This window comes from Myxocyprinus asiaticus, chromosome 7 (genome assembly GCF_019703515.2).
Source record: "Myxocyprinus asiaticus isolate MX2 ecotype Aquarium Trade chromosome 7, UBuf_Myxa_2, whole genome shotgun sequence".
Classification (NCBI taxonomy): domain Eukaryota; kingdom Metazoa; phylum Chordata; class Actinopteri; order Cypriniformes; family Catostomidae; genus Myxocyprinus; species Myxocyprinus asiaticus.
Window position 1 is genome coordinate 36605013 of NC_059350.1, and position 207807 is coordinate 36812819.

A 207807-nucleotide genomic window follows, 5' to 3' on the forward strand; every position below is an offset into this window, starting at 1 on the left:
CTACAGTAGCACTGGGAACTGAAAACTTGCTTATGCGTGATGTTGCATCCACGGTGCGAGATGTCAGTATAAAGGGGCCATCACACTTCACCCAGCACTCCATTCACTCCCATTCAAAAGCATCCGAAGGCTGGAGACCTGAAACGCAACCTCATGCGAAGAAATGTCATACTACGCTGTGTATCAAAAGTCCAAATTTGGTAAACTCTGACCTGCGAATTTGTATGTCGAAAGGACGCTTGACCAAAATAAGAGAAAATTCACATGCTGACTTCTTGGCTCAATTGAAATGTGGGGAAACATAGAGTATATTGACAGATTAATTTAATTTTGTATAAAAAGCTAGAACTCCCCCCCCCCCCCCCAAACATTTATTTTTCTGTCATTTCTGTTTGATTATTAATAATTGTTGTTTAATTATTCAGCGTATGCATGTATATTGAAGTACACTTACAGCTATGCAATGGGTATCCAGTAGGTGGCAGTAGCCAGGAAGAGAATCCCAGAGTAGACCTAGAAAAAGAAAAGAGAGAAGAAAAAAAGGGTTAGCAGTCGTTCACATTACGTTTAGCGTGACTGACAGTATTGTACTGAGCTCTAGCTGTGACCGGGTCTGTGAATGATCGTGCAAATGATGCTGGCTGAATAAAGAACCCAAAACTAATCATACACTTGTTGACCCCTTCCTTCAAGTGTGTTACAGAAAGAATACATATTTCAAAGTTGTGTGTTTTATTGTTGAAGGAAAGTGAGATAATATATTTTAACACTTTATTATATTATATTATATTATATTTTTGTTATTTGTGATGTATTATTTGCATATATCAGAAGCCTTCCCACGTGACATCATATTCTGGTCCACTGTGTTGTATGAAATATATGCACGCTCAAAGAATTGGCTAGGTCCACATTCTTTTGGATAAATTTAAAAACTTTGTTTTCATTTTTTAAATGCTCTACGTCCACAATGCCATTTTCAAATGCTTTCCAAAAGTTGCTCTTCCACATGGAAATGTACAAAAACTTAAATTATCTTACTGCGCATGCGTAAAAAAAAAAAAAACATAAGAAGTGTGGCCCTGTGTCATTTCCATGTACAGTCTGAAAAGCAATTGTCCTCATGTTCCACCGCCAGACAGCAATTCCGAGAAAACTTCCTGTCGCCTTTGAAGGAATGCAGTGTGAAGGTTGTACAAAGTAACACTTATCTTTAACAACACTATCAAATTAGATAGCAGGAACAACAACACCACTTAAGCATGGGCCACCATCTTGATTGTTTTGGGTTGAATGGATCACATGATAATAAATATGTCATCGTTATTGTACAAAAGGCCAAACTTTATGCATCAAGCGCCACCTGCTGGACATTTCTGTTAGTGGACTGTTAGGTAACATGTCATATGCACACATCACCTGATAAGCAGTTCAGAGCTCCTCATTGGGTGAGGTTAACAGTCCAACCAATCAGAGACTGTTCACACCCTAGAATGTTTTAGAACGCTATAGTTTTACTGCAGATATTAGTTTGTTGCTGATCTGGTCATACTGATACAAATTCCTGAATTGTGTTTGATACTGTGTGCGTACATTTAAAAGTAAGTGATCTAAACTCTTGTTCATACATCTAAAGCCTGTCTTTAATCATTATTTAAGTTTAATTGCTTTGTTAAAAGTTAATTTATCCAATTTTAAGTGTCATTCAAAGGTTAACTTAATAAAATCTGCATTTTGCTAATTTATTATAGATTGAAGACTTTTATATATCAATTGATCGAATAACTCAGGAAATATGTTGAAATACCGAAGTTTTGGAGTCGCGTGGCACTATGCGAGGTTCGGACGTGTGAACGGCGAGCTCTGCGCACTTTGCTAGTTTGAATCCTTTTGTGTCATAAACCAGTGAGATTCGATACACCCGGATTCTTAACTGTTCTAGGAAGACAATATGCCAAAGAATTCAAAAACCTCGGACTCTGGAGATATTAAAAGACACTTACGTGTATGGTATATTTTCATTTAATCATTCAGTTAGTCCATTTTGATCATTGAATTAACATGTATGCAATATGCAATAATGTGTAATCAATGTACTACGAATAACTGCATTATGAATGTTATTCAATATGTTTGATATTTAATCATTCATTTATTGATTGAATTATAATTTACTCAGTTTAATAATCAAGGTGCAAATCAATGGAAAAATGCAGCTTGGCTTCTCTAGGGAGAATTACAGCCTTTTTTGTTAAACTTTGTATGACTCTAAAGGTGAAGTGTGTGGGGATACTAAAAGGATAATTTAATGTTTTAATAAGAGCAGAGCTGGTGTCCGAAAAAGGCAGATGATATATGTGCATTAATTAGTGCTAGAAATGACATGAAACACATGTATGTGGGCAGCCTCTTTTTGTTTAACTCTATATGACTCTAAAGGAGATGTGTGTGTGTGGATATTAAAAGGATGACTTAATGTCAGAGACAGGAACTGCATGGTGTCCAAAAAAGGCAGATGATATTTGCGCGTTAACAGGGTTGGGGAGTAATGGAATACATGTAACGGGATTATGTATTTAAAATAAAAAATATAAGTAACTGTATTGCACTACAGTTACAATTTAAATCATTGGTAATTAGAAAACAGTTACATTCAAAAAGTATTTTGATTACTGAGATTACTTTGCATTTTATTGTCATTTGTTTCATTTAATATTTAGTCCTTTCAGATGGAAAAAATTTATACGTATAAATGATGCGATCCAAAGTGCATTTGAACAGCAGTGAAACACTTTCTTATGATGTGTTACATTCATACGAGCAGACAGAGAAGTAAGTTTGAAGTAAGTTTGGAGCAGAAGAAATAGAAATAAACCTTGTGTAAATTGTCAGTTTTACGCTAAGCTAAAATGCTATTTCTAGCCACCTGCACATTACCAGGCATGATCATATTTTTTTATCAAGAAAATTCGCGTTGGATCATAATAATTTTTTTTCTAGTAAGACCTTTGATATTAGGGCAAAAATCTTATTCTTGATCATAATTTTTGTATTGTTTTCCTGTAAAAATATCTAAAAATCCTTAAAACAAGATCAATTAGATTTATCTTGTTTTAGAAACAACACTGCATAAGATATTTAGGTTTTTCAGAGAATGTATTTCTAACATGTGTATTTTGTCTTACTGTACTGGCAGAGTTTTTATAGTCAAAACAAGTGAAAAAATCTACCAGTGCTGAAGAAGTAATCCAAAGTATTTAGTATACATTACTGACCTTGAGTAATCTAACGGAATACGTTACAAATGACATTTTACAGCATGTATTCTGTAATCTGAAGTGGAATACATTTCAAAAGTAACCCTCCCAACCCTGCATGTTAATTAGTGCTAGAAATGAGATGAAACATGTATGTGAGTGGACATACAACTCTCCATTTTTCGGAATGTGTGTAACCAGTGACTGTAATAAGGGAAATCAATCTATTAAATTTAGAGGATCCCAGAGATAGATTAATTGCAGAAAATCCCGGTTGTGCAGTAGTTTATATAAATTTTCATCAGGGCTATCCTGATCTTGGCCTCGCATGGTTAACTGTAAGACAGTTAGTACGGATAGAAAAATGAATAGTATCGGTAACCCGAACACATTAGTATTCCCTGAATTGAGAAGTAAATATCACCAATCTGTCAGGTTATTGATTAAAATTTAGCTCTGGACTGTTCTTTTCATGCTATGAAGGAACCGTGAAATAAGATTAACTAAACTGACAAAGAGCAGCTGTTGTGATTGTTGGATGTGTGCCAGATCTTCTAGAACTAGACTGTTGCATAGAAATTTATTTGACCTCTTACAGAGAATTTATACATTCAAGTTGTATAACTGTGCTTAGAGTTAAAGTTCGTATCACAGTGACAAGTAAGAAAATTGAAATTATAAAGAACTTTAAAGTGATTCAGTTCCATTTGGAAATCACATTATCTGGACAAACAATAAAGCTTTGAGTCCAGTGTATTACTTTAAACTAAAGTCAACTAAATAATTGGATTTTAAACAAAGGTTGTATTGAAGATAAGTGTTGTTATATTACGATAAGGTATAATCATGGCAAACACTCCAGTGGAAATACTAAAATCTAGAAATCCACTGTGTAAAGAATTGATTGATAAAATCTCAAAGAAATGGGAAAAAAGAACTAAAAATTTGAATATGAAATGGCCAAAAGAGGGAACATTTGTTATGATAGTTTGAGGAGATGGAAACATTGATAAAGAACTATAAAGTGAACAATGAGAGTAAAAAGAGAATTATTAAAAGGGAAAGAGAAAAGAAAGTGTTGACAATGTTTAAAAAAGGAGAAAACTTTTTGAGAAATATATAACAGGCAAGAAAAATGCTGAAAGATGAAGACAAAAAGACAGATGAAAAACTAGCAGAAGTGTTTGCTAGCCTCCTCCTCCTTATGTGCCCTCAGGTGATCAGTTCTCAATGATGAGAGGAACAATGGAAGTGATTGGAGAGGTCGATGTAAAAGGGGAAGTAGAGATAGATGGAGGTAGAATAAGCACAGAAAGAACTTCAGAAAGGGAACGAGCTGAAGGAAGACAGAGGGAGTTAGATTTGGATTGTTATAAGCAAGTGAAGGAGGCATTGAGGAAGTCAAAAGAACAGTACAAAGAAGTCTCAGGATGGGAGGTATTGGATGAAGAAGGAAGGGAAGATAGTGAAGGAGAAATGAGAGAGATAAGGTCAGAAAGCTTTTCAGAAGCTTTAACAAAGCAGATGATACAAGCATGGTCAGACATAGTAACAGATTAAGAAAAAAGAACGAGAGAGAGCAGGCAGAAAGACTCTGAAAAAAATTAGGGGCTAGACCTAAACAATGTTCCATTCTAGTTAAAGGTACACAGGCACAGTATGTGCCATGGGCCACACAAGACCTGGAGGGGCTGGTTTCTCGTCTGCCTGACATCCATGAGGATGCAGGGAAATGGGTTAGGGCATTTGAGGAAGAGACAATGGTTAAGCTCTTGGCAGTAGGAGACATCAAGGCATTCCTAGCAAAGATACTGGGCGGAGCAAAGATGGAAGAGATCCTCTTTGAATCCAACCTGGGAAAAGTTGTGGGCACAATCACCCTGGATGGCATAGCTTTCGATCCGACTCGACCAGACATGTGGAGGGCACTAAGAGCTGAACACCCATACAGAATCGATCCAAGAGTACTGAACAGCTGGGGGAAGCAGAAAACCCAACAACCTATATCCAGAGACAACTCAAAAGATGGAAACAAGAAACAGAAGGGGATCCATAAAGAGACCCTTTGATGACCACACTCTTCAGAAATGCAGTGGTTGATACCATGCCACAAGCAGTCAAGAACAAGCTGGAAGATGTGGTAGGTCTGAACTCTAAGACACACAAAGAGTTCTGTGACCATGTGTCCCATGCAGTAGATCAGTACAGAAAGAATTAACAGAAACTCATGAATCAAGAAAGAGAGCTGCAAGGATAACTGACACAGCTGCAACTCGAAGAACTGACAAGCAAGAATAAAAAGAAGATACTTCCTATAAAGAAAGAAGAGGCAGAGCAGACAGCAGTGATAGCTCCAATGAACATCCCTCCTTCTCAGATGAACACTCCAAATCCACCAATTGTCCAACCCACTCAAGCTGTACTGGTCCCTACAACTGTGAAACTTATTAGCCAATTGTCAATGTCTACACTCAGCAGCCAGGACAAGTGGGATGGAAAAGAAAGCTGCCACAAGGGGGACAGAGAGGAAAAGGCAGACCAAATTTTGGTCCACCTGGAGTGTGCTGGGGATGTGGTCAAGCTGGACACTACAGATGCAACTGCCCAACCAATCCATGGCAACAGTCTCCTTATGGTGAAGGGGGGATGAGTTGGCAGCAGCCCAGTCAGGTCCAACAACAAGGCCCAGCAAATTGGCAACAGCCAAATAAAACCCTACCTCAAAGTCCAGTAGATTCGTGGGGGTCTGAATTTAGGATACTGGGGTGCCCAGAGAATCCTACAAGGGAGAGTCAGCTTCCAATTTTGACAACAGAAGCTGATCAAGAACCTATGCTGCAGGTTAAAATAGAGGGTAAAGTCACACTCATGTTGATAGACACTAGAGCAACTTACACTTGTGTCAGTTCAAATTACGCCTCTCATCTCCCCATGTCTGGAAAATTTGCAAAGACAATAGGTTTCTCTGACAAAATGCAGCTAATTCCTATGACAGCTCCAGTCAATCTACAAACTGAAAATAAAACTGTATCTCCACCAATTCTTGTGTCAGATCAAACTCCTGCCAATTTGTTAGGAAGAGATGCATTATGTAAATTGGGACTGCAAATTTGGTGTACTCCAGAGGGAGTCTATATTGATACAAAAGGAATAGGGACACAAATGATGGTATGTGAGCCAGGTGTAAATGTGTATGTGGCAGCGGGAGCATGGTCAAGCATCTCTCCGGAGAGAGAAAGTGGTAAGGGCGCTTACACCTGAGCTAAATTATGTCTAACACCTGTCTCTAATTTCAGTGAGCACGGGGAGAGCGGCATAAATAGAGCGACACAACACTCAGTCGAGAGAGAGACTGGATATGACAGAGCCAAGCCAGAGCAAGGATTTTTCTAGTAGTGAAAGTTTATTTATGAAAGCTGTGTGTGTTAGTGTCAGTTTAGTGTGTGAAGGTAAACTGTAAAGTAGTGTCACCAAGAGGGGAAAATAAAGCCTCACCTGAAGAAGGAAAACTGCTCCTCGCCTCATCTTTTACAGTGTATTGGTTAGGTCAGATAGAAGATGAGGTAAGAACGACAATCAGTAAGTGGGGAAAGTTTATCAGGGCTCAGATCCTTGAGGCTCATTCACCAAAATCAGAATTTAATTGTACAATGGTGTATGATCCAACAAGAGATTTTGAGAAAGAAAAGGAATGGCAGGAAGGAACTATAGGGCAAAAAATCCAGTTGACCTCACAATACATCATAATAGGTAAACAGGGAGCGGCTATGAAGATAGATGAGTGTGAATTTGTGACAGAATGGTTCAATGTGCCAAACTCAGTTCCGCATATTTCATTGTATGCAGGAAAAGACTGGGAATCAAAATATTTGGGACAGATGATGAAAAAAGCTAAACAGTGTGTATGGGAATCAACTATTAACCCATTGATTTTTCATTCAGCTGACAAAGCGTACATTAAAATTGTGTGGAGCGGTAATGACAGATATTCCACAGGAAGTAGTCATAAATCAAAAAACTGAAAAACAAATGTCGACAGTACCAGACTCAGCAGAAAATGTAAACAATGAACTGTTAGATGAAATGGAACATCAGGTGCCAGCCGAATTATGGCCAAAATATGATACAAATGTAGGGCTGCTAAAATCAGCTAGTCCAATAAGAATTAAAACAAAGCCAGGTGTTTGTTTGCCAAGAAAATCACAATATCCACTGCGACCAGAGGCCAAACAAGGCATTAAAAACACCACTGAGGGATTGGTTGAGGCAGGAGTATTAGTAGAGACAGAAAGCTACTGTAATACTCCAAATTTACCTATTACAAAAACTGACAAATCTAAATGGCGTCTTGTACATGATTTGAGAGCTGTTAATGACATAGTAGAAGATTGGCCAGCTGATGTTCCCAATCCTCACACACTGCTATCGATTGTTGCTACTGATGCTAAATATTTTACTGTAATCGATCTTTGTTCTGCATTTTTCAGTGTTGCACTGGCCGAGGAGAGCAGACATCTGTTTGTATTTACATATGGTAACAAACAGTACACTTATACCAGAATGCCACAGGGTTTCAAACATTTGCCACATGTGTACTTAAGGCTGATTTGGAAGATCTTGTGATAGGAATTATGTTACTGCAATATGTGGATGATCTGATGATTTGTTCCACTTCATTGGAGCAGTGTCACAGAGATTCCATCACAGTGCTCAGAAAATTGGCTCAAGGAGGCCACAAGGCTTCAAAAACTACGTTGCAGTACTGTCAACCACAAGTTGAATACTTAGAATGACTGGTAGCCTATGGAACAAAAGCCATAGCTCCAGCCCAATTGGAAGGCATAAGCAAACAGTAGGTCAAATGATGACCTTTTTGGGAATGACTGGTTTTAGTGCAGACTGGATAGAGGAGTATGCAGTAAAAACTGCACCATTGCGTGAAATAATGAAACAAGCAGGGTTAAAGAATTTGAATATGCCATTAACATGGAGTAATGATACATTGCTAGTATTTTAGTCAATAAAGAAAGAACTCCAAAAAGCACCTACCTTAGCTACGCCAGACTACGCTAAACCATTTCATTTGTATGTTGCTAATAGGGTCGATGGATATGCATCGGCAATGTTGATGCAGTGGAAGGAAAAAACAGCCCATAGCTTATTATAGCACCAAATTGGATAGTGTAGCTCAGGGCTACCTGCCATGTTTCGAACAGGGTCCTGCAGCTGTATGTTATACATATGAGACAGCTTCAACAATAACTATGGGATATCCAGTGATTATAGATACACATCACAAAACTGTGGAACTAATTAAACAGGGCAAATTTGTTTTGACTCAAGCTCGCTTGACATACGCATCACTCCTTACATACCCAGATGTCACCCTCAAGCGATGTAATACAGTTAACCCATCTGAACTGATTCCTTTAGCCCATGAAGGAGCACCACGTGATTGCGTGGCTAATTCATTAGCATTCACTAGATTGAGGCCAGATCTTGAGTCTATACCAATCTCTGAAGCAGATGGCACTTTTTTGTAGATGGTTCTTGTTTCAGGGATCATTTGGGAAATCATGCAGGATATGCAGTTGTGAAACAAGATGGAGACTACTTTATATCGGTAATATCACAACATTGTGCGCAACCTTGTTCTGCTCAGCTAGCAGAATTGAAAGCTCTTACTGCTGCGTGTCAGTTAGGTAAAGGACAAACAGTTAACATTTTCACTGATTCAGCTGATGATCATGGTGTTTGTCACCTGTTTGTAGCAGTATAGAAACAAAGAGGTTTCAGAAAAAGTGATGGAACCCCAATTCATTATGCAGAACAGATTGAACAGTTGATTTCTGCAATGATGTTACCTAAAAGATTGGCAAGATTGGCAGATCATTAAATGTCAAGCCCACAAAAAGGACAACGACTTTGTCATCAAGGGAAATAATGCAGCAGATTTAGAAGCCAAAAAGGCTTCTGGCTGTCAAGGAGCAGTATTAGCACCAGTGGTTCTTATTGAACCACAACCACAGTTGGATGATATAATTCGAATTCAACAGGAAGCAGGCCCATACGTATACACTACGTGGGAACATAGGGGTGCGAAAAAAGATTTGCAAGGGATATGGCTTTCACATGAAGGACAGATTGTTGCATCAACTTTGCTTCTCAATTTTCTGATTTCAGATGGATATGGTTTTGACCATTGCACAAGGGGGTAAGTGATAAGGAAAATTAAACAACAGGGATATTGGTCTCCATTTTTGCAAGCGAAGGTTGATGAGTTTCTGTCCACATGTGAAGTCTGTGCTCAAAACAATGTCAGAAAAGCAATAATAAAACCCATAGGTCACATACCACTACCAGAAGGACCATTCAAACATTCGGTTATTGATTATGTGGACATGATAAAGAAAGAGCAAGGAAAGCGCTATATGCTTGTGGTAATATGCAGATTTAGCAGATGGCTGGAAGCAGTACCATCAGCAGATCAGGGATCAGGAACAGTAATCAAATTTCTAACAAGAGAGGTACCTAGATTCAGAATACTGTCAGAAATTAGTTCAGACAATGGATCGGCGTTTATACAACAAACTGTATAGAAGGTATTGCAACAACTAAGAATAAAACAGAGACTAGGATGTGTTTATCATTCACAATCACAGGGAATGGTAGAAAGGGTAAATGGGACCCTCAAGGCCAAACTTAACAAAATATGTGCAAGCACTAAGCTCAGTTGGACTGATGCTTTGCCTCTTGCTTTAATGAGCTATCATATGCAAACTAACAGAAATACACATCTAACCCCGCATTAAATGCTTTCAGGTCGACCCATGCCTGTGCCAAACTGGAGAGGTCCTTATAAATGACCCTCGCTTAAGCAATTGCAAATGGAACTGAAAGCGTATATGCAACAACTAACTGCAATACACAAAGCTATGTATTTGCAGGAAAAAAGGAAAGAGTCCAGTGAAGCAGAAGTACCCTGTTCAATTGTTCCAGGTGATCAGGTGTATCTAAGAGTATTCAGGAGAAAGTGGAATGATCCCAGGAGAGAGGGACCCTGAAAAGTGGTAAGAGCAACACCAACAGCAGTCCAAGTGGAAGGCAGCACCACATGGTACCATCTGAATCATTGCACCAGGGTACCCAGAGTGAGAGAGAGGCCTGAAGAGGAATCTGAAGGAAGCGATACTGTCTAGCTTATTTAGGCAGTCAGATTTACAATAGTCACTTTTATAGACCAATTTGGGGAGACTGGTGTAGAAATTGGGACATGGCTAAACACATTAAAGTAGCAGAAAAAGAGGTGAAAATCCCAGAATGGTACAAGATAGAATATAGGCAAGAATATGAATGCTATAAAAAGAATTAAGGAAAGTATAATTTGGGAAAATTCAAAGGAAGGTGTGCTACTGTTTGGTACCTAGTTAAAGATACTCCGTGGGATTCAGGTGTACCACTCAGAGCTCCAGTTAAGCTAGCTCCAGGAGTAAGCAAAGGAATGGAAATAACCCCAGAACAGTGTGAATATCAAACTATAGCGTTACCTTCATTGGTGTTGTATATAGATCAGACAGTAGTATTAGCAGATTTATTTTGGGTCTGTGGATAAAAGAAACGTATGGCCTTTTTAATGCAAGAATGGAAAGGAATATGTGCTAGAGTACAGATTGTTCAGGAGGTCAATATAGTGGAATGGGAACCAGGATTGCCTATTAAGGGAAATGAGAAGAAATATAGAGCTAAAAGATCTTATAAACCAGACCCTAGAGTATATTTAGACTCCATAGGTCAGCCTAGAGGTATACCTAATGAATATAAGGTTAGAGATTAAATAAAGGCAGTATTTGAGTCAATATTTATTTGGATAACACCAAATAAGAATACAGAATGGATCAATTATATTTACTACAATCAGCAGAGGTTTATCAATTATACTGATGCTGCTTTATCCACATTGGGAGAACAGGTAAATGCAACAAGTAGAATGACAATGCAGAATCGACAAGGATTAAATTGGATGTTAGCAGATAAGGGCGGTGTATGTGTTCTGTTTGGAGACCAATGTTGTACTTTTATCAGAATCAGAATCAGAATCAGAATGAGCTTTATTGCCAAGTATGCTTACACATACAAGGAATTTGTCTTGGTGACAGGAGCTTCCAGTATACAACAATACAAAAACAATACAAAAACAGCAGCAAGACATAGATAATAATAAAAAAATAAAAAATAACAAAAAACGAATTATACACATACATACAGACACACACATACATACATACACACGTACACATGGGTAGTGCAAATCTAATACAATCTGTTATGTACAGTGTAAATACAAATCTGTAATGTACAGTGCAAATGTTTTTTTTTTCAGAGGTATGAAATGGCAGAAGAGGTTGGATGTGTTGGATAAATATAAGAAAGACTAAACTGTGTATTGCACATAGTTATTGCTCAATGGGGCAATTAACTGTTCATGAGATGGATAGCCTGAGGGAAAAAACTGTTCCTGTGACTGACGGTTCTGGTGCTCAGAGCTCTGAAGCGTTGGCCAGAAGGCAACAGTTCAAAAAGGTAGTGGGCAGGGTGAGTGGGGTCCAGAGTGATTTTTCCAGCCTTTTTCCTCACTCTGGAAGTGTATAGTTCTTGAAGGGTGGGCAGGGGGCAACCAATAATCCTCTCAACAGACCGAACTGTCCTTTGTAGTCTTCTGATATCTGATTTCTTAGCTGAACCAAACCAGACAGTTATTGAAGTGAAGAGGACAGACTCAGTGACTGCTGAGTAGAACTGTATCAGCAGCGCCTGTGGCAGATTGAATTTCCTCAGCTGGCGAAGGAAGTACAACCTCTGCTGGGCCTTTTTCACAATGGAGTCAATGTGGGTCTCCCACTTCAGGTCCTGTGAGATGGTAGTGCCCAGGAACCTGAATGACTCCACTGCTGCCACAGTGCTGTTTAGAATGGTGAGTGGAGTCAATGTTGGGGTGTTACTCCTAAAGTACACAATCATCTCCACTGTTTTGAGTGTGTTGAGCTCCAGGATGTTATGACTGCACCAGTGAGCCAGCCATTCAACCTCCCTTCTATATGCAGACTCATCATCATCTTGGATGAGGCTGATGACAGTAGTGTCATCTGCAAACTTCAAGAGCTTGACAGAGGGGTCCTTGGCAGTGCAGTCCTTTGTATACAGGGAGAAGAGTAGTGGGGAGAGCACATATCCCTGGGGGGCTCCAGTGCTGATTGTACATGTGCTGGAAGTGAATTTCCCCAGTCTCACTAGCTGCTGCCTATCCGTCAGAAAGCTGGTGATCCACTGACAGATAGACATTGGAACAGAGAGCTGGGTTAATTTATTCCATAGGAGAGCTGGGAAGATGGTGTTGAAAGCCGAACTGAAGTCCACAAAATGTCCCTGGTCTGTCCAGATGTTGCAGGATATGATGCAATCCCATGTTGACTGCATCATCCACAGACCTGTTTGCTCAATAAGTAAATAGAAGGGGATCTAGAAAGGGTCCAGTGATGTCCTTCAGGTGGGCCAACACCAGTCTCTCAAATGACATTAAGTCCTTTGATCTTGGGTTTCTTTGGGACAGGGATGATAGTGGAGCGTTTGTAGCAGCAGGGAACTTCACACTGCTCCAGTGATCTGTTACAGATCTGTGAGAATATGGGGGCCAACTGGTCAGGACAGGATTTTAGACAAGTTGGTGAAACTCCATCTGGGCCCTGTGCTTTCCTTGTCTTTTGTTTCCGGAAGACCCAGCACACATCTTCTTCACAGATCTTAAGTGAAGGTTAGAGCGGGTGTGAAGTGTGAGACTGGGCTTTTCAAGTCTACAGTAAAACACATTCAGGTCGTCAGCCATCTGTTGATTCCCTACAGTGTTGGGGGATGGTGTCTTGAAGTTAGTAATGTCTTTCAGGCCTCTCCACACTGATGCAGGGTCGTTAGCTTAAAACTTGTTTTTCAGCTTCTCAGAGTAGCTTTTTTAGCCACTTTAATTTCCTTAGTCAGTGTGTTTTTGGCCTGATTATACATGATACTATCCCCACTTCTGTAAGCATCCTCTTTGGTATGATGAAGCTGTCTGAGTTTTGCTGTAAACCATGGTTTGTCGTTGTTGAATGTTAAATAAGTCCTAGTAGGAATGCACATATCCTCACAGAAACTGATATATGATGTTACAGTATCTGTGAGCTCATCCAGATTGGTGTCTGCAGCTTCAAAAACACTCCAATCAGTGCAGTCAAAGCAGGCTTGTAGTTCCAGCTCTGTTTCACTGGTCCATCTTTTTGTCTTTACTACAGGTTTATCTGATTTTAGTTTCTGCCTGTAGGTTGGAAGAAGATGACAGTGATCAGAGACTCCCAAAGCTGCTCTAGGGACAGAGCGATATGCATCCTTTAATGTTGTGTATATTTCTGTCTCTGGTGGGGCATGTAATGTGCTGTCTGTATTTTGGCAGTTCACGGGTGAGGTTGGCTTTGTTAAAATCACAGAGAATAATAATAAGTGAGTCCGGGTATTGTTGTCTGTGATCTGATCAGCCAGCTGTTGTAGTGCTGCGTTCACGCACACTTGTGGCGGGATGTACACACTCACCAGAATAAATGAGGAAAACTTCCACGGCGAGTAGAATGGCTTACAGTTGATAAATAGCGCTTACAATTAGAACAGCACATCTTCTTTAACATTGTTACATCTGTACACCAACTTTCATTGTAACTTTCATTTCATTTCGATGAAAAGCATGCTCCACCGCTTCTCGTTTTCCCTGTTAACTCCGCAATGTGATCCGCTCTGTACAGCTGGAAGTCCCGCATATGTAATGCACTTTCCGGAATGGCTTCACTCAGCTAGGTTTCTGTGAAGAACAAGGCAGTAGAGTTTGAAAAGTCCTTGTTTGTATGGGTGAGGAGATGTTGTTTGTCTGTTTTATTAGGGAGAGAGCGGAGATTCGCTAGATGAATACTCAGCAGCGCTGTTCAAAAGCCGCGCTGTTGGAGCTTGACCAGCGCATTGGCTCGTTTCCCTTAATTGCGTCTCATAGCACGCTTTAACAACACAGCTGTGCCTCCAACTAAAATGTCCAGCAAAACGTCAGAATAGTCCAAAACCAGGAAAAGATTGTCTAGTATGTGCTGATGAATATTCAGCAGTTTGTCCCTGGTAAAACTGATTGTAAAAAAAATTACTAAACACAGGACAAACAAACAAAAATATCAACTAAACACAGGACAAACAAACAAAAACAACAAAAGAATTGGAGAGCTCCACACCGATGCGGCTGTCTGCGGCACCATCTTGAGCATCAAATATCATATAATGAATCATGTAATGAACGTGACTCTTCATTTACGTCTGTATTACTTTATGACTGTTTTTACCTTTTCAAAGTTCTGATAGATCAGGAGTATCTATGGCTTCCATAAAAGTATAAGGCAAAATACTGGACCAAACAAAGTGCTTAAATGAAAAAAAGAAACACGACAACATTTAAACCCTTTTTAATTCTGAGCACATTAAAGTAATACATTCCAAACATATGTCAAACTTTCTAATTCTTTAAAAACTTTAATGAATTTGGATATATGTTTACAAGTAAATGGCCATGAGATTTAGTTTCATTCATTAAAGTTATGTGAATTGCAATTGTAGTTTGGCTTTATAAAGTTGCAATATGATTTGAGGACAAACATGGAGAGATCTGGACAATACATATTTATACAGTTCCTGCTGCTTCCTTTTCTTTCTTGTGTAGTGTATATGAAATGTACTGTATTTTTTCCAAAATAATGAGCCATTCATCTGTATGGTAAATAACACAGGAGTGACACTGGTGTCAAGATTAACCAAACCACTCAATACATACACTCAATCATTTACACACACACCCACACACACATACACATATTCATGCACATGTAGAATCCTACTCTTAAGGTAGGCAGTGCTAAACAACTGAGGTTCTGAGGTCATGGGACAAGTTTGTTTCTGAGTCCAGTGGGATGGTTGTCATAGCAACGTCCTCTTGCTGCACCTGTGAGTACTCTGGAAGGTCATCTACAGCATTTCTGTAAACACAAACATATATAATTGTGCTTATTGTTCTTTATAAATATGGGGAGTTTGTGGTCGTATACTCACTGTACATCAATTAGAATAGTGGTATCTGTGTTGGATATGTCATGTTCTATAGTTCCATTTCCACTTTCAAGCTCTTTGATTGGAGCAACGCTACTGCTAACATACATGCATGTTAAGTCAGATGTCAATGAAGAAATGTCAAATGAGGTTTAGTATGAGTCAGTCTAAATGTCTCTTAAGTTTGTAGATCTTTCAGGATAATTGGTATACATGTTTTTGTGTGGTTTTTGGAGAGAGAGAGAGAGAGAGAGAGAGAGAGAGTGTGGTTAAAAGTAATATAGCTGAAATGACTGAAATCGCTCAGTTGCCACCCGTCCAGGATTTTCCAGGATATTCCTGGTTCCCTATCTGTCACTCACTCGATGTTGTGTCCATGTGGTGACACTAGGGATCACTCTTGGGAGCCCCGAACACCTCTGATCTTTGAGAAAAGGCCAATGGGAATTGGCAAGTGGAATTTGCATGCCACTCCCCCGGACATACGGGTATAAAAGGAGCTGGCCTGCAACCACTCATTCAGATATTTTCTTCGGAGCCGAGCGGTTCTATTCATTGAGCTGAATTCTTCCGCCGAGTTCATTCACCTCATCTGCTGGATTTAGAGCGCATTTCAGCAGCTTCTCCCCCTCTGCACCGGTGCAGTGCAGAGAATGCCCCTGGGCACTTTGGCAGACTGAAAGAGTATATTCTTCCTGTTGAAAGAGTATATTTTCTCCTTCTAAAAGAGTGCCACTTACGGGAGCGTCTTTTTAAAGATGTCTTTCCATTTGTATATAATTCCTGGTTGCGGTCGTTACCTCTCCGCTTCTGACAGCCACGATCGTTGTCTTACGTGTCTGGGCGCTGCCCACGCGGAGACATCGTTCGTGGATGGGTCATGTCCTCATTGCGAGAACATGACTATGGCAACGTTGCGGTCGTGGCTTTCTTTCGTAAGAAGGGAAGCTACTCCAGCGGCTCCCCGCCTCGGTCCTTCTACCTACGGGTATGAGGCCGCGTTGGTTAGCACTGGGGGCGATTTGGGGACTTCAATGGGACTACCTCTGCTGGGAAACACCCCACGGACCTCCCATTCCCCAGCACGCTCGTCTGACCCGGTCGGGTTCTGGGATGAGACTGCCGGCTCATCTCAGGGTGAGTTCGCACTCTCATTCGGAGCTCGCGAAGAGGATGAGTTGTCAATCACAGCATCGGAGAGCGGGCTCGTCCAGTCTGATGCTGAGGCCTCGGCTGGGCTCCCACCTTCGGGTGCGGTCGCCCAGTCGCAGGCTGATGCCAAGCTGACGGCCATGCTTGCCCGGGCGGCCATGAGTGTTGGGCTAGAGTGGAATTCTCCACACTCCCCTGAACCCTCGTGGCTCGATGATTGGTTCCTGGGCCCAGAGCGCTGCTCACGGCCACACCCCGCCCCGGTCCCTTTCTTCCTGGAGGTGCATGAAGAGCTGTCGAGGTCATGGAGGGCACCTTTTACTGTCCGATCCTGGTCTTTCAGCTCCCCCGCTCTCACTACCCTTGATGGTGAGGCTGCCAGGGGGTATTCGGCAATTCCCCAGGTGGATAAAGCAGATGCGGAGCATCAAGATTGGTTCGTGGGGGTAGACCTGAAGGATGCGTACATTCACATCTCGGTTTTGCCTCGACACAGACCCTTCCTGCGGTTTGCCTTCGAGGGCCGGGCATACCAGTACAAAGTCCTCCCCTTCGGCCTGTCCTTGTCACCTCGCGTCTTTACGAAAGTCGCAGAGGCAGCCCTTGCCCCGCTAAGCAACTCAACTATCTCGATGACTGGCTAATCCTAGCTCACTCTCGGGATTTGTTATGTGCGCACAGGGATCTGGTGCTCAGGCACCTCAGCCGGCTGGGGCTTTGGGTCAACTGGGAAAACTTTGAGCAAGCTCTCCCCGGTTCAGAGCACCTCTTTTCTTGGTTTGGAGTTGGACTCAGTCTCGATGATGGCGTGCCTCACAAGCGAACATGCACAGTTGGTGCTGAACTGTCTGAAAGTGTTCAGATGGAAAACCGCAGTCCCACTGAAACTTTTTCAGAGGCTCTTGGGGCATATGGCATCCTCAGCGGTGGCTACACCGCTCGGGTTGATGCATATGAGACCGCTTCAGACTCAAGTCCCGAGATGGGCATGGCACCATGGGACACATCACATGGTCGTCACAACGATCTGTCACCGCCTCTTCAATCCTTGGTTGGACCTGGCATTTCTACGGGCTAGAGTTCCCCTAGAGCAGGTCTCCAGGCATATCGTCGTCACGACGGATGCCTCCAAGACAGGTTGGGGCACCGTATGCAATGGGAATGCAGTCGACTGGCCCACAACTGTGTTGGCACATCAACTGCCTCGAGTTGCTGGCAGTGCTGCTCACCCTGCGGAGGCTCAGGCCGTTGATTCAGGGAAAGCATGTGTTGGTCCGGATGGACAACACGGCGACGGTAGCGTACATCAACCGCCAAGGTGGCCTACACTCCCGTTGCATGTCGCAACTTGCCCGCCGTCTTCTCCTCTGGACTCAGCAGTGCCTCAAGTCGTTGTGAGCCACTCATATCCCGGGCGACCTCAACACCACGGCGGACGCGCTGTCATGATGGATTATGCTCAGAGGAGAGTGGAGACTCCACCCCCAGGTGGTCCAGCTGATTTGGAGTCGATTCAGTCAAGCGCAGGTAGACCTGTTCGCTTCCCGGGAATCCTCCCAATGCCCGCTTTGGTATGCCCTGACTGAGTTCCCCCTCAGTGAATTCCCCTGAGGAAGGATCTTCTTTCTCAGGGACGGGGCACCATCTGGCACCTGTGACCAGACCTCTGGAACCTTGGATGGGATGCGGAAGACCTAAGTGGCCTACCACCTGCAGTGGAAGACACGATCACTCAGGCTAGGGCCTCCTCTACGAGGTATGCCTTGAAGTGGCATCTGTTTGCTAAGTGGTGTTCTTCCTGGTGCAAAGACCCCCAGAGATGCGCAGTCGGATCGGTGCTTTCCTTCCTGCAGGAGAGGCTGGAGGGGCGGCTGTCCCCCTCCACCATGAAGGTGTATGTTGCCACTATATTGGCACATCACGATGCAGTAGATGGTAAGTATTTAGGGAAGCACGACTTGATCATCAGTTTCCTGAGAGGCGCTAGGAGGTTAAATCCCCCCAGACCGTGCCTCATTCCCTCATGGGACCTCTCTGTGGTCCTACGGGGAGCTCCATTCGAGCCCTTTGAGTCAGCTGAGCTAAAGGCACTCTCTTTGAAGACTGCCCTCCTGACGGTGCTCACCTCCATAAAGAGGGTAGGGGACCTGCAGGCATTCTCTGTCAGCTAAATGTGCCTGGAGTTTGGTCCAGGCTACACTCACGTGATCCTGAGACCCTGACCGGGCTATGTGCCCAAGGTTCCCATGACCCCGTTTAGGGATCTGGTGGTGAACCTGCAAGCGCTGCCCCAGGAGGAGGCAGACCCAGCCTTGGCATTGCTGTGTCTGGTGCTTTGCACATCTATTTATATTGCACGCAGAGCTTTAGATGCTCTGAACAGCTCTTTGTCTGCTTTGGCGGTCAGCAGAAAGGGAGCACTGTCTCCAAACAGAGGATCACCCACTGGGTCATTGATGCCGTCATGATAGCATATCATGCTCTACTAGGAGTGTGGCGGCCTCCTGGGCCCTGACCAGTGGTGCCTCTTTATCAGACATCTGCAGAGCAGTGGGCTGGGCAACACCCAACACCTTTGCGAGGTTTTACAATCTCCGGGTTGAGCCGGTCTCATCCCATGTGTTGTCAGGTACGAGCAGATAAGTTCCGGGACAGGTGTACCGCTTGCGTATAGCGCCTTTCCCCTCCCTGAGGTGAAGACGTGCGCTTTGACTCCCAGTCGTGTTCACAAAGTTGTGGACCCTGGATGACTAAGCCCTGTACTGGGAGAGGTGCTCCACGTGCGCTGGTTCACCATAGGTAACCCCGTGTGATGGATCTTCCGCAAAATTGTTTCCCTCTTGGTAAACTGCATCTTCTTTGGGCATAGGCCTTTGCCCCTGGTCACCGTGTCTGTAGAGCTCCTCCCCCCTCAGGTAGGACCTACCATGGGACTTTTCCACATGACATACTTCCGACAAAACCCCGGGCCGGGTGTGGTCTCCGCAGTGTCTTCCCCTTGGGAGTGACACCCCCCCCCCCCCCCCCGACTTGGACACTTATGGCCCCCAGTCGGTTAACGATTTCCACTCTTTTTGGGGAGAAAAAAGAGGAGAAGAGTCCACGGCTTTTTTTGGGGCAGTCGACTTATCCCCAGGTACGGGGGAACCATTCGACGCTCGTAGGAGCGTTGGGGAAGATTACGTGATGGCCTGGTGCGCTGGCTACAAGGCACACAGCGGTCTGCCCGTCTCGCTCTGCCAGTCCACATAACACAGTAGTCGTTGTGGTGTTTTGTATAGGGACCCCTAGTGTCACTACATCGACACAACGTCGAGTGAGTGACAGATAGGGAACATCCTGGTTACTTTCGTAACCTCCGTTCCCTGATGGAGGGAATGAGACGTTGTGTCCCTCTTGCCACAACACTTAACTACCCGCTGAAATGGCCAAGACCTTGTTTCAGCTCCTCAGCACAAAACCTGAATGAGTGGTTGCAGGCCAGCTCCTTTTATACCCGTATGTCCGGGGGAATGGCATGCAAATTCCACTCGCCAATTCCCATTGGCCTTTTCTCAAAGATCAGAGGTGTTCGGGGCTCCCAAGAGTGACCCCTAGTGTCACTACATCGACACAACGTCTCGTTCCCTCCATCAGGGAACGGAGGTTATGAAAGTAACCAGGACGTTTTTGGCCATCTATCCTGGAAAAATTAAATTCCATTTGTGCCAGAATTTCAATATTTTCCTGATGCATTCACACATATGAACCCTTTTTTATAAGCACACTATGCAAGGAGAAGAATCAAACGCATTCTTATATACTGTCAGTCAGAAAATCAGATTACATTTTAGTGAACTGGTTTGTTCAGATGATTGAGCTTTTTCACTTTTGTTTGAACAATTCCTTAAACTATAGTCTACTTACTATAATGCTTAAATGTTCTGGAAAACGTCCTTCCTTTTACTCTAAGATCTCTTAAGTTCATAATACCAAACACTCCTAAAAAAAAAAGAGCCTATTTTTAAGATTTATGTATTTCAATTTAATAGCAAATTTCCATCAAAATGAATTTTGTGATCTTTAACAAAATGTAATTTGTAAAACTTAAAATATCTAAGATTTTTACTTAATTTTGTTAAAGGTAACTCAATTCAGTTTGATGGCAATTTGTTATGAAATTGAAACGCATAAATCTTGAAATCCGTTCTGTAAATCTTTTCTTTTTTTTTTTTTTTTTTGTAACTGTTTATATACATTTATTTGATTTCCTTTGGTTTAAATTATGAATGTCTTTTAAACTTTATACATACGTATTTATACATTTTAAAACATTTAAAAGTTTAGTGTGAACCATAAACTCAAGAAAACTGCTTAGGGTTAAATAATATGTTAATATGTTTAAATCTGCACACACACACACACACACACACAGACACACACACACACAAAATACACTAATTTGTTTTTACACATTTCAATTTCATAACAAACTTCCATCAAATTGAACTGAGTAATCTTTAACAAAATACAATTTAAAAAAGTTATATTTTAAGTTTTATTTAATTTGGTTAAAAATTACACAATTAATTTTTATGGAATTATGTTATGAAATGATTGAATTATATGCTGTTGTATATATACGGTAATTTCTATATCAAACAAGGAGTAGCCTATACAATCATATATAACATTCTTTATTTCTTGTATAATGGCCACCAATACGTTTTTCAGTCATTGATCAGGTGTCCTGGAATGTTACAGGGCCAAGCTGGCAACCCTAGTCCAATTCCCAGGGAACATACAAACTGATCAAATGTATACATCAATTCTCTGTATGTTGCTTTAAGTAAAAGCATCTACCCATTTTTATTTGAGCAAACTACATATTTACCTCCTAATTATTCCAGCACAAACCTGTTCGTCTTTCTCCTACACTTTAGGATGTAGACAATAGTGATGGCAGTTTGCAGAATAAGAAAGAAAGCTGCTGCTATGGCTCCTATTTTCCATGCTTCCTGCCCCAGGAATTTGGACTCTGAAGAGTGAAAGAGAAAGCACTGTCAATAGTTAAAAGTTCAATAAAACAAAAAAGAGAAATGAGCAGGTGTGCTTCTCTATAGAAACTACCACCTATTTAAAATGATGCCATGCTGCAAATCACTCCCTGTGCTAACTTCATTCCTTTTATCACTATTAATGTCTTTCTTTCATCCAAGTAATGGGTTTTCTTTGGTTTCTGGAACAATGTAGCTGGTTTGTTTCTGGTCCAAGGTGGTCTACCAACCCTAACCAGCATAATCAAGATGGTCTATGAGGTAAATGTCACCCCCCAGCTCCTTGGCCCAGCCAGAGACTATGTAAAACCAGCTACTAGAATCTGGTTTTGGAGACATTTTCAAGCATACCACAAGATTCCACACAATAGCTTACTGTTGTTAAAGCTTAAACACATACAGTAAACATCTTTGGTGTGTGTGAATTCTGTTTGTCACATTGTTGTCATACGTGTGGAGTCATCATGTGTCTCCACTGGTTCCTTAGTGTCTCCAAGACCCAGGCCAAGAATGGGTGTTGGGGGGAGCTCCTCAACAGTGTTCCTCATCGCTGGTTCACCCTGATCATTCTGGTCCCTGGAGGCAATAATTTCATTCACGTCATTGGCCTCATGTGTTCTACCTAAATAGAAGAATGAAGAAGTTTCAACATTCATTGTGTGCTGTACATAGACATCAGGTGTCTTTAGAGATATTTTGTATCATTAACAGCCTCACTACTCGTTGCTTTGGACTTTGTAATGACAGGCTCCTGCAACTTAACTGGTCCATTAGTGTCCACGTTGACCTCTGTTGTGAAATGGGGGAGACATTTAACAGACTGGTGAAAATTACAGTGGAACGGTGCGACGAGATCTGGAGGATACCTATGGAATTTTAAATGATGCTCTCACAGTATATACTCATGTGTGTGTGACACATTTAGTAAAAGAGTTCAGTATATAAAGGGCTAAGCCCAAGAAAAGTGAAAAAATATGTTTGTGTCTGTAGACAAACTTACCAATTTATAATTTACTACACTGAAAAAAGTGATAACCTGCAATTGTCACCTCAAGGATCTACAGTATTTCTACTTGATCTAACATATAAAAATTACTTTCATTGGTGTACCTTAATTTGTCAGGTTGATTTAGTAATATTAAATGACATATTTGTCAGTGTACACTGCAAAAAATGTGCGTCATGTGGTAAAATCTATATTAACTTAGTATTTTTGACTTGAATAAAACATTTTACATTGCTAAATCAACCTGAATAAATTAGGTTGCACCAACAAAACTAATTTTAAGCATTATATCAGGAAGAAATAGCTCCTTAAGTTAAAGACTGCAGGTTAACACGTTTTACAGTGTATATCAGTGGGAGGGAAATGTGCATTTTATACAATGTAGGAGATTTTCCTCCAGACCTTAGATTTAAATGGCCAAAGAAACTGGTAAACAACTAATTATTGTTTTTATGGAGGACTAGACTGAGAATCTTACTCAAAAATCTGAAAAGCTTGTACCTTTATTTGAGTTTACCAAGCTCCTTTATGATATAATCTCTGAAATAAAAGCAGTGGTAGATCCTTGTGTCCCACGTAATGAAGCAAACCACATTACTTTTGTACACTCTAATACAATAGTACACGCATAAAATATCCTCAAATAATTAAAGGGATTGTTCACCCAAAAAAAGAAAATTCTCTTATCATTTACACCCACATGCCATCCCAGATGTGTATGACTTCCTTTCTTCTTTGTAACACAACTGAAGATTTTTTGAAGAATATATAAGCTCTGTAGGTCCACACAATGCAAGTGAATGGTGACCAAAACTTTGAAGCTTCAAAAAGGAAGTAAAGGCAGCATAAAAGTAATCAAACTCCAGTGGTTTAATCTATGTCGTTTTAAACTATCTAATAAATTTTGGGTGAGAACAGACCAAAATGTAACCCCTTTTTCATTATAAATCTTGACATCAGCAGTCTCCTTGCCGATCATGATTACAAGCTCAATTCCTAGCGTCATCTAGTGCTCTGCGCATACGTTAAGCACTAGGAAGTGTAATCGAGCTTGAACTCATGATCGTGCCTAGAGACTGCAATGGCAAGATGTACAGTTAAAAGGAGTTTCATTTTGGTCTGTTCTCACCCAAAATTTATTAGATCGCTTAAGAAGGCATGGATTAAATCACTGAAGTCTTCTGGATTACCTTTATGCTGCCTTTATGTGATTTTTGGAGCTACAATTTTTTGTCACCATTCACTTGCACTGTATGGACCTACAGAGCTAAGATATTCTTATAAAAATCTTTGTGTTCTGCAGGAGAAAGAAAGTCATACACATCTGGGATAGCATGAGGGTTGAGTAAATGATGAGAGAATTTTCATTTTTGGGTGAACTATTCCTTTAAATCGGTCAAAAGACACTTTTTAAGCATTTAGCTTTTTACTCTGCTTTATCTGAACAGAACATACAGTGACAGAGGCTATTTGACTCAGGTTTTTGAAGTTCAAGCTGTATGGTAGTAAGGTTTGGGGGTGTCTAATTCTTAGTAGAATGAGTGTGTTTCTGTATGTAGGGCATAGGAGTAGCAGAAGCAGAAACATATAGGACAATGGTTCATCAGAAATTAAGCTCCAACTGGGTTAGTGTGAGTTTTGGACACACAACAGAACTGACCTTTCTCTCACTGGTTGCTATGAGGTCTCCATAGATGTTAAAATAACACTAATGGAGATTGTGTTTCTTTTAGAGCCTCTTTTCAGTCAATGGTCCTTATTCATGAAACACTAGCAAAACAAATTTGTGTGTAAAACGTAAATGAATCCATTCTTACATGAATTGTTCCATTGAATTCAATTGGTCAGTTTATGTAAGAATTTGGTTTACTAACAATATACACACAAATTTGTTCTGCTTGTTTTTCATGGATAAGGTCCAGTGTGTTTTTTTAGGCATCTTTTACTCATGTAGTGTGCAATCCTGTAGTGCTTTCTGGTGTTTAGGTGGGATTTATTATACTCTTTTCTCCCAAATATACTGCAACAACATTCTTTACCTTTGGTAAGAACAGTTATTATGGCACAATGTGTTGTCATTCTATTCTATTGTATTCTATTGTATCCTATTGTATTCTGTTCTATTCTATTCTATATATTTGGTGCTTTATGTGTACATTATGTATATGAGTATATTTTTTACATTGTGTAAAATGTGTTTACAGCACATGTTGTACGTTGCGCACTGTGTACATTGTGCTCTAAAATCTGTTACACCACTGCAATGTTTTTGGAGCATTCATTCAAAACTTTCACCAACATATTACAGTAGTGTATATAGTGATGTGACAAAGTGATTTGTTATTCTATTCTATTCTATTCTATTCTGTTGGCACTGTCACTTTGATCTCACTTGTAAAATACCTGTACAGCTGTACTTTGTGCTTTATGTGTATATTATGTATTCAAGAAAATTGTGTACATTGTGTAAAATGTGTGTACTGTACATGATGTACATTGCACACTGTGTACATTGTGCTCTAAGATCTGTTACACCACTGCATTGTTTTTGGAGGATGTATACAACACTTTCACCAACCATTGCAGTAGTGTATATATTGATGTGACAAAGTGATTTGTTATTCTATTCTATTCTATTCTCTTCCTGTGGTTCGATAACATTCTGCTCTACTTTTTCAATTCAAAATCGAAATAATGAGATACCATCTAAATCCCCATTGTGCACAGCTTGGCTGTGGCAGTATATTGCAGAGCAGTGTGATTGTGTAATTGATTGTGTATAGAGGACTCAGAGTGCACCCAGGGACCAGACTTCAGACAGCCATCTCCAGAGAAGCATGTTACGGGTCTTTATGCTGTTATAAACTGAAGGGATGCCCTCCATTTCCTTTGCTGTATATTGTAAGCATAAAAAGCAGAAAGCGAAAGCCTACTTGCACTAGGACTAGGGAGAAAAACTCATGGAAATCAGCATGTTGCTTCAGAATATTCACGTACCCTGAAATGAATTCCATTCATCCAAATTATTGACAAGCTCCATCTCACATCAGACATTTTTGCATCAATTTAAGAATGAACACACTTTCCTCTACCTTCCTTGATAGCACATTGCGTGAGCAACCTCCTATACGCAGGCTCTGGTCCCGTGGGAATCAGGAACTAACCACGTACACATTTACAATGATAAGCGCGATTCAGAGGTTGTATTTGCGCTCTAAAAATAAAACAATTTACTCCACTGGTGGTTAGGTTTAGGGTTGGGGTTTGGGTTAGAGTTAATAAAATATGTGTGACGAGTAGGAGGGCATGGCCGGGCCGAGAGGATGCAAGCCCGGCGCTGAGTTGCCCAATCAGTGGGAGCCGGATCCACATACAGCAAGACTTTAATTAACACAAACGCTGAACTGAAAGCATAATATCACAACATAAACACACACGAACACTGCTGCGTGTCTCTCTCTCTCTCTCTCTGGAATCCCCGGCTCCTCCTTTATCTCTCCCCCACTGATTGGGCAACTCATTGCCGGGCATACATCCTCTCAGGTTTTTTGCGCCACTCTGCGGTCATTTCACCGTGAAACCGGAGCTGCATTCTTTTCGTCTAAGGTTGACTTTAGTAGTTGCACATTAATTAGAAGTTCAATTACCTGGTTTCTTTTGCGTTTCCACCGGTTCTGTATTGTTGGTTGGGGGGATCTCCACCTTTCTGAAAACCTTCTGAAGCTGTGCCTCTGTTCCAGCCTCTACCTTCTCTCTCCCTGCCTCAATTTCAATTACACCTCCTCCAAAATCTGCTGCTCCCTGTTCCTGCTCTTCCCATTCCACTTCCTCTTTCTCAACCACAACACCACCATCAGTACCCTCCTCTGCTGCTACAGCTGGCCTTTCCTCTGGACTAGGCTCTGATTCTGCAGGTTCTTCTACTTGGGACCCTTTAAGTTCTTCACCATCTATTATCCCCTCTACTTCCTCTATTTTTCCTTCTGCAGTCTTCTCCTCCACCTCAGATAACTGAGGCTTCTGCACCTGGGCCTCCTCCTCAACAAATTCATCCCCTGGTTCTCCTGCACCTCTTTTATCCTCCTTGCCCTCTCCATTTATTTCAACAGCTTCCCTTTGAGCTTCATTTTCCTTTTGTGTGGCAGGAGTAAATTCCTGGACAGATAATTCTTCTGAATTTGTACCCTCCGCAGGTTGTATATCACCCACTTCAACAATCTCAGGGCCTTGCAAAGCTGACTCCATGACTGATTCTGCTTGTTCCTGAACAGCCTCTGCTGCCTCAAGGACTGACTCCACTGGTTCTATAACTAATACCTCTGAAACTAGTGGCTTCTGAAATGGTTCCTGAGCTGTCAGTCCTTGAATCAACCCTATAGGTTCCTCAACTGTATCTTGAGTAAGTCCTGCTTCTTGAGCCTGTTCCTGAACTGATTCCTCATCTGTTTGTTCAGTCGATTCTGACACATCAACTTCTGGTTCTCCAGCATTGATCACTGCTGACACCTCTTCACTAGCTTGCACCACAGCTGCTTCTTCTGTTGTATGATCTGCCACATTCTCTGCAGCTGGTGACTGCTCTGCTGGAGTCTTCAGTGGCATGAGTTCCTCTACAACCTGCTCGAAGGCCTCGCTTATGGAGCCGTCTGTTGAGATCTGTACTGCCTGCTCAAAGGCTGCCTTCACAGCATCAATCACATCACCCAGGCTCGGTGGGGCTGGTTCAGGGTCAGGAGAAGGGAGGGCAATATCTGTGCAAAGCAGCAAAGAGAACTCAAGACTTTAGAACAGAATTGACTGGGTTCAGAACACCAGACCAGTGTTTATTAGACATTGCTGATTTGAGCAGGTTCAAGCTCTTTCTGTGGAGTCTGAATGGAATCTGAATGTACACTATGAATGCCAATGCATTAGATACAAAATATTAAACCAAGTGGCATCTGCAAACAAATGATGTTAGATCTTTTCTCAGAACTAACTTCACTTTTTTTAGCCAATTTTGGCTTGTCTATTACTTTTAACCAACTTGTTTCATGGTAGTTTTATGTAGATGCATGAATTCAATTTCCCTCATTTCACACAAGTGTCTTAGCAGAGTAACCAACAGGTGTAGTTCATCACATTATGGACTTTCCACAAAACTGGAGTATCCAAATACATTTTGTCTTCATTCTCAACACTGTATCTGCAGATACAAAAGTTAAACCATAATAAACTTGGTTTAATATTTTGTTATATAATCAAAAGATATTTATACTTTTAATTCAAAAGCTAAGAGCCTACAATTAATTTGCGTACGTTGGAAACTAAAATGCTAGCCTTTCATTAATGAAATCAGAAAATTGGTTGGATAAAGAAATTTAAATAACTACTAAACTGTACATTTGCTCTCATATAACTTAACTTTGTACAAGACATCTACATTTCAGGCACTGGTTTTCACAGCAATTTTCAAAGCAAGTGAAATGGATTTGTGGGAGTTCCTGTGGAATGTGAGAACTCATATGATATGCATGAAGGTGTAGCAGTGTTGGGAAATTGAGATTCAGTCACTTCTGTAGGCCTGAAATGAAGCTATGGGACCTGAGTCTAGAGTCTACAGAGACATTGGTTTGTTTGTACCACTGCCAATTTTAGCTGAGGCTGCCAGTGCTGTGGTTACCAGTCAGCCTTGGCAAACTGATTTGAAGTTGTTAATGGTTTCAGACCTGATTGACATGTTTAAAACTGGGATTTCAGCCAATCATCAGCAAAACTTGCCTTTGGAATGACCAGACAAATTGATTATGTAGATAGCATTTCAGAAATTGATCTCAACCTTAGACACAGTCAATTAATCAGTGAAACCTATTAACCTCTAATGCTAACTCAACATGGATCAGGATATTTTGTCCGGAGGGGAGTTCCCCTTGAACAGTGGTTCCCAACCCTGTTCCTGGAGGCCCCCCAACACTACACATTTTGGATATCTCCTTAATCAAACACACTTGATTCAACTCATTAGCTTGTTAGTAGAGACTCTAGTTTATGACCTGAACTGGATGTGTCAGATTAGGGAAATATACAAAATGTGCAGTGTTGGGGGGCTTCCAGGAACAGGGTTGAGAACCACTGCCCTAGAATATAGAATCCTTTTCCAGTATTTAGACTATACAGCAGAAATACATCAGATATTCACGTCATTCAAGGAAAAGTTATTGTACCTTGTGCATGGCAAAGATGAAACAGCAACATCACTAACAATCCATAATGAGAATACAGTCCCATGGTGGAATACCACAGATGTCCAAAGTTCTCTTCTTTTTGTAGAGTGTGTTTCTGTGTGTTTGAGATGGATGATAGAAGAAAATCTGTAAACTGGCTTCAGCTGAACACTTAAATGGATATCTGTAGTTGTGGCTGGAGATAAGAGTGGGATCCTCATTCATTGCCCATCAGATGGCGTTTGGAACAAGAATGATTTGCCCTCATATGGAAAAGTCGCATGGCTCTGCGGAATGCTGTATGGAATCCTCAGAGTGGCCACACCAGACTGCGATGGCATGTCTCACTTATATAGTAATTAAGGCACATCTGTGAGTTTGTCAAGGCAATACGTAAGGGCACTACATCAGGGCAATAGGTCAAAACATTCAGGAGTGAGAGAACATCATCATGCAGATTACTTGAATCTGACATTAATGTGTTTATGTGAAACATTGTGACATTCAAACACCTCTGATCAAGTGAGATTAACAATTGATGGTAAATATTGACATACATGTAAATTATAAATTGGTCATGACATTTAATGGTGGTGGTTTGCCCAAAGGCCAATATTTACGGCAGTTTTTTATTTTTTATTTTTTTTTTTGCAAAAAATATGTTTTGGAGCTGAAATTATTATAAAATATTTATTTATTTATTGGTAAATTATCCACATTAATTATCCACAGTTTTTCTGACCAACCACTGGGGGCCACCATGATGATTCTGATTGCTGCTGTATGGTTTTCTGGTTCCAGTCTCCATAAGAAGCAATGAAAAACCTACTGAAACGAGCGATCCATTTTAACCCTTTTATTTGTTAGTAGGAGTAAAAATGAGTTCAGGCTTAACTTGTGCAGTTGTTGGCTGTCATAACAACTTGAAGTAGTCAATGATATCAACGTAATTAACTTCGGGTCATAGCTTCATGTAATTTATTCACTCCTTAAACTTTGACCAATGAGGCACTGTCAAAAGATGGTCATTGCAATTCTGTAAAGTATTGGCAGAATGGAGCCACATGCTTTTTATTTATTTTTTTACAAATTTCATAACATCACACTAGCCACTAAGAACATACACCGATGCGAATAAAAACACTGGAGCAGGGCTGTTTCTAACTATAAACGGCCACTTAGGGACCCTGCAAAGCAAGGTCGTTTTTTTTGTATTTAGTTATTTATTGTTAATTTGCATAGTAATTTGTTGGTAATATATTGTTAATTCTTTGTTCATTTGTTTTTAATTTTTTTGCGTTTTGTGTAATTAATATTTTTTTTACATTTTAAGTTAATATATTCAAATTTGCTGAAGACTATATTGTGGTGTCATTCTTGGGCTGGGAATTTGCTTAGTAGAAATTTGCCAAGTAGGAATTCGCTTAGGGCCCCGATATGCTCAGAAATGGCCCTGCACTGGAGACTGGAAAATGAAAACAGGCTTCTGGTATTAAATTGGGAGACACTTCCACATTCAATAAAAAAGTGAATAGCAAGCCTACTGTTGATCTTTCACTGCAAAGAAAGTTACAATCAGTTATAAAAAGAGACCAACACACATAGTATCAATACAGATCACCCAACAGCCCTATTCCAGTTACTGTTTCTTTCACATATTGGAAAAAAGGTCCTATCACATGTAAAAAAAATTCCTGTTAAATTTACGGTAAAAAACAAAACGTAAAAAATAAGGTAACCACGCTTCAGGCTTCATGGTATGTAAATTTGATGCCTGAATATTTTACGGTGCATCACTGTTTATATTATTAAATTATATAAACTTACTACTTTAACCTTCTGAAACTGTAAACTGTAAACATAATATATTATTATTCACCATAATAATTACAGAAATCCACATGATGACATGAAGTTTAACAGTAGTGGTCTTTCCAAGTGAATGATCAATAAACATGTAGAGACAGTGCTCAGTGTCACTCACACAAACAATAAACACCATCAGGGTAACACATGTGAAATCATTTTTTTTTTTTTTTTAAATAAACATTAATTAAACTACATCAGATATAACACAGAACACCCCAGTTTAGACAAGTGATATTACAAATAAGAAGAAACATAAGTATTCCCATAAAATATAATGAAATGTAATGGGACACGCAGTGAATTCTGGGAACACCTGATTATTGTTGTTTTTTTACCGTTATTTTAACAATAATTTACAGTAAAAAGTACATGTACTCTCTTGTTAATCATAATATACATTTTTTTCCCATTAATTATACAGTAAAATCATACTTTTTACATCTAAAAAGGTAATTTTTCACATTTTACCTTAAAATGATATGTATTGTCATTTTTTACTGTATAATTTAAGGTAACTACCCATTAACCAATTAACGATTTTTTTAACTGTAGCATTTTTATAGTCTTTTACCATTAACATTACTGACATTTCTTGCAGTGTATGTTTTATAGAACTGTAACTATTTGTAATTCTAAAATAATTGCAATGTTTCCAAGCGCATGAGTTCCAGTGTGACTGGGAATAACAAAATTTTTAGCAGCTGAACCTTAGGAGAAATAAAAGTATGATTTGCAAGAATCCATATAATATAGGCCATTGGGTTAATATTCATGGACATTCCAAATATTTTATAAATTTCTCTTATGACATCAGACACTCAAAAACCCAATGAAAATATACCATCTTCAATTTTTCATTTGCCACAAGTCTTATACAACTTAATACTGGATTTCAGTTGCCTTGTTGGTAAGCAAATACCCAGACATCCCTGACCACAAGATTTTTTTTTTAACTTTGAGGTTGAGAGAAGTGGGCAATGCCTTCACAAAGTCCCTTTGAAACTGTAGGTGAAGCATTTAGTGACTATTGTAATTTTAAATGATTAAATGTATGGTTCATTTTTTAACAGTTGTTTATCCACTCCAGCTTTTAAGTAAAGATTCTACTGATGTTTATCGTTTGACTCCATAATGTTACTATGCTGACAGATCAATGAAAGTAGTCTATCATTTTCAAATAATTTGTTTTTGTTGTTGAGGTGAAGGCAGCAGCACCTGAAATGTCAGTTCATTATGTTTTGAACAGCTTGAAACCCTCATGTGTTCAGACTACTGGGCTTTACTGCTTCAATTCGAAGCATAACTGGAATGCTCTTGCCCTCGTTTCACTGTTCAGAATGGGACCCAAAAGGCATGATTTCAGTCATTCCATTTAAGTCTGTTTGTAATTCACATCATAACTTGTTCACATGACCAACAGCCCCAGCACTCAAAACCTCAACTGTGAGAGGGTTTGTTCCTGCACTTTTTTATATGTAGTATTTCACATAAATGTTGTTTTGTGTTCAATAGCGCTCGTTCATTCATATGACAAAATGACAAACTCGTATAACAAAACCACTCTCATAAGACAACGTGTTCTTCAATGTATTGCTGAAAGGAAACAGAATAAGGTGAGAGATGGCACAACTCAATCAATGGCTTTGGGTGAGACTGACAATGTAGACGGCCCAATGAAATTTTAAATGGTAGTTAAAAAAGAATGTTTTGTTGAAACTGAAATTTTGAAAACTGTTTAAATCCCACTACTGCGGATTGCTACTTCTAAGAATTTCCTCCTGCTTTATTATTCTCTGTGGCTTTGTTGGTGCTGTGGTTCGTGACTGTACGGAGATTAGATCAGTCTAGTCTGACAGTGAGCTATGCTAATGCAGTCACATGCCGCTCACTTTGTGTGCGCTGAGTCCCGGTAGGACAGAGGCACTGTTAGCTTATGACTGCACTGAGATTTCTGAGCCATGCAATGCAAGACCCAAACACACTCGTGCACAGCAGGAAGGAGTTCAGTTTACACACACACACACACAACCTAAGGCCCCAAAATTTAGATGGATAAACAATAACGACTTAATTTAAGTTTCAAAGGGAATATAATTTTGATGCCGATTAATTTTTTAAGATATTTATTTCATTTTGAATAGTTCCCTTCTGAAAACAAAAAAAAAAAAAAACAAAACTGTTTTGCTAGTCAGTTGGCTTGTTTTAGAGGAGTTTTGGGCACTAAACTAGCTGAACACCAGCCTTGCCATGCTGGGAGACCAGCTTAAATCAGCTAAGACCAGCTTAATTAAGGCAAGACCTGTCAAGCAGCTGGGCTGGTTTTGGCACTTTTTTCAGCAGGGTTGTCATTAGCATAGACAGTGTGATTTGAGACAATAGATCACCCGAAAATGAAAATTTTCTCATCATTTACTCACCCTTGTGCCATCCCAGATGTGTATGACTTTCTTTCTTCTGCTGAAGAAGAATATCTCAGCACTGTAGGTCCATACAATGAAAGTAAATGGTGGCCAAATCTTTGAAGGTCCAAAAAGCATATAAAGGCAGCATAAAAGCAATCCATATGACTTCAGTAGTTAAATCCATATATTTAGAAGTGATTTGATAAGTGTGGGTGAGAAACAGATCAATATTTAAGTCTTACTATCAATCCCCACTTTCACATTCACTTTTACATTTGTTTTGGGCATTTCTCATTATTTGTGCATATGGGCTGGGAGAAGAATTTATAGTAAAAAAGGACCCAAATATTGATCTGTTTCTCACCCACACCTATCATATCGCTTCTGTATATATGGATTTCACCACTGGAGTCTTATGGGTTACTTTTAAGCTGCCTTTGTATGTTTTTGGAGCTTAACATTTTTTGGTACAGTACCCATTCACTTGCATTGTGAGGACCTACAGAGCTGAGATATTCTTCTAAAAATCTTCATTTGTATTCAGCAGAAGAAAGAAAGTCATACACATTTGGGATGGCATGAGAGTGAGTAAATGATGAGAGAATTTTCATTTTTGGGTGAACTATCCCTTTAAAAAGCAATATAGGGAATGCTTTTATGCAAACCCTTAATAATGCTACTAAACTTTTGAAAGACAACACAAGGGATTTTTGAGCACAGCTGTTGTTTCTAACTTTTGTTTTTCCCTCTGGATCTGATAGCAGGCCCTCCTGCAGTTTACAGCTCACTGTAATGTCAGTATGTAAGACCCTCTGTGCACAGAAGAGAGAGTTACAGGGTGAGTGAGCTTGCATACATTCCTTATATCATCAGTGCAGACAGGGAGCAAAATAGTATTTCTTCTTACACTAGAATCCCATTGCAAGTTTGCATTTGCTCTAGTTGCTAGGAAATTTCAAAAAGACCAGTGAAAATGGTATCAAAAGTAGACCATTAAAGATATCACGACTGATATAAACAGTTACCCCAATCGTTAGTGAGCACTGGGTGCGATCAAAGTGTCTTGTTTGTATCATAACGACAGCTTCAGCTAAAAAAAGATTTACTATAGCGTATGCCAGCCATGAAAAAAGAAATTAATTATTTTTGAAAATCTGACAGTGATGATGTCATCGTACCTAAAAATGGTGGCTTTGCTTATGTCCCTGTGTGTGAGTGTGTACGTGTGGAAGAGAGCGAAAGAAAAAGAAGAGGGAGAGAGCATGTTTGATGTGGATTCTGAGGTATCTAGGACATCTTTTTAGGTCAAAAACTTCAGAAATGCTGTTTTCAGAAAGCTTCCATTTTTCATATGTAAATCAGCTCCATGGAAGCAACAGAAACAACAGCACCAATGATATATTCGTTATTAATATTCAGAGAGAAAGTTCTAATTTATGCAGCCTTCGTTAGGAAACTTATCAAAGGAGAGCGCCAGTAACAGTAGTGTTACTAGTCAACAAACACCCTGATATTGTGGTATGGTTATGAGCATGTTTGTGTATGTCAAAGAAAGGAATTGTTGTATCCACCTTATTCCTGGGGGTCTTACTTGGAAATGGATATGGGATGAACTTCCGCCGGAAGTTGTTCTGTTGCATTCGCTAATGTAGGCAGCGGTCATTTAGACCCCATTTTCAGCTGGTCTTAGGATGTGATTCGGATGATCCAATGACAAGTGATCAGCACTATATACAGGTGTAAATGGGGTGCAAACCTTTTGAGATCAAATTTTTGACAGCCGAACACATGCTAGGCTAATGGGAGCATTGCAGTTTTGTTTGCTTATATGTCATTTTCCAAGCACCAGGCAATGATATGGCTTTATTGTTGAAAATCGGAGATATCAAGTCGTAATTCCGACTTTTAATGGAACACAGCATGAGCCTTGGGGTTCGCCTACAAACTGATGTAAGGGCTGAACAGCTCTATTCCAAACGTAATAATGTTCCTCAGATACAGTGTAGCAGAGACTATTTCGCCAAAGACGAAGTACTGATATCAAAATTAATTTTAAAAAGTGGAGGTCCTAATATGGCGGATATAGAAAAGGAAGTCCTGCCTTACAGGTAAAAGAGTCAGTAACCTTTTAGATACAGACATCCCCTGTCAGTCAACTCGAGAACGAGCACATTGGCTGGACCAGCCTGAAAAATAGCATTTTTTAGTGAGATCTGAGCTAAAGAAGAACAATTAATGATACCAGTGTTGTCAGATTTTACTGTTGATTTGAAATATGTTCTTTGATTATAATCTTGACCAACCATTTTGGAGATTTCGGTATTTCCCCATCCAAGTAGATAGAAGCTGTATTTAATGACTCATGTATCTTTAGAAAATAGCTGCCTGGAAGTAACATCTGTGTTTGATGCTACTCCTGCGTTTACTATGTCCTATGAACATTTCCGGTGGTCCACGAGCCAATTGAGCGTGTACATGCATGCATATGAGTTCTAACGCATGGGAGGGTGTCGGTGTATTTGCAAATAGTATTTAATACAGACAATATGCAGATACAGACATACTGAGTCATCGAGGTAGATATCGCTCATCATTTCTACATACCCTATGAAATCAAAATGATATGTCAGTCAAAGGGAGCACGATCCAGGGTTGTTGTAGAGTCGTTCCAAACAGAATTTCCAATAATAATCGCTTAAAAATTTGAGTTCTGCCTGAGCGTTATCACCTTTCAGCCGTCTGAAACTCTCACAGTGGAAGGTAATTATCTTTGAAGGGAATAGGGCATAGTGATGATCACTTCTGAATGGGACTTTAGAGTTTATTTATATTTGTTGTGCACCTGGAGGTTTCTTGGGATGTAGAGCTTGAGTGAGTGTTCTTTATTCTTTATGCTTAGTGTATTGTGATTCAAAACATGGATAGATTATCTTTTACTCGCTTTACTCTTATTCATCTGCATTGGACTTGCACAACGGCTCCAGCCTCTTCGTAAACAAAGACCGCGATGTGCTATGTGCGTTTGTAGGCTGGTTATGGATTAATGTTGTCAGTTTGATCATTGTTCGGTTCTCAAGTCTTTGGAAAAGCTGGCCGGTATTGAGACTGCTTCTCAAGTTTCCCCGGGTAACGCCTCTGACATGAGCACCATGGTGGAAAGGGGTATGTATGTTTGTGGCTAACTGGCAATAAACTAAAGCCTACTGGCTATTTTTTTTTTTTAATGGGACGAGTCGTTTGACATGTCCAGCTCCCACTTCCTATTTCAGTAAGAAATACATCAAAACACCAAATCGAACTGCGCTCGTCAAGGCACTCTTGGGAACTTTAAACATAGAAAGACTGAGGGGATTAAAACACAAACGGTGGGAAAAAAATGAATGGGTGCTAAATAGAGGGAGCAATACCTGTGCCTTGTCAGCAGAGGGCGCATGTGGCTTGATAAAATACCTCATAATATAGATGTGAAACCTTAAACCTTACATCAGCATGTCCCCTCTCACAACTCCCACTTCTCTCTCCATATCACACACTTTCTCTCACAAACACCTCTGATTCTTTTTCTGTAATATTATTGTTTTAAGCTGTCACTATGACATGCATTATTTGCAAAGAGAGAAACAGAAGGAGAGAGAAAGAGAAAGAAATAGAGGGGAAAACATTGCTTACAGCATCTTTCCTAAGGCAGAACTGGGTCAGGCTGCCTCCAGAGAGTAAGAGCATCTACCTACCAGTCAAAAAACCTGTGTGTGTGTGTGTGTGTGTGTGTGTGTGCGTGTGCGCGCACGCTATGTTTATACTACATTGTGGGGACCAAATGCCCACACAAGGAAGTAAAACCTGAGATCACCTACCTTGTTGGGCCCAGCCAGCAGTCCCCACAAGGGAAATGGCTTATTAAATATACTAAACAATGTTTTTTTTTTGGAAATGTAAAAATGCAAAAAGTTTTCTGTGAGAGTTAGGTTTAGGGGTAGGGGATAGAAATTATTGTTAGATCTGTATAAAATCCATAAAATACATGGAAGTCTATGGAGAGTCCCCACAATTATATAAAAACAAGTTTGTGTGTGTGTGTGTGTGTGTGTGTGTGTGTGTGTGTGTGTGTCAACACCAGGGATGCACTTGAGTGCATACCAGTATTATATTTTCCATTGATGTCTTAAGGTCTAATGTGTCTCGGATTTACTTTAATGAATCATAATTTAAACGTCATCGATACCTTCCAGAGTCTTAATGGATTTGAATGTAAGTGTGCATGTGTCTGTGATGGATGAATGTTACTGTAAATGACTGACTGAAGGTTATAGTGTTAGAAAGAATGATAGTTCTGAATATGAGAGCAGGTTCTCAGCACTTTGTGTGTGTGTGTGTGTGTGTGTGTGTGTGTGTGTGTGTGTGTGTGTGTGTGCAGAGGTGTAAAAATAATATCAGTGTACTGTATGCAGTGCGTACCGGTGCCACATCCTGCATATGGGCACCATACAAAGGGGGGACTCCAACAGATGAATTGTAATATAAAAGATTACATGACCGATTACAATTTTAGTTGTGTAATTTGGAATCAGTACCCGATTACATTTCAGAAGTAATTTACCCAACACTAAATATATAAATAATGTTTTTTGTTTGCTTTTTTTATTGTAAACATGCTTAAAGTTTTCTTTTAGGGTTAGGGTTAGTCTATAGTAAGTATAATTAGCTTTTTATAAAAACAATAGAAGTATTTGTTATGTCCTAGATTGCTGAGTAAATGTGAGTAAAGGTGTGTGAATGTGTGCGTGTTGTTGCTACTGACTAGAACAACTTCATTGAGTGAATATAGACACTATCAGTGGCAGAGTGGCCATTGGGAGAACCGGGACTTTTCCCTGTGGGCCGGCCACGAAATGGGGGTTGTTATGCAGAATGCGCCACAAAACGGCACCGTGATATGCGGAAGGGGGCAGCAACCACCCCCCCCCCCCCATGTAAAATCCCGGGCCGAATTTTCTTCCCAGTCCGCCCCTGGACCCTATGTTGCAAAAGATGTAACGGGAATACGTATTTAAAATACAAGATATAAGTAACTGTATTCCACTACAGTTACAATTTATATCATTGGTATTTAGAATACAATTACATTCAAAAAGTATTTTGATTACTGAAGAGATTACTTTGCATGTTGTCATTTGTTTCATTTAATATTTAGTACTTTCGGATGGAAAACATTTATGCATATAAATGATGCGATCCAAAGTGCATTATGATATGATGTGTTACATTCATATGAGCAGACAGAGAAGTTAGTTTGAAGTAAGTTTGGAGCAGAAAAAATAGAAATAAACCTTGTGTAATTTGTCAGCTTTACGCTAAGCTAAAATGCTATTTCTAGCCATTTTACATGCACGTTATCAGGCACGATCATATTTTTTAATAAAGAAAATTCATGTTGGATCATAATTTCTTTTTTCTAGTAAGACCTTTGATATTAGGGCAAAAATCTTATTCTTGATAATAATTTTTGTATTGTTTTCTGTAAAAATGTCTAAAAATCCTTAAAACAAGATCAATTAGATTTATCTTGTTTTAGAAACAACACTGCATAAGATATTTAGGTTTCTCAGAGAATGTATTTTTAACGTGTATTTTGTCTTACTGTACTGGCAGAGTTTTTATAGTCAAAACAAGTGAAAAAATCTACCAGTGCTGAAGAAGTAATCCAAAGTATTTAGAATACGTTACTGACCTTGAGTAATCTAACGGAATACGTTACAAATGACCTTTTAAAGCATGTATTCTGTAATCTGTAGTGGAATACATTTCAAAAGTAACCCTCCCAACCCTGCTTATTCTTTTACATTTTGAAAGAAAAAGTTGTAATGCCCATTAGCAAATGCACAAAATACAATAGCATTACTTATGATTTTATATTGTACAATATCAAAGTTGTGTCTGTTTAAAATACTGTGCCATTGTCAATTACCTGGTCATGCTGTAGACTGTACACACAAGAACAGGTGTTACAGTATTCTGCCATCTGGATGTGACCACATAATGTTTCATCTACATGGCAGCAGATACTGGTTTCTTGGTCAAACAGCAGGGGAAGCAGTGCCTAGAATGAGAATCCTCTGTGTGATGTCATTACAGTCTGTGTGGATTACCTCATTAAGAGTAAATTGTTCATATGGGTTTCAATCATATATTTTACATTCCCAGGTAAAAACATAAAAAATACTCAGCTGGATTAAAGGGATATTTCACCCCCAAAAAATCATTTACTCACCCTCATGCCACATGTCCATGAACACAAATGAAGATTTTTAGAAGAATATCTCAGCTCTGTTGGTCCATACAATGCAAGTGAATGGTGGCCAGAACTTTGAAGGTCTAAAAAGCACATAAAGGCAGCATATAATAGGTGTGGGTGAGAAACAGATCTATATTTAAATCCTTTTTACTATAAATCTCCACTTTCACTTTTACATTCTTCTTCTTTTGTTTTTGTTTATTAAGTTTCTTCGTGCATATCACCACCTACTGAGCAGGGAAGACAATTTATAGTAAAAAAGGAATTAAATATAGATCTGCTTCTCACCCACACCTATTATATGCTGCCTTTATATGCTTTTTAGACCTTTAAAGTTTTGGCCACCATTCACTTGAATTGTATGGACCAACAGAGCTGAGATATTCTTCTAAATATCTTTGTCTGTGTTTAGCAGAAGAAAGAAAGTCATATACATCTGGGATGGCATGAGGGTGTGTAATTGATGAGATAATATTCATTTTTGGGTGAAATATCCCTTTAAGAAAAGGGGTATATGGTGGGAGCAATGTCATCTAATAGGTTAGCTGAACCATTCTTGTACTGTATGTACACCACTCTAAATGGCAGAAGATGACATTGTCCCATATAACACCACAGGTCATGTGATCAGGGCTCTGGTGCTGTTCTCTGGGGTGGGAATAGATGCTTGTACAATGCACTGAGGAATTTCAAAAGCAATGCTTTATTGTATGGTCCAATTGTGACATAGTGATGAATGACCTCTTGTAGACCAAGGGCAAGCCACATATGGTATTTTTTCAATTGAATACACACATTTTGTAGAATCATACTGTATTGGGTACAATCGGGCTAATGGCCCCCTATAAGGAAAATATAATCTGGTCCCAAAGTATATGGTGATTTAAAATATATTCGTATTGCTTTTTATTGAATATTGATTCAGATAACACAATGATAGAAGTTTGTTTCGATTAAAAATCATCTAAGGCTACAAAAGGAGCCTTTTACCCCAAGTGTGGGGAAAACAGATTCTTTTTTAGGGGGGAAACAGTTTGACACCAAAAATTGGTGTATCCAGTTGAAAAATGATACACCCAAGCCTGTCTCAGTCTGCCTCTGTCTGATCTAATGACAAACAGATGATTAAAGCTGTTTCTAGGGTTCTGCTTTACATTTAATGGTCCCTCTACTGTTTTAGCCTTTGAAGGAGGAGAATTTGAGGCAAAGAAGATGGAAAAGCATGAAACTGAGACTGTGTGAGAGAAAGACGTGATGTGCTAGTGCTAACTGTGATGTGTGAGTATAAAACAGGAACAAATATATTTTTAAGGTATCCAGTGTATTGAGCTGTGTGTGTGTGTGTGTGTGTGTGTGTGTGTGTGTGTGTTCTGATCATAATTAATCTCTGCACTGCCTTTCTGGGTGAGAGGGCAAAGATATTAAACACACAAGATGGGTTTAATTTTTAAATTATCAATATTGCATCTTATTCATACAGTATATCTCATTATTTTTAATCACTTATTTATGTAACAGAGGCTGCAATGTCAGGTCTATGTTTATTTACATAGCACATTTAAAAACAACAGCAGTTGAGCCAAAGATATTTACCATTCAGAAAGCAAAAAGGAAACAACAAAAGAGATAAAATTGAAGATTAAAATAATAATAATAATAATAATAATAAATAAGTAAATATTTAGAAATGGAAAAACCATGACTTTGAAACTCAAACTAAAGGATAAAAATTAGCCGTTAGGATGGATATTAATTGTGGTGACTTTATTTTATTATTATAGTGTTAATTGATGCATACTTTTATTTTATTTGGAGAATTTATAAGCAGTACTATTTTTTTATACATTTGATGACATCTGTTAATAAGATCTATGTTGTAATCCTGTTTAATGTGTCCAACATGTTCTATAATCAGCCTTGATTATTTCTTCATTTGCAGTGTGTGTGTGTGTGTGTGTGTGTGTGTGTGTGTGTGTGTGTGTGTGTATGTGTGTGTGTGTGTGATAAACAGTGGCTTCTGTGTGTGTTATCTGGCAGTGATTCTTATGAGAAGTGAGAGAGTCTTTCACTGAAATATCCTCCACCTGCAGTCTCAGCTGTATGGTGATGAGACACACACAAGCACATACACACACATACTCATACTCACTCTCTCACACACAAACGCACACATCAGCTGTCTCTCTCTCTCTCTCTCTCTCTCTCTCTCTCTCTACACACACACACACACACACACACACACTCAAACATGCACCCTCTTTCTCACACACATTGTCTCTTTATCACATACTCGAAGAAGATGTGAGAAGAAAAGTGTTTCTTCTTATTAAGAGTCACACGCATGATCTTAAAATATTTGGTCTACCTTGACAAACTGCTCTTTATTGTGTGTTCAACACTCACACACACACACACACACACACACACAAATAAACACACTCCCATGGGACTGTTCAAAGAGAGTTATGGCTGTGCATCTTTGACCTCTCTCACTTAGAGCAAGGTGCTGAGTTGCAAGTGTGTGTGTTTTCCGACCTTAATAAATCTGTACACTCGACCACAAGGTGAGAGGGCAAAAGAGTTAAACGCACAAATTACGTTATAGCAATAAATATTTTTAGTCATGATTTTACCATCTTCGTTTCCTGTTCCTTCATTTAATCCATTCTGTTTTCTCATTTAATCACAGCAGACAGAATGTGAGAGCAAGAAATGAAAAGATGATGAAGACTGGGATGAGGTCATTATTTAGTGCAGTTTGCATGTTGTGTAATTGAGTGTTTGATGTTTTTGTGTGTGTTTCTATTACACAGCCCCCATAAGCACAGGAAGCTCTGGGTGGGCTATACGACCTAGTTTCACACACACACACACACACACACACACACACACACACACACACACACACACACACACACACACACACACACACACACACACACACACAATGATGCAAATACATGGACACAATGATACCCATGCCAAATCTGCTCCTTGAATATGTCTACATGAATATGCATGCTGTTAAAGCATTGTGTTTTGTTGTTAATGAGATCACACTCTTCACATCTAATGAAGCCATGGGATGTCCTGGAATGGATGCTTTGTGTGTGTCTCTGTGTGTGTGTATATATGTGTGTGTGTGTTGTCTTTTGATGAGTTAATGAATGATGATGAGCCATTGCTCTGGGCTGAGCACCCCCTTGGGCTTTTATTATCATAAAGTTGTTTAAAATCTGTCCTCTTTGTTACATCTCACACTAACACAAGTGGATCCCCTGCCAGAAACGTGGTTTAAATGCCAGTGAAATATTCACTGCAAAAATTTCGTTACTATCCAAAAGAATCTAGCATTAATCGCCCCCTCCGCGAGCTTGTTTAGTGTGTGTGCGCGCGTGTGTACGGGCTGCATCCTGCATATCGTCGCTCGCATCTTCATCAGATAGGCTGTGTGATGTGGATCAACTTGAACTCCGGCTCTTCTTTTGTCTTCGCGCGACCCCGAGGACCACCTGCGTCTGGAGAGTATTTTTAAAGCACGTGAGAACACATAATTGCTCGCGCGAAGCGCATCACCTCAAAAGCATCTAAAGATTTTCACTTGTATTGGGTTGTAAGCGTGGTCTCGTCGGGTTTTTAAAAAAACGGTACAGAGTGCACTCGCCTTTTTTTTCGGAGTTAACCGATCTTGGACTCTCGCTCGGGTGGATAGAGAGACGGGTCTCCGCCGGGATCTCCTCGCACCACGACTACACTGGAGAAACCGGTAAGAGGTTACAGATTCAGTCTGCCCGAGAAACGAGGTTGCCCAGTTCTTTGGACAAGAGTATTTTTTTGTGTTATTTGTGAGTTATATTTAGTTAAAGAGGAACTATCGACTGGCGTCTGTTCCCTTAATGTCCAATATTTTATAGTGCCTTTGCAGAAGGCGTAGTTATTCAGCCGTAATGTGCAGACTGCTCTTAAATTGAATTATTTATTAGATTTGTAAGCACTGTCGAACATTTTAGGACACGGGGGAGTCATTAAAATGAAAAGTCTGGAAGTTTTGTTGGCTTTCTAACAAACCTGAAATAACTCACTGTAAAAATTAAAAGAGTTTCGAGGCACCATTTGGGGTTCATCAGACGGCACACAGGCGGAACCCTCTGAAGATCCTCCAGACAATCTTTAAATGAGTCTCATATATCATATTTATGTACTTAATGAACTTAAAATTATATTTCAAGATCCTCGAAGCCTTTACCTTCTGATGAGGTTTTTCAAGGAACTATCGACAGTCCTAATTGTCTGCCGCTGTGGCAGTTGAGGAACCCCAAATGGTGCCTTCTTGAATATCTTAAAAAAAAAAAAAAAAAAAAAAAAATATATATATATATATATATATATATATATATATATATATATATATATATATATATATATATATGGCATATATATGGCATAATGTTGATTACCACAAAAAAAAAAAATAATAATAATAATTTAGACTCATCCCTCCTTTTTTTTTCTTAAAAAAGTTTAGGGTTTGTTAACATTACATCGTCATGGCAGCAAAGTTGTAAAATTGGCTATAACTTTACACAGAAAAGGTTGGTAAGCGATTTTATCACACTAAAATCATGTTAAACGCATATTGTTAATGTCTTGTGGCTGTAACTTTTAACATTTACAGATAGGCCCCATTCACTTCCATTGTAAGTGCCTCACTGTAACAAAGATTTGTGCTTTTTTTTAAAGAAAATGAGGGACAAGTTAAAATAATTTTTTTGTGGTAATCAATATTATGCCACAAATGCTGTCGATTGAGCTTAAATTGTATTGAACCCGGAATATTCCTTTAACACATGCATCAGACTTTATGTTGTTTGGGAATCCTGTGAATGTATATGAATGCTCTTGAAAGTCAGAGGTCATTTTACTCCAGTGATTCTTTGATAGACAAGAGGCTTGCATAAGCATTTTTTATTTTTTTTTTCTGTACAGTCCTGTCATATTTGGACATTTTCTCATAAGATTAGTATAAAGTGCTGACTTCTTCCTGCTAGTCTAATGAATGCTGAAAAGACACTCTGGTTTGAATACACATGTTCTCTTTCCCATAACACAGGCACAAATGGTCACAATTATTAAAAGGAAGAATAAAATGAGACGGAAACCATCAACATTGCATTTAAATAGAAGCTCTATGGACACTTTTTCTCCTATTTTAGCGCCTGTAGATTTAGGCGAGGTGAAAATGAGAGCGAGAGAAATAGGGATGAGCTGTTTCTCCCTCGTGCTGTGAGGATGACTTAGTGTCTCTCACCTTCATCCTGACACATCATCTATTATCATTAGGCACACAGTCAAACAACTCTCTCAAGATGTGGGTGTGAAAGTGTGTGTACGAATGTGAAAGAGAAGATGAGTGTGAAAAGAAGTATCTAATGGAGAGAAACAGTAGGAGAACTCTTAAAATCCACAAATCCTCGATTGACAGGCCTGACCTGCTCTACTTTCACTCAAACATACACACGCAGCTCGTTCACAACATTTGGTGCTTAGTGCATTGACTTGACATGACCCCTTGAACTGTCAGGCAGTTGGTCTGATCAGAACCTGCTGAATAACCCTGAATGATTTTATATACCTACAGCAGTTTATACAGTGCAAGCCATTAGACCATCGATGTATAACAGACCAACTGATGTCATTGTGTACTGTATAAAGGCTGCAGATCTTTCGTCTGGAAATTAATTGCATGTTAATGAAGTGCTGATGTAATGCTGTCATTTTGGATGACTGTATTCATCCTTCTCTCTCTCTCTTTGTCTCTCTCTCTCTTTCTCCAGATTGACTCGAGTAGAAACAGAGGTAAGTGAGATATTTATACTGCTATTTTTACAGCTTGGAAAAGCTAACAAGGCAGGTGAAAGAGTGAGAATGAAAGGTGATAACTAAAATTTTGCACATACCAAAGATCAATCTTTATGTTTGTTTGAACCAGAAACCCCTTTAATCATGAGTCATATGTCTGTTTTTTGGATTAAACAACGAACCAAACAAAAACACTAAAATCAGATCTGAAAACACCTAATATGAAGAAAACACTCCCAACATCCCTTGCAACTGTGAGCACACCAAAATCTACCGTAATGTTAAACAATAGAAAGCTGTACACCGATGAGCCAAAACATGAAGCGAATAACGTTGATCATCTCCTAACAGGCCACATATCAAGGTCTGGGTAGATTAGATGGCAAGCGAACAATCAGTTCTCGTAGTCAACGTGTTGAATGCAGAAGAAATGGGCAGGAGTAAAGACCTGAGTGACTTTGACAAGGGCCAAATTGTTATGGCCAGATGACCGGGTCAGAGCATCTCTGAAATGGCAAGGCTTGTGGGGTGCTTCCGGTCAGCAGTACCTACTGACAGTGGTTTGAGGAGGGACAAACCACAAACCGGTTCAGCTAAAGGCTGAAATCCGTGTCTATATGGAGACCAACTGGTCCTCAGGATCCTTTGTGTGTGTGGCTTGGGAGGCACTTAAGGTGGTTCTTAGGGGTCGGATCATAAGTATGCCTCATTCACCAAAAAATCCAAAGCACAAGAACTCGTGGAATTGGAAGGGAATATTAAAAGTGCCGAGGCAGGGGGCCTGGGTAGCTCAGCAAGTAAAGACACTGACTACCACCCCTGGAGTCGCAAGTTCGAAACCAGGGCGTGCTGAGTGACTCCAGCCAGGTCTCCTAAGCAACGAAATTGGCCCAGTTGCTAATGAGGGTAGAGTCACATGGGGTAACCTCCTCATGGTCGCTATAATGTGGTTCGCTTCCGGTAGGGCACGTGGTGAGTTGTGCATGGATGCTGCAGAGAATAGCGTGAAGCCTCCACACACGCTATGTCTCCGCGGTAACGTGCTCTACAAGCCACATGATAAGATGGCGGCAACTGAGATTCATCCTCTGCCACTGACTCCACTTTTGCTAGAAGTTTATATGGAATCATTAAAGAATGGAAAGCTTTCACCAACCATGACGAAAGCCCAGACCAGTCTGATTCTTAAAAAGGACAAAGATCCAAACAAGTGCAAGATTTACCGTCCAGTTTCCCTGATCCAGCTAGACGTTAAAATATTGTCGAAAATTTTGGCTGACCGATTAAGTAAAGTTATGACATCTCTTATACATATAGATCAGGTGGGGTTTATTCGGGGCAGTAACTCTTCTGATAACATTAGGCGTTTCATTAATGCCATGTGGGCAGTGGCGAACTATCAGACTCTGATCGCTGCCATCTCACTTGATGCCGAAAAGTCGTTTGATATGGTAGAATGGGATAATCTTTTTAAGATTTTGGAAATGTACGGGTTCAGGAATACTTTTATTGGGTGGATTAAGTAAATTTATAGATAGCGGCGGTTCAAACGAATTGATTAATTTCAGATTATTTTACTCTAGATAAAGGCACCCAGCAGGGTAGCCCTCTTTCCCCCTTATTGTTCTGTCTTGCCCTGGAACTATTAGCAGCTGCTATAAGAAAGGAAGCTGATTTTCCAGGGGTGGTGGCAGGAGGTGTGGCGCATAAGCTTTTGCTTTACGCAGATGATATTTTATTATTTGTCTCCAACCCTACTAGATCTATGCCTTGCCTCCACAGAATTATTAATTCCTTTTCTAAGTTCTCAGAATACAGAGTGAATTGGTCTAAATCTGAAGCCCGGTAACAGCTTTTCAGCTGGGCGCCTTCCAGTGGCCCAAACAGGGCATTAAGTATTTGGGTATTTTATTCCCAGCAAATTTGTGTAATTTAGTTAGAGTTAATTTTGACCCTTTAATAAAAAGGTTTTCGACCAATGTGGATAGATGGGCTTCATTACATTTATCTATGACTGGGAAGGTTAATGTTATTAAAATTAATTGTATTCCAAAATTCAAATAACTGCTACAATCTCTCCCTATAGATTTCCCCCTCTCTTATTTCAAGCAATTTGATAGCATAGTGAAGTCCTTCATTTGGAATGGTAAATGTCCCAGATTACATTTCAGAAAGTTACATAGGCCGATTAACAAAGGTGGGCTAGGCCTACCCAAGATTTGTTTTATTATTATGCATTCGGTCTCAGACATTTGGCTCATTGGTCACTTCCACCTGAGAGAGCCCCTCCCTGGTTTTATATTGCACTAGAAGTTCTTGCCCCTATTTCGCCATTGCAAAGCCTTTCTATCAAACTAACCGGAGAAGTTAAGTTACACCCCGTTATCTCACATTTGCACTCGGTATGGACAAAAGTGTCCAGAGGGTTTAATTCAGACATTTATTTAAATGTTGCCTTGAGCATATGGCTGAACCCAAAATGATGTATTAATAAGTCCCCTTTCTGCTGGACAGAGTGGATTGTGAGGTAGGTTAATACGCTCGGTGACCTATATGAGAGTGGAGTATTGAGATCCTTTGAAAATATGGTTCAACATTTTGGGATTCCCAGGTCTCAATTCTTTAGGTATTTTCAGCTGCGCCACCTGCTCTGTACTATTTTTGGGAGTAGCATACACCCCCCTAAAGCAGCAAATACTCTGGGAGTGGTGATTACTGCTTTTGGAAAAGGTCATTAGGCATCAGTGTATTACTCCCTGCTAATTCAGAGTCTGGGGGATGGAGCTTCAACTTCTCTCAAGAGCAGTGGCGGATTTAGGCATGTTGCCCAGGGCGGCATCTTGCAGGGGGGTGGCACGAGGCACCCACACAGACCCCCCCCCCCCCCCCCAACAACTTTGGGGCAGTGTTGAAGCGGGTTTCGCATAAGGGGCCATACAAGCTAGAACCGTATTGAGCACTCAAATTTCATTTTGCCCCAGACTCTGTATTTTAGGCAATGGGGGTGGTTATTAATATAGGGGATAAATACATAAAGAATTGGGACCTGGCCAGTGTTATGATCGGCAGGCAGGGTTGGGAGGGTTACTTTTGAAATGTATTCCATTACAGATTACAGAATACATGCTGTAAAATGTTATTTGTAACGTATTCCGTTAGATACTCAAGGTCAGTAACTTATTCTAAATACTTTGTATTACTTCTTCAGCACTGGTAGATTTTTTCGCTTGTTTTGACATAAAAACTCTGCCAGTACAGTAAGACAAAACACACGTGTTAAAAATACATTCTCTAAAAAACCTAAATATCTTACGCAGTGTTATTTCTAAAATGTTCAGGGGAAAGTGTTTAATTTGATTCTGCATTTTCTGTTATGTTTATTTAATTTGTAGAATGGAATCAATCAAAATTGTTAATAATAAAAATAAAAATAATTATGGTTACGGGAGGAATGAGTCACAACAGAGTGAATCGCACCCTGCTGTGTATAGGGCTGCATAGCCGCAGACTGGTCAGATTGCCCATGATGTCCCCTGTCCACCGCCAAAAGCGCCTACAATGGACAGGCGAGTGTTAGAACTGGACCTTGGAGCAGTGGAAGAAGGTCGCCTGGTCCGATGAAAACAGTTTTCTTTTACATCACGTGGACGGCTGTATATGTGTGCGCCGTTTACCTGGGGAAGTGATGGCACAAGGATGCACTGTGGGAAGACTATGAGCTGGTGGAGGGAGTCTGATGCTCTGGGCAATGTTCTGCTGGGAATTCCTTGGTCCGGCCATTCATATGAACGTCAATTTGACACATGCCACCTACCTAAACATCGTTGCAGATCAGGTACACCCTTAATGGCAATGGTATTCCCTGATGGCAGTGGCCTCTTTCAGCAGGATAATGTCCCCTGCCACACTGCACACATTGTTTGGGAATGGTTTGAGGAACATGATGAAGAGTTCAAGGTATTGCCCTGGCCTCCAAATTCCCCAGATCTTAATCCGATTAAGCATCTGTGGGATGTGCTGGACCAACAAGTCCAATCCACGGCAGCTCCACCTCGCAACTTACAGGACTTGAAGAATCTGCTGCTAATGCCTTGGTGCCAGATACCACAGGACACCTTCATGGGTCTTGTAGAGTCCATGCCTCAGCGGGTCGGCGCTGTTTTGGCGGCATGCAGAGTAACAACAACATATTAGGCAGGTGGTCATTATGTTGTGGCTCATCAGTGTATAATCAAAATAGGGACTGGCCAATTATTTCAAATTTATTGTGTTATGATGTCTTGAACATTGTTTACAGCTGCTTTTATCGTTGATGTCGATTAATATGGTTAAAAACTATATGCCCGTATAAATGTACACTGGTAAACTACAGGGATACAATTTTATGTTTGTTTGAACCAGAAACCCTTTTAATCATGAGCTATGAGTTTGGCATGAAAACGTTGGTATTCAGTTGTAGTGGTCGACAGATATGGGTCACTTTTTTAATGGCTGATGCCAATATCGATATTCAAAGACTATGGTGACCAATGGCCGATATAAATCTGATAACACAATTTAAAAGTGATGTGTGTAATTTTTAGATATTAAAACCTTTTCTCATATCCCAGCTTAATATGCAGAGCCAGCAATAAGTAAGTCATTTGTAGGCTGATTTCACCTAAAGTGTAACACTGGCTCTGTGGTGCTATGTCAAAACATTCCTCTGTTTGTTTGAGTGACCTGTCCAGCCTGTCTCAGCAACAATGACTCAAACAATATTAAGAGTTTTGGGTTGGGCTATCTATTTGAACGACCAGTGGAAGACAAGGGAAGTTTTCTGGAATCTTTTTTGAAAACAGTGATTATTTTTGCTATTCCGTTTGGTGACTTTAGTGGTGCAGAAATTACACAAATGAAATGAACACTTATTTTATACTTTACAGTGTTTACTAAAAATTCACTAGACATTTGAAAATGTAATATGAGCACTGTCCATTCACAAGGCTGTCGGTAGATTTTGGAACTGACAATTAGTAGAATGACTACTACTAATGGGTCATTAGTAAGGATTAATTGAGGACAGTTATCGCTAAAGCCAATAATTAAAAAAATATTAAATACTGGCTGATTAAAAGGCCTGAATGATATATCAGTCTGTTACTATTCAGTTATTTCAACTACATGGTCCATGAATAGGGATGGGAATCAAAAGATATTTAATGGTTCCGGGTCCGATTCCTCTTAACGATTCCGGTTGCGATTTAGATTCCAATTTGTCTTAACGATTCTTTCAGTACTTTTGAGAAAGAGTTTATTTGGAAATAAATAACTCTTTTTTTATTTACTGCCCTCAGCAGCCTGTTGCCAAATGATGAGAATATTTCAGATTTTTACAGAGTAGATATAACAAATCAGAAATACATTTAATACATTTTTTATAAATGACATGTTTGCATACTTTTTAGTGGAATTAATGCAATCCAGTAACTGATCCTTATATGTAAAATAAACAAACAAGAAATGTGACAACATTTATTATATTATATTATATTATATTATAATTATATCCACTGATTACAAAAAAAACTGGTCTGAAGTATAACATTAAAGGAATATTCCGGGTCCGATACAAGTTAAGCTCAATCGACAGCATTTTTGGCATAATGTTGATTACTTGTCCCTCCTTTTCTTAAATAAAAAAAAAAGCACAAACCTGGGTTTCAGTGAGGCACTACAGTGAAAGTGAATGTGGCCAATTTTTGGAAGGTTTAAAGGCAGAAATGTGAAGCTTATCATTCTATAAAAGCACTGGCTGTAATTCCTCTGTTAAAACTTGTGTATTATTTGAGCTGTAAAGTTGGTTAAATAGTCTTTTTTTTTTTTTTTAAAGTCGTTAAGGGTTTAAGGGTTTGTTGACATTACATCATCATGGTAACGACGTTGTAAAATTGGCTATAACTTTACACAGAAAAGGTTAGTAAGTGATTTAATCACACTAAAATAAAAAAAGAAAAATCACATTTTTACACACATATCCTTTATGTCTTGTGGCTATACTTTTGAAACAGTATTTTAATAAATTTAAAGTATTTTAAAAAAATTGTCCCGCATTCACTTCCATTATAAGTGCCTCACTGGAACCCAGATTTTTGCTTTTTTTAAAGAAAAGGAGGGATAAGTTAAAATATATTTTTGTGGTAATCAATAATATGCCACAAATGCTGTCGACTGAGCTAAACTTGTATTGAACCTGGAACATTCCTTTAAATAAACACAGTAACAGTTCCAAAAACAGTTGTGTTACTTAGCCTAATGTTGCACTTCCTGCTTGTGAGACTTCAAAAGTTCTTACTTAATTTTGAGTTGGACATTTATAACTTGTGCAACAATATAATATTAATTCAGTGACTAATGTATAAAGGCCTTTGCACACCAAATGTGAATTTCTGCTGCAATTTCTTGCTGCGATTAACATTTTGAATAGAAACAATGGATTCCTATGGAGCTATTCACACATGGAGCGAACATTCTCGCACCGACAAAGCAAGTTTTTTTTTTACGGTGTGCCGATTTTATTTCTTTGACCGACGCTGAAATGCCCTGACCAATAAAATATGTGCTTTGGATCATGTGTCAGGAGCCGCTGCAGTTACCAAAACCAGTGCAACTGGTGGCTCTACAGCACAGAGAGCTGTTTTGACCACTGACATCAAACGCTGAAGGAACTCGATGAAGAAATCTTGAACCAGCAGTGACCCTGTCCCAAATGGCACCCTCCACCCTTGCGGTCTTCCTCTGAGTGCAGACTTTGGTGACGTAAGCGAGTGCAGACCAATGAGGTGGCATGGGTGGAGAAGTGTGCATTTGGGACAGACTTCAAGACTTCAGTCAGATTACACTTTTATATATATATATATATATATATATATATATATATATATATATATATATATATATATATACACATGCAGTTTTACAAATTATTATTTGAAAAAGTCATGGCATTGATTGATAGGGTAAAGGAACACACTTTAAACTCAATATTGAATTTTTTTTTAACTAAATAATTTCAAGTAACACACTGACAATAAAGCATTAGATAATTTAATCAAGAGCCTCTAAAAAACAAAGTGCACATATAACCACAGTAACAAATCCTTGTAATTTTAAATTTTAAAGAACAAATAAACATGATTCAGACACATGGATGGTTACAAGCAGGTGCTATAGAAAGAGCATACCACCATAAATTCGCAAAATAGTTATAAATACACACAGCCACACTTCTGCAAGTATAAACATCACTGTTAGCCCGAATGTTGCTATATCAATGAATATAATGAATCTTACAAGCTACAGCCATGTACTTTAAATTATTCTCTCCTGTATTGATATTTTAAAGACAAACAATAATTCTGAAATCCTCTTTGAAACAACAATAGCAAAGGTTTAATGTTATGTTACTTACTTTTATGAACGTAAAACTTCCTCAAGAAAAACTATTCAGAAACTGAATAGGAGTTATTCTATATCTCTAGACATTTAAATAAAACAAAGTTTTAAACCAATTCTACACATCAGACTTAAAAGTGATACTATATACACATGATAAGCAAGTGATCCGCCATTGACAATCAGTAAAAAATGATTATTAAAATCTATTTTTAATCCTTGATCGTTATCATCTTGTCCGCCATGTTTTTTTCCTCCAGCTCGGATACTTCAGTCCGCCTTGATTGGTCGAGAGGATCAATAGCGGTGACTGTTGGTTAATAGCATACCTGCCAACACTCCCGATTTTACCAGGTTTCTCCCGTTTTTTCAACCCTCTCCTGCTTGTAATGTTTAATGTGTGTGTTCATGTTCAAGAAATACCTGACATACAATGAACCCAGCAATCCAGCTCCTCCGCCTACGTCAGGGGAATCATCCCCTGGAGGACTATGTGGAGGACTTCTGCACTCTGGCCTGCCGGGTGGACTTCAATGAGGTCGCCCTCAAAGACTGTTTCCGATTTGGTCTGAATGAGCCCATCTCCTCTTTGATACCTGGCGGTCACAGTTCCCTCAGCCTGGCTCAGTTTATCGACCTCGCTCTGCAGATTATTGGTTCCATGTTCACTGTGGAGGAGGCGGATGCTGAGTCAGAGTTCCACGTCATGGCCTCCGAGCCAGAGTTCCACGTCATGACCACCAAGCCAAAGTTCCACGTCATGGCCGCCGAGCCAGAGTTCCACGTCATGGCCGCCGAGCCAGAGTTCCACGTCATGGCCGCCGAGCCAGAGTTCTACGTCATGGCCGCCGAGCCAGAGTTCCTCGTTATGGTCACTGAGCTAGCGCCATCTTTTGCTCCGGATCCTGAGTCTGCTCCATGCCATGTCACAGCAATGCCTCAGCATGCTCCATGCCATGTCACATACATGCCTGAGCCTGCTCCATGCCACATCACAGCCACGCCTGAGCCTGCTCCATGCCACGTCACAGCCACGCCTGAGCCTGCTCCATGCCACGTCACAGCCACACCTGCAATGGTTCCTGCCCTTGTACCCACCCTTAGTTCTCCTGAGCAGGCAAGGGGAACTTTCAACCCTCTGACCCTGCTTGGACCCTCCGAGCCCTGGACTCCGCCTTGGCCTATCAGTCCCTCGACATCGCCTCGGCTCTGCGTTCCCTCAGCTCCACTGCGGTCCTTCAGCCTGTCGGCTTTGCCAGGGTCCCTCGTCCCTCCGGCTCCTCCTTGGTCTGTCGGTCACCTGGCTCCGCCTTGGCTCTCCAATCCTCTGGCTGCACCTCATCCCTCTGATCCGTCAGCTTCACCAGGGTCCTCATTCCCTACGGCTCCGCCTTGGTCCTCAGTCCCACCGGCTCAGTCTCAGTCTTCCGATCCCCCAGCTCTGCCTTGCTCCTCCGAGCCTCATGCGCTGCCTTGGTCCTCCCTGCCATCAGCTCCACCCTGACCCTTCGAGTCTTCGGCTACTCTCTGGGTACCAAGTTCCATGGTGTCACCCTTCAAGTTTCTCACGGCTTTGCTTTCCATGGCTCCACCCCTCAAGTCTCTCACAGCCCCACCTTCCACGGCTCTGCCCCTCGAGCCTCTCAGGGCCCCACCTACTCTGCCCTGGTCCCATGCCCCACGCCCTGTCTCGCCAGGCCACGCCCCACGCCCTGTCTCGCCAGGCCACGCCCCATGCCTCAAGGCCCCCCCCCCCAGCTCCCTACAGAACTTTGGATCTATGTCATGTTTAATGTGTGTGTTCATGTTTTGGGGCTTCAGGAGCCGCCCCTAACGGGGGGATATGTAATGTTTAATGTGTGTGTTCATGTATTTCATGTCTTTTATTTTGAAAAGTTTAGTTCCTGTTCCCTTGTCATGAGATTTCATGTTTTCCCTCCATGTTCATGGGTCTTGTTTTCATTGGTTTATTGTCTCATTATCTTGTTTAGAGTTCTCAGTGTTTATTGGTTATTTTTGTCATGTGTTCTCCCATGTTCATGTATTTAAGCCTCATGATTTACTTTGTCCATTTTCAGGTATTGTTGATGTAGGTTAGGTCGTAGTCTAGTCATGCCATGCAAAAGTCAATTTCATGATTTGTTTTATGTCATGTTAGTGTTTATTGGATTTCACGTTTATTAATAAATTGCACTTGGGTTCTTATCATCATCATCATCGTCTTCGTCATTGCCGGCAGCGCATCGTTACACTGCTGTACTCCGGATTTAAAATTTCTCCCGATAAACTCACGATTTTCCGTATCCACACTTTGCTCATGAGAATGTATTAGACCTGTAGGTAGGGTTGCCACCCTTCCCGTAAAATTTGGGATCATCCCATATTTAAATATGAAATAATGCATCCCGTATCGAATCAATAGACCTTTTTACACTCCAGGTTTTGGAACGCGGAAGTAAACGATTTCAGGGTAAACTTTGACAGCAGTGAATGGGAGATCATAACAAATATTATTGTCACCTACCCATTTGCCCCAAGAGCAAAAGAAAAATCCACTATTACATTTGAATGACTTTCCAGAAGAGGAAAAAAATAGAGAGCAGTGGATTGACATTCAGATGGGAGAAGATGCCAAATTTACTGTCACTCTCTCAGCAGCTGTAATAGAAACCCCCTCGCAGCTGTGGTAATTCATTTTTTTTAAACTAATTCCAGGGTAATATAACACAAATCATAATGTTATAAATTTACACTCAATATTAAAAATGTATCATATAAAAAAGTTTGCAAGATTTAAGCTGCTAAATAAGGCGGAAACGCATCATCACAGTCTGTGAAAAAGGTCTACACAGGACCTATCACTGAGTCATAAAGACAAAAAGAACAGGTGAAAGAAAAAAATTATTAAAATAAAGTAAATTAAAAAATATATATATATAAAATACATATAAACCAACACAGATGTATACATAAAATAAATAATAAAAATAAAATAAAAATAGTCATGGTTCAAGAACGTTCTCAGCATATAGAAAAGGATATACACTTTTTATTATTAATAAATCAAAAAGCATGTATTGCTAAAACTGAGAAGGATGTGGTAAGGGACCATCTGAATACATTTCTTGGTATTATTCATCTTCAGTGTAGTATTATTGACCGGTACTGCTGCTCCCTATATGCATATTACGCAGACTGCGTAGTGCACCTACTCCCTACGGGGGCACCATCTTACCCTATGGGGGCACCAGAAACTCCACCGGCTGCCGTTCCTCACTATATATATATTCCTATTATATAGACTCCTGGAGCATTTAAGTGTTGTCACGTTTAACTTGTAACATGCAGGGTTTTGAGCAAATGTATAATACAAGTAGATGTAAATGGTAATAAGATACAATCAGTATTGTTCCAACTGATATCATGTTTTAACCATTAATATTATTTTTTACACTCAAATTCTTTCTAATCACCCTCAGACTGTGTATACACGATAATACTGTCAGTCAACTTGCCCAGCAGGTGAATTGTGATAGTTTGTAAAAGCGTCTTGAATGTTTTCTTCCCTTTTATACAAATCAGCAATACACTCGTCCTCGCTGCTGCTTGTAAAGAGATGTGTTTTATTTATTTTTTCATTGGCACATTAGAGAACTCGCTTGCTTGTCTTTTGTATTGTGACTCCATGGTTGTTTACTATTGAACTTGTCAAGTAGTTCTTCTCAACTCTAATGACCGAAAGGCAGACCAACTGAAAGGTGCTTTGCACCACCTGCCATCGTGGGGTAAATTTGCTTGATTAACAAGGTGTGAATGTGCTAATGGCGATAATTTGGCTAGCTTTTATACTGTCTTCACATGCTATCGGAATTATTGCAAATATGTGATTTCCACTCGGAAGTTGAACGACCCCTCAAGTGGTAATTACGACTGGGAAACTCACAGATAATTTTGATACCCAAGTTTTTGAGTTGGGGGGAGATGTGAACTTTCAATATGACAGAGGAGAGTACGGTTTCTGTAGTGAATGACAGGTTTAGCCCCTGAAACATGAAAGGGCCCTTTTGCATATTTCTCTCTCTCTTTCATAGCCAGTAGTTAAATGCTTGTCTTATCTCATATTAAGTGCTCTAACACTATTTAGATGTTTTAATGGGCCTTTCTGTCTGAGGCCATGCTGGAAGGCGCTGATGTCTCTCTCTCTCTCTCTCTGTCTCTCTCTCTCTCTCTCTCTCTCTCACACACACACACACACACACACACACACACACACACACACAAAGGGGTGCCTGTTTTTACGCTCTTTAGTATATATTCAGTCTTACACAGGAACACATTTGAACACTCTAGCTTTGCATATTAGAATTTTGATTAAATAGGCAATGCTGACTGAATGTTATAAACACATTTCTCAGTTACTGTCACGTTTAAAGCCAGTCAGTGATCAATACTTTGGTTGATGTATGAAAGTTAATAGCACAACCTAGTGGCCATATGTCCTTACTTCACTCACATCAGGGTCAGAAATTAACCACAGTTTAGACGCAAAAATGCACCAGATGATTAAAATGTGCATAGAATTCCTCAGTTTTTTTCATGTTATCTAACATTTGATTTATTTCATTCTATTTTATTCTATTCTATGCCTATCTAGATATGGGTTTAGTGCCTCTCCAGACACAGTAGTCACCAATACTGACCTTACCTACAAAGCATAGATGCAGAAACTATGCAGACACAGAGACTTAGAAAAATGGCTTAAATTTTTTTTTATTGTCCAGCCAAATGTGGATTATAAAATAACCTCACTCTGTTTTCTCCGAATCTGAACATAGGTCTCTGACATCTCTATCTTAGAGCCCCGATTGCGGTCATAGCGGTCATATTATTGCAAAAAATGTTGTTACTGCGTTTTGCCTTTTCAGGGCTGAATAGCTCTCAGAAAGCTGTATTCACTGTCTCAGAGGCAAGTGTTGTTGAATGTGTAGCAGCTATGAAGTGTTTTGGATCGAACAAAATAAGCTCTGAAATCACAGAACAGGAAGAAAGCATTCCAAACTATTTTTGAAACCTCAATCATACCAAAATTTACTGTGACGGAAGACAGTAGAGAGCTGTATAACACGGGGGCTGGCAAATCATTTTGTTTATTGTGTAATGATATTTTGCACATTATTTAAAGCTACTTTTGTCAGGTTGATTTATATGGTTAGAAACAATATGCCATATAGTTAAAAAATGTCCCTGAAAATCAGTTCTAGAATAAAAATGTTAAAACATCACTGACTCACACCATTCTGCTCTCAAACACGGAATACACACCATCTGCCACAGTAATCTCACACATGAACACGATCTCGCATACAGTATCTATGTTCCTCATATATAGCTTCCATGCAAGCATTGCATATATTATACCAGGCACACACACATAATATTATCAGATACACAGACACACACTAAAAATGCTCATACAGTGGTGTCCAGTCTGAGACCACTAATGAAATTGCTTTTTGGTATTTAATAATTTTTATCTCTTTACAAATGATATTATGAAATTATAATTTCAGTAAAACAAAATATATTTAAATATTAAACTTTTTCAGAACAATTTCAGATTTTCGTTTAGTATTTGGTATATCTCTTTTGCTTTAATGACAACATGCACTGAAGCTGGCATCGAATCCACAAATTTGTTCAAAACTAATGATCCATAGAGCATTTTGAGGCAAGGAAATCTGACCTTTTGTACAAGGTCAACACAGTCATTGTCACAAATTTGCTCAGATTTGATTAGTGACCTAGAGATCGTGCAAAATAAATATGAATAAGAAATAAAGCATATATTAGACATTTCAAACTCACTTTATGTCATAACATTTCTTTGTTTTTCATTTCTCAAAATCCTGTAATTTCTTGTCTATTTCCAGGTCTGATATTTTTATATCTTACTGTATAAACACGGGAGAATATAACACAGACATCCAGAGTATATATTCCGACATACTAAAAGTCTAATAATATGCATACAATTAATAAAATCTTGCCAAAGTGACATGCTAACAGTAGTGTTTGAATACCTGAGTCAGCTGTTTCTAAACAAGACTGAAACTATCATTAAAGAGATAAACCCAGATGGATGCTTTGAGTGAGTGTGCGGATGTTTGAGAGAGAAGGATTAAAAGTGTGTGTGTGTGTGTGTGTGTGTGTGTGTATGTGTGTGTGTGTATGTGTGTGTGTTTAATGAGTTTTTCATTTTTCAGGAGAGTCCTGTGGAGTCTGTCCTTCATTCACCCAGCGAGAGACAACTGAGTTTAGACCCGGATAAACTCATTTTAACACATGTAAGTTGTTTGCACACATACACACACATGTATTTTTCTATCATGGTGCAGACTTTCCATGGACTTCCTGTTGTTTTTATACTGAGCTAATTATTATTATTTTTCCTGTAAACCTAACCCTACCCCTACACCTAATCCTCACACAAACCTTTTGAAATGTAGATTTCATATTACATTATGCTATATGTTTAACATTTTTAACAACTGAAAAGGGGAGGATTCAGAGTGAAATAATCTCAGACAGTTTACTGCAGCTGCTGTTTTTAGTAAACATAAAGAGTTATCACATAATCACAGATTTTTAAAGGCACAGTTCATCCAAAATGAAAAAATATGTCCATGCCTAATATTTTCTTTCTTTTTTTTTAATGGAAGATCATTTTTCAGTGATCTAACCCTTTAACCTCTTCAACTCTGGAGCATTTTTGGGGTCCTGCCTGCAATATTTCACACTCAAATTTAAAAGCTCACCATTTACACATACAATGGATTAATTGCCAAAAATTGGTCTAATTTTTTCAGAACCCCCCCTTGTCCTAACTTTGTAAGCATGTAATTCTGGTTCTGTTCACTCCATCTCCCTCCAAAAAGTCTTATCATATTTAAGACTTGATGGCAGCAAGTACTAGAAAAAATACTTTTTCCTCTATCACCTTCCGTCACAAAATGGCGATCTGAAATGTAAGTAATGCTCTAACAGATTTTAGTTCTCACAGATGTGCTCGTCTATAGACATTCAGTCTAATTTTCTGTTCATGCACCACCCCCATTGTTTCATCGAATATCTCGGCCTCTGAGTGGACTAGAAGCCCAATATAGGTGTCATTAGAAAGCAGCAATAATCAGCGCATAAAAGAGATGTTTGAATTTAATGACTTACAAATATCATATTTCACTTTGTGATCCTTTTTTTAAAATCTTTGAAACTGTGGTACTAGGGCAACAAAATAAACTGTACAGTTGATACATATATATGAGAATGAGAGCTTTCATTTGATATATGAATAGTTTAATATTAATATTATTATTAATAATATATTAATATTTCTACCACATGACCTCTAGGTGACGCTGATATGCGACACCAGTGTTTTCAGGCCTTGTTTTGTTATTTTATGTAGCATTAATGTAGAAATGTTGGTTATCTGTGAAATGTTCAGATTCTAAGCTTTCAAATGATATGACTTATTTATTCGAAGACTTGAACATTTTAAGCGTAAATTTTTTTTCGTGTCATAAAGCCCCCTTTTGGACCCACCGGCGGGTCCGCACAGAGTTGAATAGGTTTTTAGGGGTGCTGACTGTGAGTTTATCGTAGGTTGCTGGCTGAAGCGCCCCTAAATAGGGTCTTGCAGCACGTATGGCTAGTTCCCACAATGTGTGTGATTTCAGGTTTTACTGTGCTTTTGGGGACATTTGGTCCCCAAAATACAGGCAAAACCTGACCCACATAATCACTTTTAGACTGTTCTCCATTAAATGTGCAAGTACAAATACTTTGCTGTATTCCCAAAACCCCTGTTTCCCAGCTCTCTTGAGTTCTCACACAGTTGTTGTTGAAGTAAGAAGTTTCTTTCTGACCAGCTGCTGTCAGCCTTGCAGCAAATAAAGCGCACATGAATGATCATATATGACCATAAAACCTCAGTGGATTTAGTGGGTTTGAGTGCGGGTCTGTTTTATAGTGCATACAGTGCTGCATTATTGAGAAGTACTCACAGATGCATTCAGCTCTTTCTGACACTGAAGATGTAATTTACTAAAAATAAATACTTACCTCATCTCTTTCTCTCTCTCCCTCTTCCTCTCTTTTGGTTTTCTCTCTTTCTGTCTCTCTCTCTCTCTTCCTCTGTGTTGGTTTCTTTCTGTCTCTCTCTCCATCTGTCTGTCCATCTCTTCCTCTCACTCCCTCCCTTAGTCTTGCTGCCTGTATTGTGTGTGTGCATCTGTGTTTGTCTGTGTCTGTATGTTTTAATGTGCTAAACTGGAGCTGCATTAGATTGTTTTCCCCTCTCCTCTCTCTCACTCAATAACTATCCCTTTCTAACTCTGATTCACTCTCCTTTTTCTCTCTCTCTTTAACTCTCCATCTCTTTATTAGAGGTGGTACTTACGAATCTGGTAGTGCATTAAAGTGATAGATGAAGATAGTATATTCCACATTGCTCATCTAAAAATAGGTGCAAATAAACCAGAAACCAGAGACACAGCAGGGGCTATCCTTCTCTGTTTGGCACAAGTTTTGCTGTTGAGTTTAAAGAGATAGTTATGAATTTTCTCTCTCTCGTATCATTCTAAACCCCTTGACTTTTTCCCCCATAAAGCATAAAAGGTGATTTTTTTAAGAATATCCAGACCATCTTAAAAGTTGTCCATATGTTTCATGTGCTATATTCCAAGTCTTCTGAAGTCGTAGAATAGTGATTATTTGAGGAAGAGACCAAATTTAAGTCGTTATTCACCCAGTACATTTACAGTTATAATCGAGCTACAACAGGTTTTTGCGTAGTCAAGCTATAATCTTTATGTATTTATGGAGTATACATCATGTCCTACTTTAGGTTTACATCATGTATCATAATATATTCAAATCAAATATTTGAAGGAAGGATGTCAGCTGTGGAAGTGTTAAAAACACGCCACGTGACACTTCTTTTGAGACAGCTTATTTTTAATTGCATTTTTTGCATAGAAATACATTTTTGCTTACAACGCTAAATTTAAATTTTAAAACTTAAATAGGTGCCATTGCAGATTGATGACTTAATTTTGTTTTAAAACAATTACTTGTGTAGCCTTACATATTTAAGAAACAGCTACATGCATTAGGGGCTGAATGACATGGCTGTATTTTAAAAAAAATCCTGCTATTTAGAAATATTAGGTTATATATTCACACTATGACTTCGAATGTGTCACTCAGCTGATATAGATGTAAAGTTTAAAAATTCTGGGTCATCAGAAAAGCTTACCTTTGTAAATCCTTACTGTCTTGGTGGGGTTGAATAATTTTGATTGCAACTGTATATATATATACATACATACAGTTGTGCTCAAAAGTTTGCATACCCTGGCAGAAATTGTGAAATTTTGGCATTGATTTTGAAAATATGCCTGATCGTGCAAAAAAAATCTTTTATTTCAGGATAGTGATCATATTAAGCCATTTATTATCACATAGTTGTTTGGCTCCTTTTCAAATCATAATGATAACAGAAATCACCCAAATGGCCCTGATCAAAAGTTTACACACCCTTGAATGTTTGGCCTTGTTACAAACACACAAGGTGACACACACAGGTTTAAATGGCAATTAAAGGTTAATTTCCCACACCTGTGGCTTTTAAAATTGCAATTAGTGTCTGTGTATAAATAGTCAATGAGTTTGTTAGCTCTCACGTGGATGCACTGAGCAAGCTAGATACTGAGCCATGGGGAGCAGAAAAGAATTGTCAAAAGACCTGCGTAACAAGGTAATGGAACTTTATAAAGATGGAAAAGGATATAAAAAGATATCCAAAGCCTTGAAAATGCCAGTCAGTACTGTTCAATCACTATTAAGAAGTGGAAAATTCTGGGATCTCTTGATACCAAGACAAGGTCAGGTAGACCAAGAAAGATTTCAGCCACAACTGCCAGAAGAATTGTTCGGGATACAAAGAAAAACACACAGGTAACCTTAGGAGAAATATAGGCTGCTCTGGAAAAATACGGTGTGGTTGTTTCAAGGAGCACAACTGTATATATATATACACACACTACCGTTCAAAAGTTTGGGGTCACTTGCCTGAAATGTTTCTCATGATCTTAAAAACCTTTTGATCTGAAGGCATATGCCTAAATGTTTGAAATTAGTTTTGTAGACAAAAATATAATTGTGCCAACATATTAATTTATTTCATTATAAAACTAAAATGTAATTTAAAAAAAAGTTTTTGAAATGGATGACTTGGACCAAATAATTAAAAAAAGCAGCCACTAAGTGCCCAACATAGATGGGAACTTCTTCAATACTGTTTAAAAAGCATCCCAGGGTGATACCTCAAGAAGTGGGTTGAGAAAATGCCAAGAGTACATCTCTGCAAAATCAAGGCAAAGTGTGGCCACTTTGAAGATGCTAAAATACAACATAGTTTTGATTTATTTTGGATTTTTTTAGTCACAACATAATTCCTATATTTCCATTTCTATTATTATTATTTCTATTATAAGAATGAGTAAGTGACCCTAAACTTTTGAACTGTAGTGTATATACACTGTATATCAATATTCAATAAAAAAGAATATATATATATATATATATATATATATAGATTGAGCAACATAATTTGTGTGAAAATAATAATTAAAAAAAAGGTTGTTTTGATTAAAATTCAGGTTTTATAAAAGGTGAAAAGGGGGCCTTTTACCCCACACTAAAAGACCCCCTAGGGGTTTATTGTGATATCGTGTAGAGATGGGGCAATAGTCATAGTGCAAAATTTGTCAACTAATGCAAATAATTTTAACATAGCAAGATGCTTTTTTTAAGTAAAAAATTAAGACAATGCCTTTCAAAATAACCCCTTCAGAAAAGGGTTAAACATCTCCTGTTAATTTCACATTAGGCATTTCATAACATCTCAAGTATTCTATAAACAAATGACTTGGAATATAGTGCAAAAGTCATAAATGGACCATTTTAATGATACTTTTATGGTACTTTTTGACATTTTGGAGCTTCATTTACTTTCATTTTATTAAAACACACAGCCAGGATAGTCTTTCACAAAATTTCACCTTTTGTCCTCTATGTAAGAAAGAAAGTCATAGGAGTTTGGAACCACATGAATGTAAGTAAATAATGACAGAATTTGTTAATAAACATGCTGTCGGACTACTGCTGCCCTCCTCTGGTTGTTAATATTTTAACACAAATCAAAAATATCTGAAAATACTAAATGTTTTTCTTTTTGTCTCATATCAGCCTCGGTAACTCTGACCGGCAGCATGTGCCACATTAAAAGGTAAGACAACACCTTGGGGCTATGTATTTTTTTATAAATGTATATATAATTATCCAACCATGTGTCCTTCAGCCAATTTAGTGCTTGATTTTATGTTAGGAAGTTACAAAACTTTCCTGCCATGTTAGGTCTCATGTAAAGAGGAACTATGAACTAGAACATACTTTTTTATTTATTTACATCTTTGTCTTTGCATCAGTTTATACTCCAGAGTCAGACTGGAGAAATTCTAGAACTCACACAGAGTAAATGCTGATGAAGTGGATAAATAAGTCACATCTCTTACCCATAAAAACCTGAGACACACAGTAACCTCCCACCCTGCACAGTTTGTGCATACACCGTATATTGTCTGTTGTCTACTGTATATTGTGTTTTGTCTGTAGTAAACTGCATATTGAGTATATTGTCTACCATGTATAATGTATACCTTCTATTGCCATTTACCTATCTGCTCTCTGCACTACTCTAATTTTGCATTACCCCTTCCCCAAGACATTCCTACCACATTCTGTAAGAGAGAAATAACAATAAACCTACTCTGATTTGGCTTACACTGACTTTTGTGCCCAGACTTGCTTCACAAAGTTGTACCTCGCTGTGTACAAACAGTCAGTGGATGATAAGAGTGAGAGGGAGAGAGCATGTGGCTTTTAAATGTGCAATAGTGTGGATGTAAATCTGATTATGATCACAGTTAAAAATGAGAATAGACTAGGGTCACACATAGATTAACTGTGACTAACAGTCCTATGTGTACATGTTTCTGCGTCTTTATTTGCAAGTCTGTTAAAGAAACAGTTTACCCCCCCAAAACATTTATTTTTCTTAATTTACCCTTATGTTTTTTTTCGAAACCGTATGATTTTTTTTTACTTATGCAAAACACGAAAGGTATTAATACATATTGCGGAACATCCTTTTATTATACAATGGCAGTGGATAGTGCTCACTTTAAAGGGATAGTTTACCAAAAATGAACATTATCTCATCATTTACTCACCCACATGCCATCCCAGATGTGTATAATGAAAGCGAGGCTGTGAGTGGTAGACTAACCATCTCTTTAATGCCACACATGGTGTAAAGCTGTAAAAAGCTCCTAGATCACATAAAAACAGATTAATATTTAAGTCCTTTTTTTTCGGGGGGGGGGATTTTTCCCCTTTTTCTCCCAATTTGGAATGCCCAATTCCCAATGCGCTGTAAGTCCTTGTGGTTGCATGGTGATTCGCCTCAGTCCGGGTGGCGGAGGACGAATCCCAGTTGCCTCCGCGTCTGAGACAGTCAACCCGCACATCTTATCACGTGGCTTGTTGAGCGTGTTGCCACGGAGACATAGCGCGTGTGGAGGCTTCATGCCATCCACCGCGGCAACCACGCTCAATTCACCATGCGCCCCACCGAGAACAAACCACATTATAGCGACCACGAGGAGGTTACCCCATGTGACTCTACCCTCCCTAGCAACCGGGCCAATTCGGTTGCTTAGGAGACCTGGCTGGAGTCACTCAGCACGCCCTGGGATTCGAACTAGCAAACTAGCGAACTCCAGGGGTGGTAGCCAGCGTATTTTACCACTGAGCTACCCAGGCCCCCTTAAGTCCTTTTTTACTATAAATCTCCACTTTCACTTTAAGATGTGAATGTGAAACTAAACGGGTGCCACATGTGATTTTAAAATGTGAAAGTGAAGTGGAGATTTATAGTAAACTTAAATATTGATCTGTTTCTCACCCACACTTATCATATTGCTTTTGAAGAGCATAAAAGGTCTGGTCAGTGGTCACCATTCACTTGCATTGTGAGTTCCAACAGAGCTGAGATATTCTTCTAAAAATCTTTGTTAGAGTTCTGCAGAAGAAAGAATGTCATACACATCTGGGATGGCATGTTAATAATGAAATAATTTTCATTTTTGGGTGAACTAACCATTTAAAGCTTAAAAAGGACCTGTGCAATAAGTTCTGGTGTGACAACCTGTAATTTGAGTTATTTCTCATATAAAATTTTGGCATCCTTTGCAAATTCATTAGCGCTATATGAGAGAAGCTAGTTCACAGTGGCACACGTGTTGACGCGAGAACTTGCGTTGTTTTAGTGCTAACGTGAAATGGAAGATGTTCACTGAAACATTACTTCAGTTTTGGGTTGTTTCTCACTAAAGCCTATGGTATGGCTTTAGATGACGTGGAATATGACACGGAATATGAGTTGCATGGGGTACTTTTATTATTTTTTGGGACCTTATTTAAAGTTTAAAAAGAGGCACGATCCACTGCAAGTGTATAGAAAAGACGGCCTGTGATACAGTATTCATTGAAACATCTCCTTTTGTGTTTCGCATAAGAAAGAAAATCATATGGGTTTGAAACGACATGAAGGTTAATTTTGTCATTTGAGAGTTAATTGTGACGTTTTTTTTTTTTTTTTCATTTTTGGGTGAACTATTCCTTTAAATTCATATCATTTTTTTTTTTAATAAGATAGCAGGCTCATATACTTTATGAAGTCAGCTGGAGTTGATCAGTATATGAGGCTGTCTCTTGCACTTAATTCTGCTCAGAAAAACAGTGGACACTGGCCATGAGATCACAACGGTCTTTGTGTGTATGAATGCACGTTGAGTTTGTGTGTGTGTGTGTGTGTGTGTGTGTGTGAGTGAGAGTGTGTGTGTGTGTGTATGTGTGTGTGTGAGAGAGAGAGAGAGATAGGAAGGATGAATATCTGGGGGATGGGTTGGATTTTCTCTCTTTCTTTTTCATGTGCTCACACAAGATATCAGATTAGAGTGAGGATTACAGAGCACCAACCATTTGAGAGAAAAAAAGCATGCAGAGCAAGAGAGAGCGAGAGAGAGCGAGAGAGAGCGAGAGAGAGAGAGAGAGAGAGAGAATTGGATGAGCATCTGAAACAAAATCAGTGACGGAGAACATTGAATAATCTGTAATCAACAGTTCACTGGGGGATACACAGCACAGATTAAATAAATTCTGTTTCTCTGTCTATCTTGTTCTTTCTCAAAAAAAGATCAAGATAGATTAATTAAATGGCAACACTCTGATGTGGTATATGTGTGAGTGGATGTGTTTGGTGTCTTGCTGTGTGTTAATTTGGTGTGAAATGTCAAGTGTCTCCTGCTCTTACACTGACATTCTGTTTAAGAGCTTCTAACACCTCCATCTCGCCATCAACATACGGAGAACATTTGTTTGTGTTTATGGTGCATTATACTTGAACTGTGCAATCTTATATTCTCATGGCCGATTAACAGCACTTCCTGAAATAACTCTCCTTTGTGCGTGTGTGTGTGTTTGTATGCGTGCTGCCGGCTCTGTGGTTACCTTAGTATTTTCTGCAACTAAAGCAAATTAATGCCCTCATTTACATAGCGCTGTGGGAACTGGGCTACTGATGATGCATTCATCTTTGAGCCTGGGAGTATGTTTGTGTGTGAAAGAGAAAGAGACAGTAAGCATGGGAGAGAGACAAATTTCATTCTGCATTTTGTATTTTGTTCAGATTCAGGCCACTAGAATAATGTTGACTCAGTTTGCATATACTTTAATTTAGCTGCAGTAACCAGTTCACTGAAACAGTTCATCACATGTCCCCATATTTCTAGCCTCATGAGACCCAGAAAAAAATAAGTTTTGGGATGGATATTTTTTTATACTGTGTGGTATATAAGAGACATAACAAAGAATTTCTAACTATATTTAATTAATAATTTACCATTATATAATAATGTCCTAATATAATAATTATATTATAATATAATTATTTTTGTGTTATTTATTTTAAAACTATTATAAAATAATAGAATTACAGTGATATATTATAATTATATGATGATTTAACATTATTATATCAAATATTAACTGTGTCTGCTAAATGAATAAATGTAAATGTCCTCTTCAAAGGTGATGTGTGTAATTTTTCTGATGTTAATACTAGTGCTGTCAGCCGATTCCAATTTTTAATCATGATTAATCGCATAATTTTTCATAGTTAATTACTCTATATATTCTTATTTTCCTGTGAAAATGCACTTATTTCCTTCTTAGGAAAGAAAACAAAACAATATGTAACAATAATGTTTTATTAACATTTTCGAAACAAATATAATATAAAGTATAAAGATGAAATTGCACTAAAATAGCACCAATTCAAGTAACATTAATAGTTTCAAAAAGTCTAATTGGGAGGCTGACTAATTGAAAGAACATAGGTTGAGTATTTATTGCAATACCTTATTCATGGTAGCGCCATCTTTGATTTTTAATGGGAATGACAATGAGGCTATGAAGGATAGACTTCAATCTCTTCAATGGCACGAACAGTATAAAGCTGGAAAAAGCTCCTAGATAACATCTGATTTTCCACAACTTATGTTGTATGGAGTTTTTGGTCTACTGAATGTTCTTGAAAAGATGTTCTTTTCAATGTTTTGTCTGCGGAACGATCCAAAAACACTTTAAACTGCAGTACAACCCATTGAAGAGGCAAGTATATCGGTCCCTAACTCGTTGTTATTCCCATCAAAAATCAAAGATGGCACTGCTGTGAATAAGGCATTAAATCTCATAAACTCTCATCCTCCACAAACTGTGGCTATCTGTTTTGCTACAGCAGTCATGCTGCCGCATTCACGATTCAAGTCAGGGCGTCAATGCCAGCCTCAAGCACCGCTTTCAACTCCACAAGAAACGTGTTTGCAACCAACATCTCGTTCTGCATTTTCATGATAGTTGCAAAGTACTTGATTTCTATAGGTCCCATTTGGGCTTGTTTTGTACAACAAATAGCATTAAGAAGACCTTTCCCCATCGGCTGCTGTGTGTATGTTTGTGGTGTGTGCATCAGTGTAATGACTCCAGGCGGACATATTGCAGAGGATCTGCCCTTTTCCGACCAGTGTATATACTGGTTTATGCTTTATTAATGGCAAATGCGATCAAGAAAAATTAACGTGTTAAACTTTTTTAATTAATCAGATGCATTAACGTGTTAACTTTGACAGCTCTAGTTAAAACGTTTTCTCCTATCCCACCTTGATAAATGGAGCTAGCCCTATAACTATAAGTAAGCCATTCATAGGCTGATGTCCTATAAATTAAAGTGTTAATACTGTGGTGCTATCAACACATTGCTTTGTTTGTTTGGGTATCCCAATCAGCCTTATTCAGAGCAGTATCACCTTAAATTTGTGACGGGAATGAAAACGAGGCTGTGAGGGATAAAAGTACAGTCTCATCAATTAGTTTTACTGTTGTTTAAAGTGGTTTGGATCGTTCCACTGACAAAACGTTGAAAAAGCATCTTTCCAAAACATTTCAGTAGACAAACTCAATAGATGTGATCTATGAGCTTTTTACATTGCATGCCGTTATAGATACTGGAAGTCTATCCCTCACAGCCTATTTTTCATGGTCGTGTCTAGAAGGAACCTTAACTATGGTGTCATTTTTATATCACCAGAACTTGAATTTGAAAAAGACTCAGAATTCATGATCTTGAAAAAAGACTGGGTGTAATTAGATGTTATCGAAACTTTTTGCTGTTAATTTAAAATTTACCTAAAACAAATTCAGATTGTGAAATTCAAGTTTTTATTATTCAAGTGGTGGATTTCAGGTCATGAAATTCAGATCTCAATATTCAGGTTGTTGAATAAAGATTGAAAAATTCAGGTGGCAAAATTCGAGGATGGCATCCGGGAATGCAAGAAAGAGCAAACGAACGTCGATGTAATCCATCTCTCTCTTGGACAATCGCAAAGTGATGGAAACAGCTCAAAAAAGAAATTTTAAATGAATTAATGAATATATACAGTATATTATACATATATAGCAGTAAATATATATAGCCTACATTTTTAATAATGTGCAAAATGTCTTTTCTTTGCTCCTTTGCAGTTTACATTGAACGAATCTGCTGAAAAGGACATTAAAATTATTCACGTATATAACTGTAAATATACTGTAAATTGGCATTATAATGCTTTTTATTATTATTATTATAATGTGTTACAGTCATGACATACCATAGTCTGGGTGTTATGAACTTATATACATGAATGAACATATGAACATACTGTATTTGATACGTGCACAGATAACTGAAATGTCTAAATAAAGTAGAAACAGTGTTATATCTCTGTTATCCCCCTTCATCGCTGCTTGACTTGGGTAAGATAAAACTTGAATGTAAGAAAAATAAAATGTTGGCTCTGGTAAGTAAACAGCAGTATCACTTTTTCAAGATTTATAAATTGAATAAATTTTTTCGCATCCCACAGCGCAGCACACTGTCTGAAAGTAAATGGAAATTTGGTCACAAAGGCAGCATGATCATACAGTGATATCACATGTAACAGGTCAATATGCTCAAGCATTACCGTGAATTATTATTTTTTTGGTATATGCACGAATTGTGTGTGTGTGTGTGTGTGTGTGTGTGTGTGTGTTAATAGTTAAAAGAAAATGTGAGGAAGAAAAAGACTGACATTTAAGATTAAATGACTCGTGTAATGATCACTTTTGATCTTTCACGCATGCGTTATGTGCAAAAAAAAAAAGAAAAGAAACTATACCGGAATACTGCTGTCTAATTTTAGTAAGGGGTACAATGCAAATGCGCATATTACAGAACACATCTCTAAAGTATATAGACGGAGCCCAGATTTGTATTATCATGAAGGAAACGTAGTCTGCCTGAAAATAGACACTGACAAATCATCAGTAGTCTACATATGTAATACATATGAGATTAGACTATCCAGCATTTTGATAAAAATATTAAAAAGCAAGATGGCATGCTAACTCAAGCAATCCAGACATCAATACAGGTAATTAAACAATTAAGAACAGAATGTGTGTTGTGCATTCAAAGTTCACTATAATTTAATTCAGCACTAGTACGAATGTGCAAGAGAATTATATTATTATAATTATAATAAATATTATCAAACAGCCAAGACATGCAACACACACTTACAAAATGGGTAAAGGCGGCTGTTGTTTCAGTCAGCCATAGGTCTGTATTATTTCACTTATTTACAGTAACAACAAGAGGTAGCTATATACCCGATTCATATTACCTTAGATGTAATGATTAAACACTCTGTTGTTCTCTTAAGGCAGAGAAATAAATTTATTTTATATATATTTATATATATATATATTTACACTGGTGGCCAAAAGTTTGGAATAATGTACAGATTTAGCTGTTTTGGAAGGAAATTGGTAATTTAATTCACCAAAGTGGCATTTAACTGATCACAAAGTAGTCAGGACATTACTGGTGTAAAAAACAGCACCATCACTATTTGAAAAAAGTCATTTTTGATCAAATCTAGACAGGCCCCATTTCCAGCAGCCATCACTCCAACACCTTATCCTTGAGTAATCATGCTAAATTGCTAATTTGGTACTAGAAAATCACTTGCCATTATATCAAACATGGTTGAAAGCTATTTGGTTCATTAAATGAAGCTTAACATTGTCTGTGTGTTTGTTTTTGAGTTGCCACAGTATGCAATAGACTGGCATGTCTTAAGGTCAATATTAGGTCAAAAATGGCAAAAAAGAAACTCATCAGTCAATCATTGTTTTGAGGAATGAAGGCTATACAATGCTTGAAATTGCCAAAAAAAGTGAAGAGTTCACACAAAGGTGTACACTACAGTCTTCAAAGACAAAGGACAACTGGCTCTAACAAGGACAGAAAGAGATGTGGAAGGCCAGATGTACAACTAAACAAGAGGATAAGTACATCAGAGTCTCTAGTTTGAGAAATAGATGCTTCACAGGTCATCAGCTGACAGCTTCACTGAATTCTACCCGCTCAACACCAGTTTCTTGAACAACAGTAAAGATAAGACTCAGGGGTGCAGGCCTTATGGTCAAGGTCAAGGTCAAATGTATTTATAAAGCACATTTAAAATCAACAAGAGTTGAACCAAAGTGCTGTACAATTAGAAAAGCAATGCCATAGAACTCAATAAACATGATAAATAAATAAAAGAAAACAATAAAATTATGACAGGGCTATAGAGTTACAACACACAGAGTAAGAAGTCAGGGTGTCAAGCTCTACTCGAGTTGAATGCCAGTGCGAAGAGGTGGGTCTTCAGCAGCAACTTAAAAATGTCTATAGTCCTTATATGGAAAGATAAGCTGTTCCATAGATTAGGAGCAGCCACCACAAAGGCTCGAGGATTATGGGAAGAATTGCAAAGAAAAAGCCACTTTTGATACAGAAAAACAAAAAGAAATGTTTAGAGTGGGCAAAGAAACACAGACATTGGACAACAGATAATTGGAAAAGAGTGTTATGGATCTTAACCCCATTGAGATTTTGTGGGATCAGCTAGACTGTAAGGTGTGTGAGAAGACCCGACAAGATAGCCACATCTATGGCAAGTGCTACAGGAAGCGTGGGGTGAAATGTCACCTGAGTATCTGAACGGACTGACAGTTAGAATGCCAAGGATCTGCAAAGCTGTCATTGCTGCATGTGGATGATTTTTTGATGAGACTTTGAAGTAGTTTAAGAAGTTCTGAATTTTTTTTCTGAAATTGTAATAGCAATTTTTCACGTTATCCTGACTATACATTGTGATCAGTTGAATGCTTTGGTGAATAAAAGTACAAATTTCTTTCCATAAGAGCAAAATCTGTACATTATTCCAAACTTTTGGCTGCCAGTGTATATAACTATATATAACTATATATATATATATATATATATATATATATATATATATATATATATATATATATAGTTATATATAGTTATATATAGTTATATAAATGTTCAACCAATTTTGAACTCACAACCATTTAACAAATGTATAAAAATATATCTTTTTATATTTAGATTTATTATTTAACACTTTTCAACTACAAATTTTTATTTATTTATTTATTTGCAGGCTTGCAGTTAAAATGACTAGTCTGAATAGTCTGACTATTTGTCTGGTAAATGTCCTTTGCCCATATGATTATGAAATTAGGTTCTTGCTGAAACTTGCTGTTAGGTGAAGGATCCAATTTACTGATTAATTAGCTTTTTTCCTGAAAGCTATAATGAAACATTATAATAAGTATCCCTAAAGTATACCTTTTTGTGTTTTCACAGTGTTGTTCTCACAGTTGTTTAAAATTACTTTTGAGCTGTTTCCATCGCTTTGCGATTGTCCAAGAGAGAGATGGATTAAATCGACATTTGTTTGCTCTTCCTTGCATTCCCGGATGCCATCCTCGAATTTTGCCACCTGAATTTCTCAACCCATATTCAACAGCCTGAATATTGAGACCTGAATTTCACGACCTGAAATCCACCACTTGAATAATAAAAACTTGAATTTCACAAACTGAATTTTTTTTAGGTGAATTCACACAAAATATTTTCAAATATTTAAAATGAACAGCAAATATTTTCGATACCAACAAATTACACCCAGTCTTTTTTCAAGATTATGAATTCGGATATAAAAATGATGGTATACTTTACCCTACCACTAAATCTAAACCTAACCTTAGTAACAATGAATGAGACTCTCACGAGACTTTGGTTTCCGGAGGATAACCTTGGACACAGCCCCTTTTTATTCCTGTCAAAAATCAAACCTGCCACTACTGTGAATAAGGTCTATTGGTTCCAACAAATGGCATAAGTTTGGGACAAGACTACCTGTTTTTTGACTGGTAGAGATGAGGGGAGTGTTCGGGAAAATCCCATTCATTTTTTCTATAGACGAATTGATTTTCAACGATAACTTATAAACCCTTTAAGACAGACCTACCTTCAGCTCTGAGGTTGTTCATCGATGGTATATGCTTCCGTTGAAGCCATTAGTCTGCGTTATTTCAACTTCATTGTTTAAAAATCATGTTTGATAGCGGAAATTATGGTAAACAACTACATTACCCATGGTCCAGCACAAAAAGCTTCACCAGTCAGAGAACCACGACCAACCAATCCTTGGAGTGACTGCCCACTCCCATGACACACTGTGAATGTCGTAATCGAGACTGTGTCTCTTCACCCTTAAACTAGTTATCTATTTGTACATATCGGAATATTTTGCAATAAACGTAAAACATATTGTTTCTATTCTTATAATCAACAACCTAAAATCAATAGTTTTATATATTTCTTTTTTTATTCAATGGCATCATTCGCAGTGGTTCATGATGGGATTGTAGTTTGTGCCCTCATGAAAAACGGTAAGTACACAGCCTTGTACCTTTCCCTTTTTGTCTGATTTTTCAAATACTTTTTTGGCTCAAAACAAAGTTTGTAATGTTGTGTTTTACCTCTGAGCTGGTTGGTTTGGGTCATAGCTTACAACTCTTTTATAAAGGATTTTATGAAAAATCCATGGGATATATATATATATATTTTTTTTTTTTTTTTTGTTTTTTGTTTTTTTTTTGCTATATACTTATGTTATTTGTTTAGAAATAATTGCTATTATTAAAGTAATATTATAATGACTGCATTTTAACATTATTATAGGCTACTGTATATATTATATTAATATCGTCATATAAACTTTTGGTATCACAGTAAAGCCGAGTTTGTTCTCTTTAAGGTACACTAAGACTTAAAACAGTGGCACATATGGTCTCAGAAATATGAATGAATATTATATGAATTGCAGGCTCTCCATACAGAGAATATGATAGTCCACTGACAGCTGCTAGAAGCTGTCAAATTTGACTGGCCTCGTTTCGGAACGTTGCCTTAAGTCACTCCGATGTGCAAATGCAGTTCTTCCAAATTATTAATTTTTCCTGAACTGGAGATTCATTCCGGGGCACTTGACGTCACCCGCCGCCGTCGCCGTTCTGTCCTGCCTAGTCTCGAGCCCGTCCCCTCATATGCCACTGTGTGCGCGCGAGCGAACGCCCCTGTTTCCTCTCGCGCTCGGATGCACACACAGCATCAGCATCACCAGAGCATCCCTTTGCAACGGGGGAAAAGAGAGAGACCTGCGAGCTCTTTACGAGCGCTGGAAACGCGCAGTGCTTCTGCTGCTGTTTCTGTGCTTTTTATAGTTCAGCCCAGCGCCGTTGAACATCAGAGGTAGAGAGGACGGGCTTCTGGATTATATCTGTGATGCATGAATTCGCAGACGGTATCGCACCGACGAGACCCGAATGAAAGCCTGAACGCGACCGCGATGTTGATCAGGTAGGCGAAGAGTAACATCCCATTACAATCCATTATTTTGCAATGGAAAAAAGGAAAAGGTAATTTTATCAGTATTTTCTGTTGTTTTTGGGTCTCGTGCACATCGAGCCGCAAATGCACGAGAATCGATGTGCAAGCTTTGTTTTTGTTTTTTGTTGTTTTTTTAAACATAGGTGTGCAGAAGACAGTGGAGTGTATTGCATGCACATTACCACTTTCTGTGGTGCTTTTTTTGCTAGAATATCAAAATAATGCCGATGTCTACTGCTTACTCTGTGCGTTTTCTGAGCTCTACTGCTTATTCTCTTAGAAATATTGCGTTTATTGACTTTCTATTATTGATATTTTCATGTTCATTCATATTCATTTCTAAAAATATAGCCTATAAAGGTAAAATGTGCTGTTTGGTGTTATTAAGCCATTTGCATTGGCATGATTGCCAGATTTAGTCCACATTTTAGTCATGGTTTCCCCACTCCTCTTTTGCCTTTTAGATCATTCAGTGATGTTTGGGGAACCCAGTGTCCGGGGCATTATGCTGAGCTTAAAGTGTTATGACGGAATGTTCTCCATGGATCATTAAAAGCATATTCTTAATGGACCAATAAACTGAATGACTCTACATTTGAACAAAGTTCACATGGAAGAGGATTATGTGTGATGACTTTTGCTATAACTCCTAATGCTCTTAGTGTGTGAGAGACTGAAGGGGGTTGAAGAGAGATAGAGAGAGGGATATTATTATGTTAGGGTATTAAGGTTTGCATATGTTAGAGAACAACTTTAGAGGAAAGGGGGAGAGAGGAAGTTTGGCTGTTGGTGTGAGGTGTAAATTACCTATTTGACCTATTTTGGAGAAAATTACAGATGGACACAGAGAGAATTTTGAAGTTTTAAAAAAAAAAAAAAATCATTTATTTCCATACCTGCAGACTAAATGTGGTTTGCAGCAGCTTGCATATAAACATATGGTTTATATTAATAATGTAGACATCACAGAGGCACAATCCCTGTGCTAATTTCACAGATGCGCGTCTCTGATACCATTTAAAGGTGTGGGTCCTAAGTGCTAATGCGAGTAAAAGCTGTGCTTATGACAGAGCTGAAAGCTAGCAGTAAAATCTTTTCCTGAAACTGGAGAAGAGTTTAATTGCACTGATGTGCTCAGTGCTTAAGGCTTGATCTGTTCAAGTGTTCTGTGCAGTACCGTCAGAACTTCAAAGCTTCTTTTTGGAATATGTCTTCTAACCTTCTTGAGAACAACTTTTACTCTATCACTGTTACATACTATCAATATGCTATTGTTGGATTTGTGTAATGTGTATAGGCTACTTAGTGCAGGGAATGTTTTTTGTGGTCAGATATTCACATAATGACTGCTGAATTGTATAATTGTCCATTGTTCTACTTCCAGGCAACCAATTTCCTAAATATCTGTGTGCGTTTTATAACTCTCATATTACTCTGCGTTCTCTTTCTTCTCACATCCTAAAATAATTTCAACTCAAATCAATATTTTATTGTCCATTCATTTATTTATTTGGTAAGCAGGATAATGGATGGTCGTTATCGCAAAATACTGTAAACCCTAACAGTGTGTCATCCAGAAGTGGTTTATTACTGTACATTATCCCTTACTTAAGCTATACTTTTTGAGTATTAGCATATTTCCACATCAATCTGGGAGTCTAGTTTCACAGATGTTTTCATTTTTTGCCCATACAAAAGGTAAGGACAAGTGAAGGACAAGATGAATATGAGAACTTAATGCTCAAAACTAAACTAAGATAATTAACTAAGAGAATAAGATAATGTAGACTTAATGTAGAGCATACTTACCACCCAATATAAAACAACAAAATGTTGTTGCCAATTTTATGACAGCATGATATCTGCCTTTCCTGTGTTGTATTTAAAAAAGTGGATTTTTCCATACAAATTTGGATATGCATATATCTATCTTTCTTAGGATTTTGCGTAAAATAAAATAAGTTATGATATGTATGGCTGCCACAATAACGTGATTCTCTCTAAATGCGCATGGAACAGTGGGATGCGGGAGCACAACTGATGGCACTGGCAAGACAGACAGTCCGACTAAGCTGATCGACCAATCAGAATGTTCAATTTAGACACGACTGGATATTTGCTAACCAATGATATTTTCCGTTTCAGTAAGCCGTTTCATTTCCAGCATCTAATACTGATGCACAACCATCTCTGGAGAAACCTTCATAAAGTCACAGTATGCCCACCTCTTCAGACACTACTACACCACTTGTTTAAACAGATTATGTATTAAAGCTAGAGCTGTCAGAATTAATGCGTTAATGCATGCGATTAATAAAAAAATGTATACGCATTAATTTTTCTTAATCGCGATTAATGTATTTACTGTTAATACGTAAAAACCAGCATAAACACTGGTTGGAAGGGTGGAACCTTTGTAATGTGTCTGCACGGAGTTATTACACTAATGTGTCTGCACGGAGTCATTACACTAATGCACACACAACAGCACTTCCATGTCAGTGATCAAATGATGGGGAAAGGACATCTTAACGCTATGATGTACAAAACAAGCCCAGATGGGACTTGTGATAGAAATCAAGTATTTTTCAGCCTAAGTTAGGAGCATTTTAATTACCACAGGAGCATGTCAAGTCTTAACTATCACCTGAATGCAGAATGAGATGTTTTTGTCTGGAAGCACTTTTCATGTGGAGTTCAAAATGGCACTTAACACTGATGCCCTGATGTGAATCATGAATGCGGCTTCACGATTGCTTCAGCAAAGCGGATAGACACAGTCTGTGGAGGATGAGCATTTAAAAGAGATTTAATGTGCATTGCAATGAAAATGCATACTATGGGGAGACTAGTTCTTTCAATTACTCTTTCAAACTCCCAGTTAGACTTTGGGAAAAGTTTAAGGTTAATTGAATTGGTGCTGTTTTAGTGCATTTTTGTCTTTATACTGTGGAAGGCTTTGTTTGGAAAATGTTAATAAAGCATTATTGTTATATATATATATTTTTTTTTTTTTTTCCTAAGATGGAAATAAATGCATTTTGACAGGAAAAGAAGTGTGTGTGTGTGTGTGTGTATATATATATATATATATATATATATATATATATATATATATATACAGTTGCAATTGAAATTATTCAACCCCCCCCCGCCAAGACAGTAAGGATTTACAGAAGTAAGCTTTTCTGATGACCCAGAATTTTTAAACTTTACATCTATATCAGTTGAGTGACACATTCAAAATCATAGTGTGAATACATAACCTAATATTTCTAAATAGCAGGATTTTTTTTAAATACAGCCATGACATAATTATTCAACCCCTATTGCATGTAGCTGTTTCTTAAATATGTAAGGCTACACAAGTAATTGTTTTAAAACAAAATTAAGTCATCAATCTGCAATGGCACTTATTTAAGTTTTAAAATTTAAGTTTAGCATTGTAAGCAAAAATGTATTTTTTATGCAAAAAATTCAATTAAAAATAAGCTTCCTCAAAAGCTAATAGAGGAGATTATTTCATTACACAAGAAAGGTCATGGCTAAAAGTACATTTCCAAGGCACTTCAATTTCCAATAGACAAAGTTGGCACCACCATTCATAATTTTTTTAAATATGGTACAACAGCAACCTTCTTGGGGTGTTGAAGAAAGCAAAACTTCACCAAGGGAAATGTTGACTCCAGCTGACTGAATATTCAAGAAGTAATTAGGAAAGATCTGTGGAGTCGTGAAAGAAGGTTTTTTAGATGTATGACACTAAACTGAAAATGAGTTTTAGACCCATGGGTCAGCAGTACGTCTGGAGTAAGATGACAAGGTGATGACAAGAACAACACCATCCCCAGAGTCAAGCATGGAGGTGGGTCAGTCCTGTTATGGGGGTGTTTTGTGGCTGCAGGAAACAGCTATCCTGACTATGTGACTGACACCATGGATTCTTTCAGGTATCTGGCCATTTTGACATGAAAAATGTGATGCCTTCAGTGTGTAAATTGAAGCTCGGTGATCACTGGACTTTCCAGCAAGACAATAAAACCAAGGATACATCCAAGTTGTCCAAAATCTGGTTCAGGGATAGGTAGTGGAATGTCCTTAAATGGCCCTTTCAGTCCATCATTAAAACCCCATTGCAAACCTTTGTTGGGATTTCAAGGAAGCAGTGGCAGCACAGAAACCGATGAATGTCAATGAGCTGGAAGCTTTTGCTCATGAGAAGTGTGTAAAAATTCTAATAGAGAGGTGTCTGAAGCCTGAGAACACTTACCTGAAACATTTATTTGCTGTTATTAAGGATAAAGGATGCTCCACAAACGATTGACTTTGGGGGTTGAGTATTTTTGACATGACATCTGTGGAGAAATTTTTTTATTTAAAAATTTGGGTAAATTGAACTCTTTGTTCTCAAAATCACTCAAATGTGTATTAAAAACATACTTTGACTGTTTACTGAGGTTTTAGTTGATGTGTTTTAATTCACACCACCAGAATGTATTGCTGGTCAGCAGGGTTGAATAATTTATAATTTTGCAACTGTATATATATATATATATATATATATAGTGTCAAATTTCAGCACTTTCACAATCTGTGATTAATTGTGATTAACTACATACAATTATGACTGACAGCTCTAATTAAAGCACATAACTTTGATCACTTAAATGTGTCTGCCTTACAAGAGAAGAGTGTTTGTTTAAAGTTGTATGGTGGGGGTTATTTGCAAGTTTGTGCTTGAGCTTTAGAATCAATATTACTTGGCCTGATTTTGAATAATCCTGTGAAAGTACCTGGCAGTAGTGTAGTCTAGTCTACTATAAGGAAGCCAGAGTCAAGTTCAAGTGCAAGTCAAGTCCTATAAGGCCCTGTATCAAAAGGAGCGCTTGAAATGGACTTGTGGCCTGGTGTGTTTGCATGCATCTGTGAAGTCCAAGAAACTATATGTATTGAATTTATCATTTTAGATTTCAGAAGGGTGCTCACGAATGCTTCCTGAATGTGCTTTTTTCCAACTGTCCATGTGGCAAAGTGTAGACTCACAGGAGGACTGAGAGGGCTGATGGTGCCATTTAGGACCACAGTTGAGAAATGTGATTCATTTCTGTGAATCAGTTCTTTCAAAGTGGTTGTTTCAATGAATCAGTTTGAAAAAACAAAACAAAAAAAACAGTCCCTGTGTGGCATTTTCACATTGTAGTTAAAAATACTGTATAGTCACATCAGTGAGGATATTTATTGTAATAAATGTAATTTCATGTGTTCCTGTTTAGTCTGTTGCTCCCACCCTAATTGTAATTGTCTTTGTGTCACATCCTGTAGAGTTGTGAAGTCCGACTCAAGGCTGGTCCTCTTTCAGTCATTCTTGTTTGGATCTTATGTGCTTGAATGAGTGAATAACTACACCCACAAGCTATTACTCTCTGCTGCTCAAACGTATTTTTATTTTTATTGGCTTCACATCAGTGTACAATTCATAAGTGCTTTACAAGTCGTTTTACGATATACTGCATTTTACGAAAACTCTTGAAAGACAAGTGCACACTGAGAAAAATTGCTTGTAAAAGTTACAGATGCGGATGCACCCTCTACTTCGCATTGATCTGCGCCTAGGTAAGGATACGTCCATTTAATTTTTGCTGGGAGGGGGCTGTCCTGTTTTCCACAAGCAGGAATCTGGTCACCCTGTTTAGCAAGATTTTCAGTACTAAAACATGGTTATCCTTCATTCCAAGAAGCATTAGTGGCAAAGTGATCTGTAAAGCCCAGTCTCTGAGGCCCTGAATGTAGTGGAACTGATTGTTTTTGTGAAGTACAGAAAAGCATCAAGTAATTCCCACTTGATAGAGGAGCTATTATCAGTGTGGCATGAATAAATTATGTGGTTGCAATTTTTTTACTTTTTTCTGGTCTATTTTGCTGTAGTTTGATGTTTTGTCGTGTAGCCACAATTATGTAAAATAATTTGTTGTATGTCACCATTGTTGTGTTTTATATGCTGAGTGTTGAGATCTGTGCATGCCTGGTTGACAACTCACAATAGAAAGAGACAACAATCATTCTCACCATAATAGTATTACACTCAAAAATATAGCTCTTGGATTGACTTGATTCAATCATGGACAGTGGTTCCATGTGTTTGAAAAGAGTTTTCTTAACTTAAAATTACTATGTGATATCAACACAAGGACTTTGTGTAGAAAGAACGTAGATGAATTGGGTAAACCCAACAAAATTAGACGTCTCTATGTTACTCAACTCCAGCTCCACTTTTAACTATAACGACAACACCCCAAAACTCCAACAAAACAGAAACTCTTTTATATCTCAACATAAAAAACATTAAACACTAACAAGTATCCCCATTTATATTCATCATGCACAAAAACACATAAAAAACACTTAATTTTAACATTTACTCTTCCTATTCGAGTCCCATGCAAAGCATGCTGATTTTATCAAAACAAACATATTTAAAAATATATATTTTTGTTATATGATGGCTTATGATCCAGACTTTCAATATTAAACTATAAAAGTCCATTATAAAAATAGAAATTATTACATGTTTAAAACTATGATAACTATGATAAACAAATGGTAAAATAAACACAATCCATTTCAATAATTATTTTGTAAAAATGATTTCAATCAATGTTTCAAAAATCATGACTGTCCCACAGTTGTGGTGTCATTCCCACCACACCAAACAATTTTGCCCCTAACAAAGGTTTTTCAAACGTTAGTGTACTTGCAGTGTTGCAGTGTAATCTGATAACAAAGTAATTAGTTACTGTAATCTGATTACTTTTGTAGTCAAAAAGGTAGTCTAACACATAACATTTTAAATGATTTGTTATCAGATTACACTTACTGACTTAAAATTAAGTTAATTATTTTTAAGTATTTGGGTTTCATAACTTTCTAAAATAATATTATTTTTGTAAAAACCATTTAAAACAGGAATTATGTTCATTTGTACATCTGTTTATGTTACTGTGACAGCTGAAGGGACAACGACAATGAACAAGGATGAAATTGTTAAGCAGAAAAACAAACACTATTCTGAGGAAACTATTTTGGAATGTAGCTGAAAAGTCATTTGTAATGTTATTACTTTCCCATGAAGTACACAGTAAAGTAATCTGATTACAATATTAGAAAAGTAATTAGTAATTTGTAGTGGATTACTCTTTTTGAGTAATATACCCAACCCTGTGTACTTGTTAACCAAGTTGACAAAAGTGCCAGTGAAGTGCAGGCTTGTGATGAAATACGAGACTATGATATTTAAAGGAAACAAAGAAAATTCAAGGTAAATATCACTTGAGAGCAGAATATTTTTAATAGGCCGTAATTTCCAATCAAGCTGTAATTTTGGAAAATTATGCAAAAAGTTTTAAAATATTTTTTAATTGTATGTAGGATGCATAAAATGTTAGCTATGAAATTAGCCTTATCGAGACAAAATGAGTTGGCCATTTTATTTAAAAATGTCATTTCCACCACGGAATTCTATTAAACACAACGCAGAAATGTGGTAGAAATGACACTGTGGTGGAAATTTTTTCACGACTTTCAAAAAAAAGGACAAAAAAGACATAAATGTCCTGTGATGCATGTACTGTTAGTAGAAAAATGTAAAAGTGAGATTGAGACTTTCTAGAAGTCCACCGTGCTAAAAGTGCCTGAAGTTGAAGAAAAACACCCAGTTATTTTTGTACAATAATTTGTTGTTTTGCCAAAAAGAATGACCTTGTCTAAAATGATATTACAGAAAAAATCACAATAAAGTATGTTATTGTAAGAAATTGCTAGTAAAAATCCTGGTATTTTTTGAATGTATATATATATTTGGGACAATTTTAAGTTGTACATGGTAAGTTGCTTAAAAAGTCCAGAAGATTGTCTGTACATGCACGTGCTTTATTCCTCTCCCCGTCTCCTCCCCGAAATAACCATATATACAAACAATGCCTGTTTTTACTGTGCATATATCTACATATAATTTCCATATGCATATTCGCATCTAGAGATGTGACACTAATGTGTTTAATGGTATTAGAAACCAGGAAATATATAATACAAGATAATACAGTCTGAAGGCCTGTTGCATGTGAATAGACGCTGCTGCTAAAATTAATTTTTTAATCTTTGTTTTGTTTTAGTATAAAAATATCTAAACATCCTTTAAAAAGAACAATTAACCTGAGAAACTTTCTTGTATATTAAGACTTGTTAACAGAGAAAATATCTTATTATATCTAGAATATATCTTATTATTATATTATTGAAGTGTCTCAGTGTATTAAGTGTAAACCTAAACTAACACATAAGCCAGTCATCATCATGGGCCAAAAAAATCTGTGTGGTCCCGAAACACGTGCTCCCTCCTGATTCGTACTTGTGCTTAGTCTTCTAGATGCACAGTGGCAGCCATTGTCATTCAGAGCTGCATTCATCCTCATTCATTTATATCAACTCATTTAATTGCATACAGGTTGATTTCACGGACATAAGTATAAGGAATGTATCAATTATTCATGTTCAGTGTAACTAATAAAGTGCACACAGTTGGCAAGTGATAATTCATCTTCATTAGGTTTCCACCATTCATCTGTAGACAGAGGATGGCACATCTGCTACAATGACAGACGTGGAAGATCACTTGTTCTTAGTTGCACTTTTTTGCCAGTGGCATCGCTAATTGATCAAACACAGCAAAACAGTACGCAAAGGGTAGAGCTTGCTTTGGCAGTGCACACATTTTCATGTCAAGTTTACTTTTTATAAATCCCAACATGAGCGATTTTTGTGCGTATGCATTACTTTTACATCTAGACAGTCTAATCTTGTTGCATAGAAACACTTAAAGTCATCTTTTCACTTGAGGTGCATTGAAGACTGCAATCAAGATCATCAACAGGTTGTTCCAAATGCAGAAGCTACGGGTCAGTTTCGGCCATGGTGTGACAGATGTGTACCTGCTAACTGTCACAGATGCTCCATGTCAAAGTAGCTCTAATTGGAGTTCTGCGTTGTCAAGGCAATGAGTGCCTGCCAGCTAGACTGTGCCACATCTACATGTCATTTTGTCCTCGTCGTTCTCTCGACCTGACAGCAGCATCTGTTGTACAGAGATCTAATGAGGGGTTTTGTGGAGTTTGTGTTTATTACACAATAACATGTTCTTGTGTTTAGTTGCAGCCATATGGCCAAAAATAGGTTTTCCATGCCATTGTGTGTCTGAATGCTCATGGGATGGGATGCATATTCGTAGAAATAAGAAAATGAGAAAGCTAGCATGTTTTGTTCCTTTTTCTCAACCTTTTTTTTTTTTTTTACCTGGGCCTTGGTCTTGACTCAGTACCTAGCGCAAAGTTGCGGTCTGTTAGTGATTATAGTCAGTTTACTTGTGTTTTTGTGTGTTAGCGACAAGCCAATAAACCCCTCATGTTGTTCCAAACCCATATGACTTTCTTCTGTGGAACTGAAAAGGAGATTTTTGGCAGAAATTCAGCCTTAGTCACCATTGACTTTCGTTGCCCCTTTTTTCATACAATGAAAGTGAATGGTGACTGAAGCTAACATTCTGCCTAAGGTTGCCTTTGTGTTCCACTGAAGGAAGAAAATCATGTGAGTTTGCAACATGAGGGTGAGTAAAGCATTTTTCCTCTCAATACTGAAAATCATCTTATATAACCACTGTAATTACAATGTTCTATACTGAAGCACAGAAACACATACAAATGCAGACACTACACTAATGCACAAACAAATCACAACTTTACCATCCGCATGAATAAATGGATTTTGCTCAGTAATGGAGAGAATTCCTGTGAGATTAGTACTGTACAGCATTAATAGTACAGCTGTAGTATTTATTGCATTGAAGATCCATCTATTGTTAATAAGATCCATTATAAACTGCTGCTCACTGACTCTTAGAGCACAGATTGTTTTAATGGTTAAAAATGACACCATTCAGCAAAATAAGAGCATGTGGTGATTGGTGAACTCAGTCAAGGTTTGAGAGGAACTTTCTTCATTATCGTCAGTACAGTATATTCTGATCGCGAGAGATGCTTTAATTGTAGTCATTACAAATCCTGCATCATTCTGGACCCATTTTTAACCTGTAGTACAGGGGACGTGGTTTAAAATAAACAAATTAGTTTCCCAATTTAACCCAAAAATGAAAATTCTGTCATAATTTATTTACTCACCCTCATGTTGTTCAAAACCTGATGGACTTTCTTTATTCTGTGAAACAATAATGAAGAGTTATTTTACAGGATGTTCACACATGTTTTTATACAACAAAAGTGAATTGGGATGATTTATTGTCATACAATTTGTCATATTTCTTAAGGTAAGTTATTTATTCATATTTAACTTGAAATCATATAATAAATGGGGATGTATTATTCCCTCTTAGGCTTTAAAAACTTGTGAATGACATGAAAAATTATTGAAATTTTAAACATCAATAATTATTAAATATATCCAAATAGTTCAAATATGTCTCTCTTTTTGGTCAACATTAGTCTTGGTCCATTTTACATTTACACTGTTGTTTTTCGAACCCACCCAACCTGAATAATTAATATTATATTATATTATATTATATTATATTATATTATATTATATTATATTATATTATATTATATTATATTATATTATAGAGGAAGCGGGCGTCTCCTTCTCTGTGTCATTAACACTGCGTGTATAAACCTGCAACAACCAAGAACATTTGCCATTACTCAATTGTTGAATTAAAGTGCAACTGGAGCTTTTTGCATTCACTATCAAAATCCTTTTTTATATTTTCGCAGGAGTTTGGCACGAACCTTCGCAGATGGTGCATGGATCAGAGCGCATTAAAAGCACAATGAAACACACAAATGCACTGCTCATGGCATTTATATTTGCTCAAAATTCCCTTATTTGCACAATTAAAAATGATAGAAATTTGAAGTTCGCAATAATTGTGGTTATCTCAAATCAAGGGCGTAGGTCTGCTTTGAAAGTTGGTAGGGACATATTGGACAGAGGCAGGAGACAACCCTAGGATTATCATTTAAAAAATGGAAATGGTACGTGGAAGTAAGTCTGGTAATATCAAAATATTAATAATAAAATAAACATTATTCCCTCATAGTGATGGGATGGGACTAAAACCCATAGTCCCATGATGGATGGGCCCTACTCATCACAACCCACCACACATAATCCCTCTAATCACAAACATAATAATACAAGTTTAAATCTCTTACGATTTGCATCAGTTTTGTCCAATATGTTGTCAGATAGTTTCATTTGCCCCTTGACATAACTCAACTTACCAGGACCACTTTTAATCATACTTATTTTTAACATATAGGTCATATTTCTATGAAGTGAATATCTTCCGATACCGATCGGTAGCCAATCGATCAGAGCATACCTAATATTACTTTAGCCTCTGCCTCATTTCCCCTTGCCTAGAGAGCAACTTTTGTGGAAACTGGCTCATCTTACCCAACTCTCCCCTACTTGAAATTGTCTTGAAATTAGACTTCACTGTTGACATGCTGTTAGCCCCTAAGGCAAGTCAGTCCAGTCTTTGGCCATCTTTGGAATGCTCCCGGGCAGCTAATTTCTATGTATACAAGTGGCATAAAAGTACAGCTCCTATCTAATTGAATGGGGAAAGACCGGTGAAAAATGTGGGAAAAAATCTCCAAAACAGTTGGTCAAGATTGCGATCCAAGAACATATTAAAAATCAGCAGTTTAATGTGACAACAAGGGTGTCATAAATTGTGCCTCTTTAGTTTAGATCACACTAAATAATGCAAATTTTCAGGCTGGACCAGTTAATGTGCATTCGCGTTCTCGAGTTGACTGACAAGGCAATTTCTGTATCTAAATGGTTATTGGCTCTTTTACCTGTAAGGCGGGACTTCCTTTTCTACATCCGCCATAGTGGGCATTCCAAATTCTCCCATTCATTTTAAAACAAGTGGTCCGTCTCGGGCTAAACAGTCTTTGCTAATTATAACCTTACTGCAGGCTAATTGTGTCAGTGCACATTAACATGAATGTTGACTTTGTAATAAATATAAATGATTTGACTCATTGCATTTTTTAATTAGTAATTAAGATGCAGATTTGTTTAGTCAGCAGCTGCTTCTCTCTCTCCCTCTCTCACTCTCTCTCTCTCTCTCTCTCTCTCTCTCTCCCAAATACACACTTTACACATACTTAACTTGCTGTCTGCTTTCTTTCATAGTGTCTGTAATGTTTTCTCTCTCTCTTTGTCTCTCTCAAATGCAGTCAGACATAGCCACAAAGCTTAGCTATCGACTTTTGGCACAAATGGAGCTGAGGCAGGAAATATCAAGTTATCATAATGATCTCTGTTCTTTCTAGATTAGGCAGGGTAGCATATGGCTCTAACACAGGGTAGAGGAAAATAATACACACACACACACACACACACACACATTTATCTAAATGAGGGGATTACTGTAGACTATAGACTTATATTGTGTGGTGGTGGCATAGTGGGCTAAAGCACATAACTGGTAATCAGAAGGTTGCTGGTTCAATCCCCTCAGCCACCACCATTGTGTCTTTGAGCAAGGCACTTAACTCCAGGTTGCTCCAGGGGGATTGTCCCTGTAATAATTATACTGTAATTTGCTTTGGATAAAAGCGTCTGATAAATGTAAATATTGTTTTTATGTAAAGCTAATTATAATTACTAGGCTAACCCTAACCCTAACTTTTGTCTTCCGGTTTATTCCATTTTTTTTTTTTTTTTTTTTAAATGCAAGAATGGCCCTGCAATGGGGGATTTTGTCAGATTTAACAAATTTCATCCCTGCACTAAAGCTACAGTCACACACACACACACACACACACACACACACACACACACTTGTGGAGTGTTTTTCAAATGAGGCAGATGGTGTGTGTGTGTGTGTGTGTGTGTGTGTGTGTGTGTGTGTGTGTGTGTGTGTGTGTGTGTGTGTGTGTCTAGTGATTCGAAGGGTTTCAGTTTTACATGAGTCAGAGATCAGATTGACCTATTTCCTCCACAGTAGGCTCCTGACTCGGGGAAACACACACACACACATTTGGGGTTTGTATGTGCCACTATTGCCCTCCTCAGTTCTGCGTTCCCTTCATCATCATGAATCCCTACAGGAAGTGACATGTGTGGTCTTTTCTCTCTCTGCAAGGTAAAAGCGAAGGAAGCCTGTGGAGGAATTAAATATGGATAGGAGACAGGGGAGGCAGCACGCATGAGGGGGTCTGCAACCACTCTCTCTCTCTCCTAATGATGTGATGCTATGTGACAAGAACGGTGCTCATGGGGGCAGAGTTACCATAGCAATTCCCAACCACCCCCCCAACCATTCCCCCCTCTGTGGCAATCTCCCATGCACAGCATCCATATTTAATGCAACTTTTACTTAGTGCAGTTCTACTGCCCACCCAACCCAACTTTCTGTTTCTCGTTCTCTTTCTTATACTTTCAAAAGTATGATTAAACATTTATGGGCCGGATGTTGTAATTATTGTGTTGATGGTAAAGTTTTATGCCACCTAGAGAGAGAGAGAGGCCTTGCACAGCTGTCATGTTTTATCATATATATATATATATATATATATATATATATATATATATATATATATATATATATATATATATATATATATATTCCATGCTGTTTTTCATGCTTTTGCTTGTAACCTGAATTCTGTATAACTTCTTTCCTGAAACCAGGACAGATTTTATTATTTTAACTATTTTTTATTCTTCCAACTATTAGCATTTTTTTATTTGGGTTTTTTTTTTTTTTTACCTCCCAAAAACTTTTCCATCTAACTCATAACTTTGCTAAAAAAGTGTGTGCTGATTATTTTAAAGACATGCCTTAAAATGCATGGCTTTATTGCTTAGAAGTATGTTATAGTACTAATGTTAATGACCATTACTGGTGGTATTCACTAATGTTAATTAAAGGAATAGTACACTCAAAAATTGTAATTCTGTCATCATTTACTCACTCATATGTCATTCCAAACATGCATGGTTTTATTTTCCTATTTGAACACAAAAGGGGATGTCCACAAATGTCTGTGGAATGAAAGTGAATGAGGACAGAAACTGTGATGTTCCAGAAATGAATGAATGTTTAAATAATAATAATAAAATGTCCATGCAATTTGCACTATATTCCAACATCCAGAAACCATATTATAGCTTTGTGTGTGCAGAACAGTTTGAAATTAAAAATTGTATTTGCTAAAAATCTTCCCCTCTGCTGTAGCTCTCAGATCTCATTTGTATACTGTAAAAAGTGGTAAACTACAATTGTTTCCTTAAGAAGATATTTCTATAATATATAAATATATTTCTAACCCTAAAAAAATAATTTTTGGTGTAATCTAATGTATTCAGGTTGATTCAGTGATGTTAAATTATATTTTTGACTTGAATAAAACCAGTTAATTTAGATGCTACACATGTGGTAACATAAATTAACTGGTTTGATTCAGTTCAAAGATGTTATTTAATTTGACTGAATTTGCCAGAAAAATAAGTTATACAAATAACCTAAGTAATTCTTAAAGGTTAGATCGAGTAGAAATAGATCCTTGAGATAACAATTGCAGGTTATTACTTTTTCAATGTACATGTTATTACTTCACAATGTCACAAGACATACGAAAACCAGTGACGTTGGATGTCAAAGATGTCAAACCTGGCGCAACTTATCTGAATGTGCCATATCTGAATATACCTGAATGTGAATTAGATTTGAGAGCCACGGCAAAAGGGAAGATTCACAAATCTTGGAATATAGCACAAAAGTCGTATGGACTACTTTTATGGTGCCCGTTCACTTTCGTTGACAAAACTTTCGTGAACTTTCTGCAAAAGAACTTATTTTGGGCTCCACAGAATAAAGAAACTATCCCTTTAAGGCAAGCAAGACTACTCTTTGCATCTGTGCCTTTAAATTTCAGGAACAGTAAAGGCCATATGTTAAATGATATGTTTAAGAATTGATTGACCACTCAGTAATTTGTTATCTGATCCTCAGAGAGAGCCTTACACAGAGAGCACTAATTGATTATGTGATCGACTGAGTAGCTGCACATGTCTTGTGCTGCTGTCCCTACACATGTGACTGACAGATATGGTTGCTTGTTCACTTGTGTATTTTAGGTTATGAGTGCACTAACAGCTTGGTGATCCACAGACAAGCCAATGAGAGAATGGCCAGAGGTCACATGATCTACAGAAGCACCTATCAGCCGGTAATACTGATTTTACTGGGCATACTCCAGCTGGCGCATACACAAAGTAAGTAACATACAGACATCAAACACATCTGTGAAAACACATTCTAATTTTAATGCATCAAATTACTGCATTGCTGTTACAATTAGCCTATAGAAGCAAATTGGTATTGGTAATAATTCAGTGTTACTTGTGGTTTGTATGCATTTTTTGGGTAACACTTTACAATAAGGTTCCATTAGTTAACATTAGTTAACAACATTAGTTAACATGAACTAACAATGAACAATACTTTTACTGCATTTATTAATCTTAGTTCATGTTAATTTCAACATATTCTGGTAAATTTTTACATCAAAATTTGTGTTTGTTAACATTAGTTAATGCAGTATGAACTAACATGAACTAACAATGAACAGTTGTATTTTTATTAACTAACATTAACAAAGATGAATAAATGCTGTAAAAAAATATAAATATTGTTAATTATTTGTTCATGATACCTTATGCATTAACTAATGTTAACATGACATTTTAAATGTAGCCCATATCTGATACTGGTCTGAACAGCCAACATTCTTAAACTGACTCGCATGCGTATAACACTCCCTGAGCATGCCTATATGAACCCCGGCATGTTCATCATTATAATATGAATAATGAATTAAGTTGCAATTCAAACTGTAATTACCTGTTTTAAATTGGATTGGATGCTTAATACCTATACTGTATATCTAATAATATGTCAGCAAGTGATGGAGAAAGACCGTCTTAATGGATAAATGGATAAATTTGCCTTCGTATGGTGAAATTTTATTATCATTGAAGCTCAAGAGTGTAATATGATTTATGAACAAAACTTTAATGTATGAATTACTTTCAAGTACATTATAGGGTTATGCTTATTTCTAATATATCATTTATGTTGAATACATTAATTATGACTCTGGAGCGAGTCATTGTGAAGGAGAAATGTGGAATTATTTTAAATTTGTTGAGCAGAAAAGTGCTTTAGAAAGTAACTTAAAAGTAAAGTAATGGGTATTGTGATTAATTTTTCAATTAAGTAATTAGTAAAGTAATCTGATTACAATGTTAGAGAAATAACTAGTAATTTGTAGTGGATTACTATTTTAAAGTAATTTACCCAACTCTGCTTGTCACTTTGTTGCATCATGCCTGTTTATGGCACAGTATTATGAACTATATTACTTGGCAGTAGAATTGTTTATTTTGATTATTAATATTAATAAATCTAGATATTTATCATACATTCATTTCTATGATTTTACCACAGCCTCTTGTGGCTTATTGCTTTAATACATAGTAGTAAGTATGTAAATAAAAAATAAGGTTTCTGAACATGCTAAGTAATTTCATACTGCTAAAGCGGTTTGATGGATTAAGTACTATCCTCCATTTGTGTCTTTGCACGAAATGTTCAGATCAGCTTTTAAAAGACAGCTGTGGCCTTCACTAAATACGTAAAGAAATGACGTCAACATTTAATACATGGATTTTTATCTTTTCATTTGACGACCATGATATAATGGTAAAGAAGACAATCAGGCCAGCATTCTCTTGCTCTCTACTAGTAAAGACTAAAGAGACCATTGTTTTTTTAGGTGTCAAGAGCATAAATGCAGATCAAATCATTCATGGTCCTGGGATGATGTTTATTGTTCTTTCTGTGCTCTTATCAGAACGCTTGTAATTGTATTTTATAGTAACAGTAGAGAGGGCTTGCTTTTGTGTAAACGTCATCTGTGCCTATATGTGAACATTCGGATTAAAGCGTTTTGAATTAAAGCATGTAAAATGAAGATGAAGAGATTTCATTGCACATCATCTGAGGTGATAACCCGAACATATATTCACCCACACACACATCTTGTGCTGGCTTAACCTGAGCTAACTTTTGGTTGGTTAAACATGCCATTATTTCAGAGCTGTTTGTCAGTGGGTTATAGGGAAGATTAATATACAGGAGAGTGACATCATCCACAGATCCTGTGGATTAGACAGAGTAAATGAGGCAACCGCTGCATACTGCGTCATTTACACTGATTATCTGCACTTATCCTTATCTACTGTACAAGGGTCAATTTACTCCATCTTTTGTATTAACTCCAAAGCACTTTTAATGCAACATACACAACCTGGTTTCAAATGGGTCTTATGCTTTATTTTTAAGTCAAAGTCAGGTCATATTGTCATTCTCCACATTGCCGAACAATTGAACAAAACAAAATATAGTAATTATTAGGGCTGTCGATTTAACAAGTTAATTCAATGTGATTAATTATCTAAAAAATAATGCGTTAAAAAAATGTACGCAATTAATCATGTCCCTGTACCGTAAAAAGGGATATTCCTTAAATCTGAGCAGTTTAAGCTTGTAGTACCACCTGTTTTGGTGGTACATTGACGTGTCCTTAAACATAATTTATAATTATATTTATTTATCACACATTATACATTTGCACATATACAGTGAAATTCTTTTTTTTCACATATCCCAGCTAAGCTGGGGTCAGAGTGCAGGTTCAGCCATGATGCGGCACCCCTGGAGCAGATAGGGTCAAGGGCCTTGCTCAAGGGCCCAACAGTGGCATCTTGGAAGTGCTGGGGCTTGAACCCCCAAACTCCAGAGCCTTAACCACTGAGCCACCACAGCCCCCTGGCCAACAAGCCCTTATAATAGATCTCGGACTGATTGACAAATTCAGTTGCAAAATGGATTGCTATGAACTGTAGGCCAATGATTGGCTTATGTTCAATAATATGTAAATAAACAATATATTGGATTCTAAAGCCACTTTTTGTATTGTCTTCTTCACTTGTGTGCCAAAATAATGTAATGCATTTTAATTATCTGTATTATTGTTTTTATAATATATATTTTAGTTATAATTTAAATAGAACTATAATTATTTAATCATTATATATGGAATTATTATTATTTGAGGGGTTTTCTCAGCAAATATTTATGTATTAATTGCAATTAATTCAATTAATTAATCAGCATAATTAATTCTATTAAAAATTGTAATCAATTGACAGCCCTAGTAATTATTTATAGTGTGCCTATACTTTAAAGAGGCGTTCACTCAGGACTCATTATTGTGTTGTAAAAAAATAAATATATATATATTGTTTGAAATTAATGTACATTTTACAGTGTCTTAAAGGGCATTACTTGCATGGCACTGAAAAAAAACAGCCTGATGCATGTGTACATAGACCAACAGTTTTAAAAGAAATTACACAGACAAAACACAAGAACGCATTCTGTTCTTCGAAAATCGAACTTGCACATTCAAGTCTGCTTTCCTATTAGAACAGAATAGAATATAACAGAATAGAATTGAATACACATGCCCTAGGTCTCTGCGGTCAGGGTTGGGGAGTAACGAGTAACGGGAATACATATTTAAAATACAAAATATAAGTAACTGTATTCCACTACAGTTACAATTTAAATCATTGGTATTTAGAATACAGTTACATTCAAAAAGTATTTTGATTACTGAAGAGATTACTTTGCATTTTATTGTCATTTGTTTCATTTAATATTTAGTCCTTTCAGATGTTTTTACATATAAATGATGTGATCCAAAGTCAAATTTGAACAGCAGTGAAACAGTTTCTTATGAAATGTTACATTCGATCATATTTTTTATCAAGAAAATTCCTGTTGGATCATAATTTCTTTTTTCTAGTAAGTCCTTTGATATTAGGGCAAAAATCGTATTCTTGATAATAATTTTTGTATTGTTTTCTGTAAAAATATCTAAAAATCCTTAAAACATGATCAATTAGATTTATCTTGTTTTAGAAACAACACTGCATAAGATATTTAGGTTTTTCAGAGAATGTATTTTTAACATGTGTATTTTGTCTTACTGTACTGGCAGAGTTTTTATAGTCAAAACAAGTGAAAAAAATCTACCAGTGCTGAAGAAGTAATCCAAAGTATTTAGAATACGTTACTGACCTTGAGTAATCTAATGAAATACGTTACAAATGACCTTTTAAAGCATGTATTCTGTAATCTGTAGTGGAATACATTTCAAAAGTAACCCTCCCAACCCTGTCTGCGGTAACGCGCTCAACAAGCCACGTGATAAGATGCGTGGATTGACGGTCTCAGATGCAGAGGCAACTGAGATTCGTACTCCACTACCCGGATTGAGGCAAGTCACTACACCACCACAAGGACTTAGAGTGCATTGGGAATTGGACATTCCAAATTGGGGAGAAAAAAAAAAAAAATGAATACACTGTAGAAATTGTGTTGTTAAGTAACCTCAAAATACGCTTTTTGTGGTAAAATCTAAATTAACTAGTTTAATTTGGTTTAACTGGTTTAACTTGACAAAAGTAAAAAGTAATTTTTATAGATTAGATTAAGTAGAAATACATCCTTGAGGGTACCTGTGGCAGGGCAGAGGGCAGGGCCGGGTCGTGATTCCGCACACCCGGCCCCTAATAAGGCTGATTAAGCCCGAAAGGGATAAGGCCGACCGGAGACGGCAGTGTGTCAGAGAGAGAGTTATGGACAGCTGTCTGACACCTGTGTGTGTTTGTGTCTTTTGGTTTAAGTTCATTATTAAAATATTATTTATATTGTTTAGCCGGTTCTCGCCTCCTCCTTTCCATTGATGTGTTACACTGGTGCCGAAATCCGGGAAGGAGGAGGGATGCGCCGTAGTAAAGTCCTCGCCACTACCATCCACCCCAATGGAGCAGCCGCGGCCATCCGCCAGGGGACGGAGGAGCCCGGCCGCCTGAGAGCGGAGGAACGGCTGCCGACCGCGAGAGGGTGGAGGAGTGGCCAAGGACCAAGCTATGGCGTATCAGAGAACCGGTGAGTAAAATTTTTTTACATTTTTTTTCTCGTCTTACTCTCTCTCCTCTGTCACTCCCACTGCCGCTCCGCATTGGCCTTTCCCTCTCTTTTTAAATATTATTTATATTACCTTAAGTTGGTACCGGCACCGTTACGGTGTGTATGTACCATGTTTTTCTGTTATTATTTCCCTCCACTTGTCCCCTCCCTCATCCAGGTAGGCGGGGATGACCTGCCGGCAGACGGGTCATCCTCAGCCTTATTAGTACGGTGAGCGCCACCCCCCCCCCCCCCCCCCAGGGAAAGGCCTGTACGGCCTGAGAGAACGAGGGAGGAATGTGGCAGGGCGGAGGGTGGGGCCGGGTGTGCGGAATCACTCACCGTACTAATAAGGCTGATTAAGCCCGAGAGGGATAAGGCCGACCGGAGACGGCAGTGTGTTCATTATTAAAATATTATTTATATTGTTAAGCCGGTTCTCGCCTCCTCCTTTCCACTGATGTGTTACAGCACCAAATGCATGTTACCACTGTTTTCGGTGCAGAGTAGAATAGAATAGAATAGAATAGAATAGAATAGAATAGAATAGAATATTTATTGCCATATGGCCTGGACCAGCGTTATTTTTTCTGCAACTTGTTTTACAAAAATGGTATCACTTTTGTGCTAGCTTAAAGCTCACATTTTGTGAAGTTCAAAGCTGTAACCTTTCAGTTCCCCATCCTCAAGTCACGTTGCCCCTAAAGGTGAAAAAGTTAAATAATTCTTGTGTTTCTCCCAGTCAAGAGTTAATTAGACTAACCATCAATCTCTTATCCTAACCATTAATCTCTCTCTCTCTTTTTCTTTTCAGCTCCTCCTCGGTTCACACGGACACCCACTGATCAAACAGGAGTGCAGGGGGGTGTGGCCTCCTTTGTATGCCAGGCCACAGGAGATCCACAACCCAAAATCACATGGAGTAGAAAAGGCAAAAAAGTCATCAACCAGAGATTTGAGGTATACACACGCCACACACTGAGCACAAACTGTACAGACAGCTAACTAACACATTCACTGCAAGGTTGTAACACTACTAAAGTGAGATTCTCAAAATACACTCCCTGAAACACTCACACAGTTGTCACCGCTAAATAGATTCCATACATACAGTAAACACACACAAGCTTTTCATAGACTCACTGACACATTTCTCTCTCTCTACATCTGTAGGTAATAGAGTTTGAGGATGGCTCAGGGTCTGTATTGCGGGTGCAGCCACTGCGGACCCCCCGAGATGAGGCAATGTATGAATGTGTGGCATCTAATGAAGCAGGAGAGATCAGTGCATCCACGCGCCTCACTGTTCTCCGTGGTGGGTACAGGTCCAGCTGAGAGCTTCTCCAAAACTTTACTTGAGCCGTGCTACATTTCTCTAATTCATTCAATTTTGATACACAATTCCAAAGCAGAGTTATTGGCATTAGTGGAAATCATTTTTAGGGATGTATCAATATAGAAAATCAGGCTGATTCCAGACAGATTCCACAAAGACTATTCTAAAATAGGCCTCCAATATTGACTAATGCCAATGATTTTGAAAAAAATCACTAATACTGGCTGATACCAATATGGTCACTGATAAATTGTGAATCCCTAGTTATTTTGTAGTTTATGGTCTCTATTACTAGTATAAAATATCTATAGACATTGGCACTAAAATGAAGTAAAGTGGCGAAGTGTTTTATGCGGTGGGGTGGGATACAGTATGCATAAATTAGAGGATGCTTGTTTGTATTTGTGTATTTCAGAGGACCAGCTCCCCGCTGGTTTCCCGTCTATAGATATGGGTCCTCAGCTGAAGGTTGTGGAGCGTTCTCTCACTGCCACCATGCTGTGTGCAGCCAGCGGAACACCTGACCCAGAGATCACCTGGTTTAAAGATTTCCTCCCCATAGATACACACACTCACGGACGGATCAAACAGTTACGCTCAGGTGTGTGTGCGCACTGAGACATTCACACAATCTCAGTGCTCTTATTTTTGTAATTCATGTAAAGATATCTTGTAATATCCTCACACACACACACAGGTTTACTTCGCTGTTTAATGGGAACATACCATCTTTTGTTTTATATGAAACGAATGGTCCAGGTTCAATACAAGTTAAGCTCAATCAACAGCATTTGTGGCATAATGTTGATTACCACAAGAAACAATTTAGACTCCTCCCTCATTTATATATAAAAATAAAAAAGAGCAAAAATTGTAGTTACAGCAAAGCACTTTCAATGGAAGTGAATGGAGCCAGTGCATAAACATTAACATTAGGGCTGGGTATTGATACAGTTGTCCCAATTCGATTACATTTTGGTCACATCTTAGCTTTTAAAAACGAACAAATCCATGTACAGTATTCAATCAATAAATATGTTTATTGTTCAATAACATAATTTGTACTATTTACATTGATTTGTTGGACACGTGTTAAAAAGCGGTACTGTCTCTTTAAGAAAGACGGCATTTCTGTAACCAGCATCTGTAAATGAGCGCATGTTAACGAGAGAGATTTGAACGGCTTTATCTGTCTTACACGCGATTTGAATTTAATGTTTTTTTTTTGTTTGTTTTTTTTTTTTTTATCAACAACTGACTGTATAGAATAGAAAGGGTATTAATAGAGACATTATTCAATGACAAATTGTTCTCGTGGATTTCGTCTTTGGACACATACACGGAACAACTTTTACTTTCAAGATGCACTGAAGGAGTCTCACTGTTGAGTCCTCCACTACTATACTAAACAATCACTGGTACGTGAAATCTAAACATTTGCCAGCCAGTTGCCAATGTACATTTTAGTCGTATAGTGCGAAATTTAGTTGCTAATGCAAGCGATTCCCTCTCATTGTAGTGGAGGGATGCTCATAGAGTAAAAGATCAATCTTGGGATTTAAGTATCGACATCGAGATTGTTCAAACAAAGATGGCTATGTATGGAAAATCAATATTTTTACCCACCTCAAATTAAACATTTAATGTTTCAAAAGTATAGCCACAAGATGTAAATATTACACATGTTAACATGATTTTAGTGTGATAAAATCTCTTACTAACCTTATTTGAGTAAATATATATGCAATATTACAACTGTGTTGTAACACTTTAATGGTTATAACTTTACACAGATATGGTTAGTAAGCGATTTCATCACACTAAAGTCATGTTAACGTATAATGTTTATGTCTTGTGGCTTTACATTTGAAACTGTGTTCTAGACTTTATAGACTGGCCCCATTCATGTCCATTGTATCCACAATTTATCCTTTTTTCAGAATAAAGGAGGGGTTAGTCTAAAATATTTTTGTGGAAATCAACTGATGATTGAGCTTAACTTTTATTAATCCCGGAACATTCCTTTAAGTTAATTATAATTATTATAATTTAAACCTAACGCTTAACCTAAAAGAATATCTTTTGCATTTTAACAATTTAAAAAACTGTTTTTGCTTTATTTATTAATACATTTTTCAGTTGAGGATATCATCAAATGTGTCAAAGGGAGGTTTTGTCAGATTTTGCACACTTCTGGGGACAATTCTATCCCCAAACTACAGCTTAGTACACGCACGCAGGTGCGCACACACACACACACACTGTTTTCTGTGTGAGAATCTTAAGTGATAAATGTGCTGTTTCTCTTTCTGTGTTTGAATCTACAGAGTCCTTTGGTAAGTGTGTTATTCTAAGGCACAACACACACACACACTAAAGCACCAAACACACAAAAATATCATTATTATAGGTAAAGAGCATGATACATACTGTATATATTGTATTTCCCCAAATAATATAATCACCTACTCTCACACATACAGAATAGATTGTGTTAACACACAGAAGTCACGTAGATCCTCCTTTACCTGAGCGCTGCCCCTCTAACGTGTGGTACTGAGCCTCTCGCTTCCACTCTCACTTACGTTTTTTGGCTCCCTCCTTCTCTGGCTCACTCTTTCACTTGTCCAAATGCTCACTGCCCTCGGCATTGGATTTCCTGCATCACTACCCCCTCCTTACTCTTTCAAATCTCTCTCTCTCTCTCTTTATTACTCACTCTTTCTCTCTCTTTGTTGCCTAGATAGGTTTGAATGTCCTAATGCTGAATGTTTCAATGGCTTTTCACCCAAATCCGTGGCCTCTTTGGCTTTCCTCTCTCTCTGGGCATGAGTCTGCTTGTTTTAAGTCTCCGTGTCTTGTTCGATGCTAAACTGGATTCAATTTTGCAAGGATTTAGTTTTAACTGGAAATGAGTTCTGTAAAGGACTCTTTTTATGATCAGACAGATGATCGACTTTCTTAGAAAACAGAGTTTTCATCTCTTATTAACCTAACTTACACTTTGCACTTAAGACATGGAGAGTCTCCCTCCTCCCTTCTTTCTCTATCTTGCTGTTTCTTTTTTTCTAATCTCAATTTTTCTCCCTCTATATCTCTGGCTACGTTCACACAGTAGCAGAATACAGTTGTTAGACCTGTTTTAGAGCGCTAAATACGGTTACTTTCTAACACAGTTTGCTTATGAACCAGAGTGACAACCACATAATTAAACCAACTGCCTGACATTTTTCAGGACTCACGTGCGAATTTTGAGTGTGAGAGTTCAGTTTGCATGTGCTGTGTGAACGGAACCGCAGTGGACAACTAGTTGTCTGTCATGTCATACAATGTGATATCCACTCTCTTCTGCACACACACTGCTTGTCTCATGTGTATATTGCGTTTTTTCATGTGGGCTTCTGATAACTCAGAGAGCTGTATTTCATCCAAAAATGTTCTAATTAAGTCATTGCCTTTCCACCAAAGCTGCTCTTCCAAGGTTTGTTGTTAGGGTGTAAAAAAAAAAAAAAAAAAACATTTATAAAGCATTCGAAGCCGCTGTCATTTAATTAAGATTTAACAGATGAACTCACGCCTCGTTTGGATTTTCAATTATGAAAAGACTTTCTAGTGTTATTATGGATTATTACTATCTTTGATATTTACTTCAGTCACTGTTACTATGGTTACAGCCGTTATTCACGGCTATCGTGAAAACTGAAAAGGGGATTGGTTACTCATTCATAAAGACAGTATTCAAGTTGCTCCTGTAAGTTGTTGTGTGAATGACAAATGGAGAGTCACACCTGTTAGTAAATGCGGTTTTTAGTCCCAAACACTGACTGTGTGAACGTAGCCTCTGTTTATTTTCTCTATTTCTGAATCTCTCTTTCTGTCACTTTGTCTTTTTCTCATTCTCCCTCGCTGCACTAACTCGTCTTTTCTTTAATCTCCCATCTGCTTTCATTCTCACACATCCAGGGGGTACGCCTATCCGAGGTAAGAGACTAAAGCTACCCAACGCATCTATCCTCACCTTATAACTCTCTCTTTCTCTCCTCTCTTTTCTTCTCTCTTTCCATCTCTCTCTCTCCATCATTGTTTTGACTAACCATGTCATTTTCAGAGAAAATTTGTTTATCATGCTTGATGTTTGTTTCTATCGTCATGATAAAACCACCTCCCTTTTACACAGATCTTATCTGAATGTATTTTCATGGTAAATTAAAATCAAAAAGACATTAATTTTTGTGATTTGATAAAAATCATTGGTGATCTCTACTTTTGGAACTAAAGGGAAAGAGGATTTACTCATGAAACCAGGGCTGTTACCACCATAGATATTGAGGGGGTCAGATTAATATTCAGATTAGTTGCAGTATTTTGATGACAGATTTGTAAAGACCCAAATGAAATCGTCGGATGGCACAGTTTTTTTCCTCTGTTAACATGTTTCTATTGAAACAAGAAATTAGGGCGGGACATATTGAAGGATTCATTCCTTTGTTTTTAAATAGCCAATGAGTGCAACAGTGCCCGCCCACTTTTTCAGCCGTTTTGGTTCCGGTAGTAATTTTCCAATTTATTTTTTCCATAGGGATTTCATAAAATCTTTCATAAAAGAGTTCTAAGTCATGAACCAAATCAACTAGCTCCGAATTAAATCATAATGTTACAAACTTTGATTTACAGCAAAAAAGAAAGTATTTGAAAATTAGAGAAAAGGATAAGTGCTCAATAATTAACATTTTTAATGAGGAAATGAGCTACAATTCCATTAAGCATTGCAAAAGATCGAATTAAAAACAATAGAAAAATTGTTAAACCTATTAATTTAAAGTTGTCGATTACAATTGTATAAATAATATATTTTAAAGAGCACCTATTATGGTTTGAGTCTGAGTTATTGACTCCCAAAAGAAAGAACCGATGCTGAACACCTGAAACGAGTCGTTAGTAATTCCAGACTTACTTCCTGTACTAACCTACATAATTTGGTAACAAAAAACCCGCCTCTGGTCTTCATTGGCTGCTCACGAACAGCTTTGACCTGCCCTCAAACACTACACTAAGCGGTAGACCAATCACAACAGACTTGGACATCTGACCAATCAGAGCAGAGTAGGCTCTCTGAAAGGAGGAGTTTAGAATGAATCCTTTAGAACGGATCATTGATCGAGTCGTTTTTGACACTGGGAAAAAAGGTAATGCTGCAATTTAAATTCTGAGCAAATTAAAGTGTTTTTTGACCTTGGATGCATGTAAATCTATTGTATGAGACCTTTAAAACAAAATTAGGCACGTTTAAAAACCATAATAGTTGCTCTTTAATTTTATTGCTAAATATTCAGATATATACAAATATAAAAGTAGTTTTAGAGTGTAAGGAGACTGACTCGATTGCGTAATTTACTCAAAAAATAGCTCTTTGCCTGAACTTGATTTAATCGTGGACAGTGGTTCAACGTGTTTAAAATTAGTTTTTTTTAACCTACAAATACTATGTAATCTCAACACAAACACTTTATGTAGAAAGGACCAAGTTGAATTGGGTAAACCCAACAAAATTAGACATCTTTTATTTCTTTATGTACTGACTAATAAAAGTGAATGTTAGCATGCTAAATACATGCTGGTTGGAAGCACTACAGAATGTATTTTAGTTACCATGGTTAGCACAACATTTGTTAAATGAATCAATTTCATGTGCAACGGTCCTTATCGTTAGCTCAAGCTCCACTCTTCACCATTACGGTAACCGCCAATACTCCAACATAACAGAAACTCTTCTACATCTCAACATAACAAAACATTAAACACTAACTAATATCCCCCTTTATATTCATCTTGCACAAAAACAAATAAAATAACACTTAATTTGAACATTTACTCTTATAGAGACACAAGCAGAGCGTGCTGGGAAATGGAAATCCCCTGCCCAGTTTTATCATTGCTACATTGCTACACCACAAAAAGTATTCATGTAGTCCCAACTCAAATGGATTAAGTAAACTTCCATTTTACACATTTAAATGGATAGAACACAGCAAAATCAAGTTGTGCAAAATGTTCTAGAATTGTGTTGCTTTAGTTCATTTTAATTAAGTAAAATGAACAAGCAGCAAAAATCCTCTTTTTTTATTTTAGTTTTCACAGCGTATAATGGGGGTGGGTGTTCGCTGCATGGCCTGTTTGGAACGCTTTGTGTGCCTCGATTCTCTGATTGGTGGATTGTTTCCCTCCAGGATAATGGGTAGTGTAGTTCTTTTCCGGAAATTCCCCTATTAAATACGATTATTTTTTTTAATTACTTTGAAGTAATTCAGACTGATGGCTTCAACTGAAGCATATACCAACGATTAACAACCTCGGAGATCATGGTAGGTCTGTCTTTAAAGGCTTTTAAGTTATCTTTAAAATATATTCACCTATGGAGAAAATGTATAGGATTTTTACTTTTAGAACCAGACTGTTGCGCTCTATAACCCTTGGTTTACATCACAGCTATTAATCATGGTTTGCTACTTGATATTGCAACTAAACAATACACTGCCACCAACGCAATCTCTCCATTTTAGGAGTTGGTAAACTTCAATTTCCTGAGGTCTTTACACTTTTATATTTAGTCACAGTTGCGTGAAACTGATTTAGGTAAAGGAAAAATAGCATAAATATCATTCCTTTAGTAGTAGTGGAGCAGATACGGTATCAGAGATGACTGATTTTTATTCAGCTAAATGATGAAGGTAAGAGATCAAATCAATGATTTTCAGAGCAATGTAGACAAATTCTGACTTTTCTTTTTTTAGTCTGTTATTTCAGTGACACTTTTTTCAAACTACTGCTGTCTTTTGTTGTTTTTCCAATGTTTTTTTTTTTTTTTTTATCCCTCTGTGGATCTTTTCACCTCTTTGTCCCTGTAATGAATAATTATAAAATTCTTCAGCATGAAATTCCTTACTGGATGTTAAAATTGGCTATATTTTTTATTTTGATGCCATTTTAATAATGAACTATATTTTTATATCTGATCTACAGGCAGTGTGGCATTTTAACTTTAGCTCTTTTTGGAGACATTTCTGTCTGTTTGTGTCTACACTCTTCAAATTTACACATTTCAATTTCATAACAAAATTCCATCAAATTGAATTGATACATTTTTTAATAATAAAATAATATTTTAAGTTTTATTAATTTAGTTAAACTAAACAATTAAATTAGCTACATTTTGTTATGAAATTGAAATGCTTAAATCCTAAAAATAGGCTAATTTTTTTTTTGTTTTTTTTGTTTTTTTTGAGTGATTTTCTGAATAATTAATGTTGGAATCACATTGTAGGAAGAGGCTGACTGTGCTTCTTTTTTCTCTTTGGCAAGGACAATTGCTTCAATTGTTTGCTTGTTTTGTTTTCTGACATTAAGGCAAGACTGTTTATTCTGTTTTTCTGTCTGGTAAATGATCCTCTCAGAAATGTTTCTCGACTCATCAGTTTTATTTTTATTACTCAGATTATTGATATGCTGTTTAACTCTCTTCAGTATAATTCTGTATTGATATTTAAATGCAAGCCAGTTTTTGTATAGGCATAGTTAAAAGGAATTATTTAGGTTCAATACAAGTTAAGCTGTAAATTTCCACATTCAGTTTGTAAAAGTAAACAAAAATCCTGCTAATGCACTTACTCAATAGTCTATGGGGCAAGGCAAGCTCCAGGGTAAAGTTAAAATACAGACTTAAACATGATATGTGTTAGCATGACACTATTGTGATGGAATTGCTTACTAACCTTGTCCTTCTAAAATAAAAAATCTTTCAACTTTATGGCTTGTAATGACCATTTAATGGTCCATGACCACGGTCGCACAATATGCACAAGGATACCAGAAATAGACACAACATACAGCTATCCAAAAAGTACTGTTTTCAAAGAGCAAACTCCAACCATTTACATCAGAATTTCAGAAACATAATTTAGTTTGCACTGCATAAATAGATGGAAGGACAATTTAGACCATTTTAAAGCTCAAATTACTCAAATGTTAGTATGGAGGAATTAATATATGACATTTTCTTAAATGAAAAAAGTTTCTGCTTTTAAATCAGAATGCCTTGCCCCACAGATTTCCATTGTAAATGCATACATACAGTTTTGTTTGTTTTTACAAAATTAGGGATGAAACCATTTCCCAGAACCCATATCCCAGAACATTCCTTTAACACAACTGAAAAGACAGATGAAACACTGTTGACAAAGCCTTTGAGTACTATGTGTGCCTTTGTTGTTTGTAAATGACCTGTATATGTGCGTGTGTATCCAGGTGCGCTTCAGATTGATCAGAGTAAAGAAACTGATCAGGGTAAATACGAGTGTGTCGCGACCAACAGTGAAGGAACGCGCTACTCAACACCAGCTAACCTTTACGTCAGAGGTACAGCTTTGAGCATCTCTCACTGATTTGGGTGCTGTACAATTAGAAATTAAGAGCTGGTAGAAGTTTACTAACCCATTCTTATGAATAGATACATTTCAAAGTCAATAGGTCTCATTCACAAATATTTACATACAAGTATGGGTGAAGAAAAATTTTCAACATTTAAATACGTACATAAATTTGTTCTTTCTTTGATCTAATGTTGATTATTTCAGATTATTCTAAATGAGGGAGTGTGTGTCCGCAGTTAGTAATTATGCACAACCTAGTTCATATTGAGAAGTTTTACATATTATTTTTGTTACTCAGAAATAAGTAAGACTCATTGCAGTATTACTAATGATAATACTGTATATACCGGTATAAAAAAATGGGCTTAAAGGGGTCATGAAGTGCTTTTTTTAAATAATTGTATATCTTCCCTGAGGTCCAATGATAATGTCATAAAAGTTTTTTTGCACCAAAACAGTCACAATTTAGTAATATATGATCGTTTCCACTCTCTTTTGGCCCTCTGTCTGCCTCCTTAAAACTTTAACATAAACGCCCACTGTTATGATTGGCTTACATCATGCAGCCCCTCAAATTCAGCAAACTCAATCGGAAGAGAATGAACCTCAACATTATAAAACAAAATCGCAGGGTTTACACATAACACACATTGGATCTGAATGTATTAAACTTTTCATCTCAAGCACATCTGTTAACACTCAGCACCATAAACTATCAAACAGTTATGGCACTTGAAATATTCATGAATGAATAGGTTTACCTACGTTTTTGAAGTGTTTTTAACTGCCCCATCCTTCAATAACAGTTCCTTTGCAGAGCTTGAATCATATTTTGACTATTCACAAGCAATCCATGCTGACATGAGCCGGAAAAAACTAACACATCATAGTCCAAAGAACGCTGAAATTATGCACAAACATACTGAAGGCACTGAGGTGCACATCGCCGGAAACACACCAAAACAGTTAAAGATGTCCATTGTCAACGATGTCCATTGTCAAAGACGCCCTATGTTTACATACACAAACAATTAAAAATAGCACAGATGTGCGTAAGAACGCGCCCATGATGCATTTGTGCTCAAAACATCAAGAGGCAGCAGCTGAATGACAGAGAATTGTTTCTCCCTTTCAGAGTTGTAACTTGACACCGCATCTTTTAAAAGCAGCGAGATACATGGCAGCAGTCAAAGAGTCTGTGTAGTTCATGATTATATACAAAATAATTTAAAATAGTCTAGATGGGTCCCCTTTGGTGTTATGTTAGGAATAGTTAGCCACACAAGGCCTCCCATCTTGACTTCAACTGCGCCAGTGGGCAGGGCCAGGAATGTGATGACGCATGTTGTGGGACTTATAAATACAAATGAGCAATGTTTTGTGACGTCACGAACAGACAGATTTCAAAACGAGAGGTTTCAGCAGGGTGGCAACTATAAATGCTTTTTTAGACTGGGGAGGAAGTTTTGAGTTCTGAAATGTACAGTTTTTAGACCTATATGTCTAAATATCAAAGAAAATTTGATTCTCCATTTCATGACCCCTTTAAATGTCATGCTTCTAAGGAAACTATGAGTTTGTGATTTTTGTATAGGAGTTGGTTCTAAATTTTATCCTTAATGTAAAAAAAAAAAAAAGCCCAAGTGAGAACTCCCGCATAAAAAATTTTCGCAAAGATTTTACGCACATTTGTGAATGAGACAAATGTGAAATAATGAATGAGACCCAATCTCTGTAATCTCTTCTGTCTGATCCGTCTGATTCTTTTAAGATGTTTCCCCGCTTAGATCATCTCCCTCTTAGTTTTTGTCATTGTTTGTTTATTTCTCCCCATTGGCTCATTTTTCACTGCCGGACTCATCTGTAGAGCTGAGAGATGGTAAGTGCTCTTCCTCAAAATATAAAATGCTCTGTGTTTCTTACTCTAATTTAAATCTTAGACCCTCACATCCACATAATCCTTCCCCTCCACCAGGATTGCCTCCCTCAGACAGTCTAACTCACTCTCCAGATCCTAATACTGCATATGTCATCTGACACTAATCCTCCATATTTCACCTGATCCTACTTAACTGCATTCCATAGCATCATGCTAATAGCTGGTTATACCATAGCAGTGATATGTACTCATTTGAACTGTGTGCTCATTTAAATAGTTAATGGCCCAAATTTATTCAAACATTCTTCATACTGGGATACTTGCTGTTACTGCAAAGTTACACTTACAAATGGTATATATTGTGCAACATTAGAAATGTGTCAATATTCAGTATATCTGCAGCACAATTTAAAAAATCTGACATCAAGCAGAAATTATAGCCTACTCTGATTTAGTTTTGGTGTAGATATGTTTATTTTTATTTCACAAGTTTTTGCACATAGTTTTTCTAAATACATTTTAATGGTATAAAATTAAGTAAAATCTGCTTAACTTTAAGACATAATATTGATTAAATTGAGTAAATTTAACTTAAAATTTTCAGTTTATACAGTAACTTTTACTTACAAATCTGATGTATATGGTACTTAAATAAACTTAGTCAAATGTAAATACAAAAATGTATGAACATTTCACATTTCACAATCATGTACTTTAGCACATGACATTAGGAAGCCTTCCACATGTAATCTATTAGACAACATCACCTTGCATTACTGGCAATAGAAACATGATACAGAGCTGCGCTCGCAGACCTCAACACTTGGTGCACAAAACAAGATGACGTAACATCAACAGATAATTTTTGTGATTATGAACTGTTTATTTTGAGTAGAAAATTTACTTCAGACTTCACAAAACAAGAAGTTACAAACTTAAAAATAAAAATGGTGTAAATAAACTTGCAAACAGTGAAACCATGCAAGTTTATTAATTATTCAGCTGGGAACACTAGCTTTGAAAAGTTAAGTAAAGTTTACTTATTTTATTTACCAGTGAAATTTACTCAAATTAGCTAATAAATATGACAAGGTTTTCTACTTTATTGATACATGATGGATTGATACATGACACACTGAAACAATCATAAATAAAATTAACTTTTAAGCTAGAGCATTCATTTTTACATGCGTGAATTGAGTACAAATGTAGAACTTGCTTAATATTTTCAAGTTCACACCTAAACTAACTTATTCCATGTAGAAAGTACTTAATCTTTTCTGCTATATTTACTTCACAACAAAATATTTTTTTCAGTGGTCTGATTTGTATCTATTAAGCAAAAAAAGAAAGAAATCAACTTAGATGAATCCTTTCATTTTTAAAGTATTTAAGCCACTAATATACTGTAATCAAAAATAGAGATTACTACAGGGTTATCTTATATATAGAACATTTTGGGGTTGAATTTCCAGCCTTTTTCAGCTATATTGTGATAAGTTACTTACAATTATCTTGTCATGTAGCATTTTGGTCATACCTCTCAGCCCTAATTTTCACTATTTGTTAATACAAGCAGGGGCCGGATTCACGAAACGTTCTTTAGAAGAACATTTTGTATTCCCAAATAAACCCTTAAGAAAGTTCTTATCTTTTTCTTAAGATTGTTCTTAAGAAAAATCGTAAGCATTCAAAGTCTCGAAAAAATTTGTTCTTAAATATCGTCGTAAATAACATCTTAAAGTTAGGATAACCTCACAATTGTCTTAAATTCTAAAAGGTAAGATGTTTAATGAATTAACTGAAGTTTTCATGTTGATTTATTTTGACCGAAAAATGTTTTTGACTGTTTTGTGTTTAATTATATTTTTATTTTCAGCTTGTAATCCATGTAAATGTTTTCACCAAATTCAAACAATAAATGTTGTTTTGAAGCTTCTTAGTGTGGTGACCAATCATGCATATTCAAACGGATGTGCTGCATATAGTTCTCTCTCTCTTTAGAGTTCATAGAAACACAATAATTATAACATTAGAAAGCTGAGACTTTCATTTTCACCCCCCATTCACATCCCTATCGGAGTTGGGCACAGCAGAGCCTCCGCCACCTTTTCCCATTTACCCGCCTCGTATTTTCCGACGTGATATTATTATCAAGCTTCCCAAGGAGAACTTTTTCCTTGCAGTAATTTCCTCAGCTCTCGTCTACTGAAGTTTTTGCTTCTTTTCTTTTACTCCATGTCAAATTAAAAGTTATCAAATGGTTAGCAGCAAGTAAATTCACCTTTGATGGTTAATGTCATTAAACTAACACATCTCACGCACTTTACATTAAAAAAAATTAGCGCGAGGTGCTTGCTACTTTAAAAAAACAAAAAGGTTAATAGATACATTTATCATCCTGTGTTGAAGTATTGAATTTTCTGTAGGCTATAAGACAAGGCAACTCCATGAGCACGCTGATCAGACAATGTCAAAGTCTGTCTTTTTATTCTTAAGAAAAAAATTATGATGTTTTTAAGAAAATATTTGAGAACTTCTTAAGAATTTTTCAAGAATTGCACTTAGGAATGTTCCTACGAACTTCTTATAATTTATCCTAAGAACTTTTTAAAAAAATGTCTTAAGAACATTTTCGTGAATCCGGCCCCAGATTCTTAATCTGCTGCCTACAGTATTTTGAGGAGCACCTTTACAAGGTACAGTGCTCTCTGTAGCATTAATAATGTATTTAGCATGAATTAATAAATGGCTCACTCTCTTTCACACCCTCAGTGCGTCGCATCCCTCCTCGCTTCTCAGTGCCACCGATGGATTATGAGATCATGCCAGGAGGCAGTGTGAATATCTCCTGTCAGGCTGTGGGCGTTCCCATGCCATATGTCAAATGGATGTTGGGAGCCGAGGATTTGACACCAGAAGATGACATGCCTATTGGGAGAAATGTTCTGGAACTCACAGATGTACGCCAGTCTGCCAACTATACCTGTGTGGCCATGTCTACGCTGGGAGTTATAGAAACTGTTGCACAGATAACAGTTAAAGGTACACTGAAGTAACCATATCAGACACTTTGAAGAGGAATGTCTTAACACCTAAAGATAGTTAAGAAAAAAAATACTATTGGTGAGTGTAATAATCATCCAGCTGGCATAGCAGTTATTACCTACTGTCTAATGATGTATGTTAGCTCATTATTAATGGTTGGCCAACATTAGTTTTTCAATGGGAGATGCCACCATCTAGAAAACAGGGTGGGTGATGGCTGATGTAGGCTTTGTTCCAAAGGCTTTGTGTAACAGATGTAGTCTGCGTTGTGTGCTAGATGGATTAAATAGACTCTAGACATCTCTGAACGCATCTCGAGTCCAGCGTTTTGTATATCCATGGCTTCGAATATGGCTAAAATGAGGTTTCTTTGAAGGCAGCATAGTCATGATGCCTTAAAATGCTGCCTGCATAAGCAGATCACTAGGTTTTTGAATAAAACCAAATTGCAATATATTGTATATATGGTATCATGTGATTTAATGATTGCTTATGAGATGAACACAAAATTGCTGAAATCAAATGAATTTTTTTTTTTACATAATTCTATTCAAAATTCACTTAACAAATTTAGGAACTGACCCGAGAGGGAGGTAGCACTTCTGTTAATTAGCAAGCAGCCACTATTATCGTCTGATGCTGATAATCTAATAAGCTGAAAAACCCTAATAAGTTGACTCTACACATTTGATTGAGTAAATGCGCTTCCTCAATTGAATTGAGTAATGGCTTCTTCAAAACGTATGTAATTAAGTTCAGTAATCTTGGTGTTCATGTAGAATAAACCTAAGTATTTAGGTTAAGTTAACTAGACTTAACTCAGATTTGCTATTTAAATATTGTTGTTTCTATTTAATATAATTTATTACATTTAGATCAAACAATAGCACAGCTCAAATAAATATCATAACTGATTCTTGGTCAGTTATTTAATAAACTTAATTCTCCAAAGAAATGCATATATACCTGGACTTTAAATGCACATGCACAAAAGAGAATTAGAGTCAACAGGGTTCAACTTGACCAAATGGGACACTCATCACACGAAACAACTATTTGCAACAAAACAACATTAAAAATACTACAAAAGAGCAAAAACCTCTATTAAGTCTTAATGACAACTATTTAAATGCCCCCATAACTTCCCATTGACCAAGGAAACAAAATTAATAATTCATAATGTGCAAAGCATTATGGGTTTTCCCCATAGCCTCAATTTGGTACTCAAAAGTTTGAGTTATTAACACTTAAAATCTGAAGTCTATGGATTTTTAAGATAAATCAGTTCAATGAACTTAAATATTTGAGTTATGAGTCCAAAACCTGACATTTCAAGTAATACATAATTCAGACAACTTGATATTTCCAGTAATGATAACTTTAGGGTTTACAGTGTAGAAAAGTCCTAATATCGGCTGATTAATTGATCATGGCGATATGTCAATATACTGAATCACCACACATCATTCTCTTATATACTGTAATTTTCTGTCCTTTGTTCATTTTCCTTCTATCTGTGTATCTCCTCCTTTGGCCCCACAGCCCTTCCCAATCCTCCAGGAACACCAGTTGTAATGGAGCGATCTGCCACCAGTATTACTCTCATGTGGGACAGTGGGAATCCCCTTCCTGTTTCCTATTACATCATTCAGTATAGTCCCACCTCTTCTAGTGACATCTTTAAAGAAATTGATGCCATAGCAACAACTCGATATAGTGTGGGTGGACTCAGCCCCTACTCGCACTACCATTTCCGGGTCGTGGCGGTGAATTCAATAGGCCGTGGTCCACCAAGTCAGACGGTGGAAACCCGCACAGCCGAACAGGCACCTAGTTCCCCTCCTCGCCGTGTCAGAGGTCGCATGCTGAGTGGTTCCACAGCAATGGTGCAGTGGGAGGAGCCAGAGGAAGCCAATGGGCAGGTGGTTGGTTATAGGGTGTATTACACGTCGGATCCATCACTTCCTGTGAGCCAATGGGAGAAGGAAATGGTTCGCGGGGTTAATTTTTTGAACATACGGGACCTGACACCCAACAAAACCTATTATATTAGAGTGCTCGCCTTCACTGCTGTGGGAGATGGACCTCTCTCCAGCGACCTACACATCATCGCGAAGACAGGAGGTGTGCAGAATGTGATGTTTGGATTATTTTATAGATTTTAAAGGTGCACTGAGTTGCTGTCATCTTGGGCTATGGTTACCAATAACATTGTAGAAATGTGCTATTTGCAGTCAGACCTGATTAATTTGTTTCCATGAGTGAATGTGTCTGATAATAGGTCTACCTATTTGGTATTTGGATGGTAATGTGATCTCAACATGAAAGCCCACATGAGGCAGCTCAACTCCGTGTAGAATAAAAAAATGCTTTTATTAGACAACTCTGCCCTGCAGAGGCAAAATGCAGTTACTACACACTTTGTCAAAATTGAGATATGACCGAAATGGTGTCTCTTAGACTATGATGTGTCTTGTAACAGCTAATTGAACTCCAGATCCAGAGAAAACAAAATGGGACTATTTAATAATCTACAGGATAAAACAAATTTGAAGCCATTTATCTCAGTTTTAGTTTTGGTGTTTTGGCTTTGTAGGGCAGTACTGATGTGACAGGATTCTTCATCTAATGTAAATTTACACGGTTAAGCATTTTTTGAATAGTACTACAGTATATATTGCTTAATGTGTAATTTTTTTTTCTTAATGAGTGCTGCCATATTGCAGCTGGTTTGTTTCTGTTGCATCATTATATAAGCATCATCTTTCTGCCTCCACTCCCTTCTAGTTCCATCCCAGCCCACTGAACTGAAGGCAGAGGTGAAATCAGAGACAAGTATTCTTCTGTCGTGGATCCCTCCAGCTCACAGTGGCACAGATGCCATCACTGGCTATGAGCTCATATACAGGCTTGGAGATCAGCCAGAGCAGGTACACACAGACACACACAGACACACGTTTACATTTTGTAATGTGTTGCTAAGTGATAATTAGTCTAAACGTCTCTGTGTCTCTCCTCCAGAAATTAACATTTGATCCAAGCTCCAGTTATCTGTTGAAGAATCTGAAGCCATTTTCCACCTACATATTCCAGCTAGCAGCACGTAGTAAACATGGCCTGGGGGCATTCACCAGTGAAATCACAGTTCAGACTCCACAAACTCGTATGTACTGTTTGAACTTTCATATAAAGCAGACACAAAAAGTCTTCTTGTTGCTGAAAAGACCAGGGGTGCGTTTGCCAAAAGCATCGTTGGCCAACTATGGTCATAAGCTCCATCATTACCACCATAGTTCACCAATTTGGTGATTCCCGAAACCGTAGTTCCAATGAACAACTGTAAACAGCATCGTAAAATTGTGTGGATTGAGCTACAGCTCTCCACCTATGGTTGGAAGCATAGTTTCTTGTTAGTTTGTTGTTTGGACATCATTTGACTTCGCTGAGGTTTCTATATATTTTATTCCATATATATCTTTCATTCTGTCAAGACTTTGACCACGTTTACATGCATTTAAGAAAATGATTTATTCCGAGGTAAACGCGAGTACAGATGTTTAAGGGATTAAAGGCGAAAACGCTTTATCACACAAGGTTTCTATCAGAGAACACAGCTTTTATGTGTTTATGTTAACACAGAAGTGCCATTAATATGTTTTTGGAGAGTGCGCATGTGCATATGCGCAAGTGCGTCAGGGGAACACCAGAGTCTAATATAGAGGGAAATCCCTCTATTGCAGCGCAACGCATCTGTCTCATTACAATGTGCACGCAGCTTTCGTGTCTTCAGCAGCTTTCTCGCATTAAATGGCTGTCTGGTGTACGTGTAAATGAGCTTATTATAATTTAATATTTGCAGAAGTTATTACTCCACCTCCTGAGTAACGTCATTAATGACAGCTCAACCAATGTGGTTCGAATGATGTGCAACATAGTTACTGTGGTTTTGGGAAACAGTCGTGACTAGCTAGTTAATTTCTCCAACGATGCATCATACTATGGTGGTTACACAGTGAGTTACGTCTTTGTATGGGAAACGCACCCCAGTATGGCTGATCACCAGCATGTGTTGTGTTTTGGGTGCTGGTGTCCACAACAGAGGCCTCTACCATGAAGCTAGTTTTACAAACTCAGGGTTACAGGATTGGTTTCGAGTTGACAAAACCACACCAATCCATTCAGGCTTAATTTGTACCATGATGCTGCTCATCAACTTTCTCTGTCAACTCAGGCTTTGATCTTGAGATTAAGATTAGTTCACACGCGCATGCACATGAATGAGCAACGTTTGCAACGAACAGCATATCGTGTGAAACATGGAGAGACAGAGATTTACCTCTCTGCTGAAGGCCGATAATTATGAAAATATGAAGAATTTTAATATATTTAAACAGCACAACAAGAGATTGTTATAAAAATGTGAAAAATGTAAATGCATTTACACTGCACAAGGATCACTGTACAATTATGAAGAAATTAAAGACATTTACACAGTAAGAAGAAACACCGTGGCTGATGCGAGAGCTCAAGAGGACTGCTGGAAACAAATTCTGAATATAATAAAAATATCAAACAGCTGATATATCAATGCGTAAGTAAATTTATATAGGTCCACAACAACAACAACACAGGCTTATTAATTTTAAAAGCTTAAAAACTTTATATATAAAAAAAAAGCTTTTGTATTCATTTAAATTGAAAGCTTAATATAATTTAATACTATTACAAATTCATATAGGCTGCTACTGAATAATTATAAAGTGAGCACTCGGAATAATGTATGCAATAATCGGTATGCAATTATAAGATGTATTTGTTCTTTTTTTAAGACGTATTTTGTGTACCACTTACAGTTGTGCTCAAAAGTTTGCATACCCTTGGAGAATTTGTAATATATGTACCATTTTTAAAGAAAACATGAGTGAGCAGGCACAACACATTTCTTTTATTTCTTATGGGATTCATATTCAACTATAGGTTATAACAGAATGGCACAATCATAAAACAAATCATGGCAACAAAGAAAAAAATGAAATGACCCCTGTTCAAAAGTCTGCATACCCTTAGTTCTTAATACTGTGTATTGCCCCCTTTAGCATCAATGACAGTGTGCAGTCTTTTGTATTAGTTGTCTATGAGGCCTCAAATTCTTGCAGGTGGTATAGCTGCCCATTCGTCATGCAAAGTCTTTGGTCGTCTTGCATGAACCACACGTTTGAGATCTCCCCAGAGTGGCTCGATGATATTAAGGTCAAGAGACTGTGATGGCCACTCTAGAACCTTCACCTTTTTCTGCTGTAACCACTGGAGGGTCAACTTGGCCTTGTACTTAGGGTCATTGTCGTGCTGGAAAGTCCCAGAGAGTCCCATGCGCAGCTTTCGTGCAGAAGAATGCAAATTGTCTGCCAGTATTTTCTGATAATATGCTGCATTCATCTTGCCATCAATTTTCACAAGATTCCCCGTGCCTTTAGAGCTCACACACCCCCAAAACATCAGTGAGCCACCACCATGCTTCACAGTGGGGATGGTATTCTTTTAGGCCTTGTTGACCCCTCTCCAAATGTAGTGCTTATGGTTGTGACCATAAAGCTCTATCTTGGTCTCGTCACTCCAAATTACAGTGTGCCAGAAGCTGTGAGGCGTGTCAAGGTGTTGTCGGGCATATTGTAACTGGGCTTTTTTGTGGCATTGGTACAGTAAAGGCTTCTTTCTGAAAACTCGACCATGCAGCTCATTTTTGTTCAAGTATAGTCGTATTGTGCTCCTTGAAACAACCACACCGTCTTTTTCCAGAGCAGCCTGTATTTCTCCTGAGGTTACCTGTGGTTTTTCTTTGTATCCCGAACAATTCTTGTGGCAGTTGTGGCTGAAATCTTTCTTGGTCTTCCTGACCTTGGCTTGATATCAAGAGATCCCAGAATTTTCCACTTCTTAATAAGTGATTGAACTGGCATTTTCAAGGCTTTGGATATCTTTTTATGTCCTTTATAAAGTTCCATTACCTTGTTACCCAGGTCTTTTGACAGTTCTTTTCTGCTCCCCATGGCTCAGTATCTAGCCTGCTCAGTGCATCCATGTGAGAGCTAACAAACTCATTGACTATTTATACACAGACACTAATTGCAATTTAAAAAGCCACAGGTGTGGGAAATTAACCTTTAATTGCCAATTAAACCCGTATGTGTCACCTTGTGCGTCTGTAACAAGGCCAAACATTCAAGGGTATGTAAACTTTTGATCAGGGCCATTTGGGTGATTTCTGTTATCATTATGATTTAAAAAGGAGCCAAACAACTATGTGATGATGAATAGCTTCATATGATCACTATTCTTAAATAAAAGACAGTTTTTTTGCATGATCAGGCATATTTTCAAAATCAATGCCAAAATTTCACAATTTATGCCAGGGTATGCAAACTTTTGAGCACAACTGTATATTGAACTTCAAGTGAAATACCGTATGATCATCTCCAGTCCATGAATGTAGCGGCTTGTATGGCATTTTTCCCTTTCTACAGCCATCTTGTGGAGTGATTAAGCTTTTAATATTTTGGAATCAATCATTATTGTCAGGTATTATATCATCTTACCATCTTACTAGCTGTTTTATAAATAATAAATATAATATTATATTATCTTTATATTTTCATATATATATTATATTTTATGGCTAGAGTAGGTAAATGAAAAACAATTATAGTGTATTTAAATATGTTACAAGACTCCATCTGCCGAAAATCTATATTTAGACTCTCAAATAAATCTTTTATCATGAAGAGTCGATTTTGTGGATTTCTAAGATTCTTTCTGTAAAGTGTGCTTTAAGAGACACTGGGAAGTGACTTCATTGCGTCGCAGATGTTACTTTACTCACAGCTGATTGGTTCAGTATCTGTTAGTGATCTGTTTCCCAGAACAAAACCTACTACTGAGCAGGTTAGTCATGGTGTATAAATTACTATGGCAATGTAAAGGCTGACCTGCTTTTATGGTATCTAAATCCCAAGGCTGACGCAAGCTAAACTAAAAGTTAACTGGCTTGCCACCTAAACTGCCTTCATGGTACAGCCCCCAGGCTTCTTTACTAACTTCACCAGAAAGCCCATATTGGCCACATTAAAGGTGCTGTAAGTGATTTTTTTTTTCTGAGTGTCTTTGGAGTGCGGGGTTTTGGAAAGAGGGGGCATGGCTAAATCAACGGCTAGTCTGTTGGAAGTTCCAGAATTGCTAAAATCACTTACAGCACCTTTAACTTCAAAAGCAAAGTTTTGTATCTTAAACCAGCCTGAACCAGCTAGGAAATTCTTGCAGCCCCTAGCTGGTATTTTCCACATGGTCAACGCTAGTGTTGGGGAATATACATTGAAACTGTTGCTTAACTTCCCAAGCTGCAAGCTACTCTTGATTTAAAGACGTTAACCTACAGACAAGCTATCCTTTTAAAATGTAATTAGTTACGAACAAGTTACTAAGAAAAAAGTAACTACATTGAAGCTATTTGAGGGCAATATCTGGGACTCAAAATAATTGGTGAATCAAATTAAATTAATTAAAATGTGCTGTCCAAATTAACTGCTCCGCTAAAATGAATCAGGGAGTGGAAGATTTTAGAAGAGTGCATTTGTATACTCCCCAACACTGGTCCACAATTACAACACACAGTGGTTTGCTTTTGGTGATGTCATATTTCCTATCTATCACTGAAAGTCATAGATGTAGATTTGTTGGATGGATTAAGAGTAAATAGCAGGTGAGAGCATTAGACACTCAATAAAAGCACCTTGAAAGAGTCAAACAGGTATGTTTAATGTTGAATATACTGTATGTTTGTTTGTTTCAGTTCAGTTCAAACACATCTGATTTCTGTGTAAAATGTCTTTATTTTTATTTTATCTGTCTGTGACAACATCATTTTATGACAGCAGTATTTTACGTGTGGTCTGTTTTCATTTTATGTCTTTTTGTCTTTCTCTGATTTCCTTTCCGCACATTATCTACGCTAACACTAAAACTAATCACTGATGCCTTAACACACACAATTAAACTGTCCCACTTCTCAAACCACCCAATCAGAGTCCATACCCCTCCCCCAGAAGGTCACATGCATAAGCCCCTCCTCCACAAGTCTGTTGGTCAACTGGGCTCCACCCCTCACGGCTGACAATGGAATCATAACCGGATACTCCATCCGCTATGTGGCCGTGGAATGGGAAAAAGACCCCGTACAAAGGATCACAGACATCCCATCCAACTGTTTTCGGTACCGGATAGAGGGACTGAAGAAAGGGACCTTGTACTCTGTTACTGTCGCTACCCACACAGATGCCGGTCAAGGGCCAGAGAGCCTGCCGGTATTGGTCCTCACTGAGGAAGACGGTATGTTTCTATGGCCGTGCCTTTATCTGGCCCTTGACCAAGTTGAACATCTTCTTCCTTAACCTACCAAAGACACATTTGTCCTCCCGACCCTTTTCGCCTAAGTGGTTGCAATGTTCCTGACTTTACCCAAGTTCCTCTTTGGATTGCCTTTGTTCTTTATAGATTTTTATTGTTCACCATGGTTATCACATGGACAGGTCTCTTTCCATAACATTTATTTATAAAAAGGGTTTACCGAACCATTTATCAAGATAAATGAACCATACCCCGACACCATACCTCTTTTCCTCTCCTTTTCTTACCATCTCCTGTGAGCTGGAACGAATGTTCAGCTGTGATTACATGTCCTTTATACTAAAATGCCCCTTCAGTGCCCAGCACACCTCCGCGGGGCGTGGATGTGGTGGTCTTAAACGCCACCTCTGCCAGAGTGTCATGGAGACCTCCAGTTGCTGAGCGACAGCATGGAAAGATCCGTGGTTACCAGGTGACATATGTCAGACGCACAGCAGCTGAGAGAACAGGCCCTCCCAGAATCAAGGAACTCCTACTAAGAGACTCACAGGTAGGAGACAACATCCACTGACACTGATCCACATACTTCTCAAGTCATTTTGTCTTTATAGCCTTATTTGGATATTTGGCATTTATCTTTGTCTAGTTGTTCCCAATTTAAAGATAAATGCCCTAAATTCATATCCGCAAAAATTCAAGGACTTTTTCCTTTGCAACAACAGCATATTGTATTCATACTCAAGAAATACAGTGCAGATCCCAACTATCTCTTGATCTGGATGAGTTGTTTGTTTGGCTGTGATTAGAGTTCTTAGCTTGTCTAATGCTATTTAAATGGACTTTAATTTCTCTTTAATCGCCATACAACATCGTTGTCTGGTAATTAACCGCCTGCTAAGACAGAAGCTCTGATAACCATCTCAGAGACTAAAAGCCTGTATACCCCCATGTAATCGTTCCAGTAAAACTTTCACACTAATTATTCTCAGTTGAACATTATTGTTTTGTTGTAAGTAATCAAATTTAGTCTCAGCATTTACATTACATAGCATAAGGAATCACATTTTGCTTAATCTTTTGAGATAAAAGAGTTCATTGTACAATGAAAATGTACCATAACTTCTAGAAATAAAAACATCCCCCACAGTAAATAAAGACCATCTTCTTTATATAAAGACTTCTAAGGGTTAGAGAGGGTGAAAAAATGGTCATAATAACTAAATAATGTTATGTATAACTATAAGTGGACATAAGAAAATAAAATTTATATTATAAAAATATAAAATTGCTTTTATATATAATTAATTGCAATCATTTTGTAAAAATGTATGGCATCACCCCCTTAAATTTTACTTTATGTTTTTTCTTAAATGTCGCAGCCACGGAATGATTCCCAACAATATGTGAGTATGTACTCTAAACATGAAAATAATTTAATTTCTCTGTCCATAAATATTAATTACATTTTTAGTTTAGCAATTCAGCAATTTATATAATTATAAATTACCATATGGTTTGATTGTATTTTGTGTATTAGGATTTTAGCAAGGTGTATATCTGTATATTTAGGAGCTGATTTTGTCTGATTTGTGGCCAAACACTGAATACTCTGTGGCTGTGGCTGCGTTCACCTCAAAAGGCGACGGAGCAAAGAGCAAAGCTACCGTCATCAGAACTAAACCCTCATGTGTGTACACACCCCAAAATGCACAAACATTTATGCACTACTATACACACTTGCTGTTAACTTTATCTCAAGTTTAAAGGTGCTGTACGCATTTTTTTTAAATACCACACGTAAATTGTCCCTACATTCTGACAGATATCACTGAAATAGGTGTCCTAAGAAATCACATATGTCTCTGTGACAGCCCTAGCCTCCGCAAACTGCAAAAATGTGTTTAATATTGCAAGATATTAATGCTCTAACACTTTATTTATTTATTTTAAAGAAAGAAAAATCTAGGAAGAATTTATTAAAATAATCCAGTCATAGTATGTTATGGATTTTCCTGTTTGAGCTGCGTGAACTGAAAGAGCTAAGCACATTCACATTCACAAACTTTACTAGCAGGTTAATTACCTCACTCAAACAAATCCTGAATATGTGACATTAATGAGATATATACACAAAATAAACATAATATTACATTTCATCTTCACAGACAACCAAGCGAATGAACAGGTGAACTTCCAAAGTAAATTATACTTCAGTATATACATTATATGCTATTATTTCAGGAGCTCAGGTTTTCTCGTGTTGTTTAATCATAAATATTAAACATATTAATCTTTAATGTTCAAATAATTGTAAATAGTTTTCAAAATCTTTGAATATTTGGTTAGTTTGTTCTGTTACAGTTTGATACACATTTTTGCCATTTTGCACATTATCGTGATATTTTTGTTAACTAAAATTATATGCCATTTAAGTCTGAGTAAAATTTACATATGTGCCCCAAAGGGGTGCGTGTGAGCACCCTTCAGTATCATAAAATGACATAAGGGAAGCCCTACGGTCTTGTGGACTTCATAAATGTGGACTTTACAGACACATGCAAATGTTGGCCATTGCAAGTCCACAATACGACAAATACACATTAAGTGTGCCATTTAGGACAGAGCATAAGTCTAAGAGCAAAACGGCAGAAATAATTTATAACACCTTAACCATAAAAGCAAGTGTTTCTCTCTCAACACCCCAATATATTATGACACAGATACAGCTTTACATATTCAGTCTTGATCACTACAATATTACAGTGCTCCACTGTTCTCTGCTTCACAGTGCCAGGTATGCCCCTTCTGACAGTGGAGTCATCAGAGGATGGCACTGCTCTGCTGAACTGGCAGCCTCCTCCTGCTGGTTTGTACCCTGTGCTGGGCTACAGGCTCTCATACGGCCGGGCTGACCCCACCTCAGACTCCTTCATGGTTCTGGAGCTTGATGCTGACACACGCACCTACACCGTCTCGTCCCTGAGTGCTGGGATTCTGTATGTGTTCCGTCTCGCAGCCCGTAGTGTGTGGGGTTATGGTTCAAGTTCTCAGGTCACACTTTTATCCCCAAGCATGGTGGAAACAACCTCAGAGAACACTATAACCATCCCAGGCACAACAGAAGGTCACTTTGATGTTGCAGAGAGGTCTCAAAACGCAAGCATTCCAGAAACCGTTCTGTCTTTGGCTAATTTAACTGCTGTAAGCATTAACTCCACATCTGTGATTCTGAGATGGGAGCGACCAGGAAGTATCAAGTGGATCCATGGTTACCGCGTGTGGTTTGCTGTCAGCTATAGTAATGGCACAGACATTGCCATGGAATCTGATGTTACAGAGCCCACAGTGATTCTTACCGGCCTCAGGGCAAATACTGAGTATGTGGCGAGAGTGTGCATGCTTAGCAAACATGGCTCTGGGCCTTATAGTCTCCCTATATCCATCAGAACACAACCAACACAGGAAGGTAGGACACATGCATATCATCACAGTCAAGGCACCCTTCCCAAACAAACCACCACATTCTCTTTTCTTTGGAAAGATGTACACACCGATTGTCAGTTTCTCTGTTTAGATGTCATCATTTCTGTCTATCTGTGTTAGTCTCAGTTTCTTGTTTGGTAACATCCACTAAGGGCAGATAAAAGGTGAGAAATCTTTCTTTAAATGAGTCTAGATGAAAATCGAGTGCTCCATAATCACATTAGACAGCTGTATTAAAGGTGAGCTCTTGGACACAAAGGAAAAGCTCTTGTCAGCTCTCGGAAAAAAAGAGTGACTAGCTCTCTTTTCTCCGATGTGCTCTTTTCAAATGGGATTGCTTGAAGCAAAATGTTCTGCTCAGGTGAGCTAATGTATTGCTGCATGATTGTTTATGTGTTTATCTCTGGTTTTTCTCTAATAGTTTTTGCAGTGAACTTCAAAGTCAAAGCTGCTATGAAGAGCTCGGTGCTGCTGACCTGGGAGTCACGAACCACCAGTAATAAAGCACAGTCTCTCACTGTAAGAACGGCAAAACACTTTACTGTGTGTGTGTGTGTGTGTGTGTGTGTGTGTGTGTGTGTGTGTGTGTGTGTGTGTGTGTGTGTGTGTCAGAGTCTTGATCTTGTATTTTTTGGCTCCTCTCAAGACCACGTAAACATGGCCTTGGTCTGGGTCTCATAAATTGCTGTTTTGTTCTGGGTCTTAAAACATAAAGTGTTGGCCTGGGTCTCATATCTCGTTGACTTGTTCTTGGCCTTAAAATGTAAAATCTTGGTCTGGATCTGGGTTTCAGCTTAAGGTCTCAGACAAGACCACAGTCTATTTCCAGCATACTAATGGTGATAATTACCTCAATCATTTTGAGAATTTGCTAAAATTTCTTTGAAAAACTGCATTGGCAGTCAAGATGAATGCTGCAATACATTCATTTTACTTCATAAAAATGCACAGCCTGTTTCATGGACTGACAGATCTTGGTCTAGTTCTGGATATTGGGGTTTGGCCTTGGTCTGGTTCAGGGTCTTGGGGTTTGGTCTTGGTCTGGATCAGGTCCTTGAAGGGTCTAGGCTTGGTCTGGGTCTGAGGGGTCTAGCCTAGGTTAGGGTATGGATCTTAGGGGGTCTGGTATTGGTCTTGATCTGGGTCTTAGGGGGTCTGGTACTGGTCTGGGTCTAGGTCTTATGGGGTATGGTATTGGTCTGGGTCTAAGGGGTTTGGTATTGGTCTCAATCTGGACTTTAGCGGGTCTGGTATTTGTCTGGGACTTAGGGGGTCTGGGTTTGTTCTGGGTCGTAGGGGGTCTGGTATTGGTCTGGATCTAGGCCTTATGGGATCTGGTGTTGGTCTACATCTGGGTCTTAGGGGGTATGGTATTGGTCTGGATCAGGGCCTTAGGGGGTCTGATTTTGGTCTGGATCTGGGCATTTGGAGGTCTGGTACTGGTCTGAGTCTTAGGGGGTCTGGTGTTGGTCTGCATCTGGGTCTCAGGGGGCATGGTATTGGTCTGGATCAGGGCCTTAGGGGGTCTGGTATTGGACTAGATCTGGGCCTTAGGGGGTCTGGTGTTGGTCTTCATCTGGGTCTTAGGGGGTCTGGTATTGGTCTGGGTCTGGGCCTTAGGGATCTGGTGTTGGTCTGCATCTGGTTTTTAGGGGGTATGGTATTGGTTTGAGTCTGGGTCTTAAGGGGTCGTATATTGGTCTGGGTCTTAGGGGGTCTGGTGTAGGTCTGCATCTGGTTCTTAGGGGGTACGGTATTGATATGAGTCTGGGTCTTAAGGGGTCTGATATTGGTCTGGGCCTTAGGGGGTCTGGTGTAGGTCTGCATCTGGTTCTTAGGGGGTACGGTATTGATATGAGTCTGGGTCTTAAGGGGTCTGATATTGGTCTGGGCCTTAGGGGGTCTGGTATTGTTCTGGGTCTTAGGGGGTCTGTTATTGGTCTGGCTCTGGGCCTTAGGGGTTCTGGTATTGATCTGGTTCTTTGGGGGTCTGGTGTTGGTCTTGACCTGGGTATTAGGGAGTCTGGTATTGGTCTGGATCTGGGCTTTAGGGGTCTGATATTGGTCTGGGTCTTAGAGGGTTGGTCTGCATCTGGGTCTTAGGAGGTATGGTACTGGTCTGGATCTGGGGCTTAGGAGGTCTGGTATTAGTCTAGGTCTGGGCCTTCGGGGGTCTGGTATTGGTCTGCATCTGGTTCTTAGGTATTGGTCTGGGTCTTAGGGGCCTGATATTGGTCTGGACCTGGGTCTTAGGGAGTCTGGTATTGGTTTGAGTTTAAGGGGTCTGGTAAGGGTCCGGATCTTGATCTTGGAGGGTTTAGTCTTGACTCCATCTCTGAAGTGTGTGTGTGTATTTTTCCTTCCTTTTAATACAGTGTATAGAGATGGAATTGTATATGACATGTGTTTGTATGACTTTGTGAGTGTGTGTAAGCATCCATATAAGGTGTCAGTCTTAATCTCTTTCTACTATCCCCAAGTTTGTGTGTCACAATATGTTGACAGTTTGTTCTGGAGAAGTGTGCATTTGTAGTTTATTTAATACTGTTTCATTCTCTGTTGCTTTTAGATTTCATATGGTGATGGTGAGAGTGTGGAGGTGGATGGGCGGCTCGGCCAGAAGTTGGTCACTAAGCTAAAGCCTCAGTCTGTCTACACCTTCCTGTTAACCAGTAAAGCTGACAGCACTGGTGGCTTGCAGCACCGTGCGGACGCCATGACGGCTCCAAATCTGCTGACCAGGAAACCTCAGCTGCTGGACAAGACCAGCACACAGAGCATTGCAACACTGCAGCTGCCAGCTGTCCAGGGACAGGCTAATGTTAGGTCAGTAAAGCACTCATTAATACATCCACACTGAGTAAACCTCTACACACACATTTACTGTACACAGCTAAACACAGCTTATTATTTTCATGTCATTAAGCCCCCCCACCCCACTTATACGCCAGTTCTCAGTTCCCCCAAAAAATTGCATTCTCATTATTATTATTAATATGGAAATGTTATGATATTTTTTTCAACTGTAAACTATTTATATATTGTGATATTGTGTTGCACTTAAAATTAATGTATGCTGACTTTGTTTAAAAAAAAAAAAAAAAAACATTGTGTCCGGACAGGATGATTTTCATTACTCTATTACTAATGAGAATTTTATTTTTTCGCATTGCAGTAATGAAAATTTTGCTGGAAATGGTACTTAACTGTCATCAAAATAATGTTATAATGGAAAAATTTGAATGGTCATAAAAATAGGTTTAATTTTCTTTATGCATAATATAATTTCTTATTTATTTGATTTTGAGATGAAATGACACAGATATTTCTTCAAGAGTTTCACTCATAATAATGTACTGATTTTTTTGGAAGGGGGTTCTACATTGTAGTTGTTCCTCTTAAGAGGCAGCGAGGAGGAAACTTCCAGAATTTCTGGAGTGATCCAGATGAGATGAACACTGATGAGGTACAGAATTTTAGTGATGAGTTTTTAATTATAATTTAATTATTAGTTTAATTAATTTGTGCAATTGTGCAAACAAATCACAATTGTTGTTGACAAAGTTTAATGTTTAAGGCATGTGTTCATCATATGGGAGTTTTACACAACTCATGTGCTTGCCTTGTTTGCTGGTTTTACCAGCTGTTGAGGGAGATTAATGGCACCGGTCGCTCTGTGCGTCTGCGGAGGCAGGCGGAGGCAAAACCATACATCAGTGCTCATTTTCAGAATCTACCAGCCGAGTTTAATCTAGGAGATGGACGTATGTATGGAGCATTCCTGAACCGACCTCTTCTTAATGGACAGGAGTATGTCTGCTTCGTGCTGGCTATTCTTGAACTGGGCCAGAATGTAAGTTCCTCTCTTCTCTCTTATTTTGGGGTTCACAGTGATAATGTAATGATAGCATCTATTGTGGTAATACTATGTACTGTGAGTTTCTACATTGTCTGAGCGTCATTCTCAGAGAAACTAAATGATGTTTGAACCATGGTTAAAAAGATAAAAAATATAATATCACTCCCACAAAGGTGCAATGACTCAGTCAGTTTTGTTTGTGTTGCTTTGGCTATTATGACAGTGGTTTTAGACTTATACTGACATCTAGAAGTGTGGATGCGATATTATGAAAAAGCAAAGGTTTTTAGTTACTGATGTAATAGTAGAAATGCGCTATTCGCAGTCAGGCATGATTAATGCATTCAACAAACAAAAAAGTGTCCTATACCAGGGGAGATACAGCAATAATGTGAGTAACATTTTTCTGGTCATATGATTGGAATGAAACAACCCACATCCAACAAAAAGCGGTTACTATATGATGGAAATATTTTAACCAGACACAAATTTTCATGAAAATGTTATTTCATTATAAATTTATTAAGTGCCATCCTTGCTTTAGTAGATAGTCCAAGAAAACTGTCTGTTATAAAACCCATTAAAACGTAATGGCAATGAATAGGGTTAATAAAAATAAACTGTTTTATTTTAAAATTTCTAGAATTTCTTTTCTACAAAAAAATGAACAACTTGTTTTTTTTTGTTTGTTTTTTTACTGTTTATCTAAACCTTTTCAACTCTAGAGAATTTTTGGGTTGCCGCCTGCAATTTTTCACACTCAAATTTAAAAGCTCACCATTTGCACATACTGTAGACTAATTGCCAAAAATTGGTCTAATTTTTTCAGAAACCCTCCCAAAAATAATTAAAAAAATAAAAAATACTCTAATTATTCATAAATTTTACAATCTTATGATAAATAGAATGAAAAAAAAAAACTTTGTAAGCATGTTATTCTGGTTCTGTTCACGCCATCTCCCTCCAAAAAGTCTAATTTTATTCCACTAGATGGCAGCAATTACAAGAATTTTTTTCCTCTATCACTGATCTGAAATGTAGATGTCGCTCTAACGCATTTTAGCCCTTGCAGATATGCTCGTCCATAGATATTCAGTCAAATTTTTAGTTCATGCACCACCCCCATTGTTTCATTGAATATCTCGGCCTCTGAGTGGACTAGAAACTCAATCTAGGTGTCATTAGAAAGCTGATAGCCCTGACATTGAAGCCCTTTGTGATGATTTTTAACATTTTATCATCAATAGTCAAAAACATATATTTTCAATTATTTGTTTAGCATGCTATTGCTGGACTGCATATTTTGTTCTGGACTAAGATATAACATTGGATTATCCACACAAGCAAGCTTTTTAGAAAACTCCCTAAGGTAGGAGCATATATAAATTGTTTAGCTATTTAGGGCTTACAGCAGCAGTGATCGGCACATCAGAGACGTTTGTATTTGATGTCTTACAGAAATCATATTTCACTTTGTGATTATTTTGAAAATCTTTCGAACTGTGGTATTAGGGCAAAATGTAAAGTCGCATTACTGAGAATGAGAGCTTTCATTTGATGTATGATTTGTCTATTTAAGTGCTATTTGAAAGACTTTTATATTCATATCAATAATTCTACCACATTACCTCTAGGTGGCGCTGATTTATGACGGAAATTATTTCAGGCCTTATTTTGTTATTTTAATTAACAGAAATGCATGAAAACCTATGAATACCTATGAAAAGTTGAGATTCTAAACTTTCAAACGATACCATATATGCCTGATTTATGTATTCTGAGGCTTTTTAAGCATAAACATTTTTAAAAAGTCAAATCTATAAAAAATAATGATCTCAATGATCTCTTTCATTTTTATTTACATTTATTTTTGTGCTTGTTATTGGTTATACTAATGTGCCAGGTGTCTGTTTGCTTTTTGATTGACAGACCGTGTACTCCACGAGTCCATTCTCTGATGCCGTGCTGTTCTCTGATGTTGAGCCACAGCCAATTGTAGATGAGGAGGAGGGGCTTCTTTGGGTGGTGGGGCCAGTGCTGGCCGTCATCTTCATCATCAGCATAGTCATCCTCATTCTTCTCTTTAAAAGGTGAGAGAGAAAGAGTTTATAGCAGGAAAGTGATGGATTGATATTTAAAGAGGTGAATGGAGAATAAATTAAATCAGTGTGTTAAAAGAGGAAGTAAAGAAGGAGATGAGATGAGTGGGGTGGGGGTCTGAAGAAGTGAAGTGATACAAGTGGGAGTTTTAATAAAGAGGAATTAAATAAAAAATAGAGTAGCCTTGGTTTTTCCTAAATATTTTTCCCATTAAATTTTCTCCATTGGATTTCAAAAAAAATCTTTTCAATAAAGAGTTCTTTGCCTTGAACCAGCAATACAAACTCTTTGATTTTAAGCAAAAATGTATGTGAAAAAAGGTACAAGACTGTGTACTTTTATGCTGGAAATAATCCTATGAAGCCTTGCAAATGAGGTAAACTAATAAAAAAATGATGGTATAATGTAAAACTAATATAATATAAAAGTATAAAAACAATATATTTTTAGTTTATTGCAAAATATGAATATAAATATAGAAGTACGCTGCTGAGCTCGTAACAGCGACTTCTCTGATTAGTGGATCTCGCTTCAGGATTATTGGTAGTGTAGTTCTTCTTTAGGAATTCGTCTATTAAGCATGCTTTTTATAATGAAGTTGAGATCACTGACTTGTGGCTTCATCTTAAAATATCAGAGCTCATGGAAGGTCTGTGTCAGAAGATGTATATGTTACAGCTAAAAATCTATTTCTGTGTGGAGAAAATGAATGGGATTTTTACTTCTGGAACCCTATTATTGCATTCTATTACAGATGTTATATATTTTGATTATGCAGAAGCTGATAAGCAAAATCGTTTGAATTCTTATTTCTTTTTTTCCTTTCCTCGCTATCTCTGCCAGCAAACCAGACAGGTCTGTGTATCATATTTCTCTGAAAATGTAATTACGACTGAAATGCGTGAGTGTTGCTTTAATGTTCCTGTGCGTGTGATGTTACAGGAAGCGGGCAGAGCTGGAAGGCAGGAAGTGCAGTTTTCCCAGCAGCAGTAAAGCCATGAGTTCCCAGCATCCATCTGACCCAGTGGAGCTGCGTAGAATCAACTTCCCCACAGCTGGTAATACACTCATGAAAACACATTTAACAATCACACACACACAGGCACAATCCAGAAGAATCCGGAAGACACAGTCCAGAAAAATTCACTTTTCAGCTCCCCTCGATGCCCACAGCTTTATGTTCTCTCTTTTCTAGGTTTGCGTGCATCTATCATCGGTTATCGTCGGTTATCAAGTTAGTTTTGAATTCTGGAGTCTGTATTAACTACTTAACCCTTCATTCACAAATATGCATTTACTGGTTTGGCTTCCTCATCCTCTAACTCGTTTGGCCCATAAAAGGGGTGTTTGTCCACAACTGCTGCAGTGTGTGAAGCTTTTCACTCTCTGCTCTCACCGGCCTTACTTTACAAACTGGCTCATACACACCAACCACACACACATTTGTTTTGTTTTTTATTATGTTGGGGGCTTTCCATTGACTTCTGTTGGTTTTATATTGAGCCAATCATTTTCTGTCCCTTTCCCTATCCCTACCCCTAAACCTGACCCTCATACAAACCTTTTTGCATTTTTACATTGTCATTAAGACATTATATAATGTTTATTACGTCATTTTCCTTGCTTCTGTTGACTGGTCCCCACAATGTAAGCTTAATCTGGCCCACACACACTCCTTTATACCTAGTTGTCTAAATGGGGACATAACATAGACTTCTATTGTTTTTAAATAAAGCTAGCAAACAAACATAACAATTTTTCAATTATATTTTCTTAATGTATATATTTTCATTGATTTCTGTTGATTTCATGTTGTGTTTGCTTGTTTAATGTTAAATAAATGTCAGAATTAACAAGCAAATTTCAATGTTGAATCAATAACTTTTGCTATCAGGGATTATAATTATTACAGACAAGCTCTAACCCTAAACCCCTAATCCTGTGTGATCACTAATATTCTCTCACACTGCTCAAGAGCACTGAATCCAGCAGTGTGAAGGGTTCTCTGAATCTTTGAGAGCTCAACCGATCTGTATGTCTATGTGATGTTTTGACAGGCATGACCAGCCACCCTCCAGTATCCATCTCAGACCTGCCAGCTCACATAGAGAGGATGAAAGCCAATGACAACCTGAGGTTCTCTCAAGAGTATGAGGTCAGATCATGCAAACACACAAACACTGACTCACAACCTCCAAGATGTACATCAGTGGTTCTCAATTGTGTTGACAGAAAAACAAAAAGAAAATGTTAGAGTGGGCAAAGAAACACAGACATTGGACAACAGATAATTGGAAAAGAGTGTTATGGATCTTAACCACATTGAGCTTTTGTGGGATCAGCTAGACTGTAAGGTGCATGAGAATTGCCTGACAAGACAGCCACATCTATGGCAAGTGCTTCATGAAGCGTGGGGTGAAATGTCACCTGAGTATCTGGTCAAACTGACAGCTAGAATGCCAAGGATCTGCAAAGCTGTCATTGCTGCACATGGAGGACTTTTTGATGAGAACTCTTTGAAGTAGTTTAAGAAGTTCTGAACAATTTTTTCAAATTGTAATAGTAATTGTTCAAGTTATTAATGCATTGTGATCAGTTGAATGCCACTTTGGTGAATAAAAGTACCAATTTCTTAACATAAGAGCAAAATCTGTACATTATTCCAAACTTTTGGCCGCCAGTGTATGCTTCTGCTCAGTTGCTCAGGTACGCTGAGTAGAAATAGGTTTTGCTAAGCAAAAACAAAAATTATAGGTAACATTGGTGTTGGGTGTGAAGTTTAATTGGTGCATGCTTTTTTGTTTTTTTAGTCTATTGATCCAGGGCAGCAGTTCTCATGGGAACATTCTAACCTTGATATTAACAAGCCAAAGAACCGATACGCCAATGTCGTTGCCTATGACCACACCAGACTATCACTCTCCAACAGTGATGGTAAGAGCATGTGTGCGCAATATCTCAATATTTCAGTTTCATGTGCATTCATGAGAAATAAGATGTTCCAGTGGATTCTAATGGTTATTTCTATTTGATTTGTGCTGCTACTTCAATTTTAAATGATACACGTCTCGCAGTTGCTACAAGTTGAATTATAATTACATTTACACCTCTTTAAGTTTAATAATGGAAATGTGGAAATCAAATGTGTTTTTTTTCTGTTCTACAGGAGTTCCTGGCGGTGACTACATCAATGCCAACTTTATAGATGGGTACCGCAGACAGGGCACATACATCGCCACCCAGGGCCCCATGCCAGACACATTCAGTGACTTCTGGAGAATGGTCTGGGAACAACACACAGCAAATATCATCATGATCACCAAACTTGAGGAGAAATCCAGAGTAAGTGCACTAAATCATACGCATACAGACAGGCACACTTGTGTTCGCTATATTTGGAGTCATACATCCAGACGAAACACGTTTCCAGACAAACACACACTCAAGTTCTGCTCCAAAATAAGCAGCTACCTTCTACGGGGCTGTTCGCACCAAACACGTTTTTCCATCAGTCAGTGCTGTTTTTTGTTTTTGTATGTTAACATGCACTAGGAGGATGTCTTGACAGTTCCACCACATCTCGCTGTTTTTAGCATCTCTTCCCATGAGCATTTTTATGATGTGTCAAAAACTTGATCTTTTATCTCATGCCTCGAGACACCTTTGTTTTGCCCCATTCACTGTGTCTAGCCTTTTTAACACAAGAACACTAACAGGCAGCAAATCCGTGCATCATACATAGATTCACAGCTGATTCCAATAGAGTCTGATGTTAGCATATTGCTAAGCTAATGACACAAAACTGTAATTAGCACAGAAAAATACACAACACACAGATATTGGGTGAAATGTTGTTGACTGTTTAATTAGACTGAACTATTTTAGTGATACTCTTTAGTGTTGAATTAATTATATTTATACATTCCTCTCTGCATATCCACTACTGTATATTGGATACATTTTTTCACTGAGCTTGTAGCAGTATTATTCTGGGGTTGCCTTATCTTTGAAGGATACATGCAATGTTCCCTTAGAATTTGGTCAAAACGAGTGCCTACTGTTTGGAACAGCCTTTGCATTGGGAGTGAGCATATGATGCCTAAAATGCTGTCTAGGTGGGCAGCTCACTAGGCTTTGGAACAGAGCTACTGAGACTCATTAAGAAACACATACTTTCCATATTAACCTTTTCAACCATCAAACACATTGATGTTTTCCATATTTGTCAGTGAGTGTGTTGGAATAGAGTAAGTCTTACGATGTTTGTCTGTTACTCTCCAGATGCCTACGTATTTCTTCTCAAAGGCAAGACATCTTACTTGGCTAATTAGATCACACTCACTTTTCAATTGAATGGTTGATATTCAGTGTATCACGTCTTTTCTCTCACACTCTCTTGTTAACTCTGTCTAAACCCTTTTTACACCCTATCTCTCTTTTTCTGATCTTTGTCTTCTCACTTCCTCTTTCCTCACTTATTTCTGAGTTGATAGTTTGATATTTTTGGCTGGTTATCACACTATCACTGCATGCTGAAATGTACTCTTAAAGGATGTCTCATTCCATTCCCTTGTTCCCTTTGACATGAAACAGTATATCTTTAACATGAATTTGGACACCAGAAAGGACCTTGTTCCACTTAATGTAAGGACATTGATGGGTTAATTACCTGTGACATGATGACTATGCATTAAAACATAGCTGCCTGGTATTTATCAACAACATCGCTGTATAACATGCCATGACCGATATCTTTCTGGTATCATTTGTTTAATTTATTTTGCATCTTAATTGTACTGTAGCTGTGAAAAACTACAGTGCAATTATGAAATATGTGCTCATCCTCCATTTTTTTGGGGGGGTGGGGGGGGGATTTTTCCCCTTTTTCTCCAATTTGGAATGCCCAATTCCCAATGTGCTTTTTAAGTCCTTGTGGTCGCGTAGTGATTTGCCTCAGTCCGGGTGGCAAAGGACGAATCCCAGTTGCCTCTGCAACTGTTAACCCATGCATCTTATCACGTGGCTTGTTGAGCACGCTGCCATGGAGACATAGCACGTGTAGAGGCTTCATGCCATCCACCGCGGCATCCACGCTCAACTCACCACACGCCCCACTGAGAACGAACCACATTATAGCGATCACGAGGATGTTACCCCATGTGACTCTAACCTCCCTAGCAACCGGGCCAATTTGGTTGCTTAGGAGACCTGGCTGGAGTCACTCAGCACACCCTGGGATTCGAACTAGCGAACTAGCGAACTCCAGGGGTGGTAGTCAGCGTCTTTTACCACTGAGCTAACCAGGCCCCCATTCATCCTCCATTTTTGACAACTTTTTTTATTGTATGTATATTAACATGAACAACAGCAGGTCAAATGTTCCATTGATAGTCTACAATGAACAACTTGTAGAAACATTTACAAGGTTTTTAATGATATATGATGACAAAAGTAAAACAGCCCACTTATCTATCAATATGATACTTTATAATAATATTATAGGCTTTAATAGCCTTTTTGCTTTTACATACAAAACATACAATGTTTATATGTTTTTTATACATATAATAGATCCAAATCTTTACATTTTATGTATGTGGACCTTCTCCAGTATTCATTTCTGATGACTGAAAAAGACATTGTGACATTTCAGTTGATAGAGCAAGTGATGCACACTAGTTTTTACTGTGCATTCTGGGAATTTTTATGGAGCGAAAGTTTCTGTGCACAAAATGATTTTGACTACTGGAATATCCGACTCTCTTGACAGTGTTGTTACTACAGATAGGGAGTGGATTGAGACAACCATAGTGAGTACTGTTATTGATGGAAAGCAGCCAGACTGAAGATCAGCTGATTATCTGTGTTTGTCTCAGCTGATTCTTCAGTTCTTCTCTAATGTTTGACATTGAGACATATGCAGCAGTATGAGGTTTAGTAAGCATCTGCTGAATTGTGTGCAGAATAAGTGTGATCAGTACTGGCCCAGCAGAGGCACAGAAACATACGGACTCATGCAGGTCTCGTTATTGGACACGGTGGAGCTTGCAACCTACTGCGTTAGGACTTTTGCTCTCTTTAAGGTAACAAAACAGAAATCAGTACATAAACATAGTACACACACACAACACACTCTGTTTTACCCTCACAGATGTAGCCTAATGGCATCTAAAAATCAAAATGAAGTAAAAAATGATGCATGATTCAATGGTCTATGCTTTTCAAAAACAAAAAACTAACTTAATTTTTAATCTGTTACATTTTAACATTAATACATACAGTATGTACATATATGACTTTGTACATTATTTTATTAGATTTGTTGTGGTGTTTGCTGTTTTTGTATGTGCATCGACAGATTAGCATGAATAAGATTTCCATTGTACTTGTACAAATGGCAAAGTACTCTATTCTACTCTAATTTGGTAGTATAGAAGGTAAATATATGGTAGGTAGTATATACAGTAGAAGTGCTATGTATAGCGTGTTGACAGTGCTGAATTGTGATGTTTCTTTGGGCAGAGTGGGAGTGGAGAGAAAAGGGAGGTTCGTCAGTTCCAGTTCACAGCATGGCCAGATCAGGGGGTACCTGAGCACCCCACTCCTTTCCTGGCCTTCCTGAGACGGGTCAAAGCCTGCAACCCCCCTGATGCCGGACCCATTGTGGTCCACTGCAGGTAAGCAGCACAGAATGAACCAAACACATTTCTATATCTAGCCAGTCATAACAGGGACTTAAGAAGCGTTGTACGTTTCTTTCTCCATCAATGACATCAATAGCTTAAATGGTATTGACTGTATAAGTGGTTTTGTTGCAGGTTTGCAGATAGCAGCATAAAGGCTTATTAAGTTTTGAAAAGGAGAAAACGCTTCCCATATATTTTGCTGTTGACGTCAAAGGTTGTGCATTTAATCAAACTGTACAAATTTTGCCACAAATGCATCTGTCACTTGGTAGAAGCTAGCCAAATTAGGCAGATGCCAACATGGACAAAACTACACAAGGTTAAAAAAAAATACAGTACAGGTTAAATTGCAGAGCAAAACCAGTTTGCAACTGGACTATGTAATCATTGGCTTAAATGGTATTGACTATAAGATTGGTGTAATATCTAACAGAATTTTCTAACTATGCTGCAGCTCAATTGTTTGTCTGTGTCTGTGCACGCAGTGTGTTTTGTGTAGCCTGAGTGCTTGTGATACAACATTTGACAAAAGTATTCTCTGTCTCTTTCTTAGTGCTGGTGTTGGTCGCACAGGCTGCTTCATTGTGATTGATGCCATGCTAGAGCGTGTGAAGCAGGAGAAGACAATAGATGTTTATGGTCATGTGACCCTGATGCGATCTCAACGAAATTACATGGTGCAGACAGAGGAGCAGTACGTCTTTATTTATGAAGCGCTGCTGGAGGCTGTTTCCTGCGGCAACACCGAGGTGCCAGCACGGAACCTTTACGCATACATCCAGAGACTCACTCAGACAGAGCCGCCAGAGCACATCAGCGGAATGGAGCAGGAGTTTAAAGTGAGTTCAGCCCAAGCATATTTTTTTTCTGGACTACAATAAATTCATGTCTCATAAATGTGACATTGGCCACATACACACTACAGCTATATATGGTTTTCACTCCTCTGCTTAGTGCTTAATCCCATTCTTTTCACACAGATTTTGCTTCTTTGTGTGACAACTGCATTCTGCATTTACATTAAATCTGCATAGTGTGTATAGAACTGAACAGAGCAACTAGCTATTGATAAAGTGATGATGGCTCTCTCTTTTGGATACTGACAGCTTGTCTAATGTGCGGTGATAAAAAATAACAGGAACAGAGGTATATGTCTTGACTCATTTGCTGATATTAATACCGTCTCTCTATCCATGGTAGTTGCTCGTAGCAGCCCTGAGGTCTAGGGTCAACCTACACATTTCTTTCCAGAGAGACTGAGAGTGCTGTTTAAAGAGCATAAACAAAGCTTGGCACCTCTGCTGAAGCGGTTACTAAAAAAATTCTGAATGTTAATTTGCCTCCAGTCTGATAATTTAAGCGTTTTACTCCTGTATTTAAAGGAATAGTTCACCCAAAAATGATAATTCTTTCACCATTTACTCACCCTCATGCTGTCTCAGACTCGTATTACTTTCTTTCTTCTGCGGAATACAAATTAAGATTTTTTGAAGGATTTATTAGAATTTTCCCATTCAATGTCAATGGGGTCCAAAGCTTTCAAGCTTTAAAAAGCACATAAAGGCAGCAAAAAAGCAATCCATATGATTCGAGTGGTTTAATCCATGTCTTCTGAAGTGATTTGATCGCTTTGGGTGAGAAAAGGACCAAAAATGGACCACAAGTCCTTATTCACTATAAATCTTGACATCCACAGTCTCGTTCATGTGAGAAGTATGGTGATACTTTTACAGTTTACCGTGTTCACCAAAAGGTTGATGGTAAACACTAGAAAATTAAAATGTAACGTCTTTAAGGCCTATTCACAACAAATAAAAAAATGCTATGAATTTGTACGACGAACTGCCAACGAAAGGTCTATTCACACCAATGCCGAAACGAATAAAATGAAAAACTATTTCATCCCTGTACAGTAGGTGGCGCAGTTCTACAAACATTTATACTGTTGCATGGATCTTTAAGCATTCAGCTGTCAATGCATGAGGTAAATATATTTAATGCTGTAAGGGCAGTTATCCATAATTTGACATAACTTTTTTATTATGTTTTTTCCATGTTTTTGTTGCATTTAGAGGAATATAGAATCTGTGTTTTGTGTGCGAGTAAGATGTGGAAAGAGTGCCATTGCATAAGTCCCATATCTTTTGTCTTTATATTTATGCATGTATTTAGCTACAAGTATATAACAAACGAACTCCAAGCTTCTCTTTTTTTTTTCTTTTTTTTTTTTGGCCTGGATAATATAACAAAAGGTACAGTGATAAAAATACCCATGAAATAGTGTACATTAAGTAGATCAGGTATAGCATATAATATATGCATAACATTAAAAATAATATAAAAGAAGACACAGCCTCATGGTCTTTTCTTTATTTAATTATTGCATATTTGTATTGAATTCAGGGTTTCTTGTGCATGGAGAGAAAAAATAGCACTGTTACATGAATATTATGTGTTATTTTATCCTTGCAATAAAATAGCAGTGAGGTTCAGCGATTACTTTTCTACACTCATAGTAAAGAATTGTATTTTAAAGAGTCTTTCTTTGTGATATTTTATATGAGCTTAGTCAAAATGAATTGCCAAACCTGTCTGCTATTTTTAATGCCTGGATAACATAACAGGCACAGTAATAGGCCTACACATATTAAATAATGTACATTAAGACAAAACACCAGGTATATTATATAAAATGAGGTATTGGCATATTACATACATTTCTAAAAAAGAATGTGTTTTTTTGCATTAGACAAGTAAAAGAGCACAGCACCTCTGTTTGCCAGCTGATTAGTGCCACCAACGGCCTGAATTGTTCAGCAGAAGTGAATCTGGAAAAATTTAATTGGTCAGTCAATTATCACTGCAGTCCGAAAAAATTGGATTGTCAGCAGACGATTTGTCAGACCCTATGTGAATAGCCCCATAGGAATACATTGTTCCTACTCAAAAGCTTGTTTGGAACAAACATTCGCACCAAAAATTTTGTCTTGGTGTGAATAGACCTTTATTGATGTATAATGATAAAGGGATTGAGGACCTGGCAACCACGTGCATTGTCAATCACCGTCTTGAATCCAGCACTGTGCTCCAATTGGGCTGGATGTTAAGATTTATAGTGAATAAGGACTTAAATTTTGGTCTGTTTCTCACCTAAAGCGATTGTATCGCTTCAGAAGACATGGATTAAACCACTTTTATGCTGCTTTTATGTCCTTTTTGGAGCTTTTGGACTCCATTGACAAAAACACATCAAACATCATTCAAAATGTCTTCATTTGTTTTCCACAGAAGAAAGTCATGAGTTTGAGGTGGCATGAGGGTGAATGAATGATGAGAGAATTATCATTTTTATGTAAACTATCCCTCCAGATGTCACTCCAAAAATTTTGCAGTTTATACGTGGGCAGTATACATTATTTACTTTTGCTGCCAATGAGTGTCAGTTGCAGATTGCTTTTCAATATGTCTATATATTAAATTAAAAAACTCTTCTCTTGTTACCTTTTTCTGTACCTCATTTACAGCGATTAGCAAATGCCAAAGCGCATAACTCCAGATTCGTCAGTGCCAGCCTCCCATGCAATAAGTTCAAAAACCGATTGGTGAATATCATGCCATACGAGAGCACACGCGTGTGTCTGCAGCCAATCAGAGGAGTGGAGGGCTCAGACTATGTCAATGGCAGTTTTATAGATGGCTACAGGTGCATTGTGATTTCTGTTGTTATATGTATCACTAGAAATTAAGCCACTTATAAAAGGTCCTAATAAGCTAGAGATATTCTCATTACTTGAAATTGTCATCTCTCTCACTCTCTAGGCAGCAAAGGGCGTATATTGCGACTCAGGGGCCATTGGCTGAAACAGTTGAGGATTACTGGAGGATGCTTTGGGAACACAATTCTACTATAGTAGTTATGCTTACTAAACTCAGAGAAATGGGAAGGGTTAGTTCACATACACACACTGTAGTTCAAATGCTGTTACAGATTATATTGCACAATGTTGTGGATGTGGTAATGTGTTAACTTGTTCCTTTGCTTCTTATGCAGGAGAAATGTCATCAGTACTGGCCATCTGACAGGTCAGCACGCTATCAGTACTTTGTGGTGGATCCCATGGCAGAGTACAATATGCCACAGTATATTCTGAGAGAATTTAAAGTCACGGATGCAAGGGTATGTCACACACTCAAACACTTGCACACCCCTGCTGAAAAAACAGCTAAAACCATCCTAGGCCAAGCTGGTTTTAAGATGGTCCAGCTGGTCTCCCAGCTGGTTTATCTGGTTGGCCAGTAGGTCTCCCATCCTGACCATCTGAAAAGTGCCTAAAATCCCTCTAAAACAGTAAACAGACTAGTCTGACAAGGCTGGGAGTCCAGCTAAGACTAGCAACTCAGACTGTTTTTTTTTTTATTTTTTTTATTATGATTTGACAATATACTCTAGTTTCACGCACTTTGTCTCTCTATTGTGCCTTTCTCTCTCAGGACGGTCAATCCAGAACAGTCCGGCAGTTTCAGTTCACGGATTGGCCCGAGCAGGGCGTGCCAAAGTCTGGTGAAGGCTTTATCGATTTCATTGGTCAAGTTCACAAAACAAAAGAGCAGTTTGGTCAGGATGGGCCAATCACAGTGCACTGCAGGTAAGGAAAATATGTGCTACAGTATGAATTTACAACTTATTTTACCTCTTTGTTTTCCTAATATTTGTTTAGTGTAGTCTGTGTGACATGACCGACTATTTAATAATGATTTAATACAAATGATGTACTTAAATGTATGAAATGTAACATTTTCTATAATGTGTGTGTAGCGCTGGCGTTGGGAGGACAGGTGTATTTATCACTCTAAGTATAGTTTTGGAGAGGATGCGTTACGAAGGAGTGGTCGACATCTTCCAAACTGTCAAGATGTTGCGTACTCAAAGACCAGCCATGGTGCAGACAGAGGTAAGCATGCATGCTGCACTCTCAACCAATGGCAGATGGGGAAGTGTTTGGGATACCTGTTTGAAAACAGTCATTATTTTTTCATTCCGTTTTAGTAACAGGAGCGCAAAAATTACACACTGCAGCTTTAACGTCATATACTGCTTGAGTGCTATTGTTCACATGTAAGGTATACTGATCAGTACTCTGAGATTCTTCATGACTGCATGTACTTACGCAAATAATTCATGTGTGTGCACTCCACAGGAGCAGTACCAGTTCTGCTATCGAGCAGCGCTGGAGTACCTGGGCAGTTTTGATCACTATGCAACATAAAACCTTGCCCTGGACCAAGAGTCACATCCTTCCCCACTGAGACCTGCGTCTGATCAATCTGACAGCCTCTTTCTGTTGCCCACAGCTCCAGAGTCTGTTTCATTTCTCCAAACAGCACACAATTTATCAGCCAGACAGGGAGGGCAACTGGGACACAGAATTGTCACAACAAATTGTAGCTTCAATCATATAAAGTTGACAAGAAATATTTGGGGTGGAATAAACATCCTCTGGCATTACAGCAGAAACTGCTTGAATTTAACCATGTGCTGTCTGGTAGGAGACAACAGTCAAACTGTTTGATTGTACTTGCTAATTGTCATAATTTATTTAACAGCAAATCCCCCCAAAACACAATAATGTTTTTTTGGGATGCAGTCGAGGTTTACAGTGAATTTTCCACTGTTTTTTGTGATCAGTTGATAGTGGATCTACCAACTCACTTTTTTAAGTGGAGAAAATTTCCTATAAGATGGAACATCACTTGAGCATTGGTGCTTTTGCCAAACAGTATTCTGTTTGATATCCATTGCACAAACACACACACACATAGATATCTAAGTACATTTCTATCACAGATTAAGAAAAGCAAAAATAGCAGAACTTAAAAATGGAGATTAGTCTCAAAAACTGTGCAATATTGAACATGACCGCACCAAGTTTTAAACCACTCAAGTATTAGATATTCTCACTGTAATTATATTGTCTCATAAATCTTATATGAAAAAAATAAATAATATTATTCATATTAGCACAAGCGTGTATAATATATATATATATATATATATATATATATATATATATATATATATATATATATATAGATATAGATATCGAGTGATATTTATGCAATGTGAGTGAGGTACTTGTAAGTGCACATATGTTAAGTACTGATTGCAGTAAAGTTAAATGTTTTTTGTTTTGTTTTTTTCAATAAACGTTACCAAAACAAAAACTCTTTCTAAATATAAGATGACATGTTCAAAACAATAACACAAAGGATCATTTGACACTGGTAGTGCCTTATCATAGTCACATGTTTAAAATGGTTCACTAAAAAAAGTTGTGTTCCACTTCAACTAACATGAATCGAATTTAACGTTAAAATAGTATTTAATAAAACTTTATTAAATATATTTACATCTGCCAGAATGCATTGTAAAATGTATACATTTCAAATATTTTACACCAAGACCAATTTGAAGTATCAGGGCAGTTTTTCTGAGTACTGGTAAGACTACTACAAAATATTATTAAAGGACACAAAGTATATTATACAAGAGAACTTCACATTCTATTACTACTATATACAGTACTGTGCAAAAGTTTTAGGGACTTGTGAAAAATGTTTCATAGTGAGGATGTCTTCAAAAATAATGATATAAATAGTTTTCATTTATCACTTAATGTCATACAAAGTCCAGTAAACATAAAAAGCTAAATCAATATTTGGTGTGACCACCTTTGCCTTTAAAACAGCACCAATTCTCCTAGATACACCTGGACACAGTTTTTCTTGGTTGTTGGCAGATAGGATGTTCCAAACTTCTTGGAGAATCCACCACAGTTCTTCTATCTATTTAGGCTGTCTCAATTGTAATCTCAGACTGACACAATGTTCAGTGGGGGGCTTTTTGGGGGCCTCCCTGTTCTTCTATTCTAATCTATTCTATTTGTAAAAAGAATGTTTGGGAGTCTAAAATGTATTTTTCCTATTGACACACTAAAGCTGAAGATATTAATAACCATCTTAAGACAAATGCTTTTGTGAAACATCTTAAGTGCGTAAATCTTTTGCACAGTACTGTATATAATTATTATTATTATATTATACCTTATTTGTATTTGAAATTATAATTCAATACAGAACAGTCCAATGCAGCAGGCAACTTTCATTTAATGTCTACATTCTTGTTTTTCAGGGAGTGAATGTCATTAAACACCCTTTCCCAAAGTGAATGCTATGTGTGCATCTTCACATATATTTTAAATATCAATAATGTTATTATCATTCACAAAGAGCCAATTTCATGTTGATTAGAGCTGATTCTAGGTATTATGGAGTTTTGGGGTATTTCACAAAGCCAGATTTCAGGTTACAGAGATAAATAATATAAACTAGATTGGGGGAAAAAAATAATTCAATGTAGTTTGGCAATAAACAGTGATGCCCAGAACATGATTCATCAAAGTCAATGCATGGCAAATTAGACCTGTAACTTTAGCAACAAACCCATATACATAGATAAATAAATAAAATCCCTCTCTTGTGTCTGTATCAGTATCATCGACCACGACAGTCTGGTTCTGGATTTTGGAAGGAACTGCACTCTTGTTCTATGCACTAACCCTTAATATTTCTTCAACACAGGATGTTATTTGTACTAAATGAGATGAAATTCACAGTGTTGATCACATGCTTTTGTGCATGTTAAACAGATTTGTTTTGGTTACAAAGCTTCAAAAGAAAATATGCACATTATGTTATTGTTGAATACTTAACAGACGACAGTAAGAGTATGAGTGGTTTTCTACTAGTCCAGTGGTAAGAGTAATCATCATTCAAAAATGATAGCAGCCTGGTCACTGCGAACTTCAGCTCATTTCAGTTTCACTTTATGGAAATGTTTTAGCAGCTCTTAAGGTTCCATTACTTTTTTGAAACATCATTGTTCCTGTATACTGTTCTTTTTTCTTTCTTTCTTTTTAAACCAGGTTTTAAAATCTCGCAAATATCTCCCACGAACTACCCTCTCCGTAATGTTACACCTTAGAATGAATAGTAACATCATGACCAAGTTTCAGGGTTTTTCAGATTTCAACTTTTATTGCAACAAGCTATGCTTATTTTTGCAATAGGATATCAATTAGTGTTTGTTTAATGAAACCTTATCTGCTAATCTCAACGTCAGTTGATGTTTTAATATATATATATATATATATACACACACATACACACGCACACACACATATATATATATACATACATACACACACACACACACACACACACACACACATACAGTATGTATATATATATTTTTTTTTTCCAGTGCATGATTGTCCCTATTTGTATAATGCAGAAGCACACATTTTGATGAGTTATGACAACCGACACTGTTTTGTGTGAAAATAAACTAGCACAATCTATATCATGTAATCTGACCAAATATGCATTGTATTACCATTTTCGTACTGTCAAATGTCGCAGAGGTTTTACAGATTCACCCATCGATTAATGTGAAACACAAAAGGGAAATCGTTTACCTCTGATTTTGTAGTAAATGTAAATATTTCAGAGGATTCTTTTTTTTTTTTTATTCTACTTTATGAGGACAGATGTGTGAGAATACAGTTGTATTCAAGGAAAAGTTTTATTTGTTACAAATAAAATGGTAAGAAAACTGAAGTGATTCATTATTGCATCTACGTTTGAAGGGCTTCCCACTCGTTATGTTCAGTAAGTGATTAGTGTACATTGACGTCCAACTTTGGCCAGCAAAAATATAGCTAATACGCAAGTATCTTAGCTCTCACTTCTCTTATTCAGATTCACAGTAGTTACAGTATTTATTGGGTAAAATATTTTCTTTTACCAGCACTGCTGACACATGACTTGTGAATCTTCTAAGCAAGTAAAGCTGCAGGCTGGAGATCTGAAATGGGGGCGGAATCTCCAAAAGAGGTTGAGGTTACTCCAAAAGGTGGCGTCACTTCCACTTATGATTAGAGTTAGGGAAAGGGTTAGGTTAGGGGCTCAAAGACAATTAAAGGGCTAGTTCACCCAAAAATGAAAATTCTCTCATCATTTACTCACCCTCATGCCATCCCTGATGTGTATGACTTTCTTTCTTGAGCTGAACTCAAACAAAGATTTTTAGAAGAATATCTCAGCTCTGTAGGTATATACAATGCAAGTGAATGGTGATCAGCACTTTATAGCTGCAAAAAGCACAGAAAAGCATAGTAAAAGAAATCCATACATCTCCAGTGGTTAATGTCTTCTAAAGTGAAACGATCGCTTTGGGTGAGAAACAGATCAATATTTAAGTCCTTATCACTATAATTATTTACTTCTGGTCGCTCTCCGATGCGCGTCCACAAGGGGACTCAGTTCACGCTGCCTCTTGCGTGATGTGAGCATTGGTATGTCCATGCGAGAACTGTCGCGATCCAACCAGATGTGCAGCTCAACTTGTTTGCAAGAGAACGCTGTTTCAAAGTCTTTCTAGCAAGTCAGTCCATTGGCGGCCATCTTTGGAATGTTCTCGGGAAGCTATTTCCAGTATTTCCATGAAAGTGCAGCTCCTATCAACTTGAATGAGTGAACACCGAATTCTCAAAAACAGTTGGTCAAGATTATGATCAAAGAACATAATTCAAATCTGCAGTAAAATCTGACAACAGTGGAATCATAAATTGTGCTTCCTTACCTCAGATTACGCTAAAAAAATTAAATACAAATAAAAACCCCGGCTTGTACAGCTAGTGCGCATGTGCGTTCTTGAGTTGACTGACGGGCGAGGTCTGTATCTAAAAGGTGATTGACTCTTTTATATTTAAGGTGGGACTTTCTACATCAGTTGACCGTTTGGCGTTTCAATTTCCCCCATTCATTTTAATAGAAGTGGCCTGTTTCTGCTAAACAGTCTCTGGCTGTTCAAAAGCTTCATTGGTTTTGCAAGAGACAGCGTAAACAGAGTCCCCTCATGGCTGTGCTTTGGAGATGGACTGGAAGTAAAAAAATTATAGTGAAAAGGACTTGGAATGTGTAAGTAAATGAGAGAATTTTTATTTTTGCAGCACCGATAATCATGTCTGCTTGGGCGATAAACAGACACATTAGCACCACCTTGTGTCAGTTCCAAAATTGATCAATAGTCTTAACAATGGATGTGTTTTTGTTAATGTGTGTGTTTTTTTTTAATTGAGTTCATTAGGGTTCATTTCAGCTATTTTATATACTTTATGTTTCAAGGTCTGGTAAGCGAGTTTAGCCATTCTGGAACTTCCACTAGACTGAGTGATCTTTAAATTAGACATGCCCCTCTTTTCAAAACACCGCCCTTGAGACCAACACTGAAATGCAGAGCATTCCATTTTCTCATGGTTGTCAAACACAACAGTAGCATAATAGCGCTACTAAAAGGTTTTTTTTTTTTTTTGTTTGTTTTTGCTTTGTTTACAGTCTAATGCTGTCACTGAGACTGGTGAGATCTCAGGACACTTATTTCAGTGATATCTTTCAGGGTGAAGGAACGTTTTCTGCATATCATTCCATTAAAAAAAAAAAAAAAAAAAAAAAAAACTCAACTACAGCACCATCAACTTATTTTGGAATTAGCTGGTTTTCTGCATTAATTGGTCATACAATGTGTCAAAGTCACAAGTATAAACAATGCGTTTAAGATGACAAACAATTATAATCTTTTATATCTTTATTGAAAACATCCCATTAAATGTTCACAGTGCAGTGGAAAAATTGAACCATTGGATTTATTAGCTGGTCAGTCCTCCTTTGGCAGCAATAGCCTCAACCAAGCATTTCTGGTAGCTGCAAATTATACCTGTACAACGTTCAGAAGGAACTTTGGACCATTCTTCCTTACAGAACTGTTTCAGCTCAGCCATATTCTTAGGATGTCTGGTGTAAACGGCTCTCTTGAGGCCATTCCACAGCATCTCTATTGGGTTAAGGTCTGGGCTCTGACTAGGCCACTCCGAAAGTTGGATTTTCTTTTTGTGAAGACATTCTGTAGTGGATTTACTTCGATTTTTAGGGTCATTGTCCTGCTGCATCACCCAACTTCTACTGAGCTTCAGCTGGCACACAGCCACCCTGACATTATCCTGTAGGATATCTTAATTAACTTGGGAATTCTTTTTTTCCTCTGCAAACAGTCCAGGCCCCGAAGCAGCCCCAAATCATGATGCTCCCTCCACCATACTTCACCGTTGGGATGATGTTTTCATGTCGGTATGCGGTGCCCTTGTTACGCCATATGTAGTGCTGCGTGTTCTTTCCAAACAATTTAATCTTAGATTCATCAGTCCACAAAACATTTTCCCAGTAGTGTTGTGGAGTGTCAAGGTGGTCTTTGGCAAACTTCAGGCACGCAGCAATATTTTTGTTGAAAAAACAGCGGCTTCCTTCATGGTGTCCTGCCATGCCTGTTTAATGTTGTCTATAAAGTAGATTCATGAACAGAGATGTTAATCAGTTCCAATGATTCCTTCAAGTCTTTAGCTCTCACTCTAAGGTTCTTTTTTTACTTCATATAGCATTCTGCGGTTTGCCCTTTGAGTAATCTTGGCTGGACGGCCACTTCTAGGGAGAGTAACCACAGTACTAAATGGTCTCCATTTATAGACAATTTGTCTAACTGTGGACAGATGAATATCTAAGCTCTTCGAGATAACTTTGCAAACCTTTCCAGCTTTATGCAAAGCAACAATTCTTGATTGCAAGTCTTCTGAGATCTCTTTTTTGCAAGGCATGGTCCACGTCAGCAGATACTTCTTGTGAATAGCAAATTCAATGTTTGAGTGTTTTAATAAGTCAAAGTAGCTCTAACCCACACCTCCAATCTTGTTTCATTAATTGGATGCCAGGTTTGCCAACTCCTGACTCTAATTAGCTTTTGTTGACATCATTAGCTTAGGGGTTCACATACATTTTCCAACCTACACTGTGAATGTTTGAATGATGTATTCAGTATGAACAAAAACAATACAATAATTTGTGTGTTATTAGTTAAAACAGATCGTGTTTGTTCAATATTGTAACAAATGAAGATCAAACCATATTTAAAGAAATTTATACATAAAATGCAGATAATTCCAAAGGGTTCACATACTTTGTCTTGCCAGTGTACAAATAAAGGGGTAGAACTTGAACAGAACCAGGAACATCTCATTGACAAACTGATATTTGCAATACACAAAACATGCGAAATTTGGATTGTCATTAATTTAGTAATTGCCTTGCCAATTTAGACTTTAAACTTGACTTTTGTGTCTCAAATTAGCAAGAAAGAGAATTTTGACAGGTCCAATGTGAGACAAGTCAAATAATACGTAATAATTGAGCAATATGCTATTAGGACCAAAAAACTCCAATTCGCAACACATACCTTTCTGAAAACACAAGCTTTATATTGCTTCACACGCTGCAATTCTTGTCAACTTGACTAATTCATCACACAGACATGCTTAAGTTTCAGAATAATATTCATGTTTACTACAACACTACCGCACATGTCAGGTAAAAAAGGCCATTACTCAATCACAAAACTTTGGGCACCAAAAGAAAAAATAAAACGGAAGTAAAAACACTCACATTGCATTCCCGACTGCCTTTAATAAGTCAGAACTAAGTGTGTGTTTTCCACTTAGTCTCACTGAAGCAGGAATCAACTGTAGAAAACAGTCAAGCATGTTCTGCACACTGAGCCCTATCCTGCATGTCAGTCAGTCAACAAGTAAACATTAGGTGAGTGGGACTTTCACACATTCACTAACATCTGTCATCATACAAGCATTAATATTCAAGGAGAAAGCATTCCAAAGTTCTCCCAAGATGGGAGCTGATTTCATCTAACATAACATTCTTTTTGTTGATTGGCAAATAGTTAAAAACTGTTAGTGGCAGCCATGATAATCAGCCAGGTGTCTGTTTCAGTCTTTTGGCTGCAGTTATTCTCAGCCCTTTAACAGTCCACAGAGTATGCAAAAGGGTCTGGAAAAATAATAGACTTTATCTCCCAAAAAACAATGCTGAGTAACATAATTCCACACTGAACAGAATGGAAAAAAATAAAATCAGTCTTTTGTTTTGCTGTTTGCTTTCTTTAGCTTATCAGTTTAAAATAGTATGTCTGTTCATTTTTTGTTCTCGTACCAACATTCAAATTTCAATACTGCCAAAGTTCAACAAAGACATAAATAAAAACAGATTACAATACAAGATGTATAAAATTCAAAATAAAATTTGTATACTTTTGTTTTTTGTCTTTAGTTTTTTTTTTAGAAATGATAATTACCAGAGACATATGCAGAGAAAACTGTTTTGAGACCAGGAAAACACCAAATATACCCCTGAGATTAAAATGAAAAAAAAAAAAAAAAAAAAATCCCCTGTATGTATGCAAGATCAGTCGTTCTGCTCCTTGCCTGAATCTACATATTGAACTACGGAAAAGGCACAAAACTGAGGCTTTTAAAGACCTCAGGACTCTACACACACTGCACAGCACTTGTAACAAACCATCAGTAATGTCATAAATAAGTAACAATTATCTGTCAGTATGGAACACTTTGGTGTTTACAATTGGGTAAAGGTGAAAATAGAATCAGTTGCTGTGCAGATCAGGATACTTCCAACTTGGGACAGGCTCGTAGTGGAAAAAAAAAATAAAGCAGAGAAGATCAGCTGAGTCAAGGTTCATACTTTAGCAGGATCAAGGCAGTGACTGAATGTTAATGGGATAGTTTACCCAAAAATTAAAATTCTCATCATTTACTCACCTTCATGCCATCCCAGATCTGTATGACTTAACTTTCTTCTGCTAACCACAAAGATTTTTAGAAGAATATCTCAGCTCTGTAGGTCCATACAATGCAAGTGAATGGTGGCCAGACCTTTGAAGCTCCAAAAATCACAAAGTCAGCATAAAAGGAAACTCCAGGGGTTTAAATTCATGTCTTCTGAAGCAATATACACTATATGGACAAAAGTATTGGGACACCTACACATTACACCTACAGGAGCTTTTATGACATTCCATTCTAAATCCATAGGCATTAATATCGAGTTGGTCCCCCCTTTGCAGCTATAACAGCTTCCACTCTTCTGTGAAGGCTTTCTACAAGATTTTGGAGTGTGTCTGTTGGAATTTTTACCCATTCTTCCAGAACAGCATTTGTGAGGTCAGACAATGATGTTGGATGAGAGGGCCTGGCTCACAATCTCCGTTCTAGTTCATCACAAAGGTGTTCAATAGAGTTGAGGTCAGGGCTCTGTGCGGGCCAGTCAAGTTCTTCCACACCAAACTCATCCAACCATGCCTTTATGGACCTTGCTTTGTGCACTGGGGCACAGTCATGCCGGAACAGAAAAGGGCCTTTCCCAAACTGTTTCACAAAGTAGGAAGCATAGAATTTTCCAAAATGTCTTGGTAAGTTGAGGCATTAACATTTCCCTTCAGTGGAACTAAGGGGCCTAGGCCAACCCCAGATAAACAACCCCATAGCATTATCCCTCCTCCACCAAATTTTACATTTGGCACAATGCCGTCAGGCAGGAAATGTTCTCCTGGCATTCACCAAACCCAGACTCGTCCATCAGACTGCCAGATAGAGAAGTGTGATTCGTCACTCCACAGAACACGTTTCCACTGCTCCAGAGTCCAGTGGCGGCATGCTTTACACCACTCCATTCGATGCTTGACATTGTGCTTGGTGATGTAAGGCTTGCATACAGCTGCTCGACCATGGAAACCCATGCCATGAAGATCCCGGCGCACAGTTTTTGTGCTGATGTTAATGCCAGAGGAGGTTTGGAACTCTGCAGTAATTGAGTCAGCAGAGCGTTGGCGACTTTTACGCACTATGCACCTCAGCACTCGGCGACCCCGCTCTGTAACTTTCCGTGGTCTGCCACTTTGTGGCTGAGTTGCTGTGGTTCCTAAACGCTTCCACTTTGCAATAATACCACTTACAGTTGATCGTGGAATATCTAGGAGGGAAGAAATTTCACGATCTGACTTATTGCAACGGTGGCATCCTATTACAGTACCACGCTCGAATTCAGTGAGCTCTTTAGAACGACCCATTCTTTCACAAATGTTTGTAAAGGCAGACTGCATGGCTAGGTGCTGGATTTTATACACATGTGGCAATGGGAATGAATGAAACACCTGAATTCAATGATTAAGAGGTGTGACCCAATACTTTTGTCCATATAGTGTATCACCATTCACTTGCATTGTATGGACATACAGAGCCGAGATATTCTTCTAAAAATCTCTATGTGTGTTCTGCAAAAGAAAGAAAATCATACATATCTGGGATGGCATGAGGGTGAATAAATGAGAGAATTTTCATTTTTTGGCAAGGATTCATAGAGAATCTCAAATTGATAAATTATTCTCCAAGACTGATGCAAAGATTTCCATCCACACCGTTGTTTAGTATTGCACTGGGTTTGTCCAGTGTCTGCTCTGAGATGATCTGTGAACGGAAGCCCTTAAGGCTAATTGCTGGAAAATAATGGACTACGTTTAAAGAACAGATCAAAATCAAAACTGTAGGACCAGAACAGTCACTTATGGTGCTTTTCCACTGCATGGTACAGCTTGACTCGACTCAACTCTGCTCGCTTTTTGAGGGGTTTTCCACTGTGGATAGTACCTGGTACTTTAGTATCACCTCGGTCGAGGTTCCAAGCGAGCCGAGCTGATACTAAATGTGATGTCAAAACCCTGCAGATCACTGACTGGTCAGAGAGAATCGTCACTACCAGCGTCACTGGATTTGCGACACGGGACATCAACCCGCTAGTTTTAAAGCTAGCAACAGCGATAGCAATATCATTTGTTCACGCAACTTTTGAATAGTAAAAAGAAATAACTGTGCGCAAAACCATGCTGTGGTCAATAAACGAGGTGCAGACGTTCCTCTCGTTAGCGAAGAACAAAACGGCGTGAAACGAAAAACTCTTTCAGGAAGTGTTTCAGCTGTTGGCCGCACACGGCTACCACCGGACCTACCAACAGTGTAGGGGAATGTAAAAAAAAAAACTTAAGTGACTACAGAACAATCAAGGACAACAACAGTTGGAGTGGTTCAAACAGAAGGAAGTGGGTCGACCAAATGGACGCTATGGCAATAGACCGGCGAGCAATGGGAGGGAGAGTGCCCTGGAATTGGCCACGGCGTTATTGGAGTCCACGATGGAGGATGGTATATTTTGTTACATTAACTCTATATTCTATAACTCTTCAAAACTTAACTTTATTTAGTTGACCAGCTACTGGAAAGCTTGCTTCTAAAACAACCAGGCCAATTTAACTGTTACACTTGTGTAAAATCAACATGCAACAACTGCTTTATGCAGCACAATGAGCCAGTAGCTAACAGCTAGAGGTCGTGTTATTGTTTATGGTCAGTAATGTTTGTGTCGCGGTATGATGTCACGGCAGTAGAGGCGGCGCAACTATGATGATCAGCCTATAATCCCACCCACGTTGAGGCGGCACTAAACTGCAGTGGAAAAGCAAGCTCAGAAAAGTAAAGCGAGCAGAGTCGAGTCGAACCATAACGTGCAGTGGAAAAGTGCCATATGGTGCCATATGGTATACCATATATAGCATAGGTTTTTTCTTCCTCCTCTTTTCATTTTGTTCTAACCCAACATATACTTATACATTTGTTTTAGATATTTATATTTATATATAGATACACATAATTCTGAAGAAAGTTAAGAGTATTATATTAAAACAAGGCTTTTTCGAAGGTTGTTATGCACAATATATAAATGTTACAAAATATACAAGGGTTTAAATCACAATGATCTTTACGGATACATCCAAGCATTAGACACCATTCCTTTGGCTTGAAATGTTAGTTTAACCATGAAGTACACAAAACAAAAATCGTTTGGAACCTGTTCAGACACACATAATTTGCAATTTTAATGTGTCGGAGAAGAAAAAAAAAAAAATTTCAAGTTTTACGTTTTCACAAAAAGTGTGAATTTAACCCCATGTTGAGTGATTTTGAATTTAGACCAGTGTTTCCCAACCCTGTTCCTGGAGGCACACCAACAGTACATGTTTTTGATGTCTCCTTAATCTAACACACCTGATTCAACTCATCAGCTCGTTAGTAAAGACTCTAAAGACCTGAATGGACACATCAGACCAGGGAGATATCCAAAATGTGTACTGTTGAGGTGCCTCCAGGAACAGGGTTGGGAAACACTGATTTAGACAACACTTTGAGCAGGTAATAAAAAAAGATCAGGTAATACGAAAAACTGGATATTTCAAGTTTGTCATTCCACATGTGCAAGTCAGTATTTATATATATAAAAAAATGCTACATCAAGCCACAGTCTCTGATCTTGTCCAGATCAGAGTAAAAAACGAAAGGCTTGAAAAGTGGCAGGACAAAATATTCCTCTGTTCTTTATCTCATCCTCACCAGAAAGGATGAACTGGAAGTGTCTATCTGTGGCCAGGAGAGGCTTTTCCTTCCATGCCTTTTATGCCCTCTCACCCACATTCTGTTCTTATTTACTCACTGTCCGTCTCCAGCTCTGTGTCAGACCACTCTACGGGTTGCAGTAGCCCGCTCTGTTGGGCGTACTCGATCACTGCTTTGTAGCAGAAGTAGTACTGGTCCCACGTCTGGATGCTGAAGGCACGCTGCGTTCGCATGCAACGCACTGTCTGCTTAATGTCAACTGTCCTAATGTCCTCCAGACGAGAAAGACAAATGTCTACAGTACAGAACGTGCCTAAAACGGTGCAAGGGGAAAGAAAAATGGTATAAGACACACTGCAATCCAGTTAAGAATAGGGTTGGGGAAAAAATACTGGATCCATATGATTCTTATGACTTTCGGTTCTGTTAACGCTCCCAGAACATGCAATTTTCTGCTGATGCGGATAGAGCACTGGACTAAAATTGTCTGATGGTGTTTCCTGCTGCTCTATTCAGCAGCAGTTCTGCCCATGTAATGAACATACGCTTGAAACACACAGCACAACCAATGTAGCCCCATTGTTTTGTTTTTTGTTATTTATGAATAGTACTAATTTTTTCATAAGTAAAATGGGTTCAAAGGTTGTTGAAGTTAGTTTATTTTGAAACTGCAATAAGGGTGACATTTTTGAAAACCCAAATAGGCTATAAATGTCAAATGTGTCATACACTTTATTTAGAAAATTAAAGGGATAGTTCACCCAAAAATGAAAATTCTCTCATCATTTAATGACTCTCATGCCATCCCAGATGCGTATGACTTTTTTTCTGCTGAACACAAATGACAAAAAAGCTCCAAAAAGGCAGCATAAGAGTAATCCATAAGACTCCAGTGGTTAGATCCTTGTCTTCTGAAACAATAGGTGTCGGTGGAAAACATATCAATATTCAAGTCCTTTTTTTCCCTATAAATTCTCCTCCCTACTTAGTAGGTGGTGACATGCACGGGGGGAAAGCGATTAGCCAAAAAACAGAAGAACTCTATCTTCTCATTAACGTGAACAGGAAGCTTGGTCAAAGTTGAGATTTATAGTTTAAAAAAAAAAAAAAAAAAAGAAAAAAAAAAAAAAAGTACTTAGCTATTGATCGGTTTCTCACCCAAACTGATCATATATCACTTCTGAAGATATAGATTTAACCACTGGAGTCTTATGGATTAATCTTATGCTGCCTTTCTGTGCTTTCTGGAGCTTCAAAGTTCTGGCCACCATTCATTTGCATTGTATTGACCTACAGAGCTGAGATATTCTTCTAAAAATCTTTATTTTGTGTTTAGCAGAAGGAAAAGTCATACACAACTGGGATGTCATGAGGGTGAGTAAATGATGAGAATTTTCATTTGAGTGAACTATCCCTTTAAACTCTAAACTTCAAGTAACTGATTACTCTTTTTTTTTTTTTTTTTTTTTTGTGTGTGTGTTAGATTACTCAATTTAAATCCCTACCCCATTCCCAAAATTGACTCTTATGAGCTGGTTCTTTTTAATGAATCAAAAACACTTAAACGTCAGTCGGAGCGGTTACTGAATGAATCTTACTGATGTGCAAGTTATGACTTTCATTGTGTTCAACTCAAAATAACTACTGTTAATGTGATATGTAATGTTGTAGGCTACTTGGGCCTTATGAGACTTCACTCAGACAGTGCAGTTACTGATTGGTTGTTCATATGACAATGTGTAGTTAAAGAGACACAAGTTTTGTTGTAATCAGTCATTTTTGTTGTAATAAGTGTGACTGTTTACATTTTTTGGTCACACTTTATAATAGGTGGTCTTTACTACGTACTAACATACAAGACCATGTATTTACTGTGTAACTAAATGTTGATTTGCAAAATATCCACATTTGCTGCTACTGAGTTTGAGGTACGGGTAAGTTTGAGGTAAGGGTTGGGTTAGGGGCAAAGTTAACAGTGTAACAACAAATGTAATTAAGTGCAAGTACTTTAAATGTAATTACAATGCAAAAACATGCATGCACATAATAAATACATTGTATCAAATGGTTAAGTACATAGTAGTGGGTCCAATTTTTTTTAATGTATAGCTGGGATCAATTATTGAATTGTAATAAAGGATTGCATTATGCATTTCTTGTTTCCAAATAATTCCCCAAAAGTACTAAAAGAATTGTTAATGGAACTGTAAAGGAAACAGAATCATAAAGAAGAATTGGAACCAGAATCGCAACATTTCCTAGATTCCCATCCCTAGTAAAGAAATGAGAAGTGATATGAAGGGATAAAATCACCTGTTCGACCAATGCCTGCACTGCAGTGTACCACCACTGGGGGGCCTCCTGGGGGTCCTGTCCAATCGGGATACAGTGTTCGTAATGAAGACTCTTGTCTCCGCTTCACGTGTGCCCGGAAATCTAACATGGCCGACGCTGACTTTGGAACACCAAAATCGGGCCAACTCATGTAGAGATAATGGGACACTTCTCTACATTCCCCTGTCTGAAAGAGAGAAGCTTGGAAATGAACACACATTGTGAATCTCACAGGAAAACACTTCCAAAACAGGTATAGTGCACCAACAGATGTTTTTATTCATCAGATGAAAAGGAACAAACTGTATATAAAAAAATATATTGTTTTATATACAGTACAGGTTACTGTAGCTCAACTGGCTGAGCATGGCGATCAAATAGTAATGGGTTTGATTCCCAGTGAACACACAAACTGATAAAAATGTACAGCATGAATGCACTGCAAGTCACTTTGGATAAAAGCATCTGCCAAAGGCATAAACGTAAATGTATGTGTTTTATTTGTCTGTGAATAATCTGTATTTTTTGCTTTTCGATGGACGGAAATTCTTATTAGATTCAAATGCATTTCCTCTAATTTCATCTGTGTTTCACAGGCCGGAACTCCTGTGTAATTGTTTGAATGAGTTTTTCCACACTAGTCTAGTCTATTCTTTTGGTGTTAACTATTGCATATAAACCCACCTCTAAATTGCATAAAAAAAGCTATTGGCAAAAAAACAAACAAATTGTTATTGGCTGCTTTACATGTCAGACAGACCCTTGCAGTCTTTTTCCTGTCTGCGACATTCACATATGTTTGTTGCCTCTCTCCCCAGTGGCAGTTGTGATGAAGTGTCAATTTGCTCGCAATGGATTTTATTAGTTGTAAAGCAGCTCTCAAAGGTCTGCTACCAAACCTCAGAATGACTTTACTGTGTGTGATTTTGTTAAACACATGGATCAATTCAATAAAATTCATGATTAATATTCACTCAGTATTTATTTATTATTTTTATTTGCATTACTTAATGTTAACACAGTTTTTATAGTTATTATGATAATTAACAACAATTATTCAGCAAACAGGAAGTAGAAATTCATAGATGTGATTCTAAATATGAAGGTTTTGCATGTGCACAAATAAATGATACATGTACATATTTAAATCACACAATTACTAAAATTGCAAAAGCCTTTTGTGATATAGATGCAACGTAAATTATTATTTATGACTTATTCTCCGCCTCTCCACTGGAAATGACTGAGTTCTGGTCTATCATCTGTCATTTACTGAATGCAGTGGGAAGGTGGCATAAGAGCCAGAAACATTTTCAAAGTGAACCACACTTCTTGGAGGAACCTGTGCTTATAGCTTCCATACTGTTAACCACTTTTCAAGACCAATGAGCCAGGTGATCCATAAGTAGCTCTATGTATTGCCAGAATGTGTCCATGGCAAAAAATAAATAAATAAATAAATAAATTATAAAGGAGAAAAAAAGACAGAAAGAAACAGAGATTGAGAGACTGACCTGAGTGTTTAAGAGCTCCAGGTATGACAGCTTAAAATCCTGAAACATCTCAATATGGACATTTCTCACCAAAAAGTACCCATATTCCTCAGTGCGGCCAGACTCTAAAGGCCAGTACTGTCCGCATTTCACTCGTCCTCGCTCTACAACTCTGAGACAGACAGAGAGTCAAGTGTCAATATTCTGTTCTTTTTTTATGGAAATTAATCCCAATTATGATTACAATGATGAAAAAAGTTTGAAAATGTATTTACTGTAAAATCAGAATAAAAAGAGACTCTTCATTTCATATTACTTGAATACTCTTCCACTTCTGTTGTCTCATAGAAAATGCATGACATTATTCAAGGGCTGCAACAACTAATTAATGAAAAAAAAAAAAACATCTGAAAAATGCATGAGGCTACAGAGGAAGCTGAAGCAGGAAAAAGTGCATGACCCAAGTTGCCCAAAGCATGGGAAGCACTTTGTTTTAAATGCTTCAAAGAAGGTCTTAAAAGTATAGTTTTATGTGACCCCGTTGCTGCCGTGTTTTGACAAAGTGCTTGTGCAGTTCAGTGCGGTTGAAAAGGGTTTTTCCCCAGGACCAACTTGCAGTATATTCTTATCTGTAAATGCTATTCATTCTTCAAAACAACTTGTCCTAACAGCAAGCTAGTGGCCATTCAACTTAATTACGTGAGAGAGTGCACATACATGCACGTGTGCCAACCAAACAGTTTTGTTTTTTATGACAATTCTTGCAACTTACATTGTAACGTTATTATTTTAAACACAATGAACAGCATACATTTAGATTTTTTATAGCCTTCAGTTTGCACATTGTTGGAATAAAACATTGGACAAAATATGAAAATACATGTTTTTCAATAAAATAAGCAAAATAAGCCTTTTAAAACCAATAATTGACAGCTTAGTCAATTATTTAAATAGTTGCAGCTAGGAATGTAAATGCTGGCAAATTCTTTTAACCCTTTCCAGCCGGAGCATTCAAATTTGGCAACAATTATTCCCATGGTTCCTGTCTCAGTATCTTTGCCGCCAATCACCGATTTTATTTCTGAAAACTGCCAGATACTCATGACAATATAAGCTAAAAGCACATATGATTGGTTAAGGGGTTACTGGGCGTGAATAATAAATGTATCGTCATCTGTGTCATCCTCCATTTGCCTGAGCGGAGCCAGAGAGGATACGCCGGGAGATTACCTCCAGTGTTGGACTTGCTGCTTCAAATTGAAAACTGAGGCGATCTTTCGAGGTAAGACAAGTTATTTAACATGTGTTGTCAATATTGTCTATTGAAAGTCAAAACGTTTCAGTTACGAAGCATTTTTTTTGAAGGAGTAACGCTAGTTATTTCTGGAAAAAAATGACATGACCTTCGACATTCATCGGACAGGCAGCTAGCCTCTATTTTTGAGCAAATTTCTGTGAAACTTGCCAAATAAACATTAGGTAGCAATACTATGTACATTTTTATCTAAGTATCAATAACTTTTGGCCAATTTTGTCGCTTGTGAAAAATCCAGTGAGGCAGAGTGCAGATGCTGTTCAGACCTGCCTGGAAACTGGCCTGCTAGTTAGATAAGTTATCTAGCTGGAACTACTGCAGGAAGACCTGGACCATGAGGAGATGGAGGATGAGATGGAACCTGATCACCAGCCAAGACCATCAACTGGGTATGTATGAATGTGTATGTATTGTTTGTTTCTATTTCTCATAAGACTCATACTCACAGTAACACTAACACTGTTACTCTTATTATTCTGGGTATGGCTAGCCATTCTCTCACAGGTCCCAAGTCAGTTAGAAAGCATAAACGCTTCCCTGACTCTGTTTCTTATCCCTCGTACTCTGACATCAATTCACAGGCACCAAAACCTTTCCCATTTAAGCCTAGCCGTCCATTCGGTATTGACTTAGGTAGCGTGCGTCAGGCTGTGCGGTCAACCTCCAATATGATGTTGTGAGAAATTTACTTTTTCATGCTGTTTTTTACTCAGGCTGTAGTTGCTGAGATATGCAGCTTTACAAACCATCAGGGGTGGGAGCTCGTCCTAAACTGTCCGTCATATTCCAGCTACCAAGGAGCTTGGATGGAGGTGACCCCCAATTAATTTTACAAATGTCTTGGGTTGCTCATTTACATGGGGTTTTCAATTCTCCCTGATTCCCATCGTCACTGGGGAACCAAGTCACTTCAGGGCTCATGGGTGAGGGGATTTATGTCGCGTGACCGCTACAAGGCTCTTTTAGCAGCTCTACATGTTGTAGACCCTACCACAAAGGATAATCAGGATTGCCTTAGGAAGTTGCGTTATCTTATGGACCACCTCAAACAAAAATGCCAGCAGCTCTTTCAGCCTAAACAAAATCTCGCAATAGATGAACGTATGGTCAAGCCTAAAGCTCGGTCAGGATTTAAACAATACATGAAGGGCAAGCCTACTCGGTGGGGTTTTAAATTATGGGTAATTGCAACATCAGACTCTGGGTATTACTCTCGACTTTGTTTACACAGGTAATCATGATGGGCGTGTCACTGACTTGGCCACCAAAATAGTTGAATCGTTACTGCGGCCATTCAAAGACCAGGTCCACAATGTTTGGTTTGACAACTTTTACACATCCCCAGCTCTTATGGTTAAGTTGTTAGAAATGGGAACTAATGCCTGTGGGACATGCAGGGTGAATCATAAACTGTTTCCTGCAGAATTTAAAGACATCAAAAGATGGGAACGCAAGACAGCTTGTGGGGATATGAGGTGGTGTAGGATTAAGGAGAATATACTTTTAATTCAGTGGAAGGACACGCATGCAGTAACATGCCTCTCCAATTTCCACAATGCGAATGGCTCAACCAAAATTACTAGGTTTGTAAAAAATGATGGCGACTGGACAAAAGTAGCCCTCCAGCCCACTGTCATCAGCCATTATAACAAAAACATGGGCGGTGTTGATAGGTCAGACCAAATGATAAAATCTTACGACGTCCTACAAAAAACTCAGAAGTGGTGGAAGACTCTTTTTTTTTCACTTCATAGACATTGCCGTCGTCAATAGTTTCATATTAAGGAATGGCAACACATTCATGTGGCACCAGGGGATGAGCGTAGACCGGTGAACTTAACCCAGATAGATTTCAGAGAAAATCTGGCTCGTCAGCTGGGAGGTATCGATATTCACGCAAGTTTCCCTTTGCATACACTAAAGCCTGTAGTCCCTCCTTCGTCATCACTCCACACAGCCCATGTCCCTAATTTGAAGAGTCCTCTAAGAGATGTTGGCTATGCTATCGGAAAAGTAGGACTGAAAATAAAACTAACGTAGCTTGTTGCACGCCAAACAAAAGACTTTGCTTGGTTCACGATAGGAACCGTTTTCAGTCTTGGCACTCAGCTGAGTGTGACCAGTTTCGCGAAGAGGCCTAGGTTGGGCTGTGTTTACTGGTGTTATTGTCCTCCCCCCTTTTCTCCCTCTCTTCTCTCCACAGGTATTGCAGTTGTTGAGCGTTTATGAATTTATATATATTCTGTTCCTGCACTCTTTATTAAAAATGTATTTAGTGTAGATACTTCGAAAGTTTGATTTTGTATGTTTTGCTGTATAATTTGTGTGTAATTCTAATGTTTAAATTACATTTTTTGAACACAAAATGTATATTTCAGTGTTTGTGTCCTTCAATTTCAGATGCAATCTCAATTTATTATTACAAGTGCTCAAAAGGTGTATTTGAGGAGTGGTCAAGTGAAATGCATCTTAACATTCTAAATGTTTGTTTTATTCCGTTTTCCCACTAATCACTAGAATGGTCATAACTTTTAAACAATAGATTATATTTCTAATCTGTCTGCTATTCTACATTGCCCACAAAATTATATATATTTCATACATTCTAAGTTTCCCTCTAGCTTGTAAGTAAAATGGTTGAAAATGCAGTTGTCTGATGAAGTATGGTGGCCAGAGAAGATTTTTGTAAAAATTGCTGTGAAATCTTATTGATAAAGGATGATTAGCCTTAAATAACCATACATATATTTATATCATTTGAAAGCCCTAGTTCTCTTCAATATGGTATATACAGTTCAGATGTGTGATATGAACGTAATATGAATATGGATATGAATATCATATTCTGGCACAGAATGGAATTTTCAGAATTTTGGGCTCAGGCTTTAAAGGGTTAACCGACTAAGTGCCAATATTAACCAGTTATTATCAGGTTAATCGATAAGCCATGAATCAAACAAGTGACCAAACAGGCATGACAAAGCTCTATACTTGCTGAAACAAAACATGCTCACATGGCAGATATGCATATTTAGCATTAGTTATTACATCAACATTTGAATGAACTACTGTGTATTCAACCGTATATTTCCTTATACTTTGTAACAAATTGTTTTTTGTTTTTTTTATGGATTGCTTGCACGCCAAATTAACCTACGATGTGATAACTTTGGGCAGTTTAACAATGGAAAAATAAAAACAGCCAACTCACCCACAAACTGTACTGCTGGGCAATTCTAATCATTTTTGTTTAGAAAAATCAACATACTTACATATATTGAACTGACTCCCATCTCCAGTGCAACATAAGTAATATGGGGGGCTATAAACATATACTCCTAGATGTCGAGGCATGCAGATGTTTGTTTTTATATGGCACCACATTGTACTTGTGCTACTTCTAAACTTTAAAGTTCTGTTTTCATCGGAACATGTCTTCACAGACAAAATTTTCCTAGAGTGCACGCTTCATATTTCCTTGTATTTCAGACAGAGGATGACTTTGGTTTACGAGTTAACAGTGCCCTCGTGTGTACATAACATGCCCTACGTGATATTTATTTAAGAGCCCCTTTTAATCGATTAATTTTTAAACGATAGTATTGTTGAACAAATTGTTAATGCTGGTTAATCGGTTAACCGTCTACATCCCAAGTTGCAACTCTACATTATTCTATCAAAAATGCAGTTAGAGCACTATTTAAAAAATCCTTAAATGAAACATTTGTTGTTTCAGGAGGAAACTAACCTTGTGGTCATAACGATGATTAAAACCATTTGCTCCCACACCATTCGCCAAAAGTCTCCATAAGTTTTTGGCAGAGGCCCTGAAACCACCCAAAAGCAAATAAAACTTATATGCACACATACGCTAACATTCGTATTCATGCACATTCTAAATTTCACAACAAAAGGTTTAGTTTCGCTTGGTGAAAATCTGAAAAATTACACATACATTATTTTTTAACAATATATACAGTTGTGCTCAGAAGTTTGCATACCCTGGCAGAAATTGTGAAATTTTGGCACTGATTTTGAAAATATGCCTGATCATGCAAAAAAAAAACTCTTATTTAAGGATAGTGATCATATGAAGCCATTTATCACATAGTTGTTTGGCTCCTTTTTAAATCATAATAACAGAAATCACCCAAATGGCCCTGATCAAAAGTTTACATTCCCTTGAATGTTTGGCCTTGTTACAGACACACAAGGTGACACACACAGGTTTAAATGGCAATTAAAGGTTAATTTCCCACACCTGAAGCTTTTAAAATTGCAATTAGTGCCTGTGTATAAATAGTCAATGAGTTTGTTAGCTCTCACATGGATGCACTGAGCAGGCTAGATACTGAGCCATGGGGAGCAGAAAAGTAGTCATAAGACCTGCGTAACAAGGTAATGGAACTTTATAAAGATGGAAAAGGATATAAAAAGATATCCAAAGCCTTGAAAATGCCAGTCAGTACTATTCAATCACTTATTAAGAAGTGGAAAATAAAATTCAGGGATCTCTTGATACCAAGCCAAGGTCAGGTAGACCAAGAAAGATTTCAGCCACAACTGCCAGAAGAATTGTTCGGGATACAAAGAAAAACCCACAGGTAACCTCAGGAGAAATACAGGCTGCTCTGGAAAAAGATGGTGTGGTTGTTTCAAGGAGCACAATACAATGATACTTGAACAAAAATGAGCTGCATGCCAATGCCACAAAGAAGCCACAATTACAATATGCCCGACAATACCTTGACACGCCTCACAGCTTCTGATACACTGTAATTTGGAGTGACGAGACCAAAATAGAGCTTTATGGTCACAACCATAAGCCCTATGTTTGGAGAGGGGTCAAAAAGGCCTATAATGAAAAGAATACCATCCCCACTGTGAAGAATGGTGGTGGCTCACTGATGTTTTGGGGGTGTGTGAGCTCTAAAGGCACAGGGAATCTTGTGAAAATTGATGGCAAGATGAATGCAGCATGTTATCAGAAAATACTGGCAGACAATTTGCATTCTTCTGCACGAAAGCTGCGCACGGGACGCCCTTGGACTTTCCAGCACGACAATGACCCTAAGCACAAGGCCAAGTTGACCCTCCAGTGGTTACAGCAGAAAAAGGTGAAGGTTCTGGAGTGGCCATCACAGTCTCCTGACCTTAATATCATCGAGCCATTCTGGGGAGATCTTTAACGTGCGGTTCATGCAAGATGACCAAAGACTTTGCATGACCTGGAGGCATTTTGCCAAGACGAATGGGCAGCTATACCACCTGCAAGAATTTGGGGCCTCATAGACAACTATTACAAAAGACTGCACATTGTCATTGATGCTAAAGGGGGCAATACACAGTATTAAGAACTAAAGGTATGCAGACATTTGAACAGGGGTCATTTCATTTTTTCTTTGTTGTCATGTTTTGTTTTATGATTGTGCCATTCTGTTATAACCTACAGTTGAATATGAATCCCATAAGAAATAAAAGAAATGTGTTTTGCCTGCTCACTCATGTTTTCTTTAAAAATAGTACATATATTACCAATTCTCCAAGGGTATGCAAACTTTTGAGCACAACTGTGTGTGTGTGTGTGTATATATATATATATATATATATATATATATATATATACATACATACATACACACACATACACATACATACATGCACACATATACACTCACGACTACTTTATTAGGTACACCTGTACACCTACTTATTCATGCGATTATCTAATCAGCCAATCGTGTGGGCCTACCATATGTGTACCTTAGCAGAAATCTAGATTCATCAGATTAGGCTATGTTTTTCCAGTCTTCAACTGTCCAGTTTTGGTGAGCCTGTGCCCACTGCAGCCTTAGCTTTCTGTACTTGGCAGACAGAAGCTTCTGATGTTTTTGGGAACCGCAGCCCTGGCCATTCTTTGTTGACCTCTCTTCAACAAGCCATTTCCATCCGCAGAACTGCCACTCACTGGATGTTGGCACCATTCTGAGTAAACTCAAGAGACTGTTGAGTGTGAAAAACCCAGGAGATCAGCAGTTACAGAAATACTCAAACCAGCCCGTCTCGCACCAAAAATCATGCCATAGTCAAAATCTAAATTTTTCCCCATTCTGATGGTTATTGTGAACATTAACTGAAGCTCCTGACCAGTATCTGATGATTTTATGCATTGCACTGCTGTCACTGATTGGCTGATTAGATAATCGCATGAATGAGTAGGTGTACCTAATAAAGTGTTTAGTGAGTATATACTGTGTGTGTGTGTGTGTGTATATATATATATATATATATATATACACACACACAGGTGCATCTCAAATTAGAATGTCGTGGAAAAGTTCATTTCAGTAATTCAACTCAAATTGCAAAACTCGTGTATTAAATAAATTCAATGCACACAGACTGAAGTAGTTTAAGTCTTTGGTTCTTTTAATTGTGATGATTTTGGCTCACATTTAACGAAAACCCACCAATTCACTATCTCAAAAAATTAGAATATGGTGACATGCCAATCAGCTAATCAACTCAAAACACCTGCAAAGGTTTCCTGAGCCTTCAAAATGGTCTCTCAGTTTGGTTCACTAGGCTACACAATCATGGGGAAGACTGCTGATCTGACAGTTGTCCAGAAGACAATCATTGACATCCTTCACAAGGAGGGTAAGCCACAAACATTCATTGCCAAAGAAGCTGGCTGTTCACAGAGTGCTGTATCCAAGCATGTTAACAGAAAGTTGAGTGGAAGGAAAAAGTGTGGAAGAAAAAGATGCACAACCAACCGAGAGAACCGCAGCCTTATGATTGTCAAGCAAAATTGATTCAAGAATTTGGGTGAACTTCACAAGGAATGGACTGAGGCTGGGGTCAAGGCATCAAGAGCCACAACACACAGACATGTCAAGGAATTTGGCTACAGTTGTCGTATTCCTCTTGTTAAGCCACTCCTGAACCACAGACAATGTCAGAGGTGTCTTACCTGGGCTAAGGAGAAGAAGAACTGGACTGTTGCCCAGTGTTCCAAAGTCCTCTTTTCAGATGAGAGCAAGTTTTGTATTTCATTTAGAAACCAAGGTCCTAGAGTCTGGAGGAAGGGTGGAGAAGCTCATAGCCCAAGTTGCTTGAAGTCCAGTGTTAAGTTTCCACAGTCTGTAATGATCTGGGGTGCAATGTCATCTGCTGGTGTTGGTCCATTGTGTTTTTTGAAAACCAAAGTCACTGCACCCATTTACCAAGAAATTTTGGAGCACTTCATGCTTCCTTCTGCTGACCAGCTTTTTAAAGATGCTGATTTCATTTTCCAACAGGATTTGGCACCTGCCCACACTGCCAAAAGCACCAAAAGTTGGTTAAATGACCATGGTGTTGGTGTGCTTGACTGGCCAGCAAACTCACCAGACCTGAACCCCATAGAGAATCTATGGGGTATTGTCAAGAGGAAAATGAGAAACAAGAGACCAAAAAATGCAGATGAGCTGAAGGCCACTGTCAAAGAAACCTGGGCTTCCATACCACCTCAGCAGTGCCACAAACTGATCACCTCCATGCCATGCCGAATTGAGGCAGTAATTAAAGCAAAAGGAGCCCCTACCAAGTATTGAGTACATATACAGTAAATGAACATACTTTCCAGAAGGCCAACAATTCACTAAAAATGTTTTTTTATTGGTCTTATGATGTATTCTAATTTTTTGAGAGAGTGAATTGGTGGGTTTTTGTTAAATGTGAGCCAAAATCATCACAATTAAAAGAACCAAAGACTTAAACTACTTTAGTCTGTGTGCACTGAATTTATTTAATACACGAGTTTCACAATTTGAGTTGAATTACTGAAATAAATGAACTTTTCCACGACATTCTAATTTATTGAGATGCACCTGTATATATATATATATATATATATATATATATACACACACACACACACACACACACACACACACACACACACACACACACACACAGTGGTGTGAAAAAGTGTTTGCCCCCTTCCTGATTTCTTATTTTTTTGCATGTTTGTCACACTTAAATGTTTCAGATCATCAAACAAGTTTAAATATTAGTCAAAGATAACACAAGTAAACACAAAATGCAGTTTTTAAATGAAGGTTGTTATTATTAAGGGAAAACAAAATCCAAACCTACATGGCCCTGTGTGAAAAAGTGATTGCCCCCTAAACCTAATAACTGGTTGGGCCACCCTTAGCAGCAACAACTGCAATCAAGCGTTTGCGATAACTTGCAATGAGTCTTTTACAGCGCTGTGGAGGAATTTTGGCCCACTCATCTTTGCAGAATTGTTGTAATTCAGCCACATTGGAGGGTTTTCGAGCATGAACTGCCTTTTTAAGGTCATGCCACAGCATCTCAATAGGATTCAGGTCAGGACTTTGACTAGGCCACTCCAAAGTCTTCGTTTTGTTTTTCTTCAGCCATTCAGAGGTGGACTTGCTGGTGTGTTTTGGATGATTGTCCTGCTGCAGAACCCAAGTTCGCTTCAGCTTGAGGTCATGAACAGATGGCCGGACATTCTCCTTCAGGAGTTTTTGGTAGACAGCAGAATTCATGGTTCCATTTATCACAGCAAGTCTTCCAGGTCCTGAAGCAGCAAAACAGCCCCAGACCATCACACTACCACCACCATATTTTACTGTTGGTATGATGTTCTTTTTCTGAAATGCGGTGTTACTTTTACGCCAGATGTAATGGGACACACACCTTCCAAAAAGTTCAACTTTTGTCTCGTCAGTCCACAGAGTATTTTCCCAAAAGTCTTGGGGATCATCAAGATGTTTTCTGGCAATAATGAGACGAGCCTTAATGTTCTTTTTGCTCAGCAGTGGTTTTCGTCTTGGAACTCTGCCATGCAGGCCATTTTTGCCCAGTCTCTTTCTTATGTCATGAACACTGACCTTAACTGAGGCAAGTGAGGCCTGCAGTTCTTTGGATGTTGTTGTGGGGTCTTTTGTGACCTCCTGGATGAGTCGTCGCTGTGCTCTTGGGGTAATTTTGGTCAGCCGGCCACTCCTGGGAAGGTTCACCACTGTTCCATGTTTTCGCCATTTGTGGATAATGGCTCTCACTGTGGTTCTCTGGAGTCCCAAAGCTTTAGAAATGGCTTTATAACCTTTTCCAGACTGATAGATCTCAATTACTTTCTTTCTCATTTGTTCCTGAATTTCTTTGGATCTCGGCATGATGTCTAGCTTTTGAAGATCTTTTGGTCTACTTCACTTTGTCAGGCAGTTCCTATTTAAACAATTTCTTGATTGGGAACAGGTGTGGCAGTAATCAGGCCTGGGTGTGGCTAGAGAAATTGAACTCAGGTGTGATAAATCACAGTTAAGTTATGTTTTAACAGGTGGGGCAAACACTTTTTCACACAGGGCCATGTAGGTTTGGATTTTGTTTTCCCTTAATAATAACAACCTTCATTTAAAAACTGCATTTTGTGTTTACTTGTGTTATCTTTGACTAATATTTAAACTTGTTTGATGATCTGAAACACTTAAGTGTGACAAACATGCAAAAAAATAAGAAATCAGGAAGGGGGCAAACACTTTTTCACACCACTGTATATATGTATATATACACACACACATGCACGCATGCACACACACACACGCACACACACACACACACACACGCAGACAAAGTCTCACCCTGAGTAGCAATGTAAGCATTCCTCCTTTTGTATCCATCCATGAAACTTGCATTGATGTAGTCAGACGTCTGAAAGCAAGCAACCAATCAAATTAATATGGAGAAAGCACCTTAATCAATGTAAAATGATGACTATAAAGCAGATTAAGGTGGACAATGGCAGTGCTCTGACCTCGTCATCCTCATCATTGAGAGGACAGAGTCGAACACGTGATTGGTCTAGGCAAAGGACATCACTGTAGCGATTCTTTATCTGGTTAGAAGGCTTCCTGTCAGATGAAATATATTGTTGTAAGCAAACCATTCTGTATTCTTTTTATATTTCCAGCCCTTTCCCACCTTCATACTGTTTTCCTTGGCTTACCACCCTCCCACTTTTACTCTATGAAACTATATCTCTTTCCTTCCTCCCCCCTCTGCAAAGTGAGTCTCTTACTTAGAGCAGTCAAAGGTTCCAGCAGGAGGTTCTTTGCGGATCTCCTCGTACTCCTGGTAAATGCCTTTCTTTTTTTTGCATTTCACATGCTGTACCAGATCCTGCACGCTCATTCCACCTGGCTCAGCTAAATGCACTGACAATGCTGTCATTTCTGCCGTTGTTCCCGGTAAACAGCTCATATCGGGGACGGGGCTATGATGAAGAGGGGGCGGCCTTGATTTCAGTGGGAGGGGTGGAACACCATATCCGTCTTCAGCACCATTGACATCCTGTCTAGTGTCGTCCAAAGACGTCACGACTCGATCTGTTCCCATAGCTGCCCCTCCTCCTGTTACTATGGCACAAGGAGTGTGTTTTTGATGCAGGGGCGTGTCTGGGGGTGTGTCTGACTGTGGTGGTGGCTGGCGGCCACACCCATTGACAACATTGGAATTAGACCCTGTAATGCCCCCTAAACTTGGAAGTATAGAGCCATTCCAATGTGCATGCCCCGCTGTCCTATGGTTCTGCACATTGGCATTTCCATCATCCAGTACGGGGCAGTTGGGGTTCAGTCCATCTCCCAAATGAGTTGCCACTGTGTGGGCTGAAGAGTTGGCAGTTAAGGGGTCAGCAGTGGTATTCTGGCAATGCTCCATGGAGTAAGAGTGGAGAAGGCTGCCCAAGCAATCTGCAGTGACGTAGGGAGAGTTATCGGGGTTGTTGGGGCTGGAGTTGATGCAGGACTGGATCCAGGAAATGTGGCTATAATGTGACGAGCCACCCAAGTGTTCAGGAAGGGAGCTGACTGGGATGTGATTAACCAGTTCGTGTGCTTTTAAAGTGCACACCTGAAAAAGTATACATGTAAAAATACACAAAACACACATTAGCATAAATTAATTTTTTTTTTAAAAAAGCCCCAAATTACAGCAGCCTTAAAAATACACTAATTGACTTATGCTCGAAAAAAAGCTATAAACAATAACTTAGATTACTCATTAACCTTAAAAGCCTACTGTACAGCTTAATATTTGGCTATTTGTATAAACGGAGTGCAGCTAAGCTCTAGACATACCCTTTCTCTCAGTTTCTCTCTCACAAACAAACGCAGTACCGCAAACGGAGCTCTGAACCACAGTGGAGATGACACAATGAAGACACATTTTAAACGAGCAGGGAAAGCTCCCTAAATCACAAAAGACAAGACAGTTGCACAATATACAAAATATTGTGGCAATCCCATTCATAAATACACCCATTAAACAAACCCTCTCAAAAATCAAGAATATGTTTTAGGCATATGTAAAGATCTTATGGAACAAGACGTTATGTCTGATCTTGCACTCAATTTGACAATTCTCTATGTAAGTGTACAAGTTTTTTGTATTAAGACACCCGTATTTTAGTAATGGTGTAATTTTTAAGTACAGTACAGTCTGTTAATACCATATGAACAACTGCGAAATTCTAAAGGCAAATTGTCTTGACAGGATAACAACACTTACTTTGAGCAGATTTAAAATCTTGACGCAAAGCTCATAGTCAAAGTTGGCATATGTGGAGTTAGTCATATCATAGATGAAAATGAGCCCATCTCTCTGTGTCTGAATGCTGGCGAGAGAGAAAAGCTTTAGATGAAACAGAGCCATTCTAAGTTTTATAAGACATGTTGATGTGAATTCTGATCTGTTACCTCTCAATTGCTTTATCCAGCTGATATATAATGGCCTGGAGAACAGCCTTATGGGTAGTGAGGTCTGGTTGATGAAGACGTGCCGTAAAGAGTGCCAAAGCTGCACCTTTTGCATCACGGCCAGGCTATAAACACACAACCCAAATTAATGGCGTACATGGTCAGAAACACATTAAAGCAACGGTAAGGAAAATAAAACACACATGGAAACATTCCAAGCAAGTAAAACCAGTCTATTTAACCCCACAATTTTAACAAGTTAAAAGTTCTTGAAAAGGTGCTTAAATGTTTATTACTCAAGGTAATGACACAGCGCTCTTGCCTGCTCACTCCTCTGAAAACTATTTGAAATACTGATGTATTGAACAGATCAGAACTAACTAGACAAACACTTGAGCAAACTCTGTATATACATCGTAACCATGACAGCAAATCTCTATAAATGATAATTAAGACTTTTTATAACCTTAAATTTTGGAAAAGTGAATTTAAGTCATTTTAAGACTTAAGAATCCACAGGAACCCTGTTAAATATTCTTTAGTCCAAAAAGACAAACAGTATTTGTGGCAGTGTTTTCACTAATTGTTGTAATTCCAGTTAGCCAAATAGTGGGTTACTTTCGAAGAGTCTATAGAGTTTCCTCTTTGACAAAATGCAAATTTACCAGTAGCCTTGTTGGCAATTAACAAGGATCAATGCAAAATGGCTTTTTAATTAAGACTCGTTCAAAAGCCTGTGCCTGCACATTATAGTTGGAAATTAACAATAGGAATGCTCCAATCAGGATTTTTACAGCTGATACCAATCTTCTTTTCACCCGACTGTCCGAAATCGATCCCGATCATTTCACCTTTTATCAAAATCTCCATCATAAATGGCTATATGTAAGCTTTCTGCACACTGTCACTATTCTTATTGAAATTTCCTCTTTCCAGTAATATCACTTTGCCTAGTGTTTGATGACAAAAAAAAAAAGAAATTTAAAAAGTTTAAGGCTTATTAAAAAAGCTTTTTTTAAATAAGACTTTTAAAAAAGTATAAGCTAACAAAATATTCTCTACATTAAGATTTTTGTAGAGAAAGTTGTTGTCTTACAATACTGTGCCAGTATTCCCCACACTCCGTGATGCCATGAGTGCTGCTCAAGTCTTAAAGGAGCCGTGCGTCTTTTATGATGAGTGATCGGTTTATGTGATCGGCCAAATTACTGATCTCCGATCGAGTCATAGGACGTGAACATTGGCCGATACCAATCGGTGGCAGATCGATCGGAGCATCCCTAATTAACAATGAGCGAAAGTATGTGTAATGTGGAATAATGCATAATGTAAAATTCTTGCAGGACACATAAATACCCAGACTGACTTGTATAGCCCATCTAAATTTCCTCTGCCAGCTTGTGCATTACAGGATTAGGCTTATTTAATATATTAATTTAAACTCACCGACCACTTTATTAGAAAAAACCTACTTATTCATATGAGTTATCTAATAAGCCAATCATGTAGCAGCAGTGCAAAGCATATAATAATGCTGGTATTGCTCCAAGTACTGATATCCTCAGATTTTCACACACAAGAGTCTCTAGAGCAGGGGTCGGCAACCTTTTTGAAATGGAGAGCCATTTTTTATTTTCCTGGTCAATGGCTGTGCTGAAATACTTAAACCAGCCCGTCTGGCACCAACAATTATACAACGGTCGAAATCACTAGGATCACATTTTTTTCTCCATCCTGATGGCTGACGTGAACATGAACTAAAGCTCTTAACCCGTATATGCGTGATTTTATGCACTGCACAGCTGCCACATGATTGGCTGATTAGATAATTGTATGAATAAGTAGGTGTACAGGTGTCCCTAATAAAGCAGTCAGTGAGTGTAGATCTATCAAAGGTAGGCTATATTAAATAAGATGTCTACATCACCACAGTCTGCATAATGAATTATAAAAAATGTCATTCCCTAGTAGGGCTGCTCGTTAATGGTCAAAATCATAATCATGATTATTTTGGTCAATATTGAGATCACGATTATTTAACATGATTACTCGACTTTGGAAACATCATGCATTTATTGAACTTTAAAAAAAAAAAAAAAAAAAATTTTAACAGTGGATTTCCTTGAACTTGAAATGTAAACTGCACTGGGTAGGGGAAGAGGTTATTTTCATATGATAATTATTTTATGTTACATATGGTAGTCAACTACCATAACTACCAACTACCAGGAAAGCCTCCGTCACCATCATTTACAGCAGGGGTGCTCACACCCCTATGTAAAGAGATCTACTTATTCATCATGTTATTGCAGCAAGATCTACCATGTACAATAAAGGCTATATATTATCACAATACCAAAATTTCAATAGTCGGTAGTGAAATTTGACGATTCTCAATACCAGCTTCAAAACCACAACAAATAATAACACCTGACTAATATATTATGGAAGAATGGTTTCAAGCTCATAAGTAATTAGTCAGTGCTTTTTTAACAGCTTTAAAAGTTTTTAACAGCAGTAAACAATCAAGTATTCAAGTAAACATTCAGAATGAAATGCAACATAAAACTACTACTTGTCTTTACTGTATAATTATAATGCATTAATAATTTTTAAAGCTACTAAAGTTACCCAGTCAAGAGCAGTGAGTGTTTTCTCGTTTTCTTGTTAGTTGTTTGATTATTATAATGACACACTAGACTGCAGCAGGTCTATTAGCTTACATTAAAACTTACAAGTCTGATACTTTCCAAATCTGCTGTTTACGTTCACTTTAAACATCAATCTCTGTGTTTACATGAATAACTCACCAAGATGGGCATTTTGGAAGAATTTGGAAAATGTATTTGACCGTTCAGGCGCGCATTAGCACTGGCATTTTCGGATCACGCGCATGTTCAGCACACACACATACGCCGCCTGTCAATCAAACAGGGCACAGCGGTTACTAGATCGCTAGCAAATAATACAATTACGTGCTCTTGATTACTTTCAACAGCAGAATAAGAATATGAACTTTCTAATAAGTGACACAGGCCTAGGCTATCACAAACATAGTCGGTTATTTTTTTAGTTATTGACGTTTTAATCAGTCTGCTTGTCCGGTCAGGCAAGTAAAATTCTCTTTCACTTGCCCCTTCAAAATTCCACTTGTCCCGGACAAACGGACAAGCATTAATGTTGAGCCCTGATTAAATATTGTATTCTACATTCTTCGATAACTTTTTCTTCTGCAGTATAGCTCCTAAAGTAAATGTATGTTGTTTTAAAGGAGTTTTAGATATTTTGAAAAACAAGCCAAAAAAGACTAATCAACAACATGTTTTGTTCCAGTGTATAATGGGCTAAGACTACACTCTCTCACCTTTATGTTCACTTCGATCTATCTTTAACTCTTTATCTAAAAACAAACTTTCTCTTCTTAGAGCTATGTATTGCCAATGATTTCATGATAAGATACACACAGTGAACGTGACATATATTATGATTCACTACATCGCAAGCCATTATGTTATAATCTAGCTGTAGCAAACGCGTGCGAGTGATGAGCGTCCCCACACCAGAGTGTGCGTCAGCTAGGAGAAGACTCAATCTCTTCCCCGTTCACTTCATGCAACTCATAGACGCGCCGCTGACCGCACAAAAAAATGCCAGTTTCTGAGATTATTTTCATAACCCGCTTCCTTATTATTTGAACTTTAATAAAGGATGCTTTAAAGATATAACGCCGGGGTGTTTCATTGTGAAACGGAATGCGGCACAATAATCATTTTATCACAATTATTTTGTTTTCATAACCATTGGAAGCCAAAATCGTAACTGAAATTAAAATTTGATTAATCGCCCAGCCCTATCCCCTAGGGATTTTTTTATTTAATATTATTGAACATGAAATATTAGTTGGTGATCAGCTGCAGCTGAGAAGCACTAATCAATCAGTAGCAGAATCAATCTCTGTACATTATTGTAATCACATTATCTTCCAGTTGAAAATGTACTCACCAGAACTGTACATTTCCCGCTCAGCAACTCACTCCTTAAAGGTTCCTCATTTGGGTTAATATTGTAGATGCCCTCCTTTATTCTAGTGTTCTGCAGACACAACATTTATACTGTTTCAAAGCAGCTTCCTTATTTCTTAAAGCACCCAGTGAACAAGCCAAAGACAACTGTGGCAAGGGAAAAAACTACATAAGAGATTTCAAACTCCATAGATGTTTAAGTAGTGGAGGGTGGAAAAACCTTACAATATAAACTGACATTCAAACAGTACACTGATTTTTGATGGACCACACAAACCTTTCACAGTATGGTTGCTGTACCTTGTAAGCCTGGAAGAGGTCTATGGCTCTGGAGACGTCAAACTTGCGTGCCATAAGAAACTTAACCGCTGTCATCTGACTGACAAGATCTGCATTGTGAGACTGTTCCCGACACCTCAGCTCAGCCAGGAACTCCTCCACCGCCTGTACCACACACAGATTTCATCAAGAGGTTTACTGTATCCAATACTGAAAAAGCAAATGTTCAATGTCAGTTACATGTCCCATTCTCATGCATATGTATGGGTATATTGTATATATATATAGTGTATGATCTCTTAATGTATTTATTTTAATATGTTGTATTGTAGAGACCATGATAGACCATGTATGCCAGTGATCACCCAATATATCGGCCAGGCCAATAAATCAGATGAGCCATGCCTGCTCAGCCGATTAATATAAATTTTATATAGAAAAACCTACCTTTTAATCTATTTAATCTAAAAATTATGATTTCAGCATATGCGAGAACATCTCACTAGCTATAATTAAGTATTAGTCTATATCAGTCATGTCTGCATTATATCCACCACTGAAAAATCTGTATCGTTTGATCACTAGCAAATGCATCACAATATCACAAATGGGACAGATGAGGTTCCTGTCTATCTATCCATCCATAGTAGTATCAACTTCACATTGGGTTCCCCAAGCATAGGTTAACCCTCTATGTTTGCCAATCCAGAATTAAACTCTCTTTGACTAATTTTTAGTCTCTTCTGCAATGGCCGAAGCCTAAAATGCCACCACTATCACTTCTGACTTGATGTGCAAAAGCATGATGATGTTCTGACAGCTGTAAAAAGGAGAGCCGGGCCGTGCTGACAGTAGGGCTGGGTGGTTTTTCAGATTAATTCGAATTTACATTTTGACCCGTTTTTTTTTTATTTTTATTTTTATCGAAAAATCAAGATTTTGCATAAAAACACTGCAAACGCTATAGTTAGATACGTTGTAAATACGTTTGTCCACCAAAGGTTGAATAAGGAAGAGAAAAAGAATTCACAGCGCTTGTATTAATGTCGCTTCCGATCTGATCAGCTGCAAGTGTGTGGCACGCTCCAAATGAACGTGACAGGTTAACAACTCGGAGACTGATATAAAAGACAGCGGTAATATTCCCAGTTGTACACAGTGTGATTCAGAGCATGTGAGCGGAGCACCTGAGCGGAGAGCGCCTTTTTGAAGATTCCGCCCAGCTCACTCAGGCCACTCAGTGCCTCTCCCTCAACCCAGAATGCGCTTTGTGATATGCTGGTTTGGGAACCTGTGAAATAAGCAATAGGCCTGAGATAGGTCAAACACTGTTTTAGTGAAGTTGCAAACCTTATAGCCTACATAAATGCAAAGTATAAATCAAAGTTAAGGAGGAGGAAATCGAAAGGGAGTGTGGAGAGACCATGAGAATTAGCAAATATTCCAAGAGGGGGTAAAAGCCACCACCACAGGCAGCTCTCACTCGAGCTGTCACTATCACAGGAAGCTCCAAATCGACCTGTCACTGCCACAGGCAGCTCCCACCCGACCTGCCACCGCCTGCCACTCACATGATCACAGTAATAAGCGTCACCCACGTGACCGTCACCATTATTTGCATGTCTCTCTTGCGATCAGTCACCATTATTTGCGTCTCTCTCGCGATCCATCACTGTTAATATATAATCAATATACATGATCAGCCATAACATTAAAACCACCTGCCTAATATATTGTGTAGGTTCCCCTCGTGGTGCCAAAACAGCGCCAACCCGCATCTCAGAATAGCATTCTGAGATGCTATTTTTCTCATCACAATTGTACAGAGCGGTTATTTGAGTTACCGTAGACTTTGTCCGTTCGAAAAAGTCTGGCCATTCTCTGATGACCTCTCTCATCAATAAGGCGTTTCCATCTGCAGAACTGGCGCTCACTGGATGTTTTTTTGTTTCTGGCAACATTCTGAGTAAATTCTAGAGACTGTTGTGTGTGAAAATCCCAGGAGATCAGCAGTTACAGAAATACTCAAACCAGCCCATCTGGCACCAACAATCATCCATGTGATTATCTAATCAGCCAATCATGTAGCAGCAGTGCAGTACATAAAACCATGCAGATACGGGTCTGGAGCTTCAGTTAATGTTCACATCAACCATCAGAATGGGAGAAAAATGTGATGTCAGTGATTTCGACCATGAAAGCTAATTTCCATGCCCAAACATTTAGCCTTTTATTCTGAAAATTGCACCGAAATCACAATCGCAAATTTGTAAAAAAACAAAACCACACATTTTTTTTTTATATAAAAGTTCAACTGAAAACATTTAATTTTACATTTAATCCATACGAACATATTGTGTGAATCCTAAAATGGGCGGGAATTAGCGGCACATCGTTGTCTCTAATTGGTCAGGCAGGGCTCAATGCTAAGGATTTTTTCTGCTGGCTCGGTTGGGCCAGTGGTTTGGATTTTTACTTGACCTGCCAAGATTTTCACTGGCCCCAACAGAAAAATGGAAAATAGCTGTTTTTACCATCATGGCTTTAAAAAATGTGTCTGAAGCGATTTTTTTATTTTTTTTTATAAATATTACGTTTTAGACAACTTCCTCCAAAATTGTATCATTTATAATTTGCAAGATACGATTTATGCCTTATCAGGGCTCGACAATAAGGACTGCCCAATGGCCAGTGTGAGAGAGATTCAGGCCAGTTACTAGAACTGTCACTTGCCCGACAGGGCCAGTGCTGCATTTATAACATTAGTGCAAGAAAACAAGTGAGAGAGCACAAAAATTACACTGCGTGAACCAAGTATTCTAACCAACGAGCGAGCGCGATTAATATATATATATTAGAGATAGAGAGAGAGAGAGAGAGAGACAAAGCTTTTGACACTTGGGACAATTGAGGGACTTGTACACAACTATTACACAAGGTGCAAACATTCATTGATGCTCAAGAAGACAACACACTACTATAGGCATACTATATGTACTTATCTGTAATGTAGATTGTGAAGAGCAGTATTAAAAAAAATCTTTTATCTCTTATATCTGTATAATTATGAAAGGGGTGTGAACATTTGAGACAAAAGGGGATGCAAACTTATCTTCTCAACTATATATTCTGTTTATTAAACCTCAGATTTATGGGTTATCAGCTGTCTTCCTTTTCTTCGGCTTTATATCTTGTTTCTGAACAGCAATCTAAATCAAGCAATTCTGTGATTTGGTGACTAAAAACAGCAATTTGGCTCCTTAATGTTTCAGTTTAGGATAGGAATGCACCGATCCGATACTGAAGCTTTTAGAAACCGATACTGTGTGTTAGTCATGTTCATTATTGTCAAGCTCCAAAAATGACATAAAATAACCACAAAAACACCACTAAAGAAGTGCATATGACTCGTGCATTTTATTCAAAGCCACTTGAAGACGTGCGATAGCTCTGTGAATCACAAAAGGCTGTGTTTATTAAGTATATATATAGTATGCACAGCGCCAGCGCGTTAGTGAATGGTGCTGCTCTGTTGTCATATCACTTATCACTACACTTTATTATAGATCAGGTGTTCACATCCATTCCATTCTCTCTCTCGCCCTGCTAGATAATTTCTCAATGCTCTTCCATCACTGTAAGCTGACTTTCTTTTCTAAACAGAGAGCATGCACATAAATTGAGGAACCCCCCCAATAATAAAAACAAGCAAGTTCAACAAGCATCATAGGCAACATTCGTAGCAGAATTGTAACAGTAAACAAGGCACGGCGGAACCTCAGCACACTAGAGCAGAAGGTAAAAAAGACACTGATGTTTATCAAGCACTTTGCTTGGTGCAGAACAATCTGGAATAATGTTAAACAATGAAACAGTCACCTCTTTGCAACCTGAACTTGTTCAGAATGTTAAATCTTTGTGACACCTGCGCTAAATCTAGACGCAGCACAATGAATGAAACAGAACGTATGCGTCTCGATGTGCGTTTTAGAGACATGAAGTTCTTTTTAAATTGACACAGTGTCTAAAAATGTGCCAGTCCTGCATGAGACACTGAAGAAACAGTGACACGCGGTGCAGGAGTCAAAGACGTTCGTCCAGCACATTTACATAAGAAAACAATGGAAAAACAGAGCAGACGCACGTAATAACGCGTTCAGTGTGAACGGTCCTTCATCCATTCACACGTATCTGTGAGTGAGAGTGCATGGGTGAAACAAGTTCAGAAGGCCTGCATATTTTTTCATAAATTACAAACCCGAACCCAAGGTCCTACTTGAAAAACTAACCCGAGCCCGGTGGACCGCTAATGTGAACCGCTCTGAGAGCGCTGACAACAGCATATTTGCACATGTAACCAGAACATGTTACTCCTCCAGTGGTTATTAGAGCTTTCCTATTGGGGTGGGGCCCCCCCCCGACATCTGGGGCCCACGCAACTGTGTGGTGGTTAAAACCGCTACTGCTCAGCGTGAACTGCTAAAGGGCACGTCTCTATCTGCAGGGGATTATGAATATACAGGTACACACAAATTGTTTGATATACAATGAGTAATTTCTAGATAAACTTTCTAGACATACTTAGTTTAGAAAAAACAAATATCTACACTGGTTAAGAAGTATTTTACACATAATACATGTGGATGTATTAGATTTTAATTTATTTTACATATACACTCCAGTCCACAACTTCCCCCTGTGGTGCATTTGTACATTTTTCTTGCACACCTTTGTTTCCTATAATGAAAATAACTTTGATTTCTCTCACCAGGTTGCCTGGCATTCTAATAAAGAACATGCAATTTGAATCATGTTGGAGTACATTTAAAAGCTGAACAAAATGTAATGGTAAATCGTGAATCGTCCATGAGTTTGATAAAAATCGAGATTTAAATTTTATTTTTTTGCCATATCGCCCAGCCCTAGCTGACAAGACTTTATGCTAGACCCCTATTACAACGAGCAGAACAAATGGCACCTCCAGCACTAGATATGAGTGTCCACACGGTGAGACAGACAGAAGTGAGAGCAGTCTAACATTTTCCAGCACTGGAGCACATTAGACACCCGGTTCACTCTCTGAGCATGTGTTAGGCTATTTCCCAACATCGACGCGAAGATGGATATATCCTGACCCATGACGCGAAAACGATTAGGATTGTTTGTTGACTGTGATCATATTGGTTTTTCGAAATATTATGATTATTAATACAGTCGTGCTGTAATAAGATTGTGAACAGACAGACTAGCTCGCGCGCGAGTCACTTTCACGCTGTATGCCAACCTAATTGTATTTACCGCTAGACAGCTGGTATTCTGTCCAGCACATTAGTAACAGTAATTTTACAATATTAGACAACAGTCCCCAAAATCTAAAAATCCAAACCTGTCAACGCTGTTAAATGTGTTCATTAACCTGTCCAGCGTCGTTCGAGCTAACACGGCTAGCATTTACCCCAGCTACCTCAAAAACAGCCAGAGGGCCGCCATACTCTTTAACATCCCTGTTAATAAAGAAATCTTACACGGTGTTGTCCGACATATCTTAATACATAATACAAAGGGGCTGGTCAGCTTGAAACGCCACGGATTCGTCAAAAGGTTTAATGAAAATATTTAGGTTTCTTACCACCTCCTCCTGAGTTGTCAAGGCTTCCGCCATCTTGAAGCCTGAGAAGCAACGTCTACGGGCGCGCACTCGTTGGCATCGGGAACGCGCAGCTGGTGCCTGTCTAGCGGCGCGCATCCAAGTATAACGGGCATGAAGGTGGTATTCCTTTTAGTCGTACGCATGCGTAGTCCTGTGGTCAAACCACGCTTAGAAGTTAAAAGCAAATGTTGTGTACACACTAGACATGAAAATAAAAAAGACCGAAAACCGGTCTTGCGCGGAAGTTCTGTTCTGAGGTACTTTTGCACTGTGAAAAACTATAAACTTGATACGATGAGACTGATACAAGTACTTTAGAACTTTACTAAGTTATCCAATTGGCCGGTTAGCTCAGTTGGTTAGAGCGTGGTGCTAATAACGCCAAGGTCGCGGGTTCGATCCCCGTACTGGCCAAGAATACTTTTATATTATAAATGCTGATGCCAGTGGTTGCACGGTATTGGGATAGTTCATCCAAAATTGGAAACTCGCTTCGCATTTACTCCATCCTAGGTGTGCATGACTGATTTTCTTCTGCTGATCACAAACGAAGATATTTAGATTAATATTTCAGCTCTGTTGGTTTATACAATGGTGACCATGGTGAATGGTGACCAGACTTTTGAAGCTCCAAAAATCACATAAAGGTTATACATAAGACTCCAGTGGCTACATTTATATCTTGAGAAGCGTTATATGATAGGTGTGGGTGAGAAACAGAACAATATTTGAGTCTTTTTCCCCCCTATAATTTGTCCTCCCTGCCCAGCAGGTGGTGATATGCATGAGGAATGCAAATCTCCAAAAACAAAAGAAGAATGTGAAAGTGGAGATTTATAGTAAAAAAAGGACTTAAATATTGATCTGTTTCTCACCCAAACTTATCGTATATCTTCAAAAGACATGGATTAAACCACTGGAATCTGAATTATATGCTGCCTTTGTGCTTTTGGAGCTTCAAAGCTTTGGTCACCATTCACTTGCATTGTATGGACCGACAGTGCTGAGAGATTTTATAAAAAATCATCATTTTTGTATTCAAAAGAAAGTCATACACATCTGTGATAGCATGAGGGTGAGTAAATAATGAGACTTTTCATTTTAATGTGACTATTCCTTTAAGTTATTATAGCTGGCTTATAACATGAGTCTAAACAAGAGGTTTACAACCTTTTTATAGGCTGTATCCCCATGATTTCTACCATTTTCAATTACACTGGGTGTCACAAACCACCCAGTGTTTTCATGTAAATTATCTAAGATCTAAAGGGGTACTACAAGTGATGTTCTAAGCTTTCAAGAAATATAGTCATGTGCATATAGTAATGTGTGTCATTTAAAATTGTACACATTTTGAAACATTAATTTTATTTTATTTTTTTGGTACTGGCATTTCTATCACAATTTCATTAACCCCACTGGTGAAACCTATTCACAAGCTGCTTAGCTACAAATTTGGATTAGTTATTTCATTTAAGAAAACTATCATTTTAAATTTCTTACACAAGAAATAATTTTAAATTCTTGAAAAATACACAAACAAAAAGGATTTCATTTTTCCAATTTTTTTTATTTTAAATAACAAAAAAGGAACAATTACATTCCAGTCAACGTGGTCTGCGAGTCATTGATATATTTTTAGAAAGTCTTTTAGTAAGTTATTCCCCTTTTCCTCTTCAATGACAAAGTTAATTTTTAGAACTCTTCTTGGATTTCCTTAAAAAAATATCATATTTGGTTATATCGCACTGTGTATTGTAGTTGCTTTATGTTGATACGTTGCACTTTTGAGAATGCGGTAAGAGGACAGATTTGTAGATTTTACTCAAGGGGCTTTCCTGATTAAGGATGACAACTTCCTCCTCTTCACTATCAGAGATTATTATCACTTCACCTGCTGCACAGCGCGCACGCACGCGTGCACACACACACACACTTTATTAGCACTTCTAACAAACTCACTGTACATAATCTTCTATATACATTTCAAGTGTCTTGACAATTACTCTTCAGAAAGAAAGAAAAACAAGAAAGAAAGAACTAATACAAAAAGTGCAAAAAGCAGCATAGTGCCAGTAAACCCTATGGTGGGGTAACAAAGGTAAGGAAAGGAATAGGAAAGGACTTTTTATCATAGGCAGACAGAAAAGGTTTGCACTGAAACTGCTGAAATGAGCGATTTTCTTTTGAGACTACCCACTGTGCTGCTGCTGGTTTATTATGATAGAAAAAGCAAGAAATCACAACCATCTCTGTTTAAAACCTTTATTTACAGCAGTCAAACAAAAGCTAAGGCTAATTGTCAGGACAAATGGTGTCCTGAAAAGATGGTGGACAAGGCTCCTAAAAATTGTGACTGTCCCCACCCTAACCAGGTGTATCACACAAATGTACATGTCTTTCTGTCCTCTGTCATCTGAGGTTCATCATCTTCGTCCTCCTCGAGCCCCCATGAGTTCACAAGGCCGTCACCTACCTGTGCAGTTCCCGTTGAAACAAGAACAGGAGAGGGCACACTGACTCAGGGGTCAAGGATTAATATACAGGTAAGGCCATTTACATTCCACAGAAATACAATAATATCACAGCCCATGGGGAAGATTTTCAAAAACTTCTTGTATGGACTACTTTTATGATGCCTTTTTTGTCATTTCTATAGGTTAACAGTGTCCATCCCCATTCACTTTCATTGTATGAAAAAGAGCTGTGTAAACACCTCTAATATCAACATTTGTGTTCCAGTCATGCTGATTTAGAAGGACATGAAGGTGAGTAAATTATGACAGAATTAGTATTTTAGGGTCAACTTATATTTATAATAAAAATAATAAAATATCCCTTTAAATGTGATATATGGGCCCATAAAGATACACCTCTGTGGTGGTTTCTGTTCTGTTCACAATCTCATTGGCTGTTTCCTTGACATCTGTCATCTCCACCGGGGCTTCGTCTCTCTTAAGGGTTGTGATTCGCTCTTTGGGCATGGACTCAGCAAAGCCAAACTTTCCACCCTCCTTTCTAAATAAAACAAGTGGATGAAAAATAAATGAATGAAATGAAAACAAAGAAAAAATAGCCATGGTGGCAAAAACACTTTTAAAATCAAATTTGAAAATCTAAATTAAGAAGGAAAAAAAAAAAGATTAAGGGCACTGTTTATATACCAAACATATGAAATTATCTTAAGCTATACACGCATCATACCTGATTTTTTTGTAATTCCCTAAGGCTTTGTTGATGAGCTCTGTAATTTCAGACAATTTTACACTTGCTATTTTGCTGCATCTTAAAACCTGCACGGAAAAAAATATGTTATATGGATAAAAGTTATTATTAAAATAAAGTTGCCAGCTTTGATCTAGTGAAACCTGACGTCCATCCATCCACTTATGTGATGAAGCAATGAAAATGCTTTAAAGATAATTAAAATTAATTTCTACTAAGCATGCATACATTTGTGCATACACACACTCTCACCTGGTCTTTCAGAAGCATGATTCCTCCACTGGACTGAATGGAGCAGATCTCTCTGTGTTTGTTCATAGCCATCATGAATAATCCATCCATCACTCGCTCCTCTTGTTCACAAAGGTCCACAAGCAAATAAGAGCTTAGGAAATAATGAAAAGAAAAACAATTAATATTGCAAGATTCTATAAACAGAACAACATGAATGGAAAAGAAAAGCAAGTCAAGTTTACAGTTAAGCACAGATCCATAAACAGACAAACACAACTGGCATATTAAGGCCAAAGTAAACTTTTGTTGTCCGCGTTGCCGATTCCTCCGCGGAATCCGTGCACAGTATGTGTGATGCAAATTTAGTCTTCAGCACAGTCTGCGCACTGTCCGCACGCGACAGATTTTCTCGACATGCGTGGAAGGATATAGCTGCAGGCAGAGCTCCAAAAAAGGGCGGAAGCTCCAAACCACCAGCAAAGATGTAGGGAGACCCTAACCCTTCCCTAACCGTGAGTGGAAGTGATGCCCCCTTTTGGAGATTGCACAACCCCTTTTTGGAGTAACCCAGCCCCCTTCTGGAGTCACTCCTCCCTCTTTTGGAGATTCTGCCCCCATTTAGATATCTCCGGCCTGCAGCTATACCTAAATGGACAAGCGCACATTCCTGGTATGTGCACATTGTCTGTACTAAACGAGTATCGCAAAGCAGTGTTTTGCATATGCCTGTGTCATGCTGACGGGATGTCAGTGCTCGGATTCAAACCTTCATTCATTCATTGTATTTTCCTGAAAATCGATATTCTTCGGATGTCGATTTTCCTAAGAAAACAATCCAATATTGAGACTGTTTTACTATTTGGTTATTAGTCCCTGATTCCAGGGTGGTGCCCCGTCAATGTTAATCCTTATTAATATTCTATTGATTTTGATAACTGATAATTATCTTTGATGATTGAATTTGAATGATCAATAAGCTAGTGTTAATTTTAATGTTTCATCGATGTTAACAATTAAAGATTATCTTTGATAATTGTTGATTTAAAGGATTTTAAAAAGCTAACATTGATTCACATCAATGTTCTATTGATTTTAATAATTAATAATTATCTTTGATAACTATTAATTATTGCTAATAACCAAACTTGCTCCTAAACGTAGCACACTACATTTACTGGAGCCCCATATGAGGTTTTAATGAGTTAGATTCAATTGATTAATTAAAATATTAATTAATAACTACAGAAATAATTATTAATTGTTTCTGATAGTAACACTGATCTAAACAACCAGTAAAGCCCTACACAGTCATTACTGATTCAGTCTGATTTGTTAATGAATCACAAACCATATGTGAACCACTTTTGTCATTCATAACTAGAAAATGAGTACATTAATTATATAATTTCCCATGACTTTCAGGATTTTTTTAATTTCCATGACTTTACCAGGTCTGGAAAACACAATTAAAAAAATTTCCTGACTGTGGGAACCCTGTAGATTACAGTGAATTCACTTTCCTTAATATTAACAGAATAAAATCAGAGGTATGTTTTTCCACCACTGTGGGATGCAGAAACTCCACAGCAGTAGATGGGCTTGTGTAATGTTGTAGAAAAATGTGTACATGTGCTATTTCTTACCCCTGCAGAAAGAAAGCAAAGCTTACACAGATAGGATACTCAATGTGATAAATACTCAATGGAATAGGATCCTTCTCCTCTGGGCTAAACTGCTAAAAAAAATAAAATAATAAAAATAACATGGATTAAATCGCTGATAGAACACAATTGTTTTCTAGAGGTAGTAAAACCCTTGGCCTATGTGATTTTACCTTAATACATAAATTATTTTAGTACTTGTGTATACCACAATAGGCATTGCATTCATATACTTTGCTACCTATTTCGGTAACTGTCTCACAATGCACTTCTTCTAAGTACATGCCTTGTAAGAGACTTCAGAAAAAAGGAATCACATGCCAAAAACATAAATTTAACCCCTCTAAGCTAAAAAAAAATATCAAGTGAGCTGTGAAGCAAATCTTTCTGGAGTTACAGTTCTTACCGCAGTGACATCTCATCCCTGAATAGCGATGTCTGGCCGTCTAAAATGTGAGTGCGCAGATATGGCAGCAATGCTTGCTGTATCCATCAAGTTTCCATCATGATTTAACACATGAACATCAACCCGTATCTGCCAAACCTGCCAAATAACAGAGGTAAAGTTAATGAATCATGTCACAAGAGACTTAGTATTTTCTTTTTTGTCATTACCAATTTTTATTGTTCCATACTCAGATTTAAACAAACAGCACAAGAATACAGGGAACCCGCTTTTATCAATTATATATACCCTCCCTAGCAACCGGGCCAATTTGATTGCTTAGGAGACCTGGCTGGAGTCACTCAGCATGCCCTGGATTCAAACTCGCAACTCCAGGGATGGTAGTCAGTGTCTTTACTCACTGAGCTACCCAGGCCCCCCAAGGGTTCCACATATTAATTAATTTACATATAATTATTCTAAATTGTCCCTCTCCACTGCTCCTCCCTGGCAACCTTCTAGGAAGGCCAAATAAGTGCCCCACTTCTTACCATAAGCACCCAAAACTGCCCAGCTGTCTATGTGACATCTCTTCAAAAGCTGCCACTCTGCCCAACTCGGTGCACCACTCATGAAATGAGGGCGCACCAGCCGACTTCCATCCCCTAAGAATTACCTGCCTGCCGATCATCACGCTGGTAAGGACCCAGTTTTTTAGATGTTTGTTCACTATGTTAATACCCACCCCATCACCCAAAATACAAAGTCTGGGGCAAAATAAAATCTGAGTGCTCAAGTCCTCACAGATAAAATTCTGAACCCCTGACCAAAACTCTTGAATCTTAGTACAGAACCAAAAAACATGGGCTATGTCCCCATTCTCCAACTGGCATCGCCAGCAAGTAGGTGTGTCTGTAATACCAAGCCTATACAATCTAGAGGGAGTCCAATAATAACGATGCAGAATCTTAAATTGAATGAGGTGCACCCTTGCATTCCTAGACATAGACTTTACATTTTTTTAAATCCTACCCCATTCTCCATCTTCCAGTACTAAATTCAAGTCTCTCTCCCATAACTTCTTAAGAGATGTTAAAACCCTGTCCCCTAGACTCAGAATTAGCCAGGAATAGTACGCTGAAGCTTCATGACCTTTTCTAAAAGCAGCAAGCACCATCTCAAGAGTGTCTGCCACATTAGGGGGCTGCTTACTACACCCAAAGGTGGTACAGAGTAGATGGTGCAGCTGTAAGTACCCGAAGAATTGAGATCTGGGAATTCCAAACCGCTGTATAATATTTTCAAAGGATCTCAACTCTCCATTTTCATACAGGTCACCCAGCGCAGCAACACTCTTCTCAATCCATTCTGTCCAGCAGAAAGGGGACTTGTTAATACACAATTTCGGGTTCAACTAAATACTTATGGCAATGTTCAGGTAAACGTCCGAATTGAACACCCTAGAAACTTTTGTCCACACTAAATGCATGTGTGAGATAATGGGATCTTTACTTCTCTGGGCAGCTTGGTAGAAAGACTTTGCAATGGCAAGATAGGGGCAAGGACCTCCTGTTCAATAAAGAGCCAGGGAGGGGCTCTCTCAAGTGGAAGCAACCAATGTGCCAAATGTCTGAGACCAAAAGCGTAATAGTAAAACAAAATCTTGGGGAGACCTAACCACCTTTGTCAATTGGCCTATGTAACTTACTGGAATGCAACCGAGGGAGTTTACCTTTCCAAATAAAGGATTTAGCTATACTATCAAATTGTTTAAAATTAAAGAGGGGAACTTCAGTGGGGAGAGGCTGTAGTAGGTAGTTGAATTTTGGAATACAATTCATTTTTATAACATTAACCTTCCCAGTCAAAGATAAATGTAGTGAAGCCCACCTGTCCACATCACTCGAAAACTTTTTTATTATGGGTCAAAATTAACTTAACTAAATCACTCAAATTTTCTAGAAATACAATTCCCAAATACTTAATGCCCTGCTTGGGCCACTGGAAGGTGCCCGGTTGAAAAGCCGTTACAGGGCAATATGCTGTCAGAGCCAAAGCTTCGGATTTAGATCAATTCACTCTATATCCTGAGAACTTTGTAAAGGAATTAATAATTCTGTGGAGGCAAGGCATAGATCTAGTAGGGTTGGAGATGAATAAAAAAATATAATCTGCGTAAAGCAAAAGCTTATCCGCCACACCTCCCGCCACCACCCCTGGAAAATCATCATCCTTTCTTATCGCGGCTGCTAATGGTTCCAGGGCGAAACAGAACAATAAGGGGGAAAGAGGGCAACCCTGCCGGGTGCCCCATCCAGAATAAAATAATCTGAAATTAATCAATTAGTTTGAACCGCCACTACCGGGTGTCTATAAAGTAACTTAATCCACCCAATAAAAGTACAGGTGCATCTCAATAAATTAGAATGTCGTGGAAAAGTTCATTTATTTCAGTAATTCAACTCAAATTGTGAAACTCGTGTATTAAATAAATTCAATGCACACAGACTGAAGTAGTTTAAGTCTTTGGTTCTTTTAATTGTGATGATTTTGGCTCACATTTAACCAAAAACCCACCAATTCACTATCTCAAAAAATTAGAATACATCATAAGACCAATAAAAAAAAACATTTTTAGTGAATTGTTGGCCTTCTGGAAAGTATGTTCATTTACTGTATATGTACTCAATACTTGGTAGGGGCTCATTTTGCTTTAATTACTGCCTCAATTCAGCGTGGCATGGAGGTGATCAGTTTGCGACACTACTGAGGTGGTATGGAAGCCCAGGTTTCTTTGACAGTGGCCTTCAGCTCATCTGAGTTTTTTGGTCTCTTGTTTCTCATTTTCCTCTTGACAATACCAAATAGATTCTCTATGGGGTTCAGGTCTGGTGAGTTTGCTGGCCAGTCAAGCACACCAACACCATGGTCATTTAACCAACTTTTGGTGCTTTTGGCAGTGTGGGCAGGTGCCAAATCCTGCTGGAAAATGAAATCAGCATCTTTAAAAAGCTGGTCAGCAGAAGGAAGCATGAAGTGCTCCAAAATTTCTTGGTAAATGGGTGCAGTGACTTTGGTTTTCAAAAAACACAATGGACCAACACCAGCAGATGACATTGCACCCCAGATCATTACAGACTGTGGAAACTTAACACTGGACTTCAAGCAACTTGGGCTATGAGCTTCTCCACCCTTCCTCCAGACTCTAGGACCTTGGTTTCCAAATGAAATACAAAACTTGCTCTCATCTGAAAAGAGGACTTTGGACCACTGGGCAACAGTCCAGTTCTTCTTCTCCTTAGCCCAGGTAAGACACCTGTGACGTTGTCTGTGGTTCAGGAGTGGCTTAACAAGAGGAATACGACAACTGTAGCCAAATTCCTTGACATGTCTGTGTGTGGTGGCTCTTGATGCCTTGACCCCAGCCTCAGTCCATTCCTTGTGAAGTTCACCCAAATTCTTGAATCGATTTTGCTTGGCAATCATAAGGCTGTGGTTCTCTCAGTTGGTTGTGCATCTTTTTCTTCCACACTTTTTCCTTCCACTCAACTTTCTGTTAACATGCTTGGATACAGCACTCTGTGAACAGCCAGCTTATTTGGCAATGAATGTTTGTGGCTTACCCTCCTTGTCTTCTGGACAACTGTCAGATCAGCAGTCTTCCCCATGATTGTGTAGCCTAGTGAACCAAACTGAGAGACCATTTTGAAGGCTCAGGAAACCTTTGCAGGTGTTTTGAGTTGATTAGCTGATTGGCATGTCACCATATTCTAATTTTTTGAGATAGTGAATTGGTGGGTTTTTGTTAAATGTGAGCCAAAATCATCACAATTAAAAGAACCAAAGACTTAAACTACTTCAGTCTGTGTGCATTTAATTATTTAATACACGAGTTTCACAATTTGAGTGGAATTACTGAAATAAATGAACTTTTCCACAACATTCTAATTTATTGAGATGCACCTGTATTCCCGAATCCATACATTTCCAAAATCTTAAAAAAGTAATCCCATTCTACCATATCAAATGCCTTTGCGGTGTCAAGTGAGATGGCAGTGATCGGAGTCTGATCGTTTGCCATTGCCCACATGACATTAATGAAACGCCTAATGTTATCATAAGAGTTATGGCCCCGAATAAACCCCACCTGATCTATAAGAGATGTCATAACATTACTTGATCAGTTAGCAAAAATTTTTGACAATATTTTAACATCTAGCTTGATCAGGGAAATTGGATGGTAACTCCTACACTCACTTGGATCTTTGTCCTTTTTAAGAATCAGACTGATCCGACACAAGCTCAACTATGGTGAAAAGGTAGTGGCGACCCACACTCACTAGGTAATATCGACATCGGATGACAAATATCTGACCGAGACAGGAATCCTAAATTTAATTTATAATATGGTTTGCGAGCAAACATCCTGTTTTCTCGTGCACAGTCGCTGTTGCGTTCACACATTTGGAAGCATCTGGAAGTGAAAAAACATGCCTAATATCAAGATTTTCAATGGCAGCTCCCACCAGGATCTGTCTCAAAAGATAGCAGACCGTCTCGGATTGGAACTAGGCAAAGTGGTGTCCAAAAAGTTTAGTAACCAAGAGACATGTGTGGAGATTGGGGAGAGTGTGCACAGGGAGGATGTGTACGTAGTCCAGAGCGGCTGTGGTGAAATAAACGATAAACTTATGGAACTCCTGATTATGATAAATGCCTGCAAGATCGCATCTGCCTGCCGGGTCACAGCCGTCAACCCCTGCATCCCTTACGCCTGACAAGATAAGGATAAGAGTCGAACATCCATTTCTGCCAAGCTGGTGGCGAATATGCTGTCTGTCTCTGGTGCGGACCACATCATAACCATGGATCTACATGCATCCCAGATACAGGGTTTTTTTTGACATTCCCATGGACAATCTATATGCAGAGCCTGCTGTGTTGCAGTGGATAAAGGAGAATATTCCGGAATGGAAGAACTGCACTATAGTCTCACTTGATGCTGGAGGAGCCAAAAGGGTGACCTCCATTGCAGACAGGTTAAATGTTGACTTTGCCCTTATTCACAAAGAGAGGAAGAAAGCTAATGAGGTGGACCGCATGGTTCTGGTAGGAGATGTGAAAGACCGGGTGGCCATATTGGTCTATGACATGGCAGACACCTGCAGCACTGTCTGCCGTGCAGTTGATAAGTTAATATCAGCTGATGCAACTAAACTTTATGCCATCCTCACGCATGGCATCTTCTCTGGACCTGCCATTTCGAGCATCAACAACGCTTGTTTTGAGGCTGTAGTCATGACCAATACCATTCCTCAGGAGGAGAAGATGAACATTTCAATGAGTCCATGTCTTATCTCTTCAGTCATGTTCCTTTGTAATGTCTTCAGCGCCTGACCTTTCACTGCGACCAAATGTGGGAGCCGATCCTCACTTGCATTCACATGACCCAAAGAGACATCGGCCCTGATGGAATGTATTTCTATAGTTGGGGATTTTAGCAAGTCATTTCAAATTGTTGTTGCAATCTGTGACTGACAGAGTAAGAGGTTAGGGGGGTTGTTCGCCCAAGGATGAAAATTATCTCATCATTTGCTCGCCCTCATGCCAGCCCAGATGTGTGTGGCTTTCTTTCTTCTGCGGAGCGCAAGTGAGGATTTTTGGAGGAATGTTTCGGCTCTGGGTCCGTTCGGTGAGGGTGGGAGGTGGCCGGAGCTTTGGGGCTCCGGGGGGCATGTGGAGGCAGCGTGGAAGTGATCCATGCGAGTCCAGTGGTTGGGTCTGTGTCTTTGGAGGTGTCGTGGTGGATGTGGGTGAGGAGGAGATCGGTATTGAAGTTATTTTTTTTACTATAAATCTCCACTCTCAATCAACCCTCCTAAGCACTCTTCTCTCCTAAGAGTTCATGTTTTTTGGCAATTTACATTCTTTGTGCATTTTGCCACCTATTGGGAAGGGAGGAGAATTTATAGTAAAAAAGGACAAATGTTGATCTGTTTCTCGCCCGCACCTGTCGCGTCGCTTTGGAGTATATGGATTTGACCACTGGACTTTTGTGGATTGTTTTGTGCTGCCTGTGTGTGCTTTTTGGGGCTTCGGGGTTCTGGCCACCGTTCGCTTGCATTGGGTGGACCTACGGGGCTGGGGTATTCTTCTGGGGAGCTTCATTTGTGTTCTGCAGGGAAGGGTCAGTCGTGCGCATCTGGGTTGGCATGGGGGTGAGTTGATTGTGAGAGTTTTCATTTTTGGGTGAACTATCCCTTTAAATTAGCCAGGCCAAGGACATGTCACAACCTAATTTATTTTTTTGCCTTCATTCTTAAAAAATAAGTGGTCTATAGATGACATAAACCGATGAATGTGCAAATTAGTGGACAAGATTTATTCTTAACATTTTGTTGGCTAGATACAAAGCCTGGGCTGTCTGAAGACTGAATTTCTCAATTTTCTCATTTTTATTTTTAAGAGTGTTAAGAACTCTTTCAGTTAAAATTTCTATAAATAAAAAGTAACTTTCGTGGTTACATTGTTACATCCTGAAAAAATAAAAAAAATAAAAAAAAATAAATAAAAAGAAGAATCAGACTGATCCAAGATTGCATCCTGGTTGGTAGAAGCTTACCATTTTTTAATGATTCTGTATAAACTTCTAGCAAAAGTGGAGCCAGTTCTGTAGCATAAGACCTAAAAAATTCAGCGGCAAAGCCTTCTGGCTCCGGAGCCTTGCCTGTAGGCAAGGCCTTAATTACCTTGCCAAGCTCCTCCAAGGTTATCTCAGAATCAAGAGAATTTTTTTGCTCAGTAGTCAATTTAGGAAGTTCAAATGGTTCCACAAAGTTTCTAATATCCTCATCAGTAGACGAAGACATGGAACTACAGAGATCAAGATAGAATTCTTTAAAAGCATTATTAATATCATTGGCTGAGGTAAATATTTCACTACCAGCAGATTTCACTGAGGGAATGGTAGAAAAAGACTCTCTCCGTTTTATATATCTAGCCAGAAGTTTTCCTGCCTTGTCCCCTGACTCAAAGTATGACTGTCTTGCCCTGAATAGCCAAAACTCCACCTTCCGTGACAAAACAGTATTATATCTGTATTTCAATCGGGTCAATTCCCTGAGGACATTAGATGACATTCGGTGCTTCAGCTCTGCCTTGGCACTTTTAATATTCCCTTCCAATTCCACAAGTTCTTGTGCGTTGGATTTTTTTGGTGAAAGAGGCATACTGTATGATCCAGCCCCTAAGACATTTTTGTGACATTTTGACATAAGAAAAATAGATTGTGTATCAAAAACAAGATTATAAAGACCACTTTCCAACATTAGTGCAACAATCAAACCCCAAACATCCCCTAAAAAAAAAAAAAAAAAAAAGGTCCATCCCTCCAAACTCAAACAGTCCATGCATGCCTACGAGAACCCCCGCAAAAAACTTGTCATCGGATTAATCAAGTACGGCGTTTCTATACAAATTTTGTGAGACAAAATTACATAGCAAAAGATAATCTATAAAACAAACTCCAGCCAATAGGTGGAATAAGCACAAAGAGGGTGTAGGAGTGTTACGCTACAAAATAATCTCCAGCCGATAGGCAGAACCAGCACAAAGAGAACACGCAGATTCCTCAAACAGTCAAGCGAATGTTCAGTGAGCCGGTTCACTCAGCTGCAACATGAGTGCGAACAAATGACTTACTCCAATGACTTGCAAGAAATACTCCACAAAACGAACTCCAGCCAATAGGCAGAATAAGCACAACGAGCATGTAGATTCATCCATAAAACTGTCCTTAAGGTGTGTTACTCTACAAAATAAACTCCAGTCTCTAAGCGGAACCAGCACAAAAAAAGCATACAGATTCCTCAAACAGTCAAGCAAATGTTCAGTGAGCCGGTCCACTCGGCTGCAACGTGAGTGCAACAAGATGTCTTACTGACTCCATTGACTTTACGAAAGACATCACTTGCTGTGGGCAAGTGAATGTTTTACGGCCATCCTTAGCATCTATTCTCAATTTGGCCTGGAATATCAGTGCAAAAGCGACTTTCTATTGATTTCTTACATTCCTTAAATCTATCACGTTTCTCTCTTGTTGAATTTGCAAAGTCTGGAAACAAGAAAATGCTGTGGTTCTTCCAAGAAAGCCTTCCTTTACTCCTTGCCTCGCGTAACACAAGATCTTTATCAGATGATCTCCGAGATTTGGCCAGAACTGATAAGGGCCTGTCTCCCTCCGCAGATCGCTGAGCAGAAACTCGATGAGCTCACTCGATTTCTAGCTTATGGCCTGCTATGTCGAGCAGATTCGGAAAGAGCCTATCCAGGAACTTCAACATATCCTTTACCTCTGCTCCTTCAGGAACTCCGACAATACGGACGTTATTCCGCTGGCTATGGTTCTCCATGTCCTCCAACTTCTCCCAGACACACTCCAAATCCACCTTGGTCGCTAGTGGATTAGCAGATAATTCCCTGTCTGATGACTCCAGGTAATCCCCCACTCTTGTAACCACATCAGTGAACTTCGCCTCCATGGCAGTGATCGATCGACGTATCACAGCAAGATCCTCCAAGTCAGCAACGACCTTCGTCAGCATTGCCGACATGTTCAGCATCTCTCACTGCATTTCCCGCACGACTTCAAGGCTTGCGGCCTGCTCGGGAGCGTCAGCTTGAGAACGTAAGTGTCTTTTAATGTCTCCAGAGCCCGAGGACTTTGAATTCTTTGACATATTGTCCTCCTAGAACAGTTATGGAACAGTGTATCAAATCTCACCGGTTTATGTCATTAGAAGTATTAAAACTAGCAAAGTGCGCAGAGCTCGCCGTTCACACGTCCGATCCTCGCATGGCATCACGTGACTCCCCCAAGATGTAGTATTTTCTAATAAGTTTTAGTTTTTGTCTAAGTTTTAGAAATTGTCAATACTATATGACAGGAAACTGTCTATATGTGCATCTCGCCTTTTCTCCTGAAACGACACAGAGATACTCAGTGTCTATGCATTTAGAATTCCTCAGACATCTCTCAAGCTGTCTGTTTAAGGTCACCAACAACTCTGACTGCCTATTTCACACACAAAAATACAATGAGAAACATGCAGAGATAAAGAGGGTCAGAAAACACACACACACACACACACACACACACACACACACACACACACACACACACTAGAGGATATTTGGCATAAGCACAGTGTGAAGCACACGATTGTTTGTGATTGAATGTGAACCTGTTTGGCTCGAAGGCAGGTGATGCCATGGGAGACAACTCCAAATTAAAGAACACGATGCCTTCTGTGGGACGTGAATCTTTTGGAGGGACCAACTAACAGGATACCTGAGACAACACCCTGAAAGGATGCAAAAGAGAGATCCTTGATAATATGCAAGTGGTTGATTGATTGATTGTTTTTACTTTAAAATCGGTGGTGTAGAGAAGCACATTGTTGCCATTTCTGTGAGCACTGTAAATGTTAAAGAAACGTGAAAAACGGAAATTCTACCTTGTTTTTCCAAATTCCACGATGCAGCAACCATATTCGGTTCCAAATGTGATTTTAATATTACGATAATCGTACGTCTGTCTGCCATCTAGGCGCTACAGAAAAAAATAAATCTGGTTGAGCTATTTAGAAAAGTGAAATTTAGTACCAAATGACCAGACCATATGGTGTATCATAGTATTTGTTACTAGTGATATCAAAACTTACTTTTTTCTCTTCTATAGCTTTAAGGAGAAAAAGTCTCTCGCAATTCGACAGCGGAGTAGCCCTCATTTTGATAATTGTTATATTTCACGTAAACAACTTTATCTCCTAAAGCATTATCTCATGTTTCAATCAGTTTACAACCTGCGCATTGTTGTGACGTTGTATAACAGCTGGTGGTGATCAGTCGCATTTGACAGATACGCCACACTGAAATTTTCTGTTCTCCCAAAGCAAAATAAACACATTTTACATTTCTAAATTAAATATAGGCCTATCTTTAAATCAGTTTAAAGTTTCAAATTAAATATTCAAACATGTCTGCCAATTTTGCAGCTCCTCTGAGCATCGGTCTACAGAACATCTTTGAATGGGAATTTTCAGGTGTCTATCTGAAAGGAGTAGCCTATAGAACCACGTCATTTTCTTTCTCATTGCTCTTTAAAGATATGAAATATGTTGTAAATAAAGATGAACGTTTATTACATTTTATGATAAATAATTAGGCAGCTATTTCATTAAAAACACCCCCATTCTTTATAACATTTAGAAATTGATTAAAATGATTTTCATTCATTTTAAACTCTGTTCAGAATGAGAAAACCACTTTATTTTATTTTTTATTTTTTTATTTTTTTATTTGTAAGAGCTGTCCACAAGTTGGATGTTTCAAGATGAAATTTCGGGGTGTTTGTACATTTGTGTATTTCAATAAAGGCAAAAAAAAAAAAAAAAAAAAAAAAAAACGGGTTCTAGATTAGCGTAAGGCCAACAGAAAACATCCTCGGGAACTTTTTTAATTCGAGTTTACAGGTTTTCAGACATAATTTTGTCGAAAACTTTTGTTCCGTGTGCGTGGGGAAACTCTAACTTAATTGTGATTTGCACGTTTGTTTGGGCCTATACAAGTAGCCTATAATAAGCAAATGTACTTTATTTATTACAATATTTTAGGCCTATTATTATCTTTAGCCTACACAAATCCAGCTGTGAAACACTGAATTGCAGCCTTCGAAATTGTGAAATGTAACTTTAAGGTCGTTTAAAAAAAACAAAAAAAAAAAAAAAGGCCAGTATATGTTTTCATTTTAACCCAATCAGTATATCTTTATAGGCAGGACGTTCTTTTGTCCAAGATGCGCAATGCTCAGTAAAAAAAATTAAAAAATAAAATAAAATAAAAAAAGATGCAGCAGCACTTTTTTATTGGAATTTGTGATTTCTTTCATTTGTGATTTTTTTAGTCTTTTCCTTTTTGCTCTGTATCTGTGCTGCAAAACCATTTCTCCTGTCAGCAGAGATAACAGTGTTTGCTCATTCAATTAAACTTCAGCACAATGTTCTGTAAAAGTGAGATGTGATTTACTGTGTAAATTAAACATTTACCTATTAAAATTTAGACTGATTTATGAATCAGCCCCCGCTTTCCGTGTGACAACAACAAATTTGGATCCTTTTATGGTTCATAATCACATGCAATCCAACAAAATATAGGAGACTGTGATTTATTATATATAGTTTGACAGCAAGTTTACCCCGAAAGTGCCCGTGGCAAATTCGCATCTACACGCAGATGTCCATTTCTACAGCGCTGGTACCAGCCGATGTGTTGAGTAGGCCTAATCAGAGTAGTTTTGTATTGTTCAGCTGGTGCGGCTGGTGCTCTTGTATTGCTCTCATAACGTTATGATGGATGGGGGGCACGCTCATGAAGCCTTTAGACCAGCCCAACGTGATACTCGATTACTGTGCACAAAGACGCGTGGATATTTGCATCAAAACCCACTCTATCATCTCCTGTCTCTCCATTCCACTTACACTTACAGGATACAATGACTGTTTAACCTAGTTCATGTCAAATGTCATGTTTAGGGTCAAAACCACGAGCAAATAAATGTGGAAAAATAATCAAATCAACACTCTTTTTTCATTTGCAATAATGCAAAAATACAAGTTGGCTGTAGAAGACATATAGGCCACTTAATAGCACTTGTAAGAGTTGTAAGCAAAGGATTCTTTAGACTACTAGGCCTATGACGCAGGCTGATATGATGCATGCAGGTGGAGAAGGCATAAAGGCCTCTATGATGGAGGGATGTGTCAAAAGCATAACACAATGAGATGACTGAGGGAGAACTTTAATAAAAACCAGAGAGCCCTCAGACACAAAGCCAGTTCAGAGGAGTGAGCCAGTGAGACGAGACTGAATTCAGTTGCTTAGCATCAGTGAGTGACATTTATCCTGCTAGTGTTGCAAAACTGGTAAGATGGAGTACACCTACATAACTCCTACTGCATATGAGTCGGGGATGGACACCGGCCGAACTTCTAGCCGCTCCACGGAGTTCAGTTCCTGCAGTCAGCCCGTTCGATTTCAATATAACAGGTGCAATTTAGGTACCACATCGAGCTGCCACTTCATTGCGCCCGGACCCTGCTCTTATCAACCCTCCCACTACATAACAGGTTGGTCTATTAGTTGTAGCCTAATTATTTACATTTCACGGTGATATAATACATTAAAAATATATATCTTCCTCATAAAAGGCTACTATAATACAATGCCATAGCCTGATGTATTTTACACAACTGCTTCCATTACAATTGTGTACAATCGCAATTTAACTTCCAGTTCATCATAATCTTTTGACTTATGAACGAGGCGTCCACGAGAGGCGCAAACAAAGGCGCGTCCGCACCATCTTCACCAGCTCTCAGTTGAAAGGTCTTGAGCGTGTGTTCGCACAGACTCATTATCCCGATATCTACACGCGTGAGGAGCTCGCGCTGGAGATTCATCTTACCGAAGCTCGAGTTCAGGTATTTGTACTTCTGTTCCTATCATTCTTAAATCTTATTCTTATCCTTTTTGTTCTGTGTGGGGTCTGAAACTCCAAACCTCTTTTAAAAGCACGAATAAAATTAGGTTCGGTGTTCATTTTCACCGTTTTTTGTTTTAGTCATAGTTTTAGTCTTTTGACGAAAATGTCCTTTAAAATTAGTTCATATTTCGTCATGTCATATTCATTAATTTAATTTAAATTATTAATTTATGTTTGTTGACATTACGTCATCATGGCAACGAAGTTGTAAAATTGGCTATAACTTTAGGCATAAATGGTTTGTAAGCGATTTTATCCCACTAAAATCATGTAAACACATATTGTTTGCGTCTTGTGGCTATACTTTTGAAATAGTGAGTATTTTAACGTTTATGGATTGGCCCCATTCACTTCCATTGTAAGTGCCTCACTGGAACCACACTGATTAAAATAGAGGGTTAAAGTTTCAATGATGTCTGGGTTTTAATTAGTTAAGATATAAACAGTTAGGCCATACATATATCCAAATAATATAATTGTTTTTTTATTCATTTACTTCAGGTCTGGTTCCAGAACAGACGTGCTAAATTTCGCAAACAGGAGCGCGCAGCCACGTGGGTTGCGACATCCCTGAAAGTGCACAGACCGTTTTCTCCTGAGAACTCCAAAACGATGACAATTCCAGACCCAGACAGCACACAATGCACCCTTGCACTAACCCAAGACCAAAAAGAGGCCAGCAGTCTCAGAAAGTGCCAGCCTTATGAAGAAATGCCCTTAAGGATTTCTTCTCTTGATGCGCAGTGATCAAGCGTTCACTGAGCTCTCAGCGTGATTATTGCACGTGTGTGTTGAGCAGTGAAAGATAGGTCTACCACGTGTGGCGGCTACAACATCAGATTCCACTATGTTGTAGACAGGGTTGGGGTGTAACGGAATACATGTAACTGGATTATGTATTTAAAATACAAAATATAAGTAACTGTATTCCACTACAGTTACTATTGAAATCATTGGTAATTAGAATAAAGTTACATTCAAAAAGTATTTTGATTACTGAAGAGATTACTTTGCATTTTATTGTCATTTGTTTCAGTTAATATTTAGTCCTTTCAGTTGGAAAACATTTATACATATAAAAGCGGTAAAACACTTTCTTATGATGTGTTACATTCATACGAGCAGACAGAGAAGTAAGTTTGAAGTAAGTTTGGAATATGTTTGGAGCAGAAGAAATAGAAATAAACCTTGTGTAAATTGTCAGCTTTACACTGAGCTAAAATGCTATTTCTAGCCATTTTACCTGCACATTACCAGGCACGATCATATTTTTTTATCAAGAAAATTCATGTTGGATCATAATTTCTTTTTTCTAGTAAGACCTTTGATATTAGGGCAAAAATCTTATTCTTGATAATAATTTTTTTATTGTTTTCCTGTAAAAATATCTAAAAACCCTTAAAACAAGATCAATTTGAAACAACACTGCATAAGATATTTAGGTTTTTCAGAGAATGTATTTTTAACGTGTATTTTGTCTTACTGTAGTGGCAGAGTTTTTATTGTCAAAACAAGTGAAAAAATCTACCAGTGCTGAAGAAGTAATCCAAAGTATTTCGAATACGTTACTGACCTTGAGTAATGTAACGGAATACGTTACAAATTACATTTTACAGCATGTATTCTGTAATCTGTAGTGGAATACATTTCAAAAGTAACCATCCCAACCCTGGTTGTAGATTCATGGACCTGAATTAGTGTCATGTCGTAACAACAAGGCAAACATGTATCTGTATTGTCTTAATAATGTGATTTTCCTCTGTGTTATAGAATGTCAGGGTGGCAGCGTTTGAAAATTTCAATGCCATTTTGAGATTTGTTAGTTTTTTATTTAATTGAATGTTTTATTAGCCTACATCAAACAGACCCTAATCAGGGCAGTAGTAAGGTAATCTGGGCCCCCTGACTGTACATTGCTCTGGGCCCCTTTCCTATAAAAAAAAAATACAGTTTATAATTTGTTGTGGGGCCCCTTGGACCTCTGGGCCCCTAGAATCGTTACCACCTTTCACCCCACTAGCTACAGCGCTGGCCCTAATATATTTCTCTGAAGCACTTTGTGGCTGGTTCATTGTCTAGACTCTAGTCTAGTTCAACAACTGTTTTAAATTTGAACAACATATCTAATTTAATTTAGAATAAATTAGAATAAATCCAGTGTAGTCATTTTTTGTTCTAGTCTGGGGTACAAGTGAACACAGTGACCACAATGGCATTCATTAAAGGATAGTTCACCCAAAAATTAATATTCTCTCATCATTACTTGCATCATAAGGACCTACTGAACTGAGATATTCTTCCATTTTTCTTCAAATGTGTTCTGCTGAAGAGAGAAAGTCATATACATCTAAGATGGCATGAGGGTGAGTAAATGAGGAGAGAATTTTCATTTTTGGGTGAACTATCAATTTAAGACAAGGGTCAGCTATGTAATGGAGGTTGACTTTAATCAAAAGGTTGTTTTCAAAAATGTCATTCTGGGGCAAGATGTCACATGAATTTATAATTTTATGAACTTGTTAGTTTCAGTAAATGTTGGCCCAAACAAAGGTTAGATAGTTTTGAATGTTGCATTTTAATTTTTCTTTGTCATTTCATGAATTGTTTTTGTTTCATACTTGTTTTACTGTTTATGTTTTGCTGAAAAGCTGACATGCGGCTGTTTAATGGTAGGTTAAATTGTGAGGTTAAAAAAACTTGCACTATATATAGTGTGACAACAGTGGTAGTCTTTTCACATGGGCATGTTCTTTGTTATGATTAGACTCTATATAATATCATTAGTACTCCACACAAAATAGAGACGATTTATCATAAATATAGTTAAATGTCTATATTTGTCTATATAATACTGAAGGCAATTAACTGGATTACTCTTGCTAATGTCAAGGTAACAAATGTAATATCATGCATGTGTATTTATACACTTTCTTGATGTTTGTTCTATTTTTGGCAAAAATAATTGTATGTATATTAGAAAATCAGTGAACATCAATGCATATCCCTAATTAATTACAGTTTTTTTCAATACTTCTGAAAATTTTCAAAGCTCTCTGTACAAAACTACAACCTATTTACAACTGTGACGCAGTCATTCATTCAAAATCTGTAATTTCAAATCAAAACACAAGATTATTGTGAGATGCAATGAGAAAATGTGGTTTAATCTTCAAAACAAAATAATTATTATTTATATAATTCATTCGGATTTCAATTTAGTAGTTTTAAACAGTCAGTTAATTCAGTAGTGAACAATGCAAGATACATTTCAAAATGCCCTTTAGAGATGGTGTAATGTAGATATAACACAAATATGGAGTGCCAAAAGGCTCTGTATTAGGTCCTCTGCTGATCTCCTTGTACATGTTTCCCTTAAGAAACATATAATTGGTTGAATCAAGATTATTTGGATAGAAAAAACTTGATGCGCTTCCTCATGTTTCAGATTACGCACAATAGTAATGAACAGTTTAGTCACATTCTATATTACAGTGCCCATGTTACTGCGTATTTACATAAATATATGAATATATACCCGCCTTTAACCTAAAAGGCAGGACTTCCATACATGTAGCCGCTATACTGAGCTAAGCAATTTCTCCCATTCATTTTTCTAGTGTACCGTTTCCTCCTCCTAGACTATCAGTGATAATACTCATGACCAACATGTAGTCAATATTTTGCATTTGCTCTCACACACACTTTGAAAGTACTGTGGTTACCTTGACATAAAATGTCACAGTATAAAATACTGTAACACGAATTAATTGTTTGGTTATCCTGTTTTGAACAATAATATATTTTGACAATTAAAAAACACACACACAAAAAAAGAAAATCAAGCCAGTTTAAAATCTATAGGTATACCAAATTATTTAATATTAACCATGAAGATCCATGAGGTTAGGGTTACCCTAACATTATCTACAATGATATTTTTAGTCACAGAGACAACTGTACTTGCTGTTGATTAGTTTAAATTAATAAATAAGTTCTTATCCCAAGTTTCATCTGTTTAGCACTTTTACTTTATCATTATAATATTGAATTATAAAACACTTTGTGAAGCGTCATAATTTTGTAGCAAGAAGTATGCCACTAAAGGACAATTCCAGCTCAAATAACAGAAGATACCATGAAATCAAAATCCCACATAAAGTGGGTTTTATTCCATGTCTAAGTCCTTTGAGGCCATTTAAATGCAAGGGTACTCCTAAAAATTAACAAAACAAATTTTTAACTAATATAATAGCGCAGAACTATTAGCAGAGGTAAATTTAAAGACTTTCTCTTCTGGGGAAATAAGACCAAATAATGCCTCATCTTATGCAGGGTCATGTTTTGTTAAATAAATTCCTCTATGAAACCACTGACTTAATTATTGTCTGAGGTAATCAACAGTATGCAAGAAATCTTCTGTTGATAGAGCTGAACTTGTGTTGAAGCTGGAACATTACTTTAACCATGTCAAATTGGGTTTATTTTCAACAATTGTCATGATTTTATTTGTCATCCGTCAAACTTTACAGATAAAGTATCCTTGCAAATGAGAAGAGCAACTAAAATGTATAAATAAAGACATAGAAAGCAGTCATAATAGATCTAAAAAGATAAGTAAAACATGTATTTTTTTAATCTAAAAAAAAAAAATCTACATTTATTAAAAAACTAATTATTAACAGAATGTCTTAAAGCTAATGTCCAAAAGTAATGAAAGTTCTTCTGCTTCTGATGATCCTCTTGTCCCTAGTGTGATGGCACTCTAGTGGTCCTGTAGTCCAGATGTTTACAATCTCTGTCCTATAAAGTAGGTTTCTGATATCCTAATGCTAAAACTTCACACAGACACAAAAAAAAAAAAAAAAAAAAAATAAAAAACATGAAAATAAGAGACTAAGTGATAAAGAAATATGCCAGATACCCAAAATCTGGTTGATATAATTACATATAAACAGACAAAAATACTGTAGCTGTGCATATTCAGTGAAAAAGAAGTCTTTCACATTCACAGAGATTCACTGGAGAACTTGAACTGGGTCAGTGTCTTCATGGGTCAAGCACTCTGGACAATCCTGTTAAAAATCTCAAGGGACATACAGCATACATGCAGAGCATATACATAATTACAAAATATATACAGTACATACTTACCTTAGAGAGACCATTAAGAACAGAGAAGGGATTAAACAGAGGGGTGGGGTCAGGGCAGGGACAGAGTCTAAATGGTCTCTCAGAATGTGTCCAGGCCTCTCATCAACTGTATGCAACCAGTGATGAGGGCAGATACCTTATTGACCAGCAGGTCTGGGCTGTGGTAAGAATCTAGAGGTAGGTTGGCAAGGGCTCCAAGGAAGACCATAAGATGGTGCTATATATAAAACACATCCATTGCATAAATAACATCAATACAACTAAATGCCAAGAAATCCAAAATTACATTAGCTCAAAGAACTGAACTTGAAGAACACCATGTCATATACAACAATACATAGACTAATAATAACATAAAGCTGGGCTGTTTCCTTTGAATACAGATCCACTACAGAAGTGGAAGTTTAGTTCACTTATACTTACATGCAGCTGCCAGAAATGTTGATCTGCAGCTGGCTCATAATCACCTGGAATATCCCAAATGCTGATGAGGGAGTTCAGGTGCTCCAAGAAGCCTCCATGGCATACCTACAACAATATGGTTTTATTGCCAGGTAAAGATGAAGTATATCTAGCAAGTATTTGAGGAATACAAATTCATTTGCAAATGTTACTTTGACACTCACAGCCTCAGGCAATTTGTTTTGGACGAAGCCTACCAGGATGAATTCAAGGAAGACATCCAGGAAGTTCAACTGATAAACCTAGATTACAAGGACCTGCTGTTATCACTTTAAAACTCTTTAGGAAATAACTGCAAGAGAAAAAGACAACATCTGTAAAAAGTGCAATCTATATTTCGGTAACCAACTGCAAACGTGATAAACTGCCCTCACCTGGTGTTAGGAAGCTCCCTTTCCACAGGAGTCAGGTCCTCCTCCTCACTGCCCTACAAAACAAAATTAAATCTAAATTGAGAAACAGCATATGAGAGTGTTTCAGTCACCTTGAAAACATGGTCTTGGAGTTCTGGCTAGATCACAATGTTTTTTCAAGTTACCTCAGAGTTGTCAGAGCACTCTGACTCTGGGCCAGAATCAGACTCAGAAGGACAGTCAAATGACTCCTCCTTGTTCCATGACGAGCTTGTGATCTGGCCATCCATCCCCAAACTCATGATGAAATGAGCCACTGAGAGGTGTGTGCGCTAAATCCAAGACACACAGAGACAGTGAAAATACATGAACATGTCAGCTTCTCCATTTGCAGTACAAGTTTGAATCAGTACCCTAGATTGACACAACATCAGTGTTCTTGTGTGTGTAGATAACAAGAACATATTTACCGAGTGGAAGCCATAGTGGACTTCAACATTCGTCTCTAAGCGCAAATGGGTGACATACTGCATTATCTGCCCACCCACAAGCTAAGAAAAGAAAGACAGTGTTCAAATTTTGAAATTTTTTGTTTTGAAATTAAAGGGTCAAACTCACTAAGAAAAAGTTTGGAATGTGAATTACCCCTGTGCCAAAGCAAGCCTGCTTGATCATGCGGTAGTACGGTCTGCCCTGGAAGGGAAATCTTTGTTAAACACTGAAGAACAATGACTATTTCATTAAATTACCATACATGAAAGGTGCTTACGTTTGGATCAAATATGGTCTTCTCAGTGGAAAGTGCCCACCAAAGCCTGGTCTCCACACCTCTCACCATATGCACAAATAAATATTTCATCTCTAGGTGCTATGAAGATAATAACAAACAATCAGGCTTTACACATTTCCAACTGGCCGCCCTCTAGAAACACAGCAAAATGTATATTCAATTGATAAATGAATGGTCTGGTACCTCAAACTCAGACTCCTCTGAGTCGGTAAACTGAAAGCGTGTAGTTCCCTATGCTGGCTTCAGTCTGCCCATCTGGCTAAACTGTGTGAGAAAGAACGACAGTGCCGTACAGTTACAGAATATGCATATGTTTGGAAAAGAGCAAAAATGAGAGAAAACCTTTGAAACAGTAAAAAGTCTCACCAGGACTAAGGCAAGCACTCCAAAATCCAAAGTTGGGTGCAACTCTAAAGTGTCACCGAGATCCTGAGCAAGATTTAAATACACTAAGATTACTGTGCATTATAGACAGTGGAATGATTTTTAGTAACATTATTGTCAAAATGACACTTAAATATTCCCAATCTTACCTCAAAGGTGACAGTATCAACAGGAGAGCCCTCCTGCACTGTTATGCACTCTAAACAAAACAAACACAAAACTCTTGTAGTGCAAAAGACATCTTCCTGACATGCTCTGTCATGAGGCTGCCACGTTACTCTAGTAACGCGCTCAATTCATTGCTTAAACATAAAAAAAATGAGACACCCCTACTTTGTACCCACCTTCGGTCAGGTGACGGTCAATCTGCCGATCCAGAAGAGAATACTTGACAAGTAAGCCACACCTGTAAAGGCAGTAGCACCCTCCTGCAGTGATAATGAAGGCCGTCGCTACCTTCAGCCGTCCTCGGCCGAGACAATCAAAGATGACAGAGGTCATTTTGGTGTAAATGCAAAGCGCTCAAAAATGTAGGTCTGCTCGCAAAGGAATTTTATTTTGGTGTGGCAGTTGCAGCCAAGACACGCACGGTGTTTAGAACGTTCAAATCAAATCAAAACAAAATCAAATCATATCAAAGTTGATCAAATACAGTGTGCAGCATTTGTTAACAATGAAATGTTATTTCTGCAAACTCAGAATTAATTTAAATAAAATTTTAATTCAATAAAAAATATACAAAAATTAAGTTTTGAAGTTACATTTTACAGGGATGATAGAGTTACAGTTGGACTTCAGAAACAAAACAACAACAACAACAACAACAAAAGTAAATGTACCTCAACATCTGGACCATTGTTGTTCTTCATTTAAATCAAGGATGGAGAGAAACCAAACCATTAGCATGACATTACATTACTCTTAAAACATCTTAAAAGTTTTGTGAAAACCAATGTTGATGATTTGAGAAATAAAGTGTTAAATTGTTGTGTTTTTATTACATCTAAACTTTTAATGAAAAGTATCATTTTACATACTGTTGCATTAAAAAGTAGGATATGTGAGTATACAGGTTTACGATGGAACTGCAGAAGTTTAGATACATTTTAGAAATGCAGATGCCGAATTAAATTGAAACACTTTAACTTTAACTAAGATTAATTAAATGAGTTTAAGTACATATTTACCTACACTGGCAGCCAAAAGTTTGGAATAATGTACAGATTTTGCTTTTATGGAAAGAAATTAGTACTTTTTTTCACCAAAGTGGCATTCAACTGATCATAATGTATAGTCAGGACATTAATAACGTGAAAATTACTATTACAATTTGAATGTTTTTTTTCAGAACTTCTTAAACTACTTCAAAGAGTTCTCATAAAAAATCCTCCACGTGCAGCAATGACAGCTTTGTAGATCCTTGGCATTCTAGCTGTCAGTTTGTCCAGATACTCCAGTGACATTTCACCCCACGCTTCCTGTAGCACTTGCCATAGATGTGGCTGTCTTGTCGGGTCTTCTCACACACCTTACAGTCTAGCTGATCCCACAAAAGCTCAATGGGGTTAAGATCCATAACACTCTTTTCCAATTATCTGTTGTCCAATGTCTGTGTTTCTTTGCCAACTCTAACCTTTTCTTTTTGTTTTTCTGTTTCAAAAGTGGCTTTTTCTTTGCAATTCTTCCCATAATGCCTGCACCCCTGAGTCTTCTCTTTACTGTTGTACATGAAACTGGTGTTGAGCGGGTAGAATTTAATGAAGCTGTCAGCTGAGGACATGTGAGGCGTCTATTTCGTCTATTAGTGACTCTGATGTACTTATCCTCTTGTTTAGTTGTACATCTGGCCTTCCACATCTCTTTCTGTCCTTGTTAGAGCCAGTTGTCCGTTGTCTTTGAAGACTGTAGTGTACACCTTTGTATGAAATCCTGTTTTTTTTTTTTTTTTTTGGCAATTTCAAGCATCATATAGCCTTCATTCCTCAAAACAATGAATGATCGACGAGTTTCTAGTGAAAGCTGTTTCTTTTTTTTTGTTGTTGCCATTTTTGACCTAATATTGAACTTAAGACATGCCAGTCTATTGCATACTGTGGCAACTCAAAAACAAACACAATGTTAAGCTTCATTTAATGAATCAAATAACTTTCAACTGTGTTTGATATAATGGCAAGTGATTTTCTAGTAACAAATTGGCAATTTACATGATTATTCAAGGATAAGGTGTTGGAGTGATGGCTGCTGGAAATGGGGCCTGTCTAGATTTGATCAAAAATGACTTTTTTTCAAATAGTGATGGGGCTGTTTTTTTACATCAGTAATGTCCTGACTATACTTTGTGATTAGTTGAATGCCACTTTGGTGAATTAAAGTACCAATTTCCTTCCGAAACAGCAAAATCTGTACATTATTCCAAAATTTTGGCTGCCAGTGTATGTTTACTGTAGTTTATGTAAGACAGTTGACAAGTTTTCATAAATTTGACATAAAAACTGCATCTTTCAGAGTTGTGATTTCTTAAGTCCCACCCTTGACATAATCAGCTGTCCTATGATTGGGCAATAATTGTGAATAAATGGATGTTACAACACCATGTAACTGGACGATAAGTGTGGTTTACATGCACACCAATATGCTGATTTCTCCCAAAAATGATCTTATTTAAAAATCAGTCAAAAAAATCCGCATTTACATGACATTTGAAATAATCGCTTTTGACATCAAACCATGAAGAGGCAGGCGCAAAACACTTGCGCACAATTTATAAGCCGGTAAGAACATGTAAAATGCGGTTTACTGTTTACATGCAACATGAAATCGGGGTAATGGGTAAATATCTACCCCTGTCGACGGTTTAATTCTTAAGCCGTTTATGACCTTGCCATTAAAGGAAAGCCGTTAATTGCAATAACATGAACACACACGTTGTAGCCTTAAAGGGATAGTTCACCCCAAAATTAAAATGCTCTCATCATTTATATACCCTCATGCCATCACAGATGTGTATGACTGTAATTCTTCTGCTGAACACAAACAAAGATTTTTAGAAGAACATATCAGCTCTATACAGTGCATCCGGAAAGTATTCACAGCGCTTCACTTTTTCCACATTTTGTTATGTTACAGCCTTATTCCAAAAGGGGTTAAATTAATTATTTTCCTCAAAATTCTACAAACAATACCCCATAATGACAACATGAAAGAAGTTTGTTTGAAATCTTTGCAAATTTATTAAAATTTATTAAATATCACATGTACATAAGTATTCACAGCCTTTGCCATGCCACTCAAAATTGAGCTCAGGTGCATCCTGTTTCCACTGATCATCCTTGAGATGTTTCTACAACTTGATTGGAGTCCACCTGTGGTAAATTCAGTTGATTGGACACGATTTGGAAAGGCACACACCTGTCTATATAAGGTCCCATAGTTAACAGTGCATGTCAAAGCACAAACCAAACCATGAAGTCCAAGGAATTGTCTGTAGACCTCCGAGACAGGATTGTATCGAGGCACAGATCTGGGGAAGAGTACAGAAAAATTTCTGCAGCACTGAAGGTC

At 38.1% G+C, this 207807-nt stretch overlaps 4 protein-coding genes, 1 non-coding gene and 2 pseudogenes across 7 annotated transcripts; 4 read left to right on the plus strand and 3 right to left on the minus strand.

The window, feature by feature from the left end:
- Positions 1-15225: 15225 nt before the first annotated feature.
- si:dkeyp-118a3.2 (uncharacterized) lies at positions 15226-26707 on the minus strand. The gene is made up of 5 exons (XM_051702246.1): positions 26699-26707; positions 26258-26645; positions 22056-22226; positions 21465-21585; positions 15226-15346 (listed from the first exon to the last, which is right to left on the minus strand). Exons 1-5 carry the CDS (start codon positions 26705-26707, stop codon positions 15226-15228), a joined length of 810 nt encoding a protein of 269 aa, XP_051558206.1.
- A 16171-nt stretch (positions 26708-42878) lies between these two features.
- On the plus strand, positions 42879-140682 carry LOC127443353 (receptor-type tyrosine-protein phosphatase delta-like). Its single transcript, XM_051701853.1, has 37 exons — positions 42879-43142; positions 45211-45232; positions 58933-59013; positions 63980-64019; positions 90480-90617; positions 96260-96405; positions 96619-96760; positions 97197-97382; positions 105083-105193; positions 109862-110131; positions 111677-112258; positions 112922-113064; positions 113156-113297; positions 118211-118513; positions 118888-119081; positions 119911-119934; positions 120101-120218; positions 121320-121997; positions 122436-122533; positions 124584-124840; positions 125387-125480; positions 125658-125867; positions 127803-127963; positions 128817-128828; positions 128916-129031; positions 130031-130128; positions 130784-130907; positions 131140-131315; positions 133937-134056; positions 134496-134650; positions 135213-135498; positions 138184-138362; positions 138479-138605; positions 138711-138836; positions 139151-139305; positions 139476-139611; positions 139858-140682. Exons 5-37 carry the CDS (start codon positions 90530-90532, stop codon positions 139924-139926), a joined length of 5826 nt encoding a protein of 1941 aa, XP_051557813.1. The 5' UTR covers positions 42879-43142; positions 45211-45232; positions 58933-59013; positions 63980-64019; positions 90480-90529; the 3' UTR covers positions 139927-140682.
- Positions 140683-145346: 4664 nt separating this feature from the next.
- Positions 145347-179053, minus strand: ptpn9b (protein tyrosine phosphatase non-receptor type 9b). 3 transcript variants are annotated; one of them, XM_051701875.1, is made up of 13 exons: positions 178980-179053; positions 173372-173560; positions 173052-173141; positions 169050-169174; positions 168862-168967; positions 168432-168542; positions 167372-168204; positions 167108-167204; positions 166935-167004; positions 161024-161102; positions 155982-156132; positions 154447-154654; positions 145347-152446 (listed from the first exon to the last, which is right to left on the minus strand). In XM_051701875.1, the coding sequence occupies exons 2-13, from the start codon at positions 173444-173446 to the stop codon at positions 152223-152225; spliced, it is 2169 nt and encodes a 722-aa protein (XP_051557835.1). In that variant the 5' UTR covers positions 173447-173560; positions 178980-179053; the 3' UTR covers positions 145347-152222. The 3 variants fall into 3 exon arrangements, with proteins under 3 accessions (XP_051557835.1, XP_051557833.1, XP_051557836.1); XM_051701873.1 differs by having other exon boundaries at positions 173372-173515; positions 178980-179019; XM_051701876.1 differs by lacking the exon at positions 168432-168542 and having other exon boundaries at positions 173372-173515; positions 178980-179019.
- A 287-nt stretch (positions 179054-179340) lies between these two features.
- Positions 179341-179414, plus strand: trnai-aau (transfer RNA isoleucine (anticodon AAU)). Its single transcript has one exon. It is a non-coding gene; the product is annotated as a tRNA-Ile (tRNA).
- Positions 179415-180766: 1352 nt separating this feature from the next.
- LOC127443567 (exosome complex component RRP45-like) lies at positions 180767-194293 on the minus strand (annotated as a pseudogene).
- Positions 188996-189902, plus strand: LOC127444229 (ribose-phosphate pyrophosphokinase 1-like; annotated as a pseudogene).
- Positions 194294-196491: 2198 nt separating the features above from the next.
- Positions 196492-197853, plus strand: phox2ba (paired like homeobox 2Ba). The gene is made up of 3 exons (XM_051702247.1): positions 196492-196582; positions 196857-197044; positions 197608-197853. The coding sequence occupies exons 1-3, from the start codon at positions 196492-196494 to the stop codon at positions 197851-197853; spliced, it is 525 nt and encodes a 174-aa protein (XP_051558207.1).
- The last annotated feature ends 9954 nt before the right edge of the window (positions 197854-207807 follow it).

Coding starts and splice junctions, on each gene's coding strand:
- ptpn9b (XM_051701873.1), bottom strand. CDS start 179,012: ATGGCGGAAGCCTTGACAACTCAGGAGGAGGTG. Junction 156,133..161,023: donor ATCATCGTTATGACCACAAG/GTTAGTTTCCTC, acceptor TGTCTGTCTCAG/AGTTGTAGAGCGAGGACGAG. Junction 154,655..155,981: donor TGGAGCTCTTAAACACTCAG/GTCAGTCTCTCA, acceptor TCTCTCTTTCAG/ACAGGGGAATGTAGAGAAGT.
- phox2ba (XM_051702247.1), top strand. CDS start 196,492: ATGGAGTACACCTACATAACTCCTACTGCATATGAGTCGGGGATGGAC. Junction 196,583..196,856: donor CACGGAGTTCAGTTCCTGCA/GTCAGCCCGTTC, acceptor TTTAACTTCCAG/TTCATCATAATCTTTTGACT. Junction 197,045..197,607: donor TTACCGAAGCTCGAGTTCAG/GTATTTGTACTT, acceptor CATTTACTTCAG/GTCTGGTTCCAGAACAGACG.
- LOC127443353 (XM_051701853.1), top strand. CDS start 90,530: ATGGCCAGAGGTCACATGATCTACAGAAGCACCTATCAGCCGGTAATA. Junction 112,259..112,921: donor CATCATCGCGAAGACAGGAG/GTGTGCAGAATG, acceptor ACTCCCTTCTAG/TTCCATCCCAGCCCACTGAA. Junction 138,606..138,710: donor AACTCAGAGAAATGGGAAGG/GTTAGTTCACAT, acceptor CTTCTTATGCAG/GAGAAATGTCATCAGTACTG.
- si:dkeyp-118a3.2 (XM_051702246.1), bottom strand. Junction 21,586..22,055: donor GACACATGATGACTCCACAC/GTATGACAACAA, acceptor TTCACTCTTCAG/AGTCCAAATTCCTGGGGCAG. Junction 15,347..21,464: donor TGTAGGAGAAAGACGAACAG/GTTTGTGCTGGA, acceptor TTGTGTTTACAG/AAATGCTGTAGATGACCTTC.